The sequence below is a fragment of the Bombina bombina genome, chromosome 8 (genome assembly GCF_027579735.1).
Source record: "Bombina bombina isolate aBomBom1 chromosome 8, aBomBom1.pri, whole genome shotgun sequence".
NCBI classification, from domain to species: domain Eukaryota; kingdom Metazoa; phylum Chordata; class Amphibia; order Anura; family Bombinatoridae; genus Bombina; species Bombina bombina.
The window spans coordinates 179,070,740-179,359,097 of NC_069506.1; the positions used below are offsets into that span (position 1 = coordinate 179,070,740).

At 37.1% G+C, this 288,358-nt stretch overlaps 1 protein-coding gene across 4 annotated transcripts; it reads right to left on the reverse strand.

The window, feature by feature from the left end:
* Nucleotides 1-30,537: 30,537 nt before the first annotated feature.
* MYBPC2 (myosin binding protein C2) lies at nucleotides 30,538-230,349 on the reverse strand. 4 transcript variants are annotated; one of them, XM_053690755.1, is made up of 30 exons: nucleotides 230,209-230,348; nucleotides 182,498-182,581; nucleotides 172,423-172,452; nucleotides 171,264-171,341; nucleotides 169,507-169,655; nucleotides 167,652-167,769; nucleotides 164,135-164,177; nucleotides 143,374-143,433; nucleotides 137,075-137,274; nucleotides 134,671-134,803; nucleotides 131,248-131,372; nucleotides 124,136-124,241; nucleotides 123,859-124,025; nucleotides 122,961-123,126; nucleotides 118,993-119,099; nucleotides 118,657-118,686; nucleotides 117,735-117,874; nucleotides 100,488-100,647; nucleotides 99,751-99,855; nucleotides 99,437-99,625; nucleotides 98,254-98,388; nucleotides 96,845-97,012; nucleotides 88,965-89,053; nucleotides 83,664-83,859; nucleotides 65,382-65,521; nucleotides 59,737-59,896; nucleotides 53,172-53,308; nucleotides 42,571-42,757; nucleotides 35,383-35,428; nucleotides 30,538-32,525 (listed from the first exon to the last, which is right to left on the reverse strand). In XM_053690755.1, exons 1-29 carry the CDS (start codon nucleotides 230,228-230,230, stop codon nucleotides 35,418-35,420), a joined length of 3,435 nt encoding a protein of 1,144 aa, XP_053546730.1. In that variant the 5' UTR covers nucleotides 230,231-230,348; the 3' UTR covers nucleotides 30,538-32,525; nucleotides 35,383-35,417. The 4 variants fall into 4 exon arrangements, with proteins under 4 accessions (XP_053546730.1, XP_053546731.1, XP_053546732.1 ...); XM_053690756.1 differs by having other exon boundaries at nucleotides 182,498-182,578; nucleotides 230,209-230,245; XM_053690757.1 differs by lacking the exon at nucleotides 172,423-172,452 and having other exon boundaries at nucleotides 230,209-230,349.
* Nucleotides 230,350-288,358: the final 58,009 nt, after the last annotated feature.

Sequence of the window (288,358 nt, forward strand, 5' to 3'; positions counted from 1 at the left end):
TGTAATGACGCATTACCTTGATAAGGACTGACGTGGGCAAATTGGGGTAAGACAAACCTGGGGTGTAGGGGAAAGGTGGCAATGGGGAGCACTTCCTCTGACTTTTGCCAGACAATATTGCTTCTGATAGGGACAACTTGCAGAACCTAAATATAAATTAGAAAAGTGGCAATGCCAAAATAATTTTCTTTTTGTTGGAATTCGGGAAGACAAAGAAGAAAACATTTAGACCTGCAGGATGTTCTGTCTGCTTTGTGATGGAAACTTTACACAGGTACTAACTCAGAAACCTTAAACCTTCAGTGGTAGGCTCAGAGCTTAAAACTGACCTGAAAAGGTTTTCATTTGAAAATGGAAAAAACCCCTTTTGCTCTTTTATAAGAGTTGAGAAACAAAAAATCTATGAGATTGATGTTTTTTGCTAAAGATTTTCCCACTACAGCTAAGAGTTGTTAATGCAGACACTCAGGCCACATTACTTCCAGGCTGCATACGAAAGTACCAAGTCAGAAAGACAACAGATTGCTGGGGGCCTCTACTTACTGTGCGGAGGGAATTTTACATTCCATGCCATAAATTTAGCAGAAAGTAAGCACATTTCTGTCATTCTGAATTGCTATCTTCATGTTTTATTTTATCCCAAATCAGGTCTACAAGCTTTTTATATAACTGAATAAAATATTTTATGTAACATAGCAACACATCTTTCCACTTTCATTTAGTCTAATTTGTAATATATGCCAAGAGTGACCCATATGCATGTATATATTTATTATAGCATAGCTGCTAAGATTTGACAAAAATCAAACAAAAAAAAACAATGACTCTGTGTGGTCGAGCAATCAAGGAAGCAGGTTTACAAAAAGTTTAATTGTGATGAACTTGGCAATTTTTAGCTATTACTAGTGACTTCACAAACTACTCCATTGACTTATAATTGGGAGTTTTGGTCAGTAGTATACTACAGCTGACATGGCTGAATGTATTTTATGAAACTTAGCGTGCTAATTGCTTTAAAGGGATAGGAAGGTCAAAAATAAAATGTGTATGGGCAGGGCCGTCTTTAATACTGACTGGGCCCTGTGCAAACATTTCCTTGGGCCCCCCCGCCCATGCAATTTCGCTCTCCACCCCAACACCCCAAAAAACAACTAAATCAATTTTTTTTTTTTTTTTTTTTTAAATGATTAGCCCAGCATCCACTGTTGGGCTAATCATTTTCAAAAAAATATGAAATAAATTGCAATATGTGAAACTGGACCTAAGCAGTACTAATAAGTAAATAAATATATAAATTCCTCCACTGTGGATTAATTTAAAATATTTACTAATTAATTAAATGTTGGTTTTTAATTTATTTATATATTTGTTTAAGTACATAAATATTTAATGCAATGCACGGCATTGCATAGTAAAAATCAGTGTCAGACCTAATGTCTACAGGGCCCTGGTACAAGAATGTTGGGCCCCCCTAAAAGCATCTCACCAGTTTTGGGATATTCACTACATATTTATTGTTTAGACAGCCACTGTACCACTTTCATGAATACCAAGGGAATGCTACCAAACTCCCCTAACCCATATACACACACACTCTCCAGAGCATACACATATACATGTACACACAAACACACACTACAGAGCACACACACATTTATGTACACACTCCAATATATAATCCAATATTAAAAATACAATGTATGTGTGCCTCAAGACGGAAGAGAGCAGTGTCTGCAGCTGCACAGATGTTCAAATCCTCACGTGCCTGCCGCTCCAGCTTTCTGCTGCATGCGCCTACAGTATGCCTTACCCTGAATAATCCCCACCACCAGAGCAGTTACCTGGTAACAGTAGTAACCCCAGCAGAACCTTTTCTTATACAGTATGATTGGTTGGATGCCGAGATAGGGCTTAGCATTCAGTGCTGCACAGTGCACACCTAAAACAGCACATGGCACTAGCTTGGCATGTCACATGATCCCAGCTCAGTCTGGCACAGTTTCCCACAAATAAATATAAGCAGAGAACTTTTGACTGTGACAGTATTAGGACTGACATTAGCAGTCTGGCATGAACCAAAAAAAAAAAAAAACATTTTTTTTTTTTTTTTTTTAAGGACTCTTGGGCCCCATAACAAAGACTGGGCCCTGGGCAGCTGCCCCTTTTGCCCTGTGTTAAAGACGGTCCTGTGTATGGGTGAAATATAAGCATTTGTGCAATATATTTCCATTAGCAAAAATGCTTCTAGTATCAGTTATTTCTCTTTTTCAGTGGCATTCGCACATATCCTGTGAGGACCCACGAACCACTGCACCTTCTCAGAGAGTCAGTAGTGGCTTGTATGACACAATTTATGTCTTTAGGAACAATACACACCACCACCAGCTATCTGGGAAGGTGTGGTGCCTATGCTTCCTGGTGAATTTAGACATCAGTGTTAAAGGCGGCATTCAGTCTTTATTCTGAGATAAAAATGAGCACATCTAAAAGGCTACTTTGCCTTTAATTGATTCAGCTGTCAAATGAGCCTTTTTCAAAGATAATGTACTGATAATGTATTTAGATGCTTATTCATGGCGTTTTTTATCATTTGACTTATGCTATGAAGCTATTGGCCAATCAAACATCTTTATTTGGCAAACAGAAAAAAATTACTGGCAGACAAAATAAGAAAATACCTAAATTTGACAATTTGTGCATTTACTTGTATTCCCATCTTAAAGTTACCCTTCATCTGACCCATTTTACATAGATTTATTTTACATTATTTTTATTCCTGTCTTTTTTGTTTTCTTCATACTGTATATTTTTCCTCTCTTTATTCCATGTCTCAATTCGGTCCTTGAACCTAACTTGATGCAGCTACAGATTCATCATCATTGTGATGTCATCCTAAGGTTAAAGCAAAACAGGTAGACCTGTCTCTAGGCAACAGATAGCTTGGCCATTATGATGTCATACAAAGAAGATGATGCTGTGCCTGTCTGTATAAGACAGAAAAAGCAGAGGCAACAAGGCTATAAAGCAGAAGCTGCAAGGCAGAACAAATCATGACCTCCTGCTACAGATTGTGGGACACAGAACTCTCTAAATCAAGAGACATAGAGGATATTTCTTAACAAACAGATAAGATTAAAATTGATCATTAAGGTAAAGTGAGATTAAACACCTTGAAATTACAATATATATATATATATATATATCTATACAGTATTTTGTCTTGTTTTAGAATAACATATCTTGTTTGCTGCAGTTGTTTTATAATAGTCATATTACAGACAACAAAGGCTAGACATGGTCATTAAGTTAATAAAATGAAATGTTTTGCAGTTGTTATATGTTAAAGTCAATGATATCACGTAGGGTTAGTCTTGAGAAGTCTGCAATGTGTATTTCATGTCTTGAGAATTAGAAAATCCTTAATTGTCAGAGCTAATTTACATGAATTGGGCAAAATAAATAATGAAAGGATATTGCAAAGTTGTTTTACTATTAGAAAATATTTTATATTTAAACCTCAAGATGTTTACTGTCCCTTTGATTAAGAATATACCTTACATTTAATCTGTTCTATCTAGCAAATTTGTTTATTAATCAATATCAAGGGACACCCAGATACACAAACATTAAATCAAGCACATGGTGTAAATGTAAATAGAAATATGCAAGTCTTGGTTTAGCTTGACTTTGCATAGTCTTGCTTATTCCAGTACATTTTGCTAGATTAACACTGAGATGATAAGAGGCCTCATCTTGCAGAGATGTAATTCAAGTATTTTGGCATAGCTTGGCTTCCCATAGTCTTGCTAATTCCAGTACAGTTTGCTAGATTAGCACTGAAATGACTAAGGGCCTCCTCTTGCAGATGAAATAAAATAGATACAACTTACACATAAAAGGAAAGTATGTAAAGTCAAGACGAGGAAATAAGATATATGGAGGTCTTTTGATAACAATATTAATAATAATAATAATAATAACAACAAAAAACAACAACATGAGCACTATTAGTTTTGAAATTAGATGGAAGATGATCCACACAGCCATGTCTATAACCAAAAACTAACTGATTAAAGGGATACTAAATCCACATTTTTTTTTCATTATTCAAATACAGCATGCAATTTTAAGCAACTTTCTAATTTACTACTATTAGCAATTTTTTTCGTTCTCTTGATATCTTTATTTGAAAAGCAGGAATGTAAAGCTTAGGAGCTGACCCATTTTTGGTTCAGCAACCTGCGTAGCGCTTGCTGATTTAGCCACCAATCAGCAAGCACTACCCTGGTGCTGAACCAAAAATGGCCACAAATATTTAGAAAGTAGCATTCAATTTTTTAACAAAAAGTATAAATGATAAGAATTAGTAAGATATATATATATATATATATATATATATATATATATATATATATATATATATATATAATGAATACTCAATTTGGACAATTTAAAATCTCAATAATTAGTGTCATTAAGCCTTTTAGTTTTAATGTTAGTTTATGATTCTTCACAAACCTTTCAATGATAAACTGTGGAAAGATATTTTGAATATACAGTACTCAATTTTATTTATCTGTGTGAATTAAGATGTGTTACTTTGAATATTATGATATCAATTTCTTGCAGCAAAACAGTTACAAAGTTAGGACTTTACTTTCTGACTGTTCCCCAGTATGACTTTCCATATACATAACTTTAAAAACTGATCTAAAAAAAATACAGAACTATTATATTATTTGTCAGACTCCGAGGGGGCATGCGCAAACACCGGCAGAAGTAAACTTTTAACCCATGCGGGTTAGCACACATACTGTATTACAAGTTGAAAGTAAATGGTTTGCAAACGAGTGAAACACAAGGCGTGCTAACTTCAGGACTTTGGCTATCCCAACCAAGTTAAAGGGACATTCCAGCCAAAATTGGAATCCATGTGGATGCATTTCAGTTTTGAATAGAAACATTTTTGTAATATACATGCATTAACAAAAATGCTTCTAATAAAAGTTATAGCTGTTTCAAAAGTGTATTTAAGTATGCACCGTGCACCAGCATTTTAAACGCAGCACTAGCTCGGAGAGCCTGAGGTGCTTGTACCATCTGGTAATGACTCAATTTGTTCATTGCTAACAAGATACAAGCCCCACTGACACTCTGAGCAGTTGCAGTATTTAAAATGCTGGTGCACTGAGAATATCTACCTATGCTTCACATGCACGTGCATTTGCAGAGAAAAATGTTAACACTAAAACAGTGATAACTTTTTCTAGAAGCATTTTTGACAATACATGTATATTACAAATATGTTTCTATTTAAAGATGTAATTCATCTATGTGTATTTAAATTTTGACTGGAATGTCCCTTTAGCTTCTCTCCATAGACATCGTTCCTACCAAAAGCAGCCTCAGAGGAGGCAAATGTCTCAAAATTGTATCATTTGGTTAAAGTATGTAAAGATCACCAAGAAGCTAATAAAAAAATAGACGTGAACCCCTATAGCTAAGTACAGCGTAGCTACTCTTTACAGTAAGGTGATATCCAAAACCTCAATAAAATTACAAAAAGATAAAAGTAAAGGAGCTGTACAGGAAGAAACTATTATGAGTATATAAACAGAATACATGCTATAAATGAAGATGACATTTCAACACTAGGGATGGGCGAATGTGTAAATTTTCGAATTTCGAATGTAGAACGAATGTTATTACCGAAATTCGAATTCTAAATCCGAATGTCGATAAGAACGAATATTCTTAAAAATGCAAAAATCGAATGTTATTTACAGTTTTCGAATGTCACTTTCGAATTCGAATGTTTATAATTATATCGAATGTCCACATTCGAAATTTCGAATTTAACATTCTATTTAACAAATACTATTCAGAAGTTCAATAGTTCATGTGGTAGGGCGGGAATCTAGTAAATTAATACATAATAGATACAAATATATAATTTTGAATGTTTCCATATAGAATATTGCATAATTTGAATATTACATTTAAAGAAAGCGTTAGAAATACTATTACAAACATATAAATTCGAATATTTCGAATTCGAATATAAATTAGAATTTTTCGAATTAGAATATTACATAATTCGAATATTACATTTAAAGAAAAAGCATTAGAAATACTATTACAATCTAAATTAGAATTTTTCGAATTCGAATACACGTATTGCATAATTCGAATATTACATTTAAAGAAAAAGCATTAGAAATACTATTACAATCTATATTCGAATTTTTCGAATTCGAATATTGCATAATTCGAATATTACATTTAAAGAAAAAGCATTAGAAATACTATTACAATCTAAATTCGAATTTTTCGAATTCGAATACACGTATTGCATAATTCGAATATTACATTTAAAGAAAAAGCATTAGAAATACTATTACAATCTAAATTCAAATTTTTCGAATTAGAATATTGCATAATTCGAATATTACATTTAAAGAAAAAGCATTAGAAATACTATTAAAATCTAAATTTGAATTTTTTGAAAAAAATATTTTCGAATGTAATCGTAAAAATTAGAAACCGAACATTCGAAAATCGAATGTTAGAATGTTATGTAAACATTCGAAATTCGATTCTAACGAACGAATGTGTTAAAATTTGTGCCGTTTTTCGAATGTTGCGAAACATTCGCCCATCCCTATTCAACACACAAAATTTAATATGTACTTAAAGGGACATTAAACCCAATTTTTTTCTTTCATGATTCAGATAGAGAATACCATTTTAAACAACTTTCTAGTTTACTTCTATTATCTAATTTGCTTCATTCTCTTGATATTCTTTCCTGAAAAGCATATCTAGATAGGCTCAGTAGCTTCTGATTGGTGGCTGCAAATAGATGCCTCATGTGATTGGCTCACCAATGTGCATTGCTATTCTCTATCTGAATCATGAAAGAAAAATTTGGGGTTTAGTGGCCCTTTAAAGGTAAAAAATGTATATATAAAATACTATAAACCACCGGTGGTAATGAATATATATAGAGTTAAAATATATCAAATGTATAATTACGAATAAAGGGTCCAAGGATAAAAAGTGGGGTTACTGCTCAGGATTAAAGTGTACGATTATGGTTTCTCCAAACACGATGCAGCAAAAAAGTTAAACCATTTGTTAGAGCACACAAGTGTGGCTCTATACAATTTGAATGTTCAAAGTTAACAAGAGAGGAAGAGTATTACTTCGTGAGAGTGTATTCCTTTTTTGTAGCTAAATAATCCTTTTCGGGTGGTATCCGATGATAGGCTAGTTTCTGACAGCCATAAGCACACGGAACAGTCCATTTTCGATAGTTTGTATAGGATGCTAGGGCTGTGCAATGTGAGCAGGTGTTAAAGTTGTGGGAACTCACCGAAATACGAAATCTTTCTGTTTCTCTGCTTTTACCTTCAAAACTTTCGGTCCTGTACTCCACCAAAAGCTCTCCTGTACTGAAAGGGACACTTCCATAAAAACCAGGTCACGTGGTTGCTTTGGACCAATCAAGAGGATGGATTATCGGCTGTTAGGTTCCTTGCTCATTGTTCACAAGCTGTATTCTTCAGAGCACTCTGAAATGGAAAGCACAGCAGTTGCAGACTAATCCTTCTATCTCATCGACATGTTTCAGCTTTTTATAGCTTTTTTCAAGATGAATTCTCTGAGTCTGCTAGCATGCTTTTAAACTCGAAACTCCTCCTCTCTTACAATTAATTGAAAATTTAAAGTGATATCTACTGAGCATATATCCTTCACAGTTATATTATTTTTTGGACAATACATAAGTAGTGATGTCTTGAACCTTAAAATTTCGGTTCGCGAACGGCGGACTTGAACTTCCGATACTGTTCGTGAACCGCGCGAACCGCGCGAACCGCTATTGACTTCAATAGACAGGCGAACTTTAAAACCCACAAGGACTCTTTCTGGCCACAATAGTGATGGAAAAGTTGTTTCAAGGGGACTAACACCTGGACTGTGGCATGCCGGAGGGGGATCCATGGCAAAACTTCCACGGAAAATTACATAGTTGATGCAGAGTCTGGTTTTAACCCATAAAGGGCCTTAATCACCTAACATTCCTAATTTTTTTTTTAATAACATGCTTTAAAACATCAGGTATGATGTTGTATCGATCAGGTAGTGTAAGGGATACGCCCGCTTCACAGTGACACACCAAACTCCCCGTGTAATGCACTGCAAACAACTGCAAACAGTCCTTTGCACAACCACGAGATAGATAGATTTGATAGATAGATACATAGATTACATAGATCAATAGATGCAATATACATATGATAGATACAAATTACATAGATCAATAGATGCAATATACATTTGATAGATACGAATTACATAGATCAATCGATGCAATATATATTTGATAGATACGAATTACATAGATCAATAGATGCAATTTATATTTGATAGATACGATTGATAGTTACATAGATTCGATAGATAAATAGACAGATTTGATAGATATATAATTTCCCTGACAGAGTATAACAATAAGACATGCGGTCTGGGACCCGTGGTGTGTTAAGTAGTACTATTCTTAGCAGTTTACTACCTGTTCCTCCCCCTATCGGGGGAGGTCTATATGGCCTGCATTTTTGGAACAGGGAGATGGAAGAAGATGATTGGTTTGTCCTCCTACTTTAAATTTGGCCTAAACACAAGTGGCTGTCTCAAATCAGTCCGGCCACGAGATAGATAGATTTGATAAATAGATATACATAGATTGATAGTTAGATAGAATCGATAGAAGATAAATAGATCAATTTGATAGATATATAATTACACTGACAAAGTATAATAATAGAGTCCTGTCCTTGCCGGCGTGGTCGTGGGAGGAGGAGGATTACTTTCATCTCTTCCCCTGTTAGATCGCTGTTGTGCTGTGACATCACCCTTATACGCTGTGTAAAGCATACTTTTTGATTTATTTTTGAACAGCTCCATCCTTTCCGACTTGCGGGAATTTGGTAACATTTCAGTCACTTTATGCTTATACCGGGGGTCTAGTAGCGTGGACACCCAGTACAGGTCATTCTCCTTCAGCTTTCTTATATGAGGGTCCCTCAACAGGCTCGACAGCATGAAAGACCTCATTTGCACAAAGTTGGATGCTGAGCTAATCATGTCCCGTTCCTCGTCCTCACTGATGTCACTGAAGGTATGTTCTTCCCCCAGCCACGTACAACACCACGGGTACCAGATAGGTGACAACAACGAGCACCCTGGGATGCCTGTTGTGGTTGGTCTTCCTCCTCCTCCTCAAAGCCACATTCCTCCTCTGACTCCTCTTCCTCACAATCCTCTTCACTCTGACTCCTCTTCCTCACAATCCTCTTCCTGCGTTGCCGCTGTTCCAGCAAGCGATGCTGATAAGGCTGTTTCTGGTGGTGATGGAGACCACAACTCTTCCTCTTCACGCTCATCTACGGCCTGATCCAGCACTCTTCGCAGGGCATGCTCCAGGAAGAAAACAAATGGTATGATGTCGCTGATGGTGCCTTCGGTGTGACTGACAAGGTTTGTCACCTACAGGCATTGCGCATGAGCGTCCAGTAATTTGGAAAAAAAAATCCCCAGCAACCCAGAGGCTGTCCTAGCACCCCGGTCATACAAATACTCGTTAACAGCTTTTTCTTGTTGGAGCAGGCGGTCGAACATTAGGAGTGTTGAATTCCAACGTGTCGGGCTGTCGCAAATCAAGCGCCTCACTGGCAGGTTGTTTCGATGCTGGATATCGGACAAGTGCGCCATGGCTGTGTAGGAACGCCTGAAATGGCCACACACCTTCCTGGCCTGCTTTAGGACGTCCTGTAAGCCTGGGTACTTATGCACAAAGCATTGTACAATCAGATTACACACATGTGCCATGCACGGCACATGTGTCAACTTGCCCAATTTCAATGCCGCCACCAAATTACTTCCATTGTCAGAAACAACCTTGCCAATCTCCAGTTGGTGCGGAGTCAGCCACTGATCCACCTGTGCATTCAGGGCAGACAGGAGTGCTGGTACAGTGTGACTCTCGGCTTTCAGGCAAGTCAACCCCAAGACGGCGTCACACTGCCGTATCCGGGATGTTGAATAGTACCTGGGGAGCTGGGGGGGTGCCGTTGATGTGGAGCAAGACGCAGCAGCAGAAGAGTACTCAGCCGAGGAAGAGGTTATGGAAGAGGATGGAGTAGGAGGAGTAGAGGAGGTAGCAGCAGGTCTGCCTGCAAGTCATGGCGGTGTCACCAACTCCTGCAGAGCCACGCATTCCATGCTTGGCAGCCGTCAGCAGGTTTACCCAATGCGCAGTGTAGGTGATATACCTGCCCTGACCATGCTTTGCAGACCAGCTATCAGTGGTCAGATGGACCCTTGCCCCAACGCTGTGTGCCAGACATGCCATTACTTCCTTTCGCACAATCGAGTACAGGTTTGGGATTGCCTTTTGTGAAAAGAAATTTCGGCCCAATAGATACAAATTTTTTTAAAGCCTCAGACTCCACCAGCTTGTATGGTAAAAGCTGGCGGGCTAAGAGTTCAGACAAGCCAGCTGTCAGATGCCGGGCAAGGGGGTGACTTTGGGAAATTGGCTTCTTACACTCAAACATGTCCTTGACAGACAACTGACTGTGGGCAGATGACCAGGAACTGCTACGTAAGAGAGACTGAGTGGAGGATGGTTGAGAGGGGGCAAGGCGGACAGCAGTGGTTGACATGGCTGAAGATGCTGGACCAGGAGGAGGATGGCGGCTTTGAGTTTGTGTGCTGCTTCTACTCATGTGTTCATCCCATTGGCGTTTGTGATGTGAGACCATGTGCCTTCGCAAAGCAGTTGTACCTAGGTGGGTGTTGGATTTCCCACGACTCAGTTTCTTTTGGCACAGGTTGCAAATGGCATCGCTGTTGTCAGGCAGACACACAAAAAAATGCCACACTGCTGAGCTCTGCGATGATGGCATTCTGGTGGTGGCAACAGCATGCGTTGATTGGCGTGCTGTCTGGCTGACCCCGGGTGCCGATGCATGCTGTCCGACTGTGCCACTAGCTCCTTGCGACGACCTCCCCCTGCTTCCAACTTGTCTCCTCCTCCTCCTCTCTGTCTCCCCATCTGAACTTTCCCCCTCTTCTTCTTCTCTTCTAGCGGGCACCCACGTGACATCCACGGACACATCATCATCAACTGCTTCACTTGTATCTGACAAATCAACAAAGGAAGCAGCAGCGGGTACAACATCATCATCATCATCACACCGTACGTCCATGTCTGTAATGCTGCCTGACTGAGACATACCACTGTTATCTACATCCTCTGTCAATGATGGTTGCGCATCACTCATTTCTTCCAAATGATGTGTGAATAACTCCTCTGACAGATCAAGTGAAGCGGCTGTGGTGCTAGTGTTGGTGGTGGCGGCAGGTGGGCGAGTGGCACTGGTCACTTGAGAGGTGCCCGAAGCTAAGCTGGAGGTGGATGGTGCGTCAAGGTTAGGACTAGGAGCGGAAGCTGTAGAAGATTGGGTGTCCTGTGTTAGCCATTCAACTAGGTCCTCCTCAGAACTTTTCGCGTCCATGGCACGTGGCCTCTGAACACTGTGCATAGTTGTAGGGTCTAAGGGAATCACAGCACCCTGACTACGACGGCACCTGCAGGGTGGCCTTCCTCTGCCTGTCATTTTTTTTAAAATGTACACTTACACTACTATTAAACAAAATATGAGTGGTGGCACTGGGCAAGTGGGCACAGTATATGCTGTGAGCCTGGCACAAAAAAGCAGACTGATGTTTCACAGTCAAAAAAGTTTTTTTTTTAAATATTTACAATACTGTTATAACAAATATGATTGGTGGCACTAGTTGGCACTTGGCAAGTGGGCCTGGCACACATACTGGCAGGCAGGCAACTGCAATTAGATTACACTAGCTGACTGATGTTTCACAGTCAAAAAAGTATTTTTTAAGAATATTTACAATACTGTTATAACAAATATGATTTGTGGCACTAGTTGGCAAGTGGGCCTGGCACACACGCTGGCAGGCAGGCAACTGCAATTCAATTGCACTAGCAGACTGATGATTTACAGTCCAAAAAGTTTTTTTTTTTAAATATTTACAATACTGTTATAACAAATATGATTGGTTGGCACTACTTGGCAAGTGGGCCTGGCACACACGCTGGCAGGCAGGCAACTGCAATTCAATTGCACTAGCAGACTGATGATTCACAGTCAAAAAAGTTTTTATTTTAAATATTTAGACTACTGTTATAACAAATATGATTGGTGGCACTAGTTGGCAAGTGGGCCTGGCACACACGCTGGGAGGCAGGCAACTGCAATTAGATGACACTAGCAGACTGATGATTCACAGTCAAAAAAGTTTTTATTTTAAATATTTAGACTACTGTTATAACAAATATGATTGGTGGCACTAGTTGGCAAGTGGGCCTGGCACACACGCTGGGAGGCAGGCAACTGCAATTAGATTACACTAGCTGACTGATGTTTCACAGTCAAAAAAGTATTTTTTTAAATATTTACAATACTGTTATAACAAATATGATTGGTTGGCACTAGTTGGCAAGTGGGCCTGGCACACACGCTGGCAGGCAGGCAACTGCAATTCAATTGCACTAGCAGACTGATGATTCACAGTCAAAAAAGTTTTTTTTTTTTAAAGATTTACAATACTGTTATAACAAATATGATTGGTGGCACTAGTTGACAAGTAGGCCTGACACACACGCTGGCAGGCAGGCAACTGCAATTCAATTGCACTAGCAGACTGATGATTCACAGTCAAAAAAGTTTTTATTTAAAATATTTACACTACTCTTATAACAAATATGATTCGTGGCACTAGTTGGAAAGTGGGCCTGGCACACACGCTGGCAGACAGGCAACTGCAATGAAATACCACTAGCAGACTGATGTAAAAGTTTTTTTCTAAAAAAGTTACACTAATGTTACAACAGATAGGAGTGGTTGCACTGAGGATGGAAGTAGGCACAGTATATGCTGGCATCCTGACACACAGGCTGACACTAGTAGTGGCAGGCTGGCCTGGCAACTAAAATTAAATAACACTAGAAGACTGATGTAAAAGTTTTTTAAAAAAAAATGTAAACTAATGTTACACCAGATAGGAGTGGTAGCACTGAGGATGGAAGTAGGCTCAGTATATGCTGGCAGCCTGACACACAGGTTGGCATTAGTGGCAGGCACAGCCTGGCCTGGCAACTAAAATTAAATAACACTAGAAGAGGACTGATGTAAAAGTTTTTTGTTTTTTTAAAAATTACACTAATGTTACACCAGATATAAGTGGTGGAAAATAGAGCTATTAATCACAGTATATGATGTGGGCCTGACACACAGGCCTGATGGAAAATGAAATTAGATTACACTAGCAAAATGATGTAAAAGTTGTTTTTTTTTAAATTTAAACTAATGTTAACCAGATATTAGTGGTGGCACAGAAGAATTAATCACAGTATATGATGTGGGCCTGACACACAGGCCTGATAGAAAATGAAATTAGATTACACTAGCAAAATAATGTAAAAGTTTTTTTTTTTAAATTTACACTAATGTTACACCAGATATCAGTGGTGGCACAGAAGAATTAATCACAGTATATGCTGTGAGCCTCACACACAGGCCTGATGGAAAATGAAATTAGATTACACTAGCAAAATGAGGTAAAAGTTTTTTTTTAATTTACACTAATGTTAAGCAGATATCAGTGGTGGCACTAATCACAGTATATGCTGTGAGCCACAGGCTGACAGCCAGGCAAATGCAAATAAAATTACAAATAAAAAAAAACAAAAAACGACTGAAGTTCTAGCCCTAAAAAGGGCTTTTTGGGCTGAAGTTCTAGCCCTAAAAAGGGCTTTTTGGGGTGCTGTCCTTACAGCAGAGATTAGATGAGTCCTTCAGGACTGTAGTGGACACTAAATACACTAGCCTATCTATTTCCCTATAATATCAGCAGCAGCAGCACTAAACCTCCTCTCACTAACAAAGCAGGATCGTAATGATTCTAAAATGGCTGCTGCCCAGGAGCTGGGAGGGTCTGTGAGGGAGTGTCTGCTGCTGATTGGCTCAAATGTGTCTGCAGACTGTGAGATACAGGGTCAAAGTTTCCTCAATGATGACGAATAGGGGGCGGATCGAACATTGCATATGTTCGCCCGCCGCGGAGAACGCGAACAAGCTAAGATCGCCGGGAACTGTTCTCCGGCGAACTGTTCGTGACATCACTATACATAAGGGCAGAAATATCAAGCTCCGAATGGAGCTTGATGCCCCTGTTTCCGCATGAGCCTTCAGGCTCGCCGGAAACAATAGTTATGAAGCAGCAGTCTAAAGACCGCTGCTCCATAACTTGTCCGCCTGTTCTGAGGCCGCGGACATTAATCCGCCTGATCCTATATGATTCGGGCTGATTGACACCCCCTGCTAGCGGCCGTGAATCTGCAGGGGGCGGCATTGCACAAGCAGTTCACCAGAACTGCTTGTGCAATGATAACTGCAGACAGCGTATGCTGTCGGCATTTATTGACGTGCGGCAGACATGATACGCTACATCGTATTATGTCTGCTAGCACATTGATAAATTGGCCCCATAATATAATGTAATATAATAATAGCAGTCATATCCCTTATTAACAATTAATTTACACTTTTGCAAGTTTTCAATGTATTGCTGTGATCTGTAAGATGATTACACACTCAATTTGTTATTTGTTAGAGTTTTCTTAGGTACATATATTTTGAAATGCGGATTCCTTAGGGGAATATAAAATATAATACTGTATAAATAAATATATATATTTTTCTGCTTTTAACAGTTTTTTTGCAGTGTTATTAAGTGTATTGGTTTACTTATACTGTATTATAAAGTGCAATAATATTTCTTTGGTGAGTAGAGTTCATATAATTTTGGAGAAACCATAATCGGACACTTTAATCCTGAGCAGTATCCCCCTTTTTTTCTTGGACCCTTTATTTTTAATTATACATTTGATATATTTTAACTCTCTATATATATTCATTACCACCGGTGGTTTATAGTATTTTATATATACATTTTTTTTACCTTTAAGGTACATATTAGATTTTGTGTGTTAAAATTTCATCTTTATTTATAGAATTTATTCTGATTATAGACACATAATAGTTTCTTCCTGTACAGCTGACTTCTGTGATTGGCGCACCTTTACTTTTTATGACAAAATAGCTGCCTTGCAGATCTGTTCTATGGAAGCTTCACTTCTAAAATACCAAGAGGTGGTGACTGCTTTGATAGAATGAGTAGTAATTCGATCTGGGGGAGATCTCCCCAATACTAGGTATGCATTGGGAATCAAATCTTTTAAGTGATGGTAAATCCTAGCATTTGTGAAACGCTAGGATTTACCATTGAAACAAATAAAATACTTCATGCTGAAAAATCCTTTTTTTGTTTGCAGTATTCACCACACTCTAAGCTGCTCAGGCAGCCCACAGGAAATGCTTAGCCAATATCTGTGTCCAGGAAATCCGGCTTGGCGATGGCTGGCGCCGGATTTCATGCACAGCTATTGGCTAAGAGGTGGAAACGTCATCTCTTAGCCAAATAGTGTTCTGCCATGGGCTGCCTGAGCAGCCCAGTGCGGCAAACACTGCAAACACATAAAGGAGCTTTCAATATTAAATATTTTATATTTCATGACTGAAAGTCCCCTTTATTTGTTCCAATGGTAAATCCTAGCGTTTCACAAATGCTAGGATTTACCATAACTTTAAGCAAAGCTTCCAAGGTAATTGCAGTAGCATTCTGAGACAGGTTGTTGTAATCTCCATTCCTTTGCTGCAACATTTGAAACTTCCAAGAATGTAAATAAAATGTGGGACAAGGTAAAGTATCTGAAGTCACTACCATGAGACCAACTACTTCTGTGCACTGAAGCAATGTAGGAAGAAGATTTTTTGGGGAGAAATTCATAGGCTATCTGCAATTTAACTCTGCAAGCATCTGTGAAAGATAGTCGCATTGTTACAGAGCAGGGGAGGAACTACTGGGGGTGCAGCGCGCCACGACTGCGACTGGGCCCCCGGTGGTCCCCCTTAAGGGGGGGGGGGGGCAGCTTCAGCAAAAAAAACTTTTATGCCCGCCTGACTGTGAATGGCTTTGGAGGCTGGTGTGCAGTGCCGCGCACATTGGCGCCTCCTCTGCTCCTGACTGACTGCACGTGTAGTCAGTCAGTGAGAGCATACCTTATGTCTTTAGGCATGTGTTATCCATTTAATGGAACAGTGAATTATAAGAGTTTGCTTGCCGTTAATGGTAAGTTTGATTGCTGTGTTTCTCTTTTACTGCATTTGATTTTAACTAAATAGATAGCCTTATCATAACTTACTGCCTGTTTCAGCCCCGCAAGGACACACATATATAGGGGCCGATTTATTATCCTGTGGACGGACATGATCCTCTGTAGCGAATCATGTCCGACCGCACATCAATAAATGCCAACAGCGTACTGCTTGTGCAATGCCGCCCCCTGCAGATTCCCGGGGTGTCAATTAACCCAATCATACCCGGCCGCTAGCAGGGGGTGTAAATCAACCGGACCGTATACGATCGGGCGGATTGCTGTCCGCCGCCTCAGAGGTGGCAGATGAGTTAAGGAGCAGCGGTCTGCTTCTTAATTCCTGTATCCAGCGAGCCTAAAGGCTCGTGCGGAAAAAGCTGCATTAAGCTTCATATGGAGCTTGATGAATCGGCACCTAAGTGTGTGTTGATACAGACAGCATTATTGCTGCTCTAAGTGTTAATATAATTATTGGTTTGCTGTTTCATGACAAAACATTCAAAGTATCACCTATGGTACTGCCTTTAATAACACAGTCCTGTTGGTTGTTAGTATTATATAAAAATGTTGTACTTGTCCATACGAAAGGCATATATCCCCATACCATATTATGTTGTATGTTATTTATAGAATTGTATTACACCTCCTCCATACTCATCCTCTAGAGAGAAGTTTACGCTTCTGGTGAGCTGTATTACTTGGTGTAACTATTTCATGCACTTTTCGGCTAGATTTAGAGTTTTGTCGGTAACGATCCGCGTAACTAACGCTGGCTTTTTTCTGGCCGCACCTTTAAAATAACTCTGGTATTCAGAGTCCACAGAATGGCTGCGTTAGGCTCCAGAAAAGGAGCGTAGAGCATATTTAACGCAACTTCAACTCTCGATACCAGAGTTGCTTACGGACGCGGCCAGCCTCAAAAATGTGCTTGTGCACGATTCCCCCATAGGAAACAATGGGGCTGTTTGAGCTGAAAAAAAACCTAACACCTGCAAAAAAGCCGCGTTCAGCTCCTAACGCAGCCCCATTGTTTCCTATGGGGAAACACTTCCTACGTCTGCACCTAACACTCTAACATGTACCCTGAGTCTAAACACCCCTAACCTTACACTTATTAACCCCTATTCTGCCGCCCCCGCTATCGCTGACCCCTGTATATTATTTTTAACCCCTAATCTGCCGCTCCGTAAACCGCCGCTACTTACATTATCCCTATGTACCCCTAATCTGCTGCCCCTAACACCGCCGACCCCTATATTATATTTATTAACCCCTAATCTGCCCCCCACAACGTCGCCTCCACCTGCCTACACTTATTAACCCCTAATCTGCCGAGCGGACCTCACCGCTATTATTATAAAGTTATTAACCCCTAATCCGCCTCACTAACCCTATAATAAATAGTATTAACCCCTAATCTGCCCTCCCTAACATCGCCGACACCTAACTTCAATTATTAACCCCTAATCTGCCGACTGGAGCTCACCGCTATTCTAATAAATGTATTAACCCCTAAAGCTAAGTCTAACCCTAACACTAACACCCCCCTAAATTAAATATAATTTTAATCTAACGAAATTAATTAACTCTTATTAAATAAATTATTCCTATTTAAAGCTAAATACTTACCTGTAAAATAAATCCCAATATAGCTACAATATAAATTATAATGATATTATAGCTATTTTAGGATTAATATTTATTTTACAGGTAACTTTGTATTTATTTTAACCAGGTACAATAGCTATTAAATAGTTAAAACTATTTAATAGCTAAAATAGTTCAAATAATTACAAATTTACCTGTAAAATAAATCCTAACCTAAGTTACAATTAAACCTAACACTACACTATCAATAAATAAATTAAATAAAATACCAATAATTATCTACAATTAAACCTAACACTACACTATCAATAAATAAATTAAATACAATTCCTACAAATAAATACAATGAAATAAACTAACTAAAGTACAAAAAATAAAAAAGAACTAAGTTACAAAAAATAAAAAAATATTTACAAACATTAGAAAAATATTACAACAATTTTAAACTAATTACACCTACTCTAAGCCCCCCTAATAAAATAACAAAGCCCCCCCAAAATAAAAAAATGCCCTACCCTATTCTAAATTACTAAAGTTCAAAGCTCTTTTACCTTACCAGCCCTGAACAGGGCCCTTTGCAGGGCATGCCCCAAGAAATTCAGCTCTTTTGCCTGTAAAAAACACATACAATACCCCCCCAACATTACAACCCACCACCCACATACCCCTAATCTAACCCAAACCCCCCTTAAATAAACCTAACACTAAGCCCCTGAAGATCTTCCTACCTTATCTTCACCTCACCAGGTATCACCGATCCGTCCTGGCTCCAAAATCTTCATCCAAGCCCAAGCGGGGGCTAGACATCCATCATCCGACGGCTGAAGAAGTCCAGAAGAGGGTCCAAAGTCTTCATCCTATCCGGGAAGAAGAGTAGATCCGGACCGGCAACCATCTTCTTCCAAGCGGCATCTTCTATCTTCATCCGATGAGGACCGGCTCCATCTTGAAGACCTCCATCGCGGATCCATCCTTCTTCTCCGACGACTAGACGACGAATGACGGTTCCTTTAAATGACGTCATCCAAGATGGCGTCCCTCGAAGTCCGATGGGCTGATAGGATTCTATCAGCCAATCGGAATTAAGGTAGGAATATTCTGATTGGCTGATGGAATCAGCCAATCAGGATCAAGTTCAATCCGATTGGCTGATCCAATCAGCCAATCAGATTGAGCTTGCATTCTATTGGCTGTTCCGATCAGCCAATAGAATTCGAGCTCAATCTGATTGGCTGATTGGATCAGCCAATCGGATTGAACTTGATTCTGATTGGCTGATTCCATCAGCCAATCAGAATATTCCTACCTTAATTCCGATTGGCTGATAGAATCCTATCAGTCAATCGGAAATCGAGGGACGCCATCTTGGATGACGTCCCTTAAAGGAACCGTCATTCGTCGGGAAGTCGTCGTCGGAAGAAGATGGGTCCGCGGTGGAGGTCTTCAAGATGGAGCCGGTCCTCATCGGATGAAGATAGAAGATGCCGCTTGGAAGATGATGGTTGCCGGTCCGGATCTACTCTTCTTCCCGGATAGGATGAAGACTTTGGAGCCTCTTCTGGACTTCTTCAGCCGTCGGATGATGGATGTCTAGCCCCCGCTTGGGCTTAGATGAAGATTTTGGAGCCAGGACCGATCGGTGATCCCGGTGAGGTGAAGATAAGGTAGGAAGATCTTCAGGGGCTTAGTGTTAGGTTTATTTAAGGGGGGTTTGGGTTAGATTAGGGGTATGTGGGTGGTGGGTTGTAATGTTGGGGGGGGTATTGTATGGTTTTTTTTTACAGGCAAAAGAGCTGAATTCTTTGGGGCATGCCCCGCAAAGGGCCCTGTCCAGGGCTGGTAAGGTAAAAGAGCTTTGAACTTTTGTAATTTAGAATAGGGTAGGGCATTTTTTATTTTGGGGGTCTTTGTTATTTTATCAGGGGGCTTAGAGTAGGTGTAATTAGTTTAAAATTGTTGTAATATTTTTCTTATGTTTGTAAATATTTTTTTATTTTTTGTAACTTAGTTCTTTTTTATTTTTTGTACTTTAGTTAGTTTATTTCATTGTAGTTATTTGTAGGTATTGTATTTAATTAATTTATTGATAGTGTAGTGTTAGGTTTAATTGTAACTTAGGTTAGGATTTATTTTACAGGTAATTTTTAGGGATGGGCGAATGTGCAAATTTTCGAATTTCGAATGTAGAACGAATGTTATTACCGAAATTCGAATTCTAAATTCGAATGTCGATAAGAACGAATATTCTTAAAAATTCGAAAATCGAATGTTATTTACAGTTTTCGAATGTCACTTTCGAATTCGAATGTTTATAATTATATCGAATGTCTACATTCGAAATTCGAATTTTTCGAATTCGAATATAAATTCGAATTTTTCGAATTCGAATATAAATTCGAATTTTTCGAATTCGAATATAAATTCGAATTTTTTGAATTCGAATATAAATTCGAATTTTTCGAATTCGAATATTGCATAATTCGAATATTACATTTAAAAGCATTAGAAATACTATTACAATCTAAATTCGAATTTTTCGAATTCGAATACACGTATTGCATAATTCGAATATTACATTTAAAGAAAAAGCATTAGAAATACTATTACAATCTAAATTCGAATTTTTCGAATTCGAATACACGTATTGCATAATTCGAATATTACATTTAAAGAAAAAGCATTAGAAATACTATTACAATCTAAATTCGAATTTTTCGAATTCGAATATTGCATAATTCGAATATTACATTTAAAGAAAAAGCATTAGAAATACTATTACAATCTAAATTCGAATTTTTCGAATTCGAATACACGTATTGCATAATTCGAATATTACATTTAAAGAAAAAGCATTAGAAATACTATTACAATCTAAATTCAAATTTTTCGAATTCGAATACACGTATTGCATAATTCGAATATTACATTTAAAGAAAAAGCATTAGAAATACTATTACAATCTAAATTCGAATTTTTCGAATTCGAATATTGCATAATTTGAATATTACATTTAAAGAAAAAGCATTAGAAATACTATTACAATCTAAATTCGAATTTTTTCGAATTCGAATATTGCATAATTCGAATATTACATTTAAGGAAAAAGCATTAGAAATACTATTACAATCTAAATTCGAATTTTTCGAATTCGAATACATGTATTGCATAATTCGAATATTACATTTAAAGAAAAAGCATTAGAAATACTATTACAATCTAAATTCGAATTTTTCGAATTCGAATATTGCATAATTCGAATATTACATTTAAAGAAAAAGCATTAGAAATACTATTACAATCTAAATTCGAATTTTTTCGAATTCGAATACACGTATTGCATAATTCGAATATTACATTTAAAGAAAAAGCATTAGAAATACTATTACAATCGAAATTCGAATTTTTCAAATTCGAATATTGCATAATTCGAATATTACATTTAAAGAAAAAGCATTAGAAATACTATTACAATCTAAATTCGAATTTTTCGAATTCGAATATTGCATAATTTGAATATTACATTTAAAGAAAAAGCATTAGAAATACTATTACAATCTAAATTCGAATTTTTCGAATTCGAATATTGCATAATTCGAATATTACATTTAAGGAAAAAGCATTAGAAATACTATTACAATCTAAATTCGAATTTTTCGAATTCGAATACATGTATTGCATAGTTCGAATATTACATTTAAAGAAAAAGCATTAGAAATAATATTACAATCTAAATTCGAATTTTTCGAATTCGAATATTACATAATTCGAATATTACATTTAAAGAAAAAGCATTAGAAATACTATTACAATCTAAATTCGAATTTTTTCGAATTCGAATACACGTATTGCATAATTCGAATATTACATTTAAAGAAAAAGCATTAGAAATACTATTACAATCGAAATTCGAATTTTTCGAATTTGAATATTGCATAATTCGAATATTACATTTAAAGAAAAAGCATTAGAAATACTAATACAATCTAAATTCGAATTTTTCGAATTCGAATATTGCATAATTCGAATATTACATTTAAAGAAAAAGCATTAGAAATACTATTACAATCTAAATTCGAATTTTTCGAATTCGAATATTTTCGAATGTAATCGTAAAATTCGAAACCGAACATTCGAATTTCGAATGTTAGAATGTTATGTAAACATTCAAAATTCGATTCGAACGAACGAATGTGTTAAAATTCGTGCCGTTTTTCGAATGTTGCGAAACATTCGCCCATCCCTAGTAATTTTGTAATTATTTTAACTATTTTAGCTATTAAATAGTTCTTAACTATTTAATAGCTATTATACCTGGTTAAAATAAATACAAAGTTACCTGTAAAATAAATATTAATCCTAAAATAGCTATAATATAATTATAATTTATATTGTAGCTATATTAGGATTTATTTTACAGGTAAGTATTTAGCTTTAAATAGGAATAATTTATTTAATAAGAGTTAATTAATTTCGTTAGATTTAAATTATATTTAACTTAGGGGGTGTTAGTGTTAGGGTTAGACTTAGCTTTAGGGGTTAATACATTTATTAGAATAGCAGCGAGATTCGGTCGGCAGATTAGGGGTTAATAATTGAAGTTAGGTGGCGGCGACGTTGTGGGGGGCAGGTTAGGGGTTAGTAAATATAATATAGGGGTCGGCGATGTTAGGGCAGCAGATTAGGGGTACATAGCTATAATGTAGCTGGCGGCGGCGTGCGGACGGCAGATTAGGGGTTAATAAGTGTAGGTAGCTGGCGGCGACGTTGTGGGGGGCAGATTAGGGGTTAATAAATATAATATAGGGGTCGGCGGTGTTAGGGGCAGCAGATTAGGGGTACATAAGGATAACGTAGGTGGCGGTCGGCAGATTAGGGGTTAAAAAATTTAATCGAGTGTCGGCGATGTGGGGGGACCTCGGTTTAGGGGGTACATAGGTAGTTTATGGGTGTTAGTGTACTTTAGGGCACAGTAGTTAAGAGCTTTATGAACCGGCGTTAGCCCAGAAAGCTCTTAACTACTGACTTTTTTCTGCGGCTGGAGTTTTGTCGTTAGATTTCTAACGCTCACTTCAGACACGACTCTAAATACCGGAGTTAGAAAGATCCCATTGAAAAGATAGGATACGCAAATGACGTAAGGGGATCTGCGGTATGGAAAAGTCGCGGCTGAAAAGTGAGCGTTAGACCCTTTTTGACTGACTCCAAATACCGGCGGTAGCCTAAAACCAGCGTTAGGAGCCTCTAACGCTGGTTTTCACGGCTACCGCCAAACTCCAAATCTAGGCCTTCGTTTTTATCGGTGGGCAAGTCATTCTAGTTCATGTTTTGTCATTTTGTTTTACTTTATTATATGTTATATTATGAAAATGTAGGAGCTCAGACTGTGCCCATAATAGGACTTTGATTTACTTTGATTTGCTTCATATGCCAGGATCTATGGGTTTTTTGTTTGTTACTCCAGTTGCTCATTTATAAATATATTTGCTTGAATATACAATTATTTCTAGCATTTATTTTCTCCTTTAAGAAAATGATGGTATTGGATGAGGTAGTAATTGCAAATATTAATATATATGTGTGTGTATAGCACAGTCAGAGATATAAATATATATATATATATATATATATATATATATATATATATATATATATATATATATGTGTGTGTGTGTATACAGCAGTCAGCTATATATATGTGTATACAGCACAGTCAGCTATATATATATATATATATATATATGTATACAGCACAGTCAGCTATATATATATGTGTATAGCACAGTCAGCTATATATATATGTGTATAGCACAGTCAGAGATATAAATATTTATATATATGTGTGTGTATACAGCAGTCAGCTATATATATATGTGTATACAGCACAGTCAGCTATATATATATATATGTGTATACAGCACAGTCAGCTATATATATGTGTATAGCACAGTCAGCTATATATATATGTGTATAGCACAGTCAGCTATATATATATGTGTATAGCACAGTCAGAGATATAAATATTTATATATATGTGTGTGTATACAGCAGTCAGCTATATATATATGTGTATACAGCACAGTCAGCTATATATATATATATATATATATGTGTGTGTGTGTGTGTATACAGCACAGTCAGCTATATATGTCTGTGTGTATACAGCACAGTCAGCTATATATGTCTGTGTGTATACAGCACAGTCAGCTATATATATATATATATATATGTGTGTGTGTGTGTATACAGCACAGTCAGCTATATATGTCTGTGTGTATACAGCACAGTCAGCTATATATGTCTGTGTGTATACAGCACATTCAGCTATATATGTCTGTGTGTATACAGCACAGTCAGCTATATGTGTCTGTGTGTATACAGCACAGTCAGCTATATGTGTCTGTGTGTATAGAGCACATTCAGCTATATGTGTCTGTGTGTATACAGCACAGTCAGCTATATATGTCTGTGTGTATACAGCACAGTCAGCTATATATGTCTGTGTGTATAGAGCACAGTCAGCTATATATGTCTGTGTGTATACAGCACAGTCAGCTATATATATGTGTGTATAGAGCACAGTCAGCTATATATGTCTGTGTGTATACAGCACAGTCAGCTATATATATGTGTGTATAGAGCACAGTCAGCTATATATGTGTGTCTGTGTGTATACAGCACAGTCAGCTATACACATATACACAGCACACACAAAAATGTTTTTTTTTTCCTGTGTTAAATGTTGAAAAGAAAAATGTATTAATTTCACAGGGGCCCTGCTTGGATTCTTGCACCTGGGCCCTGTGATTTCTAGTTACGCCTCTGTGCCTGAATACTGGTGCACAGACTCTCATAGGATATGTGCATATGCTAAAGAAAAACAGTAATAACTTGTACTTGAAGCATTATTGCAAAAATGCTTACATGTCAAATTAAAATGCACCCATACACATACATTTTTTGTCCTTTCTTTAATGTGATCTACTTCCTTTTGGTAGATTAAAGTTTATAACTTTTATTTTTAAGTTTTTTAGTTAAAATTAGCTTTTGTAATGGAGCAGTTCAGGCTGCACAGCTATACTGACACACTTAAAGGGACATTATACATTAGATTTGTCTTTGCATAAATGTTTTGTAAATGATCCATTTATATAGCCAATACAGTTTTTTTTAAGTATTGTTTTGCTTATTTTTAAATAATATTGCTCTGATTTTCAGACTCCTAACCAAGCCCCAAAGTTTTAGACATATACTGATGTAAACCTCCTCAAGCTTGCTCCTGTTTGTGTAAAGGGTCTTTTCATATGCAGAGGAAGGGGGAGGAGTGTCTGCTATTTTTGCTATGCAAGCACTTTCAGTGGGTGTCCCAGATAACCTTTTCAACAGAGCTTAACTGGGAGCTTCTAAGTAATTTTTAAAACGGTTTTATACTGGATTTTTATATCACTATCTGTGCATATTATTCTTTATATTAGTGTCTATTACATGCAGTTAAATGATATTGGTGTATACTGTCCCTTTAATGTCTGTGCTGTCTATGAACACTTCAAATACGTCCCCCCACACCTGCAGAAAGTGCAGTTACTCATTAGTCTGTCGATACTTTGAATATCTGGGCCTTAATGCACTTGCAGACAGTTTATATTAAGACTTTGCTTTTAGAACTCATATATACAGTATGCATACATATATATATACAGTATATATATATATATATATATATATATATATATATATATATCATATGCCTTTAACACATACAGTATATGCCTTTAAGAGTACACTTATAAGAAATAAGTTACACTTGTATTTCACTCTGCCTTTCTGTTCTCGTAGCAGATGCTCTTATCTAGAACAGGGTTCTTCAAACTTTTCCCCTAGACCCAGTGCAATTATACCACATACCTTCACAACCCTATTTTTATGCTTGGTACTGAAAATTTCTGAAGTAATATACAAGATATTTTTTGTAAAAGTGACTAAAACGTGTGTGTACTTTATTCCTGATTGCAGTCAAATTTGAAAGTGTTGTAAAAGGTAATGAAACACCTTGCACTCTCATGCAAAACACACCCCATACATACTTTCATACAGCACAAACACAACACACAATCTCATACAACACATCACACACACTCTTATACAACACACCACACACTCTCATACAACACACACAGTCACGACCCAGTAAACATAGTGTTGTGACCCAGTAATGGGTCGCGACCTGTGGTTTAAAGAACCCTGATCTAGAAAGAGGGGGTGTAATTTTCCAAGAGATAGATAGTGCTAGGCTAACAAAAGAATTTTGGCTTGTTTTGAGAAAAACTCCTATTTTCTAAAATACTTGCTATAGGAAATTAAATGATTTAAGTAATTTTAGACATGCCTTCTACACTAATGTTTTATTAGAATTGCAAATGGGGAGCGGAAGAGTCTTTTGGGTAACATCTTGTAGAATATCTTCTGTGGAATAAGTGCCCTGTGTTCCAATGAATGATGAATTTCAGTGCTGTTGCATGATATTAATGCCTTATCTGAAACCATAAGATAAGTAATGCATTTATAGTTTAATCACTGCTTTGTTTTACTGTACTGTAATCACTGCCTAGAGTATGTTATTACACTAAGTCCATAATAAACACTGTTATTCTCTTTGCATAAGTTTGTCTTTTTCAGTACTATCATAAGACCTAGTGTTGTGCTTTCCCAGTATCAGGACAAAACAATGGGTTTCTATTAAAAGCATTTATAATATCTTCTTATACTGGATTTTAATATTACTTAAACTGTAAAGCATGAACCCACTGCCTCGCAACATTGTATCTGCCTAGGACACCCTCAAATGAGACAGCCCATTCGTGACCAGGTTTTTATAGGGAACGCACCTCGATGCACGCTAAGTCCAAACACAGTCACAAAAGTACGTCTGTCAGTGATTGTGCCCACATTATTGAACTTGAAAACTGGAATGCACCTTTATGACCACGAGTTCAATATTGTAGGTGCAAGCACATTGAAATGCACTGTTGTGACCATGTACTGTATGTACTGTATATATAGTGCCCCTTCTTGCAGAATGAAAGTGTTTGTTATTTATTTAAAGTGTAGAAGGAAATTAAAAAAAAAACAGATTTGTTTGGTTCTTTTTTCTTAAAAAGTCTTATTTTTCTAAAATGTACAATATATGTCGACTATATTATATTTGTATTAATTACTTAAGGGGGAAAAAAGGAAATTATTTGGCAATTTTTTTTTTACTTTAAAGCTAAGTTTCCATCAAATGTTTTAAAGCAAGGACATTCCTAACTTAAGCAACCCCCAATCCTCCCTTGGGAGCTTTGCATGACATCAATAATGACAGCACTGATGACATCACACAACATTGTTGATGACATTATTGACAACACATACTGAAAATTATACACAAATATACAGCTTGTGCAGAAATATATATTTTAAAAAACAATTTTTTAAACATCTGTAACAGTACAGGGGATGCCACTAGAGAAATGTGTTAGTGTAGTGTTGAAGGGTGAACAGTAGTTATATGCAAGGGAGGAGGGAATGAGCGGATGAGCCAGGGTTGCCATGTGAGGGACAGTGAGCTAAGAGGATAAACAGGGCTGTGTGTAAAGAAGAAGGGGTGAGAGGATAAGGAGGAGGTTGTTTGTAACAAACAGGGGGTGAGGAGGGTGCTGAGCATGAGGGAGAGAGGAATGAGGGGGGTGAAACAGACTGTGAAGAGACTGGGTGAAGAGGAGGCTATGTAAGATGGTGAGGAGATAGTGGATATCAGGGAAGTTGAAAGAGAGGCTGAGAAGGAGGCTGTTTTTGAGGAGAGAGGGCTAAAAGAATGAACAGAAGCTGGTGTGTGAGTGTTAGTTGGATTTAGAGGGTGAGCAGAGAGTGAGAAAAGGGTTGCTGAGTGAGCGGTGAAAGGTACAGTTTAATCAAAATTAAAGTTTCATGATTCAGATAGGGCATGTTATTTTAAACAGCTTTCCAATGTATGTTTATCATCTTACTTGCTTTGTTCTCCTGGTATTCTTTGTTAAAAGCTAAACATAGGTAGGTTCATATTCTAATTGCTAAGCCCTTGAAGGCCACCTCTTATCTCAGTGCATTTGACAGTTTTTTACAGTTAGACAGCCCTAGTTCATGTTTGCCGTATAGATAACATTGTGCTCACTCCCGTGGAGTTACTTATGCAAGGGCACTGATTGGCTAAGATGCAAACCTGTCAAAAGAACTGAAATAAGTCTGCAAAATTAATTTTGGAGCCGGAAGAAGCCCCAGAGCCTTAGGGGTGAAACGCGTGTAGCTGGCAGCTGTTTGCTGGAGCAACAAAGGCATAAGTTTAAGGAACGGAGATTCCTGAGTGGAGCAGCCTGGACTTTGGAGATGTATCCGCAAGTATATGACTTACGAAGTATCGCTTTAAGGTACAGAGAGGAGGTAAACACCCTAGGAAAATACACCATACTTGTGACATCAACAGAAGTACCTAGGAGGTGTGGCACCGCGTTAGTGGGACTCCCTCGAAATTGCAAGTACTAACCGCTACGGCGGATTCTGTTGAAGTACCAAGTGATAATTACTAGGCATATCAAGATTGCTGTAGCCATACTGTGGGACTGCCATATTTAAAAGCCAAATGAACATACTGGTATATCGTCCGAAGACAGTGATTAAGTAAGGGCGTTGTTTATTGTGCCATCCTTTGAATATCCAGGCTTACTCCGATCATTTAATTATACAACTGTATGGAACATTTTAATATTGGATATTAATTCCTCCATCCTAGCGCTGGGATTTTGATGGTTATACCTGTGTATTAAACAGGATTTTGACTTTTTCGTTAACCCTATGGATATAATTACATAGTTATTATTATTTTCAAAATTTTGGTTGAGAGCTCTCAGAGGGGAATTATAATCATAGTGCACTATGATAGGAGTTTGAATTAATCCATTCTTATATGTATATATAATTTGTCTATTGGAACTCTAATAAATGCTTGATCCTATGATCCTTTTCTTGCAGTGTATTGATGCAATTTAGCATTGGCTAGTAACTTATAGTCATATTGTTGGAAGGAAGTTTTTTTTCATTATTTAGGCAGTATACCCATATATTTTTTAGGGATTAGTTAGTGCTGGATAGGAATTGCTAATTATCTTTTTTATTCTTAATATATATATATATATATATATATATATATGTGTGTTTGTGTGTGTGTATGTGTGTTTGTGTGTGTGTTTTGCGGGGTTGTTTCTTGCTATGCTGTAATTTTAACTAGCACTCAGTTTGATGTATAAAGCACACAGGACTGTTGTTCATTTGGGTGTTACTATTGTTGTGGTGTGTGCAGCTCTTACATGTAAGTAAAACATTGTACTCTGGTGTAGCCTTGAATGGAAATTTAGCTAATTTGTTTTGTTATGGAAACTCTGTTCAGGATGACAGATTAAATCTGGTCACGGTTTTACATTGCAGACTCTTCTAAAAGTTGAATATGGGGTCATAAAGTAGTGCAAAACATTAAATGTTAAAAACGTTAAATACATTAAAAGTTACTTACTTTAAATATCCACAATTTTCATGCAATTAGGGGCATTTATAAAATAAATACTAATATAATTGTCTTTTTCTGTGCTTTGTCATATTCCAATTAGTTATATTGAGCTTTTCAGTTAGTGTTTGATAAACCATTCTGTAAATCCATTTCTAAAGAGCTGTTTTCTCCGTTTTCATATGTTCATTCATTTATCGGAAGCCAAGAGGGTGTGTGCACTCTCACCATCAATATCAACTGCCAGGGTGCTGTTGAAAATTTGATTAAAAGTCCTTAGAAATAAGCACTCTCTGGTCTTTAGTCATCTGTGAAGCAAAATCTTTTATTAAATAGTGACGTTATAGGCCTATATAGGTTTGCTTTTTTCACATGTTGTTTGTCAGAAGAAGGGACGCTGTTGGTCCCGAAACGTTACTAAGACTAAAGAGTCTAAGACCAGAGAGTGCTTATTTCTAAGGACTTTCATTAATTTATCTGTAAGTGTAGAAAATGCATATCTTGACTTGAAAACATGTTCCACATGCTGCAGAACACAAACACTGCCACTGCTATTAGCTAGTGTACATTTTAAACTTTCAGGAGCCCATAAAAATCAGAATACAAAAAAGACCAAATGGGGATGAAGAAAATATATTGTTTTTTTTCTTAAAAATGAATGTGACATATTTCTGGCTGTCAAGGTGTTAAAATACAATTAATGGACACAGTAAAAGGACTTAGTGCGGTTGAGACTGGCCTTAGTTACCCTTTGTCTCATTCACCTTTTCTTCCTGTTCTATTCAAAGCAGAATATTCCAGTCAACATATATTTGGGTTGCACGTAATTCTTTAAAGCAGAAAACTTTTGCAATACTGTCTGTTTCCTTTGTTTCAGAACAATGTTTTCTCTGTTTCATCTTCCACCTTTGGCACTCATGATAAAATGATGTTATATCCACCTGTTATTATATCAAACTCATTTCCAGACTTCCTTGAATAAACAGTCATGAACAACGTCTGTATGAGCTTTTATTGACAGACATAATGTTGATAACACTACAGCATACAGTATACATGAGTAACATGGCACTAAAGAGAAAGATTAATAAACTGTATCTGCAGTGAATAGGGCCAATTGCTCTGATCTCCAGGATGAGTACTGCAGTGTGTAACAATCTAAAGGGTGTCTCGAAAAGCTGAAATTAGGAGCCATGTGATGTAAGCATGTTTCATCACCAAGCTATACAAGGCTACCGGTTTTCATTAGATGACTATTGTATAGGGCATCTGTGAATGCTACACAGAGTTCTGCTGGGAATATTATTATGGCATAGCGACAATAGCGTTGCCAGCTGTCCTCTACATAAATATTGGACTACTAGTGTATGACCTGGAGAAAGATGTTGGTGGGGTCGTAATCAGACCTCAGATTTGATTTGATTCTCTACAGCTCTTTTTGGCTGTATCCCCATATCAGCCCTCAGATCAGGCCTACAACTCTATAGCAATATGCCAGAATCAGGGTTCAGGCTGGATGTCATCTGGTATGCTTCCATATATTTTACTGGTCTGCCTGGCTAATCCTGGATACCTGGTAACTCTATATACCAATATAATGAGTGTTTACCAGATCCAATGTGTATGTCCGCAATTAAAAAAAATCTCCATATCCACATTAACTTCCTGAACAAACTCACAAAGCTTCTATTAGAAATGATTCCCCTTGCTTTAAATGGACCTCTATATCATGTCTACAGCTGCTTATGACTTGGTATAAGGATACATTCAGTACATGGCCTATTAATAATATTGCAAGCAGGACATGAGTAATAAGAAGAAAATGCATAGCTTTGTGCTCTTTGGAAAATATTTACAAATAAGTACTGTTTTACTGTGACCCTATTATTGTTTATTTATTTATTAATATCATTATTTCTTGGTAGAGTGCCAATACTTTCAGAAGCAGGTGCATTATACCATTTACAAAAAGACAACTAAATAATGATGAGTGGGTAGAGGGCACTGCCCGTTAGTTGCCATCTGATTTTGCTCACCTTGATGGTTACAGGACAAGTTGGCTTGCAAACTTACATACTAAAGGGATTACAAGGGTAACTGGTGAGAAAAGAAGATGGGTCTAAGGTAGGAAAATGGAGAGATAGGTTAATATACGATATATGTAACCATAGTGTGGCACTATGTATTTAATATCTAGTGTTAATGGCTCTGAATACAACTTATGTTTTCCTTTAGATCCCAAGTGTAGCTTCTAGAACTGGTATAACATATCCATCTTAAATACGACTATACATGTATCGGCCGTACCAACAAGAAAAGCCAGCAAAATCTATTTGAATAGTTTGCACTGGGTGTATCAAGTTATTAGACTAGAAAAATCACTTATCAGTCACACTATAACCTATAACCTGCAGAACTCTCTAGTACAATCATGGAGATAAGGAGATGTACTTTATAGACACTTAAAACCTCTTTATGCTGACAACTACGTACAACTGTAAAAGCAAAGCTGAAAAAATAGCTGATTAAATATAGATGTGGAAACTGCAGTTTGGTGGAATTTTATGCTATTTATAAAAAAATATCAGTAGGTGTTTGTAGATGTTTTTCTCAAATAAAAATAAATTCATCCAGCCAATAGGACTTTTAATGCATAAAACATATTAGCTGAGTTTATTATCTTATCAGCTATATCCAAGAAGACTGAATAAACATTCAAATATGAGGAGAAACTGCACAAAGGTACTTAGCCACACTGTGACATGGGATAAGGGGACAATAAAAAAACGGCTAGCAGCTCATTTTCACATTAGTTTGTCTTACATCACAAAAAAAGTGTTTGTGCGCACGGGCCAAATTGACACAAAATTAAAGATCAACAAAACAAGCACAGATGAAGTAACATAATAAACTGGAAGATGACTTCTCATTGTTTTCTTTGTAGCTATGGTGATAACAGCCATTGCAGAACTCATCCAAATCCTGCAAAATAAATAAGGAATACAATAAATAATGAATAAATAAGTAAATCAATAAGGAGAAAACACAAATAAATACATAAATACAAGCATTCTATAAGCATTTTGAGAAGGACAGTCTATGGGGCTGATTTATCATGCTGCGGATGCAGCAGTTTCCGCGGGAGCCTTCAGGCTTAGATTACAAGTGGAGCGTAAAAATAATAGTGCTATGGTGCGTTAACATCGCTGGAGTGCAGACCGTAGTGCTTTCCTTTTTACTCTCATATTGAGAGGAAAATGTTAGCATTTGAGCAAAAGCGGAGGAATAGACTTCTGTGAGGTGCTTAAAAACTCAGCTCCTGACTCGTGCGCGTACAAAGAAAAATGTTTTAAACGATGCTGATATTTGCTTCTACTGTGTTTTAAGTCCCTTTGCAGGGGTTAAACTCACAGTTGTGCAGGGTCGATGTTCTTGAAATGACATGCTCTAACAAATTAGAGTAAGTAATGTTTTGACAAATATGGCCCTTTAAAGGGACATGAAACACATTTTTCTTTCTTGATTTAGATAGAGCATATGATTTTATGGGACGTTTGCTTAGGAGCTGGACCATTTTTGGAGCACTATATAGCAGCAATTTTGTTATCCATGTGCAAGAGCGTTAGATTCCAGCACTATTTCCTGCCCTGTAGTGCTCCAGATGCCTACCTAGGTATCTCTTCAACACAGATTACCATGGGAACAAAGCAAATTTGATAATAGAAGTAAATTGGAAACTTTTTCAAAATGGTATGCTCTGCCTGAATTGCAAAAGAAAATATTTGAATTTCATATCCCTTTAAAGGGACAGTGTACACCAATTTTCATATATGCGTGTAATAGACACTACTATAAAAAAATGATATGCACAGATACTGATATAGAAATTCAGTATAAAACCGTTAAAAAACGTACTTAGAAGCTCCCAGTTTGGCTCTGTTGAAAAGGTTATCTGGAACACCCATTGAAAGTGGTTGTATAGCAAAAACAGCAGACACCCCCCCTCCCCCTTCCTCTGCATATGAAAAGACTCTTTACACAAACAGGAGCAAGCTGGAGTAGGTATACATCAGTATTCTCCTGAAAGTTTGGGGCTTGGTTAGGAGTCTGAAATCAGCGCAATGTTATTGAAAAATAAGCAAAACTATAAAAAAAATAAAAAAAAACCTGTATAGGCTATATAAATGGATCATCTACAAAACATTTATGCAAAGAAAAATCTAGTGTATAATGTCCCTTTAAGTGCTACCTTTCTACCTTAGGTTTTCTTGGCTACAAATATAGCTGACTCATTATTTAACTTAATTTCCACCAGGACTACAAGAAACCATGTTGCTGCTAACTTTTTTCAATTACAGCTTGTTTCTTTTGCAAGAAATATTTTTCAGTTCATGAACTTAAATGAATCTTAATGATTTCCATGTGATACTGTTTTTTTACACCCACACTTGTATCTGATTCTCACAGAACAGCACATAAGAAACACTGTAAAAAAAAAAATAACAAGTAAAATATATCTTAAAGATTAAGAGCCAGATTTTACGAGTGGAGCACTAACAGTTACGCGCCAGCAATAAGGGGTATATCACGGGTGTTTGCACACGTCGGGTTTTCCGCTCGTATTACAAGTTGAAAGTAAACACGATCACTTGAGCGCAGTCATGATTTACAATAGAATGATTACAGCGTCCTCAGAGCTCTGGTTAACTGTTTTGCAAAACAAAAAAGTGTCACAAAACAGATAAAAAATACATAACAAAGTAAAGTTGCTCTCATAATAAAACCATCTAATAAAAAATATTTTTTAAAAATGCAAAAATAAAGTTATAAGGGCTCCAAGATATGAGGTCTCAGCTGTTAGAAAAAAAAAAGTCAGGCAAAGGACTTTAACATTTAGATACATACATATACATGTCTAAATATGTATGTATATATATATATATATATATATATATATATATATATATATATATATATATATATATATATATATGTGTGTGTGTGTGTGTGTGTGTGCGTGTGTGTACATATGTATTTATATGTGTATATATGTATTTACATATACACATATAAACACATATATACATATGTATACATATATATATACATATATAGAAGTGCATTGGAGCCCTTTGCAGTTAAGTAAATAAAAACATGTAAAAAACATATTTATGTAATATTCATTTTTAATAAACATGTTAACTATGTATTTACTGTAAATATGTCAGATTCCAATGCTCTGTAAATAGCAGAATATGTTCTATGTGTTTATAAATAGATATTCATATATATATATATATATATATATATATATAGAGAGAGAGAGAGAGAGAGAGAGAGAGAGAGAAATATTTATTTAAGAATAAATAGAATATATTGTAGTATGTGAAGAACATTGGAATGTGAAATATTCATATCTTCATGTTGAGTTAGCGCACAGGAGAATATGCGATCGGGATTGCGTGAGTGTTGGGTGTTCTTCCAATTTTTTGCTACATTGACTTTTTGCGCTCGTCGGGTTAGCACACGAGCAAAAACAGTTTACTTTCAACTCATAATACAAGCGCAACCTGACAAGCACAAAAAGCTTACTTCTAGTGAAGTTATCCCTAAAGTAGGAGCTTTAAGTAATCTGGCCCTAAAGCAGCTATTTGCCCATTTTATATATGGGAATAGTGCAATGCTAGATTAATCCCAAAACATTCATAATTTAAAAAAAAAAAAAATATGAACATTTATCAGCAGTGGCCTTAAGGTAAAATGCAAATGTAATGTCTTGTGAATCATTGCTGTGAATCAGATCAGAGGTTTTGAGAATAGATTTCTGTAGGATACTTACTGTCACCTTTTTTATCCAAGTGAAGTCAAATGTGATTACACAGGAACTGCAGATAGAAAGAAAAAACAAATGGGAGGGTTACACACTACATCACATTTATATGTTTTAAATTAATTTAAATATTTTTCATAACTCCCAGTATTTAAAAAGTCAAAACCTTGGCTGGATGTAAGGGGTGGGGTCTGTACACTACAGCTCAGTAGCGGGTGGTGTTTGGTGGCCTGGGGAAAGTTGTTGGAATTCTGGGGCATGGTTCAGACAATTGAAGGAAAGTGGGATTGCACTCTTAAAGGGACATTGTGCTCACAATTTCTTTATCATGTATAAGATGTTATTTTGCATGAAAAAGGTTGAAGGGGTTTTAAACAGTGCTCCTTTATTAAAAAAATTATATATATATATATATATATATATATATATATATATATATATATATATATATATACATATATATATGTGTGTGTGTTAAATCAACATAAAACATAAAAAGAAACAGATTGTGTTCAAGAAACAGCAAACAACTATTTTTTTTCATTGCTAAATGAGCACTTAGCCACTGCCTGCAGCTAGATAAGAGCTACCACTGCCAAACTTAAGTTCTATTGTCACATGACCCCCCCCCCCCACACACACACACACAAACCTTCACTGAGCATGGACATAAAATGTATCTATGTTATGGTTATTCCTAGCATCACTTCAAATGAAAATCTACTCCTTTGCCTTTCTGTAGAGACCACCTTGTGGGGCATTGACAGGAAGTAATTAAAGAAATACTGAACCCAATTTTTTTTTATTTCATGATTCAGATAGAGCATGCAATTTTAAGCAACTTTCTAATTTACTCCTGTTATCAATTTTTCTTCGTTCTCTTGGTATCTTTATTTGAAAAAGCAGGAATGTAAGGTTAGTAGCCGGCCCATCTTTGGTTCAGCACCTGTTTACAGCTTGCTGATTGGTGGCTAAATGTACCCACCAATCAGCAAGCGCTATACAGGGTGCTGAACCAAAAATGGGCCGGCTCAGAAGCTTACATTCTTGCATTTTTTAAAAAAATACCAACGAGCAAAAATTGATAATAGGAGTAAATTAGAAACTTGCTTAAAATTGCCTGCTCTATCTAAATCATGAAAGAAAAAATTGGGCTCAGTATCCCTTTAACATTGCACAAATGAAGTCCTTATTTTAAGTTGAAGTTCTTCAATCTCTAAAATCCCCAGAATGTTAATATTTAGAATTACTTTCAATGGGGAATCTTATTGTTTCATAAACACTTGACAACAATCTGCCTTAATTCTCCATGTATATGTTGTTTTTTTAGTTTACAAGAAAAAAGAGAAATTAATAAAGTCATTGATTTGGCACACATGTATTTATTGAGAAATTCTGATATATTATCACAAACATATATTTGTTTATAGTGATCTGCATATTTGTAGTTTAGTTAAAGGACCATTAAAGTCAACATTTTAACAACACATAAAGGGCTAGACTATGGGTGAAGTGCTAACAGTTAAGCACAAGCTAATAGGGGTTTATTGTGGGTGTTTGCTCACGTCAGGTTTTTTCGATTGTATTACAAATTGAATAAAATATAATCGTTTGAGCGCAATTGAAGTTAACAAGCGTCAGGTTAGCGTAACCTCAGAGCTCTGGTTAACTGTTTGGCAAAATATAAAAGTGTCACAAAACACATAGGAAATGTATTGCAAATTACAGTTAATCTCATAATAACACTAACTAATATAAATTATTAAAAAAAATATATTAAAAAGTTATAAGGGCTCAAAGATATGAAGTCTCTGGTGTCAGAAAAAAAGGACAGGCAAAGTGTTTTAAACGGACAGTCAAGTCCAAAATAAACTTTCATCATTCAAATAGGGCATGTAATTTTAAACGACTTTCCAATTTACTTTTATCACCAATTTTGCTTTATTCTCTTGGTATTCTTAGTTGAAAGCTACACCTAGGAGGTTCATATGCTAATTTTTTCGACCTTGAAGGACGCCTCTGCATTTGAGAGTTTTTCACCACTAGAGGGCATTAGTTCATGTGTTTCATATAGATAACATTGAGCTTATGCACGTGAATTGAGCACTGATTGGCTAAAATGCAAGTCTGTCGAAAGAACTGAAATAATGGGGCAGTCTGCAGAGGCTTAGATGCAAGGTAAAACGTGTATTATTATAACTGTGTTGGGTATGCAAAACTAAGGAATGAGTAATTAAAGGGACAGTCAACACCAGAATTGTTTTGCTTAAAACGAAAGATAATTCCTTTATTACCCATTCCCCAGTTTTGCATAACCAACACTGTTATATAAATACACTTTTTACCTCTGTGATTACCTTGTATCTAAGACTCTGCAAACTGCCCACTTGTTTCAGTTGTTTTGACAGACTTGCATTTTAGCCAATCAGTGCTCACTCCAGGGTAACTTTACGTGCATGAGCTCAGTGTTATCTATATGAAACACATGAATTAATGCCCTCTAGTGGTGAAAAGGCATTCAGATTAGAGGCAGTCTTCAAGGTCTAAGAAATTAGCATATGAACTTCCTAGGTTCAGCTTTCAACTAAGAATACCAAGAGAATAAAGCAAATCTGGTGATAAAAGTAAATTGGGAAGTTGTTTAAAATTACATTCCCTATTTAAATCATGAAAGGTTTTTTTTGGACTTAACTGTCCCTTTAAGGGATTATCTATCTTTTAAAACAACAAAAATTCTGGTGTTTACTTTCCCTTTATTATAGAGATACATGCATATACATGTCTAAAGATATATATATATGTATATGTTTATTTGTCTGTACAGATGTATTTTTACAGACATAAATACACGTATAAACACATGAATACATATCTACACAAATATAGACATATATATATATATATATATATATATATGTGTGTGTGTATTGGAGCCCTTTGCAGTTCCAATGTTCTGCACATAGCAGAATATGTTCGAAGTATTTTTAAATTAATATTCCTATATATATGTATATATATATATATATATATATATATATATATATATATATATATACCCATATATAATTATGATATACAGTAGGTATACATATATATTTGTGGAAAAAAAACATCATATTATATATATATATATATATATAAAAATATATATAAATATACATATATATTTATACTGTATATATTTATATATACTATTATTATTATTATAATATATATATATTATTTTTATGTATATATACATAAAATATGTATTTATAAATAAATAAAACACATTCTGCTATGTGAAGAACACACTTTTTTGCTCCATTGACTGGGGGAACATGTTATCATGCGCACAATATTCTAATTTTCTTTTTTTAGGCACATCGGGTTAGCGCACGAGCGGAAAACAGTTTACTTTCAACTTTTAATAAGAGTGCTACCCAAAGCGCACAAAAAGCTTACTTCTAGCGGAGTTAACACTCTCGCAGTAGCATTAACCAGCCACAATAAAATTGTGCTCCACTTGTTATCTAGCCCAAAATGTGATTGTATGTGATGCACCTGATTATACAATTAGGCTTTATGGTATTGACTAAAGTTTAGACAGCATCTTCTGCAAATTATTGTATGAGTCAAAAATAACCCCTGACTGACTTTCCTAATCCATTTATTATGGTATTTGCTCGCCATCAGTCTATTGGGCAGTAAATAAAGCAAATCACATGCTGCCCTATTAAATGTGCTGCTATGCAAAAACATCTTACATCCAAGCTAGTTATCTCAAATGAGAATTAAACTTGACAGCTTTGTGAAATTGGCTGTAAGGAAAATATCTGTGTTAACCACAAAATGAATAAAACAGATGGATATATAATCGCAATTTAAATGATGGCCACATGGTGGTGTTCTTGTCTCTAACAGTGAAAAACTGCTGTTTTTTCTTTTCTTTTTTTTTTTAAATAAATGGTAGATTAAAAAAAAAACATCAACTAGATCATCTTATTATTTCAACACATTGTCTAAAAATTATATTGCTTTTTAGATTTTAAGAGTTTAATAGTACCTCATGATAAAGTATTAGTATGAAGCATATCTCTTTTTTTTTTTAAAGGGACACTGAACCCAAATTTTTTATTTTGTGATTCAGAGCATGCAATTTTAAGCAACTTTCTAATTTACTCCTATTATTAATTTTTCTTCATTCTCTTGCTATCTTTATTTGAAAAAGAAGGCATCTAAGCTTTTCTTGGCTTTAAGAACTCTGACAAGCACTTTTTTATTGGTGGATGAATTTATCCACCAATCAGCAAGGGCAACCTAGGTTGTTCACCAAAAATGGGCCGGCATCTAAACTTATTACATTCTTGCATTTCAAATAAAGATGCCAAGAGAATGAAGAAAATGTGATAATAGGAGTAAATTAGAAAGTTGCTTAAAATTTCATGCTCTATCTGAATCACGAAAGAAAAAATTTGGGTTCAGTGTGCCTTTAACTTGAAATTAATTAATATTTGTTACAACTGATGGAACACATATTTATGTGTTAATAAGTGTATATGCACATATTAACACATAAATATATATGAATATAAGCATATAATTTAAAAAAAAAGACCGGCACCCTCCTTGACAAAATAAAACATATCTTCTTTTATTGGTCAGATTAAAACAATCAAGAGTACAACCGTCAGAGCACGTCTGACATGTTTCGGCCTTACAGCCTTAATCATAGACGTGCCTGAAACAGGCGAACAACTGTTATTTAAAATCAAAGCTGTGACTCTATTGGTGAGTCTTAATTAACAATTGTGACCAATTACCTTGGTTATGAATTCTGCTTACAGAGTTAATTTAACCCTTGATAAACTTTCTACACTTTGTAAATAGTGTTACTGATACATCCTAAACTGTAAAGATGAATAAACACATAAACAAATCAACTACCTACTTAATATTGTTTTATTAAATTAAAATATATTGTTAGATATAGAACATAGGGTGTACCTATCTTGCAAGATATAAGCTAATACATTTATTTAATTAATCTGTTTAAGAGGTCTCCAAATAAATGGATTCTTGCTAAACATTTGTAGCTATTGCTGCTACTTTTAATTTGAGCTCTACCTCCTAGAGCGTGTATATAAAGCGATGTTATCTTCAGCAATGTGCTATAGGTGCGCTTATATGCATAAATAATAAAATATAAATTATAAGTTAATGGTGTATAGTCATTTGGGAGAAAAGGGGAACTACTGTGTATGGTTATGTAGTCAGTTACTAATTTTGTGCGCCACTATCTTAGTTGGTATGTGAGATCAGATGCCCATATACATATACGGTTGATTAAATATTTCCTACCAGTTCTATGTTAAATGTTTGCATATATTGTGTATTATTATTGGTTTTGTATGTTACTGTACCCTATTGTATCAATGCAATGTTTTGTGGTCCCAGGACATACTTGAAAACGAGAGAAATCTCAATGTATCCTTCCTGGTAAAATATTTTATAAATAAATAAATATACAGTATATTTACTGGGAACGCACAGTTCCCATAGACCGCGATGTAAAGGCACTTTTCAGTGCCAACTTTACCCCCAAAATAGTGCAGTTATTTTATTAAAAAATAAAGATGCTACAATTTTTATTTTTTAACAAAATACACACCACTGTAATTTGGGGGCATTTGGTGCACATTTATAAAATTAACCAGAGATCTGATCTCTGGTTAATTTTATAAGCGCTAATTGCTACAGAGAGCTCACGGTAGCAATAACCAGCCGCTTGTAATGGCTGATTATTTATTGTGCACCCGCAAATGGGCAAATTTGCTATAAATTAGCGCTCCACTTGTAATCTACTCCTGCCCACATGAGTGCACTGGGAGTGTGCACATAGCATAAATTAAATATTAAAAAGGATAATGCATCTTATTTTTTTTAAAACACTTTTCATGGCTGGAGCATGCAATTAATTTACATGTTCCTTTAAATATATAAACAACTTTCCAATCTATTTTTATCATAAAATTTGCTTTATTCTCTTGGTATTCTTTGTTAAAAGCTAAACCTAGGTAGGCTCATATGCTAATTTCTAAGTCCTTGAAGGCAGCCTCTCATCTCAGTGCATTTTGACAGGGTTTCAAAGTTCATGTGTGCCATATAGATAATATTGTAAGTCAGCACTGATTGGCTAAAATGCAAGTCTGTCAAAAGAACTAAAATAAGGGGGCAGTCTGCAGAGGCTTAGATACAAGGTAATCAAAGAGGTTAAAAGTATATTAATATAACCTTGTTGGTTATGCAAAACTAGGGAATGGGTAATTAAGGGATTATTTTAACTATATTTTTAAACAATAACAATTCTGGAGTAGACTGTCCCTTTAAAGAGACAGTAAATTCAAAATTAAACATTTAAAGGGCCACTGTAAGTAAATATTTTCTATGCCTGTTACTAACTAACTACCCCAAATACGCTTTTTATCAATAGCATTTAATTAACATATCCCTACTGTATATCAGAAATCTTGTCTGCAAATTTAATTGTTTTCCAAACCCACTCCGTGGGTATCCTTTGCTCTGTACCAATCCGTTTACAATACCTAGGTTTCAAAATGGCGCTTTAAACACAAAGTTATTGGTTTAAGTATTTTGAACATGCAGTGCTGAAAATAGTGGGCAGGATAACGTGACATCATCGGATATAACTTTTAGAACGTTATGAAACTTCATTTTGGAGAAAATATAGGACAGTAGGTTTTAATTAATGTTTATTAACTTTAATATGTTAGTTGTTTAGCTTAAAAATTATAACAGAAAGTAATCCTTTAATGATTCAGACAGAGCATTCAATGTTAAACAACTTTCCAGTTTACTTACAAAATAGAATAAGCTGCTTATTGGTGGCTGAGCATATATACTGTTCACCCAATGTGTTCAGCTAGCTCCCATTATTGTTTTGCTGCGCCTTCAACAAAGGATACCAAGAGAATGAAGCAAATTTGATAACAGAAGTAAATTGGAAAGTTGTTTAAAATAATATGCTCTATCTGAATGATAAAAGAAAGATTGAGGTTTTTATTTACTTTTATACAAAACAACCATCATACTTTAAACCAAAATAACAGATAGAGAAATACTTTGATACAGGTTACAATAATTGTATTACTGTAGTTTGAAATTCTCAATGGAAATAAAAGTCCAAGCCAGCCATACCTCTGACATCCAATCTGCAGTCTACCTCAGCTTCTCCTAAATCATTAATGGCCTTGCAAGTGTAGGTACCAGCATCAAAAGGACTAGGTTTGCGTATATTCAGAGTGAGGACCCCTTGGTTATGCTTCATTAGGAATTTAGGATCATCTCTAATCTCCATTTTATTTTTCAACCAGATAACTTTAGGCTGCAAAATAAAGAGAATCATCATTTACATTTTTTTTTATATATTTTTTTTACATCTATAATTATACAACATTTCATACATATTTACATTGGGGATATAAAATACAAAAATATTGACAGTGTATTCTAGGAAAGGGGGTAGAGAAGGTCCTGGCATTCAAAAAATGTAGCAAATGTTAACAGATTAGTTTGTTCATTTAGAATTTCGATTATTTGTACAACATTCTAACATTTATTTTTCTAATTATGCAATATTTGAATTAGAAAAATTTGAATCAAGTGTATTATTCTTCAAGTGTAGTATTTGAATGATACAATATTCAAAATAGAAACATTCAAATTGATATATCTGTAACTATTATGTATCAATTTACTTAATTCCCTACCACATGAATTATTGAACTTCTGAATAGTATTTGTTAAGTCTAATGTTACATTAGAAATTTCGAATGTGGATATTCGATCTAATTATAAACATTTGAAAATGAAAGTAACATTCTAAGGGGCCGATTTATCAAGGGCCGAATGTCCCCTGATGTCCCTGTTTCTGTGCGAGCCTTCAGGCTCGCCGGAAACAGCAATTATGAAGCAGCGGTCTTAAGTCCCGCTGGTCCGCCTGCTCTGAGCGGCGGACAGCAATCAAACCGATCAGATACGATTGGGTTGATTGACACCCCCTGCTAGCGGCCCGATTGGCCGTGAATCTTCAGGGGGCGGCATTGCACAAGCAGTTCATCAGAACTGCTTGTGCAATGTTAATGTGCATTGCTAAATCGGCCCCTAAAACTGGAAATATTATTTGATTACCAGATTTTAATGGATTTTTATTCTTATCTATATTTGATTGCACAAAACAAATGTCCACAGGACTATTCGTTCTACCAAACTAATTACGTTTTCAGCATATTCGCCCATCCCTAGTCCTGACAGGTATGTATAGCATGTATCAACATATAAGAATACTATGATTATGATTATTAGTAAAATCATTATGATTATTTTTTATCATTAACTTGTATAATGCCACAACATTTTGAAGGGTACAGAGATAGGAGTATACAATGACAAGGATTTGTGATGAGATACAAAAACATAAAGAAAATGTTATCACCCATTATTAAAACAAATTTTATCCAATATTGGACAGGTTGGTTGGCATTGATCTTAAGTATTTACCTATTTAATTGCTTTGAAATATGGCAAGGGATTAGCAATATCCTAGGTAATAGTGTTTATTTAGTCTCTTGTATTATGAAATCACAACTAATCTTAATCTAATGTATAATTGAATAATGTTCATTGTAAATTTCTTAACAGTTGAATAAGAATCTACTCCATGTTAATTGATTTGTTCTTAATTGTTTATATTCTGAAAAAAAGCAATAAAAAAGATACAAATACATAACAAACTAAATATATCTAGTAAAGGAGCAATAGGGTCCTGCTCCGAAGAGCTTACAAAGGAGGATATAGGTTTTCCAAGGGAGGATGTATAGATAGAAAAAACAAGGGACCCAAGAGAGAGCCTTGCAGTACTCTTACTGAGAGAGGCAATGGAATAGAGGATATGTTGTTAAAGGACACTGTAAATGAGCGGTTTAAGATATATGAAGCAAACAGGAGACAGCTGTGTCTCGGATGCCAAAAGAATGTAGGATTTTTAAGAGGAATGGTTGTCAACTTTATTGTTAATATTATTATTAGGTATCTGTAGAGCACCAACAGATTCCACAGCCATATAAACATAGGCGATATACAAGATAAGATTTACAGGGATCAAATGGGTAGCTGGCCCCGCCGACAGTTGCACTGTTGTAGTCGGCTCTTATGAAGGTGAACTACAAACAGCTGGGCTCATAGGCTTACAGGAGATGAGCAGTGGAGATAGGAAGGTTAGTGTAGGTTGTATGCATCCCTGAATAGTAGAGTCTATAGGCAGCGCTTGAAGCTTTCAAAACATAGGGGAGAGTCTTGTGGAGCGAGGCAGAGAGTTCCATAAGATGGGAGCTAGTCTGGAGAAGTCTTGTAAATGGGAATATGAGGAGGTAACAAGAGTGGAGAAGAGTAGGAGATCATGAGCAGAACAAAGGTGACAGGATAGAGAGTATCTGAAGACAACGTCTGAGATGTAGGGGGGAGTAGTGCATTTAAGGGCTTTGTATGTCAGAGTGGGAATTTTGTGTTTAATCCTGGAGGCAAGAGGAAGCCAGGGAAGGGATTGGCAGAGAGGTGCAGCAGATGAAGAGCGACATGTTAGGAAGATGAGCCTGGAAGAGGCATTCATTATGGATTGTAAAGGAGCTAGGCAGCAGATAGGGAGACCAGAGAGGATGGAGTTGCAGTAGTCAAGGCAGGAAAGGATGAGAGAGTGGATTAAAATCTTAGTTGTGTCATGTGTAAGGAAATGTCTAATTTTAAGAGATGTTTTTAAGGTGGAAGCGTTAGGCTTTAGCCAAGGACTGAATGTGAGGAGTGAAAGAAAGATCTGAGTCAAGTGTGACACCAAGACATAGGGTAGAGTAATGATGGAGTTATCAAAAGTTATAGAGAAATGAGGGGGGTAAATATTTTGGGAGAAGGGGGGAAATAAGGAGCTCAGTTTTGGAGAGATTTAGCTTGAGGTAGTGAGAGGATATCCAAGATGAGATATAAGAGAGACAGTTAGTGACACAGTGCAGAGAAGTAGATTTGGATGTTGTTGGCATACAAATGATATTGAAACCCATGGGACTTTATTTAGGAACCTAATGATGATGTGTAGATTGAGAAGAGAAGGGGACCGAGGACAGAGCCTTGTGGTACCCCAACAGAAAGTGCTAACGGGAAATAGGATGCCCCAGAGAAGGTTACACTAAAGGTACAGTTAGACAGATAGGAAGAGAACCATGAGAGAGCTGTGTCGCAGATAGCGAAGGATTGGAGGGTTTGGAGCAAAAGAGGGTGGTCAACAGTATCAAAGGCTGCAGACAGATCAAGGAGGATAAACAGAGAGAAGTGGCCTTTGGATTTTGCTGTAAGTAGGTCATTGGTAACCTTAACAATTGCTGTCTCTGAAGTGAAGGGGGATAAATCCAGATTGCAGTGAGTCAAGGAGGGAGTTTAATGTAAAGAAATGGGATAAACGTGCATGTACTAGCTTTTCAATGAGCTTTGAGGCAAGAGGGGTTAGGGAAATAGCAACTGTGTCGAAAGCAGCAGATAGATCTGAAAAAAATAGTAAACATAGAAACATAGAAACATAGAAACATAGAAACATAGATATTGACGGCAGATAAGAGCCATAGGCCCAGCAAGTCTGCCCCACCTTACCTAACAGTATAAACTATAGAAACATAGATATTGACGGCAGATAAGAGCCATAGGCCCAGCAAGTCTGCTAGTAATATGAGTAGTGTCCCTAGGCTTTAGTTGATAGCAGATAATTTGTTACTTTAGTAAGAGCAGTTTCTGTTGAGTGTTTAGGGCAGAAACCAGATTGTAGGGGATCAAGTAAGCAGTTAGTTGAGAGAAATTGAGTTAGGCGTTTATAGACTAGCCATTCCAATAATTTGAGGGCAAATGGAAGTAAGGAGACTGGCCAATAGTTAGTTGGGGTAGAGGGGTCAAGCAAGTGCTTTTTTAAGATTGGTGTGATTGACACATGCTTAAATGGATTAGGAAGTGTACCTGTGGCGAGAGACTGGTTAAAGAGAAGCGTTAGGGCAGGAGTTAGAGACGCATAGAGAGAAAAGATGTGATGGATAGGGTCAAGTTGACAGGTTGTGAGATGAGTAGAGAATAGGTGTAGTAAGTCTTCTTTCTCTGTTACAGGAGGAAAGTAACAGATAGTTTTGTTCATAGAAGAGGTAGGTAGGAGAGCTAGGTTTGAGGGGTATAGACAAATTTATTTTACAGACCCACATTCAGTTTATAATGTAAGGCCTCTATAAATTAAAAACTGCAAAGGCTGTAAGTGAAAGCTTTAATTTTAATGACCATATAGGGGCTTATTTATGAAGCTGCATTCCTACATTTGGAACCATTGCAGTGTATGCTCTCTCATGTAAGCCTGTAACTGTAACTGTAAAAAGGAGCAATTGTAAGATCTCCACCATATCATATTTATCCCTGACTGATCAGAAAGGGGTAGGATTTCACAAGATCTATTGTGCAATCTTAGATTCCACCAGCTGATGCATTACCGATAGTGATTGCCCCGGCAGACATGTTCCATGTCTGAGAATTTGCCTAGCCAAAACTTCTTACATATACTCCAAAATGAACCAGAAAAAAAGAATATTTAGTCCAGTAATTGTTTTGACCTCTGACACAGTGAAATTATTAAAAAACTGTTATTAAGTTGCTGACTGTTCATTTTTATCACCATTATTTTTATCAAACAGCGTACGTTGTATGATGCCTTTGCTTTGTTCTTGATAATATCCAGTAGTTGATGCACAAAGTCAGCTTCAAAGTACCTTTCTTCTATATAACACATGCCAGGGAAGTCTTTGAAATGTTACACTCATAAATGCTTTACTTGAGCACATAAAACCATTTTTACAAGCTGTCTATTATGAGATTTAATGCTCTGGGGCTTGCAGGAAATATAAATATAACTGCCAGCTACTTGGGGAAATATTTTTTTCAGTTTCATTTACATTCCTACAAAGTCTGCAAAATAAGGCCTAGATTTAGAGTTCGGCGGTAAAAGGGCTGTTAACGCTCCGCGGGTTTTTTTCTGGCCGCACCATAAATTTAACTCTGGTATCGAGAGTTCAAACAAATGCTGCGTTAGGCTCCAAAAAAGGAGCGTAGAGCATTTTTACCGCAAATGCAACTCTCGATACCAGAGTTGCTTACGGACGCGGCCGGCCTCAAAAACGTGCTCGTGCACGATTCTCCCATAGGAAACAATGGGGCTGTTTGAGCTGAAAAAAAACCTAACACCTGCAAAAAAGCAGCGTTCAGCTCCTAACGCAGCCCCATTGTTTCCTATGGGGAAACACTTCCTACGTCTGCACCTAACACTCTAACATGTACCCCGAGTCTAAACACCCCTAACCTTACACTTATTAACCCCTAATCTGCCGCCCCCGCTATCGCTGACCCCTGCATTACACTTTTAACCCCTAATCTGCCGCTCCGTAAACCGCCGCCACCTACGTTATCCCTATGTACCCCTAATCTGCTGCCCTAACATCGCCGACCCCTATGTTATATTTATTAACCCCTAATCTGCCCCCCACAACGTCGCCGACACCTACCTACACTTATTAACCCCTAATCTGCCGAGCGGACCTGAGCGCTACTATAATAAATGTATTAACCCCTAATCCGCCTCACTAACCCTATCATAAATAGTATTAACCCCTAATCTGCCCTCCCTAACATCGCCGACACCTACCTTCAATTATTAACCCCTAATCTGCCGACCGGAGCTCACCGCTATTCTAATAAATGTATTAACCCCTAAAGCTAAGTCTAACCCTAACACTAACACCCCCCTAAGTTAAATATAATTTAAATCTAACGAAATAAATTAACTCTTATTAAATAACTTATTCCTATTTAAAGCTAAATACTTACCTGTAAAATAAATCCTAATATAGCTACAATATAAATTACATTTATATTATAGCTATTTTAGGATTAATGTTTATTTTACAGGCAACTTGGTATTTATTTTAACTAGGTACAATAGCTATTAAATAGTTAAGAACTATTTAATAGTTACCTAGTTAAAATAATTACAAATTGACCTGTAAAATAAATCCTAACCTAAGATATAATTAAACCTAACACTACCCTATCAATAAAATAATTAAATAAACTACCTACAATTACCTACAATTAACCTAACACTACACTATCAATAAATTAATTAAACACAATTGCTACAAATAAATACAATTAAATAAACTATCTAAAGTACAAAAAATAAAAAAGAACTAAGTTACAGAAAATAAAAAAATATTTACAAACATAAGAAAAATATTACAACAATTTTAAACTAATTACACCTACTCTAAGCCCCCTAATAAAATAACAAAGACCCCCAAAATAAAAAATTCCCTACCCTATTCTAAAATACAAAAATTACAAGCTCTTTTACCTTACCAGCCCTGAACAGGGCCCTTTGCGGGGCATGCCCCAAGAATTTCAGCTCTTTTGCCTGTAAAAAAAAACATACAATACCCCCCCCCCCAACATTACAACCCACCACCCACATACCCCTAATCTAACCCAAACCCCCCTTAAATAAACCTAACACTAAGCCCCTGAAGATCTTCCTACCTTGTCTTCACCTCACCAGGTATCACCGATCCGTCCTGGCTCCAAGATCTTCATCCAACCCAAGCGGGGGTTGGCGATCCATAATCCGGTGCTCCAAAGTCTTCCTCCTATCCGGCAAGAAGAGGACATCCGGACCGGCAAACATCTTCTCCAAGCGGCATCTTCTATGTTCTTCCATCCGATGACGACCGGCTCCATCTTGAAGACCTCCAGCGCGGATCCATCCTCTTCTTCCGACGACTAGACGACGAATGACGGTTCCTTTAAGGGACGTCATCCAAGATGGCGTCCCTCGAATTCCGATTGGCTGATAGGATTCTATCAGCCAATCGGAATTAAGGTAGGAATTTTCTGATTGGCTGATGGAATCAGCCAATCAGAATCAAGTTCAATCCGATTGGCCGATCCCATCAGCCAATCAGATTGAGCTCGCATTCTATTGGCTGATCGGAACAGCCAATAGAATGCGAGCTCAATCTGATTGGCTGATTGGATCAGCCAATCGGATTGAACTTGATTCTGATTGGCTGATTCCATCAGCCAATCAGAAAATTCCTACCTTAATTCCGATTGGCTGATAGAATCCTATCAGCCAATCGGAATTCGAGGGACGCCATCTTGGATGACGTCCCTTAAAGGAACCGTCATTCGTCGTCTAGTCGTCGGAAGAAGAGGATGGATCCGCGCTGGAGGTCTTCAAGATGGAGCCGGTCGTCATCGGATGGAAGAACATAGAAGATGCCGCTTGGAGAAGATGTTTGCCGGTCCGGATGTCCTCTTCTTGCCGGATAGGAGGAAGACTTTGGAGCACCGGATTATGGATCGCCAACCCCCGCTTGGGTTGGATGAAGATCTTGGAGCCAGGACGGATCGGTGATACCTGGTGAGGTGAAGACAAGGTAGGAAGATCTTCAGGGGCTTAGTGTTAGGTTTATTTAAGGGGGGTTTGGGTTAGATTAGGGGTATGTGGGTGGTGGGTTGTAATGTTGGGGGGGGGGTATTGTATGTTTTTTTTTACAGGCAAAAGAGCTGAAATTCTTGGGGCATGCCCCGCAAAGGGCCCTGTTCAGGGCTGGTAAGGTAAAAGAGCTTGTAATTTTTGTATTTTAGAATAGGGTAGGGAATTTTTTATTTTGGGGGTCTTTGTTATTTTATTAGGGGGCTTAGAGTAGGTGTAATTAGTTTAAAATTGTTGTAATATTTTTCTTATGTTTGTAAATATTTTTTTATTTTCTGTAACTTAGTTCTTTTTTATTTTTTGTACTTTAGATAGTTTATTTAATTGTATTTATTTGTAGCAATTGTGTTTATTTAATTTATTGATAGTGTAGTGTTAGGTTAATTGTAGGTAATTGTAGGTAGTTTATTTAATTATTTTATTGATAGGGTAGTGTTAGGTTTAATTATATCTTAGGTTAGGATTTATTTTACAGGTCAATTTGTAATTATTTTAACTAGGTAACTATTAAATAGTTCTTAACTATTTAATAGCTATTGTACCTAGTTAAAATAAATACCAAGTTGCCTGTAAAATAAATATTAATCCTAAAATAGCTATAATATAAATGTAATTTATATTGTAGCTATATTAGGATTTATTTTACAGGTAAGTATTTAGCTTTAAATAGGAATAAGTTATTTAATAAGAGTTAATTTATTTCGTTAGATGTAAATTATATTTAAGTTAGGGGGGTGTTAGTGTTAGGGTTAGTGAGGCGGGTTAGGGGTTAATACATTTATTATAGTAGCGCTCAGGTCCGCTCGGCAGATTAGGGGTTAATAAGTGTAGGTAGGTGTCGGCGACGTTGTGGGGGGCAGATTAGGGGTTAATAAATATAACATAGGGGTCGGCGATGTTAGGGGCAGCAGATTAGGGGTACATAGGGATAACGTAGGTGGCGGCGATTTGCGGTCGGAAGATTAGGGGTTAATTATTTTAAGTAGCTTGCGGCGACGTTGTGGGGGGAAAGTTAGGGGTTAATAAATATAATATAGGGGTCGGCGGGGTTAGGGGCAGCAGATTAGGGGTACATAAGTATAACGTAGGTGGCGGTCGGCAGATTAGGGGTTAAAAATTTTAATCGAGTGGCGGCGATGTGGGGGGACCTCGGTTTAGGGGTACATAGGTAGTTTATGGGTGTTAGTGTACTTTAGGGTGCAGTAGTTAAGAGCTTTATAAACCGGCGTTAGCCAGAAAGCTCTTAACTCCTGCTATTTTCAGGCGGCTGGAATCTTGTCGTTAGAGCTCTAACGCTCACTGCAGAAACGACTCTAAATACCAGCGTTAGAAAGATCCCATTGAAAAGATAGGCTACGCAAATGGCGTAGGGGGATCTGCGGTATGGAAAAGTCGCGGCTGAAAAGTGAGCGTTAGACCCTTTAATCACTGACTCCAAATACCAGCGGGCGGCCAAAACCAGCCTTAGGAGCCTCTAACGCTGGTTTTGACGGCTACCGCCGAACTCTAAATCTAGGCCTAAGTTTCTTTGAATTGTGGTAAGTTCTGGATTTGTAAAGCAAAATACTTATGAGATACTGTTGTGTTTAGCTAAATGCTATCAAATTTTGGAAATTTATTAGTATTATTAATTATTAAAATTATATTAATTTATTATTATTATTATTAGTTTAATTGATGTATTTAATTATTTTTAGCAGCACAAAGTTCTATAGCGCTGGATACATGAGTACAAAACAAAATTAACACTGATTCAAGACATAAACAGGCTAAACAAAATAGATGAAAAACATAAGAAGTGAGGCTTTGTTCCAAAGAGCTTACAATCTACAAGTTGTGAGGTGAGGAGACAGGTGTAAGGTCCTTGTCATATGGATTGTAGTTGCATCAGTGAGACAAGAAGTTCAAGGTTTATTTTATAGCTAGAATGAAGAAGTTTCATGATAATTGGGCTTGAAGCTTTTAAAGAGAGGAGGCAATCTTATGAAGAAGTGTAGAAGGTTCCAGGAAGGTGGAACAGCTCAGAATAAGTCTTGAGACAGAAGAATAATAATGATAGTGGAAGGTTGAAGGATGTTCATGAAGTGAGTGGTTTGGGAAGTATTTGAAGATAACTAAGAAAATACAATTGGTTGCTTGGAGTTTTGTAATTTAGGGTCATTATTTTAAAAAATGGATTGTAAAGCATGTAGGGACTGGCAGAGTGGAGCAGCTGATGTGGCTCAGCAACTTATGCGGATGAGCCTAACTGTAGCACTCATGATAATGATAATAGGTTGAGAAGCGGGAGTTAGGAAGGCTACTTTGGAAAGTAGGTTGCAGTAGTCATACAAGACAATAGAATTGACGGAATTAATACTTTGGTGGTGTTTTGTTAAAAGGGACACATTCTAGAGATATCATGTCAAACGGAGGTACATAAAGTCAACACAATAAACAAGGATTTTATAAAGACTTTCTTGTTTTTTTTTCAATAAGGAAGTACAGCTTGCAGTACTAGCACTTGTGCATCGTACACAATCTGCTATGTGCAAAAATTGTATACCGTTTTCTGAGCGTGTAGCTCTGCAGTTATTCTTCTTAAAGGGACACTGAACCCAAAAATTTTCTTTTGTGATTCAGATAGAGCATGCAATTTTATGCAACTTTCTAATTGACTCCTATTATCAAATTGTCTTCATTCTCTTGGTATCTTTATTTGAAATGCAAGAATGTAAGTTTAGATACCGGCCCATTTTTGGTGAACAAACTGGGTTGTTCTTGCTGATTGGTGGATAAATTCACCCACCATTAAACAAGTGCTTTCCATGGTTCTGAACCAAAAAATAGCTTAGATGCCTTCTTTTTCAAATAAAGAAACCAAGAGAACAAAGAAAAATTGATAATAGGTGTAAATTAGAAAGTTCATTAAAATTACATGCTCTATCTGAATCACGAAAGAAAAAAATTGGGTTCAGTGTCCCTTTAATGATTGTAGTGTTAGCTCCTTCTGCTTCTTTAATAAATTTAAAATACTTTTTGTTTTCTGAAACCCCCCAAAAATGATAAGAAAATACATTACTATAAATGTTATTTCTTAAATAGAGGTGGTGTATCTCCCGGATCATTCTCACTGAAGGGGCATATAAAATCATCATAGTCTTAATTTAAAATAATGTTCCTACAAGTAAGAACTACGTACCTTTGGATGGCCTCTCACAGCACAATTCAAGGCAGTACTGTATCCAGCAACAACAGTACGGTCTACTAGAGGAGTGAGGAATTTGGGAGCCTCGCTTGTGTCAAGTTCTTTGTAATCAAAAGGTTTATATACTAAGCCTGCAATGAAATCAACAACATCTCATTAATGGGCATACAACATCTCACGTTTTTCTAATGTTGTATATAGAACCAAATTCTTGTTTAATAGGTGTCCAATGCCATTTTTTAAAGGAATATGACAATTATTTACATTTATTGGTGAGGCAGACTTTAAAATGTAGTTCTATTAAAAAATGTACCTTGTTTTCTTGGAATCATTTCTTGAAGAGCATACCTAAGTAGGCTCAGGAGCAGTAATGCACTAATGGGACTATCTGGTGATTGGTGGCTACGCACATATGCGTCTTGTCATGGCTCACCAGATGTATTCAGCTAGCTCCCAGTAGTGCATTGTTGCTCTGGAGCTGTCTTTTTAACAAAAGAAACTAAGTTAAAGGGCCATAATACCCAAATGTTTAAACACTTGAAAGTGATGCAGTATAGCTGTAAAAAGCTGACTAGAAAATATCACCTGAACATCTCTATGTAAAAAAGAAAGAAATTTTGCCTTAAAAGTTCCTCAGTAGCCACATCCCATTGTAAAGGACTTCTAAGCAGCAAATCAGTATGCCTGTCCCGGGACAGCGGAAGGAGCAAGCTTTCGTACACACTCATCTTATTTCCCTAATCAGTGTGAGGAAGTTTACAATGAAATCTCATGAAAGTTAAGTGAAATCTCATGAGATTACAGTAAAAGAGTTCATGACTTCAGCACTGTTGTCAGAACTTGCTCTGCTGAGCTGAGGAAATTGTGAGGTAAAATATCTTCCTTTTTTACATAGAGATGCTCAGGTGATATTTTCCTGTCAGCTTTTTACAGTTATGCTGCATCAGTTTCAAATGATTTATCATATGAGTATTATGTCCCTTTAATGAAACAAGACATAATCTGTCTTTATCATAAGAGTCTAGATCTGACTTTTTGTCCTTTTAACTGTCACTGAGAAAGTAGTAAGAGGTAGTTCTATTCATGTTTAGTGTATTTTTGCTGTTTGAATGTGTTATAGTTCACTAACCGCCAATTATGTAGATCCAAAGAAACAGAGATGAGTGTTTAGTCTGAGTTTCTATTTTTGTGGTCATATTGGGCTAGATTACAAATGGAGCACAATCGTTTGTGCCCAAGCAATAAGGGGTATATTGCGAGGGTTTGCGCTCATCGGGCTTAACACTTGTATTACAAGATGAAAGTAAACACGATTGCGTGAGCGCAATCGCGATTTACACTAGAATAATTGCCAATATCTCAGAGCTGTAGTTAACTGTTTCGGGAAAATTAAGTGCCAAAAAACACATAAAAAATACATTCCAAAGTATAGTTACACTTATAATCATACCATCTAATAGCAATTATTAGAAATATTGCACACAAAATTTATAAGGGCTCAAAAATTTTAGATTTCAGGTGTTAGAAAAAAACAAAAAACGGTGTTTAACATAGAGATACATACATACACATATCTAAAGATATATATCTATATACTGTATATACTGTATCTATATATATATATACACACATGTATTTATATGTGTATATATGTATTTACAGGCAACAATTTATATATGTTTACATATACAGACATATATATAAGTGCATAATAATAATAATAAAGGTTTTAACTATGTATATAAAGTAAATATTTCACATTCCAATGTTCATAGCAGAATTTGTTCTAAGTATTTATAAATAGATATTCATATATATATATATATATATATATATATATATATATATATATATATCTGTATATATATCTATACCTATATATAATCATATATATATATATATATATATATATATATATATTGGTATAGCTATATATTATACCAAAAAAAACCCATACATATGTATTTATTAAAAATTTGAACATATTCTCGGAATGTGAAATATTAATATTTTCATATCGGGTTAGCGCCCTTGAGAATATTAGATCGGGTTTGCATGTGAGTAGGGTGTTTTTCCCCTTTTTTTCCCCCTATTGATTTCTATGGGGGAATACATTATGGCGTGTGATATTTTAAGTTCAGTTTCTTACGCACGTCAGGTTAGCGCCTAAGAGCAAAAACAGTTTACTTTCAACTTGTAATACCAGCAAAAAGCTTACTTCGAGCACAGTTAACGCTTAAGTGGGAGTATTAAATACTTTTGATGCACTTTAACACTTTGAGTGTTTAAAAAATAAGCATGCATGATATTAAATAATACAACAGTTCAAAAGTTCCTTTACTGCGCCAAAAACTTTTGTTAATAAATTGTATTTAAAGGTTACAATAAATAAGAACTTGGGAATATTTAAACAGCACAAACAGCTAATAAAGTGATATATTTACTTTAGTGGAAAAGATAAATTATTCTGGCTGGCAGATGTGTTTTATGGATCATTCTTGTTACTGGAAACAAACCTAGTAATTCAATTCAACTTTCTTTATGACATATCCTTTTCTTTCTTTCATTTTTGTAAGAGAAAAAATTGTGTAGCTGCAATACAGTGATTTATATATATAGGTTATGTTTGTTTAGATATAGGTGAAGTCAAATAAAAAAACTTATTGATATTGAACTATTTAGAAAGCTGACCTTTGTGGAAGACTTAATACATTTTAAAGTACAGGAGTGTAAGGGATAGAAACTTGTTCCTAATTTCATGCACAAAGAATTAATCAAACACTTAAAATATTAGCAAATATAAAAAAAAAACCAATATATATTCCTGTATAGGAAGAAACTGAGGATTGTTTATCTTTGTTTTTTTTTGCACACTCTGACCTTAATATTTTGTGCAATAACGTTTAATACAACTGTAGCATGAGAACCTATCCTTTTTATGACTAATACATGTTTGTTAGACAATGTGCTGGGGGCATCATTGCTTCTTGAAAGTGTAAAATATTTACAGTTTCCCAAAACAGGGATTTAAACTGTAACAAGAGAAGTCTAGATTGCAAGGCATTATAAGCGTAAACTACAGACAAACTTTAACGAGTTGGTAAGATTTGTTAGCAAAGCTGCTTCTTTGCAACAGAGCAGACTAAAACCTGAATAAAGAATTGAAGCAGAGATTTTTGTCTTGTTCCTGTTAAAATGAGACTTTGCTTAAACATCTTCTACAAAGGGCCATATTTATGAATCTGCGAATTCAGCTTCGGGGCCCAAGTGTTGCAGGCTCACGCTAGAGGGCCTGAAACTCAAGTTAAGTAGACTTAAGTCTTAAGACCACTGCTACTTAGCCTTTCTGCCAACTCAGGGGTAGTTAAATCGTGTTGATCTGATCCGATCGGAATGATTAACAAGCCCTGTTCTCGGGCAATAAATGTTGCCCAAAGTGTTTGTCACCTGATGAAATGTAGTTTCTCCTCTGAGTAATTACTGTCATCTACCTACGTGCCAGTGTATGTTTCTTTAGTAATTAATCAGCAGGTAACCACTTGAAGCTATATATTTCCTAATGTTTACTCATTGTTTTTGTATAGGTTTTCAATAAAAAGTGAACAGACCTCACAGCATTCCAGTATCCTCCCTTTTTCAGCACTAATAAGGTATATTTAGCATCTTCCCTGGCACAAAGAGCTAATATGGAAATATGTAACTATATAACTGAGTACAAATTAAATGTACGGGAACAATAATGTACATTCTCTAATTAAATGGACAGTAAACACCTTAAGGTATTTATATAAAATGTTTAGTTATGTATAATGAAAGTACTTTGCAATATATGTACCTTATTTATTTTGCCCCCTTTCTAATACTCAATGCTAAATCTACTAAACATCTGTCACTAAACTGGCTTTAACTGATAACAAGTACTGCAAATACATGCATTTTATGCTAACTTTATGGCATTGGCTAGCCTGTTGTCTAAAGCCTATATTAGCTCCTCCAAATAAGGCAAATGGTGGGTGGAATTTGGCTATTAAAAATAATTGCAGAAGAAGGGATGTTAATTTGTTTTAAAAACATTAAGGCTTGACTGATATGTGTTCTATAGCAACACAACAGAAATGTCTTGTAATTACAAGTTGTTTACTGTTCCTTTAATAGTTGTGACAGAACTACAACCATCCTCCTGGACCTTGTGTGGCACAGCACCATCTATTGGCTGAACCATCCACAGGAGTTGTGTAACACAGCATCATCTACTGGTTGAAAGTTCCTGGACATTGTGTAGCAGTGCCATCTATTGGTTGCAAGTTCATTACTAAAATATGTACTGGGGAAAAATGACTAATTTGCATATATTTTTAATAGGGTGACATTGCAAATGGATGGCTGTGACTTTTATTGTTTATAACCCCCTAAATACTGCTACATTTGGTAAACGTTATATTTCATTATTATCTTGTAGCCTACATATTCCTGTAAATTTATGCTTTATGTGAAGTCGGTCACCATAAGTTAAATGGTGCGCTGTCAGAGGCAACTCCTGTCAAGCATTATGAGCAGTTCCTTTGGAACTATGGGTCTTGCCTGGTTCTTTTTAGGGATTCCAGTGACCCCCTTATTCCCTGGTTGTGGGGATCTGTAAGTAAAGAGCTGGTCTGAGAGTTAAAGGCGTCTGTGTAAAGATGGCATCTGAAGCTGGCCTGAGAGGCTCACAAGTGTCTTTGTAAAGGCGGCATCAGGGGCTGGCTGAAGGATTTGATACGTGCCAGGGAGGTGATGCTGCCCACTGAGACCAGTCCAGCTGGGGAAGATATAGCTGCTGGCTTGACCCTGATCTCAGCAACAATCTTGGTGGGAACAGTCCCACTATTCTGGTGCTGTCTCAGGGAGTGAATGGAGAAGAGGGGAAGGACCACGGTGTAGTGGGATAGATCTGTATCCCAAGTTGGGGAAATGTCAACCCTGTTACCGCTACAATGGTGAAAATACATGTTCTGTGCAGTTATATTAAAGGCTAAATAAGTAAGGGGAGTCAAATATCAAAGCAATTCAGTGAATATAGGCATGACAAAGTACATACATTATATTAAATGTAAATTAGATTAATTTTCTAATGCTTACTTACTTGACAATACAGCATTATTGTATGTCTTTCTGATAGCCAAGGGGTTAAAAGCATTCATTTACAAAATTATTTATGCTCCATATAATATTACTTTTTGCAAAAAAATACTTTTGGCCCTATGTACTAAGGTGGTATGGACAAGGTTGTTAATTTGAGAACTTGTCCGCACGTCTTTGCATCAAACGGGCAGCAGACGTACAGGGTCCGCTTGCTGTTTAAAGCAAAGCCGTGCGGATAAGTTCTCAAATTCTTAAATTAAGAGCCTTTGTGTTTGTGATGTTATCCCCCTCTCTCATGGTTGCAATCTCTCCAAGCTAGGATGTTGAAGGTGATTTCAATACGCCATCTCAGAGGTGGTGGAGAGTGTGAGAACAGCGGTCTGGAGACTGCTGCTTCTTACATTGTGGGAAGCAGTCTTAGGGGTCAAATTATCAAGCTCCATAAGGAGCTTGATGCCCCGTGTTTCCGGCGAGCCTTCAGGCTCGCTGGAAACAGAAGTTATGAAACAGCGGTCTTAAGATCGCTGCTCCATAACCTGTCCGCCTGCTCTGAGGTGGCAGACAGAAATCACCCCCGTGAATATGCAGGGGGGCGGCATTGCACCAGCATTTCACAAGAACTGCAGGTGCAATGATAAATGCCGACAGCGTATGCTGTCGGCATTTATCGATGTGCAGCAGACATGATACGCTACATCGTATCATGTCGGCTCACACATTAGTAAATTGACCCCTTAGGCTGCTTAGTACATTGAGCCTGTGTGTACTTATAAATGCATTTACTATAACTGTGTTTATTGTCCCTCAGTAAAAAAAAAAGAGGTATAAGCTCCATGCAAAAATGATGTACTGTTGTGTATATGATCTCTGAGGAGAGGGTTGGAAACTTAGTAAAGCTAATAATAAGATTTGGGATTATTTAACTTGTTTATCAAAGACCCACACTAAATTAATTTGTGGATCAGAGTCTTCTCCTTGCTTGCTGTAATGAGATAGGTTCATTTATTCCAAAATCAAGCAATCTGCCTATAGGAATATTCTCACATACTGGGTCATGTCTAACTGTTCAGTTGATCAAGTGAGCCACTGCTTATTTTCACTCATTTTGTTATACCACTCACATCCATGGGTGTATGGGAGCTATTGCCTCCCTTCCTGAAATCCTGCTTCTTATAACTAAGAATTAGTAAATAAGCAACCACTTAAACTTTTCTTTTCTATCAGCCACCATTTTTAAAATGATATAATCTCTTTGTACAACATAGAACTATCTCCTGTTGCACATGTTGCCACAGTATATTATTATGTCCAAAAACTGTATTTTTTGCGCTTTCTCCCCATAAAAGATAATTTCCTGTTGTGAGCCACAAGTTTAGCGACAACAGTCAGATAAACAATAACAATAATTACAGTAGGTTACTTATAATGGATGCAGTACCTGTTTTCTGAATATAGGCTGTGTTCTTGGATACACCAGGAGTCTCACTGAGGCCACAGATGTTCTCACTATAAACTCTGAAGTAGTATTCATTACCCATGATAAGGTCAGAGATAGTGCAGCGTGTGAGACGATTATGTTCATAAACTGTGAACCATTCCTGGAATGCACAATTGCAGCAGTTAGACAGTAAGTCAGTTATATAAGTCATAACTATTACAATACTAGCAGACAGGCATAGTGCAAGTCACACTGTATTAAAAGCACGATACCCTAAATAAATATACATATAATTCTTGTATGAAGCTTACAGCTTCAGTCTTAAAGGGCCGTAGACATAAAGATATGCATACAATTGTACAAAAGCTTATATATGGCTTTGAAAAAAAGGCTACGTCTGTCTTTTTCTCAATGCTAAGATTGTCCCTACATGCATATGCTGGGGGCCAATCTTTGGAGTTTACCGAAGTTATGGTTGGTACGCACTGTGCACAAAGTATTCTTACCAATAAGTGCCCAAGTAAGTTCTGAGATAAGTACCGGCATGCGCACTGAAGCTAATCTAACTATTTGGCATCAGCAGAAATGATAAGATAATACATTGCAAATCAAGGAGATATACTGTGGAAGGGTTAGGCTGGTAAAGTCTGCCATGCACAGGAAAACAGGAAAATTAGTTTTATATAATTAAGCATTTTTATTACAATCTCTAGGAGTTGACTGATTCTTTAAGGGCCAGATTACAAGTGGCGCGCTAGCAGTTGCGTGCAATTGATATTGGGTTTATCGCGACTGTTTGTGCGTGCCGTAAGTAGTATGAGTATTACAAGTTGAAAGCAAATGCATTCACTTGAGCGCAATTTAACTGAATGCGCGTCGGGATAGTGCAACCTCAGAGCTCTGGTTAACTGTTAAACTTGAATAAAAAATTGCACAAAAAAACATCAAAATTACATTTAAAAGTACAGTTACACTTGCAATAACACCATCTTATAAAAATTATTTTTAGAAAATTGCATTAAAAAGTAAATAAGGACTCAGGTGTTAGAAAAAAAGGCATGCAAAGGGATTTAACATAGAGATACATACATACACATGTCTAAAGATGTATATGTATATATATATATATATGTGTATGTGTGTACATATGTATTTACATGTGTGTGTGTATCTATCTATCTATCTATCTATCTATCTATATATATATTTATACTGTACATATTTAGAGACATATATGCACACATGAACACAACACATAAATAATATGTATACATATATAGACATATATACAAGTGTATTGGAGCCAGTCAAGTAGATACAAACATAAATAATCATATGTATGCAATATTTATATTTAATAAATGGTCAGATTACAAGTGAAGCGTTAATTAACACTCCCACTCGAGAGTGTTAACTGCGCTAGAAATACGTTTTTTTGCTCACGTCGGTTTGTGCTTGTATTATGGGGTAGATCTACCAAGTGCCGGGCAGACATGATTCGCTGTAGCGAATCATGTCTGCCCAACATCGCTAAATGCCGACAGCATACGCTGTCTGCATTTAACATTGCACAAGCATTTCTTGTGAAATGCTTGTACAATGCTGCCCCCTGCACAATCGGCCACTAGCAGGGGATGACAATCATCCTGATCAGATCGGGATGATTGCAGTCTGCCACCTATAAGGTGGCAGACAAGTTAAGGAGCAGCGGTCTTATGACCGCTGCTTCTTTACTTAAGTTTCTGGCGAGCTGGAAACTTTGGGCTTATAAAGCAGCGTCCGCTACTTATTAAATCTACCCCTATGAGTTGAAAGTAAACTGTTTTCACATGTGCGCTAACTTGATGAGCGCAAAATGCCTAACTTACAATATTGTGTATGTGTTCACGTTCTTCCCCATAGAAGTCAATGAAGAAAAATAAGTGGGGAAAATATCCTAACCCCCCACTCGTGCACAAACCAAATCACATATTCTCATGTGTGCTAAAATAACCCGACAATAAAATACGAATATTTCACATTCCAATGTTCTTCACATAGAAGACTATGTTCTGTTTATTTATAAATACATACTTCTATATATATGTCTGATGTTTTTTTGGTACAATATATATGAGTGTAACTGTACTTTGTAATGTATTTTTGATGTGTTTTGTGCAACATTTTTGTTTTGCACAGTGCACTGAAAACATGGTAATCATTCTATCATAAATCATGATTGCCCTGAAGTGATCGCATTTACTTTCAACTCGTAATACCAGCAGTAAGCTAACGAACGCAAACACCCGTGATAAACCCCTTATCACACTTGACTCAAATCTATTCCCTACATCCAATTGCTCTCTTCATCCTGCCGCAACCACCTACGCAATATCTCCAAAATGTGTCAGTTTCTGAGCACTGAAACTACTAAACAGCTAATCCACTCCCTGGTAATTTCTCGACTTGACTACTGTAATAACCTACTAACTGGACTCCCTCTCTCCCACCTCTATCCCCTTCAATCCATCCTAAATGCCTCTGCCAGGCTAATCCACCTCTCCTGAAGCTCTATATCTGCCTTACCTCTCTGTGAGTCGCTTCACTGGCTCCCCATTCACAGCAGAGTTAAATTCAAAATTCTCACCCTGACCTACAAAACCCTCACCAATGCTGCCCCACCCTATCTGTCCTCACTCATCAACAAATATACTCCAGCCCAACCCCTGAGATCCAACAATGACCTGCTCCTTACATCCTCCCATGTTAGACTACAGGACTTCTCTCGTGCGGCACCAACCATCTGGAACGCAGTTCCTCGAGCTGTCAGACTTTCCCCTTACCTGTCCTCCTTTAAACGCTCCCTAAAGACCTTTTTGTTCAGGGAAGCTTATTACCCGACTCAGTAACAAATTAATTCACTTACCTAACAGTTGCCTTCATCTAACTCCTCACTAACACCATTCTCCACCTCCTGATTCCCATCCTTCTACCTATCTAGATTGTAAGTTCCCACAGGAATAGAGCCCTCATTTCCCCCTGCATTTGTCTGTAAATTTTTGTCTTATATTGTATTATTTCTCTGTTGTACTTTTATTTTTGTACCCATGGGCAGCGCTGCGGAATAAAAAGGTATAGATATAAATTTTACCAAAAAACATCATACAGTATACAGTGGGTATTGAAAATAATCACCCCCCTTGAAAATAAGCACATTTTGTTGCTTTGCAGCCTGAAATAAAGACAGAGACATTTTTGTTTATCCAGTTGTAATTATAACATCCAAGTGAAAGATATAACACCAACATGTCAGGCAAAAATAAAGACAATTCAAGGAATCACCCCCCTTGTGTTTTGTTGAACCACCTTTTGTCTGTTGGGATACGTCTCTACTAACTTTGCACATCTAGACTGTACAATATTTGCCCACTCTTCTTTGTAGAACTGCTCCAATTTTGTTACATTTGATGGTGACCGTTTGTGGACTGCAGTCTTCAAGGTCATGCCACAGATATTCAATGGGGTTTAAGCCTGGGCTCTGACTAAGCCATGCAAGGACATTCACCTTTTTCTCCTTCAACCAATGCTTTACTGTAGTTATGGTGTTATTTGGACGGTGAGCTGTATTGGATTTCCTCCAGACATATCATTTGGTGTTGAGGCCAAATAATTCAATTTTAGTCTCATCTGACCATAACACCTTTTTCCATGTGGCCTCAGAATCTCCTAGGTGTGTTATGGCAAAGCTCAGTCATGATTGCATGTGGCCTTTCTTGAGGAGTGGCTTTTTTCTTGCAACCATCCTATACAAGCCACATTTGTGGAGGGTTTGTGATATTGTTGTCACATGCACACAATGACCACTCTTTGTCATAAATTCCTGAAACTGCTTCAGAGTTACTGTGGGCCTCTTGGCAGCCCCTCTGACTAGTTTCCTCCTGGCTCTTTCATCCAGTTTGTAGGACATCCTCATCCAGAGAGGGTCTGTGTACCAAATACCTTCCACTTCTTAATAATAGACTTCACTGTGCTTCTAGGCATTGATAACACCTTTGATATTTTCTTGTATCAATCTCCTGACTTGTGCCTATCCACAACATTATCCCGGAGATCTTTTGACAGTGCCTTGCCACCCATACTTGATTGTTTGCTTCAGTTGCACTACCAGGGACTGAGATGCTCCAGGAAAGCTCTTTTCATGCTGAGCTAATCAATATGCCCACAGCTGATCACAGTTGAAGGTCAAATGGCTTTGTGTGTGCCGTTGAGAAGGGGATTAGCTACACCTGATTGAGTTTAAAAGTAATTTTAGGAGGGAGTAATTCTATTTCCAACTCAGTGATTCTGTTTTTTGAATTGTCTTTATTTTTGCCTGACATGTTGGTGTTATAGCTTTCACTTGGATGTTATAATTACAACTGGATAAACAAAAACTGTGACTGTCTTTATTTCAGGCTGCAAAGCAACAAAATGTGATTATTTTCAAGGGGGGGTGATTCTTTTCAATACCCACTGTATATATATATATATATATATATATATATATATATATATATATATATATATATATATATATAAATGTGTATTTATGAATAAATAGAATATATTCTGTTATTTTTCCACAAATGTTTTCAATTCATTAGAAGACATGTATATTTTTAACTACTTTCTACTATGTTAATTCCCATGTAGCATGCATGAGGATATGTTGTAGCCTAATCCATCAGCAAACATTTTGCTAAAATATTTATATATGGTTTTTGAAATTTTCGATTTCTATAAAATTGACCTCTTGAAAACATTGTTGCATCATTCAAATGTATATATATATATATATATAAAAGGGTTCAAAGCCCTAAGCTACTAGCCAGCCCAAAATGTTACTCGCCAATTTTGATACCACCCATACCACACCAACTAACCCCCCCCACCCTTTACATATGTTTAGACATTTGAAACACCTTATTGTGCAGTAAATATTTAATATTGTTTGTATTTAATACCATAACTTAAATAATGCTACCTACAGTAATAAATTAACAAAAATAAGTGTATAACAGTAGGCAAATAGGGTTTTGGGGAAGACAACAGCTGGACAGAAAAAGGAAGTTTCTGAACTGAGAGGGTGCTGACATTAATGTGAGGTCATAGCAGACCTGGAAAAATGTATTTATCACTATCATCTCTCATCTACCTTTCTCCACTCTCTCCTCTCTTCAATCTTGCTTTTTACCCTCTCCCTTCTCTCTCACGCTATATTGTCTCTTTACACTCTCTCTTCTCTCTCAAATCTCTTGACTCTTTTTTTTTTCTCCACTCTTTCTTAACGCTAGATTTTTCTCCACTTTCACTTTTCCTCTTGAATCTCTCTCTGCCCCTGTTTACCCTCTTAAAAGTCACAGGCTAAGCACTAATGGGTTCCCTATAGCCCTAGAGGAATAACATATCCTTGGCCTTTCATGGATATACTGTATAATATCCCTTTAGATAATATTTGTAGACATTCCCTCACTAACTTCCACTAGCCACTGTTAAATCTCTCTCTCTCTCTCTCTCTCTCTCTATCTTTCTCTCTCTCTCTCCCGATATTTTTCGGCAATAGTTAATAGACTTTCTATAATGCCCCAACTCTTACATTCAAATTAAATATTACTGGAATTACTAACCATTGTCTTCTTGTCTGCTTTTTGGATTGTGTAGCCAGTGATATCAGTGTTGCCATTGTCTTTAGGTGGCTGCCATTCCAACAGTGCATTAAAGCCCCAAACCTCTTTCACGGTCACAAGGTGAGCGGGACCTGGTTTTTCTAGAAAAACATGAACACAATGGCAAAATTAAACAGTATTATAGTAATCCATTTATACAATAAAACAAGGTGAAATAAATCAAACGTGAAACACACAAGTTAATTTTAGTTTTGAACTAAAGTATTTTTGCAAAACACATACGTTTCTAGTCAAAGTTTCCATTCGCTCAGTAATTTGCTTAGCCGAATCTTTTGGACCAAATATTCAGAAAAAAAATTAGTTTTCTGAATATTTGGCTGCTGTGCTATTCGGTATTCGTTTCGGTTTAAACAATGTAAACTGAATGTTCAAGGAACAATTAAATTCATTTTCTTTAAACGTATATAAATGTTCCTTTGCTACAGGTGAAAAAAGTTTACCTGTAGTGTAACATACTTACCTCTAGTGTGATCCTTCTTCACAGAGTCCCGGGCCGCACTAATAGGAGCCTTAGGGCGGAGAATCCCAAGGCCTGCACTAAAGGTGAGGGTCTGCAGTGTGCTATAAGTAACTACTTTTATCCCCTAAGGTAACTTAAAAGAAACAAATTAATACTGACAAATTTTGTCAGTATTTCTTTGTTTTCTTTAAATTTCGTGGTGCATTCGTTCAGATATTTGTTTCATGAAAATATCACAAATATCTGTGTTTAGTTAATGAATTTTCAACTAAATAAATGCACATGTCTAGTAAAAGCTTTTGCTCTGCATGTGATATTACTCTATATAGTATGCTGGATTTATATTTAAAAGACTTGTCTACACTAAAATTGTTACTGTTTAAAAATATATATAATGCCTTTACTACCCATTCCCAAGCTTTGCACAACCAACATTGATATATTAATATACTTTATAACATTTAAACCTCTAATTCTGCCTGTTTCTAAACCACTACAGACAGCCTCTTATCACATGCTTTTTTATTTGCTTTTCACAACAGGATACTGCTAGTTCATATGGGCCATACAGATAACACTGTGCTCACGCCCGTGAGTTATTTATGAGTAATTGGCTAAAATACAATTCAATAGATAATAAATAAATAGCTATGTGATCAGTGGGCTGTCAAAAGATGCTTAGGTACAAGGTAATCACAGAGGTTAGAAGTATATTAAAATAACCTTGTTCGCTGCGCAAAACTGGCGAATGGGTAATAAAGGGATTATCTATCTTTTTAAACAATAACATTTTTGGAGTAGGCTGTCACTTTAAGTATCTATCAAATATGTTTGCATTAAAAATGGCTGTTTTGTCTTTTTTCATTCTTTTTACACCTCAGGGCATACAAATAGAATAAATGGTGCATACGCATTGTTCATGTCCTTACTACTAATTCAAGCTTATGGATGGTACATATATGCCACCAGCAGCAATAGATTCTCTGAAGCTGGCAATAGGAGCGTATGAAATTTGCCAATCTTAAATTAATAAAAAATAGCAAAAATTAACCTTTTCACATCAAAATTTATCTTAGAATGTTTCTTAAAATGGTATTCTAGAAATGTAAAAAAAATGTAGTGCAAACGACTACCAAACCCTTTTTAGCACAAGGTGCCACAGAAGATTGTTTTTTATTACTTGGACAGCTGTTAAAGGGACAGTCAACACCAAAATTGTTGTTGTTTAAAAAGAAAGATAATCTTTTTATTACCCATTCCCCAGTTTTGCATAACCAACACAGTTATATTAATACACTTTTTACCTCTATGATTACCTTGTATCTAAGCCTCTGCAAAATGCCCCCTAATTTCAGTTCTTTTGACAGACTTGCTTTTTAGCCAATCAGTGCTCACTCCAGGGTATCTTTACGTGCATGAGCTCAATGTTATCTATATGGAACACATGAACTAATTCCCTCTAGTGGTCAAAATGAATTCAGATTAGAGGCAGTCTTCAAGGTCTAAGAAATTAGCATATGAACCTCCTAGGTTTAGCTTTCAACTAAGAATACCAAGAGAACAAAGCAAAATTGGTGTTAAAAGTAAATTGGAAAGTTGTTTAAAATTACATTGCCCTCTTTCCCCGCTCCTTTTCGATATAGCTATTGAGCCGTTGGCTATTATGATTAGGGATTCCCTGGAGGGCATAAGGATCCGAGATTATCAGATAAAAATTGGTCTATATGCTGATGACTTACTAATTTATATATCCAATACTAAATTAAATATTCCAAAGCTTCTTCAAATAACCGATCAGTTTGGTTCTTTCTCGGGATATAGGGTAAATAAATCAAAGTCTGAAATACTCTGGTTGAGGAAAAACAATAGCTCTATCCTAGATATCCCATTCAGAGTAGTCACGGACTCTTTTAAATATCTAGGGATTCATATCCCACTTAATTTACGGGACCTATACAAGCTTAATATATCACCTATATTAAATTTTATTAAGGATAAACTCAAATCTTGGCAGAATCTGCCTCTATCAGTCTCGGGTCGGGTAGAGTTATTTAAAATGATTCTCCTCCCTAAACTTCTATATATCCTTCAGAATGTACCATTACTCTTATCAGAAAAGGACATCCGATTTATTAATGCTGCACTTAGTCAATTCATTTGGCAGGGTAAGAGACCTAAAATATCCCTTGCTAAACTTAATATTTCCAAAGAATCTGGAGGTTTAGCACTACCGAATATTAAATTCTATAATCTTAGTTTCCTGGCACGCATAGTAGCTGACTGGACATATACAAAAAATTATATCCTAAACAATGAGTTAGAATGTAATGTTTGTAAACCCTATCTCCCAGTGGCTATGATCCACTCCTTGACACGGGAATTGCCCGCAATTATCAAAGGGCTGACTACAATATATATCCCGATCAAGGCCTGGGGTAAATTAACTAAATCCCTTGCAATATCCAGAAGTGTTTCCAAACATCTCCCTATAATAGGGAATCCACAATTTCAAGCTGGTATAAATTCAACTATTTTTAATAGATGGCATAACGCTGGTCTGGACAAAATAATCTATTTATTAGATCAAGATAGAAAATGTATTAAGTCCTTCGAGGAACTTAAAATAGAATTTAACATATCTAATAGGGATCTTTTCTCCTACCTACAAATAAGACATTTTACTGCAGAATTAATTAAACAGCAAGGATATCGTTGGACGCTAGGTAAATTGGAAAACTGGCTAAATTTGACAAAAAGCGGCCATATGTCCATTACCCCATGCTACAATATATTGAATGCAAACAGAAGTACCTCTTTATTAGATACCATGGCATCAAAATGGTGCTCACTAATACCCCATACCAATATTGACTCAAAAATCATTCAACTATCAATAAGTAAAGTAGCTGCCTCCACGATATCTGCTACCTGGCGGGAGGCCCATACTAGGCTCCTTCATAGGACATACTTTACTCCAAAGAAAGGCTTCAGAATACACAACCAGCAGTTCAACAAATGCCCTAAATGTTCTCTTCAGGCGGCAGACCTGGTTCATATGTTTTGGTCATGTCCAAAGATTAGAAGATTTTGGAATAGACTAGAATATTGGCTAAGGACTACATTAAAAATTAATATACCTCCCCTATCACTATATCAAATCATATTATGCCTAAAAATGGGAAATTCCCATCATGACTATGATAAAATAATAACTCTGTCCATCCTAACTACTAGGTATCTGATTTGTAAAAAGTGGAAAACAAGAACACTTCCAACAATTCCCGAAATTAGGAATTATTTAAAAAAACAATGTATGTTAGAGCAAAAGAATACAGATATTGATAAGGAATCAGACATAAGGAAGTTCTTCAGTAAATGGGCAGCATTTATAAAATCACTCCAGGAAACTGAAATTGACTATTTAATTTTCCCTTTTAAATATTCCGAGATAGTTCTCCTGGGGGCATGGTAGAGGTGGAGATTGCGGGGAGGAAGGGAAAACAGTTAAATTGGGTTTTTTTTTTTTTTTTTTTTCTCTCCCATACTGGTTGTGGGAACAGATTGACTTTAGTAGGTAAATTGTAAATACTTGTCAATAGTTGTTATGGGTAACATGGAAAGATAACTAGCCCTGCGGGGCGCAAATATATCTTCAACAGGGGGGGGGGGGGGAAGAAAGTGAAAAACTCTAAGACATTTTCAGAGACAAATGAAGTAGATATTGTTTATATTATTGAATAATGCTAAAGCACAATTTTGATTAGATATGCTAAGTAGAATTAGCATATTATTGTATAGACTATGCAAGGCTACCAAGCCATAATATGTATTAGTATTTCTTTATTTTTTTGTAATTTTTTGCTCAAAACAACAAATGTATTATGTAACATCTCTGTTTTTTTTTGTCTATAAATAAAATTTATTAAAAAAAAAAAATTACATTCCCTATTTAAATTATGAAAGTTTTTTTTTGGACTTGACTGTCCCTTTAAGCAAATTTTATGAATACAACTAATTTAAACGTACCTATACGGAAAATATTGTACCTATGGATGTAACACTGTTCAAATAAACAAAGTTTTACCCAGTTGTATTATTGTTTTGGATAGTAATTTGCAATAATGTTCTACATCACCATAAGTACCTGCTTTATTCTTGTAGTGTTACTACTGTAAGTGCTACAAACTCCTCCCTGGTTCATAGGCATAACTTATTTAGGTTGGAGAACTGAAGGTTAAAGTGAATGTAAAGTCACCACCCCCCGAGAACGCCACACTAATGTGCATAAAAAATAAGTTGAAGTTTAATTCATCATTTTTCAATGACTGTTATATTTACCCAAAAAATTAGCTTTTTATTAGTGATATCGCACTAAGATTCCTCCACCCGCCATCTTCGCTATTTGAGTGACAGGTTTAGATGCACTCTTGTAACCACTCATAGATTCAACCACGGGGGTTTCAATCCTGTTTTCAAAACGTCACAGAATCTTAATACGCATGCGTTAAAACCTAAATTACCGCAATCTTCATCTATGTTTAGACGCGCGTTCACACTTCGCGCATGCGCACTTCCTAGAAATCATACTTATACCTAGATCGGAGAAGCGCTCATTATAAAATGAGTAATAAATTCACAGTGGCAGTTGTGAGAGGATATGGCTTCTAACAGCCTCTTGCTATGCTCACTTTAGTGGCCCCTAAAATGTATTGCATTTTAACATTTTTATGTCTATTGGCGGTGATGTGCATTGATAACTAACGCATGCGCAATTGAAGGTGTACACGGGAGCGTGCTTAAAGTATACGTACAGAGCGGGTGGGACCGCTCTAAACGTCACACCAGGGAGAAGAAGGAAGTAATGACTGGGAGGAGTTTGGTACGTAACTGAATCAAATTTGAAAGAAAAATATATAATTAATCGTTTATTTTTCAAAAAAAATAAAGTGGTAGTTTAACTAATATGTATAAAAGAAAGCATTTGGAGGATTTGTTAACAGGAAAATTGACATTCACTTTAAGATAATTTAGGGCTGCTTTCTGCTGGACACTTCTCTCTTGGACCTTATTCTTTTGTGGCACCCCCTGCTTATCTGATATCACTCTCCCATGACTCTCCTCCTGTGCTCAAACCACATTCTGTCACACCATCACTCTGTTTAAAGGGACAGGAAACCCCAAAAATGTATGATTTGGATAGAACATACACTTTTAAACAGCTTTCCAATTTACTTCTATTATCAAATTTGCTTCATTCTCTTGTTATAATTTGCTGGAGGAACAACAATGCAATAGTGGCAGCTAGCTGAACATATCTAGTTAGCCAATCACAAGAGACAAGTGTGTGCAGGCATCAATCAGCAGCTAGCTCCCACTAGTGAGGATATGTGCATATTCATTTTCTACAAGGGATACCTACAGAACAAAGCACATTTTAAAATAGAAGTGAATTTAAAGGTTTCTTAAAATGACGTGCGTTATGTTTATCATGCAAGTTGAATTTTGAGCTTCCTATCCCTTTAATCAGCTATCTATCCCTCTCTTCCCCTATTCTACTTCCCAGAAAAATGTAGCATCCAACACAATTACTCCCCCCAGGCCAGCACCTGGCAAGTAAAGTATTTCAACCTCTTTCCCTCCAACAGAACACCAGCTAGTGTCTAAAATTACAACCCTTTACTTACACTAGTCAGCAGAGGGCACTCATGCTCAGACATTCTCTGGCATATGAAATACAGATGCTATTTGACATAGAGATGAATCACAATCCTTTAGAAAAACTTATCTGATTTATTTAATAGAAAACTACCATTAAAGTCTGAGGATTTTTTTAGTTTTATCATTTGATACGTTTCTCTAAAGGATTGTGATCAACCCCATAATTTACTAGAAAAAATCTATAAGCTGAAAATATTATACATTTGTTATAAATACTGTATGTAAAATTTGACTTGTAAAACTGGCCTTGTATGTAAACAGTACATTTAAAAAACAAAATTTATGCTTACCTGATAAATTTATTTCTCTTGTGATGTATCCAGTCCACGAGTTCATCCATTACTTGTGGGATATTCTCCTTCCCAACAGGAAGCTGCAAGAGGACACCCACAGCAGAGCTGTTTATATAGCTCCTCCCCTAACTGCCACCCCCAGTCATTCGACCGAAGACAAGCAAGAAAAAAAGGAGAAACTATAGGGTGCAGTGGTGAAAGTAGTTTAAAAAAAAAACAAAAAAACACCTGCCTTAAAATGACAGGGCGGGCCGTGGACTGGATACACCACAAGAGAAATAAATTTATCAGGTAAGCATAAATTTTGTTTTCTCTTGTAAAGGTGTATCCAGTCCACGGGTTCATCCATTACTTGTGGGATACCAATACCAAAGCTTTAGGACACGGATGAAGGGAGGGACAAGGCAGGAACTTAAAAGGAAGGCACCACTGCCTGTAAGACCTTTCTCCCAAAAATAGCCTCCGAAGAAGCAAAAGTATCAAATTTATAGAATTTAGAAAAGGTGTGAAGCGAAGACCAAGTCGCCGCCTTACAAATCTGTTCAACAGAGGCCCCATGTTTAAAAGCCCATGTGGAAGCTACTGCTCTAGTAGAATGAGCTGTAATTCTTTCAGGAGGCTGCTGGCCAGCAGTCTCATAAGCTAAGCGTATTATACTTCTTAGCCAAAAAGAAAGAGAAGTTGCCGAAGCCTTTTGGCCTGTCCTCTGTCCAGAGTAGACAACAAACAAAGCAGATGTTTGACGAAAATCCTTCATAGCTTGTAAATAAAACTTTAAAGCACGAACCACATCAAGATTATGTAATAGACGTTCCTTCTTTGAAGAAGGATTAGGACATAGTGAAGGAACAACAATCTCCTGATTGATATTCTTATTAGATACCACCTTAGGAAAAAACCCAAGTTTGGTACGTAACACTACCTTATCTGCATGGAAAATCAGATAAGAGGAATCACATTGTAAAGCATATAACTCCGAAACTCTTCGAGCCGAGGAGATAGCTACTAAAAACAGAACTTTCCAAGATAAAAGCTTAATATCCATGGAATGCAAAGGTTCAAACGGAACCCCTTAAAGAACTTTAAGAACTAAATTTAAACTCCATGGCGGAGCAACAGGTTTAAACACAGGCTTGATTCTAACTAAAGCCTGACAAAACCTCAGCCAGACGTTTGTGCAAAAGAATAGACAGAGCAGAAATCTGTCCCTTTAAGGAACTAGCTGACAAACCCTTCTCCAATCCTTCTTGGAGAAAAGATAATATCCTAGGAATCCTGACCTTACTCCATGAGTAACCCTTGGATTCACACCAATGAAGATATTTACACCATATCTTATGATAGATTTTCCTGGTGACAGGCTTTCGAGCCTGAATTAAGGTATCAATGACCGATTCGGATAAACCACGCTTTGATAGAATCAAGCGTTCAATCTCCAAGCAGTCAGACGTAGAGAAATTAGATTTGGATGTTTGAAGGGACCTTGAAGTAGAAGGTCCTGCCTTAGCGGCAGAGTCCATGGTGGAAAGGATGACATGTCTACCAGATCTGCATACCAAGTCCTGCGTGGCCACGCAGGGGCTATCAAGATCACCGAAGCTCTCTCCTGCTTGATCTTGGCAATCAGATGAGGGAGCAGAGGAAACGGTGGAAACACATAAGCCAGGCTGAAGGACCAGGGCGCTGCTAGAGCATCTATCAGCGCTGCCTTGGGAACCCTGGACCTGGACCCGTAACAAGCAAGCTTGGCATTCTGACGAGACGCCATGAGATCCAGTTCTGGTTTGCCCCAAAGTTGGATCAACTGGGCAAATACCTCCGGATGAAGCTCCCACTCCCCCGGATGAAAAGTCTGCCGACTTAGAAAATCCACCTCTCAGTTCTCTACTCCTGGGATATGGATAGCTGAGAGATGGCAAGAGTGAACCTCTGCCCATAGAATTATCTTTGAAACCTCCAACATTTCCAGGGGGCTCCTTGTTCCCCCCTGATGGTTGATATAGGCTACAGTCATGATGTTGTCCGACTGAAATCTGATGAACCTGACCGCAGCTAGCTGAGGCCAAGCCTGAAGAGCATTGAATATCACTCTTAGTTCCAAAATGTTTATCGGAAGGAGGGCCTCCTCCTGAGTCCACGAACCCTGAGCCTTCAGGGAGTTCCAGACTGCACCCCAGCCTAGAAGGCTGGCATCTGTCGTTACTATAGTCCATTCTGGCCTGCGGAAACTCATTCCCTTGGACAGATGGACCTGAGATAGCCACCAGAGAAGAGAATCCCTGGTCTCTTGATCCAGATTTAGTAGAGGGGACAAATCTGTGTAATCCCCATTCCACTGATTGAGCATGCAAAGTTGCAGTGGTCTGAGATGTAGGCGGGCAAATGGAACTATGCCCATTGCCGCTACCATTAATCCGATTACCTCCATACACTGAGCCACTGACGGACGAGAAATGGAATAAAGAGCACGGCAGGAAGTTAGAAGTTTTGACAACCTGACCTCTGTCACATAAATCTTCATTTCTACTGAATCTATCAGAGTTCCTAGGAAGGAAACTCTTGTGAGAGGTGAGAGAGAACTCTTTCCTTCGTTCACCTTCCACCCGTGAGACCTTAGGAATGCCAGAACAATGTCCGTATGGGACCTGGCGATTTGAAAAGTTAACGCCTGTATCAGGATGTCGTCTAGGTAAGGGGCTACTGCTATACCCCGCGGTCTTAGAACCACCAGAAGGGACCCTAGAACCTTCGTAAAGATTCTTGGTGCCGTGGCTAACCCAAAGGGAAGAGCCACAAACTGGTAATGGCTGTCTAGAAAGGCGAACCTGAGAAACTGATGATGATCCCTGTGTATCTGAATATGTAGATAAGCATCCTTTAAATTCACAGTAGTTATATATTGACCCTCCTGGATCATAGGTAGGATGGTTCGAATAGTCTCCATCTTGAAGGATGGGATCCTGAGAAATTTGTTTAGGATCTTGAGATCCAAGATTGGTCTGAAAGTTCCCTCTTTCTTGGGAACTATAAACAGATTTGAATAGAAGCCCTGCCCCTGTTCATCCTTTGGAACTGGGTGGATCACTCCCATAACTAGTAGGTCTTGAACGCAATGTAAGAATGCCTCTCTCTTTATCTGGTTTGCAGATAATTGTGAGAGATGAAATCTCCCCTTTGGAGATGAAGCTTTGAAATCCAGAAGATATCCCTGGGAAACAATCTCCAGAGCCCAGGGATCCTGGACGTCTCTTGCCCAAGCCTGGGTGAAGAGAGAAAGTCTGCCCCCCACTAGATCCAGTCCCGGATCGGGGGCTACTCCTTCATGCTGTCTTAGAGGCAGCAGCAGGCTTTTTGGCCTGTTTCCCCTTGTTCCAAGCCTGGTTAGGTCTCCAGACTAGCTTGTACTGGGCAAAATTTCCCTCTTGTTTTGTAGAAGAGGAAGATGAAGCTGCGCCACTCTTGAAGTTTCGAAAGGAACGAAAATTAGTCTGTTTGGTCCTTAACTTGTTGGACCTATCCTGGGGAAGGGCGTGGCCTTTTCCTCCAGTAATATCAGAAATGATCTCCTTCAGTCCAGGCCCAAATAGGGTCTGCCCTTTGAAGGGGATATTGAGAAGTTTAGACTTTGAAGTGACATCAGCTGACCAGGATTTAAGCCATAGCACCCTACGTGTCTGAATGGCAAACCTGAATTTTTAGCCGTTAGCTTGGTTAAATGAAAAACGGCGTCAGAAATAAATGAATTGGCTAACTTAAGAGCTTTAAGCCTGTCAAGGATATCATCCAACGGGGTCTCTACCTGTAAAGCCTCCTCCAGAGACTCGAACCAGAAAGCCGCTGCAGCAGTGACTGGGGCAATGCATGCAAGAGGCTGGAGAATAAAACCTTGTTGTATAAAGATTTTCTTAAGGAAACCCTCTAATTTCTTATCCATAGGATCTAGGAAAGCACAACTGTCCTTGACAGGAATAGTTGTACGCTTAGCTAGGGTAGAGACTGATCCCTCCACCTTAGGGACCGTCTGCCACAAGTCCCGTGTAGCGGCATCTATAGGAAACATTTTCTTAAAAGCAGGAGGGGGAGAGAACGGCACACCTGGTCTATCCCATTCCTTAGTAATAATTTCTGAAAACCTCTTAGGGATTGGAAAAACATCAGTGTAAACAGGCACTGCAAAGTATTTGTCCATTTTACACAATTTCTCTGGGACTACAATGGTGTCACAGTCATCCAGAGTCGCTAAAACCTCTGTGAGCAAAACACGGAGATGTTCAAGCTTAAATTTAAATGCTGTAATTTCAGAGTCAGACTGAAGTAACGCCTTCCCTGAATCAGAGAAGTCACCCACAGATAGAAGCTCTCCTGCTTCAACTTCTGCACATTGTGAGGGTATATCAGACATAGCTACTAAAGCGTCAGAGAGATCTGTATTTGTTCTAGCCCCAGAGCTGTCTCGCTTTCCTTGTAACCCTGGCAGTTTGGACAATACCTCAGTGAGGGTATGATTCATAACTGCCGCCATGTCTTGTAAAGTAAACGCCATGGACGCGCTAGATGTACTTGGCATCCCTTGAGCGGGAGTTATAGGTTCTGACACGTGGGGAGAGCTAGATGGCATAACCTCCCTTTGTCAGTCTCAGAAACCTCAGGTGATAAATCTTTAAAAGCCATAATATGGTCTTTATAACTTATAGAATGGTCAGTGCATTTGGTACACATTCTAAGAGGGGGTTCCACAATGGCTTCTAAACATAATGAACAAGGAGTTTCCTCTATGTCAGACATGTTTAACAGACTAGTAATGAGACCAGCAAGCTTGGAAAACACTTTAATAAATGTGAAAAAAGCAATAATAAAAAACGGTACTGTGCCTTTAAGAGAAAAAAACTACCACATAAACTGTAAAACAGTGAAAAAAGTAGTAAACTCTACGAAATTTTTACTGTGTGTATAAGGGACTAAAGCAGCATTGCACCCACTTGCAAATGGATGATTAACCCCTCAGGCCCAAAAACGAATTAGAAAAACTTAAAACCTGTTAACAAACAGTCAAACACACTGCCATGCCCTGCTGTGGCTCCTACCTGCCCTTAAAAACGATTTTTGCAGGAACAAAACCCTCTATAGAGGTCCTATAAGCCAGAGGACTCCTTCAGGGAAGCTGGATGTCTCAGACTGAAAACGAAAATAGGCCCCTCCCACCATGCACTCAAAGTCAGAGGGCCTTAAAAAAGTACTCCTAGGAGTAATCTAACAATCCATGTGGAATTAGGCCCCAAATAAAGATTTATCACCCTCAGAGAAAAAACGTTTTTATTTATAAATCATGCAAACGTTTTTACACTAAGTAATATAGGTTTTAACATGAATATTATCCCTTTTTGCAAACATGATCCCAGTTGTTGTTAAATCACTGTATCAGGCTTACCTTAAATATACCAGGCACTGTCAGCATTTTCTAGACCTTATCATCTCTCTAGAAAAAAATATACTGAACATACCTCAAAGCAGGCAATCTACAGACCGTCCCCCCAACTGAAGTTTTCTTTCCATACTCTTCAGTTATGTGTGAGAACAGCAATGGACCTTAGTTACAAACCGCTAAGATCATCAAACCTCCAGGCAGAAGTCTTCTTCCAATTTCTGCCTGAGAGTAAAAACAGTACAACGCCGGTACCGTTTCAAAATAACAAACTTTTGATTGAAATAAAAACTACACTAAGTCACCACATCTCTCTTGATACTTGGGTGGCAGTTAGGGGAGGAGCTATATAGACAGCTCTGCTGTGGGTGTCCTCTTGCAGCTTCCTGTTGGGAAGGAGAATATCCCACAAGTAATGGATGAACCCGTGGACTGGATACACCTTTACAAGAGAAATTAAGCTTTGGATAACTACATACTGCAGCTTATTAGTAAGTTATAGGGCTCGATTTTTCAAGCCCTTCTCTAAACTTCGACTGCAGGTTCAAACAAGATTACCTGCAATAAGGATTTATCAAGCAGCAGTCATCAGACCGATGCTTCCCTGCCCTGTTCTCCATCCCTTTGGTGGAGAATTTAAACTTCTTCACTGGGTAAACTTATCAACAGTTATGGCTTCAAATATCACCTCTATGCTGATGACACCCAGATCTACCCCTCCACCCCAAATCTCTCTCCCTCTGTCCTTTCTCATGTCAGCAACTGCTTATCTGATATTTCTTTCTGGATGGTCTCTCAACACCTAAAGATTAACATGTCCAAGACTGAGCTCCTTCTAATCCCCCCTCAAGCTCTACGCTGACTACTGACTTCTCTATCCCTGTCGATGGCATTGCCCCAAGTCCGCTGCCTCGGAGTTACTCTTGACTCAAATCTATGCTTCGTCCCCCATATCCAATCGCTTTCTTCATCCTGCCGCAACCACCCATACAACATTTCCAAGATTCGCCCCTTTTCTGAGCACAAACACCACAAAGCAAATAATTCACTCCCTTGTTATTTCCCGACTTGACTACTGCAATAACCTACTTACCAGCCTTCCTCTTTCCCGCCTCTCCCTCCTTCAATCCATCCTAAATGCCTCTGCCAGGCTAATCCACCATTCCCGTAGCTCTGTATCTGCTGCACCTCTCTGCGAGTCTTTTCATTGACTCCCCATTCACAGCAGAATTAAATTCAAAATTCTCACCCTTACATACAAAGCTCTCACCAACACTGCTCCCCACTACCTATGCTCTCTAATAAACAAGTATACTCCAGCCCACCCACTAAGATCCAACAATGACCTGCTCCTCTAACTCTGCATTAACATCTTTTTAAATTCTAGATTCTCTCAATTCCTCGTGTATGTGTTTGTACATTTTGTCCTGTTTCTTACAAGTTTTATATCATTGTTTTATTTAAATTAATTGTACCCATGGACAGCACTGTGAAATATGTTGGCACTTCATAAATAAAGTATAATAATATAATAATAAAATATATGTATGTATATATATATATATATATATATATATATATATATATATACTGTATATATAATTGCAATGCAGATTAGTGTTTAGTCTGGAATATCTCAAGTTAAAGCAGATTACTATCAGCAGTAAAAATACACATCATATGGTCCTGGTAAATGTATGTATCATGAAATTGTAAAATCCTTGGCAGCAGTGCTACAGCCTATGAAACCAGATCATCATAAAGGGCAGCAACAGCATTCGGAGATCTGCCAACTTCCCAGAAGAGCTGGAGAGCACTTTCATGACCAATTCGGGACTGGTAAATTCTCACATTAAACACTGAATTACAAGGGATTAAAATAAACCTTCTCTCACATTCTGAAACACTCCACAAGGGTAGAGTTAGTCTTCCAAGGCTGGAAATCGTCCATCCAAGTTAAATATAGATGAAATAAGGAAATATGATATTTGTAGTTCTTTCTTTCCATCTGACCTCTGGCTGATGCTAATGCAGCAAGAAGACAACAGTGAATCTATAGGTTTACTACTTAATACTACATTGACACTGGAGGTCTTCTCTAATCCTTTAATATTCTATTATGGAAACATACATTTTACTTTGCAAAAAGGATTAACTAATTTAAATGGATGTAACACAATTGCACCTAACAGTTTCACTTGTATTTTGTTCTGGTTTCTATTTTTGGTCATACAACATTTTTAGGGTTACAAATCAAGAAAGTAGATGGGTGTAGTTCTGACACTCATCCAGTTTACTGTTATTTTAAAGGGACAGTTTACCCAAAAAATGTCTCCCCTTTAAATTGTTCCCAATGATCCATTTACCTGCTGGAGTGTATTAAATTATTTACAAGTAGCTCTTTTACCCCTATTTCAGCATTTGAAATAGCTGATTTAGCCCATGGTTTCCAAACCTATACTCAAAATTTCTAAAATGGGTTCTAGGCTATTGATAAGACTATGTAAACACAGCCAGCAGAAAAAAATACACTCCCAGTGGAGTGCAAGATAGTTAAATAATAAAATGTTAATTTTCCATTGTTCTCTCTAAGTATTAGGCTTTGGTTTACAGATACATATAAGATAATGAAGCAAGTGTGTGTACACAAAAGTGATATCATAAGGAGATCTTCTATTATCTGCAAGCTCAACCTCTTTTTATAGGTTGTGGTTTAAAAGCACAAAGCCAGCTATCTCACAAATAAACCTGAAAATGCAATTTCTCATACATTATGCTCTGCAGCTGGTATAACAAGTCATTGAAAAGACATTAAGGGAAAAAAACGATTTTACAGTATACTGTCCCTTTAATATATATCCAGAATAAAGTCACATAATGGCTGTTCAGCCCTTGTGTAAAATGAGACCAAACAGCTGTTGTATCACTATGCAAATTTAATTTCCTCAGCAGTGTTTCTCTAATGAATTTTACCAGGGTAAGCTGAAAACAGTTTACAAAATATGCAATCCTGGTAAGCCCAGGATGTTTCTCCAATTTATACATCAAATAAAATAAAGTTACTAAACAGATTACACTATTTGAATTCATTGTCAGGAAGTCATTTCTTTTACTCCGTATAATAATTACATTACTCACTTCCAGTATGAGAACGTTTTTTTTTCTTGAAATTCTTTTTTTGCTATACACTTTCTTACACAGTATAATGACCACGTCCCTCACTTTTAGTATGAGAACACTATTTTGTAATGATTTTTTGTCACTATACACTTTTTTACACAGTATAATGACCACGTCCCTCACTTTTAGTATGAGAAAACTATTTTGTAATGATTGTTTGTCACTATACACTTTTTTACACAGTATAATGACCACGTCCCTCACTTTTAGTATGAGAACACTATTTTGTAATGATTTTTTGTCACTATACACTTTTTTACACAGTATAATGACCATGTCCCTCACTTTTAGTATGAGAAAACTATTTTGTAATGATTGTTTGTCACTATACACTTTTTTACACAGTATAATGACCACGTCCCTCACTTTTAGTATGAGAACACTATTTTGTAATGATTTTTTGTCACTATACACTTTTTTCTCAGTATGATGATCACATTACTTACTTTCAGTATGAGAATACTTTTTTGTGAAGTTTAAAATTTAGTTTAAATCCTCAGAATAATGATTACTTTATTCATTCTCAGGATGAGAATACTTTTTTATGTTTTTTTCCTTTATTTCTCTCTTCCTCTCCTCTACCTTCCTGTTTTCTATCCCTAGGCTGTTTTCCTTTTTTCTTTTTATTGACCAAGACGTTTATCTTAATTTCATTAGAGATGAATACTTATGTTAGCCTATAGATATTCTGATACTAGGAAATTAAATGTTACATATTGGTTTCGTTGATTTTTTTTTTTTTTGCGGGGGGGGCTTCTGGTTTCCTTTTCTATGTTTTGCTGATCTTTGCTGTATTTTCTTTGTTTTCCAATTAAAAAAAATATAAGTAAAATATGTGTGGGACATTTTTATGGAATTTTCAGCAATCAAGTAAACTCTGCTTTGGGATCACCTGACTACAGGTTTTCTACACACGGCAATGATCTATATTCTACATAACATGTTAACATAAAAAAAGAGAAAAGTGTTATAATATAGAAAAATAAACAAACTGCCTTGTTAGATAAACTTAAAGGGACAGTTCACCCCAAACAAAATCTCCCCTTAAAATTGTTCCCAATGATTCTTTTTACCTGCTGGAGTGTATTCATTTTTTACAAGTAGCTCCTTTACCCCTATTTTGGCATTTGAAATAGCTGATGTACCCTGTGGTATCCCAACCTATACTGAAAGTTTCTATACTGGAGTATATTCTATTGAATAGTCTAAGTAAACACAGCCAGCAGAAGAGATTACACTCTCATTTTCCATTGTTCTCTCTAAGTATTGAGCTTTGGTTTCCCAGACAAATATAAGATAAGGGAGCAAGTGTGTGTATACAAAGTGATAACATAATAAATATGATATTACCTTAAATTTAACCCATTGTAATAGGCTGTGGTTTAAAAGCACAAAACCAGCTACTTCATATACACAAATAAACCAGAAAATGCAATTTCTCATACATTTTATACTCTGCAGCTGGTATAACAAGTCATTGGAAATACATTAATATAAAAACTATTTTACAGTGTACGGTCCCTTTAAATTGATATAAAAGTGAATGAAAAAAAAGATTGTTACTTACAAATAAAAAAAAACAGCATTGCAAGTTACATGGGAAAAATGTGCAGTAGGTATCATATTTGTGTTTGCAGCAGATGCACTTTCTGCTTAAAATGACATAAATCAACTGACTACAAGACTTTTCTGTAGTGTTGAAATAAATGAACATACAGGTTGAGTGTGAAAGCATTCTGATTAGTTTACACCTTGTTTGCTGCAATTGTTTTTCAATGGCCAGACTCCCCCAATCACTTGCAATTTTAAACACATTTTAAAATTCACTTCTATTATTTAATTTACTTTGTTCTTTTGGTATCCTTTTTTGAAGTGTATACCTAGGTAAGCTCAGCAACAGCAATGAGCTAGCTGCTAATTGGTGACTGCATATATAAACATTTGATAATACAAGTAAATTGTAAAATTGTTTGAAATTGTATTCTCTGTCTGAATCATAAAACAACAATTTGGGGTTTAAAATTCTTTTAATCCCATAAAATTTAAAGGCCATGTTCTCATTCACAAACCTTTGTTTTGAGGCCAACACAAATTTGAAATAACTAACAAAAAAAACCCCATAAAAATAATGTTTGTATCTTATGATTTGTAGCTTATGGTTATTGTCTGTTATAAGCATTTTATTATCTCATCAGTCATGCACTAATCAGTAATAACATAAACATGGTTTGGGTGTAATAGTTGTAAGAATGAAAATGTACAATGCCAATGAGCTAACAATACATACAAGGATTATTTTTTACATGATCGAAAATAAAGAGAAAATGAATTAAAGGGACAGTACATGATTTGAGATTTTAATTTGATATGCTTATGTCTAGTAAAATAACCCCATTGTAATATACATTTATTATTTATTTGCTTCATTTCCCTGTAATTTAAGTCTATTGAGTCGATTTATTATACTGCGGACTGACAAGAACCAATGTAGCGGATCATGTCTGCCGCACATCAATAAATGCCGACAGCATACACTGTCGGCATTTATCATTGCTCAAGCATTTCACTAGTTCAATGCTGCCCCCTGCACATTCGCAGCCAATCGGCCACTAGCAGGGGGTGTCAATCAACCCGATCGTATACGATCGGGCGGATTGTTGTCCACTGCCTCAGAGGTGGCGGACGAGTTAAGGAGCAGTGGTCTTAAGACCGCTGCTTCAAAACTCCTGTTTCCAGTGAGCTTGAAGGCTCGTGCGGAAACAGCTGCATTGGGGCCAATACGGGGCTTGAAAAAATCGGCCCCTATAAGTTAAGAGTTTTCCTGTTCTGAAAACTAGAAGTGTACACAACAGGCTTCACAAATCTAACCGTGTCAGAGATGGTCAGGTAAGGAACTGCAAAATAATGGATATTTTGCAAACATAATGACATGGGCTAGCATTGTCTACTCCAGTAGCAAGTCCTGATTGACTCCTCCAAATAAGGTGGGTGGAGTTTGGACACTGAAAGACAATTGTAGCAAACAAGGTGTAACTGCATTCTGAATATTTTACAACTCACATAGTATGCTACTTTATTGCAATACTGCAAACAATATTGTAATTACAAGGTTCTTCATGTCCCTTTAAATTCTTATACCTTAAACTTACCTACAATGCGAATGTTTATTGTTGCTACATCCTTCATATTTTCAATCTCAACAGAGAGCTCGTACTTTCCTGAGTGGCCTCTCTCTGCAGACCTTATGAAGAGGATTGTGTCCACCTCTGAAGTTCTGATACTAACTTGCTTGGGGTCAAGTGGCTTTCCCTCCTTTGTCCATGTGACCTTTGGTCTTGGTTTTCCCTTTAAATTTCAGTAATAACTATTAATAGAACTCATTTTTGACAGATTCAGAAGAATGCTTATTACAAACAAATGCATTTCCAATATGTGTATTTATTGTATTATTCCATACAGTTTTGCTGCCCTTTAAATAGCTAAAAGACTTTGTGGGGTTTGGAAAAAGAAGAAAATGTGCTGCTCCTAACTGAATGCATAATGTATCCTGAGTAAACTTTAACCATGTGTTTAATCTAGGGTTGCCAAACCCTCCCTTATTTCCAGGCATCTCTCTTATTTGCACAAACTGTATTCCAGAATCCCTTGTTTATTTGTTTTAGAACATTTTTCTCCCTTTTCCCAACTTGTAAAATCTTTGTTTCAGACATTTATTATTGTACGCTTGTGCTCTTATTTAGTTAATAATTTTGATGTATCTAACAGTTTAATGTCTTCACTTCTGCTGCCTCTTAAATGAGAAATAGAATTAATTGATTTGCAGAAAATAGTTGAATGTATTAGACTGTGTTAATGAAGATGATTTGTATGAAGAACTTTGTTGTATCAAACTGTATCAAATGGTAAAATAAAATCTTTTTTCAGTAACTGCTGTGTAATTTGTCGATTTCCTATGTGAAAATTCCTTACTCTCCCTTTTCTTCACATACTTAAAGTGATATAAACCCCATTTTTTTCATGATTCAGACAGAACATGCAATTTTAAACAACTTTCTAATTTACTTCTATTATCAATTTTTATTTGTTCTCTTGGTATCTTTTGTTCAAAAGCAGAGACGTTTACTTGAGCACTATATGGCATTTATGGCAACAGTTTTACTATAATGTCATCCATTTGCAATATTTTTATATTAAAACATTTTATTTCACACTATTTGTATTTGTGTTTTTCTACCATTGTGATACATTTTATTTCAAGAGCTCTAGATACCAGCACTATTTCCTGCCATATATTGCTCTAGATGCCTACCTAGGTATCTCTTCAACACAGAATATCATGGGAACAATTCCAATTTGATAATAGAAGTAATTTGTAAACTTTTTTTAATGGTATCCTCTGTCTGATTCACAAAAGATAATTTTGGGGTTTCCTATCCTTTAACCCTTTGATGACCGGGTTAATTTGTCTACATCGGAACAAAGTTCATATGTAAACAAATTGAAATCCCACGATCGTGAATGAGATCATAAGATTTTAATGATGGGATCGGGTCAGGGGGGCGTCCCTATGACACTAGGCACACCCTCCAGACACAGATCGCATCCTGGAAGCGCCCTTGGCTTTAGGACAGCCAAACGGCTAGGACATTCTATTCCCTCCTAAAGCCCGGCGTGGTTAGGACAGAATAGAATGCCATAACGGCGTTAAGAGAAACATTTTTTGCAATAATAAAATGATCTAATATATAACAACATATTACAACTTTTATTAAACTATTATTTCCCTATAAGCAATACTGTTTTATATCGTTCCTATACTGTCACAGCTTGAATACACTACTCCTTCTATGACATCATAGCAAGTAGATACCTATTGCTAGTTATACATTTATATTTATTTTTAAATCAATGTAAATATTTGCATTGATTTAATTTTGAGACATGGAGGATTTTAATTTCAGTTTTTTATCTCCCCATAATTTTAATAATATTTACTTTTATGGATAAACAAATGTTTTGGGATATGTTTTAAAAATATTAAATATTGGCTGCGTTTGTGCAGCTAAGGAAACTTTGCAGAACATTTAAAGGGACAGTAAAGTCAAAATTAAACGTTCATGGTCCAGATAGAGCATGTGATTTTAAACAACTTTTCAATTTACTTCTATCTATCAAATTTGTTTTGTTTTCTTGACATCCTTTGTTAAAGAGTAAAGCTAGGTAGGCTGATAGGATTTTAGGAGCGTGCACGTGTATTTAGCAGTCTATATATAATATTGCTGTAAACAACGTTGCAGACACTGTGCCTAGAGTCACTCACCTAGGATTACTCTTTAATAAAGGATACCAAGGAAACTACGCAAAATTAATAGAAGTGAATTGGAAAGTTGTTTAACCCCTTAATGACATAGGACTTACCAGGTACGTCATAGAAAAACATTCCCTTAATGACAATTGACGTACCTGGTACGTCCTCTGTTGTTAGCAGTGCTGGAAGCGAATATTGATGCCTCAATATTGAGGCATCACTGCAATCCCTTATTTTGCCCACCGATGCAGAAAGGGCCACTCTGTGGCCCTCTCTGCATCGGACTATGGCGATCAGACATTTGTTGGTGGGTGGGAGCAGCTTCTTTGAGGAGCGTTAAGCATATGCTCCATATCTCTGTAACTCACAGGACCGGTTATGCCAATATCGCCGGTTGCGGCCGGGGGGGGGGGGGGGGCTGGGGAACGGGTGCGCGCACGCAAAATATGCCCGAAAGAAAAAAAAATCCAATCAATAAAGATGCATGGGGATCTTCTTTGTTTAGTAAGGGATCTGGGAGGGGGAGGGATGTAGATTATTAAGGGGGGCCAGCTACACTACAGAAAACTAATTTTTAATCTAAAAAAGTTAAAAAAAAACTATTTTGGGGGGCAAATTGGGTACTGGCAGACAGCTGCCAGTACCCAAGATGGCGGCAAATAGGTAGAGGGGGAGGGTTAGAGAGATGTATGGGGGGATCAGGGAGGTTGTGGGGTAAGGGGGGATGCAGACTGCAGACAGTATGAAAAAAAAATAACAAAAAATAATAAATGATTTTTATTTCAGTACTGGCAGACTTTCTGCCAGTACTTAAGATGGCGGTGACAATTGTGAGGTGGGGGGAGGGAAGAGTGCTGTTTGAGGGAGGTCAGGGGGGGATCAGGGGGTGGGATGTGTCAGGTGGGAGGCTGATCTCTACACTAAAGATAAAAATTAACCCTACAAGCTACCTAATTAACCCCTTAACTGCTGGGCATATTACAAGTGTGGTGCGCAGCAGCATTTAACGGCCTTATTATTACCAAAAAGCAACGCCAAAGCCATATATGTCTGCTATTTCTGAACAAAGGGGATCCCAGAGAAGCATTTACAACTATTTCTGCCATAATTGCACAAGCTGTTTGTAAATAATTTCAGTGAGAAACCTAAAATTGTGAAAAATTTAACAGTTTTTTTTTATTTGATCGCATTTGGCGGTGAAATGGTGGCATGCAATATACCAAAATGGGCCTAGATCAATACTTTGGAATGTCTTCTAAATAAAAATATATACTTGTCAAGGGATATTCAGGGATTCCTGAAAGATATCAATGTTCCAATGTAACTAGCGCTAATTTTTAAAGCAAAGTGCTACTTGTATTTTTTGCCCTATAACTTGCACAAAAAAAAAAGAACATGTAAACATTGGGTATTTCTAAACTCAGGACAAAATTTAGAAACTATTTACAATGGGTGTTTTTTGGTGGTTGTAGATGTGTAACAGATTTTGGGGGTCAAAGTTAGAAAAAGTGTGTTTTTTTCCATTTTGTCCTCATATTTTGTATTTTTTTATAGTAAATTATAAGATATGATGAAAATAATGGTATCTTTAGAAAGTCCATTTAATGGCGAGAAAAACGGTATATAATATGTGTGGGTACAGTAAATGAGTAAGAGGAAAATTACAGCTAAACACAAACACTGCAGAAATGTAAAAATAACCATTGTCATTAAGGGTAAGAAAATTGAAAAATGGTCCGGTCATTAAGGGGTTAAAATTATTCACTCTATAAAGTCCATTTAAGTTTAATTTTTACTTTACTTTCCCTTTAACAATTTTTTTTTAAAACAAATGTTTCCCTTTATTATATTTTACAATTGATTATTAAATGCTACATTTTAATTCTTAATCCTTATAAATTTCATTAAAGGGACACTCCGGTCAAAATTGAAATGCACATAGATGATTTACGAAAAAGATCTTTATGATCTTTGAATAGAAACATATTTGCAATATTCATATATGGGCAAAAATGCTTCTAGTAAAAGTTATCACTGTTTTAGTGTTTCGCATTTTTCTCTGCACGTGCATGTGAAGCATAGCTAAATATTCTCAGTGCACCAGCATTTTAAATACTGCAGCTGCTCAGAGCACCATTGGGGCTTGATTCATTTCAGCAATTAACAAATTGAGTCATTACTAGATGAGACAAGCACCTTAGGATCTCTGAGTAAGTGCTGTGTTTAAAATGCTTGTGCACGATGCATACCTAAATATGTATTTGAAACAGCCATAGCTATTATTAAAAGCATTTTTGATAATACGCGTATATTACAAAAATGCTTCAAATCAAAACTGAAATGCATCTATGTGGAGTCCAAATTTGACTGGAATGTTCCTTTGAGTCTATGGGAGTCAGTTTTAATTGTAATTTTCCAAAGATAAAGTTGATAAAGTTGAATGTTCGACTGTTACATTGAACTGTAAACGTTCGTTCTATAAAAATATTTGAATGACAGAAAACTATAAATAGTAATATTGTTTCTGCTAATCACACATCAAAACTCAGACATTGACCCATTCCTATTTATTACTGTTAAATAGTTCTAATGTTCAACCTCACAGCGGTTCCTATTGCAGTTGGACATGAAATCCAAAATGTTTCATTTACAACTCAGATAGAGCATGTGATTTTAAACAACTTACAACAATTTACTTCTGTTATCAGATTTGCTTTGTTCTCTTGGCATCCTTTGATGAAGGCGCATCTATGCACTACTTGAATCTAGCTGAATACATCTGGTGAACCAATGACAAGAGGCAATTATGTGCAGCTACCAATCAGCAGCTAGCTCCCAGCAATGCATTTCTGCTCTGAGCCTACTTAGGTATGCTTTTAAACTAAGGATACCAAGAGAACAAAGCAAATAAGATAATAGAAGTAAATTGGAAAGTTGATTAAAATCTCTCACACTGTCTGAATTATGAAATACATTTTTTGGTTTTATGTCCCTTTAATAGTGTAATATTTACATTATAATTAATAGCTTGAATCGTATTTTTCCCCACAAGGTAAACATATTATCAGCATTGTCAGTATTTCTTTTTCATTCAGATAAATACAAAACAATATGATAAATATAGATCTAATAGAATTTTTACCTGGAAGGGGATAACTAGGTTCACCTGCTCCCCTACTTTTTTAATGAAGGTTTGCCGTAGCTGCCGAGGTAAGCGAATCTTGGGCTGCTCTGTAAAGAAAACGGGAGACAATAACATGAATGTTGAGACAATATACCTGATCCATATGTGTATGACTATTGTTGTTTTATTTACACAGTTAGACATTAAGGCCTCTAGTTATCAATGTCTGTCGGACCTGATCCGACAGTGTGGATCAGGTCTGACAGACATCGCTGAATACGGCGAGCAATACGCTCGCCATATTCAGCATTGCACCAGAAGCTCACAAGAGCTACTGGTGCAACGCTGCTCTCTGCAGACTCGTGGCCAATCGGCCGCCAACAGGGGGGTGTCAATCAACCCGATCGTACTCGATCGGCTTGAATTGCGGCGATGTCTGTCCGCCTGCTCAGAGCAGGCGGACAGGTTATGGAGCAGCAGTCTTTGTGACCGCTACTGCATAACTGCTGTTTCTGGCGAGTCTGCAGGCTCGCCAGAAACACAGGGCATCAAGCTCCATTCGGAACTTGATACATATGCCCCTAAGTGTAAGAATATATATTTAACCATACTGACTCCATTTTGTTTCAGCATTATATTCCATTATATTCTTTTTATTATGCTGTGAGAATATATGCTGACATTTGATTTTAGTTTCATATGCAACAATTGTGTCTCAAGAATGGCCTTGCTATGTCCTTGGCGATGCTCCCAGATACACGGTTATCTAAAACTGTTAGTTTCACAGTAAACTCCTTATTCCTCCGTATTCCTATTATTTTTACTAAGCTTCTTTGTTCTAAATTATCATGTGTAACATGGTCTGACTATGATACGTCATTTGTTAAACCCCATCTACTGTAACCATTGTCTATAAAAGTATGTTATGCCTTATAATAAACAGAACAGTGATTAGCCTTAACTTGCTGCCTGTCTAAATGTTGTTTCCAGAGTTCTCACCAAGTAACCCATTCAGTTCCAGGTGAAGGTGTAGAATTCTGCTAAGTGTCAAGTGATACCCCGGTTATAAGATAACGCATAACAATTCTGGTGTCAGAAGTGGGATTCACACAGGGGTAAGTGGATAAGTGTTTTTGTTCTGCTTTTCCCTTTGTGAATTTGAACCCAAAGTCTGTCCGGTTTGAGTAGGTTTGAGTAGGTTTGAGTCCTAGCGCAAGTTATAGCGAAAATGATAGTGTGAGTTAAAGTCTCACCTTATTTGTTTGCAAGTTAAAGTCTTGGGTTAATGGAAGTTCATATTTCGTTTTAAGGGTTTTATAGGGTTAAAGTCCCTTCTATAAGCATATAGTATGGTTTAGTTTAAATATCACTGTAGCTGAATGGTCACTTGATGCTTGTTGCTTATTTCATTGCTAATATTATTGTGTTGTGAATGTGGGGTCTGTTCAAAGGGCTTAGTGATTAGTGTTGTTGCTGTTTGTTGCATACTGTGCTCATGGAGAAATGTTCCTGGCTCCCTGTACATAATGTTGTAATGTGACATGACAGGATGTATCTTGAAAATTAGCTTGGTATGTGAAAACCCTTTCTTTTTGTTATATGGTCTTTGCAGTAACAAAACAGAGATTCTGTGTATTTTATCTGTAAGAAGTGTTTGTTTGTCTGATGTTTCACTGTGTTTTGTGTTATGTGTAAAAGGTTTACTCCCCACTAAAAATCTGAGGATTTATTATCCTGTCTAAAAAAATTTGTTTACGTCACAATTTTAGATACATTTTAAATTTGGTGGAGAGTTCATCTTGACTTGTTTTTAATGTCCCTGATATGTTTGAAATATATGTTTTCCTTAAGGAGATATAATGTTAATAAAATGTGTTTCTTGTGTCATTCAGTATACGTTTGATGTATGTTAAAATTGCTTCAGAATGAATGTTGGGAGTGAATTTACAGTATGCAAGTTGATGTAAGCTTGTTTGTGTATCGCTGCAAAAGCTGGCCTTGGTGCTTTTTTTATCTGTGTTTTCTGACTGGTAATTAATTTAACTGTGTGAGTATTAGTGTTTCTTAGGTAAGAAATCTGATGCTGTAATGATTTGCTTGAAGTGTTATTGCTGTAAAGTCATGTAATAATAAAAATGTGTACAATGCTTAATTTTATATGCCAGTAATAGGATTTATGAGAGTTTTGATGTGTCTAAGGCATATAAATATATTGTTTTTGCAAGTGAACTAACTAAGGAATTTGTAAGTGCGATAATGTATTTGACTTTCGGTCACGTTCTGGTAAAAAAAAGAGATTTTTCTGGCAAGTGATTAATAGGTTGATTTAAGTATGTCCAAAATTTATGCAAGGAGTTTGTAAAAAAAAAAGAAAAGAAAAGACTATACGCTGTATGTTATTAAATGTCTCTAAAGTATTTGGGTCTGTTTCTTTTGCAAGTAGAGTAATTCAGTAGAGTTTTAATATAAACTGGTAACATATTACTGTTAATATTATTTATGCTGTGATAGCTCTCATTTAAATATATGCAGGTTATGATACAGTAAAGAAGTAGAATTTTAATGGTAAATAATACAAGTTTCCTAATGATGGCTAAGTTATGTATGTCATATGCATATTATAAATGGACAGCCCTTAAAGGGACAGTACACTGGAAAATTGTTTTTATATTAAATGTATTTTCATTGACTTGATATACCAGTTGCATTGTATAAATTGCATTTTCAGGTTTATTGGTATATATGAATTAGCTGGTTTTGTGCTTTTAATTCACAGCCTATTACAACGGGCTGAGTTTCAAGTAATAGAACATCTCATTGTGTTCCTTATCTTAGCTTTGTCTGGAAAACCAAAGCTCAATACTTAGACAGAACAATGGAAAATTATAATTGTATTACTTAACTATCCTATACCCCATTGAGAGTGTAATTTCTTCTTCTGGCTGTGTTTCCTTATGCTATTCAATAGATGAGATTCCATTATACAACATTTTACTATAAGAGGGTATACCACAGGCTGAAACAGCTATTTCAAATTACAAAATAGGGGTGAAGGAGCTACTTGTAAACAATTAAATACACTCCATCAGGTAAGATGGATCATTTTTTTTATAAACTGTCCTTTTAATCTACTAGTATAAATTATTATTCTTTTCAGAAAATGTATTTTATTATATTTAGTAAGAGAGCTGCAAAAATGTTTAATATCAAATTATATATAAAACAAATTAAATCAAATAATTGTGTATTTATTAGAATCCTGATGATGTTAAAGTATAGCATAGCATGTACTGCCACCAATAGACTGGGTTCTGAAGCTTTTCCCCAAATTATTTGTGACAAACATGATTCTTTAACAGTGGGGTTACACTGTGCATGCAAGCAGAAACCATAGAGCAGTGGCAATGCCATTATTTTCTGACCTTTCCCAGAATATAGTACTTAGGTGTTTGTGTGTTTTCTTTATCTATTCATGGTTAGGGATTTTATTTGTAAATGTGCAACTAGAGTTTATTGATCTTCTAAAGTGATTGCATTATTAGCATGATTTTTGTATTGTGCAGGGTAAAATTTACAAAACCATAGCTAATGGTTTTTATAGAATTTGAATTATTTGCAGTGTTTTGCTAGAATGTGTTTTTTTCAGTGCTGTGTTTCAGTGAGTGTAAGTCTATGTGCTTGTTTTCCTATAATATTTGCCTGTAAAATAAAAATAAATCCTAAGATAGCTACAATATAATTATTATTTATATTGTAGCTATATTAGGGTTTATTTTAAAGGTAAGTATTTGGTTTTAAATAGGATTAATTTAGTTAATAAGAGTTATAATATTTAGATGTATTTAATTAATATTTAAGTTAGGGGGGTGTTAGGTTTAGGGGTTAATAATTTTATTATAGTGGCGGCGGTGTAGGAGGGGCAGGATAGGGGTTAATAAATGTATTATAGGTTGCGACGGTGTAGGGGGGGCAGATTAGGGGTTAATAAGTTTAATTTAGGTGGCGGCGGGGTCCGGGAGCGGCGGTTTAAGGGTTAAACAATTTATTTAGTTGCGGCGGGGTCCGGGATTGGCAGGATAGGGGTTAATAAATCTATTATAGGTGGTGACGGTGTAGGGGGGGCAGATTAGGGGTTAATAAGTTTAATATAGGTGGCGGTGGGGTCCGGGAGCGGCGATTTAGGGGTTAAACAATTTATTTAGTTGCGACGGGGTCCGGGATCGGCAGGATAGGGGTTAATAAATTTATTATAGGTGGCGGCGGTATAGGGGGGGCAGGATAGGGGTTACTAGGTATAATGTAGGTGGCGGTGGGCTCCGGGAGTGGCGGTTTAGGGGTTAATACATTTATTATAGTTGCGGCGGGGTCTAGGAGCAGTGGTTTAGGGGTTAATAACTTTATTTAGTTGCAGGGGGCTCCGGGGGTGCCGGTATAGGGGGTAGAACAGTGTAGTTTAGTGTGGGTGCTTAATGACAGGCTAGCAATGAAGCTGTAAAAAAGCCGAAGAGCAGCGAGATCGGATGAGTGATAACTATCACAGTCCGCTGCTCATCGCCCCGTACTTGGTGCGCGGCTTTTTGACAGCTTTATTGATAACTTTAGCGAGATTATTCAGGTCCGCGGCGACGATAGTAGGCGAGCTTAGGCGGGCGTATTGGGCCGGCGAAGGCAGGTAAGTAGACACGTTGATAAATAGGCCTCACAGGGTGTTTCACATGAACAAAGTGGGGAGTATTGATGAGTATCTTTATTTATGTGATTTGGGTGATTGTTTTTAAGTAAGAAAATGAACCTAAAATATTTATGTATATATTTATGTATTTACAGGATGAGATCATGGAGCTGTATCCTGAAACAAAACACTAACTAAATTATTTTTGAGTTTTTGAGTTTTTAATATTTAGGTAAATCTGTACCTATAAAAAAAGATTGAAGATTGAATGCAAGTAAACCTTTTAAATAAAAAGATGCCTGGTCCCAAGGTGAAGGAAAGAAAAAAAAGATTAAAAAAAAACACTGTACTGCAGTAAAAGTTGCTGAACTATCTTTTGGATCCATTCTTTGCATTGCAAGCTAGTACCAGCCTCAGAACTGGACTCTGGATAATCTATGACTGTTTCCTATGATGTGTGTCTTCAGAACATAAAGACTATCCTTCTCTGGACTGTGCCTTGACTGTTGGAGTTGAGGACCTGTTACGCTGTTACAGAGTCATCCACAGCTAAATTAGCGGAGTATTGTTTTAACTTGTTTACTTATATTGCTTGTTTTGTATTCACTTGTAATTGTGTTATTTTTTGATCATATTAGATACAAGAAGTCATATAGCTTTGTCTGCAGAAAAGTATGCCATATTTGTATTAGTATACATTGTAGTTTATGTACTTAAACAAAGTAATCCTCCAGATAAGTGTAACTCTAAACCTTGCAGTATTGTAACCTATTTTATGGCCCACTGAGTATAGAGAATATGTTTGCACCTTTATACTTTAAAGAAAATGCTGCAATATCTCAGAATATTCTAGACACGTCACCATTGTAGAACACAGAAGGTTCCCCCATGTTTCTAATCCGCCTCTTAATATTTAAGCGAAGAAGGGATATATGTGTCTTACAATGGAGAAAGGTATGAGAATAGGAAGTTTTGTAGGAATTTTGTATTGCAATCATTCCTTAGTGTATAATCAAACTACTCGAAATAAGAGAGTTAGGACACATCTCAGCTAGAAATTTATATCAACTATACAGAGAAATGTGAGTTTTGGGAGTAGTATAATTATAATGATATTGATGGTATATTTTTCTACTTGCAATGGCTCTTATTGGATATGTGTTATGAAAGCATAGGTTTTTTTCCTTTAATAATTGGTATGGTATCTGCTTTTTGAGTTTTGTAATTCCTGGTGTTTGTCAGTGAAAGGAATTATCTTACCATAAAGATGTGTTTACCTTTAAAAAGATTGTATAGTTTTAATAATGTTATGATTGTATGCTTTCCTCATATAGGAGTGCAAGAGAATTTAGGTTGCATAAAATAATTAGTAAATTAGTAGTGCTTATATCAGATGAGACAGCTGATTCTACTAAGATCATATTTGGAGAATTGTGAACATTACATATAGTAGCTTTGCAGAATAAAACAACACTAGGTTATTTTTTATTAGTTCAAAGAGAAAGTGTGAAGAAATAAATTTTAAAGAAAATGTTTTTATTGACTGTTTTACTTTTCATTTTTGTTGCAGGGCATGCATTAGCACAAGTTACTTAGCATAGCCATACATCCTCTTGCTGAAGTCAGTTTTTACTTGCTTAGTATTCATGTATAAGGTATCACTTAAATTGTATAGAGAAGCTGTGAGTTATTCTCTGTAAAAGTATAATAAATATATTTATCTTGTATTATATATCCACAATGTTTTCCTGGTTTTAAATGACATAGAATAAGTTAAGCTATTAAAGGAAATTGTGATGCTTACAAAAAAAGTGAAAAAAGGTTTTGTTGGGCATAATTGTGATTGAATCAGGGTGTGTGCTTACCTTGTGCTGTTTAGTTTCCTTCTTAGCCTCCTTCTGACTCGAGTGTTTGTTGCTATGAGGATCCACCTGTTCCCCTTGTCTACCCCATGAACAAACTATCATACTTCCAGCATGTTTATTATTAAGTAACTATTATAGCAGTAAATGTGAATGAATTTCTCTACAGTATTCTCACATAGATTTATGTTATACCGTAGTATTAGGCGTACATTGTTATTAGTAGATATACTATTTTTCTGTGCCTTTTATATAGTTGTTTAATTTTCATATTATGTTATTCTGTTAGAATAAAAGGGTGGAATGTAAGAATATATATTTAACCATACTGACTCCATTTTGTTTCTGCATTATATTTCATTATAATGTGGTTATTATGCTGTGAGAACATATGCTGACATTAGATTTTAGTTTCATATGCAACAATTGTGTCTCAAGAATGGCCTTGCTATGTCCTTGACGATGCTGCCAGATACATGGTTATCTAAAACTGTTAGTTTCACAGTAAACTCCTTATTCCTCCTTCTTCCTATTATTTTTACTATGCTTCTTTGTTCTAAATTATTATGTGTAACATGGTCTGACTATGATACGTAATTTGTTTAACCCCATATACTGTAACCATTGTCTATAAAAGCCTTATAATAAGCAGAACAGTGATTAGACTTTACTTGCTGCCTGTCTAAATGCTGTTTCCCGAGATCTTGCCAAGTAACCCATTCAGTTCCAGGTGAAGGTGTAGAATACTGCTAAGTGTCAAGTGATACCCCCGGTTATAAGATAACGCCTAACATTAAGAGAACACTAAACACCTCTTAGCTAGTTTAGGCAATGCACAGGGTTTTTAAAAGTAACAGATTTTGCTTTTTGGCCTCTGTAGGAAGCTTGAGAAAAACACAATTTTTAGACAACAATCAAAAAGAGTATGTCCCCATCTGTGCAAGACACAGCCAATGAACCAGTCAGGAATGGTGTACATGAGTAATTGCTAATTACTAGCTGTGTCTTGCACAGAATGGGACTGTGCCTAATATATGAGCTTAACTATGGGCTCCATGTACGAAGCAGCGAGAGCTGCTCTGGAGCCCTTGAGGGGCAAGTTTGCATATGAGAGCCTGCTTCCCACAATGTAAGAAGCAGCAGTCATTAGACCACTGTTTCTTACACTCTTCACATCCTCAGAAGTGGTGAAGAGGAATCACAGAGAGCTTGCTCACTCTTGGTGATTGACAGTCCCTTCACTTGCGCAATTGGTCACGTGAATGAAGTGGCGGGCATTACACACTCATTGGAGTGTGTAATGATACATACGGGCCAGCAGATCAACAGATCCAGTGAAGCATGAACAAGCCAGGGTGACTTACGCACTATTTCCCGGATAGTTACTGGCTGACCCATGATAGCTGGCTCACTCTTCCCAGCAATATTCACAGCACGAATCCTGAAGGAGATCTTTTCTCCAGTAGGAAGGTCCTTTACAGTGTAACCACATCTTTCTACCAGTTCCTTGTTGGCTTCAATCCATTCATCAGCTATAAGAATCATGAAAAGTTATATAAAATTGTCTCATTTCACATATACAGAAAATATCTCCAGTGCGAAAAACATTTTAATTTCCAATATTATTCTAGGATGCAAATTTAGTAAAGTAGGGTGAGATCTGAAAAACTTTAGTGAATGTTCATTCAGCTTACTAAATATGGCTTTTAATTAGGAGTCAAATTCCCAACACACAAGAAAGAATCAGGTGCTGATCTGATCACAGAAAAGATAAAGATAATCAGAAATTGTAGTAAAATGCATTTTCAGATATTCTGGGTTTTTTTTTACCATGCAATTACGTAAAATTGATCAAGATTCCAGCTTAAAGGGATATTATAATAAAGTTATTCTTTTTTCTGTCTAAAACATATTACAAACAGTATTTCAGATTTTGTTTTTGTTTTTGCTAAACTTGTAGGAGCTTGTCCTTCTACAAAAATACAGCCATGGGTATCATCAGATGAGCAATGAATACCTAAGTATGCAACATGCACTCCCTGCTAGTTTCACTTTCATTTCTAGTGTAAACAGCTATTGAGATGCAAACTATTTAATATTTGTAATTGCTGCTCTTTTATATGTATGATATTTATTTTGGGAGTATAGATACCTCAAGTAATAAACGTTGCTAACATTATTTAGTGTGAGGCATTTAGTGTGATCTCATTCTAAATACATAACTAAGATATGTAGATAATTTGCACAACTTCAAAAATATCTGCACCATGCGAAGGGCACCTCCATGTCTGCTGGTGTTCAGATCACTTGATATTTTTTTTAGCAAAGCTCTGCACATTGGCAGGAAAGGAAATAAAGTTTTTTATTGCCAAACACTGTTTATATCCCTTTAAGTAAAGTTTTATAGAAGTTTTTTGTAAGCTTTCATATTAACGTCAGATTTCAATAATATTCTATTTTTATATTTTTTTTTGGTGGGGGCTTGTTTGCTTCAACAGTTGGACACTGTTCTGTATTTAGGTAGAACATGAGGACACTCATTAGTTATATACTCAATCATTGGTAAATTAAAGAACAAACATATCTATAAATAATACAATAGACTAGTGTTCCATTTTGTATATTTATAAAGGAAGAGCTGAACCTATGAAAAATGTATCTTTAATTTTAGCTTATTTCCTCATTTCTATGTAAAGGGATAATCTATTTCCATTTTAAATGAAACCCTCCTATGATTTGTTTTTGTAATGAAATAAAGAATATAGCTACTTACAGCCCTCTTTGGTGTACTCTATTAGATATCCATCAATGCCCCCAGCTCCAATACGATCTGGTGGTCTCCACTTCAGGGTGCAGGTAGTGTCAGTCACATCCTCTACAGTCAGGTGCAAAGGCTCACTAGTGGGAGCTAAAGAGCACAGAATCAATAATAAGCTTCTAGTATAAAAATAAAAACAGTATCTAGCTCACAAAGGACATTTACCACTGTGCCATACAAAGTGATATATATATATATATATATATATATATATATATATATATATATATATATATATATATATACCTATGTGTGTGTGTGTGTGACCAGTCTCTGTAGGTTACAGTATGTGTCCCACAGGTTCCAGAAAATAAAAAGACTCAGTGTCATAGAGCACAGTGTTGATGTTACATATTATAACCAAATCTAAATGATTAAGGGAACCATTTACATGTTGGCAAAATCAAATATCAAATTTTCATCAGACATCCAAGATGTATTTAGGATTAAAAAATGCAGTCAACATTTTCTATTTTTAATGATTTTTTAAGCTATGTGCACACTCTTATTATGTATTATTTCCCCATTGCCACTGTATATTAACTTTTTATTTTCCTCCCTCTCTATTCCTCCTTTGTTCTCAATTTTTTTATATTATCCTCGCTCCGCCTATTTCTTACGCATATAACAGTTCTCACATCTCTCTCTTCAAGCCTTCTCCCAACAGGCTGCTTCCATTTTGAAATCTGTTTATTCCTCATAGGTTATGGCATTGTAATTATTACATTCATGTTTGTGTATAAGATTTCTCCCATATAACCCTTTAGAAACAGTTATTATTGTGCCAACATGTATACCCATACTTTTCTTAAGCTCAACACACCAAATTAATCTCCCTCTTTAATGTTAACATCTCTTTTTTTTTTAAACCATCAAGATCCTTACTTTGTCATACTTATGCTTCTTAGACAACTCTTTATTAAAACACAAAACTCCCAGCATTTATTTTAGCTACAATGTGACCTGGAATCTTGATTGACTTTTATAACAGTTCTTCATTCATGCACTATTATCCTTGAATCTAACATAAAATATATTGATATAAAATGTAAAACTTGAAATATTGATCTGTGAAGGAAATCTCATGTTAATCAAATATCATTGAAAAAATGTGAATTTCAGATTCAGCTTTGCTCACCAATTGGCATGAAAGGTTTGGAAGTATTGGCTTGTTGAGAAATTCCAATGGAATTTACAGCAAATACTCTAATCTCATACATGACACCCTCAATCATCTTGGTTGACTGGTATGCAGTCTCTGTAAAAACTTCAAAATTCATCTTCATCCACCTTTGGCTACCCTTCTTTTTTCTTTCTATGAGATATCCTAATAAAGTAATAAAAAACTTATTATTTAACTTATTCACAATGTGAATATGAATAATGTATTCTGTTTGGCCCTGCTGGGAAGAAAGCTACTTTGCAAGAAATTCTTCACTATTTCTACCTCACCTGTGACTGGCTGTCCACCATCATAAATTGGGTGCTCCCAAATAACGTCTGCCCAGTCTTCACCAACACATGTGATTCGTACATTCTCTGGAGGATCAGGAACATCTAGAATTGATCATAATAAATGTTAAATATTTTCAAATAAATTGCATGACATGAATTTTATAGCCAGGTGCAATATAGATAGATAGATAGATAGATAGATAGATAGATGATAGATAGAGATGGAAAAACTTACTATAAAATATATCCAAAAACATCTCTATTTAGAAAATAAATATTTTTTTTTACCTCAAAATTTTCTAAGTAGCCACATAATATTGTAGACGAAATTTAAACATCCAATCAGGATGCTAGTACTTGTACTTGCAAGGGAACGTGCATTTAGCATATGCACTTCATTTCCACCCTCAGTTTAAGGAAGTTTAGTATGAAATCTCGTGAGATTATTATGAAATCCCACAAGATCACAGAGTTGTGAAGTTAGCACTGATTATTATGACTGGCTGTTTTTTTTCACCATGTAGTGAGGTATAACTGCTCACAGATCACTTACTCTGGTGAGCTGAAGACATTTTGGGGTAAAATATCTTGATTTTTTTACACATAGATGCTCATGTGATATTTTTTAGTCAACTTTTTACAGATATGCTGTATCAAGTGATTTTGCACATTTTGATTATGTTCAGTGTTTTGAGCTGCTTTTTAATTAATTGATAAGAGAATATTGTACTTGCCTACAACTTTGATAATAAGAGTGGCCTTGTCCTCTCCAACTGGGTTAGTTACAACAATTTCATAATGTCCTTCATCTGCTCTCTCGGCTCCTTCAATAACAAAGCTGCTAAGTTCCTTTCTCAATTCAATTCGAACTCGTCCTTCAGTATCAGAGAATTGCTATAAATAATAATAAAGAGATTAACGCAAAGACTCTTAAATTATGTAAAATAGAAAAACAAGTAAATGTTATATAATAACTAAAAAAAAAAAAAAACAACAAAAAACAATGAAACTAGTAACACCATATAATTTTTCTTCATTGAAGATTACTATCTATCAATTGGAAACATTTTATGATAATTTTTTTGACTGGTTTTATCTAAATGTATCTTTAATTTATTTAACCCCTTAAGGACCAGCGACGTACCCTGTATGTCACTGGCCTTTTTTTGGGACTTGATTGTTTTATAGCGCAGTCTTGCCACCAGCGTTGAGACTGATCTATTCCACAAAGCCTGCTGGAGGGAGTGCATTAAGAGCGAGTTCTTGCTAGACTTGTGCTATTATGTCCTGAAAAAACCCTTAAGGACTAGTGACATACAGGGTACATTGTGGTCATTAAGGGGTTAAATCATTGGCAACAAAATATTTTAAAAGTAAATTACTCTGCTCACCAATGCAGGTTCATTAGTCTATAGCACCTTTTGGTTGGTGTAAGTGAAAACCTTAGCACATTAATCTTATATTATAGAAAGTATTCTAATTAGAAATGGTGAATTCTGTTGAGTGGAGACCTCAGGTATCTCACAACCAGAGAAGCTCCAATACGTCTCTTTTTAAGTGACATACAGAAGGACATTTTTGATGTAGGAAAAAATATTCTTATTGTCTAGTATAGGTAGTGGGGAAATCATAATATGTATTATTCATAATTTTAAAATGATTTGACCTTTTCTTTCTTTCTTTTTTTAACTTAATGTGTCTAGTGTTTATTACTTCCTGTCACAGGTCCTTACAGGAAGGCAGTTTGATGATGCCTTAAATCTTCTAGAGTAACATGAGCTGGTTTACTAGTCAGTGAAAGCTAGAGAGAACGGAAGTCGGGTTCTGCCCTTGCCCAGAAGATGTAGAATGCATCCTAAGTTCTCAGCATGTCTGTTTCCTTATTTAGATGTAGGCAGGGGCTACACTGATAATTTTCTCATTTTGCAGTGCTCGTTTGCAAGAAAACAAGTATGTTTTTAACAAAATCTGTTTCTATTTATGTTGGCTTTGATTTCACATGTATAAAATATTGTTGAGATCAAAAGCAAAATGAGTGGATTGCGACACCCAAACCCATAGATAGAATACAATTAAGGCTACAGAAACACAAATGTATGAGGGAAAAACGAAAAGATAGAGGAGACAGAAGAATTTAATACATGCAAATTAATGTAAAATTTGCAAAAGATGAGTAAACTCACTTTTCTTTATAATTCTTTTGTCTTGTATTGAGTCAAGGAAGTTAATATTTATGCTATAAACACCATAACATACTGTAAATAATAGATCATGTTAAGTTAAAGGGACACTGCACTGTAAAATATGTTTTCCCTGTTACTGTTTTCACAAAGACTTATGCAGCTGGTAAGACAAAGCATTAGGAACACAATTTGGAAAATATATATTTTAGGTTTAGGCTTGTGAAGACTGCAGTGCAAGTGAAAATTCCACAGTTTTCAGAGTTAAATTTTCTAAAAAGCATACGCTGTCGGCATTTAACATTGCACAAACATTTCTTGTAAAATGCTTGTGCAATGCCGCCCCCTGAACATTCGCGGCTAATCGGCCGCTAGCAGGGGGTGTCAATCATCTCGATCGTATCCAATCTGGATGATTGCTGTCCGCCATCTCAGAGGTGGCGGGTGAGTTAAGGAGCAGCAGTCTTACGACTGTTGCTTCTTAACTTTTGTTTCCCGTGAGCCTGAAGGCTTGCACGGAAACAGCTGCATTTGCAGCTTAATAAATCTAGCCCTATGTCTTAATTAAACATTTATTATTATCTCAAAGAAAAGGTCCGGCAGCACTTAGTAGTGAAATAGAAAATAGACTAGTCTATGAGGAAGTGCCACTAGGGGGCACGAAACGCGTCAGACAAGCTGTCCATGTTTGTATCTTTACCTGCATGTTGGAATAAACTTCTTTTTAATGTCACTGCTAAGTGCTGCCGGACCTTTTCTTCAATACATTTATCTGCAGTTGGTTCACTGCAATTGTGGCATTGCACCCTGCCTTGTGCAGTAACGATGGTATTGCTGCGGAATAGTTTGGTTGGCGTCTGATATCATCACTTTGAGCCGTTAGTTGTGTGCTGGATGCCGGGTTTGGAGCGACTGCTCGAAATTGTGCATTATTATGTCAATGTTTCCCTTTAAGAGGAAACCAAAAGACTATATTGTCCCTTTAATTTAATTTAAAGAATAAAGATGAGAGAAAGATGTTTGGAATGTGAAAGACAATGAGAGAAAACTGGTGGAGGAAAAGATGAGACAACTAGAGTGGAAAGACAGAGGGAGAATCAAAGAAAGATAAATAGAAAAATAGACACAAAAAGAGGGGAAGGGAGTGGGTAAAAAATGATAAGAAAAGAGAAAGAGAAAGAGTGAACGGACACAGAATTGTAATAAAAAAGGTTTAAAACATAGACAAATAATAAATGATCACCATACTCTTAAGTCCTTGGTCTTTTTAAAAAAATATTCATTAGCACAAAATGATAAAATAGCGTCATAAATGTTATTCTTGTTTAAAAGGATATGAAACCCAAATTCTTTCTTTCATGATTCAGATATAGCATCATAAAATTTAGCCACCAATCAGCAAGCGCAACCCAGGTGCTGAATTAAAAATGGGCGGGCTGCTAAGCTTAGATTCCTGCTTTTCAAATAAAGATACCAGGAGAATGAAGAAAAATGTATAAAAGGAATAAATTATAAAGTTGCTTAAAATTGCATGCTCTATCTGAATCATGAAAGAAACAAATTTGGGTTTCATATCCCTTTATGTTTGAAAACCTGCATTGCAACATATTATGCAGTCATCATCAATATGAAATCAGTTAGTCATCTTGATTTTTCTTTTGGATTGAATGCATATATGTTCTGTCATGTGGGTCTAGAAAACCATGTGAAAAGATTTGTCTTATTGGTCTATAAGTCTGAAAACCCCCCTAGAAAATGTTTTTTTATTTTTTTTTGTAATTAACCAATCACAATATAAGAGGATGCGGACTTGTTGCATGTGGAATTTGGGAGACTTGACCAGTTAACAGAGCCAATCTTCTAATAGATTTAAATGCATAGGAAAGACACTAAAGATAAAGGTAAATTAAAGGGGTATGAAACCCAAATTCTTTCTTTCATTATTTAAATAGAACATACATTTTTAAACAACTTTCCAATTTACTTCCATTATCAAATTTGCTTTGTTCTCTTGTTATCCTTTGCTGAAGGAACAGCATTGCACTACTGGCCACAAGATGAATACATCTAGTTAGCCAATCATAAAAACAAATGTCTGTAGGCACCAATTAGCAGCAGCTCCCACTAGTGTAGGATATGCATTCATTCTTTATCAACAAAGGATACCAAGAGAACAAAGCACATTTGGAAATAGCAGTGAATTTAAAAGTTTCTTAAAATGACATGTTCTATCTGAATCATGCAGGATTAATTTTGACTTTCCTATCCATTTAATCTATTTTCCTGTAATTTAACCCAGAAATGCAAAGTACAGATTTCATGAGACTAACTCTGCTACTTATCTGCCCCTAAGTGGCCTTAGCAGAGGTGATAAGATACTGAAAATCAATTCAAGTTTTGCTAACTGAGAGGGGCTAGCTTTGTCAACTCCCGTAACAAGTTTGAATAGGCTTTTCAAAATAAGGCAAGTGGTAATGTGAGTTTGACCAATAAAGCAAAATTGCAATTAACAAGCCTTTCAAAATTATAATATGCAGCACATGAGTAAAAAAGAAATTAATAGACTAGTTCTGTCCAATTGTTAATAGTAGACAATTGGGCACAAATAAAAAACGAAATTTATGCTTACCTGATAAATGTATTTCCTTTTGACACGGTGAGACAACGGATAATCTCTAATTACTATTGGGAATATCACTCCTGCCCAGCAGGAGTTGGCAAAGAGCACCACAGCAAAGCTGTTGAATATCACCTCCCTTCCCTCCAACCCGTTATTCAACCGAAGTAAAAGGAGAGAAAGGAAGTAACAAGGTGTAGAGGTGCCTGAAGTTTATAACACCAAAAACTGTCTAAAGAAACAGGGCGGGCCATGGACTCACTGTGTCAAGAAATAAATTAATTTATCAGGCAAGCATAAATTTTGTTTTCTTTCTAATGACAGGGTGAGTCCACGGATCATCTCTAATTACTATTGGGAATCATTACCCAAGCTAGAGGACACAGATGATAAGGGAGGGACAAGACAAGGAACCTAAACGGAAGGCACCACTGCGTGAAGAACATTTCTCCCAAAAGAAGCCTCAGCCGAGGAAAAAGTATAAAATTTATAGAACTTGGAAAAAGTGTGTAGAGAGGACAAAGTTGCAGCCTTGCAAATCTGTTCCACAGAAGCTTCATTTTTGAATGCCCAGGAAGAGGAAACAGCCCTCATAGAATGAGCCGTGTCTCTTTCAGGAGTCTGCTGTCCAGCAGTTTCATAGGCCAAGTGAATTATACTCTTCAGCCACAAAGAAAGAGAAGTAGCCGTAGATTTCTGACCCTTACGTTTCCTAGAGAAAACAACAAACAAAGCTGAAGACTGGCGAAAATCCTTAGTCGCCTTAAATAGTATTTCAACGCATGCACCACATCTAGGTTGGGCAGTAGACGCTTATTAGAAGAAGGGTTAGGCCTGATTCTGACCAAGGCCTGACAGAAGGATTGCACGTCTGGTAGATCTGCCAGACGTTTATGCAACAAAATAGACAAGGCAGATATTTGATCCTTCAAAGTACTCACAGATAAACCCTTCTCCAGACCCTCCTGGAGAAAAGACAAAATTGTAGGAATCTGTACTCTACTCCAAGAGTAGCCTCTGGATTCACACCAATGCAGGTATTTATGCCATATATTATGGTAAATCTTTCTCGTCACAGGTTTACGAGCCTGAATCATGGTCTCAATGACCGACTCTGAAAAACCATGCTTAGATAAAATTAAGCGTTCAATCTCCAAGCAGTCAGCTTCAGAGAAATGAGATTTGGATGAAGGAAGGGCCCTTGAAGTAGAAGGTCTTTCCTCATTGGGAGTCTCCAAGGTGGGAGAGATGATATCTCCACTAGGTCTGCATACCAGATCCTGCGAGGCCACACCGGTGCAATGAGGATCACCAATGCCTTCTCCTGCTTGATTCGAGCAATAACCCGTGGAAGGAGAGCGAACGGAGGAAATAGGTATGCTAGACTGAAATTCTAAGGAACCACCATAGCATCTACAGTACAGCCTGAGGATCCCTTAACCTCGACCCGTACCTCGGAAGCTTGGCATTCTGTCGAGATGCCATGAGGTCCAGCTCCAAGTTGGCAAACACCTTTGGATGAAGTTCCCACTCCCCCGGGTGAAAGATCTGTTTGCTCAGAAAATCCACTTCCCAAAAATGTCCACTCCTGGAATGTGGATCGCAGATAGACAGCAGTTGTGGGTCTCCACCCACTGAATGATCTTGGCTACCTCTGACATGGCCAAAGAACTCCGAGTTCCTCCCTGATGGTTGATGCAAGCCACTGAGGTTATGTTGTCTGACTGAAACCTGATAAACCGGGCTGAAGCTAACTGAGGCCAGGCCAGAAGAGCATTGAAGATTGCCCTCAACTCTAGAATGTTTATGGGGAGAACAGACTCCTCCTGTGTTCATGTCCCCTGAGCTTTTAGTGAGCCTCAGACTGCTCCCCAGCCCAGCAGGCTGGCGTCCGTTGCCACAATCACCCAGTTGGGTCTGTGAAAGCAGGTTTACTGGGAGAGATGCTCTTGAGACAACCACCAAGGAAGATAATCTCTTGTCGCCTGATCCAAATGTAATCACAGGGAACAGATACACGTAATCCTCATTCCACTGCCTGAGCATGCATAACTGCAGAGGTCTGAGTTGGAAACGGGCAAACGGAATGATGTCCATGGCATCTACCATCAGACTGATCATCTCCATACATTGAGCCACTGACAGCCAAGGATAGGACTGAAGGGTCAGACAAGAGTCGAAGATCTTTGATTTTCTGACTTCTGTCAGAAAAATTTTCATTGATAGGGAATCTATTATGGTTCCCAAGAACACTACCCTTGTAGCTGGAATTAAGGAACTCTTTCCTAAATTCACCTTCCAACCGTGAGAACGCAGGAAGGATAACAACATCTCCGTGTGGGAGTTCGCTTGTTGAAAGGATGGAGCCTGAACCAGAATGTTGTTCAGATAAAGCGCCACTGCAATGCCCCGCAACCGGAGCACCGCCAACAGGGATCCCAGGACCTTTGAAAAAATTCTGAGAGCTGTGGCAAGGCCGAATGGAAGAGCCACAAACTGGAAGTGTTTGTCTAGAAATGCGAACCTCAGAAACTTGTGATGATCACTGTGGATGGGAACATGCAGGTACCCTTTGAGTGCTAAGCACTTTCCCACCTGGGTGCTAAGGTTTTCTTAAAGGGTTTTTTATTTTTAATATTTTTAAAAATATTTTTTTTTTACTTTTTTTTTAATTTATTTCAGATCCCCAAGACTTACACCGTTGGAAAGGTTAGGTGATTACCACGCAAAACGGAAGCCCAGGTGATGCCATTCATTATGCAGCACCGATCGCCGGGGTAGGAGCAGGTGGGAGCCCCCAGATCTCCCTCAAGTTGGGAAAGTGCTAGTGACGGCTCTGAGCCATCATTAGCACCAGAGTGGGAAACTCTATGATGGCTCAGAGCCGTCATTAGCACTCAAGGGGTTAAATCTACTGTCATCATGAATTGACCCTCTTGAACCAAGGGAAGAATGGAACGAATAGTTTCCATCTTGAAGGACGGTATTCTGAGGAACTTGTTTAGACTTTTGAGGTCTAAAATTGGTCTGAAGGTTCCCTCTTTTTTGGAACCACGAACAGATTGGAGTAAAATCTCAGACCCTGCTCCTGCATTGGAACAGGAACTATCACTCCCAATCTTGAGAGCAGAATCCTGCCCCTGGGAGGAAAGGTCTTGAACTCTAGTTTGTATCCCTGGGACACAATGTCCACCGCCCAGGAATCCTGAACATCCCGAACCCAAGCCTGAGCAAAGAAGGAAAGTCTGCCCCCCACAAGATCCGGTCCCGGATCGGGGGCAGAACCTTCATGCAGACTTTGAGTCAGCAACGGGCTTCTTAGCTTGCTTCTCCTTGCTCCAAGACTGGTTGGTCCTTCAGGAAGGTTTGGACTGATCTTGCTTGGCAGAGGGAGAGGAAGACTTACCTTTGAAATTTCGAAAGGAACGAAAATTACTCTGACGTCCCTTTTGTTTATTCCTCTTAACCTGAGGGAGGAAATTACCCTTTCCCCCCGTAATGTCAGAAATAATTTCAGCCAAGCCCGGCCCAAACAAGGTCTTACCCTTGTAGGGAATCGCCAAAAACTTAAACGAAACATCCGCAGACCAGGATTTCAACCATAAGGCTCTGTGGGCCAGTATGGCAAAACCAGAAATCTTTGCTCCCAGCTCAATAACCTGTAGGGAAGCATCAGTAATAAAAGAATTGGCCAACTTCAGGGCCTTGATCCTATCCTGGATCTCTTCCAGGGGAGTGTCTGTATGAATAGAATCAGACAACGCATCAAATCAGTATGCTGCCACACTAGTGACAGTAGCAATACACACCGCAGGTTTCCATTGTAAACCCTGGTGAACATACTTCTTTTTGAGCAACCCCTCCAACTTCTTATCCATAGGATCCTGTTACGGTTGCCTCCAGGCTGGCTGGAAGTTGGACCGTAGAAAAGGATGCTCCTAGCGCTCACCAAAGAATCATCAGCACCATAGTCAGCAATCCCTGTAGTGATATTAGCTGAAGCTGTCCCCTACAAACATGAGTCAAAGCTGCAAGTTAGAGGGACAGAAAATAGGTCTGATGTGCTGGAGCACACAGCCTGCTTTTATTCAGGTTACATGCAAACAGGACACTCTCAGGGGGAGGCATAAAATCCCCCATCACACATTTGATATTAGATAGAGACACTCCCTTTGACAGGCCACAACATTTACTTCAGCAGATAACATTACACACACTAAAACAATGCAGTCCACCTTATCAATACTAGTCTGATTAGACAATGGGAAAGTTGATCACTAAACCTAATTAGAGCTAATCCCAGCAGACTTGTATTTAGAATAGGTTTCTTGAAGCTGAACAAAATTTAACTCTTAATGGCACACAATGAAACTGAACCAAGTGGGAGAAAGCCAGGGACAAGTCATTTCACAGGTCTGGGGACATAGTCTTAAAGGGGCATTGTTTATTAAAGTCACAATATGTCCCCAGATGGTTCTTAAAGGGCCACACACACCCAACAAAAGTCAATATGTCCTCAGGGGCACAATCTTCCAGGGGCCATAGTCATGTGGAAGGAGGCTGGCAAATAGGCTTCTCCAAAATCCAGGGAAGCAGGGCAATTTTTCATTTAAAGGGCCAGTTACAAACAGCAGTTTGTAACATATCTCCCCTTTTGGAGGGAGACTAACCAGGCACCTGACCTTCTGCCGGTCAGTGCCCAAGTTAGTCTCGCAACCCACCCACAAATAATCGCTAGCAGCAAAGTAGCCCCCCCACAATACGTAGTACTGGCCTGTAAGTTCCAGGTTGCAGGATGAAAGTGCAGCATCCTCGGCCTTCCTGGCGCAGCTGGGCAAATAGCTGATGGTACTTGGGGGGCAGAGGCCAGCGGCACTCTGCCCTGGTGCCAGCGCTTCTGCTGGGGTGAGGGGTTTGCAGGCCAGTCCTGTAACAAGGGGGTCTGTAGGGCAGAGGCCAGCAGCGCTCTGTTCTGATGCCAGCTCTTCTGCTGGGGGAATTGGGGCATAGTCCTGCCCGGTGGCAAAGGGAACGTGGGGGTCAGTGGGGGTTAACATCTCCACTGTTAACCCTGGGCCCAAGTTAGGAGTTAGCTGGGGAGGGGGAGATTGGCTTACCTCCTCCTCCTGATACTCCGGTGGCCGTTGGGAAGGGAGGTCGATGCTCTCCGCTTCCTGTGGAACATGCTGCGGCTGGGGAGAGAGACCGGTTGTCTCCTCTCCCTGGAAGGCACACTCCGGCTGGGGAGGGAGGTCGATGCTCTCCCCTCCCTGTAGCTGGGTCTGTCGCTGGGGATCTGGGCCGCCTGCCCAGCATCCCTGTAGGGCCGGTAGAGAGACTGCGGTCCCATCTCCACCTGCCTGCTGGGGGTCCTCCCAGGACCAGTCTATGAGGCCTGCTGCCTCTGGTATCTCTGGCTGGGGAAGGGGACTGGTTGTCTCTTCCCTCTGCACGGTATACTGCCGCTGGGGAGGGAGGTCGCTGCTCTCCTCTCCCTGTGGAACATGCTGCGGCTGGGGAGAGAGACCAGGTGTCCATACCCTCAAACTCCACAGTTGGCGCTCAAAGGCTCGTGCTGCTTCGTTCTCAGTAGCCAATTCCCGGATGAGGCGACTGACTACCTCCTGCGCAGGGTCTGGACCATATCGGACTAGCCGCCTCTTTACCTCTGGAACGAAATCCGCGCCCTCATAGCGACGGATCAGGTTGAGGTGCTCTTCACAGGGTTCTGACCAGTATCTTGTCAGCTCCATGCTGCTGTAGGTAGGGACGCTGTGCAGTGGCTAGCGTTGCCCTCAATAACTTTCCTACGATACCAGTGCTGTTGTGGTGCTGCTCCTTGCGCTAGGACGCCAATCCCACCGCTGCCGCCAAATGTTACGGTTGCCTCCAGGCTGGCTGGAAGTTGGACCGTAGAAAAGGATGCTCCTAGCGCTCACCAAAGAATCATCAGCACCATAGTCAGCAATCCCTGTAGTGATATTAGCTGAAGCTGTCCCCTACAAACATGAGTCAAAGCTGCAAGTTAGAGGGACAGAAAATAGGTCTGATGTGCTGGAGCACACAGCCTGCTTTTATTCAGGTTACATGCAAACAGGACACTCTCAGGGGGAGGCATAAAATCCCCCATCACACATTTGATATTAGATAGAGACACTCCCTTTGACAGGCCACAACATTTACTTCAGCAGATAACATTACACACACTAAAACAATGCAGTCCACCTTATCAATACTAGTCTGATTAGACAATGGGAAAGTTGATCACTAAACCTAATTAGAGCTAATCCCAGCAGACTTGTATTTAGAATAGGTTTCTTGAAGCTGAACAAAATTTAACTCTTAATGGCACACAATGAAACTGAACCAAGTGGGAGAAAGCCAGGGACAAGTCATTTCACAGGTCTGGGGACATAGTCTTAAAGGGGCATTGTTTATTAAAGTCACAATATGTCCCCAGATGGTTCTTAAAGGGCCACACACACCCAACAAAAGTCAATATGTCCTCAGGGGCACAATCTTCCAGGGGCCATAGTCATGTGGAAGGAGGCTGGCAAATAGGCTTCTCCAAAATCCAGGGAAGCAGGGCAATTTTTCATTTAAAGGGCCAGTTACAAACAGCAGTTTGTAACAGATCCTTAAAGGAACAACTATCTTCTATGGGAATAGTGGTTCTCTTAACCAAAGTGGAAATTGCTCCTTCCACCTTGGGAACCATCTGCCAAGACTCCTTGATAGAGTCAGCAATAGGGAACATCTTCTTAAAAATAGGGGATGGAGAAAAAGGGATACCAGGTCTCTCTCATTCCCTAGCAATAATCTCTGTAGCCTAATCAGGTACAGGGAAAACCTCCACCATGAAAGGTACATCAAAATACTTGTTTAGCTGGCTAGACTTCTTAGGATTGACTACGACCATAGAGTCGGAGTTGTCCAAGGTAGCCAAAACCTCCTTAAGTAACAAACTGAGGTGTTCTAGCTTAAACCTGAAGGGTAGAAGAAAAAGGAAATACACTGTCCGAGTCTGAGATTTCACCCTCAGATGCTACCGAATTATCTTCCTCCTCAGATTTCTGGAAGGGAACATTCGGAATAGCCACGACTATGTCAGAAACCTTACTCACTGATTCTTTACATTTCTTCTTGCGTTTTCCCTGCAGCACTGGAAAAGCAGACAGCACATCAGATACCGCAGAAGACATGAGGGTAGCGATGTCTTGCAATGTAACTCCAGACGGAGTTTGAGAGGAAGCGTAGGGCACTGCATGTATGGATGATAAAATTTGGGACACTTGAGGAGAAAGCTGCGGCATATTTTGAACATTGTCAGAAGACCCCTGAACAGCATCCGCCTTAGACAATGTTGGCTCAGAAAAAAGTCTTTACATGTAATTTAAAGTTCTCTCAATACATGAGGAACAGAAAGGGATTGGTGGTTCCACGTTAGCATCAAAACAAAAAGAACAAGTAACATTTTGCAGGGCCTCTTGGTCCATCTTTACTCACAATTGAACAAATTAGAATTAAATTAACTTATATTTTAAGTTGAAATTAACACACAAAAACCGTTACTGTCTCTTTAAATTTGAAAATGTAAAACTGCTTTATTTTTTCAGCAAGAAAATGAATAAACTGTCGCAAACACTCCGGACAACCTCTACACCTCAGCTTAGTTTTGCTGAGGTGCCTACCTGCCTTGCTGACACCGGAGTGTATATCCTGCTAGAATAAGTCTGGACTCAACTTATAGCACTGTAAAATGCAGTCCGGCAACCGTAACACTGTTTACAAAGCTGCAATGATGCTGTCTCCCCTCTGTAACACAGGAAGTGAAGGGGAAAAGGCGCGCAACAGAAACGAGAAACTTGCCGCCTCAGCTAGCCCCACCCATCTTGGGCGTATCAAAATTAACCTCCCGTTTGGCAAAATGTACTCTGAAGTAAAGTCGCCGGGAGTAAGTGAAACCACACCACACATTGAGCCTATATCTCTTTGTCCCCAGTGCCTGCAATCACTGCCCTTTTTAACATTATCCCCTAATTCTATAGGAGAATGTCTCTTGTGTCCCATCAAATTATATTAAAGTGACATTTTTCCTGCATAGTCCCAGAAAAATGAAATCAGCACTTACCTCCATGAAATCTGCCAGGCCGCAAGGCAGCTCACTAGGTTTGAGAGGCATGTTCCCTCACATGGACAAAGTATGAGTAATCTTACTCAGGCTTTCAATGTTAGGGCAGCATTAACTACATGGGAGGCGCAGTGAGGATTGTACCCCACAAGTTCCCATTGTTTAAAAGCCACCACTGCTCTACTGAAGAGACTGACATGGGCTACGGCTACACCCCAGGACAAAGCAGAACAAACTTGCACTGGTGAAAAATAATAAAATCTTGATTGAAGAATCTTCTTCCAAGCATCTAAACTTTACCACCTCCTTGCTCTTAATGTAGGAAAAGAGAATGACTGGGGTTGGAGGGAAGGGAGGTGATATTTAACAGCTTTGCTTTGGTGCTCTTTGTCGCCTCCTGCTGGGCAGGAGTGATATTCCCAATAGTAATTAGAGATGATCCATGGACTTACCATGTCATTAGAAAGAAATAATGTTTCAGAAGAAAAGTTCATAAAACATATTAATAATTATTTATTTTTGTCCTATATGCAGTCTTGCGGTTATTCAGGATTTGTTTGATTACAAAAATACAGTTTGCTATTTCTTATGTGGAACATCTACAGGGCAGCAGAAGAGCAGATGGACAGGAATTTGAACTTAAAACAAAGTTAAAGACGTACATTATTTTACTGCTACAATCCGGCAAGAGGACAAGAATTATCTATATATATTATTTTTTAATGGGGTGGAGACTGTCATAAACACAAGTGAAGTTTACATACTTATTGGATTATACAGGAATGAATCAACTGACAAGGATATTGTAGGATTGCTATTGAATTAGTAAAATTGTAAATTTGAATCCTTCTTTCTGCGTAAAAAAAGCTTTAACCATCTTTTGAGTAACATTCTAAACTCAAAATGATATCAAGTACATTTTTGTTCCACACGCATTTGTTTATTAGTTTTTTTTATTAAAGGGACATTTTCTGTTTTCAAACAAATGCAAAGAATACAGCTAAATTAATGTTTTTTTTTATCTCACCTCTGTTTTGATAACATTTAACTTTATAACAGATCATTAATTCATTTATGCAATCACTACATTTCAGTTGGGGGGAAAAATTTGGACACGCCAAATACACAGCAGCTAAACTCTTGAACATCCCAAGGACATGAAGGAATTAGATCTATTATGTTATTATTTCAGTACTGGAGTAGTATTATATATTGCATTACAATGGCTTATCATATATCAGGTATTGTCATTCATACACATCCTATTATGATGAAATAAAAAAACAAACAATGGGGTTGATTCTAATCCAATGGTGTTTATCAGCTATTTTATGGCTCTTGATAAGCCTTTTTAGACAATCCAAAACAATAACATTTGTGTTTTGGAAAAAGAGATCAGATCCTATTGGGTATCAGAAAATTCAACTATAGGATGCATGGACAACATCAAAATTGGTCATCATAATCCATCTGGGGCCATATTGCATGTTGGTTATGTTGTTAATGTTTCTGATTGGCTGTGGAGGTGATAGGGATGTGATTTAAGGTAAAAATAGTGTGAATAAATTATGGCTAAATGGAACTGACAAGAATTCATAGCATATCCAAAATGTAGACTACCTCAAGCCAATTTGTACATTATTTTTGGCATTGCCCTATGATAATGAGATTTTGGAATAGAGTTGGTTTCTGGTTGAATAAATTTACACATCATACAATATGTTTGCAGTAGGAGCACATTTTTTTTCACCACGGTAATTTGCATAGCTCATTAAACGTTCAATTAATAAATACGGCAATCTTATGTGGGAGATAATTACTTCTTAAATCATGGAATGTAGAGAAAACCCTGATTATAGCAGAGATTGTTAAAAGGATGCATAAAAAAAACTAACATTAGAACAATTTGATACTTCAACCTTCTCAGAAAAGGATATTAAAAAATTATTTTAAAAATAGTCTGAAGATATCTAAAGTTTTCCTGTTGACATAAATACTCAAATAATCTTCCCTTTCTGAAGTCTAAATATCTAATGAAAATAGTTAGCATAGGTGAATTCCCTGTATTAATATAGAAAGGAAAAGAAGGCGCCACCATAGTGTACGATCAATGGATAAAACCAAGCTACAGATGCGCATGAAAAACTGGTACTTACAAGCTCCTTGACACTTGAGAAGTGTCACAAACGCCTTCTGGAGCTTTATGAGTCGTCCAGCTAACTCCCACCACCGTCCTTGTTGACCCGTTCTATAGGGTGTTCAGATGGATGTCGGATAGCTTGCTCTCCCGATAACAATCTGCTTACTCAGGATACAGCCTTTCTGTATAGATAGCCAAACCCGGTCGGCTCTTGTATGCAGTTTGGACCATATAGTGCCGTGAACAGCAAACTCCAAAAAGTATGTGCAAAACTGCTACAACTGAATAAAATAAAGTTCGTGGATCCAACGTCTTATAAAACTACTTTATTTTGTAATAAAACACAACGTTTCTCGGTCTTAGATGACCGTTTCATCAGGTGTATACACCTGATGAAACGGTCATCTAAGACCGAGAAACGTTGTGTTTTATTACAAAATAAAGTAGTTTTATAAGACGTTGGATCCACGAACTTTATTTTATTCAGTTGTAGCAGTTTTGCACATACTTTTTGGAGTTTGCTGTTCACGGCACTATATGGTCCAAACTGCATACAAGAGCCGACCGGGTTTGGCTATCTATACAGAAAGGCTGTATCCTGAGTAAGCAGATTGTTATCGGGAGAGCAAGCTATCCGACATCCATCTGAACACCCTATAGAACGGGTCAACAAGGACGGTGGTGGGAGTTAGCTGGACAACTCATAAAGTTCCAGAAGGCGTTTGTGACACTTCTCAAGTGTCAAGGAGCTTGTAAGTACCAGTTTTTCATGCGCATCTGTAGCTTGGTTTTATCCATTGATCGTACACTATGGTGGCGCCTTCTTTTCCTTTCTATATTTCTACAGATTTTTTTCTTTTGGGACACCAGCAAAAGTATTGAAGAAGCCGCGAGCCACCATCTGACAGAGCCTGAGGGAGTATTCTGACCACCCAGGTCCCACTTAGTAATATTTACTCAGTGTTACTAAGCTAAGACATTTGAACTTTCATTTTTATATCATTTTTATATCATTATTATTGACTTTTATTTGCACATCTGTACAAGAGTACATTTTATATGTACCTCTATGGTTAATAATTCACAATACTTTCTAGCACTGCATTTTTTGGCGCACTGTTCATTTACAATTATTTTGGAATTCCCTGTATTGTTGGAAGATAATCTATGTTAATCATGGAGGCACATTGAGGGATTAGTGGATTATTCCTTTTTTTCCCTCCCCTCCAGTATCCCATAGCCGATATGTTGAATAATAGAGACAGGTCTAGGAGGCCTGTGTATATATTTTTTAATTATTTTTCCTGCTGAGATAGTTCTTATGTTTAATAGTATAAGAGGCGCTATTGCTACTGTTATTGCTTTTGTATCATTATTGTTTGTCTTTTTTTTCTCTCTGAGTAGATTAAAATCAAAGATTTTTTTTTATTCTGAGTCAGTTTATCAGAAATCTTGAATTTGTTATTGATCTATTGATCGATATTAAATGGGTCAAATATAGGATTTATTATACTTTGAAATTTTGTATACTTTTGCTCATATATTTATGGTTATATGTATTGGCATTTGTTTTGTCTATACCTGTATATCCCTAATAAAAAAAGTGTGAAACTCACATTTTAGATTGTACAGTTGTTTTATTTGGTGTATTGGTTCTAATGTTTGTTGATCAACAGGCATTACTGGGTTTTCAGGGTAGCATTGGAGTAAAATGGAGGTTGATTATTGTGGCAATTATCAAACTTGCTGTGTTCAAAGCGGGTGTATTGTGATTGCTTTAAAAAAAAAAAAAAAAAAAAAAGCCCAATCCTGATATTGAATAAAAAAATTGGACTGGAAAAAAGACTGTAAATGGCCGTAAGATTTTAATCATTCATTTTCTGAGCTGACCTTTCTAAATTTTTAAGAGTTCAAAAAATAGATATGTAAACTAATTTTTACTGTACATTCAGTCGATTTCTCGCAACAGGTATGTGTGAAAAGCTAAGCTGGCGGATATTGTTTAACAATTTAGAAATTACTGGTGCTTTCCCCATTATAATACAGGTTTTACCCATGGAACGCCCATGAAACTTCCATGTGGCCGATTTATCATTTGTCTAGTGGACATGATCCGCTGTAGCGATCATGTCCGCCAGACATTGATAAATGCCAACAGCATACGCTGTCAGCATTTATCATTGCACAAGCAGTTCTGGTGCAATGCTTGTGCAATGCCGCGGCTTCTAGCAAGGGGTGTCAATCAATCCGATCGTATGCAATCGGGCGGATTGCTGTCCGCCGCCTCAGAGGAGGCGTATGAGTTAAGGAGCAGCGGTCTTAAGAAACAGGGGTATTTGGTCCCATTCGGGCCATGATAATTCGGCTCCTCTGTCTCTCCAGATAAGCTCACTCAATTGCACACATTAAAAGACTGGCATTTATTAAATTATTCTTCCAAGTATATTTTTAATTACTTTAAAGTAGACAGGCAAAATATATATGATATATTTAATTATTTGTCTTTGTATCACAGTTTTAGTGGAAGACAACTGTCTGTTAAAATGTAGTTTTAGATTTAAACTTACAACCTAAGTTATCTAATTTCTCAAGTTAGACATACCAGCTATATTTTGGTCTATATTTCTGTGAGGATTTCATAATGCACACTAATTATGTCTTATCTGTGAATTATGGAAATAATTCATTGTTATCACTTCAGTTATGGGATTTCAAACCAAAGGTTAACCATTAATTTATTATGCCAACCATGTGTGTGTGTATGTGTATTTTATATATATATATATATATATATATATATATATATATATATATATATATATATATAAATAAATAGTGTATTTTATATAAATAAATATATATATATATATATATACATACATATACATAAACAGTAGACTTATGAAGACATACCGTATCTCCTTTGAACCAAGTAACTGTTGGAGCAGGTTCTCCGCTGATTGGGGCATCAAATCGTAATTTGTTACCCGCCACAACCACAATAGTGTTTGTGTGCTCTTTTCCAGAACAATCAAGGTGAATTTTGGGGGGTTCTGTATAGGTAGAAAACAAATATATAACACTTTTAAGAAAATATACTTAATGAAATATAACTGAACAATATGTGATAGAATCTATTGCAGAGGAAAACTTTTAATTTATTTTATTACTGAATATTTCTACTAAAGCTTAGAAAATTAATTTTATGGTAACAAAAATAGTGATGAAATTTAGCTCCGTGTCTTATACACATGTATACATACACACATAATTTGGAAACTTTCCAAGTCAAATACCTTGCCATATACCATATCTCTTTTTAATCATTTTGAAACATTTTTTTTTAAAAATATATTATCATTTATTTGTATAGAGTCGCAAAATTCCGTAGCGTTGAGTGTAATATATATGAGTGTAAAACGTTTTATGTTTTCCATGTGTTTTGTGAAACTTTTTTTAACATTTACAATTTACTTCAGGTCTCAGTGCTAGAAGAATTAGCACAACCTATTTTGGGCTTTTGCTTGAGCGCAACCCATAACTTTCAACTTGTAATACCAGCGCTTTTAATATCTTCTGAAAGTAATTGTAAAGGATGCGCTAGAGCATTGTCAGCCACGCTAAACATTCTGTGGTAAATTTGTCATGGACTTGTAATATTAAGTTGCACATTAATTTTAGCGTGGTCCGTAAGGTGCACTTTAATTAAAAATGTTAAGCCATGTGATGTCAACGTATATTGGCATTAATAATATACCCTGAGTGTATGATAGCTCACAGGCCAGGTTGCTCAAAAAATATTCACATTTCATTAAATGAGTATAAAAAGTCTCACCTTGACGGGGCACATAGTCAATCTTGATCTCTGAAAAGAAAAGAAAAAATATACACCTGTTAATTTTGTTTCAGGAATTATTTTATCCACCGGTCTTTCTCTTCATTTGTTACTATTTACTCCCCCTGCCCATCTACCTATCTGTCAACCTATCTTGGCATTTTTCTTATTGGAGAAGCTTAGATTATAAACTCTCTTGGAAGCAAGGTCCCACTAATCTGTCTGTCCCTGTCTGTCTTTACCTGTTGTGTCTTAACTTTGTACTCCCTGTGTAGCACTGGGGAATCGGTTGACAGATCGCTAATAAAGATAACAAAAATAATAATCATAATTTACCTAGGAAGTTGAGTTTGGCTGACAGACTCAAAGCATATCCATCAGGGACGAACGTGTAATCAGCCTCATCTTCTGGTCTAACATCATCTATTATTAATTTGTGAATTCTGTAATGGTAAAATTAAACTGTTATGACAAAATAAGGCTAAACTACACAACTGCATTTTTAATTCAAAATATGTATGTGCAGGTATTTATATGAATATAATTTAATTGTCTATAAATATGTATAAACATAGGGAAAGTTATAATCATATTCCTTGCTGTTCATCAGCTTACAGAGAACCTTAAATCAATGGTATGTTTTAAATTTAATGCACTTAAAAGATTTAATAAAAATAGTTTCTCCATGGGAAATGTAATCTACTGTAGATGTTTTGCAGAAAGAAGTGTTGAAAGCTTTATCAGTAATGGGGCAAGTTTATTAAAACTCATCCGGTTGAGGTGCAGAGGTACATTTTACTCCCATCTATAAATACAAAATATATTACGGAATTAAATTTAAGAAAAGAGTGGCAATTTTAGAATATTGAAAATTATAGAAAATGTGAAGATGAGGAGGGAGATGGGGAGGATTTTTTTATTATTTGTTTTTTCTTCTTCTTAATGAAAAGACAAATGTATTGGGTGGTGGTGATAAGATAAAATAAAAAATGGGCTTCAATTATTCTTCGGATAAAAGTTGATTACATACGGAACATATTTTTTGGGTAGTTTACATTTGACGTACTGATGATAAATGTATTATTTAGACATATAATGGGCTAGATTACAAGTTGAGCGTTAAATATTGGTTACCCTAAAGCGACATTTGCGCTCAACTGAGTAATACCAGTGCATGCTAATGTTTGCTGGTATTACAAGTGAGGTGCAATGTGAATGTGACCTCGCGTTCACATTGCATGGAAGCATTGCGCTCATGAGAGCATGCTTCCATAGACACCATAGGGGTAAGTCGCGCAGCGATGGGCAGCAAATTGAAATATGTATGTATATGATTTTACACATATATTTATGTGTTAATATGTGTATATACGCATATTATCACATAGATATATGTATATAAGCATATACATATATATTTACAGGGAACACACAGTTCCCATAGACAGCTATGTAAAGGCACTTTTCAGTGACGTTTTTTTTTTCTAACACCCCACAGTCGACAACTTTAGTAATCCAAACAGCCAAATCGAGTGCGCATTCACATATTCCTCATAGAAGTCAATGGAGAAGACAAATAGAAGAGAAAAAAAAGTAACACCCATGACGTATTTTCCTCAAAAAATGTACATGAAAATGCAAATATTTCATATTGCGAAAATATTTTTGCACGGAATATGTTCTATTTATTTATAATACATATTTCATTATATATGTGATTATTGTTGGATTGATATATCGATTTATTTCAAGATATGTATATGGATATATATATATGTCTAGATACAGGTATCTCCAGATCTATATGCGAATATCTCTTTTAAAATCCCTCTGAGATATTGTTTAATGTGCATAAGATTTTAATGTAAAATATTTTCATTATCTCCCTAGTTAAACATATGTACATATAAATCCGTTTCTCTATGTTTGTGTATGTATGTCAATGTAAAATCCCTGCCCTGGCTTTTTTTCTCTAGAGATCGCATATGTTAATATGAGTGTAACTGTACTTTATAATGTATTTTGAAGTGTTTTGTGAAACTTTTTTTGGGGTGGAGTTAGCTGCTCCAGGAAATTTAGCTATGTAATTAATTTTGCTTATTTTTGAAAATTATTTTAAAATATTTGCCAACAATTTTGTTATGCAAACTATTTTAAATGAATTAGCCCTTTTAGGATATGCACAGATCTCAACCTGTTTTATGGCACTTTAACTCTTCTAATGCGGAATGGATTGTTGCTAGGAATGGGCGAATGTTTCTAAAAATTAAAAATTTAAAACGAATTTTGATATATTCGTTTGTTCAAATCGAATTTCGAATGTTTATATAACATTCTTACATTCTATTTTCGAATTTTCGTTTTCGAATTTTTCAATAAAATTCGAAAATATTAATTCGAATAATAGAATGTTTAGCTATGTATTCATTCAATTTCTAAATGTAATATTCAAATTCAAATGTGACATTCGAATTCGAATGTGACATTCAAATTTGAAATAGCATTTCTAGTCTACAACTGTGTTTAATTAATGTAATATTCGAATTCGAATGCTACATTCGAATTCGAATGTCACATTCGAATTTGAAAGAGTATTTCTAGTCTAATACTGTGTTTTAAATGTGATATTCGATTCAAATGTGATATTTGATTCGAATGTGACATTCGAATTCAAAATAGTATTTCTAGTCTAATACTGTGTTTTATAAATGTAATATTCGAATTTGAATGTGACATTCGATTCGATTGTGATATTGGATTCGAATGTGACATTCAAAATAGTGTGTTTCTAGTCTACAATTGTGTTTTATAAATGTTATATTCGAATGTAACATTCGAATTTGAATGTGACATTCGAATTCGAATGTCACATTCGAATTTGAATGTGACATTCGAATTTGAATGTGACATTCGAAAACTGTAAATAACATTCGAAAATCGAATTTTTAAGAATATTCATTCTTATCAACATTCTATTATGTAAATCGAATTTCTACAATAACATTCGTTCTAACATTCAAATTCGGATATAAACACATTCGCTCATCCCTAATTGTTGCCTAAAAGGCATGATTTTTTAATACTTGTAATATCAGGGCAATGAACATTATGCACAAAAAGACTATTTCGCCTGTGGGAAAGACAAAACGCGCGAGTTGTAATCTTGCCCACTGTATTTTGGGGGCAAGTGGGGCGCATTTAAAAAATGAACCAGAGGTCTGACCTCTGGTTAATTTCTTGAGATCTAATTGCTACCGTGAGCTTGCGAATTTTCCTGTTTGCGGGCACGATAAATTAGCGCTCCACTTGTAATCTAGGCCAATATGTTTTGATTATATTTTCATTTGATGTACGTAACATTTTAAATTTGTTTTGAAGATTGGAAGAAAAGGAAAAAAAAGTGAAGAATGGTCATGTATATATTAATTTACAACAGCACTGTAAACCCAGAATTCAAAATGTTACAAAAATGTCTGTGTTTAAGAAGCCTACTTCTATGATATTAAAAATATTATGATTTTAAAAATGAATTCAGTTTAAAGGACATGAAAGTCAAAATTAATTTCATGATTTAGATAGAGCATGCAATTAATTTTTTTTTTACAAATGTATTTCCATTATCAAAATGTGCAAAATCTTTTTATATGCACACTTTTTGAGGCTCCAGCTCCTATTGAGCATGTGTATACAGTATTTACATTTTCTGATTGGCTGATGGTTGAAACATAATACAGGGGGAGGTAAAATGGAATTAACTTTGAAAATTTGGCATAAAATATATGCAATTCACAGATGCCACTGTGTTGAATTTGCATAGTTGTGCATTTTTTTCTTTCTTTTTGAAAAAAAAAATATTTTGTGCTCTTAAAGGGACACTGTACCCAAGAATTTTATTCTGTGATTCATATTGAGCATGAAATTTCAATCAAATTTCAAATTTACTCCTATGATCAAATTTTCTTCATTCTCTTGGTATCTTTATTTGAAATGCAAGAATGTAAGTTTAGATGCCGTCCCATTTTTCTTGAACAACCTGGGTTGTCCTTGCTGATTGGTGGATAAATTCATCGACCAATAAAAAAGTGCTGTCCAGAGTACTGAAACCAAAATAACGGTTAGAAGCCTTCATTTTCGAAAAAAAGATATCAAGAGAACGAAGATAAATTGATAATAGGAGTAAATTAGAAAGTGGATTAAAATTGCATGATCTTTCAGAATGACAAATGAACAAATTTGGGCTCAGTGTCCCTTTAAATAAGAAAGGAGTGAGATAAAAGAAGAAGTGAGATATACAATTTTGTTACCTGCCCTTGTGTGTCATGGTGATACGTTTGCTTGGTTTCATTTCCACTCCATTCTTTAACCATTTGCCAGTCACCTTTTCATCAGACACTTCACATTTAAAGACGGCCTGCTCAGCTGCTTTCACAGTCAAATCGGCAATTCCCTGTAACACCTCTAGTTGCTTTTCTGTTAAAAAAGGAAGGAATAAATAAAGGCAGGAAAGTTATGGAAGAAATTGAGAGAGGGAAAAAGGGAAAGAGAGATTAAGGGTGAAAGAGAGGGAGGAAGGAAGGAAGGGAGCAAATGAGTCAGCAATTATGAGAAAAGGACAGTTTGCATGGGGAAGGAAAGAAGGACAGAAGGAAGGAATAAATAAATAAATAAATATATAATAGAGTAAGGAAAGGGTGGGATGAAGGATAGAAGGACAGAAGAAGGAAGGGGGTGTAGGGTAGAAAGACAGAAGAAGGAAGGGGATGAAGGATAGAAGGACAGAAGAAGGAAGGGTGGGATGAAGGATAGAAGGACAGAAGAAGGAAGGGGGGATAAGGATAGAGGGAAAAAAGAAGGAAGGCTGGGATAAAGGGTAGAAAGACAGAAGAAGGAAGGGTGGGATGAAGGATAGAATGACGGAAGAAGGAAGGGGGTGAAGGATAGAAGGACAGAAGAAGGAAGGAGGATCAAGGATAGAAGGACAGAAGAAGGAAGAGTGGGATAAAGGATAGGAGAACAGAAGAAGGAAGAGTGGGATGAAGGATAGAAGGACAGAAGAAGGAAAGGTGGGATGAAGGATAGAAGGAAGGAACGGAGACCGTGAGAAATGTTAGATGAAAGAAGCTTAGAACATATATCACAATTATAACATGAATGGTAAAACATTAATTGTTAGGGGAAGTAATCTGTAAAATCAAAGTATACCTTCCACTTCAAGATCAGCCTCACATTGTCCACCATTGGTCATCACTTTATATCGTCCAGTGTCCTCTTTAGTGGCTTCATTTATGATCAATATGTGTTTTTTTCCATCTTTCTTGAAACGATACTTAAATGTTTCCTCACGAGTCAGTTCAACTCCATCTTTCATCCTAGATAACAAGAAAGCAACAAGGATACGTTCATATTTTATGAAACATAAATTCATTTTTTATTGTTTTTTTACCAGTACAAAGAAATAATTGCATATATGAAAAATTACCAGATAACGTGTGCTCCCTCTTCTGATACCTCCACCTCCAACTCTACCTTGTCTCCCACATATACTTGATGATCTTCCAGGGGTTTATTAATCACAACAGGAGGCTCTAAAAAGATTTACAAAAGATGTCTAAGAAAATATCCCAATCATAAGAGGAGTACTGCTTTTCTTAAATAAAAATAATCTTTCCATCCTGTATTTCCAGTAATTGTACATATGTGTATTTACTGTAAGTATACTGTATATACAGTTAGTATAGATACACACATATACACACAGATGACCAAAATGGAAGAAGGGAATTACATCAATAAAGAGGATATTTTGACCTTTATTCATGTCTTGCACCCTCACTTAACAGCCCGTTGATCAAATTACAGTGGTGTGCTATTTAACGCTTTGAACACAAACACCAGCAAAAGTAAACTTTTAACAAGTTGAAAGAAAAATGTTTGCGTGTAAGAATTTCTGCGATAAAATCTTTCCCTAGGCTTCAATTGAGAGCGAGGACTGAAATAAACTAAAAAACACATATCACTTGAGCGCAAACCCAACACACATTAGACCATCTGCACTAACCTGAAGGTAGTTATGAATATGTTTAAATGCGTGTACATATGTATTTATGTATTTATATGTTTATATGTGTTTATGAAGACATAAATACCATATAAACACATAAATATGTATGTATACACACACAAATATATATATATACGTATATATATAAGTAGCTAAAAACATGTAAAAATCATATTTTTGCAATATAGGGCTAGATTACGAGTGAAGCACAAAATTGTGCTTATGCTTACACAATATTTGTGCTCCACTCGTAATACCAGCGCACACATTTGTGTGCTGGTATTATAAGTCCAGCGCAATGCGAACGCGAGCTCGCATTCACATTGCATGGAAGCTTTGCGCTCAATAGTGCACACTTCCATAGGCTCCAATGGGAGCCTCGTTCTCATGCCGTGAGACATGGCATGAGAACCTACTGCAGTGAAGGGAGTAAGTTGCGCAGCAATGGGCAGTAAATTGAAATATTTACATATATATTTTAGCGTTTATATATGTATATACACATATTAACACATAAATATATATGTATATGAGCATATATATTTATATATATTTTATATATATAAATATATTTATATATATTTACAGGGAACACACAGTCCCCATAGTCCGCTATGTAAAGGCACTTTTTGGTGCCATTTTTATTCTAACACCCCAGACCCGCTCACTTTAATCCCTAAAAACTGCTTCGTGCAGTTATGATTTTTTTTAAAAAAGATGCTAATATTTGTAATTTGATTAAATCTAGACATGTGCACAGCGAAAAAATTTGTTTCGGTTCGTTTTGGACCAATTCGGATTTTTTAAAATTTTGTTTTTAATTGATTCTAATTCGGATACATTTGAATGTATTTGTTTCGGATTCATTCAGATTCAAATAAATTCGGATGTATTCATTTCGGATTGATTCATAAATTCATACGTTCGGTATGTGTTATGTTGATTTAGATGGTTCCAAGTTAAACAAACGGAATAATTTCACTGTTCTATCTCACTAAATCTCACTAAATTTAATTTTTATACTGAATTGTGATTAGTCCATGGCCATTCAAATGTAACGAATAAATCCAAACTAATTGAGATTTATTCGTTACAAATGCATTCGGATTAGTTTAGTTTCGTTGCTAGGGTAATTTGGGAATTCAAATAGATTTGAATCTCCGAATTTGGCGAATTTGTCCGAATTTCGATTTGGAACAAAATGAAACGCACATGTCTAAATAAATCCACTACACACTATGGGTAGATTTAACAAGCAGAGGATGCTGCAATCTACCCCCATAGTTTCAGGTTCCCCTGAAACATAAGTTAAGAAGCAGTGGTCTTAAGGCCACTGCTCCTTAACTCATCCGCCACCTCTGAGGGGGCGGATAGCAATCATCCGGAACAGATACGATCAGGATGATTGACACCTCCTGCTAGCGGCTAATTGGTCGTGAATCTGCAGAGGGTGGCATTGCACAAGCATTTCACTAGAAATGATGGTGCAATGTTATTAGCCGACATGCAATGTAATGTCGGCATGTAGCGATGTTTGAAGACATTTTAAAAAGGACCCAGAGGTATCAATAACCAGCCACTTGTAATGGCTGGCAATTTATCGTAAATGGGCGAATTTGCCCGTTTACGGGCGCTCAATAAATTAGCGTTCCACTTGTAATCTAGCCCATAGTGATTAACTATGTATGTACTGCAAAATTTTTCCTATTTCATAGTTTTTCACATGGGGGAAAGTATTTTTAAATAGATATTCCTATATCCTAGCCTTATACAGAGTTCTAGGTGTAAAGGAGAGACCTTCATTACTATATAATGCTAAAAAAAAATATTTTGCCTGATTCCTCTCCATGCTGATGAGTTTTTGATCCTTAATCCTTTTTTATAGGACCAGTACCCTGAGAAATTTTTCACATATAAAATTTAATGTGACAAGGAAGTCAAAATAAAAAGTTTCTTATTCAGATACAGCATAACATTTTAAAAAAATATTTTTCAATTTACCTCTGTTATTAAACTGACATCTTTCTCATGCTTTGTTTAAATTTTGCCCCTGAACATAAGAGCATACTTAGGTAGTTTAAGCAGTGTGTAGCTAGAGCACTATATGGCAGCATTGTTTGTAACAATATTTTTAGTAAAGCTTTCCTAGTTAAAATATTTATCAGGATACTGGTCCTTAAAAAAATTAGACACTTTCAGCTAGATTACGAGTTGTTAAGAGGTCCTAATGCTGCTTTTTTACGCCCGCTGCTATTACGAGTCTTGAAGGTTTAGGGGCACCGCACACTTCTTTGGCCTTATCACAAAACGACTTATGTAGACTTCGTAAAGTCTTTTTTCTATGGGACTTCCATAGCGCCGGTATTACGAGTCTGTCCTGGGAGGCCAAAAAGTGAGCAGTACACCCTACCCTGTCAAGAGTCCTAACGCATTTAAAAGTCAGTAGTTAAGAGTTTTATGGTACAACGCCGTAACATAAAACTCATAACTAAAGTGCTAAAAAGTACACTAACAAGCAATTTACCTATCTATTTACTTATGGACTCAGGTAAAATCAAAGATAGAACAGTACTAAATGATGAGTTAGGCCCACCCTTTAGAAATGGTTTTCATACTTGCAGATACGACATGCACTCTACAACAACACACATAAAAGTAACATCACTAGACCGCTAACGACCTTTGAAAAGATATGTCATTAAAAAAGCGCACCTTTAAATAGTATATAAATTGCTTAGAGGATCCTTTCCGACACACCGGCCAACTTTTATAATAAGGTGGAATATGGAATTGCCAGAGGAGGTTGCGATGGAGGATTGGAGGCTCTGCTTCAAAATGACGCATTCAGCCTCTACTTCTTTAATAATTTCAGAAATGAATTACAAAATTCTAGCTCGGTGGGATTTGACACCGCAACGTCTCAGATACATATACCCCACGGCCTCTTCAGCCTGCTGGAGGCGCTGCGGGGGGATAGGAACTATACCACATATTTGGTGGGAATGTCCCCTTATGTCCAGCTTTTTTACGCAAGTAGAACACAGCATTAACAAAATAGTGGGCACGAACATAACCCTTAACCATAAGATTATCATACTTAATATTACTCCGCCAATACATTGTGCACAAAATTATTCCAATTGATGCTCATTTCCGCGAAAAGACTAATACCAAGGCTATGGAAAACCCTGATAGTTCCCACCCAAGCACAATGGATACATGAAGTAGAACATATTCTAAAACTAGAGAGGCATTACTATTACTATATGGGGAAACACAACTTTTTTACAGATGTGCTTTTCATCTGGGAGCAGGGTCTTGCTAACTTAGATCAGACTGTAATTGGTTGATTGTATACTAATTAATTGGCGCTCACAAGTGAGGAGTCTACTTCCATGATTACACTTTACCTCTCTTCTAGAGGAGTAATATTGGGCGTTAATTAGCTAAAGAGTAGACGAGGCTAACAACAAGATATATCAAACCACTTTTTCTACCTTTCACCCCCATTATCTTTCCTTTTCCTTTCTTCTTGTATTAAGATGTAATTACTAGACAAATTATTTGGGAACAAGTAACAGATTATAATTTTGATAAAAAATTTTTGGGATAACTGAAGCTTATCTATTTTTGTAATCCATCATTTTATGTAAGGTTTTTGATGTTGACTCTTTTACTATGTCTTTTGAATGGTTGGATGTAATATTTGAATACAAAACCCAATAAAAATATTGACTAAAAAAAAAAGTACACTAACACCCATAAATTACCTATTAACCCCTAAACCAAGGCCCTCCCACATTGCAAACACTATAATACAATTTTTAACCCCTAATCTGCCGCTCCGGACACTGCCGCCACCTACATTATATGTATTAACCCCTAATCTGCTGCCCCCAACATCGCCGCCACCTACATTATATTTATTAACCCCTTATCTGCCGTTCCCAATGTCGCCGCCACCTACCTACATTTATTGATCCCTAATCTGCCGCCCCCAACGCCGCCGCCACTATAATAAACATATTAACCCCTAAACCGCCGCACTCCCGCCTATCTTTCATCCATCCGGCACGGAGCAGCTCCATCTTCAAGACATCCGACGCGGAGCATCCTCTTCTTTCGATGACTAAAACAGAATGAAGGTACCTTTAAGTGACATCATCCAACATTCTATCAGCCAATCGGAATCTAAGGGACACCATCTTGGATGATGTCACTTAAAGGTACCTTCATTCTGTTTTAGTCGTCGGAAGAAGAGGATGCTCCGCGTCAGATGTCTTGAAGATGGAGCCGCTCCACACTGGATGGATGAAGATAGAAGATGCCGTCTGGGTGAAGACTTCTGCCTGTCTGGAGGAACACTTCGCCCGGCTTGAATGAAGACTTCTCCCGGCTTCGTTGAGGACTTCGGCCCGGCTTGGATGAAGACTTCTCCCGGTAAGTTGATCTTCAGGGGGTTAGTGTTAGGTTTTTTTAAGGGTATATTGGGTGGGTTTTATTTTTTAGATTAGGGTTTGGGCAGCAAAAGAGCTAACTGCCCTTTTAAGGGCAATGCCCATTCAAATGCCCTTTTCAGGGCAATGGGGAGCTTAGGTTTTTTTAGATAGTATTTTATTTGGGGGGTTGGTTGTGTGGGTGGTGGGTTTTACTGTTGGGGGGGTTGTTTGTATTTTTTTTACAGGTAAAAGAGCTTATTACTTTGGGGCAATGCCCCGCAAAAGGCCCTTTTAAGGGCTATTGGTAGTTTAGTTTAGGCTAGGATTTTTTTTATTTTGGAGGGCTTTTTTTATTTTAATAGGGCTATTTGATTAGGTGTAATTAGTTTAAATTTCTGTAATTTGTTTTTTATTTTCTGTAATTTAGTGTTTGGTTTTTTTGTACTTTAGCTAATTTAATTTAGGTAATTGTATTTAATTTAGTTAATTTATTTAATTATAGTATAGTGTTAGGTGTTAGTGTAGCTTAGGTTAGGTTTTATTTTACAGGTAAATTTGTATTTATTTTAGCTAGGTAGTTATTAAATAGTTAATAACTATTTAATAACTATTCTACCTAGTTAAAATAAATACAAACTTGCCTGTAAAATAAAAATAAACCCTAAGCTTGCTACAATGTAACTATTAGTTATATTGTAGCTAGCTTAGGGTTTATTTTACAGGTAAGTATTTAGTTTTAAATAGGAATAATTTAGTTAATGATAGGAATATTTATTTAAATTTATTTAAATTATATTTAAGTTAGTGGGTGTTAGGTTTAGGGTTAGACTTAGGTTTAGGAGTTAATAACTTTAATATAAGGGCGGCGACGTTGGGGGCAGCATAAGTTAGGGATGGCAGATTAGGGGTTAATAATATTTAACTAATGTTTGCGAGGCGGGAGTGCGGAGGTTTAGGGGTTAATATGTTTACTATAGTGGCAGCGACGTTGGGGGCGGCAGATTAGGGGTTAATAAGTGTAGGTAGGTGGCGGCAAGATTGGGGGCGGCAGATTAGGGGTTATTAAATATAATGTAGGTGGTGGCGATGTTGTGGGCAGCAGATTAGGGGTTAATACATATAATGTAGGTGGCGGCGGTGTCCGGAGCGGCAGATTAGGGGTTAATAATATAATTCAGTTTTTGGCGATGTCGGGGGCGGCAGATTAGGGGTTAATAAGTGTAAGATTAGGGGTGTTTAGACTCGGGGTTCATGTTAGGGTGTTAGGTGTAAACATAAATTTTATTTCCCCATAGGAATCAATGGGGCTGCATTAAGGAGCTTTACGCTGCTTTTTTGCATGTGTTAGACTTTTTTTCAGCCGGCTCTCCCCGTTGATCCCTATGGGGAAATCATGCATGAGCACGTTACACCAGCTCAACGCTGAGTTAAGCAGCGCTGTTATTGGAGTGCGGTAATGAGCAAAATTTTGCTCAACGCTCACTTCTTGTCTTTTAACGCCGGGTTTCTGAAAACTCGTAATACCAGCGCTGCAGGTAAGTGAGCGGTGAGGGAAAACTGCTCGTTAGCACCGCACAGCCTCTAAAGTAAAACTTGTAATCTAGGTGTTTTTTTTAAACAAAGTAATGGTTAAATTTTGACTTGACCCTTAAAAGGGATTCAGATAGAGCATGCAATTTTAAGCAACTTTCTTATTTACTCCTATTATCAATTGTTCTTCGTTCTCTTGATATCTTTATTTGAAAAGCAAGAATGTAAGCTTAGAAGCAAGCCCATTTTTGGTTCAGAACATGGGTAGCACTTGTTGATTAGTGGTTATGTATCCACCAATCAGCAAGCGCTACCGAGGTTCTGAACCTAGATAAAGATACCAAGAGAATGAAGAACAATTGATATTATGAGCAAATTAGAAAGTTGCTTAAAATTGCATGCTCTATCTGAATCATAAAAGTTTAATTTTGACTAGACTATCCCTTTAAGTTTACATCTTTTTTTACAGTTAATAATGGAATGCATTTCACGTGTGACTGAAAGCTTTGTATAAAGTACAGTTTCCCAAAACATATATTTGCATTACTCTTTGAAGTTCACCTTTGACGAAGAGTTCTGCATGACACCTCTCATCAGCAATGACACACTCATAAGTGGCATCATCAGCCAAGTTACATTTATTGATCGTTAGGACCCGTTTTAAGCCAACATTCTCAAACACGTATCTGTGAAAATAAAAAGCAAAGCATTTCCAAACTATCGGAATAAATTAATTTGATAAATTTTTGACCAAAAATATTAATTTGTGTTGTAAACAGTAAAATAATATGAATTATACATTTATTACAATACCTATCAATTGTGAAACTATAGATGGTGCAGTGTAAGCCAAAACACTGGGGCTTACAAGAGTAGGGGGACACTTGTCATCTATGGTATTGGAGTGATTTCCATTGCTGTGTCATTTGCTGTTTTTCAAGTGTAGCAACCTGGCTTGGCACTCTATATACTGTTTCAAGGTAGGATAGTTCCACTGAAGGTAAGGGGTGGCATTTGGCATTCCGCTGGCATAAAGGGGGCAGCAGGGAAAAGCTTCTCAAGGGTCTCATTTCATGAAAAGCTATACTAAAGGAGGCCTCAAAGGCCAAGCATATGAAGTCTTACTTGGTATATACCTTAAATAATGGGGGTGAATTGCATATGATGTGATGTCTCATTTGAAAATGTATCTGGATTAAAGTGCACTACAGAGGCTTATTCAGTAGCAAAAAGGATCCTGCACGAGACAAGCATCTGATCTGAGGTGTCTCATTTGATAACCATTTTGCATAAAGGGTTTTGCATAGGCCAAGGATCTGGACTGAGTTATCCCATTAGGCATATGGCCATTAGAGATCAGGTTTTTTCACTCGCATTACAAGTTGAAAGTAAACGCGATTGTTTAAGCACACTTGGATAGCACATCCTCAGAGCTCTGGTTAACTGTTTTGCAAAACAAAAAGGTGTCACAAAACTCATCAGAAATACATTGCAAAGTATGGATGCACCCATAATGACACCATCTAAAAAATTATTCAAAAAAAATATTGCAAAAAGTTGCAATGGGTTCAAAGATATGAGGTCTCAGGGCTTTATCATTAAGATACAGACATACATATACATGTCCAAAGATGTATATGCATGTACATATATATATATATATATATATATATGTGTGTGTGTGTACAGATAATTATTTAGATAGTATATATGTATTTACAGATATATATAAACATACAAACACACAAATGCATATGTTCACACATATAGACATATATAAGTGCATTTGAGCCCTTTGCAGTTGAAAACATGTAAAAAAAAAAAAAATGCAATATTGAAAGTGTTATAGTGTGTATATACTGTAAATATTTGACATTCCAATGTTCTACACATAGCAGAATATGTTCTATGTATTTATAAATAGATATTCCTATATATATATCTGCATATATCTATATATAATCATACATATATATATATATATATATATATATATATATATATATATATATAGGAATAGACATATATTGTACCAAAATATCATCAGATATATGTAGAAATATGTATTTATGAATAAATAGAACATATTCTGCTATATGATGAACATTGGAATGTGATATATTTATAAATTAATGTTTGGTTACTTGAGAATATGTGATCTTGTTTGCGCTCGAGTATGGTGTTAGGTTTCCCCCCACTTTTTTGCTCTATTGACTTCTATAGGGGAATAGGTGATCGCACTCGCAATATTCTAATTTCGGATTTTTGCTCTCGTCATGGTTAGCGAGTGAGCGAAAACCGTTTAGTTTAAACTCATAATACAATCACAACCCAACGCGAGCAAAAAGCTTACTTCTAGCACAGTTAACACTCGAGTGGCAGCGCTAAATATCACTCCACTTGTTATCGTTCCTTAAATGTGGAATTCAATGTAACACCCACTTTGAATAAAAATAAAAGATGTATAATGTAATTACATATTGTGTTCCCAATTTAAACATAAAGGACTAGATTGAAAGTGAAGCGCTAAAATACAAGTGCTATTGTGTGCTAACATTGCTCTAGTTAAATCAATATTGCTTTTATGTTTGAGTTCATATTACAAGTTAAAAATAATATAATAGCGATTGAGCAAAAGTCTATAGCGCTAACATATAGATGTCGGATAGCACGGGTGCACTAAATCCATCATATAATAGACTTCTGTGAGGGCGCACTGAAAAACGCATGTTGGTTATCTCTTGAGCATTGAGTTGAAGGTCAAATAGTGGGGATTTTCACTTACTCTTAAACTATGAACATACATATGTGCACACACAAAACAAATACATACATATGTACACCCCCTACACAAACACACACATAAACAAATACACTTTTGACCTTCCCAGTCCAGTACCTTGCCATATGCCATATCCCTTCAGATCAATATTAAAAAAATGTATTTCAATAATAAATCTTGATTTTACATTTAATATGTATAAATATGAGTGAAAGTGAAATACTTTATTTTTTATATACAGGTGGCCCTCGTTTTACAATTTACACCGTTTCAGAATAACAACCTTTTTTTCCAGTCATGTGACTGCTATTGAAAAGCATTGAGAAGCAGTGCATTTATTAAAATAACCAGCAGCTGGAGCTGTCTGCTTGTGTTGCAGCAAAGCCAAGCAAGCTGAAATTAATCAGTTTAACCAGACCTGAGCTATTGAGTAGATTTCATAGGAACAAGATCTTCCTGTCTATAATATATATCAGTCCAGATTGGAATGCATAGAAAGAACTGTTTGCAGAAAAATGCAAGTGAAGTCTGTGTTGTGTGATTATTTTATTAGGTTTATAATGCTGTTTAGCAAATGTTTTTGTTAATTTAACTTAGTTTAATTATATATACTGTGTTGTGTGATTATTTTATAAGGTATTTAATGCTGTTTAGCATTTAAAGTCTTCATTTCAAAGCTTTACAAATAATGTATTAGGTGTTACTTATGCCAATTTTGAGAGGGACCTGGAACCTATCTCCCTCACTTCCCATTGACTTACATTATAAACCGGGTTTCAATTTACAACGGTTTCGATTTACAACCATTCCTTCTGGAACCTAACCCCGGCGTAAACTGAGGGCTACCTGTATTATACATGTGTATTGTTATGCATATATTCAAGTGTTAACACTTTATTTCATGGTCTTCATAAGAACTAAATTTTCCAGAGCTATTTTGTTTTTTGCTTGAGCATAGCACTTATCTCACCACTAAGTGATAAAAAGTTGAACCTGCTCTAACAATAAAAAGTATGGGGCTTGCTAAATAATTGTTTGCCATGTTAAAACTCTGGATTTTTTTTCTTTTCTTGACATGCACTTGTAATACTAGATTATTATTAGTGCAGGGTTATGCTAAGGATGATGCACCTTGCCCTTTTTGTTGTACTCCACTTGTAATCTAGGCCAAACTTTCTAGGAAAGAAATGACAATCACTTACTTGGCACTAGGGCGGATTAACTGACCATTCTTCATCCATTTTACTTGCACATCTGGGTTAGTGAGTTCCACGTGCATCTTGATCTTATGGCCTTTGTCAACTGAGTAGCAAGACTCTAATCTTTTTGAAAAGGCTAAAAAAATGAGAAATAAATACATGTAACAAAAGACTTCACATGTTGTATGCATATACATTATATACTCTTGTATAGTTCATTATATCTAATACTGTAACTTTCATGCTTAATGTTGTTATATAGTCCAATTATATTGTAAATTCTGCATCCTTCTTCAGTATATAACTTCTATTGGAACACAAATAAGATGGACAAAAAGCTGACTGCTCAGAAAGTGAATGCAACTCACCTGGTGCTGTTAGAGGAGGTTGGAATCTAAAATGGTCATCCAGTAGGCAGGACTCTGGTAGTGAGTATCTTTCACCCCACTCCTCCAATTTCAGAAGGGTTGGCTGGATCTCCATTTTCTTCCAAGAAAGGAAGTCCTCAGTAGGAACACACCCGCAAATACGTAAAGTACATAACAATACAAAGTAATACATCTCTCTTTTTTGTGTTATTGTTGTTATTGGTTTATAGGAAGGTTTCTGGTTTGATATTATATTTATTTGTTTTGAGTGACATTTTATTACTTTGTATTTTTATGTAGTTTATGTATTTGCAATTATGTTGCTATATTTTGATTGCTTTTCCCTAGTGGGTACCAGGGATGTGCATTCTGATCTTTCGTAAGGATCCAAATGCGGAAGTAAGAAGCAGCTCATGCCGTTTGGATCTTTTGATAGCCAGATTGATGCTTCTGAATGATCCCCACTTTAAAATCTGGATTTGCACAGATGTTAGGGGATCTTTTACAAGAATCAATCCGGCTATGAAAATATTTAAAGGGCATGAGCTGCTGCTTACTTCTGCATTTGTATTCTCACAAAAGATCTAAATGCATGTCCCTAGGGGATACACTGTGCAGTGGTGAGGAAACCCTTTTATTGGTGGATTTGAATTTAAATATCCACAGTAGTTCTACTATTGTTATGAAGCCAGAAGAAATGGCTAGTGAGGTGTGGTGATTGATAAATATGCCATCTTCTGGATGACTGTTTTAGATTCCAGCCTGCTCTAACAACACCAGGTCGGTGGCATTTGATTTTTGAATAGACAGCTTTTTGTCCATGTTGTTTGTATTTAAAATAGAAGTTATATATTGCCCAAGGAGGCATCATTTTTTGTTTTCTTTCTTACAGTTACAGGGAAATCAGATATTGACCAACAATAGTTTAAGGAGCACCCTTTTCTTTTTGGGACACTGAAGGAAAGAATATTTTTTATTATTTTTGTTGATTTTCTTTATGACTATTGTTTTACATTATATACATTATTTTAATATTGGGGGGTTTTAAGTTGGAATTGTGTGCAAACATTTTTGGATTGCTTAGGCCCTAATTAACGTTTTTTCTGTAATTTTGTTATGTATATAGAAATTCTGTGTGTATGTAATGCATACAATTACACGTTTGATTTTACTTTCTTTTCTCTGTATTCTTTGCTAAAGCTTAGCTCATTTACGTGAGAGCATATCTAGGAAAGCCCAGGAGTTTGCACGTCTTGAGCACTATATTCTAGATATGTGCACTGTCCCTGGCTTACCTAGGTATGCTTTCAAGAAAAGGAGCTAAGGTTTCTCTAAAGATACCAAGCGAAAGTAAAGAAAGTGAATTGAACTTGACAATATTTTATCTTCCATGTCGTTTTAAGATATCATTACATTAGCAACTGCTAATGACACCACTGAAATGCATGCTGTGAATTAAAGTGCTAATGACCCAATTGAAATAGAGGCTGGGAGTCAGAGTTCTTTTCCTGTTTCCTGGTAGTTCGTTGGGGCTCTCACCATGGTAACTATTTATATGACCAAGAAGCTCTTTCTACCTTACTACAAGAAGTGCTGAAGCAGACCAGACCACTACCTAAAGGAAAAAGCGAAAGTAAACATTGTGGGGGACCCAATAGTGCTACAACAGATTCTCCTCTATCAGACTCTCTCTACCTCATGTGGATGGAGGTTGGATCCTGTAAGTACCCACTTCTCACAAAGAAGATACATCCTGCTGAATTATAAGAGAGACTTGGACTATACTAAAACTGAACTAATACCAAACAATTGGGACTTGGGATTATTAAGATTTATTTATTGTAGTATACATATATTTTCTTAGGACCAATCCACCATTTGTATTACTATACACATATACAGTATATATATATATATATATATATATATATATATATAGAAAGAGAGAGACAGAGAGGAAGAATGATAGCTAGATAGATAGTTAGAGAGAGAGAGATAGTGAGAGAGATAGAGAGAAATCTAGCTAAATGTACAATTACCGTCACTCTTTTTGATTTCCACCCTGGCCTTCTTCAGACGTTTCAGCATGCCACGAAGATCGGTGACACCGTACTGAAAAGCAATTTTTTCGTATTCACTTGGCTTTGCATTCTTTAGGATCTCCCACACTTCTGGGCTAATTCCACCCATTTCATCATCATCTTTTTTCTTTTTCTCTTCCGCTTTCTTGTCCTCCACTCTTAAAAAAGAAAACTAAATATGTGAAATATGTCAAACTGTAACATACCCTAACATGTTGTAGTAAGTTCTTCTTAAACTGCCACAAGTATGTGTGTCTGGTAAAATCTTGCAAGATGATTTTCCATCTCCATTGGCTGCCTTTAACCCATAAAGGACACAGCTTTCAGTTTGCTCAATTGTTTTATGACGGAAAAATTCCGTCATATGTCCTTAAAGGAACGGTATACACTCATTTTCATATAACTGCATGTAATAGACACTACTATAAAGAATAAGATGCACAGATACTGATATAAAAATTCAGTATCAAACTGTTTAAAAACTTACTTAGAAGCTGTCAGTTTGGCTCTGTTGAAAAGGTAGCTGGAAAGCCCACTGCAAGTGGGAAATAAGACACTCCCCCCCTCCCCCTTCTTTTGCATAGGAAAAGACCCTTTACACAAACAGGAGCAAGCTGGAGAAGGTAGCTGACAGTATTCTCATAAAACTTTGGGGCTTGGTTAGGAGTCTGAAAATCAGAGCAATGTTATTTAAAAATAAGCAAAACTATACATTTATTTTTTTAAAAAACTTTTTGGGCTATATAAATAGATCATCTACAAAACATTTATGCAAAGAAAAAATGAGTGTATAATGTCCCTTTAAGAGGTTAAGTTAAGTATTATTTGTTAATCTTTTTATTCATGCGTACATGGTTTCAGGTTTTAAGCATCTTTTTATGTAGTAAATTAGTAGTATATTAATTTGGGAAACACTATTACAAACCTTAATCTCTTGACGCTGTTAGGACGTTTCATGCCATCCTAACAGTGCTGGGCTTTAACGCCATTAGGATGGCATGGAACATCCTAACTGATCTTGAGTTTTGCAGCCTACTGTGCTCACAGAATAGGAACTTGGACTGGGGGGCATGTTTAGCATCTTAGGCAGTCCCCCATGATCTGTTCCCACACTTGAAATCACGTGATCACATCGACAATCATGTGATTTCATTTTTAAGGGAAGTGTTTACATCGGAACGTTGTTCTGATGTTAAACACTTGGCCCCGGCATGAAGGGGTTAAGTTACAAATATCATTATTATTATTGTTAATTTTTATTTGTATAGCATCACCAAATTCCACAAATGCATTTTCTATTACTTTTTTAGCAAAATTGATGTTCATCCTTCATAGTGATTGATGGGGTTGTGCGAAAGCCACTTCCGATTGTTTGACCAGCTGTGACTTTAGCTGTTTTTTTTACCTTCTTTGTGGGGTTTATAAACACGGGGGTCAATTTCAACCTTTCGGATATTCTTCTTCACTATTGAAAAAACTGAATTGGCCAACTTTTTTTTTTTCAAAATGATCACAATATTACCAAGTCAAACACAGTGGAGTGTGATAAATCCCAGACTATTAGATCTTCATTTTCCCACAACAGCACCTGATAATATCTGTTGATCACTAAAAACTGAATCAAAATGGATTAATGGGGTTAATGGAGTCCATGGGGCCGAATTATCAAAGGCCGAATGGCCCCTGATCCCCCTGATTCCGCAGCGAGCCTTCAGGCTCACCGGAAACAGCAGTTAAGAAGCAGCGGTCTTAATGATCAGATACGATCGGGTTGATTGACACCCCATGCTAGCGGCCAATTGGCCACGAATCTGCAGGGGGCGACATTTCACCAGAACTGCTTGTGCAATGCTGAGCGGATCATGTCGGACAGACATTTAATAAATCAGGGTGCAAAGATACAAATAGTATATTCCACTAAACAAATGCACTCACATGACTTTTTTCAACACATTAAAAGATTTAATATAATGTTTTCGAGGAAAACTTCCCCTTCATCAGCATGCTGATGAAGGGAAAGTTTTCCTCGAAAACGTTACATTAAATCTTTTGATGTGTTGAAAAAAATCCTGTGAGTGCATTTGTTTAGTGATATATATACAGTATATACTGTGTGTATATATATATATATATATATATATATATATCTTTAATATTCATATATGTGTGCAAAATTCTTTATTTTAATATATTATAAATGTGTTTTGTTATTCTAGTCCTTAGAGACTTCAGGCATCCTTGTGTACTACATTTTTCAGCACTATTATGTGTTGAGCTCACTTGCAACACAACTCACCATGCAATATTAGTGCACCCTGCACTATCCATTGAAAATACACAGCATGATAAAGAAATGTTAACATCGCTAACATTCTCCGGTAAAACTATTTTACCAATCATTTGTGATACCACATTGTCTGCTATTCCTAGTGCAGGCCCACGATATGGATAGTGCACTCCAAGCTGTTAATAGTGTTCCACTTAGGCCTGCATTGGGAATTGGTTCTGAAAGTAGTATTTGTTTGGTCAACATTGATCGACTTATGTAAAATATCGGGAAAATAAATAACTATAAAACAATTGAAGGGATAGAGTGGAGCAAGGATTGCTTGTGGATGTGTCATCTTTGTACCCAAGTATTCCTCATTATTTGGAAGTTACAGCTTTCAAACAATATTGTTTAAGGTGGGATATACCATATATACATGTTCAGTTCCTGGCTAAATGAATTTGTCATATTTTTTCGCACATGTATTTTTTGTTTGATGGTAATTTTTATAAACATGTACAAGGTATGGCCATGGGTACCACAATGGCTCCATAATATGCCAATATTTAAATGGGCCTCTTTGAAGATATAATGATATAGAATCATAATCGCTATATACAGAGTATCCATAAATATTATAGTTACATTGACAATATCATAATAGTTTGGAAAGGTACCAAGGAAGAAGCTATGGGGTTTATAAATCATATCAATACCAACCAGTGATGTGCAGTCACTAGAGGCAGGTGAGGCAGTGCTTCACCTCTCATATGGGCAAAAATATATATTTTTTTATTGGCTTTAAAAAAATAAAATAAAAAAATTGCAATTTTTTTCCCCAGCATTTTTTTTCTTCACAGATTCATGTTGTGCAATGGAGAGGCACAAGCAGGTCTGCCCACCATTACACAACATGCTGCGCCATCTACTGGATGACAGTGGTTAAGATCATTGGATGGCACATTAACTGCTTATTTGAGGCAGTCCTATTTGGGCTGACCCAATCCAGTGAGAGGCATTAGTAAGTGGAACTTAGGGTTGGGGCTGGATGTTAAATCATATAAAACAAAACAAAAACGGAAAAAAACTACTTTCATTTATTTTGTTGCTGTGCTGGGAAGCTGCCAGCTTTTGCTAAAGTGAAAAAGAGAGTTCTGTACTTCCCCTCTAAGTGCAGTGGAATGTTCCACTGTCGCTTCCTTAAAGTGAATGTAAATTTTGATGTTTAAGTGCCCGGTTTTTAAAACTTTGATTAAAAACAGGGGCACTTTAATTCATCAAAATTTACATTTCACTCCTGTTGTGACAAAAAACTTACCTTTTAAACTTCACAGCAGCTGCTGCTTCCTCCGGTCTCACAAGCCATTTCTGATGTCAGAAATGATTGATAGGTCATCCTCCAATCACAGATTCCCCCCCGGGGGATTCAGTGTCTGATTCACTGCTGTGATTGGAGGAAGCCGATACCTCATTTTAGACCCAGGAAGAGGCTTTGAAACAGGTGGAGGAAGCTGGAGCTGCTGTGAAGATTAAAAAGTAAGTTTATTTTCACAACAGGAGTGAAATGAAAATATTGATGAATTAAAGTGCCCCTGTTTTTAATCAAAGTTTTAAAAACCGGGCACTTTAGCATCAAAATTTACATTCACTTTAATACAGACAGAGGCAGAGAGCAGGAAGAGAGATTCAGTCAATAAGCAGTGTGTAAGACACATCTTTGAAGTAAGTTCTACAACATTAGATTTCACTGAAAGTGATTCTGTTAGTGAAAATTATAATTTAATGAATGTGGTTTAGTGTTTTTTTTACTCTTTTACAGCAGGGTCGTTTTTGTATTTTGTTTCCTCAACCTTTACACCCACTAACTTAACAGCTTGCCTTCACTTTCTGAACTCTCTGTAGCTCTGCTGTTTTATTACTTAAAAATTCAGTGGTCTCTCTCCCTCCCCCCTTGTGTGTGTGTGTCTCTCTCTCTCTCTCTCTCTCTCTATCTATCTATCTATCTATCTATCTATCTATCTATCTATCTATCATCTATCTATCTATCCATCTCTCTCCTTATGTGTTGTTCCCCCCATGGTCTCTCTGTCTCTCTTCCTCCCCCTCTGACTCTCTCATCCCTTATGTGTCTCTCTAACCCTCTGTGTTTGATTGTGTCTCTCTCTCTCTTTCTCTAACCCTCTGTGTGTGATTGTGTGTCTCTCTCTCTCTTTCTCTAACCCTCTGTGTGTGATTGTATGTCTCTCTCTCTCTTTCTCTAACCCTCTGTGTGTGATTGTGTGTCTCTCTCTCTCTTTCTCTCTCGCTCTCTAACCCTCTGTGTCTCTCTCTCTCTCTTTCTCTCTCTCTCTAACCCTCTGTGTGTGTGTCTCTCTCTCTCTCTTTCTCTCTCTAACCCTCTGTGTCTCTCTCTCTTTCTCTCTCTCTCTAACCCTCTGTGTGTGTGTCTCTCTCTCTCTCTCTTTTTCTCTCTCTCTCTAACCCTCTGTGTGTCTCTCTCTCTCTTTTTCTCTCTCTAACCCTCTGTGTGTGTCTCTCTCTCTCTCTCTCTAACCCTCTGTATGTCTCTCTTTCTCTCTGTCTCTCTAACCCTCTGTGTATGTGTTTCTGTCTACCTTTTATTTATTTAATTAATGAATTGGTAGTGCCATCTGATGGTGTGGCTTTATTTAAAGGGGTGGGGTCAAGCGCCCCACCATCTTTAAATTTCACCAGCCGCCACTGGATCAAGACATTTTTATATTTACTGAATAATGAAAGAATCTATAAGCATAATTTGCAGCATTAAAGTAAAAAGTATGTTTTAAACATATTTTAATGGGCATGAATTTCTAGATCTCATAATCAGAGCAAGCATTGTGTTATCTGGCAAGAGTTTCTGTTACAATCCTTTAGACTAAAATCAGATGTTTACTAAGTTGACCAGTTTTCCAAGACACCATTTAAAGGGACATGAAACCCATATGTTTTCTTTCATGATTTAGAAAGAACATGCAATTTAAATAACTTTCCAATTTAATCTAATCTAATATCTAATTGTCTTCATTCTTTTGATATCCTTTGTTGAAAATCATATCTAAATATGCTCAGTAGCTGCTGATTGGTGGCTGCACATAGATACCTCATGTGATTGGCTCACCCATGTGCATTGCTATTTCTTCAACAAAGGATATCTAAAGAATGAAGGCGTATCCAAGCCACTGCCTCACCAGCCTCTGACGTCACTGCACGTCACTGATACCAACTCATACAATCTTAAGTTTACTGAAAACATAGAGGCCAAATTATTAAAGTGCGGACGGACATGATACGATGTAGTGTATCATGTCCTCCGCACATCAATAAATGCCGACAGCATACGCTGTCGGCCTTTATCATTGCACAAGCAGTTCTTGTGAACTTCTTGTGCAATGCCGCCCCCTGCAGATTCGCGGCCAGATTGGCTTCTACCAGGGGGTGTCAATCAGCCCGATCATATAGGATCGGGCGGATTGATGTCCACAGCCTCAGAGTAGGCGGACAAGTTATGGAGCAGCAGTCTTTAGACCGCTGGTTCATAACTACTGTTTTCGGCGAGCCTGAAGGCTTTTTTAAATGTAGTCCTATGGTTTGATGATGATTATAAGGTGTTTACAAAGAGCTACAGGAAGTAAACATAGTGAAATGGCTTTCTCAATGCTAAGAGTGGACACTTATCCAGTTGGATATCCAATATTCCATCTGGGCAATTCAGAAGAGCTCCTAAGAATTATACTAGAGATGAGGATTTTCTTGAAAAAGCTGAAGTATTGCAGGATAGATTTGTTCAAAAATGTTTTTCCAATATCTGATGCAATATTTTTTAACTGTTCCTATGCCAAACAAGGTGTATGGAGAGTCGAACAACATTAACAACAAAATTGGAATTGGCACCATAGTTATTAGTACAATGTCATGTTTGCATTAGAATGACCCTTTAATATTAAATCTTAGGACTCCAGTTTATTACCTTTTCTTGAGCAAGGCACTGAAGTCAAGCTCCCCTGCTGTATCACTTTTTGCATCACCCCTGAAAGAAAACAGAGCATTTTTTAAACACATGCAATTTCTTTATTTAAAAGCTTTATAAATTAACAAATAAAAATGATGTAGTGGAAAATTACTGAAACAGTTAAATGATTATTCAAGATACATGGAAGTTAAACTTAAATTTTCATGACTCAGATATTCAGATATAGCATTCCAAATTACTGCTGTTATCATATGCACATATAGGCCCATATTTATCAAAGTCTGATAGACCTGATCCGAAAGAGCGGATCAGGTCCGCCAGACCTCGCTGAATACGGCGAGCAATACGCTCGCCGTATTGAGCATTACACCAGCAGCTCACAAGAGCTGCTGGTGCAACGCCGCCCCCTGCAGACTCGCGGCCAATGGGCCGCCAGCAGGGGGGTGTCAATCAACCTGATCGTACTCGATCGGGTTAATTTCCGGCGATGTCTGTCTGCCTGCTCAGAGCAGGCGGACAGGTTATGGAGCAGCGGTCTTTGTGACTCGCCAGAAACACGGGGCATCAAGCTCCATATGGAGCTTGATAAATATGCCCCATAGCTATGGTGCAGGTTTGCTCATACTGCTGCTTAACCTCTTGGCCGCCTCAGAGGTGGCAGGTTATATCACACAAAACGTATTGCTTTGGAGCCCTTGTGGTACAGGGTCACTAATGCTGCTGCTTAACCTCTTTGACACCTCAAAGGTGGCAGAGTTAAATCATCCAAAACTTGTTTCTTTGGGGTGATTGGCAGGCCCTGATCTCATATTATTGGTCATGTGAGACAGGTAGTTGCACTGCAGAATAACTTCCTTGTGCAATAATAAATGCAGGCAGCGGACAATCAGCATTTTCTGTCCATTCACTGTAAACATAGGCAAACATGTTCCCTAGCAGGGAACATTATCCTCCTGTCAAATAATAAAGGCGCCCATACACTGAGCAAAAGCAGTGAGATGTATAAAAATATGCCAGAAGCAATTTTGTATATAATTTGCAATAAGTAGAACATAGCTTAAAGGCACACTGAACCTAATTTTTTTCTTTAGTGATTCAGATAGAGCATGAAATTTTAAGCAACTTTCTAATTTACTCCTATTATCACATTTTCTTCATTCTCTTGGTATCTATATATTGATAATAGGAGTAAATAAGAAAGTTGGTTAAAATGTTGTGCTCTATCTGAATACAGTGCTAAAGACACACTCCTGTACCTTGCTCAGTATGATCATACTGAGCAAGGAAAGAAGCTAAGCTAAGGTTCAAAGAAAATTTCAAGAAATAAATATAATTGATAATAGAAAAAAACTGGAAAGCATTTTTTAAAAAATCTAAGCCCTGTCTAAATCATAAAAGTTTATTTTAAATTGATTAATGTCAATTTAGCTTATTGTTCCATATAATGTACACATTTTATTCTAGCATATTCTGGTACATTTCATGAGACAAGGGTTAAACACAGTTAAAAAGTAAAATCTCATTTAATGTGAATTTCAGGCAATTAACTACTTTCTCAAATGACACCTGTGTAGTAAATATGTCATCACTATACCCAAGATTACTATTGGAACGCCATTTAGTGCTTTCGATAGAGCGTTAATTGCGCTAGAAGTAAACTTTTTTTGCGGATGTCGGGTTGTGCTGGTATAACGAGTTGAAAGTAAAAAGTTATCTCTCTCACGCTAACCCGATGATCACAAAAAGCCGAACTTACAATATCACGTGCACGATAACCGCAATGGAGCAAAAAAAGTGGGGAAAAAACTAACATATTTCACTATGTAATGTTCTGCGCATAGCAGCATATGTTCCTCTTGCGGCCCCCTCGCACTTCCGCCCCCCCCCGCTCGTGCCCCCCCCCTGCTATCTGATCCTCCCTGACTGAGCCTTCCTTATGCCAGGTATGTTTGTCTCGTGCTGCAGTCTCTACTGTGCATGACTGCATAGGACAAACATACCTGACCTTTTATAATATAGGATGAATATTGCATAAATATGCTTTTACATCTATTTATCTGCAAAGGGCTCCTATGCACTTATATATATATATATATATATATATATATATATGTCTATATATATGTATAGATATGTATTTATGTGTTTATATATGTATATATGTCTGTAAATACATATAAACACATATAAATACATAAATACATCTGTACATACAAATAGATATATTTATACATACCTATCCATCTTTAAGGATGTATATGTATTGTATCTCAATGTTTTGAACAAACTAACCTGTTGAAAACAGTCACGTGTCCAACCCTAGGGGGCGCTTATAAACCCAATATAACTGTGGATATATATATACTCAAATTAAATATAAATATGGATAGTGACTAAATGTGCACATTGACATATAAAAACATAATATAAACAACCATTGGGTACAGAATAACAATTGGTATAGAGTCTTATCTGAGTCCTTGGTATAGACCACTATAAAGGTCAAAGATATTCTAATGAGGTCTTCTGTAGTAGTGGAAATAGACCCAGACGATGTGGACAGGTATTTGTAGTATCGGCAGCTCCTCTCAAAGATAAGTAGAGAATCCAGGAACCTGTGAAGAGGAATCACAAACAAGAGGGCGCCTCCTAGTATAATACTGTAAGTGTAACAAACAATAGCAGGTCTTGTTTAGTAAATATACTCACAAAGGGAGCAGCACTAAATGTGCTAAGTGACGCAAGCTGGGATCTCGCAGTGTCCCTGAAAACTGATCCTCAAAAGGATCTCAGATGCCTGATGAAATAGCTAGCATAGCTGAGAAACGCGTTGCAATTTGTTGCCAATATTGCTTTTAACACTTTGGGTAATGTATACACCCATTGGTTTTTATTATTGGTTTTAATAAAATAGAACTGTATTATTTGGAAGCCTGAGCTTTATTCGATCATTCCTTGGCACACCTAGGCCTCTACATCCTTTTGAGAATCAGTTTTCTGGGACACTGCGAGATCCCAGCTTGCGTCACTTAGCACATTCGGTGCTGCTCCCTTTGTGAGTAGATTTACTAAACAAGACCTGCTTCTGCTTGTTACACTCGCAGTATTATACTAGGAGGCGCCCTCTTGTTTGTGATTCCTCTTCACAGATTCCTGGTATCTCGATGTTAAAGCCCTTAGTCTGTCTTTTTTTTACAACTCGTATCTTTGAGCCCTAATAACTAATTTTTATTAGATGGTGTTTTTATGAATGTAACTGTACTTTGTATGTTATTTTTGATGTATTTTGTGACACTTTTTTGATTCGGGAAACAGTTAACCACGGCGCTGAGGATGCACTAACCCGAAGATCGTTAACATGAATTGTGCTCAAGCGATTGCATTTACTTTCAACCTGTAATACCAGCGCAATTTAACCTGTGTGCTAACAAACGCGAAAACCCGATATCGCTTGTGGGCAAATGCTTGCACAGTTGCACTCCACTCGTAATCTGGCCCTTTATCAAGAATTATAAAGCAATGGTTGTATCAGTAAAGCAAAAATTGTGCATTTTAAAAAAATCAAAGCATGTAACTTCTCCTTCTCTCCTCTAAGGCAGGGTTCTTCAAACTTATTTTTCCCAAGACCCTTTGCAAAAGTACCACATATCTTCACGGGCCTATTTTTAAACTTGGCCTGAAAATTTCTGAAGTAATATACAAGATACATTCAATTTTTAGCAAAGTGTCTAAAATGTGTGCATACTTTATTCCTGATTGTAGTCAAACTTGAAAGTGCTGGAAAAGGTAATAACACACACCAAACTCTCATACAACACACACACTCATACAACTCACACACATTGTCATACAAAATACACTCTGGTACAACACACAAACACCACACACTCTCATACAACACATAAACCACACTTATACAACACACACACACCACACACCCTCATGAAACAGACACAGACATCACACTCTCATACAACACCCACCACACACACTCATAACACACACACCACTTTCAAACAACACACACACCACACACTCCCATACAACACACAGTCTGCACTCTCATACAACACACAAACCACACTTATACAACACACACACCACTCACCCTCATGAAACAGACACACACATCACACTCTCATACAACACCCACCACACACAATCATAACAGACACACCACACACTCTCATACAACACATACGCCACACACACCACACACACACACACACTCTCTCATACAAAACGCACACTGTTGTATAATACACACGCACATAAACTCTCATATAACACCCAGACCCCACACACACTCTCATACAGCACACTCCACACACACACACATATATATATATATATATATATATATATATATATATATATGTTTGTAGTGTATGCCAGGGTGCTATAGGGGTTAATGACAGCAGGTTGTGTAAAGCACTCACTGGACTTCAATTCAATCAAAACAATAAAGTTGTATTTGCTGTGAGACGACCAAAGTCCAGTGAGTGTTTTACATTACATAACCTGCTATAAATACAGTATATATATATATATATATATATATATATATATATATATATATATATATATATATATATATACAGGGAGTGCAGAATTATTAGGCAAATGAGTATTTTGACCACATCATCCTCTTTATGCATGTTGTCTTACTCCAAGTTGTATAGGTTTGAAAGCCTACTACCAATTAAGCATATTAGGTGATGTGCATCTCTGTAATGAGAAGGGGTGTGGTCTAATGACATCAACACCCTATATCAGGTGTGCATAATTATTAGGCAACTTCCTTTCCTTTGGCAAAATGGGTCAAAAGAAGGACTTGACAGGCTCAGAAAAGTCAAAAATAGTGAGATATCTTGCAGAGGGATGCAGCACTCTTAAAATTGCAAAGCTTCTGAAGCGTGATCATCGAACAATCAAGCGTTTCATTCAAAATAGTCAACAGGGTCGCAAGAAGCATGTGGAAAAACCAAGGCGCAAAATAACTGCCCATGAACTGAGAAAAGTCAAGCGTGCAACTGCCAAGATGCCACTTGCTACCAGTTTGGCCATATTTCAGAGCTGCAACATCACTGGAGTGCCCAAAAGCACAAGGTGTGCAATACTCAGAGACATGGCCAAGGTAAGAAAGGCTGAAAGACGACCACCACTGAACAAGACACACAAGCTGAAACGTCAAGACTGGGCCAAGAAATATCTCAAGACTGATTTTTCTAAGGTTTTATGGACTGATGAAATGAGAGTGAGTCTTGATGGGCCAGATGGATGGGCCCGTGGCTGGATTGGTAAAGGGCAGAGAGCTCCAGTCCGACTCAAACGCCAGCAAGGTGGAGGTGGAGTACTGGTTTGGGCTGGTATCATCAAAGAGGAGCTTGTGGGGCCTTTTCGGGTTGAGGACGGAGTCAAGCTCAACTCCCAGTCCTACTGTCAGTTTCTGGAAGACACCTTCTTCAAGCAGTGGTACAGGAAGAAGTCTGCATCCTTCAAGAAAAACATGATTTTCATGCAGGACAATGCTCCATCACACGCGTCCAAGTACTCCACAGCGTGGCTGGCAAGAAAGGGTATAAAAGAAGAAAATCTAATGACATGGCCTCCTTGTTCACCTGATCTGAACCCCATTGAGAACCTGTGGTCCATCATCAAATGTGAGATTTACAAGGAGGGAAAACAGTACACCTCTCTGAACAGTGTCTGGGAGGCTGTGGTTGCTGCTGCATGCAATGTTGATGGTGAACAGATCAAAACACTGACAGAATCCATGGATGGCAGGCTTTTGAGTGTCCTTGCAAAGAAAGGTGGCTATATTGGTCACTGATTTGTTTTTGTTTTGTTTTTGAATGTCAGAAATGTATATTTGTGAATGTTGAGATGTTATATTGGTTTCACTGGTAAAAAAAAATAATCGAAATGGGTATATATTTGTTTTTTGTTAAGTTGCATAATAATTATGCACAGTAATAGTCACCTGCACACAGAGATATCCCCCTAAAATAGCTATAACTAAAAACAAACTAAAAACTACTTCCAAAACTATTCAGCTTTGATATTAATGAGTTTTTTGGGTTCATTGAGAACATGGTTGTTGTTCAATAATAAAATTAATCCTCAAAAATACAACTTGCCTAATAATTCTGCACTCCCTGTATATATATATATATATATACATACACACACACACACACACACATATATATATATATATATATATATATATGTGCGTGTGTGTGTGTGTATATATATATATATATATATATATATATATATATATATATATATATATATATATATATATATATATATATATGCTTGTGTAAACACACACAAATTATTTACTTTCACTACCAACTAATTCAGTATTTCTGTTTTGGGATAAATTAAAAATGTATTCATTCTATTCAACTGATACCAACTTTTATGATGTATAACTTGTTTCTGCAAACCATTTGGTAATATTTGCATGAAATGCAGGCAATTACTGCAAAGTTATCATTATTATTCAGAAGAATGAAACCATCTATTAAACTTATGACAGTATGTCCTTAAACCTACTGAAAATAGGCGCATAGAATATCTTTCCTATGTAGATATTCCATATTAGCAGAAAAACAAAAGAGTACATAGACATAGTATATCCAATACAAAGCTGGGAGAGCATGTTACCGGATGCCTAATGCTTCTATCTATCCTCACATCTCCAGCTTATATAACGATTGCATCTGAGCCATCAAAGTATTTCACAGGTTCCACACTACTCCCACAATACTGCTCTGCAAACCTCATTTTGCAACATTCATAATCCGTTTACAGAGGCTCAAGATTGCACAGATTGTAAATAGATTTACGCTACATAAATCTGTCAATCTGGAGAGAAAATTAGTGTTAGCGCAGCTGCTGCAAATCGCGAGTGCTAACAATTATGATAGAGCTTGAGCCCCGGTAGCAGCTGAAGAGCTGACTTGCACGCTAAATTTTTAAATAGAAAATTACAGGAGGCCAGCCAGCAGCATCATAAGTAGCGCGGCACTGTGCTGATTAATGATGGTTTAGCAGGGCCACTGCAAATGCTTGTGCAGCCGAGATCTGACCATAATAATTTAGAGCCAGATTACAAGTAGAGCGGTATTTAATGTTCCCGCTCAAGCGTTAACTCCACTAGACGTAAGCTTTTTGCGCGTCGGGTAGTGCTCATAATACAAGTTGAAAGTAAACAGTTTTCGCTCGTGCACTAACCCAACGTGTGTAAAAAGTCAAACTTAGAATATCACATATTCCCTTATAGAAGTAAATGGAGGAAAAACCCTAACACCCTATTCGCACACAAATCCGATCACATATTGTCAAGTATACTAACCAGACATAAAATTTGAATATTTCACATTCCAATGTTCTTCACATAGAATATGTTCTATTTATTTATAAATGCACATGTATATATACATCTGATGTTTTTTGCCCAAATATATATTTATACCTATATATATATATATATATATAGATGATTATATATAGGTATAGATATATACAGATATATGTAGGAATATCTATTTAAAAATACATAGAGCATTGTGCTATGTGAAGAACATTGGAATGTGAAATATTTACAGTAAAAATACAGTATAACAATTTATTAACAAATATATAATGCAGAAATATGATTTATCATGTTTTCAACTACTTGCCAGCAAAGGGCTCCAAAGCACTTATTTATACATGTCTAATGTCTATATGTGTGTGTATATATGTATTTATGTGTTTATATGTGTATATATGTCTGTAAATAAATATATACACATATAAATACATCTGTACACACATATATATATAGAGACCACCCACTTAGTGACGTCACTTCCGGTCCGGCGAGACCACAAGTAAACAGAGTTTGAAAGACTCAGCAGGACTGTTCGTGTGTACCTCCAACAAGACCTTACTGTTTTTCACAGAAACGCCTCTCCTAAGCCAGGTTTGTTGAACTTTTACTGGCTAATCGAACTGAGCATTATTCAACTGTTACTAAATCAGCAAACGTTTAAAATCTCCATTGTGAGAAATTTTACTCTGAGACATTTGTTTTATCTTGAACTATGCATAGGTAAAAGCCTGGATCTTTACACCTTACTGATATATTCAACAATAAATCCTCTTTTATGTCAGCATTGTGACTGGAGAGTCATTTGTTTTCCTATGACAAGATGTAAACCATCTGAAATACTCTGATTGGGAGCCACGATTTCATCACCACTTCTATACCATACTACAAGAGGTGGAAGCAAAAAATAAAGACGCATCTTTAACACAGATAGGGATACGTATCCCCTCTGTGAACATCACATACCTCACATGTTTGAGGTTTTACAAGGTGAGCAAGTTTTTTGCATTTTAAAACACATCACCTTTGTGTGCAAAAATTACACTATTGGTTGCTTTTTGTTTTTCTTCTCTCCCTTTCTATGAGCGCTGTTCCTGCCTAAACTACTGCTATATATATATACATGCAGATACATCTTTTGACATCTATATGTATGTAGCTCTATGTTAAAGCCCTTAATCTGGCCCTTAATTGGTGGAGAGCTTAAAAAAACAGATGGGAGTACAGTGTAATGTGGTTACCAAGCTGCATTATAACCATTTTAGAAGTGTTTTTTTCTCAAGGACTTATAATATATCTCTGCCTCATCAGGACAATAGGACTAGGTTTTATACTTTTAATTATTATTTTTTTATTTTATGGTACAGTGTTGATTGCTTTGTATCTCTTCATCTAATATTTTCCTGTACGTTTGATTCTTGTTATTGTTTGAAAATTAATTAAAGGGACACTGAACTCAATTTTTTTTCTTTTGTGATTCAGATAGAGCATGCAATTTTAAGCAACTTTCTAATTTATGTCTATTATCATTTTTCTTCATTCCCTTGCTATCTTTATTTGAAAAATAAGCCATCTAAGCTTTTTTTTACGTTCAATACTCTGGACAGCACTTTTTTTATTGGTGAATGAATGTATCCACCAATCAGCAAGGACAACCGAGGTTGTTCACCAAAAATGGGCTGGCATCTAAACTTACATTCTTGCATTTCAAATAAAGATACCAAGAGAATGAAGAACATTTGATAATAGGAGTAAATCAGAAAGTTGCTTAAAATGTCATGCTCTATCTGAATCACAAAAGAAAAAATTTGGGTTCAGTGTCCCTTTCAACATTAGAAATTCAAAAAACAGATAAGAGTATCTGTATTAGTTTAGAGATTCTGATGCCAAAATAATACATTATTATGGTAATAAGTAATACAATTTAATTTAAAAGAAAAGCTTTCAAGTAATTCCTCTTTTTCTTAGGTCCGATGCAATACTCATTAGTATGATGACAGTTATAGAACAAACAACAAGGAGAATAGAAAATTCTGTGGTGATAAACAGAGAGAGGGGGAGTTTGTAAAATGATAGATATGCCTGAGAGGGAGAACCCTATATACCTATCACCCACATACCCTTTTACTTTTTTTAATACCTCCTCCCCCTCCCTCTGTACTCACATGGCCATATCCCTTTTTTGTCCACCATCTCTTTGTGTTTTTAAGTAAAAATTTTTTACTCAAGTCCTGAGAAATATAGGAAACTGTTAAAATAGATGTAGGACTATTCTCAAATACAGATATGAGCAACCTGCATCATTTTAAGCAGTAGCAGAGAAATTGGTGGTGACAAATGTTAATATATTATTCAAGCAACCTGTAAAGGGAGGCTGCAGCAGACACTGAAGCAGGGAAAACCTAGAACTCTGCCTTTATTAAAGGACCATAAATCACCTCTTGTTTTTATGGAAAACTGTGCCTGTTTCTAGCTTCCTAGGAAGGACAAACATCAAATTATTGAACCCAGGTTTTAAACTGCTGCATATCAATTATATAGGCAATTTGCAGCATTTTCATGTCCCTTAATGTCTTCAGGAAACAGTGTTTCTATCTACACATCTGTCATGTCCAGTAGCTTAGTCTAACATAGAGTTTTACCATAGAGTGTCTTAAGCTACTGCATTATAGAGCTCCCACTACAGGTAGCTTGTATACATTTGTTAAAGGAACAGTCAACAGCAAAATTGTTATTGTTTAAAAAGATAGATAATGCCTTTACCACCCATTCCCCAGTTTTGCACAACCAACATTGTTATAGTAATATACTTTATAAAATTTAAACATCTAAATTTCTGCCTGTTTCTAAGCCACTACAGAGAGCTTCTGATCATATTAATTTTTATTTGCTTTTCACAAAAGGAAACTTCAAGTTCATGTGTGCCATATAGATAACATTGTGCTCACGCCCGTGAAGGTGTGCACATCACAGCACTAATTGGAAAAAAGGCAAGTCAATAGATAATAAATAAATAAAAAGTCATGTAATCCGGGGGGCTGTCAGAAGAGGCTTAGGGGGATATTTATCAAAGTGTCAACTATATTGCATTCTCTGGTGTCAATACGCTCATCTAACATCACCAAACATTTCGGCCGCGGATCTGAATACAATCTCCATATTTATAAAAAAAAAGCCGTCAAAAACACGTGCACCAAGTATGGGGTGATGAGCATCGGACTGTTGTTAACTAACAGTCATCGATGGTGCTGTTATTCGTGTTTTTCCCAACTTTATTTATACCAACTTACAAAGTACACTAACACCCATAAACTACCTATTAACCCTTAAACCGCTACCCTCCTGCATCACGCCACTATAATAAACCTATTAACCCCTAATCTGCCGCTCCCGACATCACCGCCACTAATATAAATATTAACCCCTATTCCGCCGCTTCCCGACATCGCCACCACTAAATAAACTTATTAACCCCTAAACCTCTGGCCTCCCATATCACCACCACTAATTAAACCTATTAACCCCTAAACTGTCAGCCCCCAACATTGCAAAAAACTAAATTAAGCTATTAATCCCTAAACCTAACAACCCCTTAACTTTAAATTAAAATGACAACATCCCTATCTTAATATAAATTAAAACTTACCTGTAGAATTAAAATAAACTATTGTTAAACTATTAATTAACCTACCCTAACTATTATACTAAAATGAAATTAAACTACCAATGTAATAAACTAAATTACATATTAAAAAAAAAAACTAACCCTACTAAAATTATTTAAATATACAATTAAACATTATCAAAAGTTAATATTTTTTTACACCTAATCTAATTACCCTATCAAAATAAAAAAGCCCCCCCCAAAATAAAAAACCCCCCTAGCCTACAATAAACTACCAATTGCCCTTAAAAGGGCCTTTTGTGGGGCATTGCCCCAAAGATATCAACTCTTTTACCTGTAAAAAAACCTAAGCTACCCATTGCCCTGAAAAGGGCATTTGGATGGGCATTGTCCTTAAAAGGGCATTTAGCTCTTTTACAAGCCCAAACCCTAATATAAAATAAAAACCCACCCAAAAAATTTTAAAAAATCCTAACACTAACCCCCGAAGATCCACTTAAAGTTTTGAAGTCCCGACATCCAGACGGAGAAGTCTTCATCCATGCGGCAAGAAGTCATCATCCATGCAGAAAGAAGTCTTCATCCAGGCGGCAAGAAGTCTTCATTTAGGCGGCCTCTTCAATCTTTATCCAGCCGGCGCTGAGTGGGTCCACCCTGAAGACATCTGACGCGGAGCTCCTCTTCTTATGGTCGCCACCATAAACTGAAGCTTCAATCCAAGGGGCGCAATTCAAGATGGCGTTCCTTGCATTCCTATTGGCTGATTTGAGTGTTAAATTCAAATCAGTCAATATGATGCAAGCTTCTGAAATCCTATTGGTTGTTCAAATCAGCCAATAGGATGAGAGCTACTGAAATTCTATTGGCTGATTTGAACAGCCAATAGGATTTCAGAAGCTCACCTCCTATTGGCTGATTTGAATTTAACACTCAAATCAGCCAATAGGAATGCAAGGGACGCCATCTTAAATCGCATCCCTTGCATTGAAGCTTCAGTTTATGGCGGCGACCGTAGGAAGAGGAGCTCCGCGTCGGACGTCTTCAGGATGGACCTGCTCTGCGCCAGCTGGATGAAGATCGAAGAGGCAGCCTGGATGAAGACTTCTTGCCGCATGGATGAAGACTTCTTCCCGCCTGGATGAAGACTTCTTGCCGCCTGGATGAAGACTTCTTTCCGCATGGATGATGACTTCTTGCCGCATGGATGAAGACTTCTCCACCTGGATGTTAGGACTTCAAAACTGTTAGTGGATCTTCGGGGGTTAGTGTTAGGATTTATTTAAATTTTTTGGGTGGGTTTATATTTTAGATTAGGGTTTGGTCTTGTAAAAAAGCTAAATGCCCTTTTTACGGCAATGCCCATCCAAATGCCCTTTTCAGGGCAATGGGTAGCTTAGGTTTTTTTTTTAGAGTTAGGTTTTTTTGGAGGGGTTGGTTGGGTGGTGGGTTTTACTGTTGGGGGGTGTTTGTATTTTTTTTACAGGTAAAAGTGCTGATATATTTGGGGCAATGCCCCACAAAAGGCCCTTTTAAGGGCCATTTGTAGTTTATTGTAGGCTAGGGTTTTTTTTATTTTGGGGGGATTTTTTATTTTGATAGGGCTATTAGATTAGGTGTAAAAAAATATTTTTGATAATTTGGTTTGTTATTTTTCGTAATTTAGTGTTTGTTATTTTTTGTAACTTAGTGGGTGTTTTTTGTAATTTAGTACTTTTAATAATGTTTAATTTTTATTTAAAGTTAGTGGTTTGCTAGGTTTAGGGGTTATACATATATATACATTTATCATCGCCACTTGTGTGTATATAGATTTTAGTTGCAATACACAGTGAGACCATTTAGGAATTATTTGATCTGCTAAAAGCTTCCTGGGTATGTCTTATTTTATCGCTCAATCCTATGGTATACTACGTGCCTTGTATGTTTTTAATGCTACAATCTGAGATGCTTATTGCACAAACATTAAATGGTGGTTCATGTTGTTTATATATTTTTTATTAATTATGAATTTTATATAGATTGATTATACTAACTATCAAATGTAGATACAAATGAGATGTGTGTTTATTTATTTTAACATATGTTTAATGATCAACTTTGTTATTAGTAATTTGATTGGCCAATAGGTTACCATCTGTTCACTTGGCCCCTCCTGTCACCATGTGATACTGATTATTTTTAATTAGATGTATGGTATATATAGCAAGTGTTCTAATAATATTTTATGAAGCCTGATGAAACAGCCTTGTGCTGAGAAACGTGTCACCTTTGTTTTTTCATATTTTAATAAAACAACTTATAACTTTGATCACTTGCCACTATCATTTTGTGAGTTGTCCCTTTTGCTGAGGGATTTTCTCTGGATTTATCCTGATTATTGCTGACTTCTGGATCTTCACACTGTCCTGAGTGCCTTACATCAAGTCTGGTGGGTGACTGTATTGACCCCATCCTGCTCCTATAGCATCAAGGGAGATGCTACAACTATTGTGAGTACCACTTTTACCATTGGCATTGATTTACCATTGTTCCAGCAATACTAGGCCATATTGGCACCTGTGTTTTTCTTATCGTTTAAATACAGATACTACACCTTTTGCGGGAGTTTGGTCTGCTGGGTGACTGTAATAGATCCCAGACTGTCTCTACAGCACTGATTGAGGTGCTTTCTTAAATGTGAGTTTACTCCTTATATGCACATTAATCTGTTTCGGATCAAACAATATTGGGCCATGTGGCGCATCTGTCTCCTCTTGTCTTTGTGTTAATAGCTTAATTTAGTTTTTTGTGATGTGGGGGGCTGACTGTTTAGGGGTTAATAGGTTTAGTTAGTGGTGGTGATGTGGGAGGCCAGAGGTTTAGGGGTTAATAAGTCTATTTAGTGGCGGCGGTGTCGGGGAGCGGCGGAATAGGGGTTAATACATTTTATTTGTGTTTTGGGGTGGCAGATTAGGGGTGTTTAGACTCGGTTTTATGTTATGGTGTTAGGTGTAAATGTAACTTGTTTTCTACCATAGAAATCCATGGGGTATATTTCATTGTCTTGCAGTATGGAACATAAGCTTTCAGTGCTTTCAGACTCCCACTGATTTCTATGGCATCCGCGGCCTCAAGGGTTACAGATAAAAACCCAAGCATACCTGTTAAATGTTTGATAAATGGGGAAAAGTGTCAAATAGAGCCAAATGTGTATTCGGAACATCTGTAATTACGTAAGCATCGATCTGCGTTGGACTGAGATCACGGGATAGTATGTTACGTCACAAATTTCAATATTTGCCGATCTTCAGGCTTTGATAACTACGTTGGATCAATCTCGCAACAATTACGATGTGGAATTCCAGCGAATTTTTGGTTGACACTTTGATAAATAGGCTCCTTAGATACAAGGTAATCACAGAGGAAAAACATAATTTATGCTTACCTGATAAATTCCTTTCTCCTGTAGTGTAGTCAGTCCACGGGTCATCCATTACTTATGGGATTATATCTCCTCCCTAACAGGAAGTGCAAGAGGATCACCCAAGCAGAGCTGCTATATAGCTCCTCCCCTCTACGTCATACCCAGTCATTCGACCGAAACCAAACGAGAAAGGAGAAACTATAGGGTGCAGTGGTGACTGGAGTTTAATTTAAAATTTAGACCTGCCGTAAAAACAGGGCGGGCCGTGGACTGACTACACTACAGGAGAAAGGAATTTATCAGGTAAGCATAAATTATGTTTTCTCCTGTTAAGTGTAGTCAGTCCACGGGTCATCCATTACTTATGGGATACCAATACCAAAGCTAAAAGTACAAGGATGACGGGAGGGACAGGCAGGACCTTTACACGGAAGGAACCACTGCCTGAAGAACCTTTCTCCCAAAAACAGCCTCCGAAGAAGCAAAAGTGTCAAATTTGTAAAATTTTGAAAAGGTGTGAAGTGAAGACCAAGTTGCAGCCTTGCAAATCTGTTCAACAGAGGCCTCATTTTTAAAGGCCCAAGTGGAAGCCACAGCTCTGGTAGAATGAGCTGTAATTCTTTCAGGAGGCTGCTGTCCAGCAGTCTCATAGGCTAAACGTATTATGCTACGAAGCCAGAAGGAGAGAGAGGTAGCCAAAGCCTTTTGACCTCTCCTTTGTCCAGAATAAACGACAAACAGGGAAGAAGTTTGTTGAAAATCTTTAGTTGCCTGCAAATAAAATTTCAGGGCACGGACGACGTCCAGATTGTGCAGAAGTCGTTCCTTCTTTGAGGAAGGGTTAGGGCACAATGAAGGAACAACAATCTCTTGATTGATATTCCTGTTAGTGACTACCTTAGGTAAGAACCCAGGTTTAGTACGCAAAACTACCTTGTCTGAATGAAAAATCAGATAAGGAGAATCACAATGTAAGGCCGATAACTCAGAGACTCTTCGAGCCGAGGAAATAGCCATTAAGAACAGAACTTTCCAAGATAACAGCTTGATATCAATGGAATGAAGGGTTTCAAACGGAACACCCTGTAAAACGTTAAGAACTAAGTTTAAGCTCCATGGCGGAGCAACAGTTTTAAACACAGGCTTAATCCTGGCCAAAGCCTGACAAAAAGCCTGAACGTCTGGAACTTCTGACAGACGCTTGTGTAAAAGGATGGACAGAGCTGAGATCTGTCCCTTTAACGAACTAGCAGATAAACCCTTTTCTAAAACTTCTTGTAGAAAAGACAATATCCTAGGAATCCTAACCTTACTCCATGAGTAACTCTTGGATTCGCAACAATGCAAGTATTTACGCCATATTTTATGGTAAATTTTCCTGGTAACAGGTTTCCTAGCCTGTATTAAGGTATCAATCACTGACTCCGAGAATCCACGCTTTGATAGAATCAAGCGTTCAATCTCCATGCAGTCAGCCTCAGAGAAATTAGATTTGGATGTTTGAAAGGACCCTGAATCAGAAGGTCCTGTCTCAGAGGCAGAGACCATGGTGGACAGGACGACATGTCCACTAGATCTGCATACCAGGTCCTGCGTGGCCACGCAGGCGCTATTAGAATCACCGATGCTCTCTCCTGTTTGATCCTGGCAATCAGTCGAGGAAGCATCGGGAAAGGTGGAAACACATAAGCCATGTTGAAGACCCAAGGTGCTGTCAGAGCATCTATCAGAACCGCTCCCGGGTCCCTGGACCTGGATCCATAACAAGGAAGCTTGGCATTCTGGCGAGACGCCATGAGATCCAGATCTGGTTTGCCCCAACGCCGAAGCAGTTGGGCAAATACCTCTGGGTGAAGTTCCCACTCCCCCGGATGAAAAGTCTGGCGACTTAGGAAATCCGCCTCCCAGTTCTCCACGCCTGGGATGTGGATCGCTGACAGGTGGCAAGAGTGAGACTCTGCCCAGCGAATTATCTTTGAGACTTCCATCATCGCTAGGGAACTCCTTGTCCCTCCCTGATGGTTGATGTAAGCCACAGTCGTGATGTTGTCCGACTGAAACTTGATGAACCTCAGAGTTGCTAACTGAGGCCAAGCCAGAAGAGCATTGAGAACTGCTCTTAATTACAGAATGTTTATTGGAAGGAGACTCTCCTCCTGAGTCCATGATCCCTGAGCCTTCAGGGAATTCCAGACAGCGCCCCAACCTAGTAGGCTGGCGTCTGTTGTTACAATCATCCAATCTGGCCTGCTGAAGGGCATCCCCCTGGATAGATGTGGCCGAGAAAGCCACCATAGAAGAGAATCTCTGGTCTCTTGATCCAGATTCAGCATAGGGGACAAATCTGAGTAATCCCCATTCCACTGACTTAGCATGCACAATTGTAGTGGTCTGAGATGCAGGCGTGCAAAAGGTACTATGTCCACTGCCGCTACCATTAAGCCAATTACCTCCATGCATTGAGCCACTGACGGGTGTTGAATGGAATGAAGGACACGGCAAGCATTTAGAAGTTTTGTTAACCTGTCTTCTGTCAGGTAAGTTTTCATTTCTACAGAATCTATAAGAGTCCCCAAGAAGGGAACTCTTGTGAGTGGCAAAAGAGAACTCTTTTCTACGTTCACCTTCCACCCATGCGACCTTAGAAATGCCAGAACCAACTCTGTATGAGACTTGGCAGTCTGGAAACTTGACGCTTGTATCAGAATGTCGTCTAGGTATGGAGCTACCGAAATTCCTCGCGGTCTTAGTACCGCCAGAAGAGAGCCCAGAACCTTTGTAAAGATTCTTGGAGCCGTGGCTAACCCGAAGGGAAGAGCTACAAACTGGTAATGCCTGTTTAGGAAGGCAAACCTTAGGTACCGATAATGATCCTTGTGAATCGGTATGTGAAGGTAGGCATCCTTTAAATCCACTGTGGTCATGTACTGACCCTTTTGGATCATAGGTAAGATTGTCCGAATAGTTTCCATTTTGAACGATGGAACTCTTAGGAATTTGTTTAGGATTTTTAAGTCCAAGATTGGTCTGAAGGTTCCCTCTTTTTTGGGAACCACAAACAGATTTGAGTAAAACCCTTGTCCGTGTTCCGACCGCGGAACTGGGTGGATCACTCCCATTAGTAAAAGGTCTTGTACACAGCGTAGAAACGCCTCTTTCTTTATCTGGTTTGCTGACAACCTTGAAAGATGAAATCTCCCTTTTGGAGGAGAAGCTTTGAAGTCCAGAAGATATCCCTGAGATATGATCTCTAACGCCCAGGGATCCTGGACATCTCTTGCCCAAGCCTGGGCGAAGAGAGAAAGTCTGCCCCCCACTAGATCCGTTTCCGGATCGGAGGCCCTCACTTCATGCTGTCTTAGGGGCAGCAGCAGGCTTTCTGGCCTGCTTGCCCTTGTTCCAGGACTGGCTAGGTTTCCAGCCCTGTCTGTAGCGAGCAACAGTTCCTTCCTGTTTTGGAGCGGAGGAAGTTGATGCTGCTCCTGCCTTGAAGTTACGAAAGGCACGAAAATTAGACTGTCTAGCCCTTGGTTTGGCTCTGTCTTGAGGCAGGGCATGGCCCTTACCTCCAGTAATGTCAGCGATAATTTCCTTCAAACTGGGCCCGAATAATGTCTGCCCTTTGAAAGGTATGTTAAGCAATTTAGATTTAGAAGTCACATCGGCTGACCAGGATTTAAGCCACAGCGCTCTGCGCGCTTGAATGGCGAATCCGGAATTCTTAGCCGTAAGTTTAGTTAAGTGTACTACGGCATCGGAAATAAATTAATTAGCTAGCTTAAGGACTCTAAGCTTGTCTGTAATCTCATCCAATGTAGCTGAGCTAATGGTCTCTTCCAGAGACTCAAACCAGAATGCCGCCGCAGCCGTGACAGGCGCAATGCATGCAAGGGGTTGTAATATAAAACCTTGTTGAACAAACATTTTCTTAAGGTAACCCTCTAACTTTTTATCCATTGGATCTGAAAAAGCACAGCTATCCTCCACCGGGATAGTTGTGCGCTTAGCCAGAGTAGAAACTGCTCCCTCCACCTTAGGGACCGTCTGCCATAAGTCCCGTGTGGTGGCGTCTATTGGAAACATTTTTCTAAATATAGGAGGGGGTGAAAAAGGCACACCGGGTCTATCCCACTCCTTGTTAACAATTTCTGTAAGCCTTTTAGGTATAGGAAAAACGTCAGTACACGTCGGTACCGCAAAATATTTATCCAGCCTACATATTTTCTCTGGAATTGCAACCGTGTTACAATCATTCAGAGCCGCTAATACCTCCCCTAGCAATACACGGAGGTTCTCAAGCTTAAATTTAAAATTTGAAATGTCTGAGTCCAGTTTACTTGGATCAGATCCGTCACCCACAGAATGAAGCTCTCCGTCCTCATGTTCTGCAAATTGTGACGCAGTATCAGACATGGCTCTATTATTATCAGCGCACTCTGTTCTCACCCCAGAGTGGTCGCATTTACCCCTAAATTCTGGCAATTTAGATAATACTTCAGTCATAACATTAGCCATGTCTTGCAAAGGGATTTGTATGGGCCGCCCTGATGTACTTGGCGCCACAATATCACGCACCTCCTGAGCGGGAGACGAAGGTACTGACACGTGAGGAGAGTTAGTCGGCATAACTTCCCCCTCGTTGTCTGGTGAAATTTTCTTTACATGTACAGATTGGCTTTTATTTAAAGTAGCATCAATGCAAATAGTACACAAATTTCTATTGGGCTCCACATTGGCCTTTAAACATATTGCACAACGAGATTCCTCTGTGTCAGACATGTTTAAACAAACTAGCAATGAAACTAGCAAGCTTGGAAAATACTTTTCAAATAAATTTACAAGTAATATAAAAAACGTTACTGTGCCTTTAAGAAGCACAAAGAAACTGTCACAGTTGAAATAACAATGAACCAAATTAGTTATAGCAACCAAATTTTCACAGTAAATGCATTAAGTTAGCAAAGGATTGCACCCACCAGCAAATGGATGATTAACCCCTTAGTACCCAAAAAAACGGATAACAGATTAATATAAACGTTTTATCACAGTCAAAAGCACAGTCTCACAGATCTGCTGTGAGTGATTACCTCCCTCAAAAATAGTTTTGGAGACCCCTGGGCTCTGTAGAGACGTCCTGGATCATGGAGGAAGAAATAGGAAGACTGTGACTGAATTTTTACTGCGTAATAAAGCGCCAAAATAGGCCCCTCCCACTCATATTACAACAGTGGGGAAGCTCAGTAAACTGAATTTATTCATAAATAAACGACAGCCATGTGGAAAAATAATGCCCAAAAAGTTTTATCACCAAGTACCTCAGAGAAAAACGATTAACATGCCAGTAAACGTTTTAAAAATAAAATTATGAAATTATATTAATAAGCCTGCTGCTAGTCGCTTTCACTGCAGTGGGGGCTCAAATATAAATTAAATGTATACAGTATTTTCTTAGTGAAATTCCATTCCCCAGAAATACCTCAGTGTAAACATACATACATATCAGCCTGATACCAGTCGCTACTACTGCATTTAAGGCTGCACTTACATTATATCGGTATTAGCAGTATTTTCTCAGTCAATTCCATTCCTTAGAAAATAATATACTGCAACATACCTGCTTGCAGGTGAACCCTGCCCGCTGTCCCCTGTTCTGAAGTTACCTCACTCCTCAGAATGGCCGAGAACAGCAAATGGATCTTAGTTACGACCGCTAAGATCATACACAAACTCAGGTAGATTCTTCTTCTAATGCTGCCTGAGAAAAAACAACACACTCCGGTGCTGTTTAAAATAACAAACTTTTGATTGAAGAAATAAAAACTAATTTTAATAACCACTGTCCTCTCACACGTCCTATCTATTAGTTAGATGCAAGAGAATGACTGGGTATGACTTAGAGGGGAGGAGCTATATAGCAGCTCTGCTTGGGTGATCCTCTTGCACTTCCTGTTAGGGAGGAGATATAATCCCATAAGTAATGGATGACCCGTGGACTGACTACACTTAACAGGAGAAAAAGTATATTAGTATAACAATGTTGGTTATGCAAAACTGGGAAATGGGTAATAAATGGATTATCTTATCTTTTAAACAATAAAAACTTTTAAGTTGATTGTCCCTTTAAACACATGCTGCTGCCATATAGTGTTCAAGACACATACAGTATGTCTTGATGGAAAGGTCCCATGTTTCAAACAAGGAAACCAAGAGAGAGTGTTGACTTTGGTAATAGAAACAAACTGGAATGCAGCAGAGAATTGTATGTTAATTAATATTCCTAATATCCAATTGGTATTTCTGAATACGAAAACATAAAATGCACATAAAAATATTTAATAATTACGTTCGTTTGAAAGCTTGTAATATATTTCCTTCCTCTCTTGCAGCTGCAAAGAAAGATAAAAAGAAAAAGTTATGAAGAGTTTTAATAACATGTTGTGTCTCCAAATAGTAATGATGGGATAAGCTTTAAGCATTCAGACATCTGGAATTAACTTGGTAATCTCTTCAGTCTCACCAACTTCAATGTAATTCTATGCATCTGAATAGCAAATTAATGCTATTGCATCAATAGCAAATTAATGCTAATAGCAAAGTAATGAATTATTGAGCTTTGTTAAAAGCCTATATAAGATAATCTAGGGATTAGAGAAACTGGAGAGACTGGAGAGGCCATTCTAGGCTTAGTGAACATAGAGTGTTTTAACAAATAATGCAAAAGGAAGTCATGGACAAAAAAAGTCATTCTTAAAAAAAGTTTAAAAGATCTTTTATTTTCCACATTAAAAATGTTTTGGAGGTTATCATTTAAACCCTTACGTATAATAACCAAGGGACAGGGCTCTTGAAAAGACGTGTATTTAATCAGCATACGGGAACCAGATAACTTTCTAGTATACCCAGAATCTACTGTAAGATTGTGTTATCATTTTTTAGAGCTTTACATATTATTCCCTACTGTGATTCTGGCCAAAACAAAATAGAGTTATGGAAAGTCAAAATTAAATTTACAAGATTCATACAGAGCATGCTATTTTAAGACTTTTTAAAATGTACTTATTTTCTTAAATTTTCTTTGTTCTTTTCGTATACTTTGCTAAAAAAAAGAGTATGCACATATGCTATACTAGTGAGAGCTATCTGATGATTGGTGGCTATACACATTTGTCTCATTGTGTTCAGCTAGCTCTCAGCAGTGCATGGCTTACTTTAACTATTAATGTTACATTGTTGCCAATAATAGGCTAATGATTTCTTGAACTCCCGTATAGTCTTCTATTCTACACCCAGTTTACATACTTTTTTTATTACATTTTACCAATTGCCAAAATACTATACCCATTTTTTTTTCATTCATGATTCAGACAGAGCATACACTTTTAAGCAACTTTGAAATTTACTCCTATTATCAATTTTTCTTAATTATCTTGTTATCTTTATTTGAAAAAGTAGGAATGAAAGCTTTGGAGCTGGCCCATTTTAGGTTTAACACCTGGGTTGCACTTGCTGAGTGGATGGCTAAATGTAACCATCAATTAGTAGGCACTATTCAGGGTGCTGAACAAAAAATGGTTGAGAATGAGGTCTTTGAAGCCCGCTCTGTACTGTGAATTCTGTCATTTTGGATTATATTTATAATCTTGTAATTTAGCAGCTTCATAATTTACAATATGAGATTTGTGAAAATTGCATTTAAGAGGATTAAAATAGTTGCGGCCACTTTCTTCTACAGAAAAATTATTTCCTGCACTGTTTTTCTTGTTTTTACATGAAAACTCTGCCAACATGGGAGAAGTAGTTTTCGAGAACAATGATGGAAAATATTTTTTTAAAAATAAAATCCTTGAGCAAACATGCTCAGTATAACCATCATGCCTAAAAATAAAGGGCACTCAGATTTAACACTTGTCAGGATGGATTTGGATTACAAAAGAAAATTTTTACAAAGCTAAATTATGTTTTTTTATAAACACTGTAGAAAAGGATTTAGTTTCGGCAAGAATAAAATGACGCCCCTCAACTCTCTGCACACTACAGTCTAAATTAACCAGTCAGTTGTCTCAGAGGTTAAATTTCAGTAGATTAAATCTTAACATGGGAACTTACATTTGGGCATCATATAATTTCTCTTTAAAAACACTATTATCCAGAATATGCCCTCCCTATGTCTTACCCGTGTCAAGTGCTGCCTGGTACAATTATAGGGCCCTAGGTTTTGGGTATATTTTCACACTATTTTTCCTACTCTTTGTAAAACAAACCTTTAGGACAATGTTCTGCAGGGGTAAAAGAATACTTTGTACAGTATCAAAGCAGTGCTATTTTTTGTTCAGCAGTTCCCCTTGATTTGAAATAGCAAACCACAGTTTAGATTTTGCAAGTGCAATGTAAACTGCCAAAGGAAGTAACGTGGCCGATACTTCAATATTGGCAATGTAAATACAGCCTATTGCTTTTGCAGGGGTTAAAGGGACATGAAACCCATTTTTTTTCTTTCATGATTTAGAAAGAGTATGCAATTTTAAACAACTTTCTAATTGACTTCTATTATCTAATTTGCTTCAGTCTCTTGATATTATTTGCTGAAAAGCATATCTATATAGGCTCAGTAGCTGCTGATTGGTAGCTGCACATATATGTCTCATGTGATTGGCTCACCCATGTGCATTGCTATTTAATTAACAAAGGATATCTAAAAAATGAAACAAATTAGATAATATAAGTAAATTGGAATGTTGTTTAAAATTGTATTCTCTAACTGAATCATGAAAGAAATTGTTAGGGTTTAATGTCCCTTTAAACACTCAGTTATATACAAGTTACAGTGCAATAATAAAATGCTCTAACATATAACAGCATCTTATATTTGCATATTTATATCCTTTTAATATCCTTACTTCCATAGTCATAAGTAAGCTGAGCCCTGATGATGTAAATGTAATACCTATCCAATGGTTGCACAAGCTACTATATATATTATTTATACTTGAGGCATATCACATACTTGTGAAAAATACAAATAAAGTGAGGCCAGGGGGCCGAAAACAGCAGTTATGAAGCAGTGGTCTAAAGACCACTGCTCCATAACTTGTCCGCCTGTTCTGAGGCTGCGGACATCAATCCGCCCAATCCTATACGATCAGGCTGATTGACACCCCCTGCTAGCGAATCTGCAGGGGCGGCATTGCACAAGCAGTTCTGGTGAACTGCTTGTGCAATGATAAATGCCGATAGTGTATGCTGTCGGCATTCATCAATGTATGTCGGACATGATCCACTGACACGATCATGTCGGACAGATCAATGATAAATTGGCCCCTATGTTTTTATCTGCTACAAACTTCTCATCTCATATAATCATACAGTCAGATCCTTCATCTTCCATCCTGGGTCATGGATCTTCTCTGAAGCACTCAATGCCCATTTTATATTGCTAATTTGAATGATTCTGTAAAAATCTCTTAAATATTCTTTCCTCGTTCTTTCTGTGCTGGGTTGTCCTTTTCATTTTCTATTTCCTGCAATTTTTATTGCTGACAAATTTTCTATGCTTATTTGTTTTTTAAGTAAAATTTTTAAAGTTCTCACTTCCTTTTAATTTATGTTATATCCCTTTATGATAGCTAGAAGCGAAATGTATTATGAAATGGTTAAACAGGTTTTCATGATAGCAGTGAATCAAATTTTAAATTTTACTGTTTATGGTTCTGTGTTTAAGGGGTGTATCAGTAATAAACAAAAAAAAAAATCAAGTTAAATGGAATTTATAGTTTTGTTTGGGAAATATGAGTTACAATCAAGCAATTTGACTACATAGGGTTGCATGTGGTTAGCTTACATGTACTGTATTCAATTCATACCTTCCACATCAATGTTAAAGGAGCAACTGTCACACTTGTCTTTGGAAACGACTTCACACCTGTAGCCACCGATATCTGCTATGGTTGCTTTTAAAATCCTCAATTCATACTCGTATACCTATAACAGAATAATAAGTTTAGATATTTATACAGGTTTTCTGTATTTTAATTATGTTCATGATAAAGAAATAAACTTCTGTTTTCTATCAAATCTACTTTCATTTGCTTTTACTATGAAATAGTTTTTAAGAATGTTAACAAATGTTCAAATCAAATATGTTTAATTCAGAACATACAATTTTAAACAGCTTTCCAATTTCCTTCTATTATCCAATTTACTCCTTGATTGAAAAGCATACCTAGATAGGATCAGGAACAGCAATGCACTAATGGGAGCTAACTGCTGATTGGTGGCTAGGCATGTATATTGTCATTGGCTCAACCAATGCGTTCAGCTAGATCCTAGTTGTGCATTGCTGCTCCTTAAACAAAGGATACTAAAAGAATTAAACAAAACTGATAAACAGAAGTAAATAGAAAAGTTGTTTAATATTGTATACTCTATCTGAATCATGAAAGTGAATGTTTTTGGTTTCATGTACCTTTAAATAATACTGGTTTATATGGGTTATATAACATTCATCAGTACAGAGTCCCTTTAAGATATCAAAATAAAAATGGATGAGAAGGAATGAGAAAAAAAGATGAGGAATTGACAAAAATGATTGCAAATGGAAGATAATATAGTGCAAGAAAAGTATGTGGCTGCTGGTGTTTAAAATACATCATAAGGAAAAAAAGTGTATGCAGACAAGAGAATGATGGATGAGGTCACAGAGAGAAAAAAAATGATAGCAGAAATGTAAATAACCAATTAATCATTGACTTAAATAAACCAATTAATCATCAACAGTTCTCCAATAAAGTAAACAAATTGGTTACACTGATATGGTTGCGTCCAGTATTTATTTGTACAGTCCAGTAAAATTATTCTAAAAATATAGACAATGACACTGGAAACCTTATATGTTATTTTGTAAGTTTTCCCTCTAAAACATTCTGTAGAAAGCAAATGTCACTTTCGGTTATTCTATACCAGATAACGTCACTTCCGGTGACATCGCACACCGAACCGAGTAAACGGTTCTTGAGGTATTTGCAATAATGAAGCAAAAAAAGATATGAAGTATGTTGTGCCAAAATATTATACTATATATATGTCTATTTGAGTGTTAAAGGAATCTCATCCTATGTTTGTGTTATATATAAGGATAATTGTGGCACAAACTGATTGGTTTCACAGCATTGGTGGGCAGATTATGTGTATAAGAATATGATTTGCACAAATAAAAACTTGTCTGATGAAGGGGAAAGTGTATCCCTGAAACATTACATAATAAAGCATGAATTGTATAGTTTGTGAAGAGATTTATTGTCTTTTATGGATATCCTCATTTCTTGCACCCCGTTGATGACCATGAGTGAGAGTGCACTTCTTCGGCAATATATATATAAATAATATATATATATATATATTTACTTCAGAACATCAGTTCTGCCAGTTAGGAACGGTAAAGATATATGTTGTACCTGACTATAGTTATAATATACTAAACATAAATTGATATTGTAAAGAAAATGCCTGAACATAGTCTACGGTTTTATGAGGTAAGCAGAGCAATAAAACAATTTAATACCAAGCAGAGCCTAATAACAAAAGATAATATATAAATTGTGCTTATTTAAAGCACTATATAGTGTTCTAAAATCCTAGTTTGAAAGAAAAATCCAAAAACAACTTTATAAAAAAAATATTTTTAGCTGAGAGTAGATGTATTTAAACTTGTCTCTGTACCTTTTTCTCTTTGTCAAAGGTTTCTTTGAACTGGAATCGAGCTCCACTTTTGCTTCCTAGCTCTAGCCATTTGCCTTTAAACCATTTTATTCCAGGTTTCACAGTGAGCTGACTGGCATCTACAGAAGCATTTATCAAAATATCTTTCCCTTTGAGGGAGAGAAAAAAAGAAAGAAAAAAAGATATCATTACCTATAATATTACATAGATTTGTATGTTATATAAGAAAATTATATAAAAATTATCTTTTTTGTCTTTTTGTTAATATAAAACCATTGTGTTACTTGTTGAAGTGTTAGAACATGTTGATGTTGGTTTCATGTTCATTGTCTGTTTCTAAAGACTAAGATCTATTATACTATGACCAATCATACTCTGCAATCATACTAATACAAAACATATTCCAGTTTGTAAAATGTTAAAAGTAGTGCACACTGTGAGAGACATAAAAAGAGCTTCAAGATATCTTCCTGAACAATAGGAAGCTAGCGGCAGGCATATGTAATCCTATATAGATTCAGAATCAGTAAACTGTTCTCTACAGTGGTGATCTAAGTATTAAGGCATAGGAGATAAGCTTGACTAAGAAACATATTGCAAATACAAGTCCTAGAGATTATATTATTATCACATCTGTGTTTTAGGCCGGTTTACAACTAATATATAAGTGGCTACAAACAAATAGTATAATTAAGAATTTCACCATGATATCTTGCATCTGAGAAGAAATAATAAAATAAATTCTTGTTTTATACTGTGCTTTGGATTTAGATAGTATCATGTACTACCACTGAAAATTATACATAATTGGAGGCATTGGTGAGATTAATTATTCACATAAAGATTTACTGTAATTCTGCAATGTAATGCTCCTGTGTTTGCCTAATATTGTCTGTCACGCTTCTATAATTTTTGTGCAATGTAAAAAAACAACTTTTGTGATCTGTTTAAGGAAATATGAATTTAAGATGAACTATGTCCATCACTCTTTAGAAAATGTTTGCTAAAACAAATAGGATGATCATCTTCCTTCTTATATATTACAGATATTGGCAGATAAGTCAAAGTAAAAATATATAATATGCCCCAAGTAAAGGCACAACTGTTATCTTGTAAATTGACAGGACTTCAGAGATCCTGGCTAAAGTGTGTACCATTATGCTGCAGTAGAGCTATGGTATGGAGACAAATTTATTGTTGTAATGTTATTAAAAAGTAAGATCCTTGTTATAGCATTTTGCCACATACTTAACTTAGAGTTTGCAGTATATTATTATGCATTATATTTGCATTATTTCCACAGAAATATATTTAAGCTTATATATGGTTAATAAATAAAAAATAATTAGCACTGGTGTGGAGGCTCATAATAATAATAGAGTATTCATACTAGGCAAGAAGATTAGCACTTATATTTTAAAACTATTACTAGTAAGTGTTGGCATCCTTTTTCAATAATAATAATTGCAGAGATTGATCCTTGTATTGTAAAAATACAAACATGATTGAAAAATTGTGAAACACACATGAACAGAAGAGACTGCAGTGTAATTAATCCCTTAATGTGCCTCATGATTGCTCAACAGAGATCCATAGAACTTAAAATGAATTGGTTAACATCCCAAGTTGCATTATTCTATAGTCTATATGTAATTGTATTAAATTATAGAAATCAGTATACTTAATGCTGGTCATGTTTATGTTAAATAATTAAGCAAGGAGCCAATTATTAAATACAAATAATAATATACACATACCAGTTTCCACAGTCACATTTTCAGGTTTAACAATAAAGAGCCCAATTAGCTCTGGAGTGCGCTCTTCAGGATTAGTATCTATAAAAAAAAAATACAAAAATTAAACAATTGGAAAAATTTAAACTTTTCAGATACTAACACCAGAACAGTTATTTCATTTACTGGTATTCCACAAATTATAGATATTTTTTGGATTTTGGTATATACACATATACTATTACTAAAGCTATAATCAATTAAGGCCTTCAATTTCAAAACTGTAAATTATATTAGTGGAAAGAAAACAAAATTGTAATTTGTAATACACTGGTGTTTCAAAATAAAATTAACATATTTTTTTCAATATTAGTGAAATATACTGTACATCAGTATTAAAATATATATTGCTTAATAACAAAAAAAAATGTATAATATAAATTTAATTTTGAGAGATGATATTGGGCTTTTTTTGCTAATTCTATATGTTCAATAGATAATAGTTCCTTTATTGTCAGGGCAAAATAAAGAGTTAAAACATTTCACATATTAACCAACTTAATTTTAAGATGTGGCTGAAGAAGTAGGCAACTGTCTATCAAATATGATTTTAAATTACTATTTAAAATGTCTTGCTTTTTCGTCACATCTAAATAAAAAATAAATTTTAAAAAAGTCCTTGGTCCACCGGAATTTTCTGGTGATTCATTCTCTCACCACCAGCTTTTGTAGTGTGGAGGTTATTTTATAAATTAGTTTTGAGGCTTAAGTCCTAATCCAATGATTATCCAAAAGAGGACCCATAGCAACATCTTCTTTTGTCATTTGGTGAAAGTTCATGTTTTTGTTCACTGATTCCAAAGTCTGGTCCATCGCCAAAATTTATCATACTGAATTATCATTTAATTGAAACTAGGCAATGTTTCTTGCTTCAATCATTGCTGTCTTGTGATTTTTGTTATTCAGGACCAAGATCTTGTAGCAATTTTTCTTGAAATGAAATGTCCTTAAACTTGTAATGTGTTGTTTTGACTTCATTCACTGTACGACCAACCACAATATATCAGTACTGACGCATTCTGATTGCAACGCATCTTCATCAGTTGCCCTAGGTTGTCACACATGACCTCAGGATGATGAACTATATGTTGAAAAGTTGTTTTCTAATAATAGCAGAACTTACCATCTGGTGGCAATTCTCCATCGAGGATTTCTGTAAATCAAAAAATGGAAATTCATAAGCAAATACAGAAAACAGTGGATATACATGGTGCATTCTCTACCAGTGCTGTACGTAGTTATCCTATTTGTTTACATGATGAAGCATAAATAACGTGGAAAATTGAAGACCCACTGATTTGTGGCCATGATGAAGTGTTCTTTCAATGTCTTCCACAATGACCAGAATAACATCATACCCGCTCCAAAATGTATCTTCAACAGCATCTCCCCACGCGTTTGGTTCTTTAGTGACTTGCATGATGAGTTCCACAATTTTACCATGCAAACATGCACAAGACAAAGAAAGACAACCAAACACATATCAAAATGGCAATACACAGTACAGTCATGCAATAAAACATAGAAATAAAACAATACAGACAATGTGATTCCATGTATTTAAAAAGCTTGATAAACAATGGGTATATAGAAATGTATGCACATCAAACAAGCGCAGCAAACGTAGCAATGCATTATGCCAATAAGAAATGGTTGCAAATTACAATCATGCAGATTCATTATTTCATTATTGCCACTGAGTCATGTATTTTGTTCCCAGTTCCAAAGCCAATGCCATTTTTTTAAAAAAATCAATAATTTTAGTGTTTATAGTTATGATTAAAGTGATGGTAAACCCACGCTTATAACCAACTCTAGGATTTACCATCACTAAAAAAAAACATTTGTTTCTCTCATCATTATGTAAAAAACAATGTGAAACTCACCTTATCTGTCAGCAAAGCAGATCGCTAACACAGCCTCTCCTTTCTTCAATGAGGTGACATTTCCACAGCTTGACCAATAGCTGTGCGTGTCAACTGACATCCTAGCATGGCTATTGGTCTAGAGGTGAAAACTTCACCTCACTGGAGAAAGCACTGTGCCGTGGGCGGCCGAAGCCGCGGAGTTATCTATCAATCTACTTTGCTGACAGATAGGGTGAGTTTACATAGTTTTTTTACATAACGATGAGAGAAACTAATGTTTATTCTTAGTGATGGTAAATCCTAGTGTTTGTTTTACACTTGGATTTACCATCACTTTAAACTTTAATAAGGAATGTTATTTAAAAGGAACAAGGAGAATACATTTTACTCAGTTATTTCACTTTTGCATTCCTTCTGCTAAATATTTTTTAAGACAAAGCAAAATTTTCAGGACAAATACAACATTGCAAGCATAGATCTAGCATACAAACAAAACAGCAGACAAACAAATCTCAGTGTCAGTCTAATTTATAGTGGTCATGTTCTTGATCTTAAGGGACATGAAATCCATTTTTTTTTCTTTCAGGATTCAGATAGAACTTACAATTTTAAACTACTTTGCAATTTATTTCTAAATAAAATGTGCTTCCTTCTCTTGATATCCTTTGTTCAAGGAGCAGCAATGCACTACTGGGAGCTAGCCGATCACATCTAGTCAGACAATCAGTAGAAACAAATGTGTGCAGGCACCAATCACCAGCTAGCTCCTACTAATGTAGGAGTTGTACATATTTTATTTTCAACAACGGATACCAAGAGAACAAAGTACTTTTGAAAATAGAAGTGAATTTAAAAGATGTCTTAAAATTATATGCTCTGTCTGAATTGAGGTGAGGGGTGTACTCACTTTTGTGGGATATTGTATATACTAATAAAATTCATTAATATATATTTTAGTATTCTTTAAATTAGCTTTAAAAGGTGAGATATTTACCTATAACACGCTCGGGGAGCCACACTTATCCCAACCCTTATTCACAGAGCCCAGGGTCTCGCTAAAAGAAGGTCCATTATCGCATGCTCTGGGATCCGCCTTGCTAAACCTCCTATTAGTGTATCGCTGGGCTCTGTGTACCCCAGTTCTTCCCCCAATGCGCTATAATTAAGTACCAAACTACAGGTTAAATTTTTTCACAAAAATGAATGTAAATGTTACTGAATATTTAGTTTAGTTTTGAATATTAGTTTCGTTTTAAACTAGTGTAAACAAATACCGAATAGTGCAGCAAACTAACGGCTAGATTACGAGTTTTGCGGTAAGATGAAAAAGCAGCGTTAACAGGTCCTCACGCTGCTTTTTCACTACCGCTGGTATTACGAGTCTTGCAGGTTTAGGGGCAACGCACACTTTTTTGGCCTTATCGCAAACAGACTTACGTAAAGTTCGTAACGCCTTTTTTCTATGGGACTTCCATAGCACTGGTATTACGATTTTGTCCTGGGAGGCCAAAAAGTGAGCGGTACGCCCTCTACCTCCAAGATTCCTAACGCATTCTAAAGTCAGTAGTTATGAGTTTTACACTACAAAGCTGTAGCATAAAACTCATAACTATAGTGCGAAAAAGTACACTAACACCCATAAACTACCTATTAACCCCTAAACCGAGGCCCTCCCGCATCACAAACACTATAATAAAATTTTTAACCCCTAATCTGCCGCTCCGGACATTGCCGCCACTAGAATAAACATATTATGCCACACTCCCGCCTCGCAAACACTAGTTAAATATTATTAACCCCTAATCTGCTGCCCCCAACATCGCCGCCACCTACCTACATTTATTAACCCCTAATCTGCCGTCCCCAACGTCGCCGCCACTATTCTAAATTTATTAACCCTTTAAACCTAAGTAAATAAATAAATCTAAATAAAATTACTATCATTAACTAAATTATTCCTATTTAAAACTAAATACTTACCTATAAAATAAACCCTAAGATAGCTACAATATAACCAATAGTTACATTGTATCTATCTTAGGGTTTATTTTTATTTTACAGGCACGTTTGTATTTATTTTAACTAGGTAGAATAGTTATTAAATAGTTATTAACTATTTAATAACTACCTAGCTAAAATAAATACAAATTTACCTGTAAAATAAAACCTAACCTAAGTTACACTAACACCTAACACTACACTACAATTAAATAAATTCCCTAGAATAGATTCCGATTGGCTGATAGAATTCTATCAGCCTATCGGAATTAAGGTAGAAAAAATCCTATTGGCTGATCCAATCAGCCAATAGGATTGAGCTTGCATTCTTTTAGCTGATTGGAAGAGCCAATAGAATGCCAGCTCAATCCTATTGGCTGATTGCATCAGCCAATAGGATTTTTTCTACCTTAATTCCGATAGGCTGATAGAATTCTATCAGCCAATCGGAGTCTAAGAGACGCCATCTTGGATGAAGACTTCTGTCCGTCTGGAGGACCACTTCTGCCCTTCTAGAGGACCACTTCTGCCGGCTTCGTTGAGGACATCTTGCCGCTTGGATGAAGACTTCTCCCGGTAAGTGAATCTTCGGGGGTTAGTGTTAGGATATTTTAAGGGTGTATTGGGTGGGTTTTATTTTTAGGTTAGGGCTATGGGCAGCAATACAGCTAAATGCCCTTTTAAGGGCAATGCCCATCCAAATGCCCTTTTCAGGGCAATGGGGAGCTTCGGTTTTTTGAGTTAGGCTTTTATTTGGGGGGTTGGTTGTATGGGTGGTGGATATTGCTGTTGGGGGGTTGTTTGTATTTTTTTTTTACAGGTGAAAGAGCTGATTTCTTTGGGGCAATGCCCCACAAAAGGCCCTTTTAAGGGCTATTGATAGTTTAGTTTAGGCTAGGTTTTTTTTTTTTTTTGGGGGGGGGGCTTTTTTTATTTTGATAGGGCTATTAGCTTAGGTTTAATTTGTTTAAATTTATTTTCTGTAATTTAGTGAGGTTTTTTGTGATTTAGCTAATTTAATTTAATTTATTTAATTGTATTTAATGTAGGGAATTTATTTAATTGCAGTGTAGTGTTAGGTGTTAGTGTAACTTAGGTGAGGTTTTATTTTACAGGTACATTTGTATTTATTTTAGCTAGGTAGTTATTAAATAGTTAATAACTATTTAAGAACTATTCTACCTAGTTAAAATAAATACAAACTTGCCTGTAAAATAAAAATAAACCTTAAGCTAGATACAATGTAACTATTAGTTATATTGTAGCTAGGTTAGGGTTTATTTTCTAGGTAAGTAATTTAGTTTTAAATAGGAATAATTTAGGAATTTTATTTAGATTTATTTTAATTATATTTAAGTTAGGGGGTGTTAGGGTTAGGGTTAGACTTAGGTTTAGGGGTTAATAAATTTACGTTGGGGGCAGCAGATTAGAGGTTAATAAATGTAGGTAGGTTGCGGCGACATTGGGGGAGGGAGATTAGGGGTTAATAAATATAATGTGTCGGCGATGTTGGGGGCAGCAGATTAGGGGTTAATAAATAAAATGTAGGTGGCGGCGATGTCCGGAGCGGCAGATTAGGGGTTAATAAGTATAATGTAGGTGTCGGCGGTGTTGGGGGCAGCAGATTAGGGGTTAATAAGTGTAAGATTAGGGGTGTTTAGACTCGGGGTTCATGTTAGGGTGTTAGGTGTAAACATAAATGTAGTTTCCTAATAGGAATTAATGGGGCTGTGATACTGAGTTATACACTGCTTTTTTGCAGGTGTTAGACTTTTTCTCAGCCGGCTCTCCCCATTGATGTCTATGGGGAAATCGTGCACAAGCACGTATAACCAGCTCACCGCTGATTTAAGCAGCGCTGGTATTGGAGTGCAGTGTGGAGCACAATTTTGCTCTATGCTCACTTCTTGCCTTTTAACGCCGGGTTTGTAAAACCCCGTAATACCAGCGCTGCAGGTAAGTGAGCGGTGAGAATAAACTGCATGTTAGCACTGCACAGCTCATAACGCAAAACTCGTAATCTAGCCATAATATTCTGAAAACTAACGCCTAGATTTAGAGTTTGGCGTTAGCCGTCAAAAGCAGCATTAAGGGGTCCTAACACTGCTTTTTACTTCCCCCTGGTATTTAGAGTCAGCCAGGAAAGGGTCTAGCGCTCACTTCCTTACCACGATTCCAGGCAACCGCAGATCCCCTTACGCCAATTGCGTATCCTATCTTTTCAATGGGATCTGCCTAACGCCGGTATTTGGAGTCTTGGGAGAAGTGAGCGGCAGACCCTCTACCGACAAGACTTCTACAGCCAAAAAAAGTCAGTAGTTAAGAGCTTTATGTGCTAATGCTGGAATATAAAGCTCTTAACTACTGTGCTACAAAGTACACTAACACCCATAAACTACCTATGTACCCCTAAACCGAGGCCCCCCCACATTTTCGCCACTATAATAAAATTTATTAACCCCTAATCTGCCGACCGGACACCGCCGCCACCTACATTATCCCTATGAACCCCTAATCTGCTGCCCCTAACACCGCCGACCCCTATATTATATTTATTAACCCCTAATCAGCCCCCCCCAATGTCGCCACTACCTTACCTACACTTATTAACCCCTAATCTGCCGACCGGACCTCGCTGCCACTATAATACATGTATTAACCCCTAAACCGCCGCACTCCCGCCTTGCAAACACTATAATAAATAGTATTAACCCCTAATCTGCCCTCCCTAACATCGCTGCCACCTACCTACAATTATTAAACCCTAATCTCCCACCCGCAACGTCGCCGCTACTATAATAAATTTATTATCCCCTAAACCTAAGTCTAACCCTAACCCTAACACCCCCCTAAGTTAAATATAATTTAAATGAAACAAAATAATATTCCTATTAATAACTAAATTAATCCTATTTAAAACTAAATACTTACCTATAAAATAAACCCTAATATAGCTACAATATAACTAATAATTACATTGTAGCTATTTTAGGATTTATATTTATTTTACAGGCAACTTTGTATTTATTTTAACTAGGTACAATGGCTATTAAATAGTTAATAACTATTTAATAGCTACCTAGTTAAAATAATTTCAAAATTACCTGTAAAATAAATCCTAACCTAAGTTACAATTAAACCTAACACTACACTATCATTAAATTAATTAAATAAATTACCTACAATTACCTAAAATAAAATACAATAAAATAAACTATTCTATAATACAAAAAAACCCCACAAAATTACAAAAAATAAAAAAGAATTACAAGCAGTTTAAACTAATTACACCTAATCTAAGCCCCCTAATAAAATAAAAAAGCCCCCCAAAATAAAAAATTCCCTACCCTATTCTAAAATACAAAAGTAATCAGCTCTTTTACCAGCCCTTAAAAGGGCTTTTTGCTGGGCATTGCCCCAAAGTAATCAGCTCTTTTACCTGAAAATAAAAATACAATACCCCCCCAACATTACAACCCACCACCCACATACCCCTACTCTAACCCACCCAAACCCCCCTTAAATAAACCTATCGCTAACCCCTTGAAGATCTCCCTACCTTGAGTCGTCTTCACTCAGCCGAGCTGAATTCTTCATCCAAGGTGCGCAGAGGAGGTCCTTCATCCAGTAGAAGTCTTCATCCAAGCGGGGCAAGAAGAGGTCCTCCATCTGGTAGAAGTGTTCATCCAGGCGGCATCTTCAATCTTCATCCATCCGGAGCGGAGCCATCTTCAAAGGAGCCGACGCAGAGCCATCCTCTTGAACCGACGGACTAACGACGAATGAAGGTTCCTTTAAGGGACGTCATCCAAGATGGCGTCCCTTCAATTCAATCAGATTTTTTTCTACCTTAATTCCGATTGGCTGATAGAATTCTTTCAGCCAATCGGAATTGAAGGGATGCCATCTTGAATGACGTCCCTTAAAGGAACCTTCATTCGTCGTTAGTCCGTCGGTTCAAGAGGATGGCTCCGCGTCGGCTCCTTTGAAGATGGCTCCGCTCCGGATGCATAAAGATTGAAGACGTCGCCTGGATGAACACTTCTACTGGATGGAGGACCTCTTCTTGCCCCGCTTGGATGAAGATTCTACCGGATGATGGACCTCCTCTGCGCACCTTGGATGAAGAATTCGGCTCGGCTGAGCGAAGACGACTCAAGGTAGGATGATCTTCAGGGGGTTAGCGATAGGTTTATTTAAGGGGGGGTTTGGGTGGGTTAGAGTAGGGATATGTGGGTGGTGGGTTGTAATGTTGGGGGGTATTGTATTTTTATTTTCAGGTAAAAGAGCTGATTACTTTGGGGCAATGCCCCGCAAAAAGCCCTTTTAAGAGCTTGTAAAAGAGCTGATTACTTTTGTATTTTAGAATAGGGTAGGGAATTTTTTATTTTGGGGGGCTTTTTTATTTTATTAGGGGGCTTAGATTAGGTGTAATTAGTTTAAACTGCTTGTAATTCTTTTTTTTGTAATTTAGTGTTTGTTTTTTTTTGTATTATAGAATAGTTTATTTTATTGTATTTTATTTTAGGTAATTGTAGGTAATTTATTTAATTAATTTAATGATAGTGTAGTGTTAGGTTTAATGGTAACTTAGGTTAGGATTTATTTTACAGGTAATTTTGTAAATATTTTAACTAGGTAGCTATTAAATAGTTATTAACTATTTAATAGCTATTGTACCTAGTTAAAATAAATACAAAGTTGCCTGTAAAATAAATATAAATCCTAAAATAGCTACAATGTAATTATTAGTTATATTGTAGCTATATTAGGGTTTATTTTATAGGTAAGTATTTAGTTTTAAATAGGATTAATTTAGTTATTAATAGGAATATTATTTTACAGGTAATTTTGTAAATATTTTAACTAGGTAGCTATTAAATAGTTATTAACTATTTAATAGCTATTGTACCTAGTTAAAATAAATACAAAGTTGCCTGTAAAATAAATATAAATCCTAAAATAGCTACAATGTAATTATTAGTTATATTGTAGCTATATTAGGGTTTATTTTATAGGTAAGTATTTAGTTTTAAATAGGATTAATTTAGTTATTAATAGGAATATTATTTCGTTTCATTTAAATTATATTTAACTTAGGGGGGTGTTAGGGTTAGACTTAGGTTTAGGGGTTAATAAATTTATTATAGTAGCGGCGACGTTGCGGACGCGAGATTAGGGTTTAATAATTGTAGGTAGGTGGCGGCGATGTTAGGGAGGGCAGATTAGGGGTTAATACTATTTATTATAGTGTTTGCAAGGCGGGAGTGCGGCGGTTTAGGGGTTAATACATTTATTATAGTGGCGGCGAGGTTCGGTCGGCATATTAGGGGTTAATAAGTGTAGGTAGGTAGCGGCGACGTTGGGGGGGGGGCAGATTAGGGGTTAATAAATATAATATAGGGGTCGGCGGTGTTAGAGGCAGCAGATTAGGGGTTCATAGGGATAATGTAGGTTGCGGTGGTGTCCGGAGCGGCAGATTAGGGGTTAATGGTATAATGCAGGTGTCAGCGATAGCGGGGGCGGCAGATTAGAGGTTAATAAGTGTAAGGTTAGGGGTGTTTAGACTCGGGGTACATGTTAGGGTGTTAGGTGTAGACTTAGAGAGTGTTTCCCCATAGGAAACAATGGGGCTGCGTTAGGAGCTGAACGCTGCTTTTTTGCAGGTGTTAGGTTTTTTTCAGCCCAAAATGCCCCATTGTTTCCTATGGGGATATCGTGTATGAGCACGTTTTAGCTGCTTACCGCTACTGTAAGCAACGCTGGTATTGAGGGTTGAAGTGGAGCTAAATTAGGCTCAACGCACCCTTTTTTGAGCCTAATGCAGCCCCTCAGACAACTCTAAATACCAGCGTTGTCTTAAGGGTGCGCTGGGAAAAAAAAGCAGTGTTAGCTACGCGGGTCTTTACCGACAAAACTCTAAATCTAGTAGCTGATTGTTTTGTGTCACATATCACGACTGCAATTTAACTGAATAACCATTCTTACAGATTTCTCATAGAGCTTTTAGTAATTTTACCTATTTATTTGTTTGTTTATTTATTTTATGTAGCTAAAATGTACCAGGTAGATAAGTGGCTTTTCTTAACTTCTGTAAACTTTACATTATTTTAAATATTTATATCATTTTATTTTAATATTGAATTTGTATTTGTCATATCATATATTCAACATTACATTAGCATCTAAAAAAGCTTACCCCAAGCATTAAACTAATGCTTGCACCAAACGTTCCACTGGGTAGACGGTACAATAGATAACAAGCACTACACCTAACATACCACCTATGGTAGGTGAGAATTTATTGTTTAATGGGCAGTAGACTTCACTGTTGTATTGCTATAGAATAACAGATTAGCCAAGTCTTAACATTTTTAAAACAAATTAACATACAATTATTTTTCAATAGCCAAACTCCACCCACCATTTTCTTTTTTTGGATAAGCTAATCTGGACTTTAGTCTGAAGACAACGAAGCTAGCCACTATTGTAGATTTAGCAAAATGTGAATTATTTTGCAGTTATTGTTTAAATCTAATTAGGGATAGATATGTAGCTGGGTTAGCCTTGAGAAGTCAGCAGGGTGCATTTCACGGTCTGAGAATTAGATATAGCTCTATTTTTAGAATTAAATTATATCCAAAGGGAGCAAAATAAATAATGAAAATATATTGCAAAATTGTTTTATTATGCACAACTAAACATTTTATATAAAAATGTCAAGGTGTTTACTGGCCCTTTAAACATTAAAATTTCACTTCCTTTGCTTATTTTTGTATTAGTCTCCTACACACTGAATAATCATTTCCATATACCATTAAACTTAGATGAACATGCAGAGAAAACAACAAAAAACTGCTAAATAATTTTATACGTATAACAACCACATTGCACAATAACACAGAGAAACAGTACAGGCGAGCAAAAGATCTCTATAGAATATAACATTCTATTTACAAACATATTTACAAAACATGCATGTAAAGTCCACGCAATGCAACGGCACGTTGTGTTCCTATAAAAACGCAGCACAATTAGCAGAAGTTGATTCTTCCATATCAGTAGGCAAATCATTATTTTGAGAATTGTGATATATACCTCCTGTAGACATTCTACATCATTATATACAATAAGAACCAGATCTAAAGGTGCTCTTCCTATAGTCTGACTCATTCCAAATTTCTACAGTTAGTGGATCTTTTATCCCAAGGCTATCCCTATGATATATAGGCATGTTTGTTAATAATACATAAAAGCTGCAGAATATATAGGAAGAGTAATGTTCTGTGAGATGATGTGCTCAGAAACGTATGTGCTCTGTGTGAGATTTACCTGGTGGGGCCTCAGCTGGGGGCGGAGCTTCTTTTGCAGGCGCTTTAGCAGCTGCCTTTGGAGCTGCCACTCCCTTTTTAGCTGCTAAGATAGAAACAAAAGGAAAAATTACACATTGTAACCAAAATTCAGCAAGACCTGAAGGAGAGGACATCATATTAATTCATTGGAATGTCAAGGGTTTGTCTATAAAACTACTGCTATTTGCTAGAAGCTATTCATTAACATACAGATAACTCTTCAACACTTTATAGAGTAGGGCACAAAGAGTAATGTAATAATTAGAGAATATCTCACTTTAATAAATATTACCCTTTGACTATTCATTACTTCATTAAAGCATGGAACTTTATTGCATATAAATTCCAACACTTTGTGTGAAGGAGATTTGACACCTCCAGTCCTAAGTCAATTTTGAGCTTTTGTTGCTGCTTACATTTAAACAATATTGTAAGTCATATTTCAGTGAGTGACCCACACAAATTATATACTGTATTGGTTTTTTTTCAGCAAGCCCAGAAGATTCAGAATATAACATTATTATATTTATAATTCACTCCACGTGAGAAGGCTGCAATAAAAAAATGTTACAAAATTTATATTTTTGTTAAGAGTTTAGTAAATTAACATTAAAATTGCTAGGAGATATCTGTTAAAAGTGTGATAACTTTACTAAAAGACTATCAAGGGTATCCACATTTGAAACAGGGGCCTATACAGGCGTTTTTGGGGTTGTAATAAAAATTAGAGGGGTCTCTTTTGTGCCAGAGTAATATTAATTACACATTTTTTTCTGCTAAGTGATCACTATTATCACCTACCTAGCTATTCAGACAAAATGTACATATTTTTAAAAAGGGACTTGTACACTATAAAATAAACTTTATTGAGGTCTATAAACATTTGAGATGTTTTTATTATGTGTCCTTAAAGATAGTCTACCTGGTTAAACTCCATGTTTTTATTTATTACATTTTTTAATTTTAATTTTTATGTGGCTTTTTGCTTTTCCAGGCTGACACTATCTGAAAAGGAGATTCTCTTTCAATGAGGGTCTTGATTGTCTATAGGTGCTAAAGGAGATTCAGGATATTTTGAACCACCTCCCCCATCCAGTTCCCTTGCAGCTATATTGACACTATCCCTTTGTGACCTTGTGGAAACATCAACGGCACTCCCATTAAAGACATGAGAGTGCCGCCCACTAGACCACCAACAATCCCCAGTGTGTAGTGCAGGGGGTCTGCTAAAAATAGCTTGTGATTGGAAATCCCCATGTTTAATGAGAACAACTCGCCATGCCCACACAGATAACTATATGTAATAATGCAAACAACTCGTCATGCCCACACATGTCACTATATGTATGATGAGAACAACTTGTCATGCCCACACAGGTCGCTATGAGTATGATGAGAATAACTTATCATGCCCACACAGGTCACTATGAGTATGATGAGAACAACTCGTCATGCCCACACAGGTCGCTATGAGAATGATGAGAACAACTCGTCATGTCCACACAGGTCGCTATGAGTATAATGAGAACAACTCGCCATACCCACACAGGTTGCTATGAGTATGATGAGAATAACTCGTCATACCCACACAGGTCACTATGAGTATGATGAGAATAACTTATCATGCCCACACAGGTCACTATGAGAATGATGAGAACAACTCGCCATGCCCACACAGGTCGCTATATGTATAATCAGAATAACTTGTCATGCCCACACAGGTCACTATGAGAATGATGAGAACAACTCGCCATGCCCACACAGGTCGCTATATGTATAATCAGAATAACTTGTCATGCCCACACAGGTCACTATGAGTATAATGAGAACAACTTGCCATACCCACACAGGTTGCTATGAGTATGATGAGAATAACTTGTCATACCCACACAGGTCACTATGAGTATGATGAGAATAACTTGTCATGCCCACACAGGTCACTATATGTATGATGAGAACAACTCGCCATGCCCACACAGGTCACTATATGTATGATGAGAACAACTCACCATGCCCACATAGGTAGCTATGAGAATGATGAGAACAACTTGTCATGCCCAAAAGGTCGCTATGTGTATAATGAAAACAACTCGTCATGCCCACAGAGGTCGCTATAAGTATGATGAGAACAACTCGTCATGCCCACACAGGTCACTATATGTATAATGAGAACAACTCGTCATGCCCACACAGGTCGCTATGAGTATGATGAGAACAACTTGTCATGCCCACACAGGTCGCTATGAGAATGATGAGAACAACTCGCCATACCCACACAGGTCGCTATGAGTATGATGAGAACATCTCGTCATGCCCACACAGGTTACTATGAGAATGATGACAACAACTGGTCATGCCCACACAGGTCGCTATGTGTATAATGAGAACAACTCGCCATGCCCACACAGGTCACTATGAGTATGATGAGAATAACTTATCATGCCCACACAGGTCGCTATGTGTATAATGAGAACAACTCATCATACCCACACAGGTCGCTATGAGTATGATGAGAATAACCCGTCATGCCCACACAGGTTACTATGAGAATTATGAGAACAACTCATCATGCCCACACAGGTCACTATGAGTATGATGAGAATAACTTATCATGCCCACACAGGTCACTAAGAGAATGATGAGAACAACTCGTCATGCCCACACAGGTCGCTATGAGAATGATGAGAACAACTCGTCATGCCCACACAGGTCACTATGAGAATGATGAGAACAACTTGTCATGCCCACACAGGTCGCTATGTGTATAATGAGAACAACTCATCATACCCACACAGGTCACTATGAGAATGATGAGAACAACTCGTCATGCCCACACAGGTCACTATGAGAATGATGAGAACAACTCGTCATGCCCACACAGGTCACTATGAGAATGATGAGAACAACTCGTCATGCCCACACAGGTCGCTATGTGTATAATGAGAACAACTCATCATACCCACACAGGTCACTATGAGAATGATGAGAACAACTCGTCATGCCCACACAGGTCACTATGAGAATGATGAGAACAACTCGTCATGCCCACACAGGTTGCATTTCATTAATACGAGTGCAGTTATCATTAAGAAGGTGATTAAAGGCAATATAGGCTATTGGGAGATGATTGATTCTTCTTCTTCTTGTAATCAGGATAAAGAAGAACAGCTTGAAAACACCACTTTTATCTTATATTTTAGGAGCACTAATAATAATTATGTGCAAGCCAAAGAACAAACTGGTAGAAAGAAAGTCAGTTAATTAATTTGTGACCATTGCTGTAGTATTTTGGTTTCCATAGATGTTGTTAGCATTGTCACTAGAGTTAAAAGGGACAGTGAACAAATTGGGCCAGATTACAAGTGGAGCTCTAACGTTTGAAGTGAGCTATAAGGGGTTTATATCACAGGTGTTAGCGCTTGTTGGGTTTACTGCTGATATTATGAGTTGAAAGTAAACACAATCGCTTGGGTGCAATATATGTATTTATAGACATATATACACATATAAACACATAAATACATACAGTATGTAGACATATATAGAAATATATAGAAGTGCATTGGAGCCCTTTGCAGTTAAGTAGGTAAAAACATATAAAAAATATTTATGCAATGTTCATATTTAATAAAGTACTATACTGCATATGCAGTGTAAATATTTTGCATTCCAATGTTCTGCACATAGCAAAATATGTTCTATGTATTTATAAATAGATATTCCTATTGATATCTGTATATATCTATACCTATATATATATATATATATATATATATATATAGGTATAGATATATATATTTTACCAAAATACCATCAGATATATATATAAATATTTATCTATGAATAAATAGAACATATTCTACAATGTGAAGAACATTGGAATGTGAAATATACTTTCAACTTGTAATATAAGCTCAAAAATGAAAAGCTCTATTGATTTAGTTTGAGCACACAATAAGGCTTATATTTTTGCGTTCCACGTTTAATCTATAACTTATCTTTATATTAATCTCAAAGTCTTTCATGTGCAATTAAGCAGCAGTTATATTAACCTATGAAACAAGATAGATTAAGAAAAAATATCAATATTCCCTCACAATTTCAATACAGCAATTTACTTTGTACATGAACTTTAAAATATTTATAGACACTAAATGATAGAAAATGGATTAATTACAAACATCAGCAACTGAACTGTTTGGGACACTAAAACGTTGCAAACAACCACACTGGACAATCATTAGTAATATGGATCCTCAATTAGTATAAATATGGATGGTGTATGGGTGACATAGAAAGAGTGAGACATAGCACTTCATTTTACAAGCTGTAAGTTTACTTATTTAAGCGCTCACCACCCCAAAACACCTCAGAAGAAGACTGCAGCTTCCTAACACATTTTAAAGTGATGGTAAACTTTCCACTCTTAGGGGTTGATTTATGAAGCAGGGGATGCTGTTTCCGACCCACTCTGCTTCAGGTCAGCCCTCACAAAGAGCATTTGTGAGGGCTGGGAAACGTGTTGGATAAGAAAACCTGGCTCACAGTCAGCATTTCAAATTACCCCAAAGGTGTTCATTCGAGGTCAGGGCTCTGTGCAGGGTAATTGAGTTCTTCCCCTCCAAACTCAATTCATGTTTTCATGGACATTGCTTTGTGTACAGTAATGATGGAACAGAAAATGGCCTTCCCCAAACTGTTGACATAATGTTGGAAACACCCAATTGTCTCAAATGTATTTGTATCCTGTAGCATTAAGATGACCCTTCACTGGAACTAAGAGGCCAAGACCAAACCCTGAAAAAAAGCCCCAGACCATTTTCTCTCCTCCACCAAACTTTACAGTAGCCACTGTGTATTCCAATAGGTAGTTTACTCCTAGCACCTGCCACATCCATCAGACTGCAAGATAGTGAAGTGTGAGTCCAGTGGCAATGCTTTATACCACTCCAGCCAACGCTTGGTATTACATATGTTAATGTGAGGCTTCTTCACAGCTGCTCAGCCATGGAAACCAAATATCAAGACTCCAAACACACTGTTCTTCTGCTGATGTTGTTTCAGAGGCAGTTTGGAACTCTGTAGTGAGTGATGCAACACGATAAGATATTTTTACCCTATGCAATTCAGCACTTAGCAGCCCTGCTGTCACGCGTGCCGCTCTAGCCGTTGCTAGGGGCGCGGTGTCTCCTTCCTGCTCGTTGCCAGGGGCAGTGTCGGCTCAGGATGCGTGCGGCGCTGATGTCATCGCCGCACGCTCCTGATGCTGCTGGGAGCTCTCTGTCATGAATCCTGCGCCTATTTAAACCCTGCTCTAACAATCTGTCACTGCCCAAGTATAGGTGTTACTCTGTGTGCTCCTTAGTGTGACAGATCTTTCTATACCATTGTTGCTAACTCTGCCTGTCTGACTACTCTGTCTGTTTAACCCCTCAATTGCTGGACTGATATATTGTTGCCAAACCCTGCCTGCCTTGACCATTCTAGTGGTGTGCCCTTGGACTGCTTTATTGTTGCCAAACCCTGCCTGCCTTGACCATTCTAGTGGTGTGCCCTCGGACTGCTTTATTGTTGCCGAACCCTGCCTGCCTTGACCATTCTAGATGTGTGTCCTTGGACTGCTCTGCCAATGTTTTTCTATGGAGATTTCATGAGTATGTGCTGGATTGTATGCACTTGCTAGCATACGCAGTATTAAATATATATGAGTAAAGTAAGAGATTGTTGAGAACAGCGCTTGCAAAGCAAGAGGCTGAACCAGAGGCGCACAGCTGTGTAGGTAAAAGGGAGGAGCTGCTGGAGTAAACAGTATTCAGTGTATAGAGATTACCCTTTAATCTCTAGACACAGGTGTTAGAATGTAGAGGGAAGATTTGGTAAACTACACAGCGCTAATCCCTGATATAGTAAGGTACAAATTCAAACCTATGTGGAACGCACCAAATATACTGACCAATACAAGGTGGATAAATTATTTCATATACAAAGGATCCCTCTGAGGATAAATGCAATATCTGAGTAAATAAATATTAATCCGACGTAACACCAATGCACAATATCGGATCTGGGATGTAAGGAAGATAAGATCACCCTAGTATTTGTATGAAATGACAAGGTGATTAGAGATTAATAATCTGCTCAATAGTAAGGTACAAGCGGCTATAGCATACAGAAAATGTATGGGAAGATATGTATATACACACACTGATGACCTCTAGCCTTTTTTATATAAATGTATTAAAACGAGTATAATTAAAAAAAAATCGAATATAGTGAAGATACTGATCAAAAGTTCATATACAGAGTTTCATCCGCACAGTCTATACAGTGTTTTAACGATATTCAAACAAAATTGTTTCAGTTGTTCTTCTAGTACTGAATCCTTAAAAGGTCTCACAGTTCACTTACTTCTGTGCCCCCAATCGTATGAGGTAAGTGGTAGGCGTATAGAGAAGCCAGGTGTGGGAGTAATTTCCTCGAATTCAGCAGATTCCTTCTCTTGTCCTCAGCGTTATTCAGCGTTACCCTGCTTCCTCTCAATTACACGATATGTTCACCTTCCACAGACACTCCGGTATATATAGTTAGGGATAAAGAAGGAGACCGAACATAGTATAATACCGTCAAAGCAGAGGTATATTTATTAGGGTAAAAGTGGTACTCACAAGTCTGCCCTCAATCTAGTATGAGGTATCAAAGCAGCGAATAAAACAAATAGTAGTAGTAGTACAGCCGGAACTCAGTGCCCGCGGGACACCACAACAGAACTGAGAAGTACACAGCGTATATGGAACAGCCAGATTCAACACCCGGGTAGCCTGACGCATTTCAAAGTCTGTAATGACTTCTTCATCAGCCTCTGATGAAGAAGTCATTACAGACTTTGAAACGCGTCAGGCTACCCAGGTGTTGAATCTGGCTGTTCCATATACGCTGTGTACTTCTCGGTGTACTTCTCGGTTCTGTTGTGGTGTCCCGCGGGCACTGAGTTCCGGCTGTACTACTACTACTATTTGTTTTATTCTCTGCTTTGATACCTCATACTAGAGTGAGGGCAGACTTGTGAGTACCACTTTTACCCTAATAAATATACCTCTGCTTTGACTGTATTATACTATGTTCAGTCTCCTTCTTTATCCCTAACTATACTGTATATACTGGAGTGTCTGTGGAAGGTGAACATATCGTGTAATTGAGAGGAAGCAGGGTAACGCTGAATAACGCTGAGGACAAGAGAAGGAATCTGCTGAATTTGAGGAAATTACTCCCACACCTGGCTTCTCTATACGCCTACCACTTACCTCATACGATTGGGGGCATGTGTTGCGCTTGAGTGCAGCACATAACACTGTTCATTGAAAACACTAAAAAGATGTTGGCCGCACTAAACATTCTCTGTTAATTCTTTTTTATCATGGACCTTATAATACCAGATTATGTGCTATTCTGAGCATCAGCCCACAATATTGATAGCGCACCCTGTGCCTTATATTCTCTACATAATTACATTTTCAAAGTAAAAAAAAGTAATCTTTCCTAAAGCATAATTTCCAGCATTGTCTGGTTGGTGTCTGAAACTGGAAATATGGGAGAAAAGTTAGGGAGGAACACGGACAAAGTTGCAAAAGCCCAGTGTAGAGCCATGGGGTCAGGTTGTGCCAAAGGTAGTACAATCTGGGGAAAAAAATGGAAAGGAAAACACATTGGGACAGGGCTCCCTAGACTAGGACATTCCCACAAAATGCTGGATAGTTGGGAGCTTTGCCAAAAGAATATAATGTAGAAAGGTCTTTTTGGGCAAGGTTTGGTGAAATGCCATGATGTATTATTATACCATGTCACAAAATCTGCACACTTACTCCTCACTTTTTCTATTTGAAAGCTAAACACATACGTCACAAATTCTGAAACATTCTCATATAACTATTAAGACTATTTAAGAGATTAGTTGGTTATTACCTAGAATAATAGTGCTCCTCATAAACAAAGGTAATTTGTGCTTTTGTGGATATTTTGGATTGAGAGGGGTCCCATAAAAATATAAATATTTATGTGAAAAATAACATAGCACTTTATTCCTAAAGCTTGAACTACAGAGGATTTAACTAATGGATATTATGACCCTTTAACCTTAAGTAAAATTTGGAGTTTCAGGGATGTAGAGAAGTCAGTGCTTCATTTAATTGATTTATGTAGAGTGACATTAGCAGATAGGGGACAGGTTAGTAAATATACTTAGTTCCAGAAAGTCCTTTGATCTTTGGCAGAGGAATGAAAGATTCTGAACAAAGTTGCCAAGAAAGAAGCTCAGCATTTTACACATGAAAACAACATTGTAAATAAATAGAAACAGAACAGTCTCCTCTGACAGTGACTCACATGAAAGTGACGACAAGCACAGCTTTCTAGACATTTTATATCACCCTGTCTTACTTTGCAGCTTTGTTTCTAGTAAATATGTTTTAGTAATTTTGTATTACTTTGCCTTGATTCTTGTTGGATTGCTGTATGTTTAAAACACATATTTCCCAAATCTGTTCATATATATTACAAGTTTACCTTAGCTTAATAATAATAAAATAACCAGTTTGTGTATTTACACTTATTTACTCTAGTTGTATACATTTTATTTGATCTCATATTGATATTAAGAATATAAACACTAATTAAAAACATATTTAAGAACATAGACATGCATATATTTCATTTGCCTTTACATGTGCTAAACAGAAAAATACTTATCTATAGTGAGCTGGGAAGGCGTAAAGGTAGATTTATTAATTGTCGAGCGGACATGATTCGCTAAAACAGGGGCTGTCAATCATCCCAATCGTATTGGATCGCAATGATTTTAGTCAGCCACTAGAAATGATGGGGCATTGATGCAGCTTAATAAATCGACCCCTAAGAGCGGAGCTAAACTTCTATCAGCACGGACATAGGGGCCTATTTATGATAGTGCGGATGGACATGATATGATGAAGCGTGTCATGTCCGCCGCACATTGATAAATGCCGACAGCATAGGCTGTTGGCATTTATCATTGCACCAGCAGTTCACAAGAACTGCTGGTGCAATGCCACCACCTGCAGATTCACAGCCAATCGGCTGCTAGCAGGGGATGTCAATCGTATTCGATCGGGTTGATTTCTGTCCTCCGCCTGAGCGCAGGCGGACAGGTTATGGAGCATCGGTCTTTAGACCGCTGCTTCATAACTTCTATAGACTCTGGGAAGAAGGGTCGAAATTAACGTAACTCCCCCAGCACCCTAAAGGTAAGTATAAGCCTGCAGTTGATACATTATCACCTGCAGTAAAGGAACATTTACATTTGTTTTAACAAAAAACTAATGTAAATGTTACCTAATATTTAGTATTTGTTTTGTTTTAAACTAAACAAATACCGAATAGTGCAGCAGACGAATAACGATTCATCCAAAACAAATTATTTGATGCTGCACATTCATCATTTCAATAAAATTATTACAATTATTAAAATTATTAAAACGTTTTCCAGCAGCTTTTCACAGAATTTTTGGACTTTGTATCTTTAAAAATGTATTATACCAGTTTCAATTGGCATTTCTGGATTGGTTGCACTTTTATTTAAATATTAATTCTCAGTTCACATTTTAGTAAAAACATTCTTTTTCTATTAATATGCAATCATCTTAATGCTGGTTTATTTTTGTGATGAAGAGCTTTGTTCAAATATGTTTTACTTTAAAGGGACACTAAACCCAATTTTTTTCTTTCATGATTTAGAAAGAGCATGCAATTTTAAGCAACTTTCTAATGTACTCCTATTATCAATTTTTCTTCATTCTTTTGCTATCTTTATTTAAAAAGAAGGAATGTAAAGCTTAGCCATTTTAGGTTCAGCATTCTGGATAGCGCTTGCTTATTGATGACTACATTCAGCCAGCCAATAAGCAAGTGTAACCCAGGTACTGAACCAAAAATGGGCCGGCTCCTAAGCTTTATATTCCTGCTTTTTAAATAAAGATATCAAGAGAACAAAGAAAAATTGATAATAGGAGTAAATTAGAAAGGTGCTTAAAATTGAATGCTCTATCCAAATCATTAAATAAAAAATGTGGGTTTAGTATCCCTTTAATGTTTAACTACAGTTTGCTGTTATATTGTTTCTAATTCAAAGATCGTTTTCTAATTCAAACTGCAATTATGGATTTGAACACCTTAAGGGACAAGAAACCCAAATGTTTTCTTTCATGATTCAGATAGAGAATGCAATTTTAAACAACTTTCCAATTTACTTCTATTCCTAGTATCCTTTGTTGAAAAACAGCAATCTACATGTATGAGCCAATAACATGAGGTGATTACTGTGTTTGTAGTGTGAGTATAGTGTGTGTGTAGTGCATAGTGTGTGTGAGGCATATCTGTCCAGTGTGTGTATAGTGTGTGTGTAGTGCATAGTGTGTGTGTGAGGCATATCTGTCCAGTGTGTGTATAGTGTGTGTGTAGTGCATAGTGTGTGTGTGAGGCATATCTGTCCAGTGTGTGTATAGTGTGTGTGTAGTGCATAGTGTGTGTATTGTGTGTATGTTTACTGTGTGTTGTAGTTTGACTTCCACTTATTATATACTGCAACAAGTAATAGGACATCACAACAGATACTTATTGACTTCCAGGCTACAGCACCATATAGATCAATATCTAGAACTAAAACTCCCACTCAGTGGCGGCTCTAAACTTTGTGAGGCTTTAGACAAAACTCGAACATGAGGCCCCTTCTGACAAACGCACATATACATAAACTCATATACATACACTCATATACACACACATACTAAAATATGCATGGTCATTTACCCATGTGTGTACACTCATATACACAGTCATTTATCCATACATGCACACACTTACATACAGTCCTTAACCCATGCTTGCAGAGTCATTTATCCATGCATGCAGTCATTTACCCATACATGCGCACACTAAATGTGCAAACTCAAATACACACTTATTTATCCATATATGTACATATTCACATACAGTCATTTACCAATGCATGCAGACATTCATATATACAATCATTTGCCCATACCTGCACACACTCATATACAGTCATTTTCCCATGTATGCCCACACTCATATATGCATTTACCCATGCATGCAGAGATTTATATAAACAGTCATTTACCCATACCTGCACACACTCATATACACACACAAAGGAGACTGCCATTCACAAATACACACACACACACACATATATATATATATATATATATATATATAGGTTTAAGGAGTAAGAACTTTGGGGATCTTCTTAAAAAATAGCAGAGGATTTTCTTAAACATAAGAATGTATGTTAAAGCATTTTAGATATTTATTACATTTTAAACACTGAAATAAATGAGGACAGGTTCGTTTTTACCTATATCTAGAAGATACATTTAAGCAAATCTCTTAAACCTATATAATGACTTTTGTTGAGATGTGCTTAACATTCTATAATCAGATTACACGGTGCAAATTAATATACAAAATTCTTCCAATGCATAAAACACCCCATGTCCCCAAGACTTTCCCGCATCTTACCATGCCCCCTGATCCTCTCTTCCAGCCCCTCGATTCTCTCCCCATCTCACCAGAACCACCTGTTCTTCTCCTATCCACCATCTCCCCAGGCCCCCCTGCTTCTCTCTCATCTCCAAGCCCCCCCCCGCTATTCTCCCCCATATTTCCCACTCCTCCTCAATCACATCTCCCCAGTTGCCCCCACTCCCAATCATAACTCTCCAGTCCTTCCATCAGTGTAGAAATACAGTGATTATGTATTTTATATTTTTATTTTATTTATTCATACTTTAGGTAAGGAACATTATAGTTAAATTTCGGAATAGATTTAGATTTTAGTTTACATTTTAGAAGGTTAGAAAATTAGTTTAAAATTTTTATAGTTTTTTGTATAATGAGCATACTAAAAAAAGAAAATACAAAATTAGCTCTCCACAAGCTCCCATGCCCTTCTCCTCAGCCTCCAATCATATCTCTCCAGTCACCCCCACCCAGAATCACATCTCACCAGTCCCCCCATCACATTTCCAGAGGCCTTTCCCTCCCCCCACCATCACATCTTCCAAGTCACTCTCCCCCAATCACACCTTCCCAGAACCTCAACTTCACATATCCCCTGCCAACCCCCCATCACATCTTCCCAGAACCTCAACATCACATATCATCTACCAAACCCCCAATCACATCTTCCCAGAACCCCAGCTTCACATATCCCCTGCCAACCCCCCAATCACACTTTCCCAGAACCCCAACTTCACATATCCCCTGCCAACCCCCATCACATCTTCCCAGAACCACAACATCACATATTCCCTGCTTACCCCCAATCACATCTTCCCAGGGCCCCAACTTAACATATGCCCTATGAACCCACAATCACACCTTCCCAGAACCCCAAATTCCCTGCCAACCCCCAATAACATCTTCCCAGGACCCCAACTTCACATATCCCCTGCCAACCCTCCAATCACATCTTCCCAGGACCCCAACATCATACATCCCTCCCCACCATCATATACCTCCAGTCCTCTGTCCCATAACACCCTCACTGCCTTCTAGGCACGCGGAGGCAGTGCAGCACGATGAGGGGCAAGGATATTGCATATCCTCGCTTCCCTCATTGGCTGCCGCACGGAGAAGCTCCTTCACGCTGCGCCCTGTGAGCGGACGCAGGGTAATGAATGGATGGCTCCGGCGGTAACCTCTGACACCTTCCCCTTGTCTGCGCCCCCTCAAGTACTGGGTGAGGTGAATGTGACAGGGGACCGTAACGCTGCTTGTGCATAGAATCAGCGCTTGAGGCGTTACAGTTCACTTGGATGTAAAGTCATCTGAATGTAAAGCAGCTTTCTAATTAGGCGAGTTAGGCGGGCACAAGGCCCCAGTAAGCACAAGGCATTAGGCACCCGCCTAACTCGCCTAATTAGAGAGCCACCTCTGCTCCCACTATCCTCTGCTGCATAGCGTTGCTTCTGAGCAATACTAACATATATATATTTATACATTTACATTACTGCAACCGCTGCTTGTTTTAATCACAAAAAAGAATGTCACATGTAATAAAGATTGGTATAGTGGTTGATAATGTAGGTTTGGCTAATCATTTTCATGTTAAATAGACATAAGATTTAAAATGAATCTTTCATGGTCCTGAGACTCAGTGAAAAGTTTAACAGATGTTTCTATTTAGTTCTATTATCTTTGCTGAAAAGCATACTGCAGTAGGCTTAGGCACAGAAATGCACTGCTGTGAGCTAGCTGGTGACTACACACATATGCTGCCTGAAGACAAAACAACATACTGTATGTACTTATCCAGCTCCCTGTAGTGCATTGCTGCTTTGGTGCTATCTTTAATTATGCATCTGCACTTTTGCACGGGTTAAACACATAGTTATACACAAGACAATAATAAAATATTCTAACACATTACGGTTTTGCACTTTACCTCCAATGAAGAGATAGAAAAAATATATTTTTCAACACTTAAAGGGATACTAAAGCTAAACTTGAACCTTTATGATTCAGATAGGACATGCACAAACTTTCCACTTTACTTCTATTTTCACATTTGCATAATTCTCTTGGTATCCTTTGTTGAAAAGCATATCTAGGTAGGCTCAGGAGTAGCAATGCACTACTAGGAGCTGGCTTCTGATTGGTGGCTACAAATCCCGTTTATGCATCTTGTTATTGTTTTACCCAATGAGGCCCATTTATCAAGCTCCGTATGGAGCTTGAGGACCCGTGTTTCTGGCGAGTCTTCAGACTCGCCAGAAACAGCAGTTATGAAGCAGCGGTCTAAAGACCGCTGCCCCATAACCCGGTCTGCCTGCTCTGAGCAGGCGGACAGGAATCACCACAATTCAACACGATCGAGTACGATCGGGTTGATTGACACCTCCCTGCTGGCGGCCCATTGGCCGCAAGTCTGCAGGGGGCGGCGTTGCACCAGCAGCTCTTGTGAGCTGCTGGTGCAATGCTGAATACGGAGACCGTATTGCTCTCCGCATTCAGCGAGGTCAAGCGGACTTGATCCGCACTGTCGAATCAGGTCCGCAAGACCTTTCATACATAGGCCCCAATGTGTTCATCTAGCTCCCAGTAGAGCATTGCTGTTCTTTCAACAAAGGATACCAAAATAATGAAGCAAATTTGATAATAGAAGTCAATTCAAACATTTTTTTAAATTGTATATACAATATATCTACATATACATATAAAATCATTTATACACTCTATCTGACCTTACACTGCTGAAATGTAATTCTATGCAATTCTTACCATCTCCTACCATTAACAAATGTGTGCAAATTAATCCCTACATCTTTCTACATACAAATTCAGATCATGCTATTTTAAATAATTAATACTTTTCTTGTGAAATACTTTCTGAAAAATAATAATAAATCTCACTATATTTGTCATCTTTATATATGGTACAAATTCTGGTTCCAATATTGAAAAATAAATAATTACATGAATGAAATGAATCATAACCCATCTATCAGTCAAAGGACCCATCTTTTTATTAATATACTATATAAAAATAAAATGGTATTGCTGCCTTACATCATGAAGCCAAAATGCAATCACAAAAATAGCCACATAAAATAGACCACTGTGAAAGCCTCCTTATATAACCTTTTCAATCTAGCATAACGCTGAGCCATCAGATATGGAGCTGTATTAACTACCCTCACTTCCCATAAGACAGCCACGCTTAGCCTGACACTCCTCCTACGGTGTTTAAATAGGGCTGGAATGTATTCAGGGCACTCAGGTTCCACAAGCATTACATGCAGTAGACTCAAATGATTTCCTTGTACATCCTATCAGGTCTCCCTCTATCTTTCTTCTACTTGAGATACCCAAGACTCAGGGCAGCTGTTGGTGTGTGTGTTTCTGTGTGCCTGTTGGACTGAAACATACATTACTGAACTTAGACTTGTATCATGCTCTGAATACCTTACATTTTTATCCAAAGAAGATTAAAGAGAGGCAGGAGAGTTATGTTTAGAAGCAAGAATAGATGTTCTATGTATATATCAAAGTTACTGCTCATTAAAAAAGAAACAAAACATATATTATCTTAAAGGGACATGAAACCCACATTTTATCTTTCATGAATTAGAAAGAGCATGCATTTTAAAACAACTTTCCAATTTACTTCTATTATCTTATTTGTTTAATTCTCCTGATATCCTTTGTTGAAAAGCATATCTAAATATATGGCTGCACATAGATGCCTCGTGTGATTGGCTCACCCATGTGCATTGCTATTTCTTCAACAAAAGATATCTAAAGGATGAAGCAGATTAAATAAGAAAAGTAAATTGGAATGTTGTTTAAAATTGTATTTTCTATCTGAATCATGAAAGAAAAATGTTGGGCTTCATGTCCCTTTAATATTAGCTGATCATGCTTTACTGAAGCCCAAATTGTTTCCTTCATGATTCAGATAGAACATACATTTTTAAACAACTTTCCAATTTACTTCTATGATCAATTTTGCTTTATTCTCTTGGTATCCTTCCTTGAAGGAGCAGCAATGCACTACTGTGATCTAGCTGAGCACATCAATAAGCCAATGACAAGAAGCATATATGTGCAGCCACCAATCAGTATCTAGCTCCCAGCTCATAATCCTACCTAGGTATGCTTTTCAACAAAGGATACCAAGAGAAGTAAGCACATTAGGTAATAGACGTAAATTGCAAAGTTATTTAAAAATTGTTTTCTCTATCTAAATTGTGAAGTGATAGTTTTTGGTTTCATTTCCATTTAACTTTGCATTTTCAGTTTAATATACAATAGGACAACTTATGCATATGTGCAAGAGAACTTTCTCAGACTTCTGGGTGTTAGATAAGAAAAGGGTTGTCTGAGATCAGAGATTAGTATGTGGCCACCTTGCCTTTTTCTTTGCCCCCCACACCTTTTTCCTCAGACCACAAATTTCAACATCTTCTTTGCAAAGCAAACACAACATTGAATGTCGTACATCAGTTTGTGGGCGGGTATTATATATTTGCTCATTTGTATCTATTTATATGGACCAGTAAACTAGAGCAATAGCATGAAAGCTATTAAGCTAATATCATGTATTTTATAAGCACTTCATCATACCTCCCACATTTCCTGGGACACAGAGGCTAAGGGCGGATTCATAATGGTCTATGGGTGCGACTAACCTTATAAGGGTTGAGGCAGGTGGACAGGATGGGTTTGGGGTAATGGACAGGGTCAAGTAGTCCAAGGGTCTGACTTTGTGACTAGGAGAAGGGAGCTATAATTTCTGGGTGGGTTTACGTTATCCCTTCTTTCACTTGGTGAAACAGTGACATGTATAGTCTAGAACAAGCCACAGGAGGGGACGCAGAACACAGCTTCCCAGTTAGATCTATCCACAAGATGCTTGGGAGCTCTACTTCACTGGTAGATTTTATTGTTAGTTATAGGATGTGAAATCCCACAATGTCCCTTCCCCTGGCTGAAAATCTGTAATATAAAAAAGCTGTAAGACCAATACATGCATCTATCTTTCCATCTCTATCTATCTATCTATCTATCTATCTATTGTCTATCTATTCTATCTTTCATCTGTCTATCTATATATCTATTCTATCTATCTAGCTGTTTGTCTGTCTACCTCTCTATCAATCTATCTATCATCTATCTATTCTATCTATCTGTCGGTCTATCTATCTATCTATCTATCTATCTATCTATCTATCGTCTATCTATTCTATCTTTCATCTGTCTATCTATATATCTATTCTATCTATCTAGCTGTTTGTCTGTCTACCTCTCTATCTATCTATCATCTATCTATTCTATCTATCTGTCGGTCAATCTATCTATCTATCTATCTATCTATCTATCTATCTATCTATCTATCTATCTATCTATCTATCTATCGTCTATCTATTCTATCTTTCATATGTCTATCTATATATCTATTCTATCTATCTAGCTGTTTGTCTGTCTACCTCTCTATCAATCTATCTATCTATCTATCTATCTATCTATCTATCATCTATCAATTCTAGCAGAATATCACAACAACATATGATACTAACTAGTAAGAAATAAGTAAATTAGGCATTGGGGTTAATTTCTTTGTTAAAGGGACAGTCTAGTCAAAATTAAACTTTCATCATTCAGATAGGGCATGCGATTTAAAAAAAAAAAATCAATTTTCTTTTATAATCAAATTTACTTTGGTTTTTTTTTTTGTATTCTTTGTTGAAAGCTAAACCTAGGTAGGCTCATATGCTGATTTCTAAGCCCTTGAAGGCCACCACTTATCTCCGTGGATTTTTCAGAGCTAGACGGCAGTAGTTCATGTGTGCCATATAGAAAACATTGTGCTCACTCTTGTGGAGTTATTTATGAGTCAGTACTGATTGGCTAAAAATGCAAGTCTGTCAAAAGAACTGAGGTAAGGGCAATCTGCAAAGGTTTAGATACAAGGTAATCATAGAGGTAAAAACTTTATATATATATAACAGTGTTGGCTATGCAAAAATGGGGAATGCGTAATAAAGGGATTAATCTTCTTATTTACAATAAACATTTTCAAGTAGACTGTCCCTTTAACAATTCTTTATTTCATAACACTAACAGGCAAAGGGTTAACATACACAGGACTTACACCCTGTAACTGTAACGGTAACCCTAGCCTATCCTTAGCAAACATCTGAGTGGGGCCAAAACAATGGTGCCATTTTTAATGCTGCAGTATTTTGACTGTAAGGGCAGTTAATGTTGTGTCCCTGGCTACCAGAAAAGGCTGCAACTCACTACTTTGCTATGACAATTTTAAATTTACTCCTTGGCTGCCAAAGAGAGTTGAAATGTATTGGATGACTTAAGAAATCTGGGATTATAAACATGTGCAAGTACACTTGAATATTATGGGCCAGATTACAAGTGGAAAGCTATTTAGTGCTTTTGCTTACGCACAAACCACCAGAAGAAAATTTGTAACGTGCGCGAGTTAGCACACAGAAAAGTTGAAAGTAAATGGTTTGCATATAAAACACATATAGAAAGAAATATTTAGCAATAAAAAGAGCATTCGCTCCTATGTGAAGAACATTGGAATGTAAAATATGTGCATATAAAACACATACATATTTTTTCATGTTTTCAGGTATTTGACTGGAAAGGGCACCAAAGTATATACTGTATATATATATATATATATATATATATATATATATAGTTCCCACCAAAACAGAAACAAACCAGGATTAAATAAAAGAGTCAAATTTATTCACTTGTATATATATATATATATATATATATATATATATATATATATATATGTGTGTGTGTGTGTGTGTGTGTGTGTGTGTGAGTGCGTGTTTTATATGTGTGTGTATATGTGTATATATACATAAGAGGGGGTGTCTTAGATATGTTGTTGTATAAAAGATCTGAAAGTATAGATCCCTCATCATATGCAGTTTATTTGGTTTAAGCTTTTGTCAAATGCTATATATCTATGTTTTTATTGCTATGCAGTGCAATTAAAGTGAATGTCAACTTTCATGAATCAGTGCCCGGTTTTAAAAAAAAACTATTAAAACAGGGGCACTTTCATTTATGAAAGTTTACATTGCACTGGATATTACAAATACTTACCTTCTTCTCCTGAAACACTGGGTTCACCGATCCCACGCCTGCAGGTCCTCTGTACTGCATTAGCAATGACGAAACCGTCTCTCTTCAATCCCGGCTTCCCCCCCAGGAGCGTTCATCTGGTGAGGCCACGCCGTGATTGGAGGAAGCTGGTTTCGTCATTGCGGTGTTAGTACAGCAGGAAGAAGCAGGCGGGCGATCAGCGATCCAGTGTTTCAGGAGAAGAAGTTATTTGTAAAATCTGGTGCAATGTAAACTTTCATGAATGAAAGTGCCCCTGTTTTTAATAGTTTTTAAAAAAAAACGGGCACTGATTCATGAAAGTTGACATTCACTACAAGTGCAGACAGATATGATACTGTACTATGCAATACTTAACCTCAAGCTATGTCAGCACTCGGCTGTGTAGGTCTACAGCACTATCATATGAATCTTATTGAGACATATCAAGTCAGAAGAAAAAGGCTCATGTGACAAATGTCAATCTATCTATCACTAATAAAAGATACCCACTTAAATGTCTCTATTCCTTAAGGAAGCTCCCTCCTACAGATTCATGGTTGACCTTTTGAGACCCTTCTCATATTGCGATCTTTCTGGGTTCTGTCCTAATTGGGGCAGGTAGTACTGGGCAACAGTCTGTTTATTAAACATGAACCAAGATATAATTAGCTGCTTGGTTTGGCCAAAGGGGAAAAAAAAACAATACAACTAATTCTGAGATTGCAACAAAATCTGCTTGAAATTTATATTATGCTTTTATATTTAAACAAATAAAAGTTAAGAATTGTCTAGAATTTACTTTAGAAATGTAAGTAAAGTTGCTAAGATTAAGATCATTGTAGTTTATTCCAAATCAATCATATGATCCTTGCAAATTGCTTTAAATTTCTTTTTAGCTAACAGTATAAAACTAACCTAAGGTGAACTAAGTCACACTAGGATAATAAAATGTGGCGTTACTAGTAACCAAATATAATAGGTAACAGGCTATTCAAATATGTTAGAATTGAGATCTAAAAGATGAGTTAATTTCAGCTCACTACATTAGGACTGCTTTAAATAAATGATGTCTGTAGATCCACTAAGGTTAAAAGTAGAATATATGAGTAGAGGAAATTTCGAACTCAATATGTGAGGGTTAGCAGTATATTAATAATACCTTTAAATCAATCAATGTTACAAGTGGATAACATATACGTGTTATGAATTATATGAGTGATAAACTAATATAAAGGATATTGGAACAATATAAGGGTAATTACCCGGGTAACACTAGACCCAGAAGGGGTCTGTACAACCTAGTTAATTAAGCGAAGTACCGGAATATATATGAAATGTATGATAAAATAGTTTAATAAATGTTAAAAAAATGTTAAAAATTGGAACAGTTAGATATACCACAAGCATATAAAAACAGATTACGTATAATTGCGATCACAATTCACATGAAATAATTAAAGAAATGAAAAAACTGAATGATTTCTTTTTCCAAATTAATGTTATTTCGAGCCATTTAAAACCTGTTTATTATAAAAAGTCCAAGTGCCTATTTAACAAAGGTCTGTCGGACCTGATCCGACAGTGCGGATCAGGTCCGACAGACCTCGCTGAATGCGGAGAGCAATACGCTCTCCGTATTCAGCATTGCACCAGCAGCTCTTGTGAGCTGCTGGTGCAACTCCACCCCCTGCAGATTCACGGCCAATCGGCCACCAGCAGGGGGGTTTCAATTAACCCGATCGTACTTGATCGGGTTGAATTGCGGAGATGTCTGTCCACCTGCTCAGAGCAGGCGGACAGGTTACGGAGCAGTGGTCTTTAGACCGCTGCTTCATAACTGTTATTTCTGGCGAGTCTGAAGGCTCGCCGGAAACACAGGACTTCAAGATCCATACAGAGCTTGATAGATAGGTCCCCAATACTTTACAAGGAGACAACTGAACAGCAATATTCTAGAAAACACTTAAGAGCAAATTTTTGCAATTCATCCGCCTCTTCACCTGCTTTTTCCCTATGTTTAGGTTTGGGCGGGTCCTGAGTTCAAATATTTAATATTTTTTTTATTTTTTTATTAAAGGGACATGAAACCCAATTTATTTTTTTTATGATTCAGATAGAGTAAACATTTGTAAACAACTTTCCAATTTGCTTCTATTACCAAGTTTGCTTCATTCTCTTGGTAACTTTGGTAACAGCAATGCACTATTGGGAGCTAGCTGAACACACCACTAGGCCAATGACAAGAGTCATATATATTCAGCCACCAATCAGCAGCTAGCTCCCAGCTCATGAGCCTAGCTAGCTATGCTTTTCAACAAAAGTTGTCATGAGAACAAAGCAAATTAGATACAAGAAGTACACTGAAATGTTGTTTAGAATTGAATACTCTGAATCCTGAAAAAGAAACATTGTGGGTTTCATGTCCCCTTAAAGGGACATTAAACACTAAATAAATGCTAGGTAGAATGATACATTCAAAGAAAATATTAGTCTGAGAATAACATGTAGATGGATATTTTAAAGTTTCATTAGTTGTTTAAATATTGACAAAATTAGGGTAAAGTTTTAGGGGTCAATTTATCAAGCTCGCCGGAAACAGAGGTTAGGAAGCAGCGGTCTAAAGACCGCAGCTCCATTACCTGTCTGCCTGCTCTGAGGCGGCGGACAGAAATCAACCTGATCGAATACGATCGGGTTGATTGACACCGGCCGCGAATCTGCAGGGGGCGGTATTGAACCAGCAGTTCACAAGAACTGCTGGTGCAATGATAAATGCCTAATCACTGTTTGGGCTTAATGGGAGTTTACTATAAGGACCAAACTTTTATACTCATAATCAGTTCAGTCCTTCACCGAGCAGTGATAATTTTCTTACCTGAACGAATTTAGTAAGGGACAGTAATGGTTCATTTAAGGTGCAGTTAGGGGTAACGGTAGGGGTCTATTGAGAACTGCTGTGATCTGATATTTGAATCAGTGTACTGTTAAAGGGACACTCAGGTTAAATAAAATTTTCATGATTCAGATACAGCATGTAATTTTAAACAACTTTCCAATTTACTTCCATTAAAAAAAATGTGCACAGTCTGTTATATTCACATTTTTTGAGTCACCAGATCCTACTGAGCATGTGCAAGAATTCACAGACTATACGTATATGCGATTTTGTGATTGGCTGATTGCTATCACATGGTACAAGGGGAGTGGAAATATACATAACTTTGAAATTTGTTATAAAAAAATCTACTACTCATTTTAAGTTCAGACTAAGTGCTATTGCATTGTCTTGTTATCTTGCATTTGTTGATTATGCAAATCTAATGTGTTGACTGGTCCTTTAACTGAGTGTTTCATTGCAAAGGAGTTAGTTAAATGGGACACTCAAAGCAAAATAACATTTTATGATTCAGAGCATGCAGTTTTAAGACACTTTCCAATTTACTTCCATTTTCAATTTGTGCACAGTCTTTTTATATTCACACTTTCTGGGGAACAAAATCCTACTGAGTATGTGCACAAGCTCACATGGTATACGTATACTAGTCTGTTATTGGCTGAGGCCTGTCACATGATACAGGGGGCCGGAATATGAGAGAAAAAATTAATTTGTCAGAAAAAATCTACTGCTTATTTGAAATTCTGAGTAGGTGTTTTTGCATTGTCTTTTTATTATGCACTTGTTGATTATGTAATTCTACTGCATCGTTCATGAACTGGACATCACTATGGGATCGATTTATCAAGCCCTTCTCCTCCCTATGACTGCAGCTTCTCACAAGAGAACCTGCAGTCACGATTATCAAGCAGCGGTCATCAGACCCTCTTCTCCACTTTTTAGGTGGAGAATTTCAATCGCCATGGTCTCATCCAACCAGGGAGATTGACAGTTCACAAGATAACCTGCAGTCAAGATTTATCAAGCAGCGACCATGAGACTGCTGCTTCCCTACGCTCTTTTCCTCATCCGATCAGGGAGATTGACAGCTCCTGCCAGTGTGTGATTGGCTGTGTGAGTAGGTAGCGGGATTGAAGGCAAGCGCAAAATAGCACTTGTGTGCAATGTTAAATTCCATCAGCAAATTGCTGCCCACCAGAGGAGCAGGAGCTGGGGCAGACAGGGGCAAATATGTCTGCCCCTTGATTGATAAATCGAGCCCTATGTGTCAGTGAGTTTCAACACAAACTGGTAAACAGGTAGCAAGTAACTGTGCACCTCAGCTTCAGTCACATGGAATTCTAAAAGCCCAATGTTAGCATTATGTTATGTGACAAACAGTACATTTAGCATTGCAATGCTCACAAAACATATTTATTATTTCACAATACAATGCTAAATAATCTGTGATTACCTTGTATCTAAGGCTTTGCACCAATCCCCCTTATCTCAGAGGTATGTGCATACTTGAATTTAGCCAAAATGCTATGGATTTTAGTTCTTATAAATTATATTAATATAACAATGTTGGTTGTACAAAGCTGGGGATGGGGAATGGATAGTAAAGGCACTATCTATCTTTTTACAAAATAAAACATTTGAAGTATACTGTCCCTTTAAACATTACACTGTACTCAGACAGATAATCTCAATGTAAATAACACAATCCAATCCCTATCTTTTGGATAAGATTTGCAATGTACAGCATTGTGTGTACAATAACACAGGCTTCCATGATTCTATTGTGCACAGATCATTATGAAAATGTATACAGTTATCACTGACATTTTTCTTTAGGTAGTGGAATCAAATTGGATGTTTCCATAGTATTAATAAAAAATGAATTGCTGGGGCGGAGCCAACTACAGAAGCGACAGGATGCACAGATCATGAGCTCCTGCAAAATCCTTAAATATTAAGCTAATGGAGCATTTCATTTATATTCTCTAACTCAACACTGGAGTTCCTTTCTTATAAGGAGGAAAGCAACCTCTCTAAAACTTTAATTTAACAAAGTCTCAAGCATCTACCACGACACCAGCTTAGAGATGAGCTACCGAACATCACCACGTGGCAGCAGTGATCGCTTGATATATAACTACAACCTAGTACGTTCTGAACCCTCCACTACCCCACCAAATATGGCAGACTTCTCTGAACTAGTGAAGGCATTGCTCGAGAAATTGATGCAGAAAATGGATTATAACCACCAGGACCTATTACTTGTAATTAGAGATCAGCGTGGAGAAGCGGCTAATCCTCTATCTAACATGGCGGCTACTACAGAGAGCGATGAGACCCCTCAGTTTAGTAACAGAACACCAATATACCGCAGACCTACATGGAGTTTTCTACACAAGATATTTGTCTGGGTGACGAGATGAGCCTTGCAGTGGAGAGGGGTTCAGTTTCAATGGAGCCGGATGGAGATGAGCTGAATACCGGAGACAGAACACAACGGATCACTGACACTTTCCTACTGGCAGGTGACTTACACTATTGTCCGGAAAGCTGGATCCGGGTCTCAATTTGGTCCCGGATACCATAAAGACTGATGCCGACACTGAGATCATGACGTTTCCGGTCTTAAAGGATGGTGACATGCGGAGACCGTTCACTGTGGTTGGGTTTTTACAGGGTGCCTGCTATACAGATTCAATGTTACGGGAGAGGCTGAATGAAGCCTCAAATATTCAACCCTTGAGCTCAGAGCAACTACCGGAAGACTTTAAACACAAAGCCACTGACTTGGCTGATTTTTATACTATACGGAACATAGCTATAACTTACCATGTCAGTGACTTACAGTCCTCACCAGATCCCACTTATCCACTCTTTAGTGATCAGGATCCCTCAGACCAATCTCTGCTCCATCCAGAAACCCGGGAGCGATCACCACAACCTTTACCATGGTTCATTTGCGGTAAAGGGTTGAAGAGGGGTGTAGGATAAAGTCCTGATGGCTTCAGTATATCAACACCCAAATTAACTCATAATGTAATATAGTCCTCCCAGTTTGATTTCCCTTGCTAAACATTTATCTCCTGCATTTGTTTAAATATGTGGCTGTTGTACATGACTGATAAACACACTCAGCACTGTCTAGGTTTATTGCCAGCCCTCTTACGAGCAAATTATTATAATGTATCCGGAGGGTGATATATAGTAGTGACTGAGAGGTCTTAGATTAGTTTTACTTTAGTTTATAATATATATGCTCAGTGACTTCATTGAGGGGACTAGAATGTATCTCAAGTTTCCTATAAATCCTACCTAGTCACTGCTTGTTTATACCTTTAGCATACCTTTTACTCTTGTAGATAACCTCCCCCTTCCTGTCCCTTATTTTTCACTTAATGCACACGGTACAGGTTTGCTAATAAATAGAAACTAACATTTGGTATCCCATAGACTTACACCCTACCGAGGCTTGTATAGACTGATTCTGGGACCCTCACTACTGTTTGTAATATATGCACTGTTCAGACTTACTTCTGTTCCGATTGATATGCTATGCAAAAGAAGTAAGAGAGTTAATGATAGGGGCTTAATACATTATTCACATGGGTCAGCTACTGATTACCTTTTTAAAAAAAAAAATCACTGCAGGATCACTGTAACATACTCATATATTTTTCTGGTATATGATCCTCTTGGCAAGATGCTATATTATGTATTTACCTTATAGTGCCCACATATTGAATACCACCTAACAATTTATATGGTGTGGGTAGTACCCTTTATATCCACTGTATCTGAAATGACAGAATCTCCGGCTATGTTCCAGTAATCTATTAAATAACCTAAGAGCTTCTAATGCAGTGACAGTATGACATGACATGCCGAAATATAGGCCACCTATCATAGGTAGCTCCATAGGCTCCTGGGAACTCAAGTTTAAATGTTGCGAAAATATTTTACCTCCCCCTTTAAAGGGACACTGTACCCAAATTTTTTCTTTCGTGATTCAGATAGAGCATGAAATTTTAAGCAACTTTCTAATTTACTCCTATTGCCAAATTTTCTTCATTCTCTTGGTATCTTTATTTGAAATGTACAAATGTAAGTTTAGATGCCGGCCCATTTTTGGTGAATAACCTGGGTTGTCCTTGCTGATTGGTGGATAAATTCATCCACCAATAAAAAAGTGCTGTCCAGAGTATTGAAACCAAAAAAAGCTTAGATGCCTTCTTTTTCAAATAAAGATAGCAAGAGAATGAAGAAAAATTGATAATAGGAGCAAATTAGAAAGTTGCTTAAAATTGCATGCTCTTTCTGAATTACAAAAGAATAAATTTGGGTTCAGTGTCCCTTTAAGCTTTGAAGAGGTCAGGATTATTAAAAGTACATTTAGGACCCCTAACAAACTGTAAAATAGATGCGAACTGGGCTATATAAAATCACCCAGTAGCTGATCAGCAATTAACATCAGATGAGGAGACCTATTCACTACTAATACAGGAACTTAGCCACCTATGAGACCTCTATAGTCTTGGACTCTAGAATTAATATTGGGCCCTGAGATAATGTTTTATGCCGTAGTTCTTTGTACTCATTTCCATAACCTTACATAACGCATTGCCAATATATTTCCCCTCCTATGGAAAAGATCCACTCCAGCGATTTCCTTAGCTCCCTGCTACCTTACAATTTACCTGGAGGGACGTAACATTCTAGCACCCTATTTACCCCCCACTCCCTCTCTTTATACCCCAAAGAGATATTCAGAGTATTTACCAGGTACACTATCTCCCCTTTAAACCAGCACCATTTCCTTCAGAGTAATCCATTATAGCTCCGCTCCCCCCCTATAATGGGTCCTATATCCACTTTCCTTCACCCAAGCCGCTCTTGCCCGCTGCAATCTTTCACCTCTCTCACAGTATTTGTATTAATTATATCCCCCCATTTCTACAGATCTCTTGAACATTCAGAAAATTCACTTAGCTTCCTGATTCACATTCTCCTCTTTCCAAGTGCATTTTCTGATCTCAGACTATACTATCACTCTGTAACCACTTAAGTCTGCAAAAAGTGGTCTACTTAGCCCAACTCTCCACAAAACAGAGATATAACTACATGATCTTATATTCATAATACTTCTCATAACATAAAAAGGAGACCCTATATTCAATTACGAGAAATCCCACCTCTATACTCACCTGCCAATATAAAATTACGTATGCATTAACTAAAAGACAAAAATTATCACACCACTGTTTAAGACTTACCGTTCACTTTTATGTTTGTAACTTCTATTCGCATACCCATGTGGGCTTGTATTGTTTTTTTGTTTTTGTTTTCACTTGTTTGTCTCAATAAAAAATTTATTAAAAAAAAAAAATGAATTGCCAACTTTACCCTGCTTAAAAAAGACTGTGACAATATTTTATAGAGAAATGACAGAAAAATATGTATTTGAAATTGTACAATTCATATTTTTTTACAGGGAGCACAACTATTTTGTTTTGAGAAACTAGTTTTTAACCTGAATAAATAACTAATGTCTCTTAAATATATACTTAAAATACAATATAATTTATGTACACCTATTTCACCTCCAATAATTTGAATATAATTGCTTTGTATTGTGAAAGGATAAATATGCTTTATGCTAAATGTACTGTTTGTCACTTAGCATAATTCTAACATTGGGCTTTTAAAAATCCATGAGACTGAAGCTGAGGTGCAGCTACTTACCAGTCTGTCTGTACTAATTATCACTAACACACTGGGGCATATTTATCAAGCTCCGTATGGAGCTTGATGCCCCGTGTTTCAGGCGAGCCTGCAGGCTCGCCAGAAACAGCAGTTATGAAACAGCGGTCACAAAGACTGGTGCTCCATAACCTGTCCGCCTGCTCTGAGCAGGCGGACAGACATCGCCGGAAATCAACCCGATCGAGTACGATCGGGTTGATTGACACCCCCCTGCTGGCGGCCCATTGACCGCAAGTCTGCAGGGGGCGGAGTTGCACCAGCAGCTCTTGTGAGCTGCTGGTGCAATGCTGAATACGGCGAGTGTCGGATCAGGTCCGACAGACATTGATAACTAGAGGCCACTGACTGAACTGAAACTGAAAGTGTAGTTGGTGAGCAGGCTGATCTATAAGTGGGAGGATTCATGCTTAATGTGGAATAGCAGGATTATAAATTGTGCGCACGATTTAGCTAAATCGTGCTCACGATTTAGCAAAATGTGCTCATGATTTAGTAAAATGTGAGCACGATTTAGAAAAATGTGCTCAATATTTAGCAAAATGTGCACACGATTTAGCAAAATGTGCTCACGATTTAGCAAAATGTGCGCACAATTTAGAAAAATGTGCACATGATTAAGCAAAATGTGCTCAAGATTTAGCAAAATGTGCACACAATTTAGCAAATGTGCTCACGATTTAGTAAAATGTGCTCACGATTTAGCAAAATGTGCTCACGATTTAGCAAAATATGAGCACGATTTAGAAAAATGTGCACGCGATTTAGCAAAATGTGCTCACGATTTAGTAAAATGTGCTCACGATTTAGTAAAATGTGCTCACGATTTAGTAAAATGTGCTCACGATTTAGTAAAATGTGCACATCAATTTAGTAAAATGTGCTCACGATTTATTAAAAAAAGATTGTGTGACACTTCTGGGGCTCCTTAAAATTGATTGTACTACATACCTGTAAAATGTAGAAACAGCACACAGAAAACTAAAAAATAGGTAGTTTTTGCGGGAGTTGTCATAAACTTTTAAGGGTGCAAAAGATCTGCAGCAAAGCTAAAGACCAACATAACAACCATGGGTGTCCATAGAAGATTGGGACCTACTTGAGTGACTGTTTTAATGCCAACAATGTTTAAAAAGAATGTGCAACTCATGTGTACAATTAACATTCTCCAACTGCTTATCTTTGACTTTGTCTTTCATATTCCCTCAGGTTTTGACTCTCTGTTTTATTTATATTGCAACAATATGGGAAGTGCTGGCTAAGGAATCCTATCAATTCTTTCTACTTTTTTCATCTCTTTTTATATTGATATATATATATATTATTTTATATTTGTAAAATATATATCTATACCTATATTTATGAATATATACACACAGGTAGTTGACTCAAAAGTGTATATATGTGTATGTATATATATATATATATATATATATATTGAAGCATTTTCCAGTCAAACACCTTGTCATATATCATATCCCTTTAAACCCTTATAAAATATTTTTATTAATATTTACATTAAATATATTTTTTTAAATCATGTATATATGACCGCAATTGTTTATTTAACCCCTTAACCCAAAGCGGTTTTATATATATATATATGTAGTTGTGCAAAATTCTATGTGGGAAAAACTACTGACGATGCCCATACAAGGATGGCAAACTACAGATCAGCCATTAGAGCTGCCATCAAGAACAACAAAAGTGAATAACCTGTCGCAAGGCACTTCATGGAAGCTGGCCATAATCCAACGGACGTTCAGTTTGTCCTGATCGACCATGTGCCCCCCTTGAGGCGGGGTGGCGATAGGAACAAGATTCTCCTCCAGATCAAAGCAAGATGGACATACCGCTTGAACACTATACAGCCGCATAGATTAAATTATATGCTTGACTGGCATTGCTTCCTTTAATGAGTTTGTCCATCTGATCCTCATTGAGAGCCCATGATCTGTTTGCCTTATTTGTGATCATCCCAGTAGTTTTGTTTCTGCCCCCCTTTTTAGTATCTATGATGGTGCCCCTGTTAGCATAGCAATCTATATTACTTCCATCCCCCCTTATGTGAATCTACCATCTTGGCTGGCCATAGTACAATCCATGGGTACTTATTCTAATTTTATTCCATTATTACTCCTGTATTTTTACATTTTGTCCACTGCGTATTTTTTACATTCTATTAGTTCCACTCTTGTATCATGTAGCTCTTTCCCTATTATATGCCTACTCTATGCCTTTAAATTGCCATTATATGCTGGCTGCATTATTATGCCCTTGGCCATTTTGCATAATTCTTTGGTTGATTATAACATAGTTCCCCCACATTCTGGTTTAGCTCATATTTGCTCCTGTGTCTTTACACTGTATACATCCTTTCTGCCCGTGTTGACAGTGTGCGTATCGATCGGCTGGATCAGCTGTTCTTTCCTCCGATCCTCCAATTGGACACACACTGCCAGCACGCTGTTTGTTTGGCATCTCTCTGCCTTCTCGCATCGATTGGCGAATTGTCAGGTATACTCCTTGTGCTTGCACTAAAGGTTCAGTGTGCAGATATAGCACATATTACGATAAATCCGTTTGCCCTATGTTCATGTACCTATGCTTTTCAATTAAGCTTATTATAGCTACCATATAAGCCCAAAGGATGTTTTCGCTTGTGAACTTAGGCTATTTTTAATCTTTTGGTGATATGTTTTATGTTCACTTATTCCTCCAAATACTAATGAGAGGTACTGAGGGTGTTTATTTGTTTTTTTATTGTGGTTGCTAGGACAACCTCTTGGCATGTTTTTTGCCCTGAATTAGGGGGTGGGGTTTGTTTTCATTGGATGTTTGTTTGATAAATCTGTTAATTTCACTGTGTTACTTTGTCTGAGGAAGGAGGTACGGTCCCCGAAATGTTACAATAAAGTCACATCTTTGAAAAGACCAGTGAGTGCAAGCCACTGTTTTTTCTATGCTATTTTCTTGCGTGCACCCTGGCAAGCTGTTAATGAAGTGAGAGTGCTCTCCACCTGCTCAATTGTATATATATATATATATATATATATATATATATAGTGCAGCATTTTGCTAATCGTACCACACAATGTATATATATGTCTGAACTGCAGGAAGCTCCAGCAGTCTCGGCTGTTAGGCTACAGCCGAGAGCTAGAGTTCCTGAGCTCATCGCATCTGTCTTCATATGGAACTGGAGCACAATCAGTGCTCCAGTTCCATATGAAGGCAGATGCCAGATCTCTACAGTATCACCGTCTGTAACGACCATCTGCTGGTGCCAGCGGGAGGTGTGGGAGGGATTCTGGGAGGCGGGTGGGCAGCTCAGCAATAGAGGGGGGGGGCGGGGGAGGGAGTGGGATGGCCCTACGCTACAGTAAAAAAATAAAGGGACAGGGAGGGATAAAGAGCTACACTACAGAAAAAGGGTATGGTGGGGACTGTCCCTAACAAATGATTGCTGGAGGAGGGAGGTGCTGGGGGGACACCACACTACAGAATTAAAAAAAAAAATAGCAATACAAAATATATTTTAAAAAAGTGGTTTATAGGTACTGGCAGACAGCTGAAAGTACCTAAGATGGCAGACTCAGTTAGATAGAGAGGGTTAGAGAGCTGTTTGGAGGGATCAGGGAGGTTGGAGGGTAAGGGGGATCCTACACTGCAGAAAATATAAAAAAATATTTAATAAATAAAAAAAAATTGCCTTAACTCTTTAGACTGGCAGACTGTCTGCCAGTACCTAAGATGGTGGTGACCAGTGGGGGTGAGGGAGGGAAGAGAGCTGTTTGGGAGGGATCAGGGGTGGGAAGTGTCAGGTGGAAGGGTAATCTCTACACTAAAGCTAACATTAACCTTACAAGCTACCTGATTAAACCCTTCAAACTGATAATATAAGTAAATTGAAAACGTATTTACAATTGTATGATCTGTCTGAATCCCAGAAGAAAACGCTTCAAGTCTCTTTAATTCTAATTGTAAATGAATACAGTGATATCTATATTTAAAGGGACATGAAAGTGCTGAGTACAATAGTAGGGGTACTACTCCCCATCATATTGCTTTTTTCCTCATGTACCTGAAGCTCTTATTAAAGCCATTATCTTAGTTTAGCCTATTATAGAATCCAGTTAGTAAAGCTCTTCATGTTTATGTTGGGTGTAGCCATCTTGGTACGCACGTATTGTTGCCTCCTGTGACAGAAGCAGGGCACGTTTACAGATTAGTGACATTGACAGCTTTTTGAAAGCTATACCTTGCACTTTGGATTAACTAACACAACAGAAAACAGAAGAGTTACATTTTCTGCAGAGTTTAAAAGTTACATTACAAATATAAAAAAATCCCTCACTCATAATAAAGCAATTAAGCCACTGTAAAAATGTAAGCTCCTGCTCTGTATTTTGCATATTAAACTTAAAGGGATAGGAAAGGAAAAAATAAACTTACATGATTCAGACAGAATCATAATAATAATTTTAAGACATTTTTAAATTCATGTTTTTTTTCAAATATACTTCGTTCTCTTGGTATCCCTTGTTGAAAAATAATACGCACATATCTTATACTAGTGGGAGATAGCTACTGATTGGTGCGTGCATACATTTGTCTCTTGTGACTAACTAGATGTCTTCATATAGCTGCCAGTAGTGTAATGCTGTTCCTTCTGCAAAGGATAACAAGAGAATGAAGCAAATTTGATAATGGAAGTAAATTGGAAAGTTGTTATTAAATTTGTGTGTTCTATCCAAATCATGAAATTAAATTTTGTGTTTTCCTGTCCCTTTAAGTTTATGAAGAAGACAACAATCTCACCGATCTGTGAATGTTCACCACTTTTGTCACAGGGTACAAGAACACTTAAAGGGACACTGTAACCAAAATTTTTCTTTTGTGATTCAGATTGAGCATGAAATTTTAAGCAACTTTCTAATTTACTCCTATTATCAAATTTTCTTCATTCTCTTGGTATCTTTATTTGAAATGCAAGAATGTAAGTTTAGATGCCGGCCCATTTTTGGTGAACAACCTGGGTTGTCCTTGCTGATTGGTGGATAAATTCATCCACCAATAAAAAAGTGCTGTCCACAGTACAGAAACCAAAAAAAAGCTTAGATGCCTTCTTTTTCAAATAATGATAGCAAGAGAACGAAGAAAATTTGAAAATAGGAGTAAATTAGAAAATTGCTTAAAATTTCATGCTCAATCTGAATCACGAAAGAAAAATTTTGGTTACAGTGTCCCTTTAAATTCCAAGCTTAAAGTGAATGTCAATTTTGATGCTAAAGTGCCCGGTTTTTAAAAATTTGATTAAACACAGGGGCACTTTAATTCATCAAAATTTACATTTCACTCCTGTTGAGAATTTTTTTTTACCTTTTAATTTCCACAGCAGCTCCAGCTTCCTCCACCCGTCGCAAAGCCTCTTCCTGGGTCTAAAATGAGTAATTCGGCTTCCTCCAATCACAGCGTTGAATCAGACCCGGGAGGGGGCGTGATTGGAGGATGACCTATCCATCATTTCTGACGTCAGAAATGGCTTGCAACGACCAGAGGAAGCTGGAGCTGCTGTGAAGATTAAAAGTTAAGTTTTTTTTCTCAACAGGAGTGAAATGTAAATTTTGATTAATTAAAGTGCCCCTGTTTTGAATCTAATTTTTAAAAACCGGGCACTTTAGCATCAAAATTGACATTCACTTTAAAGGTTGAAAATATTCTTAAGGTTTGCATACATTATAATAATCTTTACATTGATACAACAACAATATGGTTGTGCCTAATATACAATTAGCCTTTATCAACATTAAAAATACGTGAACAGTAGGAATTTTTTTTTTCTTGTTTGAGAACTTTCACATGGCTATTTTTAACATGTCCTGCCTATTACCTTATTTATTTCCTATTGGCAAGCTAGAAAACAAACCATTTTCATAGTGTAGACAGCATTTACAGTTAGAGGCTTTGTAGAATTCTAATCAAAAGAAGATTGTTTGCATTTTTTCTTAGGCAATGCTTTGAGAACTACCCTTTAAATATCCAGAGTACACCCTTGTCTGATTTGTCTCACTAACCCTATATAGGACTTACTGCTTGGTTTAACCTACTAGTGGCATAAACGTCAACTAAAACCTTTCCTTTAGTCTACTGCAGTCTGTTACAATATTGTTTTTGTTTGCTTGCAACATCCACCCTTATCCTATAATATAAAAGGCCAAGTATGTTTGTCCGAAGAGCGCAAAAGAGAGTGCAAAAGAGAGGGAGAGAGAGAGCAAAAGAGAGGGGGGAGAGAAAGCAAAAGAGAGGGGGGAGAGGGAGCAAAAGAGAGGGGGGAGAGAGCAAAAGAGAGGTGGAGCGAGAGAGAGCACAAAAGAGAGGGAGGGAGAGAGCACAAAAGAGAGGGGGGGGAGAGAGCACAAAAGAGAGGGGGAGACAGAGAAAAAGAGAGGGGGAGAGAGAGAGCAAATGAGAGGGGGGGAGAGAGAGAGCACAAAAGAGAGGGGGAGAGAGTGAAAAAGAGAGGGGGAGAGAGCACAAAAGAGAGGGGGAGAGAGCAAGGGGTGGGACCACTGTACTGGAAAAAATGGCCCATGTGAAAGGCTTTAGGACTAGTCTTTAATAATCTGTTTACTGGTAAAGATGATGTCCTCAAAAGCCAAATACAACATACTCACTCCATGAAAATTCTTTGTCATATAGATTTAAAATTGTGAGCAACAATATTTCTTTGTAGAGTATTCTGCCTATACAACAAATATCTGTTGTATTAGCTTTTCACTGTTATGTCTAGTTTCATTGTAACTAAAAGACACAATACAGTCATGTAACAAATCTTATGCATATAGTTTGCATAATAACATATTTGTTTTACCGTATCTGTTTGTAATTCCTTTTTTTAGTCTATATAAAAAATACATTACTATATGCACACACCTCTTGCATTTCGTCATGTATTTATATACTTTGGGTTACTTAGCCCAAATATCAATGGAGCACAGTTGTTTTATAACATTTTACATTTTTGTTTTTGTTATGTATGAAAAACACGATGTTTATTTTGAAAATGTTAATATTCTTATATAACCATTAAAAATGTGCAAACAATTAAGAGATCATATATATGAAATAATTTGTTGACATTTGGAGGCACTATGTGCTAACAAACTGGGATTAAATAAACCTTTGATATTTGTATATTAATTATAGACATATTTTGAGGTAATGGAGAGTTTGTCATATTATCTACACACAGTTTTTGATTAAGGTGTGCAATTACTGAAAATGTTATAGATGCAGATATTATGTAGTTGTATTTTTAAATAATTTTAATAATAATTGCAATCGCTATTTGATTTGATATTTATGCTCAGTGAAGGAATTACTTTACTCATGCAGATGAAAATTAATGTATGTGCTAAATAATGCTTTTATTGTGTAGTATTAACATAGCCTGGATGTCTGATTATATTTATTTGTTTAAAATTTACACTGAAGACTGTGTGATGACAGCATAATGAACATTTATATAATACAAATATATTTACACTAGACATGTGAGATTCGGTTCGGTTCGATTCGGAAATTCGGAAAATTCTGCAAATTCAGAGATTCGGATCGAACCGAATCTCCGAATTAAAATAGTGCCGAATCTACCGAATAAATCCGAATAACTTTGGATTTATTCGGTAGATTCGGATGGCCATGGATTACACTAGTATTGTACAGTATATTAGGTTATATCACTCTGCTATGGGTAACACTTAATGTACAGTACATAATACTAGTCTAATCCCACCTAACACTTACCGAAATTCCGAATTTCTGAACCGAACCGAACTGAATCGAACCGAATACAGGCAAATTTATTTGAATCCGAATAAAACCGAAACAAATCCGAACTGAATTTATTCGAATCCGAATGAATTTGAAACAAATCCAAACCGAATTGATTCAAATTTTTCCGAATTCTAATCGTTCCGAACCGAAATTCGAAAAAATCTAATTTTTTCGCCATGCACATGTCTAATTTACACAAGAAATAAGATATAGTGAAATTGTATAGTATTTATTTGACACTATGCATTTGACCCTCCAGTTTTTATTTTTTCTTCTATTTGCCAAGATAACATCAAAATTTATTGTGTTTTTATATAATGTTTCTCCCAGGTAACGCAGGATATGAATGTAGAATATGGTTTCTTATCACTCGTAATCCAGGTTGAACTATGAGAACATGCAATCTGTCACATTGATGCTAAACATGTGACTGAATTAACTTTTGGTGTATTGAAATCACAGTTTCAGCGACTTAACAGCCTGCAGAATCAAAACTAGTTTATAAAGTTTTATTATAGAGAACAGCACATATGTGTATGTACTTTTACATTTCTGCTATCTACATAACATTAAATCTATATTTAAAGAGATTTCCTGCATCAACAATTTTGCAAAGACATTTCAGATTATTTAAACTCCACCCATTATATAACATTTTGTGCTGATAGCTTAGCTATTAATGACTATTTGTTGTTATAATGTTCATCTTTTTTTATGAAATTAATTTCCATCATTTTTACATCAAGTACTGTAAGCAAAACGGCATGCTTGAGTCTAATAATAATGATGGTAATGCTGCTGTAATAATGATGGTATGCTGCTGTATACAAACTCTATCTTTCTTTCTATCTATCTATCTATCTATCTATTTTAATTTAATACAATGAATTGATGTTGTTTCTGACTTATCATAGCATCTGACTTCCAATCTATATGCATGAGCTAATAGTATTTCAAATTCAGACATATTGCTGGAACTAGATAATATTGTGTGACATTTGCCTAGGATTTCTGTCACCACAGAGAACATATCTTATGTCTCAAAAGAAAAGTACAGCTTTGCTGTCCAAGAAGCAGTTAAACAAAATCTGACACTTAAATATTATCCTAAAGCATATGTGAAATATAAGCATTTGCTAATTGTAGTCCCTTAGGATGGATCTTGTTAAAGGTCAAGTTAATGTATAAAATCTGTATTCCATCCTATAGTGGTTTTAACTTTAAGACTACGATATAGTAAGCAGCGAGAATGTATATTGTAATCACCAATTAAGCTGATCAATTGGTTTGCTTGATTATATTATCTGTTTAGTTAACAAGTAAGTCCCCTCTAGTAAGCACTCCTTTATTTGTATAGTGTTATGTTTTACAGGCCATATTGGATCCTATGCCCACACAGCAATGAGACCACCAGGAAAAGGTTTATTAAAAAAAAAGTATTAGGGCTCCAGATATGTTATTTTATCCTTGTAGAGTGTAGATTTTATATTCACAATAAACATTTGTTATTTATTTACATTATATATGAATTATTTTTAGAAGCCTGATTTTGCGCTACTATTTTAATGCACCGCCTCTTGATGTACAGTAGAACACCACTGAACAGAACATTTGGAGGCCCATTTATCAAGGTCCGTATGGAGCTTGTGGGCCCGTGTTTCTGGCGAGTCTTTAGACCGCTGCTTCATAACCCTGTCCGCCTGCTCTGATGAGGCGGACAGGAATCGCCACAATTCAACCCGATAGAGTACGATCGGGTTGACTGACACCCCCTGCTGGCGGCCGATTGGCTGCGAGTCTGCAGGGGGCGGCGTTGCACCAGCAGCTCACAAGAGCTGCTGGTGCAATGCTGAATATGGAGAGCGTATTGCTCTCCGCATTCAGCGATGTCTGTCGGACCTGATCCGCACTGTCGGATCAGGTCCGACAGGCATTTGATAAATAGGCCTCCAAGGCAGCTGTTTAAATGCTATTACATTAGTCTGGCTGCACCCTCCTGATACCTCTGGGAATATGCAACAAGGCAATTAGATTTAGTAATTTGTATAACCAACAATAACATTCTTCTTTACAATATGTGTATATATATATTTGTTAATAATTGCAAGGCAGAGCCTCCAAACTCTGAATTCCTAATGTTTTGTATGTATTTTACCCTGTATATAGTGTTACAACATATTCTGATATACCAGAAATGAGTATCATGATGATTATCAACACATTATTATGATTATTATTATTATTATTATTATTATTAATAATAAAAAGGTAATTATATCCAATGAATTCATAATGTCAATATCAAAAGCCTTTAATCAATGCTACAAATGGTATGAAAATTCCTTGCTTAAAGTGAAATGAAACCAAAAAAAATTATTTCATGATTTAGATATATAACATTTTAAATAGCTTTACAGTTTACGTCTATTAACAATTTTGCTTCATTCTCTTGGTATCCTTTATTGAAGGAACAGCAATGCACAACTGGAAGCTAGCTGAACACATTGATAAGCCAATAACAAGAGGCATATTTGTGCAGCAACCAATCAGCAGCTTGCTCCAAACTCTTGAGCATACCTAGGTATACTTTTCGACAAATTATTTCAAGAAATCAAAGCAAAGCAGCTAATAGAAGTAAATTGGAAAGTATTTTAAAATTGTATGCTCTTTCAGAACCATGAAAGAAAAAATGTAAGTGTTCTCCTTTCAACTATACATGCTAGCATGACTGCAAAGAAAAAAATCACAAATTATTCCATTTATATTTTTTTCCAAATACGTTATTGATGAGCTATTGTAAATGACAAATGCCCAAGGCAGGTGCTGGTCACATGAAATTAACTTATGTATCTAAATATATATTAACATTATTATTATTATTGTATTTGTAATGGCCAATAAATTCAGCACTATACAATAGTACAACAAATAAACAAAACATAGAAGGCAGACTGGGACACAGTACAGATTTAAGTTTTAAGTCAATATTTCTCATTATGTTTATTTGAATTATTGCCTGAAATAATCTTCTTGCAAAATCCTTAACACAAAAACTGTCTAAACTAAGGATCATAAATACCATTAAAGGGACACTGAACCCAAATGTTTTCGTTCATGATTTAGATAGAGCATGCAATTTTAAGCAACTTTCTAATTTACTGCTATTATCAATTTTTCTTTGTTCTCTTGCTATCTTTATTTGAAGATAGCAAGCATCTAAACTTACATTCTTGCATTTCAAATAAAGAAATCAAGAGAATGAAGAAAATTTGATAATAGGAGTAAATTAGAAAGTTTCTTAAAATTGCATGCTCTATCTGAATCATGAAAGAAAAAAATTGGGTTCAGTGTCCCTTTAATGGCATTTTTGATAGTAACTTGTACTCACTGATATGAACATATTAATGGCATGACCATTACATATTGCTGCTGTAAGTAACACTGTGCTTAATAATTCGCATATGACAAATCTGATACTAAAGGCAGACATTTTGTGATACAGAAGTAAGTTTTTTTTACTTGAAAGACTGCCCAGGAAATACAGTTTACAATGAATAAGGAACAAATTAACTAATGCATATTCTCCTGCACCCACATACGTAGTGAGTTAAAAGGACTGTTTACTCAAAAATGTTTTCCCCTTTAATTTGTTCCCAATGATCTACTTTACCTGCTGGAGTGTATTAAATTGTTTACAAGTATTTCCTTTACCCTTACATTGGTATTTGAAAAAGTTGATTTAGCCTGTAGTATCCCCACCTATTCTGAATTTTTTTAGCCTTAGGTCCAAGCTATAGATAAGCTGTTTAAACACAGCCAACAGAGGAAATTACACTCCCAGTGGGGTATAGAGGAGATAAGGTAATACAATGTTATTTTTTCATTGTTCTCTCCAATTATTGGTCTTTGGTTTACAGACATATGTAAAATAAAAAGCATGTAAATGTACACATTGTGATAAAGTCATGAGATCTGATTATACAAGCTCAACCCATTTTATTAGGTTGTGGCTTCAAAACACAAAATTAACCAATTTATATACATAAATAAACCTTAAAAAGCAAATTCTTATCCATTTTATATATTTTATTATTGGTAAAAAAAAGTATTTGGAAATACATTAAGGGAAAAACAATTTTACAGTATACAGTCCCTTTAAGTGTCTGTTTGTAGATTTACAAGGGCCCTCTCTGCTCTAAGATAACCAATATTACCACTGTGTATTTAACCTTTAGTCTATTTCCCACCATCTGGTACTGCTGTTAAAAACACTCTCAGCAAATCATATGAACATGTTCATCCACCCATAAATTGTTTTAGATTTTAGATGGTAAGTACTTTACTTGTCCCATGATAATGTACTTTAAATATGAATCCAACAGGCTTCAAGGTAGGGCCATATATACATTAGGGATGGGCGAATGTGTTTATATCCGAATTCGAATGTTAGAACGAATATTATTGTAGAAATTCGATTTACATAATAGAATGTTGATAAGAATGAATATTCTTAAAAATTCAATTTTCAAATGTTATTTACAGTTTTCGAATGTCACATTCAAATTCGAATGTCACATTCAAATTCGAATGTCACATTCAAATTCAAATGTTACATTCGAATATCACATTCGAATTCAAATATTACATTTATAAAACACAATTGTAGACTAGAAACACTATTTCGAATGTCACATTCGAATTGAATATCACATTCAAATCGAATGCCACATTCAAATTCGAATATTACATTTATAAAACACAGTATTAGACTAGAAATACTATTTCGAATTTGAATGTCACATTCGAATCGAATATAACATTCGAATTGAATATCACATTTAAAACACAGTATTAGACTAGAAATACTATTTCAAATTCGAATGTAACATTCGAATGTAGCATTCAAATTCGAATATTACATTTATTAAACACAGTTGTAGACTAGAAATACTATTTCAAATTTGAATGTCACATTCGAATTCGAATGTCACATTCGAATTCGAATGTCACATTCGAATTTGAATATTACATTTCGAAATTGAATGAATACATAGCTAAACATTCTATTATTCGAACGAATATTTTCGAATTTTATTGAAAAATTCTAAAAGAAAATTCGAAAATAGAATGTTATATAAACATTCGAAATTCGATTTAAACGAACGAATGTATCAAAATTCGTTTTAAATTTCGAATTTTTAGAAACATTCGCCCATCCCTAATATACATATGGGCAACTTTGTGCTGTTACCTAACGGTCTGACCTGAATTACTTTGCATTTTTCACATAGTGTAAACCATGGGATTAAACAAAATAGTCAGCTGCCTATGGATGCACTTGCTCACAAGGGATCCCGAAGAGCTGAATCAGTGTTCAAAATGTTTATATATATATATTCTGATATTCAAATGTTGCCTTCAATATTCAAATGATACATTTAATAAAGGGAAAGTTAACATTTGTGGGCACAAAACGTATTAAAAAGAAAAAAAAAGCATTCAGAATGAATTATTCTTCATTACACATTGCCTTTACATGAAGCTTAAAGGGACATAAAACAGTATGAACTTAAAAAGTTTCTAAATATATAATGCAGCCAAAGCTTACCTGAAGAAAGGTTTCTATTTTAACCCCTTTAATTCAGGCTTAGTTTTGTTTGCAGCAAGCTCCCCCTGGGTATTTCCATATATGGAAGGGGCTATCCAGATCATAGCTTCTTCAGAATGCACTCATGTATGTGCATGGTAGGGAGCAGAGTCACATGGCACCTGACTAAAGCAGTGCACAGTATAATGCTGAATCTTTCACAAAGCATGTGACATCATCCCCATGGAAACGAGCAAGCCTCTTGGCAACAAACAATAGCAGTATCTGCTGTCTCTCCTCAACCCTCTTGCTTGCATAAGTAATTATCCTCACATGCACACTTTGTTATATTATAGCACAAGATTTGGACACTAAGGGCAAGCCACACTTGGCCACAATAAAGTGTAACTAATTTTCCAGAATTTTGGAAATTTCATTAAAATATATTTTTTTTTTTTACACTTTTTTTCACACACTGTTTTACCCCAGTTTACTCTTTTATAATATACACAAAACTCAAAATGTTTTATGGCACTTTAAAATTAAAAGAAATATAGGATCTGGGATCCTTTCTGGTTGCATTTATATTACGCTTGCTATTTATCCTATTCAGAATCATTTAAAGGGACAGTAAACACCTTGAAATTTGTATATAAAATGTTTAGTTGTGCTTAATGAAACAACCTTGCTATATATCTCCATTAATTATTTTGCTTAATTTTCCTGTAATTTAGCTCTGTAGCATATCTAACTCTTAGATTTTGAAATGCCACCTGCTGAATTCTCAAGGCTATAACCCTACTACACATCTGTCCCTTATTGGTTTAGCTGATGAAAACTGCAAAACAATTACATTTTTACTAATTTTACAAGAGTGGCTAGCTTTGTTGTCTGCAGATAAAGCCCAAATTGGTTCCTTTAAATAAGGCAATGGTGAGTGGAGTTTGGCTATTGAAAAATAATTGCAAAAAAAAGTAACTTATTTTGTTTTAAAAACATTAAGACTTGACTTATATATATTCTATAGCAACAAAACAGCATTTACTGTCCTGTTAATTACAATTCAGAGTAATTTAATAAATAATTTCCTGAAACACACTGTATATCTTAGACTACTGATACATGCTTTGAATTTAGCAACATATAATATTTCAATGAGGTAAAGGGCTCTCTATATTCAGGGAAACATGTGATTGGTTTAAAATGTCACTGCCTCTTTATAATTCCAGATTGATAGAACATATTGAAATGTCAACTTTCTGATTTATGGCACAATAATTCCAATGGTGTATTTTATTTCTTCCTAAACCAGTTGCTTGGGTCTTCTAAGAGGAGCCATCGCTTTGTACATCCTTTTCAGGGAGATGTTGCCCTCTTATGATAATGTCATGCATATCCCATAACAGGAAGGATGGCTGCTGTCTGCATTAGGATTACCGAATACTAGGAATAGAATTTTCTTTTATAAGTGCAGCCTCTCTCATTAGTTACAGATACAGATAGCACCTGTGTGATTTGGTTACTGTATCTAGTGAGTGTGGTTTACCTAATATATTTGTGCTCTAAATAAACACATAAAGTCCATTAAAAGTCTATAAAAACCATATGGTATTAGGCAAAAATAACTATGTCCACTCCCTTATGTAAAGCAGTCCCACAAATGTCCACAAAACTACTTCACACCAATTGGTAAAAACAGTTTTCAGTGGTGTCACATGGAATAAAAAAAATATTGTTTTGAACCAATAGAGCCTTTTTATAAACTGAGCAGAGGTGTGTATGAATGTATGTTTGCATGTATTTATGTATGGATAGATAGACAGATAGATAGATAGCTCTTGTGAACTGCTGGTGCAACGCTTCCCCCTGCAGATTTGCGTCCAATTGGCCGCTAGCAGGGGGTGTCAATCAACCTGATCGTATTTGATTGGGTTGAATTGTGACGATGTCTGTCCGCCCCCTCAGAGGGGGTGTTTCTGGCGAGCCTAAAGGCTCGCTGGAGACACAGGTCATCAAGCTCCATACGGAGCTTGATAAATAGGCCCCTAGGTAATTAGTGTTAAAGATTAAGTGCTCCATTTATAAAGCAACGGATGCTGCCTCGGAGGCCCACCCTTTCAGGATCGCCAGAAACGGAAGTTAAGAAGCAGCGGTCATAAGACCGCTGCTCCTTAACCTGAGTCACCTAATGAAATAATCCTGATCCGATCAGGATGATTGACAGCCCCTGATAGCCGCTATTGAGCAGGGGGTGGCATTTCACCAGAAATGCTTGTGCAATGTTAAATGAAGACAGCATAGGCTGCCCTCATTTAGCGATGTCTAACAGACATGATTCGCTATAGCGAATCATGTTCGCTCGACATATGATAAACCTACCCCAGGAGACAAATTAAGGGACAACAAAGGGATATTTTAGTATTAAGGTCACCATTTTCATGTTCAGGATAATTACCTATTTTTTGTTTTAATCTGGTTTGTTTTGATTTCTACATTGTAAATATTATCAAAATTTGTGTTTTGTATTTTTGAAATTTTTTATATATTATTTCTGGTTTTACTTGCAAATATATTATATTGACTATTTCAATTTTATTTAATTTCAACATTTGTGTTTCATATTTTGTTATTGTATTATTTCTGGTTTTACATGTATATATTATATTTGTCTAATAAACTAATTAAAAAGTGAACAGCTGTCCACATGTAATCTCTCTTGCTTTAGCTATCCTATTCCTATCATGCATTAAAGATGCTCTAGAGTTGTGGTGTATCAGCATGAGGGAATCCAGGTTTAAAACAGAAACAGATATTAAAATATATGCAATTATGCTCAAAATGAATTAAAATAAAGATATTTGGAGGACATCTCAACTGCAAACATAGTAGAATGCATATGAAGTTAGACATAAAGGTGACGTCTAACTCTGTATTGAACCTGGTCATTTATTCCATGTATAGGGTCTTAATTACTATTCTTAAAATATGTACTGCTTCTAGAATGTAAACAAGGACCTAATACCTTCTAAGGCTTTCTAAATTTGTCACCAACATTTCCCATGTCTTGGTAACTTAACTGAATGTAAAACGATACTGATCCAAAATATCATAGAATGTTTGACAGCACAAAAGTGGTTATGGATACATTCAAGCACTGGAAAGAATGGATTCCTGAAGCTAATGGTTCTGTTGTCTTTGTGATGAGGGATCCTTGTGCTTAATAGGACAAATATCCCAGGCTCCTCTAACAGATTGCATTGTCTACTAATCCTTGCTATTTCTAGGTACACAATCACAAAGCATTTCTAAAATTCAAACTTCTCACTATGTTTTTCTTACATCTATACGCTCACATGCTCTAAACCATCATGACTGCAGACAGAAATATACACCCCTGTGTAATATAATGATACGTACAACAAGTTGTATTTGTAATGATATTGCTTTGTGCCAAGGTAGTGAAAGATATACCCAGAAAGAAAGACAACTAGAACATTGATAAGGGATATACAGTATATCTGTTTTTTAAGGTCAACTTGATATTGATTAAATGTCTATACAATAAACTTATAAAGCCCCATTAGTGTATACATACATATATATATATATATATATATATATATATATATATATATATATATATATCTATATATATATATTACACTCGGGAAGGGTGGTGTGTCCCCGTCACACAGATTAAATACCACTTTTTGAATGGACCAGTGAGTGACTCACTTTATTCTATGTATATTAACCTGTTGGCACACTGGCGGCTAGATACAGAGTGAGATTGTGCTTTATTTTGGATTATATATATATATTTATATATGTGTATGTATATATATATATATAGTATATGTGTGTGTGAGTGTGTATATATATATATATATATATAAATCCAATTCCAGGTGCACTCACTATAACTTCTTTAACAATAGCCAGGGAGCTGCGTGCAAAACATACAAAAATCCTTTAATCCTCCCCACTTTATTCAAAATCTCATCACATCAGCTCATAGCTGCATGGGGGTAATTATGCAGCTATGAGCTGATGTGATGAGATTTTGAATAAAGTGTATCATTCTCAAAACCGGTGAGTACAGCGTTTTCTTCTTAAAGAGGATAAAATTATATATATATATATATATATATATATATATATACACATATATATATATGTGTGTGTATATATATATATGTGTGTGTCTAAATATATATATATATATATATATATATACATAAATATATGTTTATGTCTTACAAAGTAGGGGATTCTGGATAGAATAGGGCTTGTAAAATACAATGTTGATCCCACAACTTGGGTTTCAAGCTCTCATTGCATCACAGCAGGAAGACACAGTATAGAGCTGCAACCTCTTGAGAGCTGTGTAAAAACATCTATAACATGTTGTCATCCTAGATCTTGGAAAACATTTTTGGAAAAATGACAGGTCAAGCCACAATATCAAAGAGAGTCTAAGCTTTCCAGACAGCTTTGGTTTCTCTTATTTACACCTGTCACTCACACTCCTTATCAAGAGTACATATGAAAGCACCATTAACTTACTTGGGGTTTCTTTATATGCAGAATGGACACTGCATTATGCAGGTTAAACATTTTACTTACAGATATGAACTTACAAAATGTATTATGTTATTACTATTATTTTTATTATTTGCATTAAAATGTTATATGGGATTGGATTCAATGTAAAACTAGTAGAAAATGTATGTTTGGCTCCATTGCTGATAGAGACAATTCCCACAGTGGTAAAGAGAAATAACCCTTTACAAGTATTTGAAGAAAAAGTGGTTTTATACAGCACAGGAAAACCCATTGCAGTAATTTTGAAAAAGCTTATTTAATTTTTTTTTTAACATTCTCATTGTTTGAAAATCCATCTGCTACATTGGGTGTAAATTGATTTTTTATACTGATTTTATCTTTGTTCTATCCAAAATATAACATTTTAAAATGTACAAATTCTCAAATCCAGAATTCCAAAATTCAAACATTCTAAAATCTAAACTTTTTCACTAATATTTAAAAAAAAAAAAAAAAGATAAGAAATTATCATTTTACCTACCTGTAAGTCACAAAAGTATTACAAAAAAATATGTATTATGATATTTAAACAATGCCTAAATTGTATAAGATATTGTTGTTTACACTTGGTTCATGCCCTCTCCCAAATGTGCCATTTTAAAGATGCAAATATTCCAAAATCCAAACTATTCCGAATTCCGAACCTTTTCTGGTCCCAAGCAGTTTGGATAAAGGGTTTTCTACTTGTATTTAAATTCTATTTCAATTGGTGTTCAAGTACTGAATAAACCCATCATTCCAAATCATTGATGGTTCTACTTCCCAAGCAATAAAACTCTGATATTTTTTTTGGAGGTGGGGAGTGCAAATTCTGGTTCACAATATTGTCACTTATTGATCTTGAGATGGATTTCTGGTGAAATTGAAAATAAGTGAGTAATGAGTAGTGGAATATCTTTCAATGCATCTTGGTACTCAGCATTTGGACCTTCTGTTAACCCCTCTGCCTTACATTCATGATTAATATTAACTATAAAATATAATTAAATATATTTGACACAATGTTTTTAAGCATTTTAACTTAAAGAGACAATTTTAGCCACGTAATTATAATAGGTGGTAAGGAATTCTATATAAATGTATGCCTATTCTGATAAATAAACTTAAAAGGCTATTATGACTCTAAGATTTTCAAATATATATATCATTTTATTTTTTCAAATATATTTAGATCTTTAATAAACATCAAGAGGAAATAAATATAAAGTTCAATGCTAGGGAGCAGTGAATTCTGATGGCGTTTGCCATAGCTCACTTTGCATAAGAGGTAGATGGATCAATTGTATTGTCTTACAGTGTTGAAGCCGAATACTGGAAAACAATTAAGATTTGATTTTTAAATTTGTGAACGATTAAACTATAAAAATAGTACATAAACCTAAAGATTCTAATCTCCATCAAAGTATATTTTTTGGGGGTAAAAATATGCTTCTAATCCTAAAATCATTTTGGACTAATCTGTAATCTTACTTATCCCTCATTATAGATTAATACACCCCCCCCCCCCTCTATACACTCCTAAAGGTTTCATTTTATGCCTATGACTTATTTTGAGACGTTATTATTGCATCTACTGTCTTTTGTATAAAGTGACATGCACATTTCTTTAGCACAAGTAACAAATACAAACACAGATGACAATTTTTTTAGTGGATTAACAAAGATATTTGTTTTCAATATAACTAATATTATCATATCAACATTTTGAGAAAAGACCATTACCCTTTGTGCTTGGATGTTTAATTTCATTAATCTGTATTCAGTATTCAAAAATCAATGCTAAAATCATAATTAAAATAACTAAATTATCTTTAGTGAACTTTACAAAGTTCTGCAGTCAGACAGTTCAAAGTAATTGACATTCTATCTATTCCTGTACCAAAATATTGCTATAGCAGAATAAAAGAGTATTCTGATTTGAATGCTCTGTACCACTTATTCTTTTTTTGCTTACAATCACACACCACTGAGCAGGGTTATCAGATCATAAAGTAAATTAAAAATAAAGCAGATAATCTGCAAAGCGCAGATGTAGAAGGTGTGATGCTGCATAACAATCACCTGTGTTGCCAAAAGAAACTAAATATAAATGATAACTGGGTATTGCATAAATGCAATGAAAGGTATTTGACTGACTCCCAATTTGTCTAACTGTTTTACACCCTGCGCAAATCTTCTGCATTAGTACTTTTGTTTGAGTGAAACAGGAATTCTTATGGAATATTGTCTCCATGCACTAAAATAGGTAGGTTCCCCTCCCTCAGTTATTCTTCAATGAAACAGCATAAAGGAGACATCTGTGTCCTACCCGCTTTCGGAGGCTCAGGCATGATTGTCCGTGTCCACCTCTTCCTGGGTCCAGACACAAACTCACTCTTAAGAGACCTTCTTGTCTCTTTAAAGACAGTCTCTCCTCTCTTGGGAGACGATGAGAAATGTCACCTGACCCTTGGAGCTTGATGCCAAATTCCTAAGCCGTTTCATAAACTTCCCTAATACACTTGTTGGGGGGATTCATCTCTTAGCCTTAATAGTATCAGACAGCAGAAGTGATAGGGTCTGATTCTGTTCATGAAAACTCTATAAGAGTCTCACAGACTAAATAAAAAGCACAAAGTGAGATACAGCAACCAGCTGCTGATGTATGTACAAGGGCAGTGAGACTGAATATAGTGGAGACTGCTGCAGCTGACCTCTTCCCTGATGGGTCTAAAATCAACATGAATAACAAATCCCATTCTAAGAACAAACAATTTACTTTTGCTCTACTGCCTTTTGATTGATTTTTAAAACAGTGCTGATTTTTATAAAAAATAAAAAAAATTCAAATATCTAAGCCTCTGTAAAAAAGTGAATTTTCTACAATAATAAGATATACATATCCAAATAAAATCTACCATTTTACAGCCTGTATTTTGTAAAGTAATAATATCAGCTATGAATAGTGTCTAGGGTGCCCAGGGAGAGGGGCAAGAGAGGGAACCCCCCCCCTGTAATTTTGATCTTTATATTCAGTTCTATATATGTTAGTATTTGTCAATATCAACATTAAAGGGGCACTGAACCCAAAATTTTTATTTTGTGATTCAGATAGAGCATGCAATTTTAAGCAACTTTCTAATTTACTCCTATTATCAATTTTTCTTTGTTCTCTTGCTATTTTTATTTGAAAAAGAAGGCATCTAAACTTTTTTTTATTCAGAACTCTGGACAGCACTTTTTTTTATTGGTGGATGAATGTATCCACCAATCAGCAAGGACAACCCAGGTTGTTCACCAAAAATGGGCCGGCATCTAAACTTACATTCTTGCATTTCATATAAAGATACCAAGAGAATGAAGAAAATTTGATAATAGGAGTAAATTAGAAAGTTGCTTAAAATTTCATGCTCTATCTGAATCACGAAAGAAAAAATTTGGGTTCAGTGTCCCTTTAATATTGCCAAGGAATGTTGTTTTATTTTTTTCTCCTCCCCAACATCTTGATAGATTCTGCAGACCCTATAATTCTAATTTCAAATGTACAGTTTTATACTATTTATTGGGATAGAAAAGTCAAAATTTAAATGTGTATGGGTGCATTTTAAATTGAAATATAAACATGTTTGCAATACACTTCCATTAGATAAAAAAAAACATTCTTTTGTGTTGTCTGATATTAGTTCATATAATCATTTGGTTCTGCTGAATTTAGACAGCTAGTAGTAGCAAGCAGCACAAGCTAGCAGCAGTAGCACAAAAAATATTTTTTTAATGTATTTTTTGTCTTAATGGGGGTAAAGAATAAAAGAAAAGCTTATATCCTTATTGACTTATTGACTGATACAGTAGTCAATCAACTCACAAAGACATTGTTGGATCACTATAAAAGGGACAGAAAAGTCACAAATGAAATGTGCATAGGTGCATTTCAATTTGTAATAGAAGCATTTTAGTAAAATACTTCTATTAGAAAAAATGCTTCTAATAAAAATTATTACTGTTTTTCTGTGGCACACGTACATATCCTGTGCGTACCTGTGCACCAGTATGCAAACACCTTGCATGTTCAGAGAGATGACTGTGGTGTGTATTGCTTCTGAAGGCGTAATTTGTGTCATACAAGCTACTGCTGGTCCCCTGAGAAGGCTCTCACAGCATATGTGCATATGCCACAGAAAAACAGTAATTACGTTTATTAGAAACATTTTTGCTAAAATGCTTCTATTTCAAATTGAAATGCACCTTTGCACATTTCATTTGTTGTCCTTTCTGTCCCTTTAATAGTGATTCCGCAATGTCTTTTTGAGCTTGTTGATTGCTGTATCAGTCAATATGTCAATAAGTATATAACCTTTTCTTTTGTTCTTTAACCCCTTTAAGAAAAAAATACATTAAAAAAAAATATTGTTTGTGCTGCTGCTGCTAGCCTGTACTGCTTGCTACTACTGTACTAGCTATCTAAATTCAGCAGAACCGAATGACTTTATGAACTAATATCTTTAAGAAAAAAATACATTCAAAAAAAATATTGTTTGTGCTGCTGCTGCTAGCCTGTACTGCTTGCTACTACTGTACTAGCTATCTAAATTCAGCAGAACCGAATGACTTTATGAACTAATATCAGACAAAACAAAAAAAATATTTTTCTCTGATGAACAATTAGTACAAAACAAGTTTTTTTTTCTCTTGTCTGATCACGTCTAATGTTTATTATGAATTATAGCTATTTTTTTGTTTTCTTAGTTAAGGTATTGTCAAGAACTAAATGATTTGTATAATTATAATGCATGGCTTATGAGTTATTATAAAGCTAAAACATCAGTCATCTATCTATTCTCATATTTGCTGCCCTATTGTGAACCTTAGATTAACACATACATAATAATAACCTTGCTTATCCCATCATTAGCAATTATGTTCCTGGGTTCTTGTTATTTAGTCTTGTGACTATGTTATACAGTATCATATTACCCTAGTTAAATGTCCTCTGTTTTATATGCAAGCCCTGCTGTGCCATAAAGGTCATACTTGTTACCAATATCTTATGCCTATTTAGAATTTTCTAGGAAGAGTGGCTGGCATTTTGGAATGGATATCTATCTAGTTGGACATAACTAGATAATTTAAATGTTTATAAACCTAAAGGTTTATGTTGTCTTTAAAGGGACATGAAACCCAAAATTAAAATTTTAGGATTCAGATTGAGCATATATTTTTAAATAACTTCCTAATTTACTTCTATTGTCAAATTTGCTTCATTCTCTTGTTATTGATTATTGAAGGAGCAGCAAAGCACTACTGGGAGCTAGCTGAACATAAAGGTAAGCCAATGTCAAGATGCATATATATGCAGCCACCAATCAGCAGCTAGCTCTCGAGCCTACCTAGGTAAACTTTTCAACAAAGGATACCAAGAGAACTAAGCAAATTAGATAGACGTACATTGGAAAGTTGTTTAAAATGATATGCTCTATCTGAATCATGGGAGAAAAATTTGGGGTTTCATGTACCTTTAAGTATTTTATCTATTAAAACCGATAGATGCAAAACCTGAAAGTCATATTAAAGTGAAGGTAAAGTTACCCTCATCACTATCTAGAATATCATTCAATGTTTAAAAATAATATGACTTTAATTCATCATATTTTATATAAATAGTTATAAATAAATATATTACCTTTATATTCCTATTTATATACATCCCCAAATTCAACCCGTAATTTATTTATTTTTTTCTCGTTGACATCACATGTATTTAATAGCCAATTGATTTTTAGGCCGTTAGGCGGGCGTCAACCGACGTCATCCGCCCCTTTACTTGTCGCCGCATGCGCACTGTAATTTTTCCTCATCTTCTCAACCAAGCGCGCTCCAGTTTCGCGCATGCGTCCCACACAGGCTACCTCATCGTCTTGTTACAGTCTGTACAATCAAAACCAGGAGCTGCATTTATTGATATTGTTGAAACGTTTCTTAAAAACATCGATCTATTAACTCTGTTTGCCCAATGGTACTATAGATTTTATAGTACAATTGGGCAAACCAAGTTAGTAGATCGATGTTTTTAAGAAACGTTTCAACGATAGCAATAAATGCAGCTCCTGTCTCTGATCGTATAGTACTGAATGAATATACCTATTCATTCAATACTATACTACAAGGCAAATTAGCGCATGCGCATTGTAAAATAATATGAGAGTAACGCATGCGCAGTTTTTATCCTGGGTTGTGCACGCGCATTTGCGAGTCGTAGAGACCTCACAAAATGCAGAAGGAAGTAAAGGCTTGGGAGGAGTCGGGAGACAAATGGTAGGGATTTTGAAATTAATTTTTAACAAAAATATTTGAATATTCATAAAAAAAACTTAGCGACTATTATAAGTTTATAGTGAGAAATGGTTAAATTGATTAAACAAAGGATAACTTTACCTTCACTTTAACATCAATTATCAAAACATTCCTTTATATATTAACTCAAATTTTTTTGAAGCTTCATATTCATATTGAGAATAACTCAATGGGGCATATCTATCAAGCTCCGTATGGAGCTTGACGCCCCGTGTTTCTGGCGAGCCTTCAGACTCGCCAGAAACACAAGTTACCTGCTTTGAGGAGGCGGACAGAGATCTCCATAATTCAACCCGATCGAGTAGATTAACACCTCCCTGCTGCGCGGCTGATTGTCCGCGAATCTGCAGGGGTCGGCGTTGCACCAGCAGCTCACAAGAGCTGCTGGTGCAATGCTGAATACGTAGAGCGTATTGCTGTCCGCATTCAGTGAGGTCTGTCGGACCTGATCTGCACTGTCGGATCAGGGCCAACAGACTGTTGTTAAATAGGCCTCATTGTGTAGGTCATTAACAAATCTAGACTTGTCAGAAGCTTGTTTTTCCTACAGAAGACCTCTAGATACATTCGGATAGATTACGAGTTTTGAAGTAATAGCTGCTTGGTAATAACTTGCACGTTATTGTCACCGCTCACTTCCCTACAGCGCTGATATTACAGGTTTACAAAAACCCGGCGTTATCAGGCAAGAAGTGAGCGTTAAGCAAAATTGAGATCCATACCGCACTCCAATACCAGCCCTGCTGAAAGCTGCGGTGAGCTGGTTTTATGTGCTCGTGCACGATTTCCCCATAGACATCAATGGGGAGAGCCAGCTGTAAAAAATCCTAACACCTGCAATAAAGGAGCGTAAAGCTCTGTAACGCAGCCCCATTGATTCCTATGGGGAAACAAAATGAATGTTTACACCTAACACCCTAACATGAACCCTGAGTCTAAACACCCCTAATCTTGCAATTATTAACCCCTAATCTGCCACCCCCGACATCGCCGACACCTACATTATACTTATTAACCCCTAATCTGCCGCTCCGGACATCGCCGCCACTACAATAAACATATTAACCCTTAAACTGCCGCACTCCCGCATCTCAAACACTATTTAAATATTATGAACCCCTAATCTAACGCCCCTAACATCGCCGCCAGCTACCTACATTTATTAACCCCTAATCTGCCGCCCCCAATGTCGCCACCACTATACTAAATTTATTAACCCCTAAATCTAAGTCTAACCCTAACCCTAACACCCCCTAACTTAAATATAATTAAAAATAAATCTAAATAAAAATTACTATCATTACCTAAATAATACCTATTTAAAACTAAATACTTACCTGTAAAATAAACCCTAAGCTAGCTACAATATAACTAATAGTTACATTGTATCTAGCTTAGGGTTTATTTTTATTTTACAGGCAAGTTTGTATTTAAAATAAAACCTAACCTGTCTTACACTAACACCTAACCTTACACTACAATTAAATAAATTACCTAAATTAAAAACAATTACCTAAATTACAAAAAAAAAACAACCCACTAAATTACACAAAATAAAAAAAGACATTATCAGATATTTAAACTAATTACACCGAATCTAATTGCCCTATCAAAATAAAAAAGCCCCCCAAAAATAAAACAAAAACCTTAGCCTAAACTAAACTACCAATAGCCCTTAAAAGGGCCTTTTGCGGGGCATTGCCCCAAAGAAATCTGCTCTTTTAACTGTAAAAAAAAAATACAAACAACCCCCCCAACAGTAAAACCCACCACCCACACAACCAACCCCCCAAATAAAATCCTAACTAAAAAAACCTAAGCTCACCATTGCCCTGAAAAGGGCATTTGGATGGGCATTGCCCTTAAAAGGGCATTTAGCTCTTTTTCAGCCCAAACCCTAAGCTAAAAATAAAACCCACCAAACAAACCCTTAAAAAAACCTAGGACTAACCCACCCGCCAACCTCCTTCCCTCCTACTGATCCCACTCGGGGCCGGTAGAGGATTGTTAGAGAAAGTAACAGACTCTGTTACGCTCGTCGATCTCACCTAATATCAGTGCTCAGTCTTACTTACCATATGAAGGCAGATTCCTTCTGCCCCCAGCTGCAGTCTCCGCAGTATAAGCTGACAGTGGGGAAGTGAACATGCCTCTCTGTGTTGGATGTAGGTCCACTCTGGGCAAAGTACTTTGTGACATATTACCTATTTTCAATTGGTGGAAGGGGTTAAAAGGTGCACTTTAATTCTGTGCAGCACCAAGTCCACATTCAGAAATGTATACCCTTTAATCACTGGGTCCTGTTGTGTCTGTATCTGCTTCAGAATCATCATGTCCTCTGAAAACAACTAATTCATTTCAGAGTACCCTATATTGTCTGACAGTGGATAGCTACGTTGAACATGCAAGTTGTTATTTTATAGAAAATATCTGTACAAATAGCACTGAATACATTATAGTTGTTTTATTTATTACTGTTAAAATAAAAAAGTTTTTTTATTTGTTTTGTTAACTGTTCAGCTGTAAGATTCTTTTGTTATTTATTTTTATGGTGGACACTAATTTGCTAATGTTTATTACTCCACCCAGGTCCAAATGTTTGTTATCATTCAATCTGAAATAATAATGTATTTGCTAATCAGTTTTTTTTTTTTTAATGAGAGAGCCCTGGGTTTTCTTATCATTTACCAAGATTACAAGTTTTGAGCTATAAAAAATTATCGGTATCACACTTTTCATAGCGATTACAAGTTACTGAAAAACCTTCTCTTGTTGTGTGATATGGTGTGATAAGCTCCATACCGCACAATATCCAAAGCCTGACTTTACGTGCTCGTGCACGCTTTCCCCCATAGACATCAATGGGGAGAACGTGTCAGAAAAAAACTAACACCTGCAATCGCAACCCCATTGATGTCTATGGGGAAAATAAAGTTATGTTAAAACCTAACACCCTAACATAAACCCTTAGTCTAAATACCCTTAATCCGCTGCCCCCAACATCGCCGACACTAATTAAAGTTATTAACCCCTAATCTTCCGCCCTGACATCGCAGTCTTGAATCCCCATCTAATAGCTATATATAATAAGGTGAGAGAAAGCTAAGAAAGAGTAACTAGTTCATGTAAAAGTAGATAGCAGTATTAAATCAAGCCTCCCTGTGGAATAAGCACACATTTCAGATGTATTTGACAGCAAAAGGCAGCTGAAAATAAATAATGGGCTAGATTACAAGTGGAGTGCTATTTAACGCTTCCGCTCGAGTGTTAACTGCGCTAGAAGTAAGCTTTTTGCGTGTGTCGGGTTGTGAGCAGGCTAACCCAACTCGCAGAAAAACCTGAAATTAGAATACCATGAGTGCAATAACTTTAACCCTCATAGAAGTCAATGGAGCACGATTGCATATTCTCAAGTGCGCTAACCCAACATGAAAATATTAATATTTCACATCCCAATGTTCTGCACATAGAAGAATATGTTCTATTTATTCATAAATACATATTTTTTCATATACCTGGTGGTATTTTGGTAATACATACAGTATCCCACAAAAGTGAGTACACCCTTTACATTTTTGTAAATATTTTATTATATCTTTTCATGTGACAAAACTGAAGAAATGACACTTTGATACAATGTAAAGTAGTGAGTGTACAGCCTGTATAACAGTGTAAATTTGCTGTCCCCTCAAAATAACTCAAACACACAGCCATTAATGTCTAAACCAGGGGACAGCAAATTTACACTGTTATACCGGCTGTACACTCACTACTTTATATTGTAGCAAAGTGTCATTTCTTCAGTGTTGTCACATGAAAAGATATAATAAAATATTTACAAAAATGTGAGGGGTGTAATCACTTGTGTGGGATACTGTATATCTGTACCTCTCTCTCTCTCTCTCTCTCTCTCTCTCTCTCTCTCTCTCTCTATATATATATATATATATATATATATAATTATATATAGTTATAGATATATATAGAAATATATATATGTATGTCTATTTATAAAGACAATTCAAAAGATTTGAACATGTGTATTTCAAGCTGCACAGTTCATGTGTAAATGCAAACCATATGAAAACGTAGCCCAGGACTTGACACTTGCGTATTAAATCTTATGTGCTAGAGAGGCACTCCATAATTGCTACTCACAAATATGTCTTGTGACTCTGTTAGAAGCTCACTTTCAATGAACCGTAAGGCAGGGACCTTCCGTCTGGGACGAGGAGACAATACAACAGCTGCAGGCTCAGTCTACCATCAGCTCCGACTACGGCTTGTTAGCCGAAACGCGTAAGCCCTTCCAGGCTACACAGTTTCCTGTTACCTATGTTTGATGATCGTGGATGTTGTATCATCCTTACTACTTTTAATACTTTCAATAAAAGTGGATGTTTTACCTGCACTTTGGCGGACTTCCATAATTTATACATAGAACATTCCATAATTCCATAATTTATACATAGAACATTCTGATATGTACAGAACATTGGAATCTGAAATATTTACAGTAAATACACAGTATAACACTTTAATTAAATATGAATACTGCATACATATGATTGTGCATGTTTTCATCTACTATATATGTCTATATATCTATAGATGTGTATTTATGTGTTTAGATGTGTACATATGTCTGTAAATACAGATATACACATATAAATACATATGTATACAAATATATATATATATATACACACACACACATACATACATATCCATCTTTAGAAATGAAAATGTATGTATCTCAATGTTAAAGCCCTTTGCCTGCTTTTTTTCTTACACCTGAGACCTCATATCTCTGAGCATTTTAAAAAAAATTGTGCAATACTTTTTTTGAATATTTTTTATTAGATGATGTTATTATGAGTGTAACTGTACTTTTTAATATATTTTTATGTGTTTTGTGAGACCTTTTTTTTGCGAAATAGTTAACCACAGCTCTGAGGTCCTGCTAACCTCAACGCGCATTAACTTCAATTGCGCCAAAGCTATCACCTTTACTTTAAACTTGTAATACAAGAGGAAAACCTGAAGTGCACAAACAGCTGCTATTTGCTATTCTTAATAGGTATAATAGTTTATTCACAAAAGAAAATAACAAACCTAAACAATAATGTATAATAACAACTTGTTTATATACAATTAAAATGAACCACTATATCACCAGATAGTGCATCATATAGGTTCCACTGTGGCTGGGGATTCCCGCAAACTTCAGCCCGAACGATATTGAAAATCTGGGAGTTTCAGTTTTATATCCAAACGACACGTCTGCCCTTGGATTGAGAAGTCCCAGATCCTTTATATACACTTTTAATAATAGTTTTTACATTAGTTTTTGCAAAAGAGGTTATGAAACTGTCTATGTGTCTCTTGTTCCTGTCAAGATGTATTCGGTCCAACAAATGTCTCAACCAAGGATGAGTCATTTGTTCTTTCAGAATACATATTGTTTTCTTCAGCATTTTTTCAATCAAAACAAGTTATATAGAAGCTTAAAGTCTATGCCATGTCAGCAACTCGATATGTCTCTGTCTATATAGATTCATATAGACCAAGAAGACTGGTTCACATTCATCTCACTCTATATGGCCTGCCATGTCACATTTGTATCACATGGCCCTCATGGGGCAGGCTTGAGACTGCTTCTGTGGAGGATGCTGCTGCTGCCTCCTCGTCTCTCCAGTCATCAGTCTGGCCATCTCCAGCCTCTCGGTAGGCTATCAGTCACACAGGCAAAGCACTCAGCTGGAAACTGAGCCAGCACCAGCATTAGCACCGCTTAACGCTGCTCGAGGATGCGCATGTGCGGTGGCCATCTTTGTTAAGGCTGCCTCGAGCATTGTACATGCAACAGAAATCCTGATGGCGCATATGTCTAATACTTGCAGCAACTTTAACAAAGATGTGCAGTGCTGTATTATTTAAGGTGGCCGGCTGACCATTATTTTTAATAAGCAGAGACAGGGACCCCTCTATGAAGGGCACTAGTAGGCACATGCCTCCTCTGCCTTATTATAAATCCGTCTCCGCCGGGAAGACCTATAAGTTACTAGGTATGGGAGGTAGCTGGGGTTGCACAATGTTACCCCAAAAGTTCAACCTTAGGCCCCACCTTTGATCCCACCATTTATTTTTTTCACAACTCAGCAATCATTTTATCCCCTTGGTTGCCAGTAACACACATTTGCAGTAATGATTTGCCCCCATTGACTGCCAGGAGCCCATACACAGCCCTGATTTAACACCCCCATGACTGCCTGTAACACATAAAATTTAGAAAATGTACTGTATTACTTATTTTTTAGCCATATTTGTCATTCATGTAGGCATAGGAGGCCCTTTACATTTAGCTGACACTTAGGGGAGTTTAAAAATATTGGACATTTAAGTGTCCAGTATTTTTGTATAGATTTTACTGGACAGCCTGCTAAAAAAAACTGGACTTTCTGGTTAAATGCTGGACACCTGGCAACCCTATACAGCAGATCTTGCAGTGAACTTTCAGGTACACCCATGGAACCTTCCTGTTCAGTCCACTAGTAGAGGTGGAGAAATTAATTTTATAAGAAGGAAAACAATACGCTTTGAATTTTGTTTTATAACTATGAATTTCATGAATAATGTGCAGTGCAATATAAAGTAAGATTTTTGCAGAAAATGTTGTTATGCTTTTTAATGCAATTTAGCAATAAGATTTTTTACAGCATGTTTTTGTTTCAAATTAGATTTTTGTGAGTTATATTGTTATATATTTATTTCCTTAGCATACTTTAATGCAGAGAACACCACTTTGAGAGATACTCTGTTCTCAAGGTGCCTTTAGAGAATTAAGACAAATGACTTGATTTAAGAAGCTACGAATGTGTGTGATCTTGCAGCCAAGAGTTAAGAAGCAGCAGTAATCAGACCACTGCTTCTTAACCTGCTACACCAACTGTAAAGTGGCGTTTCTCAATCCCCCCGCCATACTTCTCTGATCAGGGAGATTGACAGCCCTTGCTCATGCACAATTGGTTGTGTGCAAGCAGGCGTTGTACATGTGGCAAATTGTGCATTGATAAATGCAGGCAGTGCATTGCTGCCTGCTACCTGCAGGGCAGGCAGGGGCGGAGATGCCCACCCCTGTCTACCTGACCCTTCTTAAATGGAGCCAAAAGGTGAGATTTCTTAAACAAGCAAGCAAGCCCAGAGACCTTTAGATAATCAGATCCTGAGGTCCTGGTGATCTAAAGCTCTACACTCTGGTGAGATGATCAAAGATGTCTCGTGAGAACAGAGAAGTCCCGCAAACAATTTTAGAAAGGCAAATTTTAGCCTGGAGCTGTTATTCTAGATGTGAAGGAGAGACATATACATTACACTGTAATAGTGATGTTGCGAACATAAAAATTTGGGTTCGCGAACTGCGAACGCGAACTTCCATAACTGTTCGTGAACGGGCGAACCGGGCGAACCGCCATAGACTTCAATAGGCAGGCGAACTTTAAAACCCACAGGGACTCTTTCTGGCCACAATAGTGATGGAAAAGTTGTTTCAAGGGGACTAACACCTGGACTGTGGCATTCCGGAGGGGGATCCATGGCAAAACTCCCATGGAAAATTACATAGTTGATGCAGAGTCTGGTTTTAAGCCATAAAGGGCATAAATCACCTAACATTCCTAAATTGTTTAGGAATCAGGTATGATGTTGTATCGATCAGGTAGTGTAAGGTTACGCCCGTTTCACAGTGACAGACCAAACTCCCTGTTTAAAGGGACAGTCTACACCAGAATTTTTATTGTTTTAAAAGATAGATAATCCCTTTATTATCCATTTCCCAGTATTGCATAACTAACACATTTATAATAATATACTTTTAACCTCTGTGATTATCTTGTATCTAAGCCTCTGCAAACTGCCCCTTTTTTCAGTTCTTTTGACAGACTTGCAGCCTAGCTAATCAGTGCCTGCTCCCAGATAACTTCTCGTGCACGAGCACAGTGTTATCTATATGAAATACGGGAACTAACACCATCTAGTGGTGAAAAACTGTTAAAATGCAATCTGAAAGAGGTGGGCTTCAAGGTCTAAGAAATTAGCATATGAACCTCCTAGGTTAAGCTTTCAACTAAGAATACCAAGAGAACAAAGCAAAATTGGTGATAAAAGTAAATTGGAAAATTGTTTAAAATTACATGTTCTATCTGAATCATGAAAGTTTATTTTGGCCTAGACTGTCCCTTTAACACACCGCAAACAGTCCATTTGCACAACCGCAAACTCCCCATTTGCACAAGGTTGGATACCAAGCTAGCCATGTCCCGTTCCTTGTCCTCACTGATGTCGTTGAAGGTCTCTTCCTCCACCCAGCCACGTACAACACCAAGGGTCCCCGAAAGGTGACAACAAGCCCCCTGGGACGCCTGCTGTGTTTGGTCTTCCACCTCCTCAAAGCCACCTTCCTCCTCTGACTCCTCTTCTTCAGACTCCTCTCTCTGCGTTGCTCTCTCTGCGTTATTATAAGGTGTGTTAAGTAGTACTATTCCTATCAGTTTAATCCCTGTTACGTTTTAGGAACCAGGAGATGGAAAAAGATGCTTGGTCGGTCTAATCTAATGTGCCACCAGATAGGAGTGGTGTATTAAGTAGTACTATTCTTATCAGTTTAATCCCTGTTACGTCCCCTATCAGGGGACATGTATATGGCATCGATTTTAGGAACCGGGAGATGGAAAAAGATGCTTGGTCGGTCCTCCTACTTCAAATTTGGGGCACTGCGCGTGCAATCTAATGTGCCACCAGATAGGAGTGGTGTGTTAAGTAGTTCTATCCTTATCAGTTTAATCCCTGTTACGTCCATGTGTGTAATGCTGCCTGACTGAGACATATCCCTGTTATCTACATCCTCTGGCAATAATGGTTGCGCATCACTATCACTCATTTCTTCCAACTGATGTGTAAATAACTTCTCTGACAGATCAAGTGAAGCGGCTGTGGTGCTAGTGTTGGTGGTGGCGGCAGGCGGGCGAGTGGTAACTTGAGAGGTGCCCGAAGCTAAGCTGGAGGAGGATGGTGCGTCAAGGTTCCGAGCGGAAGCTGTAGAAGATTGGGTGTCCTGTGTTAGCCAGTCAACTATGTCCTCAGAACTGTTCGAGTTCGGGGTACGTGGCCTCTGAACACTGGGCATTATTTTAGGGCCAAAGGGAATCACAGCACCATGAACACGACGGCCCCTGCGGGGTGGCCTGCCTCTCCCTGTCATTTTTTTTTCGATTAGTGGTACTATGCATGCAAGCTACTGTGACAACAGATATGAGTGGCACTGTGCACTGGCAGAAGTTGGCAGAGTAGACGCTGTAGGCCTGACACACACGCTTGCAGACAACTAACTGCTATTCAATCTATTACAGTCAAAATTGTATTTTTTTTTTTAAATGTACACTACTGTTACACCAGATATGAGTTGCACTGGGGTGACACTGTGCCCTGGCAGGCACTGAAACACACACGTGTGAAGGAAACTGACTGCTATTATTTAACACAGTCAAAAAAGTGTTTTTTTTTTTAAATGTACACTACTGTTACACCAGATATGAGTTGCACTGGGGTTTCACTGTGCCCTGGCAGGCAGGCACTGAAACGCACACGTGTGAAGGAAACTGACTGCTATTATTTAACACAGTCAAAAAAGTGTTTTTTTTTTTAAATGTACACTACTGTTACACCAGATATGAGTTGCACTGGGGTGAAGGCACTGAAACGCACACGTGTGAAGGAAACTGACTGCTATTATTTAACACAGTCAAAAAAGTGTTGTTTTTTTTAAATGTACACTACTGTTACACCATATATGAGTTGCACTGGGGTGACACTGTGCCCTGGCAGGCAGGCACTGAAACGCACACGTGTGAAGGAAACTGACTGCTATTATTTAACACAGTCAAAAAAGTGTTTTTTTTTTTTTTTAAATGTACACTACTGTTACACCAGATATGAGTTGCACTGGGGTGACACTGTGCCCTAGCAGGCAGGCACTGAAACGCACACGTGTGAAGGAAACTGACTGCTATTATTTAACACAGTCAAAAAAGTGTTGTTTTTTTTAAATCTACACTACTGTTACACCAGATATGAGTGGTGGCACTGGGCTGACACTGTGCCCTGGCAGGCAGGCACTGAAACGCACACGGGTGAAGGAAACTGACTGCTATTATTTAACACAGTCAAAAAAGTGTTTTTTTTTTTTAAATCTACACTACTGTTACACCAGATATGAGCGGTGGCACTGGGCAAGTGGGCACAGTATACGCTATGAGCCTGACACACACGCTGGCAGGCAGGCAACTGCAATTAGATTACACAGGAAAAAAAAAAAGCAGACATGTTCTAGCCCTAAAAAGGGCTTTTTGGAGTGCTGTCCTTACAGCAGAGATCAGATGAGTCCTTCAGGACTGTAGTGGACACTGAATACACTAGCCTAGCTATCGATTTCCCTACTAAATCAGCAGCAGCTACACTGTGGTAACTTGAGAGGTGCCCGAAGCTAAGCTTGAGGAGGATGGTGTGTCAAGGTTCCGAGCGGAAGCTGTAGAAGATTGGGTGTCCTGTGTTAGCCAGTCAACTATGTCCTCAGAACTGTTCGAGTTCGGGGTACGTGGCCTCTGAACACTGGGCATTATTTTAGGGCCAAAGGGAATCACAGCACCATAAACATGACGGCCCCTGCGGGGTGGCCTGCCTCTCCCTGTCATTTTTTTTTCGATTAGTGGTACTATGCGTGCAAGCTACTGTGACAACAGATATGAGTGGCACTGTGCACTGGCAGAAGTTGGCAGAGTAGACGCTGTAGGCCTGACACACACGCTTGCAGACAACTAACTGCTATTCAATCTATTACAGTCAAAATTGTATTTTTTTTTTTAAAATGTACACTACTGTTACACCAGATATGAGTTGCACTGGGGTGACACTGTGCCCTGGCAGGCACTGAAACGCACACGTGTGAAGGAAACTGACTGCTATTATTTAACACAGTCAAAAAAGTGTTTTTTTTTTTAAATGTACACTACTGTTACACCATATATGAGTTGCACTGGGGTGACACTGTGCCCTGGCAGGCAGGCACTGAAACGCACATGTGTGAAGGAAACTGACTGCTATTATTTAACACAGTCAAAAAAGTGTTTGTTTTTTTAAAATGTACACTACTGTTACACCAGATATGAGTTGCACTGGGGTGACACTGTGCCCTAGCAGGCAGGCACTGAAACGCACACGTGTGAAGGAAACTGACTGCTATTATTTAACACAGTCAAAAAAGTGTTGTTTTTTTTAAATCTACACTACTGTTACACCAGATATGAGTGGTGGCACTGGGCTGACACTGTGCCCTGGCAGGCAGGCACTGAAACGCACACGTGTGAAGGAAACTGACTGCTATTATTTAACACAGTCAAAAAAGTGTTTTTTTTTTTAAATCTACACTACTGTTACACCAGATATGAGCGGTGGCACTGGGCAAGTGGGCACAGTATACGCTATGAGCCTGACACACACGCTGGCAGGCAGGCAACTGCAATTAGATTACACAGGAAAAAAAAAAAGCAGACATGTTCTAGCCCTAAAAAGGGCTTTTTGGAGTGCTGTCCTTACAGCAGAGATCAGATGAGTCCTTCAGGACTGTACTGGACACTGAATACACTAGCCTAGCTATCGATTTCCCTACTAAATCAGCAGCAGCTACACTGTCCCTCCTCTCACTAACAATGCAGCTTCTGAATGAATCTAAAATGGATGCTGTCCAGGAGGTAGGAGGGTCTGGGAGGGAGGGTCTGCTGCTGATTGGCTGGAATGTGTCTGCTGACTGTGAGGTACAGGGTCAAAGTATTACTCAATGATGACGAATAGGGGGCGGATCGAACATCGCATATGTTCGCCCGCCGCGGCAAACGCAAACATGCTATGTTAGCCGGGAACTATTCGCCGGCGAACTATTCGCAACATCACTAGACTGTAATGCTCATAAAAGTCCCTAACAAGTTTGTGATTTCTCTCCATGTCAGCGAGACACCAGGTCCTATGTCTCTTAATTACAAACCTCAAGAAGAGTAAAAACAACACATGATCTCTATAGCTTCCCACAATTTGCCAAAAAGCTATCAAAAGTAGCAGACCTACTGAACATAAGGCCCTGGTGTTTTGGGCCCCCATGAAGGTAACTTAGTAATAAGCAATAGTAATAATATATACTGTACATACACTGATAATGAGCAAACTGTACTTTATAATTATACTATTATCATTTATTTATAAACTGGCAGTGAACACACTGGCCTCTAGTTATCAAGCCGTCAACCTCAAATACGCTGGAATTCCGCAGTGTATTTGTGGCGAGGCTGATTCGCTGTAGTTATCAAGCACTACAGCCAGGCAAAAGTAGAATATAGTGATGTAAGCAATGATCCGCCGGACTCAGTCCGACACAGATCGATTCTTATGTCACTCCAGATGTTCCGAACGCAAGTTCGGCACAATCTGACTTCTTTTGGGAGTTATAAAAAAACTAGCCGGTACGCTCGGCACTTTTCCGGCCCAGCGTACCTGGTTTTTAATCCACCGCCCTGGAGGTGGCGGATCCCATAGGAATCAATGAGAGTCTGACCATAGCGAAAGCTTATGTTCGCTGCTGCCCAACATCCCATTGATTCCTATGGGAAGTGTGTACACCTAACACCCTAACATGTACCCCGAGTCTAAACACCCCTAATCTGCCCCCTACACCGCCGCCACCTATATTAAACATGTTAACCCCTAAACCGCTGATCCCAGACCCCGCCGCAACTATAATAAATATGTTAACCCCTAAGCCGCCGCTCCCGGACCCCGCCGCAACTATAATAAATATGTTAACCCCTAAACCGCCGCTCCCAGACCCCGCCACAACTATAATAAATATATTAACCCCTAAATCGCCACTCCCGGACCCTGCCGCAACTATAATAAATGTGTTAACCCCTAAACCGCCCCTCCCGGACCCCGCCGCCACCTACATAATACCTATTAACCCCTATCCTGCCCCCCTACACCGCCGCCACCTATATTATATTTATTAACCCCTATCCTGCCCCCCCTACACCGCCGCCACTATTATAAAATTATTAACCCCTAAACCTAAGTCTAACCCTAACACCCCCCTAACTTAAATATTTATTAAATACATCTAAATAAATATTATTCTTATTAACTAAATTAATCCTATTTAAAACTAAATACTTACCTTTAAAATAAACCCTAATAGCTACAATCTAACTAATAATTATATTGTAGCTATTTTAGGATTTTTTTTATTTTACAGGCAAATTTCAATTGATTTTAACTAGGTACAAAAGCTATTAAATAGTTATTAACTATTTAATAGCTACCTAGTTAAAATAAAGACAAATTTACCTGTAAAATAAAAACTAACCTAAGTTACAATTACACCTAACACTACACTATCATTAACTAAATGATTCCTATTTAAAACTAAATACTTACCTTTAAAATAAACCCTAATATAGCTACAATGTAATTAATAATTACATTGTAGCTATTTTAGGATTTATATTTATTTTACAGGTAACTTTGTATTCATTTTAACTAGGTAGAATAGTTATTAAATAGTTATTAACTATTTAATAACTACCTAGCTAAAAGAAATACAAAATTACCTGTAAAATAAATCCTAACCTAAGTTACAATTAAACCTAACACTACACTATCATTAAATTAATTAAATTAATTAACTACAAATACCTACAATTAAATAAACTAACTAAAGTACAAAAAATAAAAAAAACTAAGTTACAAAAAATAAAGAAATATTACAAGATTTTTAAGCTAATTACACCTAATCTAAGCCCCCTAATAAAATAACAAAGCCCCCCAAAATAAAAAAATGCCCTACCCTATTCTAAATTACAAAAGTTAACAGCTCTATTACCAGCCCTTAAAAGGGCCTTTTGTGGGGCATGCCCCAAAGTAATCAGCTCTTTTGCATGTAAAAAAAAATACAGGTGTAATTAGATTTTTTGTAACTTATTTTTTTTTTATTTTTTGTACTTTAGTTAGTTTATTTAATTGTATTTAATTGTAGGTATTTGTAGTTAATTAATTTAATGTATTTAATGATAGTGTAGTGTTAGTTTAATTGTAACTTAGGTTAGGATTTTTTTTACAGGTAATTTTGTATTTCTTTTAGCTAGGTAGTTATTAAATAGTTAATAACTATTTAATAACTATTGTACCTAGTTAAAATAAATTGAAATTTGCCTGTAAAATAAAAATAAATCCTAAAATAGCTACAATATAATTATTAGTTAGATTGTAGCTATATTAGGGTTTATTTTAAAGGTAAGTATTTAGTTTTAACTAGGAATAATTTAGTTAATAGTATTTTTATTTAGATTTATTTAATTAATATTTAAGTTAGGGGGGTGTTAGGGTTAGGGTTAGACTTAGGTTTAGGGTTTAATAATTTTATTATAGGTTGCAGCGGTATAGGGGAGCAGGATAGGGGTCCGGGAGTGGCGGTTTAGGGGTTAAACAATTTATTTAGTTATGGCGATTTCCGGGATCCGCAGGATAGGGGTTAATAAATTTATTATGGGTGGCGGCGGTATAGGGGGGCAGGATAGGGGTTAATAGGTATAATGTAGGTGGCGGCGGGGTCCGGGAGCGGCTGTTTAGGGGTTAATAACTTTATTTAGTTGCGGGGGGCTCCGGGGGCGCCGGTATAGGGGGTAGAACAGTATAGTATAGTGTGAGTGCTTAGTGACAGGGGTATTAATAAAGCTGTAGAAAAGCCGAAGAGCAGCGAGATTGATGTGTGATAACTATCACAGTTCGCTGCTCATCGCCCCGTACTTGGTGCGCGGCTTTTGGACAGCTTTTTTAATAACTTTGGCGAGTGTATTCAGGTCCGCGGCAGCGATGTGAGGCGAGCTTAGGCGGGCATATTGGGCCGGCGAATGCAAGCAAATTACGAAGCTTGATTACTAGAGGCCACTGTGTTTTATAATGGTGTGAGGTTGTATACACAATACCCTGATGAGTACATTGATCTGTATACATATGATGAATATACTGTAGGGTATAATGATGGAATATCAATATACTAATAGTGAACACGCTGCACTGTATAATGATCATGAATATTTATACACAGATAATAACCATTCTGAACTTTCTAATTGATGAATATTTATACACTACTAATGAGCACATTCTGTACAAACATTTGTAGTATGTGTACTCTAATATGAGCATGTTGTACTGTGTTAATCTGTATCATGCTGAGGTATCTATAAACCTATAATGAGAGAGACGGGTGAGTTCATGACAATAATTAGCTCTACAGGATACACACATAAAAAAAACAAAAGTCAGGGTCTATACAATTTGTATTAATGTTTGAACATTAATATATTAAAAACAATAAGAAGATTGAAAACGATTGTATGTAAGTGCACCCGATGGAGTACCAATGGCGCACTGTAACAAACTAGGGGGCGCCCACCAATATTCAGTGATACCAGTATGTGAGACAAACACAAGGAACCTATATATATATCCATATTTCCTTTCTAATAATAATAAGATACCTTACATAGGAATATAAAGAATAAAAACTGTCTTAATATGAGTAAAGTGAAAGTAATAAACATACACAAAGTAAAATAACCCTTTGTGATGACTAACAGAACATTAGTAACAATACGATAAAATGCTTCAGTGGGTTTCTTCAACTAAAATATTTAAATTTCAGGGGCCAAATTATCAATGTGCGGACGGACATGATCCGCTGTAGCGATTATACGCTGTCAGCATTTATCATTGCACAAGCATGTCACAAGAAATGCCTGTGCAATGCCGCCCCCTGCAGATTTGCGGCCAAATTCGGGGTGATTGCTGTTCGCCGCCTCAGAGGTGGCAGACGATTTAAGGAGCAGCGGGCGTAAGACTCCTGCTTCTTAACTCCTGTTTCTGTCGAGCTTGAAGCCTCGCGCGGAAACAGATGCATTGGGGCCGATTGACTGCTTTGTACATCGGCCCCAAAGTCTATATACAGAAACAAGTATATAAAGCTGAAAATCTGTTTTACTTTTATAAAGGAACTAGGCAAGTTATTCCAGTGATTGTAGTTTATGAAGGTGCAGTTAGGATACTAATTGCTCATTTATTTATGATCATTTGAATATGCTGAGCCCCCTGCTTCAAAGTACCTCAAGGGAAAACACTAACCTGAGAGGACAAAGTGCCAACCCCAACCCTTCTTGCCTCACATGAGAGAAAATACAAGACAGCTCAGTTGCTGAGAAGAAAAAACAGAAGGGGCATGACCTCTCACATCTGCCCTATGTGCTGCACAGTATCTGTAGCGCAGAACAGGGACAGATAGCAGGACAAGTTCATTTTGGGTCTGCCTGCTGTGCTGCATAGATAATTGCTTAGAGAACCCTGATATAGCACAGAGGAAAGATGGTCCTGGCAATAATGTCCCAAATCTATTACTGTAAGAAGAAGATGGTAATCCAAACTTCTTGATAATGTCATTTTGATTCCTTCTTACTGCAGAATAGAACCTTAAAGGGACAGTCTAAAAGATAGATAATCCCTTTATTACCCATTTCCCAGTTTTGCATAACTAACACAGTTATAATAATATACTTTTAACCTCTGTGATTATCTTGTATCTAAGCCTCTGCAAACTGCCCCTTTTTTCAGTTCTTTTGACAGACTTGCAGTCTAGCCAATCAGTGCCTGCTCCCAGATAACTTCTCGTGCACGAGCACAGTGTTATCTATATGAAATATGTGAACTAACACCCTCTAGTGGTGAAAAACTGTTAAAATGCAATCTGAAATAGGTGGGCTTCAAGGTCTAAGAACCTCCTAGGTTAAGCTTTCAACTAAGAATACCAAGAGAACAAAGCAAAATTGGTGATAAAAGTAAATTGGAAAATTGTTTAAAATTACATGCTCTATCTGAATCTTGAAAGTTTATTTTGGCCTAGACTGTCCCTTTAATGAATTTTAGACCATATATACATATACACCTTTAAAACGTTGTCTGTGGCCTAGTAGCGGACCTAGTCAACAGAGGGCCCTGGTGCAAGAATGTTTGGGCCCCCCAAAGGTAACTCAATAAAAGCAAAAATAATAAAATTGATTCTGCTCAATATAATGATTTAGAGGATTGATAGATGACCTGATACTTGCACTAATTAAAGGCTTCTCTGCATTAGGATTGTACACATTCTGCATACACCTATTTATAGACAGGCTGTTATGACCCCCTCCAGCTCTTGGGCCCTTTAGCCACTGTACCTGCCTCATCAATTAAGGCCATTTCAAAGTACCTTGCATGTGCACAACATAATAGAATTATTCCAAATCATCTTGGAATACTTTTCAAAATCCCAAAATGACCTTTTAAAATATTTTCAATTGTCTTTTAGTGTCACGTTCAATAATGGTAAAATGGTCTCTAAAACCTGTTGAAAAGTAATTAGAAAATGGATTGTGATTACTGAGAAAATTTTGACTCCATGTAAAAAATATGCAGTTTTTTTCAGCAACAAACTAATTATAATTTTCTAGAAACTAGCACAAATCCGTAGGTAGACTGTGATTGGCCCCAATAACTCCTTCAATCTTAAAGGGACAGTATACACCAATTTTCATATAACTGCATGTAATAGACACTACTATAAAGAATAATATGCACAGAAAATTATTTAAGAATCCAGTATAAAACCCAGTTTAGCTCTGATAAAAAGGTAGCTAGAACACCCATTTTAAGTGGGAAATATCAGACACTCCCCCTCCCCCTTACTCTGCATATGGAAATACTCTTTACACAAACAGGAGCAAGCTGAAGTAGGTAGACATCAGTATTCTCTTAAAACTTTGGGGCTTGGTTAAGAGTGAAAATCAAAGCAATGTTTTTTTTAAAAATAAGCAAAACTATACTTTAAAAAAACCAAAAAACCTGTATGGGCTGTATAAATGGATCATCTACAAAACACTTATGCATAGAATAATCAAGTGTATAATGTCCCTTTAAGATATATAGCAAGCAAAACAGTATAAACAGTTTATTTAGCATGATGTCCATTTGTTTACTTCTAACATTATAACAAAGCTTGACATAATGCTTAGTAAGCAGTTTATAACTCTTGCAAATGAAAGCAACTAAAACATCACAGACATTGCATTCACAAGGTTTAGCTTGTGTGTCTTTTACTCTCTCTGATCTGCTTGGAGTCTGTTCCATAACTAAAGCATATGCTAAATATGGGGCTTATATTTTAAGTCTGATAATCAGGATAACCCCTAACACCTGTGAGTGCTGCTGTCCATAAACAAGGGGCTTATATTTTAAATCTGATAATCAGGATAATGGCTAACACCTGTGAGTTTTGCTGTCCATAGAAAACTGCTACATAGCTTGGAGACTATGGGGGGTAGTTATCAAGCCGTCTACTTTTCTGGCTTCGCCGGCCCAATACGCCCGCCTAAGCTTGCCTCACATCGCCGCCGCGGACCTGAAAAAATACGCCTAAGTTATCAAATAAAGCTGTCAAAAAGCCGCGGGGGGATGAGCGGCGGACTGTGACAGTTATCACTCATCCGATCTCGCTGCCCTTCGGCTTTTTCCCAGCTTTATTGCTAGCCTGTCACTAAGCACTCACACTAAACTGCACTGTTCTATCCCTATACCGGCGCCCCCGGAGCCCCCCGCAACTCAATAAAGTTACTAACCCCTAAACCGCCGCTCCTAGACCCCGCCGCAACTCTTATAAATGTATTAACCCCTAAACTCCCGGACACCGCTGCCACCTACAGTATACCTAGTAACCCCTATCCTGCCCCCCCTACACCGTCGCCCTCTATTATAAAGTTATTAACCCCTATCCTGCTGATTCCGCACCTCTCCGCAACTAAATAAATAGTTTAACCCCTAAACCGCCGCTCCCTGAACCCGCCGCAACCTATATTAAACCTATTAACCCCTATCCTGCCCCCCTACACCGTCGTCACCTATAATAAATGTATTAACCCCTAATCTGCCTCCCCTACACCGTCGCCCCCTATAATAAATTTATTAACCCCTATCCTGCCCGCCACTACGCCGCCGCCACTGTAATAAAATTATTAACCCCTAAACCTAAGTCTAACCCTAACCCTAACGCCCCCCTAACTTAAATATTAATTAAATAAATCTAAATAATATTTTTATTATTAACTAAATGAATCCTATTTAAAACTAAATACTTACCTATAAAATAAACCCTAATATAGCTACAATATAAATAATAATTATATTCTAGCTATCTTAGGATTTATTTTTATTTTACAGGTACCTTTCAATTTATTTTAACTAGGTACAATAGCTATTAAATAGTTATTAACTATTTAATAGCTTACCTAGCTAAAATAAACTGAAATTTACCTGTAAAATAAATCCTAACCTAAGTTACAATTACACCTAACATTACACTATACTTTAATAAATTATTCCTATTTAAAACTAAATACTTACCTGTAAAATAAACCCTAATATAGCTACAATATAAATAATAATTATATTGTAGCTATCTTAGGATTTATATTTATTTTACAGGTAACTTTGTATTTATTTTAGCTAGTTAGAATAGTTTTTAAATAGTTATTAACTATTTAATAACGACCTAGCTAAAAGAAATACAAAATTACCTGTAAAATAAATCCTAACCTAAGTTACAATTAAACCTAATACTACACTATCATTAAATTAATTAAATAAACTACCTACAAATAACTACAATTAAATACAATTACATAAACTAACTAAAGTACAAAAAATAAAAAACAGCTAAGTTACAAAAAATAAAAAAATAAGTTACAAATATGTTAAAAATATTACAACAATTTTAAGCTACTTACACCTAATCTAAGCCCCCTAATAAAATAACAAACCCCCCCAAAATAAAAAAATGCCCTACCCTATTCTAAATTAAATAAAGTTCAAAACTCTTTTACCTTACCAGCCCTTAAAAGGGCCATTTGTGGGGGCATGCCCCAAAGAAAACAGCTCTTTTGCCTGTAAAAGAAAAATACAACCCCCCCCCAACATTAAAACCCATCTTCCTTCCACCGACGCGGAACCTCCTTCTTCACAGACGGACTACGACGAATGAAGGCTCCTTTAAGGGACGTCATCCAAGATGGCGTCCCCTCAATTCCGATTGGACGATGACTTCATCGGATGGAAGATTTCTTCAGCGCCGCTTGGAGGATTAACTTCTTCCGCTCCGGATGTCCACTTCGGTTCCATCGCTGCTCGGCTGAGTGAAGACAAGGTAGGATGATCTTCAGGGGATTAGTGTTAGGTTTTTGTAAGGGGGGTTTGGGTTAGATTAGGGGTATGTGGGTGGTGGGTTTTAATGTTGGGGGGGGTTGTATTTTTCTTTTACAGGCAAAAGAGCTGTTTTCTTTGGGGCATGCCCCCACAAATGGCCCTTTTAAGGGCTGGTAAGGTAAAAGAGCTTTGTAGTTTATTTAATTTAGAATAGGGTAGGGCATTTTTTTATTTTGGGGGGGTTTGTTATTTTATTAGGGGGCTTAGATTAGGTGTAAGTAGCTTAAAATTGTTGTAATATTTTTAACATGTTTGTAACTTATTTTTTTATTTTTTGTAACTTAGCTTTTTTTATTTTTTGTACTTTAGTTAGTTTATGTAATTGTATTTAATTGTAGTTATTTGTAGGTAGTTTATTTAATTAATTTAATGATAGTGTAGTATTAGGTTTAATTGTAACTTAAGTTAGGATTTATTTTACAGGAAATTTTGTATTTCTTTTAGCTAGGTAGTTATTAAATAGTTACTACTACTACTATTTAATAACTATTCTAACTAGCTAAAATAAATACAAAGTTACCTGTAAAATAAAGATAAATCCTAAGATAGCTACAATATAATTATTAATTATATTGTAGCTATCTTAGGGTTTATTTTACAGGTAAGTATTTAGTTTTAAATAGGAATAATTTATTAAAGTATAGTGTAGTGTTAGGTGTAATTGTAACTTAGGTTAGTTTTTATTTTACAGGTAAATTTCTCTTTATTTTAGCTAGGTAAGCTATTAAATAGTTAATAACTATTTAATAGCTATTGTACCTAGTTAAAATAAATTGAAAGGTGCCTGTAAAATAAAAATAAATCCTAAGATAGCTACAATATAATTATTATTTATATTGTAGCTATATTAGGGTATATTTTAAAGGTAAGTATTTAGTTTTAAATAGGATTCATTTAGTTAATAAAAGTTAATTTATTTAGATTTATTTAATTAATATTTAAGTTAGGGGGGCGTTAGGGTTAGGGTTAGACTTAGGTTTAGGGGTTAATAATTTTATTACAGTGGCGGCGGTGTAGTGGGGGGCAGGATAGGGGTTAATAAATTTATTATAGGTGGCGACGGTGTAGGGGGGGCAGATTAGGGGTTATTAAATTTATTATAGGTGGGGACGGTGTAGGGGGGGCAGGATAGGGGTTAATACATTTAATATAGGTTGTGGCGGGTTCAGGGAGCGGCGGTTTAGGGGTTAATACATTTATTATAGTTGCGGTGGGCTCCGGGAGCGGCGGTTTAGGGGTTAATATGTATAGAGTAGCTTGCGGTGGGCTCTGGGAGCGGCGGTTTAGGGGTTAATATGTATAGAGTAGCTTGCGTGGGCTCCGGGAGCGGCGGTTTAGGGAGTAATAACTTTATTTAGTTGCGGCGGTGTAGGGGGGACAGATTAGTGGTGTTTAGACTCGGGGTACATGTTAGGGTGTTAGGTGTAGACAGCTCCCATAGGAATGAATGGGATGTCTGTCAGCAGCGAACTTGTACTTTCGCTATGGTCAGACTCCCATTGATTCCTATGGGATCCGCCGCCTCCAGGGGTGGCGGTTTGAAAACCAGGTACGCTGGGCCGTAAAAGTGCCGAGCGTACCTGCTAGTTTTTTGATAACTAGCAAAAGTAGTGAGAATGTGCCGCACTTGTGTGCGGAACATCTGGAGTGACGTAAGAATCGATCTGTGTCGGACTGAGTCCGGCGGATCGATGCTTACGTCACAAAATTCTACTTTTGCCGGTCTCGAGCCTTTGATAACTAAGGCGTATCAGCCTCACCACAAATACGCTGCAGAATTCCAGCGTATTTGAGGTTGACGGCTTGATAACTAGGCCCCTATAGCTAAAGCTCATTTACCTGCCTGTAGTGGTTAAGGTTGAGATTAACAGAAAGATTCTAAAAACACCATCCTAACCTAGTTATCATATCTTTATTCCATTCCATCAGCTCCACATCATAACCGCCGCACATCGATAAATTCCAACAGCATACGCTGTCGGCATTTATCATTGCACAAGCAGTTCTGGTGAACTGCTTGTGCAAAGTCGCCCCCTGCAGATTTGTGGCCAATCGGCCGCTAGCAGGTGGTGTCAATCAACCCGATCATATGCGATCGGCCGGATTGATGTCCACTGCCTCTTAAGACCACTGCTTCTTAACTCCTGTTTCTGGCGAGGCTGAAGGCTCACGCTGAAACAATTACATTCAGGGGCATTCGGCCCTTATTAAATGGACCCAAATGTCTACAGATGCCACTTCCCCTACTTTACTGAGGTATCAAGACTGGGAGTTACAGTACTGTAACAGTACTGTACAGAACTATTGTTATTTTTGTATCTATTGATGGCAAGCTGTCTTTATTCAGGGTGCTGATAATCTGACCCCAGCACTTCTGAATTTTTCTTTTAATAAAGAATTGAGGAAAATCAATAACATAATCTAAAATAATTGACACATTTTAGAGGAAGAGGAATTATTGAAGATAATTATCCCACAAAAAACAAAAATAATCTAACGCAGAGTCAAGACCTTCAAATATTCACTGGCACCATCCCTGAATAAAGGGATGAAACCCAGCAGAGGTTTAGTTCTGAATGATTTGAAGGGTTTTTACTCATGTTACTATACTAAACAAAATATTTAAATCTGCAATGACGAACAAAGCATTTGTAATCATATAATTTAGAAATTGTAAATCTACAATGTGGACTTTTTATTAATCTTTGCTGGTGGGCTTTAGACCTCAAGTTTATTGATAACTTGAATCTTGGAACACCACAACAAAACAAGGATAAACAAGATCATGGAGTAATTGGACATTGTAACCAATGCCCAAAGTATTTCATGAAAAAAAAAGAATTTAACAGGTTTGGAATAGAAAAGGTAAATGCAGCACCGAGAGAATGAAATTTGGAAGCATATTTACTAAAAAGAGTGATGTGGTGGATTTATGAGTAGTGGGGACTTAATATAGACACTAAAATAGCAGCATTTTTTATCATTTGAAGTACTGGTTATTATTTTTGTTTGTTATTCTTTTACCCAGCACTTTTAGGTAGTGATATTGTTTAATATAAGAACATTAAATTCACTTCACTTGCAAAAGGGGACTGTCATACTAAAGAAAACAGCAGACATTTTCAAGATAGGAGCACAAAGAATTTAACCCCTTAGTGACCAGACCACTTTTCAATTTGTTGACCATCTGGGACCAAGGCTATTTTTGCATTTCTGCGATGTTTGTATTTAACTGTAATTTTCCTCTTACTCATTTACTGTACCCACACATATTATATACTGTTTTTCTCGCCATTAAATGGACTTTCTAAAGATACAATTTTTTTCATCATATCTTATAATTTACTATAAAAAAAATATAAAATATGAGGAAAAAATGAAAAAAAATGCACTTTTTCTAACTTTGAGCCCCAAAATCTCTTACACATCTACAACCACCATAAAATACCAATGCTAAACAGTTTCTAAATTTTGTCCTGAGTTTATAAATACCCAATGTTTACATGTTCTTTGCTTTTTTTGCAAGTTATAGGGCAATAAGTACAAGTAGCACTTTGCTATTTCAAAACCATGTTTTTTCAAAATTGGCGATAGTTACATTGTAACACCAATATCTGTCATGAATCCCTGAATAACCCTTCAAATGTATATATTTTTTAAAAGAAGACAACCTAAGGTATTAAACTTGGGGTATTTTGACTTTTTTCATGCAACCATTTTACCACCAATCTATGCCAAAGTTTGGGGGGGGAAAAAAAAATAATTTGATTTTTTGACAAAATAGCAATTTAAGAATACATTTACTGATAATATTAAGGGTTACTGCCAAATAACACCCTCATATGTCTTCAGCAGCATCTCCTGGGTACAGTGATACCACCCATGTATAGGTGTGTCGGGTTCTCGGGGGGCTAAAAGCTCTTATTTTTAGGGAGCGCATTCCAGTTTTTCAACTTGGAATTTTCACATCGGTCATCATGCACCCATGTCCTATTTGGGACATTTCTGAAGCTGGTCAATGGAATTTACCCCCATCAAACCATATATTTTTGAAAAGTAGACACCCTAGGGTATTTCAAATGCTTGTATTTTAACACTTTCCATGCACTAATTCAACCACCAGTCTTTGTCAAACTTTTGGGTAGTCATTATTTTGTGTTATTTTTCACACACATTGTACTTTAGGCATGGATTCTCAGTTCCTGTTATGTGTTACTGCCAAAAAAAACCTCAATATGTGTTCAACAACATCTCCTGAGTACAGTGATACCACCCATGTATAGGTGTGTCGGGTTCTCTGGGGGCTAAAAGGCCTTAATTTTAGGAAGCGCATTCCAGTTTTTCAACTTGGAATTTTCACATCGGTCATCATGCACCCATGTCCTATTTGGGACATTTCTGAAGCTGGCCAATGGAATTTACCCCCATCAAACCATATATTTTTGAAAAGTAGACACCCTAGGGTATTTCAAATGCTTGTATTTTAACACTTTCCATGCACTAATTCAACCACCAGTCTTTGTCAAACTTTTGGGTAGTCATTTTTTTGTGTTATTTTTCACACACATTGTATTTTAGGCATGGATTCTCAGTTCCTGTTATGTGTTACTGCCAAAAAGCACCTCAATATGTGTTCAACAACATCTCCTGAGTACAGCGATACCACCTATGTATAGGTGTGTTGGGTTCTCTGGGGGCTAGAAGGCCTTATTTTTAGGAAGCGCATTCCAGTTTTTCAACTTGGAATTTTCACATCGGTCATCATGCACCCATGTCCTATTTGGGACATTTCTGAAGCTGGTCAATGGAATTTACCCCCATCAAACCATATATTTTTGAAAAGTAGACACCCTAGGGTATTTCAAATGCTTGTATTTTAACACTTTCCATGCACTAATTCAACCACCAGTCTTTGTCAAACTTTTGGGTAGTCATTATTTTGTGTTATTTTTCACACACATTGTACTTTAGGCATGGATTCTCAGTTCCTGTTATGTGTTACTACCAAAAAAACCCTCAATATGTGTTCAACAACATCTCCTGAGTACAGTGATACCACCCATGTATAGGTGTGTCGGGTTCTCTGGGGGCTAAAAGGCCTTAATTTTAGGAAGCGCATTCCAGTTTTTCAACTTGGAATTTTCACATTGGTCATCATGCACCCATGTCCTATTTGGGACATTTCTGAAGCTGGTCAATGGAATTTACCCCCATCAAACCATATATTTTTGAAAAGTAGACACCCTAGGGTATTTCAAATGCTTGTATTTTAACACTTTCCATGCACTAATTCAACCACCAGTCTTTGTCAAACTTTTGGGTAGTCATTATTTTGTGTTATTTTTCACACACATTGTACTTTAGGCATGGATTCTCAGTTCCTGTTATGTGTTACTGCCAAAAAAAACCTCAATATGTGTTCAACAACATCTCCTGAGTACAGTGATACCACCCATGTATAGGTGTGTCGGGTTCTCTGGGGGCTAAAAGGCCTTAATTTTAGGAAGCGCATTCCAGTTTTTCAACTTGGAATTTTCACATCGGTCTCATGCACCCATGTCCTATTTGGGACATTTCTGAAGCTGGTCAATGGAATTTACCCCATCAAACCATATATTTTTGAAAAGTAGACACCCTAGGGTATTTCAAATGCTTGTATTTTAACACTTTCCATGCACTAATTCAACCACCAGTCTTTGTCAAACTTTTGGGTAGTCATTATTTTGTGTTATTTTTCACACACATTGTACTTTAGGCATGGATTCTCAGTTCCTGTTATGTGTTACTGCCAAAAAAAACCTCAATATGTGTTCAACAACATCTCCTGAGTACAGTGATACCACCCATGTATAGGTGTGTCGGGTTCTCTGGGGGCTAAAAGGCCTTAATTTTAGGAAGCGCATTCCAGTTTTTCAACTTGGAATTTTCACATCGGTCATCATGCACCCATGTCCTATTTGGGACATTTCTGAAGCTGGTCAATGGAATTTACCCCCATAAAACCATATATTTTTGAAAAGTAGACACCCTAGGGTATTTCAAATGCTTGTATTTTAACACTTTCCATGCACTAATTCAACCACCAGTCTTTGTCAAACTTTTGGGTAGTCATTATTTTGTGTTATTTTTCACACACATTGTACTTTAGGCATGGATTCTCAGTTCCTGTTATGTGTTACTGCCAAAAAAAACCTCAATATATGTTCAACAACATCTCCTGAGTACAGTGATACCACCCATGTATAGGTGTGTCGGGTTCTCTGGGGGCTAAAAGGCCTTAATTTTAGGAAGCGCATTCCAGTTTTTCAACTTGGAATTTTCACATCGGTCATCATGCACCCATGTCCTATTTGGGACATTTCTGAAGCTGGTCAATGGAATTTACCCCCATCAAACCATATATTTTTGAAAAGTAGACACCCTAGGGTATTTCAAATGCTTGTATTTTAACACTTTCCATGCACTAATTCAACCACCAGTCTTTGTCAAACTTTTGGGTAGTCATTTTTTTGTGTTATTTTTCACACACATTGTACTTTAGGCATGGATTCTCAGTTCCTGTTATGTGTTACTGCCAAAAAACACCTCAATATGTGTTCAACAACATCTCCTGAGTACAGTGATACCACCCATGTATAGGTGTGTTGGGTTCTCTGGGGGCTAGAAGGCCTTATTTTTAGGAAGCGCATTCCAGTTTTTCAACTTGGAATTTTCACATCGGTCATCATGCACCCATGTCCTATTTGGGACATTTCTGAAGCCGGTCAATGAAATTTACCCCCATAAAACCATATATTTTTGAGAAGTAGACCCCCTAGGGTATTTGAAATGCTGGTATTTTCACACTTTCCATGAACTTATTTAACCACCAGTCTTTGTCAAACTTTTGGGTAGTCATTTTTTTGTGTTATTTTTCACACACATTGTACTTTAGGCATGGATTCTCAGTTCCTGTTATGTGTTTACTGCCAAAAAACACCTCAATATGTGTTCAACAACATCTCCTGAGTACAGTGATACCACCCATGTATAGGTGTGTCGGGTTCTCTGGGGGCTAAAAGGCCTTAATTTTAGGAAGCGCATTCCAGTTTTTCAACTTGGAATTTTCACATCGGTCATCATGCACCCATGTCCTATTTGGGACATTTCTGAAGCTGGTCAATGGAATTTACCCCCATCAAACCATATATTTTTGAAAAGTAGACACCCTAGGGTATTTCAAATGCTTGTATTTTAACACTTTCCATGCACTAATTCAACCACCAGTCTTTGTCAAACTTTTGGGTAGTCATTATTTTGTGTTATTTTTCACACACATTGTACTTTAGGCATGGATTCTCAGTTCCTGTTATGTGTTACTGCCAAAAAAAACCTCAATATGTGTTCAACAACATCTCCTGAGTACAGTGATACCACCCATGTATAGGTGTGTCGGGTTCTCTGGGGGCTAAAAGGCCTTAATTTTAGGAAGCGCATTCCAGTTTTTCAACTTGGAATTTTCACATCGGTCTCATGCACCCATGTCCTATTTGGGACATTTCTGAAGCTGGTCAATGGAATTTACCCCATCAAACCATATATTTTTGAAAAGTAGACACCCTAGGGTATTTCAAATGCTTGTATTTTAACACTTTCCATGCACTAATTCAACCACCAGTCTTTGTCAAACTTTTGGGTAGTCATTATTTTGTGTTATTTTTCACACACATTGTACTTTAGGCATGGATTCTCAGTTCCTGTTATGTGTTACTGCCAAAAAAAAACCTCAATATGTGTTCAACAACATCTCCTGAGTACAGTGATACCACCCATGTATAGGTGTGTCGGGTTCTCTGGGGGCTAAAAGGCCTTAATTTTAGGAAGCGCATTCCAGTTTTTCAACTTGGAATTTTCACATCGGTCATCATGCACCCATGTCCTATTTGGGACATTTCTGAAGCTGGTCAATGGAATTTACCCCCATAAAACCATATATTTTTGAAAAGTAGACACCCTAGGGTATTTCAAATGCTTGTATTTTAACACTTTCCATGCACTAATTCAACCACCAGTCTTTGTCAAACTTTTGGGTAGTCATTATTTTGTGTTATTTTTCACACACATTGTACTTTAGGCATGGATTCTCAGTTCCTGTTATGTGTTACTGCCAAAAAAAACCTCAATATATGTTCAACAACATCTCCTGAGTACAGTGATACCACCCATGTATAGGTGTGTCGGGTTCTCTGGGGGCTAAAAGGCCTTAATTTTAGGAAGCGCATTCCAGTTTTTCAACTTGGAATTTTCACATCGGTCATCATGCACCCATGTCCTATTTGGGACATTTCTGAAGCTGGTCAATGGAATTTACCCCCATCAAACCATATATTTTTGAAAAGTAGACACCCTAGGGTATTTCAAATGCTTGTATTTTAACACTTTCCATGCACTAATTCAACCACCAGTCTTTGTCAAACTTTTGGGTAGTCATTTTTTTGTGTTATTTTTCACACACATTGTACTTTAGGCATGGATTCTCAGTTCCTGTTATGTGTTACTGCCAAAAAACACCTCAATATGTGTTCAACAACATCTCCTGAGTACAGTGATACCACCCATGTATAGGTGTGTTGGGTTCTCTGGGGGCTAGAAGGCCTTATTTTTAGGAAGCGCATTCCAGTTTTTCAACTTGGAATTTTCACATCGGTCATCATGCACCCATGTCCTATTTGGGACATTTCTGAAGCCGGTCAATGAAATTTACCCCCATAAAACCATATATTTTTGAGAAGTAGACCCCCTAGGGTATTTGAAATGCTGGTATTTTCACACTTTCCATGAACTTATTTAACCACCAGTCTTTGTCAAACTTTTGGGTAGTCATTTTTTTGTGTTATTTTTCACACACATTGTACTTTAGGCATGGATTCTCAGTTCCTGTTATGTGTTTACTGCCAAAAAACACCTCAATATGTGTTCAACAACATCTCCTGAGTACAGTGATACCACCCATGTATAGGTGTGTTGGGTTCTCTGGGGGCTAGAAGGCCTTATTTTTAGGAAGCGCATTCCATTTTTTACACTTCCCATTTTCACATCCCATGCACCCATGTTCTATTTAAGACATTTCTGAAGCCGGCCAATGTAATTTACCCCCATAAAACCATATATTTTTGAAAAGTAGACATCCTAGGGTATTTCAAATGCAGGTGTTTTAACACTTTCCATACACTAATTCAACCACTAGTCTTTGTCAAACTATTGGGCATTCATTTCTTTGTGTTATTTTTCACATACATTGTACTTTAGACATGGATTCACAGCTCCTGTTATGTGTTACTACCAAAGAAGACACCAATATGTGGTCACCAACATCTCCTGAGTTCAGTGATACCACCTATGCATAGGTTTGGTGGCTTGTTTGGGCGGTGCAATGCCAAATGTCTGACATGTGTTTGTGATTTTTTTTCACATTTAACATATTTTCTTTGCCTATCGTCTTTTTTTGGGGGTCTTTTAACATACCCCAATTTATTTGTTTTCCATAAATGTGATTATATTTAAAAAGTTGACCCCCCAAGGTATTATACATGGAGTGGTTTGATGACTTTGATGCAACCGTTTTAGCCCAAAAAATTGGAGAAAGTATATGGTGGTAATTTTTCAATTTTCATTGTTACAGACACATTGCTTTTTTACTATGATTTAGGAGAGACTGTTGTAAGTTATTGCAAAAGAATACTTTAGGTTGTTTTCTGCAAGGCACCCTGAGTACACCTATGCCCCCCATGCATAGGTTTGCCAGGATTTTGGGAAGGTTATGTTACAATTTTATGACTTGTGATTTTAGTTATTAAAAATGAGAGTATTTCTTCTGATAGGCCTATCTTTAGTTTGGGGCCTATCACATACCCCACTTTTATTTATTACATTCAAAGTGTATATTTTTTAAATGTTGACACCCCAAGGTATTGTATATGGTGTGCTTTGATGCCTTTGAAGCAACCGTTTTTGCCCAAAAAATTGGAGAAAGTATATGGTGGTAATTTTTCAATTTTCATTGTTACAGACACATTGCTTTTTTACTATGATTTAGGAGAGACTGTTGTAAGTTATTGCAAAAGAATACTTCAGGTTGTTTTCTGCAAGGCACCCTGAGTACACCTATGCCCCCCATGCATAGGTTTGCCAGGATTTTGGGAAGGTTATGTTACATGATTTTAGTTATTAAAAATGAGAGTATTTCTTCTGATAGGCCTATCTTTAGTTTGGGGCCTATCACATACCCCACTTTTATTTATTGCATTCAAAGTGTATATTTTTTAAATGTTGACACCCCAAGGTATTGTATATGGTGTGCTTTGATGCCTTTGAAGCAACCGTTTTTGCCCAAAAAATTGGAGAAAGTATATGGTGGTAATTTTTCAATTTTCATTTTTACAGACACGTTGCTTTTTGACTATGATTTAGGAGAGATTGTTGTAAGTTATTGCAAAAGAATACTTCAGGTTGTTTTCTGCAAGGCACCCTGAGTACACCTATGCCCCCCATGCATAGGTTTGCCAGGATTTTGGGAAGGTTATGTTACAATTTTATGACTTGTGATTTTAGTTATTAAAAATGAGAGTATTTCTTCTGATAGGCCTATCTTTAGTTTGGGGCCTATCGCATACCCCACTTTTATTTATTGCATTCAAAGTGTATATTTTTTAAATGTTGACACCCCAAGGTATTGTATATGGTGTGCTTTGATGCCTTTGAAGCAACCGTTTTAGCCCAAAAAATTGGAGAAAGTGTATGGTGGTAATTTTTCAATTTTCATTTTTACAGACACATTGCTTTTTGACTATAATTTAGGAGAGACTGTTGTAAGTTATTACAAAAACATACTTCAGGTTGTTTTCTGCAAGGCACCCTGAGAACACCTATGTCCCCCATGCATAGGTTTGACAGGGGTTTTGGTTAAAAAAAAAACAGGCCCAATTTTAGAAAAAAATAGAGTAGTGAAATGTAAAAATCTGGCACAGTAAAAGTAAAAAAAACAAAAAAACATCTAACTATAAACATAACCAAAAAAAAAAATATATATATGTAACAGCAAATGTATTTATTTTTTTAAAAATTGACCATTGTATGGTACCGCTTGAAGCAGTCCCCAATGCAGAGTGCAGGCTGTCCAGGGCAATCAGGACAGTAATATATGGTGTCCCTTCTCTTCCCCCTCTTGGTACAGACTCTGCATTTTTTTTGTGGTTTCTGCTTTGTGGCATTAGGGGGGATTTTAAAAATAAAATGGGTAGCCCCAACTCTGCTCTCTCCCATCACCGCCCGGGGAGCAGGTGCATCATGGTACAAAATCCCCGTAATAATCTGGAGCTGAAACTGTAAAAAAGTCTTTTTAACTCTGGGGTTTGCTTTTTTGAACAACAAAAAAGCGTTGTGGGTTGCAATCTGCATTAGGTAAATTGCAACCTTTTTGTACCAGGCCCTTGTCTTCCGCATAATTAGATAGGGCTGCAGCAGCTGATCAGCCAGATCAACCCCACCCATATGCCGGTTATAAGACTTGATGCACACTGGCTTCCTTATGATCTCAGCTCTGCCACGTACAGAAACCGCCACCGTCCTCTCTGTGTGGATGGTGGTAAGAAGGTATACATCCTTCTTGTCTCTGTACTTCAGTGCCAACAGCTCCTCTTGGCGCAGAGCTGAGGTCTCCCCCCTTCGTAGCCGGGTGCGTACAAGCTGTCCTGGGAAACCTGCGCGGTTCTTTTTAATTGTACCGCAAGCTACTGTATCAAAGCAATACAGTAGCTTGAACAAAAGGACACTTGTATAAAAATTGTCTAAGTACAAGTGATACCCTTTGTTCATTAGGGGTAATATCAGGTCCCAGACAATCTTGCCAGTGGTTCCCATATGTTCTGGGCAACCTGGAGGGTCAAGGTGGCTATCCTTTCCCTCATACACCCGGAAGGCCTGAGTATACCCAGTCTCGCTGTCACAGAGCTTATACACCTTTACCCCATATCTGGAGCGTTTGGAAGGAATATACTGCTTGAATCCCAGCCTTCCCTTATACTTCATTAGGGATTCATCAACGCATATATTCCTTCCAGGTGTATAAGCCTCTGCAAACCTGGCAGAAAAGTGGGTTATCAGGGGGCGGATTTTATACAGCCTGTCAAATTGGAGATGCTCCCTAGGGGGGCACAGGCTGTTGTCGCTGAAGTGCATGAAATGCAGAATCATTTCATACCTCTTCCTCGACATAGTCTGGGAGAAAATGGGGGTAGAGCAGATGGGGCTAGTACTCCAGTAGGAGCGAATGGAGGGTTTCTTTATGATGCCCATCAGCATAGTCAATGCCCAGAATTTTTTGAATTCTGGCACATTGATGGGGGCCCATTGCTGCTTTGCCAAATATGTTCCAGGCTTTGCAGCACGGAACTGATGGGCATATAAATTAGTTTGGGCGACAATGTTCCCCAATATATCATCGCCCAGAAACACTTCCAGAAACTGCTGGGGGCTAAAACCTGCCACATCTATATTTATGCCAGCATTTGCTGTGAAGGGTGGGATATCTGGCCTCTGGAGATGAGGCGTTACCCACTCTTCAGCAGCAATGGCAGCAACACGCCTCCTTCTGGCAGGGGGGCTAGCAGGGGGGCTGGCAGGGGGGCTGGCAGGGGGGCTAGCAGCCACAGATACATCACTATCAGTTGAGACTGCATCTAGTGATGTATCTGAGCACATGGCAAGGTCAAAATTGGGGTCTGAGTCAGAAATAGAGGCATCTGACTCTGACGCAAGGATGGCATACGCCTCCTCAGCACTATATCTTTTCTGTGACATTTTTGTATCACAGAAAACAATTACTAAAAAAAATTAAATTAACTAAATTAATTAACTAAATTAACTAGCAAAAAAGTACAGCTATGCTACTGCCAGTGATTTATAGCGATCACTGGCAAGCTAGAGGTTAATGGCTCTGAAAATTAAATTAAATTAACTAGATTAATTAACTAAATTAACTAGCAAAAAAGTACAGCTATGCTACTGCCAGTGATTTATAGCGATCACTGGCAAGCTAGGGGTTAATGGCTCTGAAAATTAAATTAAATTAACTAAATGTTTCTGAAAAGAGCCTTTGGGTTTTTAAAAAATTACAACAACAAAATTAACCCCTAAAAAAATGCACAGACAGCAAAATGCAGCAAAAAAAAGTGCACCTTTGCTACTGCCAGTGATATATAGCGATCACTGGCAAGCTAGGGGTTAATGGCTCTGAAAATTAAATTAAATTAACTAAATGTTTCTGAAAAGAGCCTTTGGGTTTTTAAAAAATTACAACAACAAAATTAACCCCTAAAAAAATGCACAGACAGCAAAATGCAGCAAAAAAAAAAGTGCACCTTTGCTACTGCCAGTGATATATAGCGATCACTGGCAAGCTAGGGGTTAATGGCTCTGAAAATTAAATTAAATTAACTAAATGTTTCTGAAAAGAGCCTTTGGGTTTTTAAAAAATTACAACAACAAAATTAACCCCTAAAAAAATGCACAGACATCAAAATGCAGCAAAAAAAAAAGTGCACCTTTGCTACTGCCAGTGATATATAGCGATCACTGGCAAGCTAGGGGTTAATGGCTCTGAAAATTAAATTAAATTAACTAAATGTTTCTGAAAAGAGCCTTTGGGTTTTTTAAAAATTACAACAACAAAATTAACCCCTAAAAAAACGCACAGACAGCAAAATGCAGCAAAAAAAAAGTGCACCTATGTTACTGCCAGTGATATATAGTGATCACTGGCAAGCTAGGGGTTAATGGCTCTGAAAAGAGCCTTTGGTTCTATATTTTTTAACAAATAAAAGAAATAAATCTCTCTCTCTGCTAAATACAGGTCTCTCTCTCTCTCCAACAAAATGGCAAGTGAGGAGAGGGAGGGAGATCCACACTGATCATAGTCAATATTTACAAATATTGACATGATCAGACAAATGGGGTATTTTATTATAATTTTTTTTTTTAGGGTGGGAGGCTCAGATTGGGTGACCCTAGCTTGCCCCTATGATGATGCAGGCTAGGGACACCCCGAGAGGCCCCATGATGCACTGGGCATCGCCATCTTTGATGCCTAGTGAAGGGGGAGGGGGGGGGGCTATTTAGGGCTTTTTTTTTTTTTTATTCGTTTTTTTTTTTTTTACTTTTTATTTTAATTTACAACTAACTAAGTGCCTCGACCCACCGAGGCACTTAGCAAACAAGCAGAGCATCGGAAGCGTGTCCGATCGCTTCCGATGCTCTGAAACACTGCCGGGCTCCACGTGGAGCGAAACCAGAAGTGATCACTCGTGGGGGAGTGATCAATCCGGTCCCGGCACTCGGGAACAGTATTGCAGGATGCCTAGACCTCAAGGCAAGCCTGCAATACTGTTAGAGCAGCTGGAAGCGATTTCGATCGCTTCCAGTGCTCTGTTAAACCGACGACGTATGCCATACGTCCTCGGTCGTTAAGTGCTTTTTTTTTGAGGACGTATGGCATACGTCGTCGGTCGTTAAGGGGTTAAAGGGACATTAAACCCACATTTTTTCTTTCATGATTTAGATAGAGCATCCAATTTTAAACAACTTTCTAATTTACTTCTATTGTCTAATTTGCTTAATTCTCTTGATATTATTTGCTGAATAGCATATCTAGATAGGCTCAGTAGCTGCTGATTGGTGCCTGCACATAGATGCCTCATGTGATTGGCTCACCCATGTGCATTGCTATTTCTTTAACAAAGGATATCTAAAAAATAAAGCATATTAGATAATAGAAGTAAATTGGAAAGTTGTTTAAAATTGAATTCTCTATCTGAATCACAAAATAAATTTTTTGGGTTTATTGTCCCTTTAAGCTAACAACCTATATGCTGGATACTTATGATCAACATCCCATATACTTTGTTTTATAAACGTTTCATGTATTTTCACTTGTATTTATTACACATTTTAATATTTATATTTTTTTAAATAGCTATTTCAGGTAAATTTGTTGATTGGTGAGAGGGGTTGATAACTTTATAAAAGGTATAATTGTGATTATAGTGATTTTTACTCTTTGAAGTCCTTTTTTAATATGCTCTTGATATGGCAGTATATTTTCACAGAAATATGTTGATCAGTTTTATAAATCTGTTTTACATGATGGTGTACTCCTTGGGCTTGATTTATCATCAGGCGAGCATTCGAGGTTCTCTGCCATGAACCTCATCCAACTTGATAAATTGAACACCTTGGCCTCTAGTTATCAAGCTCCGTACGTACCTGCCTTCGCCGGCCCCAATACGCCCGCCTAAGCTCGCCTCACATCGCCGCCGCGGACCTGAATACGCTCGCCAAAGTTATCAAAAAAGCTGTCAAAAAGCTGCGCACCAAGTACGGGGCGATTAGCAGCGGACTGTGATAGTTATCACTCTTCTGATCTTGCTGCTCTTTGGCTTTTCTACAGCTTTATTGATACCCCTGTCACTAAGCACTCACACTATACTATACTGTTCTACCCCCTATACCGGCGCCCCCGGAGCCCCCCGCAACTAAACAAAGTTATTAACCCCTAAACCGCCGCTCCTAGACCCCGCCGCAACTATATTAAACATGTTAACCCCTAAGCTGCCGCTCCCGGAGCCCCCCACCACTCTAATAAACTTATTAACCCCTAAACCGCCACTCCCGGACCCCGACGCAACTATAATAAATATGTTATCCCATAAACCACCACTCCCGGACCCCGCCACCACCTACATAATACCTATTAACCCCTATCCTGCCCCCCTATACCGCCGCCACCTATAATAAATTTATTAACCCCTATCCTGCGGATCCCGTACCCCGCCGCAACTAAATAAATTGTTTAACCCCTAAACCGCCACTTCTGGACCCCGCCGCCACCTATATTAAACTTATTAACCCTTAATCTGCCCCCCTATACCGCCGCCATCTATATTAAACTAATTAACCCCGAAACCTGTCTAACACTAACCCTAACAACCCCCTATCTTAAATATTATTTTAATAAATCTAAATAAAAATTACTCTTATTAAGTAAATTAATCCTATTTAAAACTAAATACTTACCTATAAAATAAACCCTAATATAGCTACAATATAACTAATAACTATATTGTAGCTATTTAAGGATTTATTTTTATTTTACAGGCACATTTAATTTTATTTTAACTAGGTACAATAGCTATTAAATAGTTATTAACTATTTAATAGCTACCTAGATAAAATAAAGATAAATTTACCTGTAAAATAAAAACTAACCTAAGTTACAATTACACCTAACACTACATTATCATTAAATAAATTATTCCTATTTAAAACTAAATACTTACCTGTAAAATAAACCCTAAGATAGCTACAATATAACTAATAGTTACATTGTAGCTATCTTAGGATTTATTTTTATTTTACAGGCAACTTTGTATTTATTTTAACTAGGTACAATAGCTATTAAATAGTTATTAACTATTTAATAACTACCTAGCTAAAAAAATCCAAAATTACCTGTAAAATAAATCCTAACCTAAGTTACAATTAAACCTAACACTACACTAAAATTAAATAAATTAAATTAATTAACTAAAAGTAGCTACAATTAAATAAACTAACTAAAGTACAAAAAAAAGAAACACTAAATTACAGAAAATAAAAAAAGATTACAAGAATTTTAAACTAATTACACCTAATCTAAGCCCCCTAATAAAATTTAAAAAAAACAAAATAATAAAAGTCCCTACCCTATACTACATTACAAAGTAACCAGCTCTTTTACCAGCCCTTAAAAGGGCTTTTTGCAGGGCATGCCCCAAAGTAATCAGCTCTTTTGCCTGTAAAAAAAATACAACCCCCCCAACATTAAAACCCACCACCCACATACCCCTACTCTAACCCACCCAAACCCCCCTTAAATAAACCTAACACTACCCCCCTGAAGATCTCCCTACCTTGAGTCGTGTTCACCCAGCTGGGCCAAAGTCTTCATCCAAGGGGCGCTGAAGATGTCTTCCATCCAATAGAAGTCTTCATCCAAGGGGCGCTGAAGATGTATTCCATCCGATAGAAGTCTTCATCCAAGGGGCACTGAAGAGTTCTTCCATCCGATAGAAGTCTCATCCAGGCGGCATCTTCAATCTTCATCCATCCGGAGCGGAGCCATCTTCAAAGCAGCCGACGCGGATCCATCCTTCTTCACCGACGCCTACTCCCCGAATGAATATTCCTTTAAGTGACGTCATCCAAGATGGCATCCCTCGAATTCCGATTGGCTGATAGGATTCTATCAGCCAATCGGAAATTAAGGTAGGAAAAATCTGATTGGCTGATTCAATCAGCCAATCAGATTGAAGTTCAATCCGATTGGCTGATCCAATCAGCCAATCAGATTGAGCTCGCATTCTATTGGCTGATCGGAACAGCCAATAGAATGCAAGCTCAATCTGATTGGCTGATTGGATCAGCCAATCGGATTGAACTTCAATCTGATTGGCTGATTGAATCAGCCAATCAGATTTTTCCTACCTTAATTCCGATTGGCTGATAGAATCCTATCAGCCAATCAGAATTTGAGGGACGCCATCTTGGATGATGTCACTTAAAGGAATATTCATTCGACGAGTAGGCGTCGGTGAAGAAGGATGGATCCGCATCGGCTGCTTTGAAGATGGCTCCGCTCCGGATAGATGAAGATTGAAGACGCCGCCTGGATGAAGACTTCTATAAGATGGAAGAGCTCTTCAGCGCCGCTTGGATGAAGACTTCTATTGGATGGAAGACATCTTCAGTGCCCCTTGGATGAAGACTTCTATTGGATGGAAGACATCTTCAGCGCCCCTTGGATGAAGACTTCGGCCCGGCTGGGTGAACACGACTCAAGGTAGGGAGATCTTCAGGGGGGTAGTGTTAGATTTATTTAAGGGGGGTTTGGGTGGGTTAGATTAGGGGTATGTGGGTGGTGGGTTTTAATGTTGGGGGGGGTTGTATTTTTTTTTACAGGCAAAAGAGCTGATCATCATGTATATTACTTCTCCCTCCACTTTTCACAGTACCTATAGCTATCTTCGTTAACCACTGGCTATACTTTTTTTATATTAAATGCAGTAGTTAAAGGGACAGTCTTCTTGAAATTTTGTATTGTATAAAAAGAAAGATAATCCCTTTATTAACCATTCCACAGTTTTGCGTAACCAACACTGTTATATGAATACACTTTTTATGAGTGCAACTGTATTTTTAAATGTATTTTTTATCAGCTAGATTACGAGTTTTGAGTTATGAGTGAAAAAGCAATGTTATGGCCCATAACGCTGCTTTTTCCCTAACACCGCTATTACAAGTCTTGTAGGTATAGCTGTACTGCACACCTTTTTAGCCATCACGCAACGACAGTACCGCACTTTTAAAAAAGTCCTTTTTAAATGGGACTCCCATAGCGCCAGTATTACGAGTTTGTCTGGGAGGCCAAAAAGTGAGCGGTACACTCTATAACCACAAGATCCGTACCGCCATATAAAGTCAGTACAAATCTGTAGCATAAAACTCATAACTAAACTGTTACAAAGTGCACTACCACCTATAAACTACCTATTAAACCCTAAACTGAGGCCCTCCCGCATCGCAAACACTGTAATAAATGTTTTAACCCCTAATCTGCCACTCCGGACATCGCCACCACTAAAAAATGTATTAACCCCCCTATTCCGCCGCTCCCCGGCATCGTCACCACTATAATAATCCTATTAACCCCTTAACTGAGGCCCTCCCACATCGCAAACACTATAATAACATTTTTAACCCATAATCTGCCGCTTCCCGACATCATCGCCACTATAATAATCCTATTAACCCCTAAACCGCCACCCTCCCGCATCGCAAACACTACTTAACTATTATTAACCCCCAATCTGCTGTCCGCCCACACCGCCGTTATAATAAACTAAACCGCAAGCCCCCCACAACAAACTATACTAAATTAAACTATTAACCCCTAAACCTCTGGTATCCCACATCACTACATAAATATATTAACCCCTAAACCTAACCCTAACGTAACCCTAAGCATAAGTCTAACCCTAACCCTAACGTAACCCTAACACCCCTTAACTTAAATATAATTAAAATAAATCTAAATACACCTTACAATTATTACCTAAATAATTCCTATTTAAAAATAAATACATACTTACCTGTAAAATAAAACCTAAGCTAGATACAATAGTACAATAATAATAATAATAATAGTTATATTGTAGCTAGCTTAGGTTTTATTTTTATTTCACAGGTAAGGTTGTATTTATTTTAACTAGGTAGACTAGTTAGTAAATAATTATTAACAATTTACTAATTACCTAGTTAAAATAAATCCAAAGTTACCTATAAAATAAAACCTAACCTGCCTTACACTAAAAACTAACATTACAATAAAATCAAATAAATTAACTTAATCAAATAGAATTATCTAAATGACAAAAAAATAAATAAAACACTAAATAACACAAAATAAAAAATTAAATTATCAAAAATAAAAACGAATTACTCCTAATCTAATAGCCCTATCAAAATAAAAAAGCCCCCCCAAAATAAAAAAAACCCTAGCCTACACTAAACTGCCAATAGCCCTTAAAAGGGCCTCTTGTGGGGCATTGCCCCAAAGAAATCAGCTCTTTTACCTGTAAAAAAAAATACAAACAACCCCCCAACAGTTAAACCCACCACCCACACAACCAAACCCCCCAAATAAAATCCTAACTAAATAAACCTAAGCTCCCCATTGCCCTTAAAAGGGCATTTAGCTCTTTTACATTGCCCAAAGTCCCTAAGCTAAAAATAAAACCCACCCAATAAACCCTTAATAAAACCTAACACTAACCCCGAAGATCCACTTACAGTTTTTGAAGACCGGACATCCATCCAGCCGGGAGAAGTCTTCATCCAAGCAGCAAGAAGTCCTCAACGAAGCCAGGAGAAGTCTTCATCCAAGCGGCAAGAAGTCATCCTCCAGACGGGCAGAAGTCTTCTTCCAGACTGCATCTTCTATCTTCATCCTTCCGACGGGGAGCAGCTCCATCTTCAAGACATCCGTTGCGGAGCATCCTCTTCATGTAATTTTATTCTGAAAATTGTGAGCTTTTAAATTCCTGTTAGAAGAGGAAATGAACACTGTTATATTCCACACAGACAGGACCCATTTATCAAGACCGCTGCTCCATAACCCTGTCTGCCTGCTCTGAGCAGGCGGACAGAGATCGCCACAATTCAACCCGATCGAGTACGATCGTGTTGATTGACACCCCCAATGCTGAATACGGATAGCGTATGGCTCTCCGCATTTAGCGGTCTGTTGGACCTGATCCGCACTGTCAGATCAGGTCCGACAGACCTTTAATAAATAGGCCTCACTGACTGCACAATCTAGTGACTTATTCAGCAGAGAAAGAGACCTAAGTTACAATATGGCAGCTCCCATTGCTTTATAGACACTAAACTTTACACTTATTTTTGTCAATATTTAAATAACTAATACAAGTTTAAAAAAATACATCTACATGTTATTCTCAGACTAATCTTTTCTTTGAATGCATCATTCTACTAGCATTTATTTCATTTTTAATGTCCCTTTAAGAAATAACTGTTGCAAATATCCTTTGCAAGCTCTGTCAACACCTCCGTGAGCATCACTTTCAGTACAAGCCTTATTCTGGGATTGTTTAGTCTGGGTTGGATGCTTAGGTCGTCCTTTCTCTCCTTTGGGATTTCTAACTGATGATTTGACAGGTGGCATTCCTGCAGGTCCACAGGATTATGTTGTAATTTTCCTGCTTCATTTACATATCATTTATTCTATACTCCTAACACTGAGTGTCCCATATGCACTGTAAGAATTCCATATGAATGCAACGTATTTATTTCAGCTTCTGTAGGTCTCACTGGGAATGAATTTTCTTTTTTAATTTACTCTGTCCTTAGACTACCTTGATTACAACCTAGACTACGTTGGACTGTATCTCTTCCTCTCATGTGTTAAGCTGCTAAATGCTTTACAGCCATCTTGAGAGCCAAAATGGCAAAGAGGTAACTAACATTACATACTCAATACTACAGAAGTCTACTAAGGACCAGTAAAAGATAGCCATTATAGTAATGTACCTATGCACATTTAATTGCAGGGATACTGACCTCGCATCCCCACACTCACACCTTAAAGATATTTCAATTTCCTCCCTATCACTTATTAAATGTTTTTGGTATTTTCTGGTTCATTAAACAATTTATTGTGCACTGTTTATACATGATTATGTACATCAGCCTTAAAGGGGCAGTAAACACATTTTAATTGCAAATGGTTTTTTTATACAGTAAAATCTTGTTTGCTGCAATTGTTTTCCAATAGTCAAACTTAAAAGGACAGTCAAAGCCAGATTTGTTGTTGTTTAAAAGATAGATAATCCCTTTATTACATGTTCCCTAGTTTTGCATAACTAACACAGTTATAATAATACTCTTTTTTACCTCTGTGATTACCTTGTATCTAAACCTCTGCAAACTGCCCCCTTATTTCATTTTAACCAATCAGTGCTGAGTCTGACTCCTAGGTAACTCCACACGCATGAGCTCAATGTTATCTATATGACACTCATTAATTAATGCCCTCTTGTTGAAAAACTGTCAAAATGTATTTAGATAAGAGGCTGCCTTCAATGTCTAAGAAATTAGCAGATGAGCTACCTAGGTTTAGCTCTTAACTAAGAATTCCAAGAGAACAAAACAAAATTGGTTATAAAGGTAAATTGGAAAGTTGTTTAAAATGACATGCCCTATCTGAATCATGAAACTTTATTTTAGACTTGACTGTCCGTTTAACCCACCACTTGCCTTATTTTCACTTGCTTCTGTAGCAGACACTGAGCCCCAGTCATTATATTACCAATAGCCCCATTGTTTTGTAGTCCCTTATCTAATAATCTCTGCTGAAGCCAGTTTGGCATACATAGCACTGTTAAGCTTGTGAATCCTGCCATGTGCATTTGGAGTCCTTAGAACTGAAAAACTCACAATTTTCAAACTTCAATTACAGGAAAAAGAGGGAACATATAATTAGTATATTGTAAATATATTGCAAAGCTGTTGAACTTTGCATAATTAGACACGTTTGTTTACTCTCTCTTTAAAGGGACAGTCAACCCAAAAACCGTTTAAATTATACATATAAACTTTCCATCAATCATCATTTACCAATGTAGCCCAGTTTTGTAATATATTGTGTTTGCCAGTAAAATAACTTATTGTTTGCGCCGCAGCCGTTTCAAAATGTCCATTAAGCCCCGCCCCTTTTTTGTCATCAGTGACATCACCATGTTATTCTGATCTCTGTCATTTTTTCTATCCTCCTCGTAACCGGCTTTTGCGCATGCACAATGCGCCTATTGTACTGATGCTGGTTACGAGGAGGATACAGTTGTCAAGCGATTTCTATTGATTTATTTCTGAGAGCTGGAATTAGTAGTTTGAAGCATGGTCACCATTTAATTCCAGTACAAATATATATATATATTACACCCCTTGTAGGCCTTCATATGTTCCTCCTCTGCTTTTCACTTCATAAAAAGCACACATATTTACTTCCTATGGCACGCCTAACCTACACACCCCTGGAATAGCCAGCAAAGTCCCTAATACCACCTACACTTACGTAATGTCTAACCTACACTCCGCTGAAATGCTATACTAAATAGTAAACCTCCCCATTATAACAATTTTAGAGCTTTGTTGCTAAAATTATAAATAATGTTTAAATGATGGAGGGCCGGTTTAACGTTGCCTCCTGGGACTGAGCACCAGACTAGAATTGAGCCCTGGTCTGGCACTTCGTAAAAGGAATGCCAATCAAGCAGGTTGCAGGGAAACAAGTCACCCTTTCATTATGTTGTAGGCAATTTGATGAGGCACCTGGGGATACCACTTGTTTGGGGTGCTACTTTCTTGGAGGAATGGGAGACACTTCAATTCCTATATAAAGGGGTTCCGCGCATCCTGAAATGTAGTGTGCGGCATAGAGTATTAAGAGGAGGGCTTTTGGGTTAAGTTCAGGCATTTTTTTTCGGTCGGTTTTTTGTTTTAAAGAATAGGATTTTTTAGTGTAAATTGTAATTATTAGGATAGATTTTGTAGTTATCCTTTATTATTTTTTGGGGGGAGTTACATGGTGATGTCACTGATGATGAAAAAGGGGCAGGGCTTAATGGACATTTTGAATCAATAGAGCAGTTAACTATTCTTTTTGTTGTAATTTTTGCAGAACTGGCTGGAAGATTATATAATCTATTATTTTATGTAGTTATGTGTAGTGGTACAATTATAATTATCCTAGCTTTGTTTATGTATAATCTAGATATTATTAAACATCAGTGTAATCACAGTGGGGGGGGGGGGGGACTTCCTCCCCCAAGAATAATGGCTGGCCCCCAATGTGCCCTATCCCAATTGTGACTGGACATTTTATATCACTTTACACTTAGGATTACATTGTATTACATTTAAACTTTGCACTTTCTATTGTGTATTTTACTTTGTGTACAGCAGTGTATTTAGTGATTTTACAAATTCTGGTTATAGAGCAGACTTCACAGAGACAGCATTTTCTAAGAAAAGGGATGGAACCTGGAAATTCCAGAGAGAGGAGAGATGACTTCAATAGAAAGTAATGAAACTCTCTGGGATACAAAATTTCTCATGGTAGAGAGAAGGTAACTGGAAAACCCCTGGGGCTGATATAAAGACTCTGTTTGTATCAATTCCAAATTAAACTGAAATGTTTTCACTACAATTTAACTTGTAGTTAAAATAAGTATATTGTGGATTTTGAGCAAACTTCACCTGCATACAGCTGGCAAGACAAATCAGTGAGACCAGCTTGTTTAAAATGCTTAGAAAATTTCACAAGACTGGTGAGAGAGCTTCAAACATACCCTGGGAACTCCCCTTTTCAACCCAGGGAACTGTCCTGTCCCTCCCACTTCCTAAAAGTGTCAGTTTTAGTTTGCAATGCAGCAAATTTAAGGTACAATGTAATTTGTATATATAAACAGAAATATGCAAAATATGATCCTAATTTGTTAAAGTAACATAGAAGTGTAACAAAAGTCTCATATCACACAGTGCTGTATTGCACTGGGCTTGTTTCTCCTTCATATATAGAAATGAGAGAGATCTCGCAGTGCTGGAGAGTTTCACCCTTTTTCTTTTAAATATTCAGTGAGTTCAGCCCCTGTGAAATCTTAACTGCAATTTCTCTCTAAGCTGGAGAACCTTTGAATATCAGGACCTTAGTCTTCATAAAGAAACGGGCACTGCCAAGTTGCAACCCAAGTTTCTGCTTTAAAAGTCCCTTATCTTATGTTACATCCTCTGCTGCGGCCAATTAGGGACATATAAATAAGCAACTAGCAGCAGTGTATTTAGTTTGTGTACTGCCCTAGGCACTGGGAAATTTGCTGCCTCAAACCCACCACCTGTAATAATTTTAACTCATATTTGCTTAATGTATTTCTCACCTAGGGCCTCATGATAAAAGCATCATCAGAGCTACGACACATTGCCTTTTTGGCCTCACTAGCCTCGCAATCCGTAAGTCTGGTGATATTTTAAAATAAATTGGTCTGATCTTCTCCATTCCGACGAGTGGCGATGCACGTTACAAAGGAAATAATAGGGATTGCAGTTTCAGCAACAGTCTGCCAACATCACCAGTGATCTCAGATCTTGACGTGGGGTGGGGGGAACGTGTATTCAAAGTATGTTTACACAAGATAGACTGTACGTTCACTAAAACAAAAAATGGTGTCTGTGTAATGACAGTTCAAATAATACTTATTTAAATACATTTTCACTGTACATTCTTGAGACTTATATGGCTGAAAAGGTGCATCCAAGATGGAGGACATTGCTTTTAAAATTAGAAAGTCACAAAAAAGAGGGATAGCGATATTGAAAAACTTAACATACTCAATTACTACAACTTTCTTAAACCCCCTGGGTAGATTTATAATGCTACAATTAGATATCCAGGGACTTACTTTAACACTATCAGGATTCTGTGGCCCACAAACACAGAAAAACAAATTTTGGCAGATGATCTAGACCCATGTCCTTAATTTCACGACTCTGCCTCTTATTATAGGTGTCGATAATATTGTTACACATACTCCAGCGGATAAATTTAAAAATCCTAATGTTGAAAAGATCATGCCCCAATATACTAGACACTCTAGGAGGAAATCTTTTATACTTACAACATTTATGAAAGATATCTTGAGGGATAGGTATCCAGAAGCCAGAGACTATACTTGCATGTTATCGGCCAGGGACATATTGTCAGGATAGATTATTTTCTCACCTCATCTAACATTTATCCTAAGGTCATAGATATCAAAATAGATGTCATAACCATTTATGACCATGCCCCAGTCTTGTTAAAGTTGCACACTCATCCACTAACTAGTAATAGAAATAAATGGATATTTCCCTCATATTTATATAAAGAATCTATTTTGTATAGATATGTACTGGAAGAATCCCTTTATTATAAAACACTTAATATTGAACATATCCAAAATCATCATCAATCATACATATACTCATTGCAAAAAAATAGCTACATTCTATTGATTTGGTAACAGAACAGGGAAATTACCAGCCAGTATTACTAAATGAACGGAAAAAAGGAATACTATATTAGCGATTAAGAAAGTAAATGTTATTCTTAAAAATTAAAAAGATATTCAAAAGACATTTGTAGGCGTTTATCGAGATATTTATGAATCACAAGACATAGATCAAATAGATAAAGACATATTTTGGTAAGCAATTAACTTACCTAAAATACATTATATTTATCAAAGGATTACCCTTACAGAGATTATTGAGATAATCAAAACAATTCTATTAGAAAAAACACTGGGCCCTGATGGAATGCAAGGGGATTTCTATAAAATCATGAGTTCGGATATTTGCCCCTCCCTAGCGAATTTGTACAATGGGATATTGAAAGGTACTGTAGATCTCTCAACAAGATTTTAAGAAACCAATATTAGTATCATTCATAAACCTAATATAGATCCCCTTTTAGTCCATTCATATCATCCTGTCTCATTAGTCAATTTGGACTACAAAATTTTCACACATCTTCTAGGTAATCGACTATCAAAACTTTTACCAACTATTATCCATAGTGTTTAAATGGGATTTGTCAAAAGAAGATCCTCGATGCTCAATATAAGGAAAGTGCAAGCAGTTTTGCAATACTATTGGCTAAAATCCACTGACACAAGAGGTGTCAAACAAAAAGAGGCTGCTCTGCTCCTTATAGATGCAGAAAAAGTCTTTCATAAGGTTCTGTGGGACCATCTGTTTACAACTTTAGAGAGAGTAGGCATTAAAGGTCAATTTCCATAAATTAATCCCCACAAGCCTCTCCTGATAAATGGTTTGCAATCTAATTCCGTTCCACTCCAAAGGGGAACCTATCAGGTGGAAGATCATTCATTTGATGGAGGGCTTAAAAATAGTTATCTTTCTATTTTCGCTGATGATATAATTCTATTTATACAGGAGTCCCAAGAAAATATCCCTAAAATTATGGAGTTGATAAAGGAATTTTGTCAAATCTCTGGATATCAGATAAATACAAATAAAACTGAATAAGTATGGCTCACTACACATACTTACAAGACCATTCCAGGTTTCAAATTCAAGATTGTTTCAGATAACTTTAAATACTTTTGTATATTCTTTGCACTTTGACCCACAAAAGTTATATACTCTTAATAATCAACCTCTGTTGAATTTTTTTTAAAGGCCTGGAGGCTGATTTGCAAATGGTTAGGAGCTAATCATAGAATTGTTAAATCCCTCCCATGGCAAGGGAATCTGGAATTCGCTGTGGGTATAACTACAAACTTTTCAATTTTGGAGGCACAAAGGTATCTGCACTATTGGACAGACTCTGACTGATGACAGGAAAAATATATTATCTTTTGAAGATCTAAGCACCTTCTTTGGTCTCCCCAGAACACACAATTTTGCTTACTTATAGGCTAGACACTATCTCCAAAGTACTCTCAAGACATATGATGCCTCCAAGGAGATTCAGGTTGTTAGAATGTTAAACTGGGTTTGGGAGGGAGTCACCGCTATTTCACCTATCTTCTCCTTACTTGTAACATCAGTTAATGAAAAGAGTGTCCATAGGATAGTCGAAATTTGGTCTAAGTTATTGGGAGAGGACATTCAAGTAACAATTAAAAAAAAAAAAATCCAAAAAGTTGGAAAGGCTAGACTTTCATCTGAGGTGAGAGAGTCTCATGTTTAACTGCTACATGATATGTATATTTCACATAAAAAGTTTTATTCTTGGACGGAAGGAAATGATGCTCATTGTCCTAGGTGTGAAGCCAGGGATGCAGATACCCTACAAATGATTTGGAACTATCCCTATGTTGTGAAGTACTGGAGAATGATAGAACATTGGTTGACTGCAGTTGTTATAAAGTCAACAATACAATTAACCCTGAATGACATTGTATTCTTAAATATACAAAGTAATACCTAAACATTTTAAAATGAGTTTCCATAATAATATTTCTTTTTAAAGATACGATGAGTCCATGGATCATTATCCTTACTTGTGGGATATCACCTCCTGGTCAGCAGGAGGAGACCAAGAGCACCACAGCAGAGCTGTTAAATAGCTCCTCCCTTCCCTCCCACCCCAGTCATTCTCTTTGCCAACGTTAGTGATAGGAAGAGGTAAAGCGAGGTGTTAGATTAGATTCTTCAATCAAGAGTTTTTTATTTTTAAAGTAGTACAAAATTGTGCTACTTTGTTCGAGGGAGTAGCCGTAGTCCAGATCAGTCTCTTCAGTAGAGCTTTTGGTGGCTTTAAAGCAATGGGAACTGGTGGGACATAATTCTCACTGCGCCTCCTATACATTTATGCTGCCCTAATCCTGATAGCCTAAGCAAAATTAACTCAAGCTTTATCATTTTCCACACGGCTATGGGAGGGAGAGGACCTCTTAAACCTGCTGGACTGTCTTGCTGTCGGACAGCTATAAGGTAAGTGCTGACTTTTCCTTTATTCTGGATATTATCACACAGAAAAAAGACAGAGAAAAGTGGGCACTTAAAATTAAGTTATTCACATAAGGCTCAGAGGCTGGGACGCTTTATGTTGGGACATGACACTCTTTATGTTAGAGAGTTTTTATTATAGACAGCACAAGTACAGGAGCACTGGGGCTGGGAGATATGCTGCATATTTGTTTCGGTGGTTGTTTGTAATAACGGCTTATTTTTTTCTATGAAGCCGGTTGAGGTATGTTTAGTGACGCCCATGATGGGCGGGGCTACTGTTTTCGCACCGTGTATCTGAACTGCGCATCACTCAGCCTTCTCTTGTATATGAGGAATTGCTGAGCTACGTCACACTTGAACCACATGGTTTTTGCAGAGCATTAAGCAAGCCGTTAGTGCACTATACAGCCCTTTGTATACGGATCGTTTCAGTACATAGCAGGAGTCCAGTGAGTCCGGTGGTCAGGTAGGCACCTCAGCAAAACTGCTGAGGTGTAAGGGGGTCTGAATTTTAGTCTTTTTTCTGTGAATACATCTTTTTACTTAGTAACAGTAAAATAGTGGACGTTTTAAAATTTAAAGCTACAGTAGCATTTATGTTATATTGATATTGTGAGTTACTTAGAACTTTGATTTGGGAGACGTTTTTCTTCCTGCAAATAAGAAAGTTCCCCTTTTAAGTCTTAAAGTGACAGTAACATTTTTTTGTTAAAAAATTTTTTTTTTTTTGAAAGTTAGCTTTATTGGATTTAGTATGGACATTGGAGCCATGGAAAATGTTACTTGCTACATGTGTTTGGATGCCAATGTGGAACCACCAATTCCCTTTTGTCCCTCATGTATTGAGAGGGCTTTAAGTTATAGAGAAAGAATTTTTCATGATAAAAATTTTTCTAAGACGGATGCTTCTCAGGACTCTAATGAAGAGAGTCAGTGTATTCCGCAGCTTTCTCCCCAAGCGTCCCAACCTTTAGCGCCCGCTCAAGCAGAGCCCTGTACTTCTACTCTAGCGACTGCTGGGGTTACTTTAAAGGACATAGCTGCGCTTATGTCTTCCACAATTTCTGGGCGTTGTCTGCTTTTCCTATGCTACAAGGCAAGCGTAAGAGGAAAGACAACCATGTTATCAGTGAGGTTTCTAATGTCATGGTGGCAGTCTCAGAGGTACCCTCCCAGGGAACTGAGATGGAAGGTATAGAGGTTCTATCAAAAGGCGAAATTTCAGACTCAGAGAGTTCATTGCCTTTGACTGATTCAGAGGTTGTCTCTTTCAGATTTAAACTAGAACATTTCCGCCTCTTGCTCAGGGAGGTTTTGGTTACCTTAGACGACTGTGATTCCACAGTAGTAGTCGCTCCAGCAAAATCGAGTAAATTGGACAGATATTTTGAAGTTCCTAAGTGAGCTTCGGAGATTGTTTCTAAGGAATGGGAGAGACCAGGTATTCCCTTCTCTCCTTCTCCTATTTTCAAAAAGATGTTTCCTATAGCTGAAGCTGTCAAGGAAACTTGGCAATCGGTTCCTAAGGTGGAAGGGGCTATCTCCACCTTAGCCAAGCGAACTACTATTCCTATTGAGGATAGTTGTGCCTTTAAAGACCCCATGGACAAGAAGTTGGAGGGTCTACTTAAAAAGATTTATGTTCACCAGGGTTTGCTATTGCAGCTGGCTGCGTACATTGCTACTGTCACTAGTGAGGCAGCTTATTGGTTTGATGCTCTGTCTGAGTCTCTTAAGTCTGAGACTTCTTTAGAGGAGATCCAAGATAGGATTGAAGCTCTGAAGTTAGCCAATGCTTTTATTACGGATGCTTCTCTGCAAATTACTAAATTGGCAGCTAAGAGTTCAGGGTTCTCTATCCTAGCCCGCAGAGCCTTATGGTTAAAACCTTGGTCTGTGGACGTATCATCAAAGCCTAAGCTTCTAGCAATTCCTTACAAGGGAAGACCTTGTTTGGACCTGGCCTGAAGGAAATTTTCTCTGATATCACGGGAGGTAAGGGTCATCTCCTTCCTCAGGATAAGAGAAGTAAACAAAAAGGACGACAAAGTAATTTTCGTTCCTTTCGAAATTTCAAGGGAAATTCTTTCTCTTCCTCCTCTAAACAGGAAGGAAACTATTCGCAATCTAAGCCTACTTGGAGGCCCAACCAGCAAGGGTAAACAGTCCAAGAAGCCTGCTGCTGAATCCAAAACAGCATGAAGGGCATGCCCCCAATCCGGGACCGGATCTGGTAGGCGGCAGACTTTCTTTCTTCGTTCAGGCTTGGGTGTGGGACGTTCAGGATCCCTGGGCTTTAGAGATAGTGTCCCAGGGATACAAACTGGAGTTAAAAAATTTTCCTCCCCCAGGAAGATTTCTTCTTTCAAGATTATCTGCAAAACAGATAAAAAGAGAGGCGTTCTTACATTGTGTAAGAGACCTCTCCTCCCTGAGAGTAATTATTCCCATTCCTGTACAGGAAAACGGGCAGGGTTTTTATTCAAATCTGTTTGTAGTTCCCAAAAAGGAGGGAACTTTCAGACCTATCTTAGACCTCAAGAGTCTAAACAAGTTCCTCAGAGTTCCATCTTTCAAGATGGAAACTATTCGTACCATTCTTCCATTGATCCACGAGGGTCAATTTATGATGACAGTGGACTTAAAGGATGCATATCTACATGTTCCTATCCACAGGGATCATCACAAGTTCTTAAGGTTTGCCTTTCTGGACAAACACTTCCAGTTCGTGGCTCTTCCTTTTGGGCTGGCCACGGCACAGAACATTTTCACAAAGGTTCTGGGGTCTCTGCTGGCGGTTCTAAGACTGCGGGGCATTGCGGTGGCGCCTTATCTGGACGATATTCTAATCCAGGCACCATCTTTTCAACAAGCAAGATCTCATACCCTCATTGTGCTATCCTTCCTGAGAACTCACGGGTGGAAGGTAAATCTAGAAAAGAGTTCCTTAATCCAGAAGACAAGGGTGACTTTCTTGGGAACTCTAATCGATTCTATATCTATGAGTATTTTTCTGACAGAGGTCAGAAAATCAAAGATTCTAGATACCTGTTGAGCCCTTCAGTCCAATCCTCGGCCGTCAGTGGCTCAGTGCATGGAAGTAATCGGACTGATGGTAGCGGCATTGGACATCATTCCATTTGCTCAGTTTCACCTCAGGCCTCTGCAGTTAAACATGCTCAGGCAGTGTAATGGAGGTTCCCTAAAGTCTCAGGGAGTATGGACTCAGGCAGAGTCTGTTTTTCCTATAAACATCCTGGAACTAAGAGCGATCTTCAATGCTCTTCTGGCCTGGCCTCATTTGGCTTCGGCCCAGTTCATCAGATTCCAGTCAGACAACATAACGACAGTGTCTTACATCAATCATCAGGGAGGAACGAGGAGTTCCTTAGCGATGACCGAGGTAGCCAAGATAATCCGGTGGGCGGAGGCTCATTCTTGCCATCTGTCAGCAATCCACATCCCAGGGGTGGACAACTGGGAGGCAGACTTTCTGAGCAGGCAGACTTTTCATCTGGGAGAGTGGGAACTCCATCCGGAAGTATTCTCAAACCTGATTCTCAAATGGTGTTGGACGGAGTTAGATCTCATGGCATCTCATCAGAATGCCAAGCTCCCGAGATACGGGTTGAGGTCCAGGGATCCCCAGGTGGAACTGATAGATGCTCTGGCAGTTCCTTGGTCCTTCAGCCTAGCATACCTATTTCCCCTGTTTGCACTTCTTCCTCGGGTCATTGCTCGAATAAAACAGGAGAAGGCGTCAGTGATCCTCATTGCCCCTGCTTGGCCTCGCAGGATTTGGTATGCCGATCTGGTGGACATGTCATCCCTGCTACCTTGGAGACTTGCGTTGAGGAAGGACCTTCTCATTCAAGGACCCTTCCTTCACCCAAATCTAGTTTCTCTGAAGCTGACTGCTTGGAGATTGAACGCTTAATCCTATCTAAGCGGGGGTTTTCGGATTCGGTCATAGAGCCCCTAACTAGAAAGATTTACCATAAGATATGGCGTAAATATCTCTATTGGTGTGAATCCAAGGGCTACTCATGGAGTAGAGTTAGGATTCCCAGAATTTTGTCTTTTCTCCAAGAAGGTTTTGAGAAGGGTTTATTGAAAAGTTCCCTAAAGGGTCAGATGCTCCAGATGTACAATCTTTTTGTCAGGCCTTGATTAGGGTCAGGCCTGTGTTCAAACCAGTTACTCCTCCAGGGAGTCTAAATTTAGTTCTTAAAGTTCTTCTGGGGGCTCTGTTTGAGCCTATGCATTCCTTAGATATTAAGTTGTTATCTTGGAAAGTTTTATTTCTTGTTGCTATTTCTTCAGCTCGAAGAGTATCTGAGCTATCGGTGTTGGAATACAATTCGCCTTACCTTATTTTCCATTCTAATAAGGTAATTTTACGTACTAAACTAGGGTTTCTTCCTAAGATTGTTTCAGACAGGAGCATTAATCAGGAGATTGTTGTTCCTTCTTTGTGTCCTAATCCTTCTTCTCAGAAGAAACGTCTTCTGCACAATTTGGACGTAGTCCGTGCTTTAAAATTTTACTTACAAGCGACTAAGGACTTTCGTCAATTATTTTCTCTGGAAAACGTAAGGGTCAGAAAGCTACGGCTACTTCTTTTTCTTTTTGGCTGAAGAGTATTATCCGTTTTGCATATGAGACTGTGGACAGCAGCCTCCTGAAAGAGTTACGGCTCATTCCCCTAGGGCTGTTGCTTCCTTATGGGCATTCAAAAATGAAGCTTCCGTAGAACAGATTTGCAAGGCTGCAACTTGGTCCTCTCTTCACACTTTTTCTAAATTTTATAAATTTGATACTTTTGCCTCGGCTGAGGCTGCTTTTGGGAGAAAGGTTCTTCAAGCAGTGGTGCCTTCCATTTAGGTTCCCTGTCTTGTCCCTCCTTTATCCGTGTACTCTAGCTTTGGTATTTTTTCCCACAAGTAAGGATGATGATCTGTGGACTCATCGTGTCTTTAAAAAGAAAAGAAAATTTATGCTTACCTGATAAATTTGTTTCTTTTTAGACACGATGAGTCCACAGCCTGCCCTGTTCTTTTAGACAGGTTGTTTTTTTATTATAAACTTCAGACACCTCTGTACCTTGGCTTTTCCTTTCTCTTCCTATCTTTGGTCGAAATCACTGGAGTGGGAGGGAAGGGAGAAGCTATTTAACAGCCCTGCTGTGGTGCTCTTTGCTGACCAGGAGGTGATATCCCACAAGTAAGGATGATGATGCGTGGACTCATCGTGTCTAAAAAGAAACAAATTTATCAGGTAAGCATACATTTTCTTATTGTTAGTGATTCGATTAATATTTCAAAATTGGTTGAAGAGAAATCCACTATTCAAGCTTTGAAACATACCATAGTAACCCAACTCTTTACAGAACAATCAGATGGCATGGGAGATATACAGAAGAGAGTAAATAATGTTATGACCAAAATGGGGACCATATATAAATACTTTGCCTAACAAAACTAAAAAAATAATATTACACTCATTTAGAAAGACAGATTATATTC

What these genes read in the sequence shown, in the direction of transcription:
- MYBPC2 (XM_053690755.1), bottom strand. Translation starts at nt 230,230, where the DNA reads ATGCCTGAGCCTCCGAAAGCGG. An exon ending in CCCAGCTGAGGCCCCACCAG is followed by an intron (nt 172,453 to 182,497) that starts GTAAATCTCACA and finishes TTTGATTTACAG; the next exon opens with AAATCCTCGATGGAGAATTG. An exon ending in TGGAGAATTGCCACCAGATG is followed by an intron (nt 171,342 to 172,422) that starts GTAAGTTCTGCT and finishes TTTTTTTTATAG; the next exon opens with ATACTAATCCTGAAGAGCGC.